Source organism: Liolophura sinensis, chromosome 9, assembly GCF_032854445.1.
Source record: "Liolophura sinensis isolate JHLJ2023 chromosome 9, CUHK_Ljap_v2, whole genome shotgun sequence".
Classification (NCBI taxonomy): domain Eukaryota; kingdom Metazoa; phylum Mollusca; class Polyplacophora; order Chitonida; family Chitonidae; genus Liolophura; species Liolophura sinensis.
In genome coordinates, this window is record NC_088303.1 from 26,169,317 (window position 1) to 26,442,294 (window position 272,978).

General features: G+C 39.0%; 12 protein-coding genes across 16 annotated transcripts; 7 read left to right on the forward strand and 5 right to left on the reverse strand.

Moving 5' to 3' along the window:
* Window positions 1-17,987: 17,987 nt before the first annotated feature.
* Window positions 17,988-46,270, reverse strand: LOC135474820 (uncharacterized). Its single transcript, XM_064754420.1, has 5 exons — window positions 46,189-46,270; window positions 44,789-44,861; window positions 27,485-27,558; window positions 22,300-23,022; window positions 17,988-21,299 (listed from the first exon to the last, which is right to left on the reverse strand). Exons 4-5 carry the CDS (start codon window positions 23,015-23,017, stop codon window positions 21,193-21,195), a joined length of 825 nt encoding a protein of 274 aa, XP_064610490.1. The 5' UTR covers window positions 23,018-23,022; window positions 27,485-27,558; window positions 44,789-44,861; window positions 46,189-46,270; the 3' UTR covers window positions 17,988-21,192.
* Window positions 46,271-48,315: 2,045 nt separating this feature from the next.
* LOC135475220 (glutathione S-transferase kappa 1-like) lies at window positions 48,316-60,448 on the reverse strand. Its single transcript, XM_064755034.1, has 8 exons — window positions 60,372-60,448; window positions 58,732-58,813; window positions 58,291-58,391; window positions 56,677-56,805; window positions 54,303-54,338; window positions 52,621-52,737; window positions 51,102-51,195; window positions 48,316-49,994 (listed from the first exon to the last, which is right to left on the reverse strand). Exons 1-8 carry the CDS (start codon window positions 60,438-60,440, stop codon window positions 49,945-49,947), a joined length of 678 nt encoding a protein of 225 aa, XP_064611104.1. The 5' UTR covers window positions 60,441-60,448; the 3' UTR covers window positions 48,316-49,944.
* Window positions 60,449-60,501: 53 nt separating this feature from the next.
* Window positions 60,502-67,463, forward strand: LOC135475869 (mitochondrial coenzyme A diphosphatase NUDT8-like). Of its 2 annotated transcripts, none has more exons than XM_064755815.1 (5): window positions 60,502-60,617; window positions 61,611-62,144; window positions 63,132-63,264; window positions 64,429-64,506; window positions 66,939-67,463. In XM_064755815.1, exons 2-5 carry the CDS (start codon window positions 61,834-61,836, stop codon window positions 67,155-67,157), a joined length of 741 nt encoding a protein of 246 aa, XP_064611885.1. In that variant the 5' UTR covers window positions 60,502-60,617; window positions 61,611-61,833; the 3' UTR covers window positions 67,158-67,463. The 2 variants fall into 2 exon arrangements, with proteins under 2 accessions (XP_064611885.1, XP_064611886.1); XM_064755816.1 differs by having other exon boundaries at window positions 60,511-60,557.
* A 1,250-nt stretch (window positions 67,464-68,713) lies between these two features.
* On the reverse strand, window positions 68,714-73,091 carry LOC135475531 (cilia- and flagella-associated protein 107-like). The gene is made up of 3 exons (XM_064755455.1): window positions 72,809-73,091; window positions 71,760-72,051; window positions 68,714-70,135 (listed from the first exon to the last, which is right to left on the reverse strand). The coding sequence occupies exons 1-3, from the start codon at window positions 72,911-72,913 to the stop codon at window positions 69,846-69,848; spliced, it is 687 nt and encodes a 228-aa protein (XP_064611525.1). The 5' UTR covers window positions 72,914-73,091; the 3' UTR covers window positions 68,714-69,845.
* A 3,743-nt stretch (window positions 73,092-76,834) lies between these two features.
* On the reverse strand, window positions 76,835-109,533 carry LOC135474715 (activated CDC42 kinase 1-like). 2 transcript variants are annotated; one of them, XM_064754278.1, is made up of 14 exons: window positions 100,558-101,141; window positions 98,984-99,109; window positions 97,361-97,493; window positions 96,200-96,403; window positions 94,155-94,307; window positions 93,017-93,202; window positions 92,596-92,687; window positions 92,121-92,247; window positions 90,318-90,464; window positions 89,570-89,664; window positions 85,818-85,912; window positions 84,913-85,009; window positions 84,321-84,409; window positions 76,835-83,233 (listed from the first exon to the last, which is right to left on the reverse strand). In XM_064754278.1, the coding sequence occupies exons 1-14, from the start codon at window positions 100,830-100,832 to the stop codon at window positions 80,946-80,948; spliced, it is 4,107 nt and encodes a 1,368-aa protein (XP_064610348.1). In that variant the 5' UTR covers window positions 100,833-101,141; the 3' UTR covers window positions 76,835-80,945. The 2 variants fall into 2 exon arrangements, with proteins under 2 accessions (XP_064610348.1, XP_064610349.1); XM_064754279.1 differs by lacking the exon at window positions 100,558-101,141 and adding an exon at window positions 109,381-109,533 and having other exon boundaries at window positions 76,836-83,233.
* Window positions 109,534-109,626: 93 nt separating this feature from the next.
* Window positions 109,627-139,857, forward strand: LOC135475746 (ER membrane protein complex subunit 1-like). Its single transcript, XM_064755681.1, has 26 exons — window positions 109,627-109,718; window positions 113,583-113,710; window positions 114,868-114,933; window positions 117,846-117,945; window positions 118,211-118,248; window positions 120,010-120,097; window positions 120,691-120,849; window positions 121,746-121,854; window positions 122,126-122,278; window positions 122,914-122,985; window positions 123,551-123,649; window positions 124,052-124,148; window positions 126,530-126,646; window positions 127,405-127,460; window positions 127,733-127,891; window positions 128,141-128,305; window positions 129,172-129,342; window positions 130,901-131,022; window positions 131,378-131,387; window positions 131,629-131,713; window positions 132,337-132,471; window positions 132,876-132,997; window positions 133,920-134,130; window positions 135,228-135,312; window positions 135,883-136,031; window positions 137,570-139,857. The coding sequence occupies exons 1-26, from the start codon at window positions 109,630-109,632 to the stop codon at window positions 137,728-137,730; spliced, it is 2,946 nt and encodes a 981-aa protein (XP_064611751.1). The 5' UTR covers window positions 109,627-109,629; the 3' UTR covers window positions 137,731-139,857.
* A 15,577-nt stretch (window positions 139,858-155,434) lies between these two features.
* LOC135475208 (sodium-dependent proline transporter-like) lies at window positions 155,435-185,878 on the forward strand. 3 transcript variants are annotated; one of them, XM_064755016.1, is made up of 16 exons: window positions 155,435-155,540; window positions 160,590-160,773; window positions 177,324-177,486; window positions 178,097-178,228; window positions 178,445-178,572; window positions 178,967-179,313; window positions 180,095-180,227; window positions 180,587-180,721; window positions 181,190-181,293; window positions 181,659-181,783; window positions 182,126-182,238; window positions 182,457-182,585; window positions 183,214-183,313; window positions 183,675-183,781; window positions 184,123-184,293; window positions 184,663-185,878. In XM_064755016.1, exons 2-16 carry the CDS (start codon window positions 160,744-160,746, stop codon window positions 184,795-184,797), a joined length of 2,052 nt encoding a protein of 683 aa, XP_064611086.1. In that variant the 5' UTR covers window positions 155,435-155,540; window positions 160,590-160,743; the 3' UTR covers window positions 184,798-185,878. The 3 variants fall into 3 exon arrangements, with proteins under 3 accessions (XP_064611086.1, XP_064611088.1, XP_064611085.1); XM_064755018.1 differs by lacking the exon at window positions 155,435-155,540 and adding an exon at window positions 156,564-156,680; XM_064755015.1 differs by lacking the exons at window positions 155,435-155,540; window positions 160,590-160,773 and adding an exon at window positions 170,317-171,062.
* A 21,606-nt stretch (window positions 185,879-207,484) lies between these two features.
* LOC135475747 (kynurenine formamidase-like) lies at window positions 207,485-208,858 on the forward strand. The gene is made up of 4 exons (XM_064755683.1): window positions 207,485-207,616; window positions 207,882-207,898; window positions 208,176-208,370; window positions 208,483-208,858. The coding sequence occupies exons 1-4, from the start codon at window positions 207,485-207,487 to the stop codon at window positions 208,856-208,858; spliced, it is 720 nt and encodes a 239-aa protein (XP_064611753.1).
* Window positions 208,859-213,288: 4,430 nt separating this feature from the next.
* Window positions 213,289-228,367, forward strand: LOC135475475 (sodium-dependent proline transporter-like). The gene is made up of 15 exons (XM_064755387.1): window positions 213,289-213,389; window positions 218,425-218,578; window positions 219,459-219,590; window positions 219,881-220,008; window positions 220,744-221,078; window positions 221,674-221,806; window positions 222,100-222,234; window positions 223,039-223,142; window positions 223,964-224,088; window positions 224,333-224,445; window positions 224,774-224,902; window positions 225,747-225,846; window positions 226,195-226,301; window positions 227,052-227,222; window positions 227,860-228,367. Exons 1-15 carry the CDS (start codon window positions 213,366-213,368, stop codon window positions 227,974-227,976), a joined length of 2,007 nt encoding a protein of 668 aa, XP_064611457.1. The 5' UTR covers window positions 213,289-213,365; the 3' UTR covers window positions 227,977-228,367.
* A 3,015-nt stretch (window positions 228,368-231,382) lies between these two features.
* LOC135475158 (exocyst complex component 8-like) lies at window positions 231,383-245,554 on the forward strand. Its single transcript, XM_064754936.1, has 16 exons — window positions 231,383-231,606; window positions 233,176-233,325; window positions 234,003-234,098; window positions 235,420-235,520; window positions 235,805-235,947; window positions 236,920-237,073; window positions 237,510-237,645; window positions 240,111-240,257; window positions 240,563-240,614; window positions 240,860-241,004; window positions 241,600-241,780; window positions 241,952-242,082; window positions 242,469-242,588; window positions 243,103-243,208; window positions 243,864-244,054; window positions 244,277-245,554. The coding sequence occupies exons 1-16, from the start codon at window positions 231,540-231,542 to the stop codon at window positions 244,430-244,432; spliced, it is 2,076 nt and encodes a 691-aa protein (XP_064611006.1). The 5' UTR covers window positions 231,383-231,539; the 3' UTR covers window positions 244,433-245,554.
* An 872-nt stretch (window positions 245,555-246,426) lies between these two features.
* Window positions 246,427-251,853, reverse strand: LOC135475748 (uncharacterized). Its single transcript, XM_064755684.1, has 4 exons — window positions 251,700-251,853; window positions 250,174-250,375; window positions 249,158-249,237; window positions 246,427-248,542 (listed from the first exon to the last, which is right to left on the reverse strand). The coding sequence occupies exons 1-4, from the start codon at window positions 251,851-251,853 to the stop codon at window positions 248,352-248,354; spliced, it is 627 nt and encodes a 208-aa protein (XP_064611754.1). The 3' UTR covers window positions 246,427-248,351.
* Window positions 251,854-251,883: 30 nt separating this feature from the next.
* On the forward strand, window positions 251,884-261,351 carry LOC135475505 (dol-P-Man:Man(5)GlcNAc(2)-PP-Dol alpha-1,3-mannosyltransferase-like). Its single transcript, XM_064755434.1, has 9 exons — window positions 251,884-252,034; window positions 253,119-253,218; window positions 254,759-254,906; window positions 255,315-255,475; window positions 257,100-257,220; window positions 257,638-257,843; window positions 258,159-258,223; window positions 258,639-258,774; window positions 261,115-261,351. Exons 1-9 carry the CDS (start codon window positions 251,884-251,886, stop codon window positions 261,317-261,319), a joined length of 1,293 nt encoding a protein of 430 aa, XP_064611504.1. The 3' UTR covers window positions 261,320-261,351.
* Window positions 261,352-272,978: the final 11,627 nt, after the last annotated feature.

Consider the following 272,978-nt stretch of genomic DNA (forward strand, 5'->3'; position numbering starts at 1 on the left):
ACAAAGGATTGTTGCTTTTATTGCAGTGGATTTGTACAAAACTTTAGCAAGGCTCATTACAGTTGTAGGTATTGGTGACAACTCAGCAGTTGGCGGAATCTGATTCGTGTTGCTTTGGCATATAAATGAGATCTCAACAGGTATAATTTTGCTGTACAGAAAGTGACTGACAATAGAGAAATTGATAATTACGAAGGTGTGAAATTTAATTCCATATTTAACGAGTTAAATTACTTTCATGTGTGTTCTCCGGGCCTACCACCATGCCTAGCACATGATCTTTTTGAGGGCGTCCTCCAGTATGACCTGGCACTGTATTTCAGGTATTTCATCAACAGTAGAAATTTACATGGTTTGCATGGGAGTGTTTGAGTAGGAAGTTTTCAACTTACAATTTTCTGAAGGATGATGCCCTGGACAAACCAAATGTGAATGATTTGAAAAATGGTGACAAAATTAGAGGACAAGCTGTTCAAACTTGGTGTCTGTTTAGATTTGTTCCTTTGGTAATTGGGGAAAGAATAATAGATACATGTGACACAGATTCGCAAACGCTTATTTTGCTTCAGAAGATCATGCAGCTGATTGTTTCTCCAAGAGTATCCTCATAACAATTGAGTGTATTGTATGCATACACACAGCAATACATTGAAACACAGGTTTCAAAGTTTCTAGAGAACAAGTTAGAGCCTAAGCATCACTTTTTATGTCACTATCCTCAACTCATTCTTCAATTTGGCTCATTAGTGAGAGTTTGGACATTGCGTTTGGAGTCTAAGCACGGTTATTTCAAAATAACATCGTCAGAATTTTAAGAACATCCCTGAGACATTAGCCTACCGACACCAACTGATGCAAGCGTATTACAGTGCTGGTAATCTTTTTGGCGAGGAAATTGACTGCAGTGAAGGTGTGCCGTTTCATGTGGATTTGTACAGCAACAATATTTAGGCAGTGGTGAAGAATACTGCTCTTCTCTGTGGAGGTGATATATGGCTGGTTAACCATGTAAACATCCATGGAACAGTATATCAACGGGATGCAGTCCTCGTGCTTGACAAATTGGACAATAATTTGATTTTGGGCAAAGTTATTCTCGTGCCTTTGTCACCTCTACAGGAAATATTCTTCATTGATAGTCAATACCTTGGAAGACATGTGCCTGACATGAACTTCTATGAAGTCTGTGAATTATCAGATGTTCAAGAGGAAGATGCCTTTCAACCCAGCCCAGCTGTTTACTGCACTGATAAAGCATGTGTTCAATATTCTGCATTACTAGAATACAGCTGTCACTATATCTACAGGCTTGGTGACAAACGTTAGGTTGTTCTGAAGCATTGTGTCTAATGCAATGATACCATTACCTCTGCTCACAGAGTCTTCATTCGGTTAGTTACCTGTCATTGTGATAGTCATTGTAATAGGTTTTGCCAACTCAAGCCCGTAAAATTGTCACTATGATCAGAAATATGTCTTCTGGTGAGTACATCGATGTTTTGAATAGGTAAGGTTCCAACTTGTAGGTTATATATGACAAACTCTTTCTTAGAATTTTGTTTGCATGGAATACCACACTAGATCTGAATATGCATATCATAAATTTAGTGAGCATCAAACTCTGTGGTTTTTCCATACATGTACTACATTTAAGACCATTGTGACCTTCCACCAATGATGTTACAAGCATGGGTTAGCCTTATTCAAACATTGCAGCATTGGTTTGGACTTAAGCTAGCTAGTAACAGGAGCTTTAAGTAAGGTCCGAGAAACACTGCCTATTCGGATGGCCTGGCTAAATCTCTGCTTAGTCAAGTTCAAATCTGGCCTGTTTAGGGTGGCCCTTCAGTAGCTTCATAATACTGGCTGCCGTTACTTGAGTTTAGTATCGTACTTTTAGTACAATGCTCAGTGTAAAACACCAGTCAATCAGCCAATCAATTCAATTATATATTGCCATAGGCCTAGCAAGTTTTTTCTTTTATGTGTCCACATAAACTGAAATATTATTTGACAGTCACTTTGTGGTATATTTCAGATGAAACCCGCAGACAGTCACCTACAGCTTCATGCTCTATGCTTTATTTCAGGTTGGTGTAATGATAACAAATACATCTATGATCTAGGAGTAGAATTGGTAGAAAGAAATTAGTGAACCTGGGGTTAAATTTTTTCAAGCAGGTGAGACAAAAAAATAATTGGCTTCAAGTGAGTAATAACTATTAAAGTTGGTATTTAAGCATTCTTGAAAAATGAAATTGCTTCATAATGGATTAAAGTGGTGCTTCTTGGTCATGTGTGAAATTTTAGAAGTTTAGTTGAGAAAATGATTTACTTGAAAAAATCGTGTACTCTTAACAGTCTTTTCAACAAGTACCCAACTCATGCTAGCTTCCTCTCTGACCGTACGTGAGAAGGTCTGCCAGCAATCTGCAGATGGCTGTGGGTTAAACCTGGGTTTCGTCCCACCATAGTGTTGGTTGCCACCGTCATATAAGGGAAATATTCTTGAGTACGGCGTAAAACCCCAATCAAATATATCAACAAGTTCCCAGTAAATATGATTGGGGACTAAAGGGAGATAACTATAATGTGTGTTGGAACCAGATTGCTACAAGGTAGTTTTTTCAAGATCCGTATGAATGAAGTACTGAATAATATAAGCAAACAAGATAAATTGAAAGAAACAGTTCAGATACATGTAGCATGGTTGTTTTGCTTACCGTCGTATAAGTGAAATTTTCTTGAGTATAGTGTAAAACGCCAGTCAAAGAAATAAATAATTGTACATGTCGTAGCACTAACTTGTCTGCTTTATTATTTGATTTAGGTTTAGGGCAGATGTAATGAAAAATGAGGACTGCAGTTACTCGAGTTACATTAATTTTATGCATGTTTTCTTTCAAAGAATACACTGATTTGGAAGCCTCACCCTCCGTTTCTACTGGGAAGTCTCCAAGCAACTCTGACTCCAGTAAAAGTGTTCTGCCTCCTTCGAAGAAATGGACTGCATCCTCAGGATACCGTGTCATAAGTTCCCCCCCCCCCCCCCACTGAGCTGATAAAGGGTTGTGGAAAAGGAGAGCAGCCTAAAGCACACCTCAGAAAGGAGATGATTTGAATACTGTGTTGTGAAATAAGTCTCTATAGCAACCTCCCTGGCAAGAGGAATGTTCAGATTATTGCGCACAAACTGGCATCAAAATATCGAAGTCTTTCGATGATGTTATTGAAAGTGAAATTGGAACGGGAGTGGCAAGTGACTGTATGGTAAATGCTTACGGTCGTGGCAAAGGTGTTAAGAGGTCTGTGGACAATACAGATACTAGGCGAAGGAACGAAGCATCAAGACCTACTGATTCTCATGGTTGCATAAATTACCTCCCTGCAGTTCCTGGCGACAGATCCAGTGATCTTCAAGTGATGAAAACATTCCTAATTTAAGAGTCGCTAAAAGAGTACGGGGACAGGGACAACATAAAAGCAAAACAATATATGAAATAAACGTATGCACTTCAGCACAGGGATATTAACCAAGAAGACCCTGTGCCTAGTGTTAGGAGCTTAAAAGCTGAATGGCCACTGCTATTTGAAGAAGAATTTCTTCTTGACCATTTCGTAGAACTCACTGGCATTGAACTGAAGTCCAAATTAGTCAGCAAGTTAACTGAGAAGTCAAACAGACTGTTGAGCTTTATAGATGCAAAAAGAAGACAGACTAAAGGAGTACAGAGATGGCTTGAACAGATATCCAAGGCTGGGGAAAACGTGTCACTGACTGGTGCCCTGACTATCCTGGTGGTGGCTGCTTGTTTTGGGGAGGATCCTGATCTTTTCGTTAAACTTTATGAGGTACTGTATTGCTCTTACTCTGATTTTTTTGTGCATCTTGGTGAGCTCTCTGGGAAGGAGTGGTGGGGGGCGGGGGTTGTTCACTGATTCTATGGCTGAGTGGTTGTACGAAGCCTACGCGGTAACTCAGTCATTGTAAGTTCAAGTGCATTTGTATGTGGGTTTTTTAAATACTTATGATTGTGGCATAAAACACAAATAGATATGGAAATTGGAAGTTTAGGATACAGGGTTTTTTACCCTTAATGCTTAATACTGCTTGGTTTAGTGAAAGCTTTTTTTCTGGATATTGAAAACCTATGTATTAAACCGTGATATGGTTTCCATGGTTCTTTCATAACATGGTTTTTGTACCTGTGATATAAATCGATTTTCACAATGAGGAATGGTTTGCTATCAACCTACTATTGGCTTTAGGTGTTACCAAGGACAAATTTTTAGATGAAACCTTCCTATTTAAGGACACCATTAACTGGAAAGATGTGGAACAGGCTACGAAGATCTCAACACCACAAATTGCTGTAATTGGTAAGTACTGCATGTCGCTTAAACCTTTTTAATACATATGTTACTTCCTCCTATCCCACTCAGTGAAGGCTTCATGGTGCATCATTTAGTTCTTTTCGGTATGAAATCTGGCAAGTGTCTTTTTGATTGGTTGGCTTCAATAACATAGTGTTCAGTAGGAGCTGCAATGTCTGGTTGGAGGACTTGACATGTTCTTTTAAGAAATAAATTGGCATTAATCTTCTTTCTTCTAATCTTCTTCTTTTCTTGCTTTCTCAGCGCCCTCAGTACTCACCTTACTGAAGTGTTACTTTACCCAATAGCTTGCCAGGACTCTGGAGCTAGAGAAAATAACCTTTAATGTGTGAAGTCAGACCTGTAATGCCCACTTAAAAGTCCTTTGTCGTCAACTGAAGGCGAAACAAATGTTAAGCGCATGGATTTCGTAAAAAAAAAAAAAAATCAAGCATTCTCACTAGTCATAAAGTTTAGTTCCGAAGCCAACCAATCAGCCAGCCAGGTTTTGTACCAATTCTGAGAATAGAGGTTTGGTTTATTCACAGACAACAGTTATATGTAGCTTTTTTGATAACCTGAAATGTTCCTCTGGCAACGAGGAGTGGGGGCAGGAATCTAGAAAACATGTCCCTGCATGGTCATATATTGGATTTGTCTTACTCCCTAAATTTTCATGTCTTTACTAGTAAAATGACAGAACAGCCAGGTGTCAAACAAAGCTCTTATGGTAGTTCGTTACTTTAGAGTGTGTGTGATATGTTGAGAAGTTATGAAATGACAAAATGTTGTCAGAAGAAATGTTCACAAGGTATGATGAATTTTGTGGATCAAGTATTGGATAAATGAGTAGTATTTGTTTACATTTAAGGCCAGCTGGGTGATGCCAGTTCCAAGTATTTTCTGGTTATTGAGAAGGAAGTGGTCAGTCGAAGTCTCAGCTCCCTATTAGAGGGAATTACTCTAGTGTTTGCTTCTTACAGGGTTCCCGTGCTCGTTAAAAATGCTGGAAAAGTCATGGAATTTTATATCTATCTTGAGGCCTGGAAAAGCCATGGAATTTTACATTTATCTCCAGGCTTGGAAAAGTCATGGAATTTTACATGTATCTCCAGTCCTGGAAAAGTCATGGAATTTTACATGTATCTCCAGGCCTGGAAAAGTCATGGGATGTTGTACAAGTCATGGATTTATTTCAGAGGTCATGGAGAAATTCAGTTCTGCTATTAAAACAAGAAAAATATGTTTGTTCTACCCTACAGAAAACTCTGTTCATCGTGCGACCGATGTTCATGTAAAAAATAGCTATGAACCCAAAGTTATAGAACTTTGATAGCGAAGATAACTTTTGAACTTTGTTTCTGGTTCTAAACTCTTTGGGAATTTCCAAGAGAGCACTATACACTCGGCCCGCTTTCATAGTTGTGTACGATGGCCCAGAGTCAGTTCCGAGTGCTTGTCCTCCTGCTTCGGTTTAATCCGTATTCACTCGGAATACCACATGTGAGGGTCATATTGTTTACTAGTCCTTCAACTGCGCAAGTGGTAACCAGGTCATGCTCTGGCAAACAAAACATGCGCAGGAAATGCTCTTTTCAATCTAGGTAGAAGCCAACTGAGGCGAACCCACTGAAATGCCCACTAAAAATGTCATGAACCAAAGGACTGTATCATGAAGGCGTCCACCGTAACTGAGAGAGGCAACAAGCGAAATTTTGTGAATTTATCCACTTTTCCGTGGTGGAATACGAGTGACATTGGCTATGGCACGAGTGATGTACAAGGGCATGTTTGGTGACTAAAGTACATTGTAGAACCTGTAGAACATGGCGTTTGCTGTTACAATGACAGATATGTAGCATTGGTATTTCTTCAATAAATGTGACTTTTCATTCATTAAGAACATGTTTTACCTGTGTCTTTGTGTATTGCTAAAAATTCATACAGGTACAGTTGAGGATGGCCACCAACAATAAAGGAAACGATTAAATGAGTTTTAAATTATTATGGTAAAGGCTTGTGATGAATTTAAATGAGATATTCTTTATGCATTGATCAGCCAAACCTTGGTATCTCTACCTGTCAGTGTGTCATTATTTAATGATGTCGTGGATTGAGATTCCTGTCACATGTCCATACTTATTCACTGTGTACTTCAACTAAGACTACACGTATTTGAGGCCACATTTTTTCCTCACAATAGAAAGACAGGTACATGCAATTTATGTCTGCATAGCTCCCCTTAGTTCATGACATGGAGCAATTTACTGCTCCCGAGAGACTCCCCTTAGCAAACTACAGAGTGATTCACCACATCTCTTTCATTTCCTTATTTCAAAGTCTGGTATAGTCTACAATTGATACTTCTGATGGGACATAACTGATGTATGTAGTGGCGTTCGTTCCTTTTCAGTGTCATAACATTGATGATAGTTCAGATGATACTGTTACAAAGAATATTTTTTTACTAAAGTTGCCATACTGGCTGAATTTGAAAGGTTCAGAAGACTTAATTACAATCAGTAACTTGCCTAAGGTCAGAGGTATACCCATGGCACTACAGTTTCCTCTAAAGTGGACTGCCATCATTTATTTGATTGGTATTGTGTGAAAAAGGTCTTGGAAAAGTCATGGAATTTGTCCTTAAATGGTCATGAAAAGTCATGGAATTTGACTTGGACAAAAGAACAAGAACCCTGTTCTTAGTATGTGCTGAATATGCAGTGCCGGGAAGGCCTCTTGGCAACATTGAACTTCATTCAGAGATGAGATGCTGAAGAAAAAATTCAATGTACTAGACTTTTCGTCATATATGAATGAAATATCGCTGATAAATAAACAACATGTAACTCAAACATTAGTTTTTACTGGTGTCATCCACATGTATTAGCATATTTCTAGTCTGGATCCCAATAATCCAGGTGAGTAAAGATTACTTTGTGCTAAATGCACCTTGCAAAATTTTATGCTGTTAACTGTCTAGTTCTTATTTTGATAAATAAAATTGCTTTCTTTAAAAAATTTATTTTTTCTCTTATTTTGTTCATTGTGTTAAATGTGTATATATTAGGGAAAAATTCTTGAGACTGATGTTAGATAACAATCAGATACATGTAAACAAAGGCATGAAATGTAACACATTTCTGTCTGTATGTAAATAGTTGACCTTTGTGATGCTTTCTGTTATTGCAGATGTTTGGTTAATCTCAACCCATCCAGAGGAAGCAAGACCAAAAAATTATCCTTTCTTAATGCCCTTAATGAGTTTGACTGGAATATGTAGAATGTTGCTGCATGTTTTTACTTTGCAGCAACAAATTTGCCTGCATGTTTTTTATTTGGCGGGTGTTATAATACGTCTGTATATTAACTAATGTGTCTCCACCCATGGTTTGCAGATTCTGAGGTTGCCGTTGCTACCAGTAGGTTTTAGTTTCCTTGTAGTAATTCCTGTTGTGGATATGTGTTAGTGCACAGGATACAGCATTGACTAAAAGTTTTTTTTTGTCTACAGTTTGTAATTTTTGATAGATTTGTATATGTTCAGATATTATGTCATTATGGCAACCAGGTTGCTGTTTACCTAAGACGATTTCAAATATGAAAATACTCAAGACTACCATTTGGATAACAACAACTGTTAATGTGACACCCCTGTTTACAGTTAAAATATTACATATTATATATGTTATTCTTTTTTCCCATATACTTAAATTCATTAAAATATTTTGCTGTAAGGTGACCTGTAAGGACAATATTGACAGTTCCAGAGCTATTAATATCCTTGGTATGTTTTATTATCTGAAACTGAGTTGTTTTTTTGGTGAGAAAAACTTTTCTCATTTGAAGTTCATGAGAATTTCATCCTGAGGTAAACATGAAATGAAAAGATCAGTATGACACCAGACCCTAACTCTGTACATATGGTCCGAAAACCATTAGAAGGAAAGGTTTTTCATTGGTTTACAATGCAAAGGAATGCTTACTTCAGGTTTTGGTTTATTTTTCTTTTAAACTAAAAGACCATTATAAAGTGTATGTGAAAGTATATTTTCACTGAATTTTTAGATTTTTTTTTTCCCAATCAATTAAATGTAATCAAATGTTTTGAATATATAGTGAGTTTTATGGACCATATTGATTATGTGGTTCACCAGTGACGTCACGCCTACATTTCTCTGTCCCTAAAGCAGAAATGTAATGCCATATTACCGTACAACACACAGGCAAATATTACAGGAGTACACTTCTCAAGAACTTTATTCATAGCTGAACATAAAAGGTGTAAAAAGTTCTGGGATGTCACTGGTGAAGCCCATCATCAGTGTGGTCTGTAAAATCCACCATACAATCAAAAACATCTGACTGCGTTTTCAGTGAAACTGTAAAGGATACAGTTTTTAATTGTCTTTTCAGTCATCATAACTTCATTTTTGAGTGTCTTTAGCTTTTGTTAAGGACTCACGGACATTCAGGGCTCACGACACTAGTGAAGTGGCTTACTTACACTGGTAAGTATTGTTGTCAATATCTTGGTTGGTGTTCAGCTGGAAGTAATTTTGACAATTGATTGAAAGGAATTTTCAGCAATTTGACGGATGTTTTGTAGAATGGTAATCTCTATACAAGTTTGAACCGTACTTTTATGTGCATATTCATGGTTGATTCTGTTCTAGCAACTTGTAATTGACAGGTACTGGTAGGAAGATACAGTGCACTTGCAACTAATTTTCATTTTTGCACAGGTTTTAAAATTGAAAAGTACAGTTGTCATTTATTGCTAAAGATAGTTTACCTTTCTATCTATTCATTTTACTGACAAATAAATAACATTTTGTCATAGTATGTCACCTTTTCTTTTTTTGAAACTTTCTGATTGTATGTTGGAGCCTTGGTGAGCACAAGCTTTAAATCACTAAGCCTCTTGCCAATTAGATGTCCTCAGGTCTGTGTCTGGCTTTGAAGAGCAAGAGATCAGGGAAAGTCTGTCCATTTATCAAAGTATGTAGGTTTCCTCCAGGCAGTGTGCAATTTCCTTCCAGATATACCAGTTCTCTTCTTGTGGATGAAACAGTCTTCATCTGGTGCGAAAACCAGTCATTCTGTCTAATTTTGTGGGACACTTTTCCAAGCAAAGTTGTGTGTAAATATACAAATTGCCGTGTTATTAATGAACAGTTAAAAGGGGCAGTAAAGTGGCTGTACATATATAGTGGAAAGTACTGGTCAGAAAATTGCCAGCAGTTTTATATACATTTACAGAAGTTTCAGGATTTCCAGTGTAGTTTTATTAATGGATTACTGTGAAATTACAGCAGTACTATAAATTTAAAGCTAATGAAACTGTAGTTTGACAGAAGGGATAGTAACCTCACACTTATGGTTGGTGTGAAAAAGCAGCACTTATCAGTGTGGGACTACTGCATACTAGCCTGTAATTTAACAGCTGTGAAGTGTTACTTTACATCCAGAGACATAATTCTTCACAGGCAATTAATGTAGCTTTTCATAATACATGGTGAACATTTACATCAGAGCACTGTATTAGCGCGGACAAATATACTGCAATTACCCATCTGGAACCAGTGTATTTTTGCTTTACAGTGTGCCTTGAATCTACGAACACTTTCTGTTAATTTTCACTAGATTTGGCTGAAAATATGCAGTAAATGACGTCATATTCCTACTGTGAATAGACCAACAAGGGGTGCTGTAAATATACAGTTAAAAGCACTGGTTACAAAATTTTTCCAGCACTTTATGCTGTAAAATAACTACTAATTTTTACAGTGAATGCTTATGTTGCCTAAGGGCGGTTTTGAACCCGCACTTCATGTGATTGAACCGTTAAGCACTAAATGGTAGAACGGTAGAAAACCACTCTTGCAGCATGGAGTGGGAAACCCATTCTTACAAATTCCACAAAGGGCTTAGTGCCAAAAGATGTTAACAGCTTAGACCAGGATTCAAGCACTCAACGTTGTTGGTCTCGCTACATGGCCACATGACATTGATATATGTTTTTATTTGATTTGTATATTACACTGCACTAAAGAATATTTCGCTTATACGTGAGTGGCCTCTGTTCTACAGGGCGGCACGAGCTTGATTTGTTTATTTTATTTTTTTGATTGATGTTTTATGCCGTACTCAAGAATATTTCACTTATACAACGGTGGCGAGCATTATGGTTTGAGGAAATCAGACAGAATCCGAGGGAAACCCACGCATTGCTGAGAGGCTCCTCGGTCATTGCACCATGCTGGCATGCTAATTACCTCAATGGCCCCCGAGATTAACGAGTAAGTTGTGTTCAACAAGGTAGCAAGGAGAGACCAGTAGCCACTGTCCTACAGGGCAGCATGGGATTGACCAGTGACGCCTATTATAAGGGACACTATGGGACTGATCAGTAGCCTCTGTTCTACAGGGCAGTATGGGATTGACCAGTGGCCTCTGTTGTGCACGGCAGCATGAGATTGACCAGTGGCCTCTGTCCTACAGGGCAGTTTGAGATTGACCAGTGGCCTCTGTTCTACAGGGCAGCTTGAGATTTACCAGTCGCCTCTGTTCTGCAGGACAGCTTGACCAGTAGCCTCTGTTTTGCATGGCAGCATGGGATTGACCAGTGGCCTCTCTTTTACACAGCAGTATGGTATTGACCAGTAGCCTCGGTTCTACAGGGCAGTATGGTATTGACCAGTAGCCTCTGTTCTACAGGGCAGTATGGTATTGACCAGTGGCTTCTGCTTTACACAGCAGCATGGTATTGACCAGTGGCCTCTGTTCTACAGGGCAGTATGGTATTGACCAGTAGCCTCTGTTCTACAGGGCAGTATGGTATTGACCAGTAGCCTCTGTTCTACAGAGCAGTATGGTATTGACCAGTAGCCTCTGTTCTACAGGGCAGTATGGTATTGACCAGTAGCGTCTGTTCTACAGGGCGGTATGGTATTGACCAGTAGCCTCTGTTCTACAGGGCAGTATAGTATTGACCAGTAGCCTCTGTTCTACAGGGCAGCATGGTATTGACCAGTGGCCTCTGTTCTACAGGGCAGCATGGGATTGACCAGTGGTCTCTCTTTTACAGGACAGCATGGGATTGACCAGTGGCCTCTGTTTTACAGGGCAGCATGGGATTGACCAGTGGCCTCTGTCCTACTGGGTAGCTTGAGATTGACCTGTGGCCTCTGTTATACACGGCAGCATGGTATTGACCAGTAGCCTCTGTTCTACAGGACAGCTTGAGATTGACCAGTGGCCTCTCTTTTACAGGACAGCATGGGATTGACCAGTGGCCTCTGTTTTACAGGGCAGCTTGAGATTGACCAGTGGCCTCTGTTCTACAGTGCAGCATGGTATTAACCAGTGGCCTCTGTTCTACAGGACATCTTGAGATTGACCAGTGGCCTCTTTTTTACACGGCAGCATGGTATTGACCAGTGGCCTCTGTTCTACAGGGCAGCATGGTATTGACCAGTGGCCTCTGTTTTACAGGGCAGCTTGAGATTGACTGGTGGTCTCTGTTCTACACGGCAGCATGGTATTGACCAGTGGCCTCTGTTCTACAGGGCAGCATGGTATTAACCAGTGGCCTCTGTTCTACACGGCAGCATGGTATTGACCAGTGGCCTCTGTTCTACAGGACATCTTGAGATTGACCAGTGGCCTCTTTTTTACACGGCAGCATGGTATTGACCAGTGGCCTCTGTTCTACAGGGCAGCATGGTATTAACCAGTGGCCTCTGTTCTACAGGACATCTTGAGATTGACCAGTGGCCTCTTTTTTACACGGCAGCATGGTATTGACCAGTGGCCTCTGTTCTACAGGGCAGCATGGTATTGACCAGTGGCCTCTGTTTTACAGGGCAGCTTGAGATTGACTGGTGGTCTCTGTTCTACACGGCAGCATGGTATTGACCAGTGGCCTCTGTTCTACAGGGCAGCATGGTATTAACCAGTGGCCTCTGTTCTACACGGCAGCATGGTATTGACCAGTGGCCTCTGTTCTACAGGACATCTTGAGATTGACCAGTGGCCTCTTTTTCACACGGCAGCATGGTATTGACCAGTAGCCTCTGTTCTACAGGGCAGCATGGTATTAACCAGTGGCCTCTGTTCTACAGGACATCTTGAGATTGACCAGTGGCCTCTTTTTTACACGGCAGCATGGTATTGACCAGTGGCCTCTGTTCTACAGGGCAGCATGGTATTGACCAGTGGCCTCTGTTTTACAGGGCAGCTTGAGATTGACTGGTGGTCTCTGTTCTACACGGCAGCATGGTATTGACCAGTGGCCTCTGTTTTACAGGGCAGCTTGAGATTGACCAGTGGCCTCTGTTCTACACGGCAGCATGGTATTGACCAGTGGCCTCTGTTCTACAGGACAGCTTGAGATTGACCAGTGGCCTCTGTCCTACAGGGCAGCTTGAGATTGACCAGTGGCCTCTGTTCTTCAGAGCAGTATGGTATTGACCAGTGGCCTCTGTTCTACAGGACAGCTTGAGATTGACCAGTGGCCTCTGTTCTACACGGCAGCATGGTATTGACCAGTGGCCTCTGTTCTACAGGGCAGTATGGTATTGACCAGTGGCCTCTGTTCTACACGGCAGCATGGTATTGGCCAGTGGCCTCTGTTCTACACGGCAGCATGGTATTGACCAGTGGCCTCTGTTCTACAGGACAGCTTGAGATTGACCAGTGGCCTCTGTTCTACACGGCAGCATGGTATTGACCAGTGGCCTCTGTTCTACAGGGCAGTATGGTATTGACCAGTGGCCTCTGTTCTACAGGGCAGTATGGTATTGACCAGTAGCCTCTGTTCTACAGGGCAGCATGGTATTGACCAGTGGCCTCTGTTCTACACGGCAGCATGGTATTGACCAGTGGCCTCTGTTCTACACGGCAGCATGAGATTGACTGGTGGTCTCTGTTTTACAAGGACTGCAGCTGGCCCATATGATGGCAACTTCCACATAATCTAAGTGATTGAAATGACCTTTGTTCATATACCTCTCTTTTTCATTACTTGATAAAGTTCAGTGGATACAATTTCTCTTGAATGAGGAAGACAAATTGGAAAATATCAGATTGGAAGATTACAACTCAGAACTGTTGATATTAATAAATTCAACACAACTCAAAAAACCAAAAACCAAACAAACGTAACACTTTTTGAGAGGCTCTATTCATGTTAAACAGTAATAGGTATGTTTTTTTTATACAGATCACAAGATGGCATAAAATAATTCTAGGTATCTGACTAGCCATATAAATACACTTTTTTTTTACACAGAAAATGCATAGATGTGTACTTTGCCGATGAACACACAATAGGTATCCATAATAATAAAAGGAATTTAATCTCATTTGGGTATAATAATAATACAGAAATGATGAGTTCAGATGACATTCCTGTCACCATGTACATATATCTATGTATATACACACATACTTAATATTTATACTTATGTATTTACATGTAATTGTATAAGAAAATGTCACCAATACAAAATCTGTATTACTGACAACTTAATTTGACCCCCAAACTGTAAAAAAAAAAACTGGGGACCCCAAAGATTAAGGTTAAGGCCAGAGACACACAGACGTTATCTTCCACACAGCAGGTGTAGAACTACACACATTTTAATTTTTAAAGTTCCTCCGTTCAGTTGAAAGGTACATGTATTTATTGCAAAGACAGAAAAGTGAAAAAAATAGATCTCAAATGAAAGCCTAATTGTGTGCTGAAAACATGTCTCACGAAGCCGCTCATTTGTATTCAAACTTATAGGGGTGAATTCCACAAAGTTTTGTAATGTTTTGTCTAATGAAAACGGTACACCAAAATCATCACACTAAAAGTTATGAAATATTGCCTTCTAAAGTTTTGTCTGTTCCACTTAAAACTCCACTCAAATAATCTGAAGCAAAGATGGCTGACGTTGGTACCAAACAACTCATTCAACAAAGTCTAGTTTTGATATGTCATCAGTTACAGAAAAAAGATGTCCCTTAGTATTAGTATTAAGTTGTTGCATATTTTCCTATAAAACCACATAAATTATGTATTCTCATTATTATGCTATCAACTAATGATCTTAGAAATGAATCACCAAATGCATACATGTAAACTTGTACAATGTACAGGTATATGTATGTAAGATGACCGACAAGCACTGAAAAATTATAAAAATGTTAATAACGTAAGTTTAAATTTCAAGTACTTTAATAGGTAGACACTAAGTCCAATATCCACAACAAATCAGGAAAAAGCAAGACTTTCTGTCGTAAATCACCACCAACTCACCATCAGCAGGTTGCTAGCATTCAGCTAGCTGCTTTTGTTGACCTTTAAAGGAGAAGAAAACTTAAATATCAAACAAATACCACAAAAGAGTATGCATCTTCTTGCAGGTACATGCCTAATATGTCCCTCAAGTTGATAAATTATAAATTAAGTCAGCGCCAAAATGCGCTGTGGGCGGCTCCATTTTGCCTAAGAACTAATCCTGAAGTCTTCTGCGTTAGGAGGAGAATTGCCGTCGGAAACCGCCGAAGTGCAGTTCGTACATTTCCGGTAAAACTTTTCTTCCCAGAAGGTAGCGAAGAGTACAGTTCGTTTCCACTTGACAACTGGGACACCGGAATGTTGGACGTAGGTTCCGAGTTTACACGAACAAGCCGGCAGTTTTAACCACTCTCATTGGCTGAGAAGCAACACACCCCCAGCATAAATTACAGGGTGTTAAAGATGGAGGAGTGATTTATGCCAGCTTCACTGTTTTCAGGCTTTACGTGTATGGCGAGGAAAAATCGCAAAATTATGAAGCAGGCACAAGATAGAAAAAAATGTGCTCTTTTTAGCCTACAGTGACATAATTTTATGTTTTCTTCTCTTTTAAATAAGTGGTAAACCTCCGGCTATGACCTACTACAACAAATTCTCAGCCATTCTCCAGATGCACTCCTGGGAAACCACTGGCAGGCTAGGAGTGCACTACTGGTATGTACAGCGTACGTGGACAGGTTTTATCTTGACAAGTTAAACAGGAAGTATCCTTTAAAACATGTGCAAGTTTAGGCAGCACTCAGTGTATGTAAACAAAAAAAAAAAAAAAGGCAATAGGCCATGTGCATTGTAGTGTAAAATTAAAGGGGCTAAATGGCTACTGGAGATTTTTGGCAAAACATTCATTTTTGCTAATCAAATCAGATTTTGTACCTGTAGCATTTATGGAGTTAATATGATTCTAAAGTTTGAAAACAAAAATATTATGTGACCTGCTTATACATTTTAAGAACTTTATTACTGATATTGTGAAATGTAATAATCTGGGCTACAGTATTCTAATAAAACAGCAAAAATTTTATTAGTTTTGCCAAAAATCTCTGGTACAGACTGATGCTACTTAGTTGATGACTTACTGTCATGATAATCTATTTTATTTCTACAGTACATCATTTGTTATATCTTGTTTTCTGTACCACTTACATACATAAATACAGCTGACCTCAAACTCTGAGAATTATGCTTTTAAGTTCTTTTCATTGCACATTATTTGCACCAGACTTTTCATCCGGCTATATATTTATCAACAAACAATAAAACTATTGGCAATGAAGTTTTTCCCAGCAGACTGACATCGGCAAATCCAACACATAAGCATACGGATCTGTCTATTTACAAACCAAGTATAATGAATGAAAATGTTAGGCTTTCATAAGTACATCTGTTTAAAACAGTACAATTATATGTAGCAAATGTAAAATGTTTTATAAAACAAAATTCAAAGCATGGTGGGATCTTCGTTTGTATTTAAGTACGCACACGGCCACAGAGGAAACCCTTTATGTACGACATATATGATAAGTCTTTAAACAAACTTCCTGAAACCAGTGCTCCGACGTTTTTCTCTGTTGTTCTTGCCTACCTCTGCCTTAAGCCATTTTCAAGCTTAAGCTGTGCAGTTTATCGTTTACTCTCAATTTTGGCCCTATGCTAACTGGGAATATTTTACTATTACATATATATCATATGAGCGGCCAAAATAACATTTAATCAAAAACTATCGATATTAATAAATCATTTATTTATATCAGTAAATATGTATTGACATCAATAATTTATTTATTTGATACTGTTAACTTTCGATTTAATGTTAATTTGCTCCCCCCCCCTTTCATATTATTAGTATGGTAATCATTCATTCATTTAAAGATAAATAATGTTCAATCGAGTCTGACCCAAGTCCACAGTGCAGGGGTAATGTTATCCCACTAGTTCTCAAGTAGGGTAATGTGACATACTGTATAACTTAATATAACTTCTCATTTACATCTAGGCTACAATGTAACCAACTGCCATGGTGTCTAATCTAGGCTGTGTTATTACATACACATGTACACACATGTAAACCTTATATTACTCAACGAACATGTCCAAACAGATGTAAACATTTGGTGCAAGCCACACATATGATGTTCTAGACTTTCTGTATAATGTTCAAATCTGTTTTTATACGCACAGAAAAAACTGGTTAGATGTTGTGGGTTTCAGAGTATAATCCTCATCAGTAGGCCTATTGGTGCAAAACACATCATGTCATCATGGATATCTTATGTCCACTAACTTGTTGTACATATGTAGGTTGGACCACCAGATTCCACTGGATACTTATTCAATGTAATGGTTGATCTCAGAACAATTCCCAACACTGAATTCAGTCTTACCTGTACGCCTTGAATGAATGGAACTCTCCCTTTGGGATTTTAATGTGCTCAGTACATGTAGACCTTTGATGTGTTTAGACACGTTGAATGTAAATTTTTGATTTTATTGTCTGTTATATGCATATATACTCCAACCCTGAATCCATCTCTAGACAAACATCTGTCCAAACCTGCAAATGGTAGAGCAATGTATTTTGTATATTAACAAGTGCTTGCAGCGATCAATGAATGCAAGCATAACCTTGTGAATTCAGGCATAACCTTGTGAATTCAGGCATAACCTTGTGAATGCACGCATAACCTTGTGAATTCAGGCATAACCTTGTGAATTCAGGCATAACCTTGTGAATTCAGGCATAACCTTGTGAATACATAATCTTGTGAATACAAGTATAAGCAATAAATGCAAGCATAACCACTGAATGAAAGTATGACCAATGAATGCAAGTTTGGCTTTTTGAATGCAAGTATGGCCTTGTGAATGCAAGTATGGCCTTGTGAATGCAAGCATGGCCTTGTGAATGCAAGTATAATAAACAAATATGTGGATAGACCTGTGAAGGCCTCTAGCAACCAATGAAAACGCAGCTACCAGCAAATGCATGTATAACCCAATGAATCATGTACTTAAGTTATGCACCTTAATTACAACTTACGTAATACATCTGCTTGCATCTATGTATGTATGTGTGTTATCACCAATCCAAAAAGCTACCTATACTACAAGTTAAAAATACTTGATATTTGCAGGGTTGTCCTGGAGGGCAAAGGTCATAAATATACAATTACAAACCAGTGACACAAATTTACTGAGTTTAATTTGTGCGAATGAAGGTGTCATACAGGAATACCATTAACACAAATCACAGGAAGTCATGAGCTAGGTTACAGTTAGAGCATATTTAATTTAGTCTTCATCAAAAATTTTAGGTGTAAACAAAGAAAAAAATTTAAAAACTTTTTGATTTAAATACTTAAAGTTCTTAGTATTTGGAAGACGGCTTGTCTGCCCAATACTATTTAATGTCAACACATCATGTGCAAGCCATGTATGTGTCAAAATACTTGTAAAGATCAATGAATGACCTGTAGCTTTGGCTTTCCAGGACATTTTCAAAAAATCTCATTACAGAAAATTATACAGCATATACTGGTGCTGTCAGAAACATCACAAACTTAAGTGATAATTAAACACATGTCACTGAAAACTGTTGGGAAATACATGTAGCATTACTGATATTTGCGTTTTAACAGATAAAATAAATAGGATTGTACTGAGTTACCTCCCTTGAGGTCACTCTCCCATTTAAATGACGAGGTTTAAAGAGCGAGCCGAGGTCAGATGTGACATCTGAAAATGGCTAAAGATCACTCTGAAAGTTAAAGTGTCACAAAGACATATTTTCAAGACAGAGTTTTAGTTTGTAAACTGATTCGGAAAGACAGTGGTCTGTCTAGTTTACCAAACATAAATTTTCAGCCATATATGTTTTAGCAGTCAAGGGCTGGTTTTGATTCTATGTGTAAATAACGCAATCTATTCTTCAAAATAATGTTGATATTACAAATATATTGCACTTTTAAAATACATATAAATACTTAATACAATCATAATGCATTATTAAAGCTTCCAAATCTGATTACAGGATATTTTTGTTGAAGAGTTTAGAAAACTCTGGTTAACACTCGTGAAGAGAAGCTTGTGTGCTGAGTTGACATCTCCCTAAATCCACATGCCACCCTGGCGCCCTCATAATCTACCCAGGGACCTATACAGTAAGGACAGAGGGAAACATGTCCATATTCCTGTACTCTGACATCAGTTTTTGTTCTGAAGAATCACAAGATACTCACTTCAAAAATTACATTACAACAGACGGCTACCATTTGTAACAACACTCTTCCATCCAGCTTGAAATAAACCCGCAAGAACATCAGGGTTTACACACTTCAAAAAATTCAAATTTCCACACTTTTTCAAGGCTTTTCCAGGCCCAACTTCGCATTTTTCAGACTACTTGGAGTCAATATTCTACATTTATACATGATTAGAGCAATGTAATACTGTCTTTTCACTTATACAAAACAGTGTACTAAGCAATTTGAAAAATGTTGCAAAACAGATTTCTTCAAGAGAATGACAGCATACAATTAATAATGCTTTGCCAGGCCAAACACCAACCTGAATTTTCCAGGCTTTTTGAGGCCTGGAAAAGTTACTTTCAAATTCCAGGCTTTTCAAGGTTTTCAAGTCACCATATGGACCCTGGAACACATCTCTCCCTTCACCTGTGAATCTGGAGTAAGGTGTGTAGTCTTTACAGCGTTCATCCTGATTTAATCTACAGGGCCTCAGTTGTGATAACAGGATGTTAGTCAGAAAAACAACTAAAGCATCACTGCATGAGAGTAAAATATGAAAGAGCTCAGCATCTATCCAGAAATATGATTCTAATATAGGAAAGACATTTTTGTAATTCAGGGTAATTAATATACACACACGTCATCAAAAATGGAACATTTCCCTTGCGTTGTTGTGCTGTACATGATTGCACCACATGGGGTAATTATTAACAACCCTTAACATTGCTTTAGGAGTTATTAGAGACCAACGCTTGGGCTATGACATTAGCTAAAAATGAAGTAGGCATCACAGCATTCAATTAAATAACAAAAAAAAACAACCTATTTTCACTTACAGTTATCAATGGTCTTTCTACTGAGGCTTATTTAATTTTTATGTTTTCTTTGCCTTAAAAAAGGGTACATTTCCATGTAAGAAAATTTTAAGGGATTCCATGACGCAGAAGGTTAAATGCACTCAGTCAGACGAAACACTGGTGGTCTCCTTTTTGATAAACTCCCCTTCAAATAAACTGGCTTTTGCACAAGTTTATGTGAGCTGTTGTCTTAACTGCTTATTTTGTTTTTAGTCACCATTCTGTTACGACAATGGCAGCATGTGAAGGCAAGGGGATATTAGTTGCCAGCGGTTTAAATCTTGAACAATGGTACTCTTATCTTCAGCAAATTAGGAGCAACATCCATGTATAAATGTCAAAATCCCCCTTGGACAAATGTGTCAGATGCTTGGCTCACAAAAAGATGAAAATTACAAATTCTACTGGCGAGTCTTGTCTTACTGTAATTCTTTTCAACCTTTCCGCTTGATTGCAAGATATTTATTCAAACATATTCTAAATGCATTTTCCTGTGCAGAATGATCAAATTATACTTTTTGTAAAAGCCTGCAAATGGACAATCCAACCAATGTAGGTTTGCCTCCGAAATCTAATTATATATGTGCATAAATTGCACTGAAAGTTGCTCTTTCATTTGTGAAAAGGTTGAGAAATTAGGGTAATCACGTTTTGTAAATTTAGGAAATTGGGACACGATTCCTGTAACAATACCCGATAACAAATTACTCCTCCTTCACACTAACAGTCCTGACTTTCAAGGACACCAGACTATCCTTATTCAGCAAAATTCCAGCTATGATGACCAAATAAAATTAAGGAAGGGTTAGGTTGATTATTTGTAATTTACACCTCACAGTTACTGTAGAAAAAAAAAAAAGAGAAATCAACCACCGCACTTAACGTAAGATAGCTCGGGAGGTATTGTAAAGTTTAACTGCTGTTATCTTCATCACTTCAAATAAATGTTCAAATAACTTCAGGTTTACATAAACCTTTCTCCAATACATTCTTTGTTGTACATGATGTCCAAAGTAAAACATATGATGTACTTCCACGCTTTCTCACGATCACTTACATATCCATGTATCATCTTTGCAAAGTGATGTAATGTGTACAGTTTCGAAACATAACTCATCTAACACAATTGGGCCTTTCAGTGTTGTGCATGTTGAACAGAGGAAAATGTGACTAACTACAACACCAAAAGGAACACATCAACATTCCATGTATTAGCTTTCATTAATTTCTCTACATCAAGTTCTCCTTCTAGTCGAAAAAAAATAATGCAAAACAGACAATCAGGATGATTGTCGATAATATGTGACAATGATGAGACTAGTACAGGTCTCCCTCTGAAGAGCAGCAGCAGTAGAGATTGTCCTCGTTAACGTTTCTTTTTATCCTGGTATGACATGCTAATAGACTTCATGATGACTGAGAGTAACAAAACAGGGAGGATTATGGGTAGTAAGGCAACCAGAAGAGGGCTCCCTGAAATAAAAAAAAAACAACAACACAAAATCATCAGTTGAAGACTGCAGGCAAATTGGATTCAATCTACAGTATTTGTTTTCTGCCAGTAACTGTACGTGAACACAATCACCAGCTTATTTCAACAAAATAACAGAACCTGAAAATCTTCTTTTGCCGAGCATTAACTACAAAATATTTTTTCCCATCATGTTATGATCTCTTTAGCCTTGGACAAACATATTAAATGCATGTGAAAGAACAGGTTAAAAGTACAGCAATTGTCCAGGGGCTCTTACCCAAACCATATCACATCCCTGCAAGGTAATATTTGTATTATTTATTTATTTGATTGATGTTACTCAAGAATTTTGACTGGTGTTCTCAAAGAATTTTGATTAGTGTACTCAAGTATTTTGATTAGTGTACTCAAGTATTTTGATTAGTGTACTCAAGAATATTTCACTTATACAATGGCAGCCAGAATTATTTATAGTGTGAGGAAACCGGGCCAATCCCTGGGAAAAACCTGACGACCATCCGCAGGTTGCTGACGGATCTTCCCACACACAACCAAAGAGGATGCCAGCACTAATAAAGGATTCATGAAACATACACAGTAACTGGTAAGAGATTTTTGAAACTTTCAGGATTTGAGCTAAACACTACAAAAGTGAACAGTTGTTTTTGATTTTTAGGCACACTCCCTAGAATCTTATGAATATGATGGTGTGAATTGGGGCTGACTACAACAACAACGTACTTGTAATTACAGACTTAACACTTCCTTTTCCCCTGAATAGTTGATTTCACAGCGTTCATTATCTACAATCTTTGTGTAATCAAGACATTCCTCATCGCCCACAGGATGGCTGGCAAACTACATGTATATTCTTACATGTTAGGGCATGGCATAAACTTAATATGAAGGACGAAAAACGTTGTATTATGACTTTTTTTTTTTTAAGCAAGTGGTTAGAAAATGGGAACTGTATTAAAAGCAAGCAAAAAATTAACTGACCCTTCCAAAGTAAATCCAGCGACAATGGATCAGAGGGAGATTTCTCTCGACTTGACTGCCGCTGTCTCATCTGTGCAAGCCTGCTTTCCTGAGAGGTGAGAACTCGCACCGGGATTATCTCCCCTGTGTACTCCTCTTCCATGTCAGCACCGGTTGTATTTGTAAGTCTCTCTGTCACAGGGTTTGCTGCCTTTGGACATGTCATGTCTGTTACCTGGCCTACTGCTGACCACCGTTCATGAATCGGCCGACTGCGAGCGCACCTCTTTTGCGCTGCAGCCACTTCCATGGCATGACGCCGGATTTCACACATTCTGTATTCCATATTTTCCAACCGAGCATTTTGTCTATTTTGTAAAGTGCTCAGCACTGGATGTTCATCAACATGTGCTGCCTGATAGGCAAGAGTTTGGTTAGAGCCATGGTCAAAATTGACGCGCCCACTAGGGGGAACTGCCAACAAGTTTACCTCCCCTGTTGAAGAGGACTTCCGCCACCAGGGGTCAGTGTTATGCAAGTCTTTACCACATGGGTGATTGAGATATCCTGGTGACAGAGAAGTTAGGTCCTGGTCTACATCTAGAAGCTGGGACTTGCGGTACGGATGAAGGGCTGATTTTGTGTAGACTTCTTTCAGATTAGCAACTGCAGCTAACACTTCTTCTGTCTCTTTTAACCTCTTTCGCTCTTTACGCTTCTTTGATGGTGTTGCTCCCATAGTCTCTAAAAACATACCAACAATTAATGGTGACTTGACTTTCAAAGATTCATAAAGATATTTGACAAAGTATAATTGCACTTAAATGTACACCAGACATCTACACATATGAATGTACACCAGACACCTACACATGAGTGTACACCAGACATCTACACATGAGTGTACACCAGACACCTACACACGTGATAGCACACCAAACACCTACACATGTGAGTGTACAACACCACCCACTTGCACTCCTGAGTGCACCAGACACCTGTACACTAAGTGTATACCACTAGACACCTGTATACCTGAGTGTACAACACCAAACACATGTATACTTGAGTGTACACCAGACACCTGTGTACGTGAGTGTACACCAACAGACACCTGTATACCTGAGTGTACACCAACAGACACCTGTATGCCTGAGTGTATACCAACAGACGCCTACATACCGGAAAGTACACCAACATACACCTGTATACCTGAGTGTAAACCTACAGACAACTGTATACCTGAGGGTACACCAACAGACATCTGTATACCTGAGTGTACACCACTAGACATATGTACACTTGAGGTTATACCAAACTCATGTACACCTGAGTTTACATTAGACTCCTAAATTTACACTAAACACCTGAATGTACACTATTAATACGAGAAAATCACTTTTCTAGCTCTTTCATTCAAGCCAGATTTCTAAAAAATCTGATTTCTTAGGATACACTGGCTGGATCTATTCTTGGAATAGTATCATAAAAGGGAAGAGGATATACACCACACCCTTGTCCACTCACAAGCACCTCACATGTACTGCCTAGATCACCATTTACACAGGTTAAATAGTGTACACATAGCATATTAAACTACCCTATTCCCTCAACCTATTCGCAGATGAAAGAGAAACTTTCAGTGCACTTTTTATGCATATTTTAAAGTTGATTTTTGAGAGAAAACTACACTGGTTTGATTGGCCAATTTCAAGGGCTCCACAAAAATTATAGTCAGTCTAAACACAATAATGATTTAGGATATGCCTGAATATAAACACCTTGTAAACAAGCAAAAAGGCTGAAGAGTATTGGCATCAACCTTGTACATCTGGTGTGGGAAATGTGAGGACACAATGCCTGATCAAGACAATCCACTATGATGAAATATGTGGACATGTAAGTTCTCATCAGTATTACAGGTAACACATCACACGATAAGATTACTCAAACGATCGATCTAAATCTGGTCTTAATTACAAAGATTGTAAGCTATTTAACAGTATATTATTGGAAGGGCTTCTGAGAAATGCATTCGTGACTTCAAATACCTTGAAAAGAATGCTTTTACTGCCTAGCTGATCTCCGGCCAGCTACTCAAGTGTCGGAGCATTGACTTCGCAGCTGACTCCCCGGCTTAGACGTTGGTTGATTCATAACCTGGGAATTCGCATCACAATGCTGTAAATTTTGAGACTGATTCTAGTTCTACGTCTCAAAATTAACAGCATTTTAGTACAAATTCCCAGGTTAAAAACCAAGCTAGCCTTGTGGGGAGTCACAGCTGAAGTATTGGGCAGCCGAATGGAGACCTGTCAGGGCAGTAAATCTACTGTTTTTAAGAGGATTTTTTTAGTCATTACAGATTATAATAATTGTAATTATGAAAATTAGCTATTTTAATTTTGACACAAATTTTAAACTGGGAGGACAAAACATGTTTTACCATCAGATGAACTAAACTTTCAATGTTATGAGAGGAGTTGTCATTTTTTTCCAGGGCATCATCAAATAACATCTGAGATGAAATTTATGTTACATTGTCTCCTTTTGGTTTAATCTGTAATACAGATGATAGATTGTAGACTATACCAATCAAGCACTGAAAGCTTTTATTTGGGCCATAGTGTAAGTCATGTATGGGCCGTCAATTAATCAATGGATCATGTTTTCGTCAGCGCACACATATTTTTCAAACACAATGAAGTAGCTCACAGGTGAGAATTATATTTCTTAGAACATATTTTCCTGAAAGACAAGCCTTCGATGCAAAGGAATTATGCTGTGCCAAATTTAATAGGACTCACATAGTATGGGTTCCATTCTGCCATGTGAAGAGCTGCACACTCAGCTAACTACCATGCTCTATATGTAACTTCAGCTACATTCAGCCCAAGGCAAAATGCATTAAAAAATGCCGTTAATACATACATACAGTATTTGTAGACTCCTGGTATGAATACCCTGATTCTTCAACCTATTTAACCGCCTCTGCAACCGATATTTTAAAACATTTGGAAACTATGGGGTGTGCAGAAATAATATGACCAGTTTTATTTAGATTACATCTTTAGTGACTCGTACAAATCATTTCAATAAACATCATTTTCATAATAACTGTATGCATAAACTCCACCGAAAAAGTACATTACAGCTGAAAAGGTTGAAGATTTACAGTACCCTATTTCTTCTAATTTTTACGACACCCGCTAAGTTCATTCTTTATCAACAGTTAATCAGTTTTGAAAGTGGAAAAGCATCATGTAAATCCAAATACAGAACTTCATTTGATATTTTTATCAATTCTGGGCCATTTTGTTGACTGAAAGAGGGCTTTTGAAAGACAGGAGTTCATGTATCCAACCCTGGCATACAAACATCAACAAGCATTTTAAAACAATAAAAAAAATGGCTGATTACTTTTCATGTTACATAAACACTGCAAGCATAATTGTCTAAAACTGCTCTGTGCAGATCAAATTACATGTCAAGAATTCTTCACACAAAACTGGTGGTAAAAAAAGAGGTGGTAAAGAAATAAATTGAACATAACAGAGACTGATTTTGTAAAATTATGGTGCTGACTATAGAAGCAGAGAGACCTTAAGGGACTGGAGTGGGTGGAGGGTCAGAATCGTAAACAATTCTTGTCATGGTGGAGCATTATGCCCTGACAAGTACAGAGGATGAGGGCAGAGAAAACCAAGGCTGTTTGAGACAAATATAGCGCATAAGCTGAGGCAAAGTGTCAGTCAAGTTAACACGTCCAGAGTCATTTTTGGCACCCACACAGAGCTATTATACAAGCTAGGATTATATCATTTAACCATTGGACAAACATTTTTTTTTAATGTTTTTTCCTCTATTTCTCTTCATTTACATGCAAGTAAAACAGAGACTGAAAATGCAGATGTTTTTTTCCTTGCCAGGGCAGGCAACCAAGATGCTGTTGTCCACAATTAATACCTACCACCCCTCAACAAATATAACATCTTCTATGCCTGTTTTCACCAAAAATCATACTCAACGCTTAACAAACACAGAGCCCTAGATGTCATCATTCTAAAGCATATACATACAGATCTACATGTACAAAGGTATTCCTCAAATGGACCCTGAAGCACACTATTTCAAATAACAATATACGTTTGGTTGTAACATCACTGCTGCCATCTGCGTCACTACAGATCCTAATAGAATCTGATGTTTTAAAAAAAAAAAAACATTTTATAGCATCAAAAAAAAAAAAGATAATAGATAGCAACAGATAATGAATCCAGGTCCACATCTAATCTAGGTCACACTCCTGCAGGGAAGTTTATATGGATCCACTATTTGATGCCCTTAACATTGGTCTTCTTGGTTAATCCAGTCTTGTTCAGAACATTTTTGAATGTGGAGCCTCTAAATGCTGCTGACGTAAAGACCTGTTTAAGTGTCAATGATGCTAATAATCTCTACACCAACAAAACACATTCTGTATCTTTGCAGATTATTTTTCCACTGATACTCAAATATGGATTCTTGGTGTATTTCAGCATGTAAACAACTATACTACTTTGTTGGGTGACTGTTTATTTCATTAGAATCCCACACTAAAAACAAAACCTGATTACAATACATCTGTATCAAGAGTTGAAATAACAAATATTTGTATAGTCATGTGTTTGATTTTTTCAGAAGAAATATTCAAATAGCATATGATAGCAAATTAGGTACACATTTTATTTAGAGAAAACAACCTAAATGAAGCCTGAAAATTTGTAAACATCACATTTTAGTTGATTCTTCTGAAGGACACAATGAAGCTCTGTATCCAACCTTGTTTCTGATTTTTTTTCTTCACATTCTACATATAATGCACATAATTTGTTCATTATTTTGTTTTTAAATTCAGGTTTCTGCTATAGAAAAAAAGACATAGTCCAGGTGAAATTCAGTTTTTCTCTGCTGTGCTAAATTCTTGGCTACAGTTAAGATGACAGTTATACTATTGTGCTTCTAATCTTGCACAGGCCCCACTTGCACAAAGCCTTTAACATTAAAAGCACATAACTACCATGGCAACCAGCACCGTAGGCATTACGTCGCCATTATAGTTATGCGCTCTTAACTTTAAGAGGGCTTCGTGTAAGTTGGCCCAGGTGGTTAATCATACTGTGTTTTAACAGCTATGGTGAAAATGCTCAGTTTGAGAACCACTTACTAGCCCAGTGATGTCCCCTGCTTCACAGAACAGTGTGTGGCAGACATGTGTGCAGTCAGGTGACGTCTAGAAGTCTGAAAGCAAAAGAAACAGAAAATGTGTGCCTGTTTCATCATAAACATTTCTAACTGTCCAGGTGCCTGGGTGGAAACCCACGACCATCCGCAGGTTGCTGACAGACCTTCCCACGTACAGCCGGAGAGAAGCCAGCATAAGTTGGACTTGAACTCATAGCGACCCCATTGGTGAGAGACTCCTAGGTCATTACGCTGCCCTAGCATTGTGTTTTACATGTCATGTATGACACTCAATATACTTACCACATTTTTTTGAGATACCACCCCTAACATATGCCTTAACATTGCTTCTAACACACATAACACTATCGAAAATTTTGTAATTCACGGTAATTAATATGCACCCAGTGCACCAACGATGGCGCAGCCCCCTCACGTTAATGTGTCTTACATGCATGCAAAAGCTCAGCTCAATACATGCAATACTTTTTAAGATAACACCATTAACACTTTCTTTAACACTCCTTCCCATGTTACTGGTCAATGATGCCTGGGATATGACAAAATGCACCCTAAAAATTGTAGAAGCTGCCATTGGTCAATGATGTCACCAGGCAATTCACTAGTGAATCTGACAATAAATCTGATATGCTATCAGGTATGGTTTGTTCTTTTGACTATGATTAATATTTCATATTTGGGGGCTGATTAGTTAGATTAAAGACTTGTACATGCAAAACTTAATAGCTGAAAATCACGATACTAAACTTTGACTCAAAATTTGCATGTATGTACGTTGTACTTAACAATTTAAGTAAAAGACACCAGACATGACACCCCATCCAACCACATTATACTGATACTGGGCCTACCAGTCAGGTTTCTTGCTCTAACCTCCCAGTGTTGAGCGCAAAGCGAGACAGCAGCAAGTATCATATTTGAAGTCTTTGGGATGACCCCACTCAGGTTTATTAGGGATCCCGTTCTCCCGAACGGGATCCCTATTGTAATCGTTCTGTTTTTTCTTATTATTATTATTATTATTATTTTTTTTTTTTTCACCGACTTTGTCAGCAAGGAAACTTTTACACCGTTCAACATAGAGGTCTCAGATTTTGCACACAAATTCTGGCGAAGATTTTCCAGGGATAAATTCTCCATTTTTTTTTCATGTCACGTGGTTCGGCCGCCATATTGGATTTTATGTAAAACTTTTAAAAATCTTCTTCTCAAGAACCACTGAACCGATCGTTTTCAAATTTGACATGCAGCTAGTAGGTCACGAGTTCTTTAAAGTTTCCGAAAATGGTTCACTTCCGGTCAAAACTCTGGAAGCTCGCCATTGGTCGAATTTGTGACGTCACAAAAAGTTCTCAAAGTTCAAATGTTCTGAACGTATTCTGATGTGTCTTGAGCTGTTCATTCCGAATCTGCTTGTATTTTTTGCATATCTGTGTAACTTTTTGAGATATCAGCAAAAAACTCAAAAAAGTGACGTAACTTCAATGACCTGTAACTCGAGAACTATGGCAGCTAGGAATGTGCAACCTGCACGAAATTGTAGCCCAAGACATGCTCTTTTGAGCAATTGTCAACGGATTTGAGCTCCGATCAATACTTTTTTCGCTACAAGCGTTTAAATCACAACACCGTTTTTTGTTTAGAAAAAGATGGGAATCCCATTGCTTTAACATGGAGTTAGATGGGGACTTGACTGGGTTTGTAGTATTTGACCTGATGCTTTCGGCTACACTGTCCGTGATCTCCCGAAACGGTTGTAGGATGACATTGATTCCAGTTCCCATCTAACTCCAGTACTCTATTAGATGGCGTAGAGTTCTAACTACAACAGCAAACGACGTGGACCTGTAAAAGTTAGCTTTGTTTTGCGCAAACCTCGTCCTCTTTACTATATGTTAAACAGGCCAGGGTGATTGACAGATATGGACATGTGCCCTGGTCCAAGTGCTGACTTTCTAACGATGGCCGAGCTATCAGTGGAGCAGTGAGTCTGTGCATGGCAGGTCGTGGATTGAGATGTGAATGTACAAACTTGCTGTTACACTGGTCGTGTTTTTGCGTTATTTCTTACAACTAGCGGGCTAAGTCTGCCAGGGAGCGACCGATTTTCACTGGGCATAGCGTAGCATCATTAAGGTTGCCGATCTATTCGAGGGAATGCAAATGGCCGGCTGACTGCTTCAGTGACAGACGGTGTTAGGTCGCATGGAAACTTTGAAACCTGTGTATGTGGAACACATGTCTTTCGAACAGAGAACATGAAGGGGAAAACGTCATCGATCAGATCCGGGATCCCGGCCTAGGATCTGCTATTCGCAGATCCATTCTAGTTAGCTCAGAATTTGTAAAAACTTGTGTAATGCATGAACTGCATAATGCATGTAACGCCACAAGTTTCTCATGCACTGATGTCACATGAACAACCCTGAGCTGCTGATACAAGCATGTAGCTATATGCTCAAACAATTTAATCCTGATATAAACACAAATCAGGCCTAAAGATTGGAAGCCTTGAAACCGCATGCAGTTTGATTGATATTTAATGTTGGTCTCAAGGATTGGTTACCTGATGACAGGCTTTATGGCCAAAGGAAAGGAAAGCAAATCACCTCATCAATGGCCACATCAAAGAATTTTAGATTACCCTATTTTTTCAACCTTTGTAATTGCCTAAGCAACAAACATTTTGAAACATTCTACGAGAACGTACAGAAATAACTTAGTTTTATGAAGCTAAAATAGTTTCATGAAGCTAGCATCTTTAATGACACAAACAAATAAAAAAGTGCTAAAGTGGTTAAAAAGCTTGAACATTTACAGTATATATACAGATACATATAACTACTACACCATAAATCCATTAGCTATTTAAGAGTTCTCTTTTGAAGGTGGTCCTAGGTTTCCACCGGGCTTTGCCCCCTTCATCCCACCGTCATAAACCTGAAATATTCTTGAATACGCCATAAAACACCCACCAACCAAATAAATACATAAAATAAATCAATCTAACAGACATTTGTAAACCTGTAACTGTAACAACAGTCCATGGTACTGACTTTATTAGTGGATACATGTACACCACCATGTCTCATCACAAAATGATATTTGTAAGAAAAGGAATTTTTTGGGCATCAAGAAAAAAACGGCACTCTTCCCAATGCCTAGATGTGGCTTAACTTTTATCTATCAATTACTTGTTGCGTCAAAACGGCTTTGGATGCAGAATTACAGATCTGTCTGAAAATAGAGACACAGCAGTGCTAAATGTTAGGATTCACATCTGAGTTTTAATTGATTTATTTATTTACTTTTATCCTTTAGTAATGCTATTATACGAGGGATAAAATGATACAATTCTACATCCAATTCCACAAACTCATTTTTTACTTTCAAGGTGGTGAAAATGTAAAATGAAGTAAACTTCAGAAAGAGTATGAAAAGTTATTTGTAAATATGATCAATATTTTTTTTTTTTAGGATTTCCTTATATGGTGGATATTTCAGACGACCTCTAGGTATATATCATCTTAGAATAAAGACCTAAATAAGGATGTGACGTGTCCATATTTATATATCCATATTTAATCTCTCTCTCTCTCTCTCTCTCTCTATATATATATATATATATATATATTCCTAAATATTATCATAATTCAGAATTAATACCTGTGTTTAGATATAATAATGAATTTACATCCCCATAAATTTATTAGACATGCATCATAATATAGAACATTATTATGCAGAAACTATGTAAAGCAAAATTTGGTCCCGAATACACACCATTCTAAAATCATTTACACATGTCCTTTGCTCCATAAAGTACACTTTAAAAAAATTACTTAAGACAATATTTATGAGTAACTTTTGACACATTTTCACATTGTTAGAAGGATTTGCTGTCTGTAAATATTATCAAATATCTATCTTCAAACAATAAACCGACTATACATACGAGTACTCTACATTACAAATTATTCAGATTTCTTCCCTTAATACACACGAGGAGCATGTTCAAACTAATTAAGGTGTTTGGAAGGAACCCTACAATAGCATTATAATCAAACCATAAACATGTAACAACTAGTGTAACAATAGCATGTATGAACCCTACAACAGCACTGTAAGCAAACCATAAACTGACATGTAACAACTTGTATAACAATAGCATGTATGAACCCTACAATAGCACTGTAAGCAAACCATAAACTAACATGTAGCAACTAGTATAACTATAGCATGTATGAACCCTACAACAGCACTGTAAGCAAACCATAAACTAACATGTAACAACTAATATAATAATAGCATGTATGAACCCTACAATAGCACTGTAAGCGAACCATAAACTAACATGTAACAACTAGTATAACTATAGCATGTATGAACCCTACAATAGCACTGTAAGCAAACCATAATATTCAGACAACTAACATTTAACAACTACATAAAGTATAACAACAGCATGTATGAATATGCCTGCATGTGCATTACACTTCAATACACAAGCCTCCAGTTGAAGGGACATAACTCAACAAGACCATTCAAATAGATTTCTGTATGTTCTCCCTTTTCCTAGTGCTCTTAAACTGTTTGTACAGTGACACTAAAATATTTAATGCAGTTTCTTTTTTTTTCTTCAAATTTTGGATAATTACTTGACTATAAATCTTACAACTACAAGGTGAAAGCTTGTGTGAATGTGTGAGTGAGAGGACCTCAAAAAAGTTTACAACTGATTAATACTGTATTTGAACAAATAAAATTGGTCAAACAGTGAATTTTTACAGGTGAATAAAGGTTATAAAATATTACTTTCGGAGCTGCAACATAAATTTTTCCAGGAGGTTATCCCATTCTCCATTTCAAACAATCCTAAAAACACCTTAATAAGATCACTGAAACTTCATCTATTTATTTATTTGATTGGTGTTTTACGCCGTAGTCAAGAATATTTCACTTATACGAAGGCAGCCAGCATTACTGTGGGAGGAAATCGGGCAGAGCCTGGTGGAAACCCACACCCATCCGCAGGTTGCTGTCAGACCTAGCAGGCCTACACTACAACTTGAAGCAAACTGATGCGATTTTAAGTCAAATATGAAAGTAAGTTTATCACTTTGTATCTTACACTACGCGTACCTGTGATACTGTCACATTTTGATGAAATGCTTTGGGAGCGGTAGATCCAGGGTCGATCCTGGGTCGATGTTGGGTCGAGTCACACGTAAGACCTTAAAAGAGGAAGTTAAAACTTCCTCTTCAGGCGTTCAGCATGAAAGGAATAGTACAACAACTGGTTGAGCCTTATCAGGATAATGGCTCAGGCAGGGTGGCTGACTTGCCTTCAGTAAGGCATCTCAGTGAAGCAGCACTAGATAGAAGAGCGGTGGAAATCCGTCCTGCAACAAGGAGGCACATTACATGCACTCTAATAATATCTTTGTCGTCATATGACTGAAAAATTGTTAAGTATGACGTTAAACCCCCAAGCACTCACTCACTCACATTTTGATGTGAGACTATTGTTTTCTAAATTAAAAATCCCATTCTCAGTCAATGTATTAATTTTCATATGATCACATGTTACCTCATACAAACTCTGTAGCCACGAAATCCTTACTTTATATGAACCTCATACCAGATTCTGTAACCATTAAATCCTCCTTTTACCTCATATAAAGTTCTATAAGAATACCTGACTTTCTTCACCTCACACAAGGTTTTGGAACCATGAGATCCTTCATTTACTACAGGCAATGTTCCTTTAATATCAGGGATGTCTTTCTGTCAGATCCTCATAACAAGAAATAACAAATCACTCATGTATCATCGATGACTTTGATGTCCGCGATTGCTTTGATGATTGGTTTAGCAAAATTTTGTTCCTACCAGTGATGACCTCAAAATCAACATCAGAGCACACTCCATTTAAAAATCTGCTGCGGTTGCCATGACAGTTGTCAAGGCATTTGAGACAAAAATTAACCCTTGAATTCGTCTCAATGACTTGAAATTTATACCTTTTCATCTATCGATTTATAGCATGCACAACATCAACTGGTTATTTCCTGTGTGAGCCTGAGATTCCTCAGTGATGCTCAAAGCAAACGGCTGTACTGACAGCCTTGACGCATTTGACAAGGGCAGGTAACTACACCAGGTTTCTCAGTAGAGCGCTTTCTGATGATGGTTTGGCGACATCCTTGGCTGAACATAGATTGTTCTGAAACAATGTACTATCTCTCACTATTTGTTCATACACTAGAATAAAACAATGTGCTATCTGTCACTATTGTTCATACACTAGAATAAAACAATGTGCTATCTCTCACTATTTGTTCATACACTAGAATAAAACAATGTGCTATCTCTCACTATTTGTTTATACACTAGAATAAAACAATGTGCTATCTCTCACTATTTGTTTGTACACTAGAATAAAACAATGTGCTATCTCTCACTATTTGTTTGTACACTAGAATAAAACAATGTGCTATCTCTCACTATTTGTTTGTACACTAGAATAAGCCATTTAATCTAAATCTATGGATAAGTCAATTAAGAACATACACCATCATGAAAATTATGATACCATATCACACAGCACAACTATCGCACTTTGAGGGAAAAAGTGAACCACTCTTGCATGGAGTGCAAGTTCGGAAATGTTAGATGGTATAATGCTGATCAAGCCGAGCCTCAGCCTAGCATGGCTACACCCTGTGTGCTTCTAGAAGTGACCTGGATTCAGAGCAGTTTGACAGATGAGTCAGCCTGACCTTTGAACTCTTCATGACCTAGTTCAGGCCTCAGCTGATTTCAATTGACCTAGATTGTATGATGCCAATGTTCCTTTGCCATTCTCCAGTTGATGAACTCAGCCAGATACGTGTAACTTCGGCTGTCCTTCACAGACAATATTTGAACTGGCAATACTTCTACTTAATACCGAAACATCGAAAAAAAAAAAAAGAAACAGGGTGTGCATGTTTGCTTAATTATTTTGTAAATCTATATAGACATTTTTTGGACATCATGTGAGCATAAACAGATACGAGACAAAGCCAGTGTCATTTAAAGCACCATACAAAACTCTCCACAAAACTGTTCTATGTTTTAGAATTTTTGCTGAGCCATAGACAGCATTTAAAATAAGACAAAAAATACCTTGTTTGGACAGTCTATATCTATAGGTCATGTGCAGATGTCACGTCACTTTCTTCAAAAGAATTTCCCTTACTTGATTTTGAAACACTTTGAAAATGATTAGCAAAAATGACTTAGAACTATGGTTTTACTAATGCCCCAGCAGTCTGTCCGGAAATTAAGAGACCCACAAAGGTTATAAAAAATATGCATAAAATAGAAGGGTTATTAAGAAACACATAAAGTATGTCTCAAAACTGAATTTTGTTTTGTTTCATTTCTTTGTGGGGTATAAATTTCTTCATTTCCCTTTAAACCATAATCATTGTTTTACAATTCCTTTTCATGTATCCTTTTAATGAGTCAAAATTTTGTCCCAGTGATTTGGTAGTGAAAGATCACGCATTTTTCCTAACATTACATGTATGTAGATTTGGCCCATACATTTTCCACTAATTATATGAAATAACATGATCTTACCTAAGACTGGCATGGTGCACCCAGTGCAGACAGGATCTCCTTCCAAAATGTTCACGTATATAAACAATATGAACAACACAGGCCAAAGCAGGTTAAGCAACATCGATGATCATATCTACACATCTACAGTATTGCATTCTGGGAGTTCGATTCCCGTATCATTACACCCATATTCTGCCATGGCAGTATGCAATAATGCGTTATAAATGCATAGGCATGTACAGGTTAATTTAGAGCAAACCATAACAAGCTCTCAACACACATGTATACGAAAACAAGGAACAAGTTACACGCATATGTATAACCCTATAATAACTCTTGGATCAAAGCATTTCAATGTAGGTCACTGATATACTACTGAGAACATAACTACAGAGCAAAATGAACATATGTATATAAATAAAAATGACTAGATATTATAAGAATGCCATTCATAAAAAACTATTATACAAAATAGAGTGCTTAATCTAAAAGTGTCAATCATTCGGTTATACCTGTGGATTAGGCCACTACATTTTACACTTTTCTTCTCCTTTTCTCGAATCGAGTGAAATTTCATTCATCTTACCATCAAACAGAAGCATTCTGGAAACAGCATCATGCAAATGCAGTGTGAGGCATGCTTATACACTGTACATGAGACCAAAGATTACAGCTAATACGTATAAGGCTGCTGCTAAAGTTAAAGATATTTTAATCAAGGCATGACCCTTGAAATACAACTTATTACTTGATATGGCCTAAAGTGAGAGAGGATTGTTTAGCATCAGGCAACTGCTTGCCATTTCCTCCTAGATTTGCGTCAGAGGCATACTTCTTCTGACGTGTGTTCCCCCAGTAGCCTGAGTCTCAAATATACACAGTTTGCATCATATGACTCAGCAACGAGATGCACAGAGACTTCCTGTGCACCAGACAGAGCACTATTTCCCTCATCTTCATCTAACATACAACACAAATAGGAAACGTGCTTTTCTCATAGTGGCTCTCATTATAACTATGCAGGGCAATATATCTGCAACCGTCACAATGTGGGATACATACGCAAACATTAAGTCTGGGAAATCAGTCGACATCACATCAGCATGACACAACATTAGAGGCTAATATACTACACTAAGTGTACATGTACCGTCTGGACCATTTGGTAACAGGAAATACACAAAATTGTGGGCTTTTTTTTTTCAATCATAAGCCAAAAAGTACAGTATAATACATGTATGTAGACATGTGAATAAATACTTTTTGGTTAAAACTATGAATAGAGGGCCATTGTGGCAGAGTGGTTTGTGTGTTAGTGCAGTAGAATGACTGAAAAGCCACTCAACAATGTGACTGGCTTCCTCTCTGGTAGCGTGTGAGAAAATCTGCCAGAAAACCTGAGGAAGGGTGTGGTTTTCCCCTGGGCTCTGCCCCTCCTACCATAATGCTAGCCGCCATAGTACAAGTGAAGTATTTTTGAGTATGGCGTAAAAGCACCAATCAAATAAATAAAGAAATAAAACAATGACAATGTATGTATGCTTGGGGTTTAATACTCAATGACAATGCAATCCACAAATACAGAAAATTACATGTACCCGTACTGATATTGTATTTCCTTGTTAAATGGATGTTCTTTCCAGACTTGATATATGATATAGCCCATACTAATTTTCCTTCCTTAGTCTTTTCATATACATGTATATGATCAAAAGTTTAATTTGAAAGGTCAAGGCACGATGACTTACAATACACATACATTTAATGTTATTAGATGAGCTGAAATTAAAATCTATCTACATGTAGATCCAAAAATAATTCAGTCACATTGTGCGGTTCCCATACTGAGAAAGTATAAAGGTTTTCTGATTCTGAATGCAATGTAGAAGTATCCAGCTACACTACTGGATGAGAAGATGCCATGTACTTGGAGACACCTTCTGAAGAAAGGTTTGCACAAGTGAAATCCAGATGTAATGGTTCCTGACTGTCAGACAAATACTACATTGATGTGTTTAAATCGACTTCTCCATGAAAAGACTGTGGTATATCATCAGGATCTATGTTTGGGTGTCGGGAAAGTTGCGCAGTTTTCTGACCTCCCCACTTCCCCACCCCGAGCCTGACTGTGGGCAGATAAGGTAAGTGTTCTACAAGTAAGAATTCAGATTTCTCAAGTGTTTGTGACTGTGAATATTGTTGTATAGGCCCTTCATTCACCTCACCAGGGTTTGATCCCATTGAATGATTTGGACACCCTTTTGGATCGCCAAGGTGTCAGTGTCACTATTTTCATAAATAACATGTGTAAATAACAGACAACCATAAAAAAACCTACTGGTACAATGCAGCAGTGTCATGAAAGAAGACAGGAAAGCTTGACAGTTTTGTAGCATTAGCATTTGACTTTATCTATACTACACGGATATCCCAGCTATAAGTGAAGCTGACCAATAAGCCAGATTCGCATTTCACATAGCGCGCTACAACACTCATCACAACAATGCAGTCGTGGTCCACAGAGCACTCACAGACAATGGCCTTTTAAGTTTAAGGCTTCAAATGCTTTCTATGGCCCAACAAAATGACAACATTTTAAAGTAGCATTTTCTACTTGGTATTTTGAATTTATCTGTTGTTTTTGTTACAAGTTACAGCAAATTGGAATACAATGTATAATTCAAATGAAACAGATATTTAATTTAGTAAGCTAAAACTGCAGCTAGGTATGCAGTGTCCAGTGAAAATTAGCACCCAACTTACATCTACTGCAAGATCTCGGGATATTTTGACAAAAAACTCCCAAACAAATGGCAGCCCTTGGAAAAGCCAATGTGGCTTATATGTACATGTATTAAGGTCTTCCAACCCAGGTTCTTATCTACAGGTACTATTTTAGTGTATATCCAAGCATCTCTAAGTGTAATCTGTCCTCAAATGTTCTACTGGGAGGTCTTCTCCACAGAACATAAGTGAGGTGTGATTGCCAAATAGATCAATACAAAACAATCCTTAGCACAGATATGCACATGACTGTATCAGCAGAAGAGTGAATCTTTTTACTGGTGAGCATTTCTATAGACAACCCATTTTCTTGCCAAATCTTTTAATTTCTATTTCACTAGACATGTAAAAGTTTTGCCATGAGCTAAGATGAATAGATAAATAAAAAAAGAAATTAATAACCAATGAAATATGTAAATCTTATATCAGTACAATCAACGTATCTTGATTCTGTCAACTTATTATAGTACATCCATCACTTCACTTAAGCCACATTTTAGTTCTCATGTAGTAATCTTCTCTGTAGTATTCTGCCTAAAACTGAGATTGTTCAATGATATTCAATAATGATTTTCCGATAAAGTCTCCATTCTTTCGGGAGAGCTCTAGCACTAGATACATATAAATGCACTCTCATCCCTTTCAATTTCTACCTTGATAATAAAAATATGACATCACTTCTGTCTGGTACATTTAGTCTCATTAGATGTCTGCATCAAAGTAAAAAAAAAAACAACAAGGAAGAGAAAAACTGAGGGGATTTGACCTTGTTTGACTAGTCAAATAGTCAACATATCTATGAGAACTATGTGGTGTAGAAAAATAATTTGCACAGTTTTATGAAGCCTTCATCTTCAGTGATATAAACAAATCATTTTAATAATAAATTCCACATTGAAAATTTACAGTATTTTATACTGGTCAGTATCTACATGTATTCACTTTCTCCTTGCTGCATACTGACTTAAAGGGAAACAGAATTATCATTATCTACATGTATTCACTTTCTCCTTGCTGCATACTGACAAAGGGAAACAGAATTATCAGTATCTACATGTATTCACTTTCTCCTTGCTGCATACTGACTTAGAGGGAAACAGAATTATATCCAATAGCCTCTTTTGACAGATAGGCAAAACAAGCTGAATTTTTTGTATGGTGCATTTATTCGACCGTGACCAAAGGCCACAAGATTTCACCCAGGAAACACTCTCTCCAACTTTTACTGTGCATTTGACAGACTTTTTCACTGATACATCAGAGAGTTGATTTTATAATGATAGGCGCTCTTAGACTTGATTGTTATCACTGCTAATACAAGACATAATTCAGGTCATGTATATCATTTCAGGACAGAAGGAAACAGTAAGACAGGAGACCCTCGAGCATGATTATAACAGTCAAGAATGATAATATCTATTAACATTTACAGGTATTGAGAATGAGTTAACTCAAGCATATAATGTACATAGTTCATTGGCTCAATGCATGACCAAACAACTCTCTGACAGCCAGCCAACATTGTGAAAATAATGAAAGAAAACCTACTGCCTGTACTAAAGTCCTTATGCAAATAGAGTAGGCACTGGAGGCATGCAGGAAATGGAAAATAGTAGGACTTCTACCTCGTCAGTGACAATGGTCTGCTTAATTTCCTGTTGCCAGTAACCTTTCTGAACTTTACAATTCATTGACGCTAAAGCACTTAGCAATAGAACTTCTTGTGATGCAACAATCTTTTTGTAATTTTTTTTTTCTTACTTTAGCGCCACTTTCATGGTCAGAAATGCATGTATTCTAGAGAGAATCAAATACAGAAACATACCTGACCAAAAGCGTATCTTTTTCTTGTTCAAATTGTCATAGATTAAATTGGAAAAAAGGAAGACAGCATTCCTATCCTCTTGTAAATGTTTCTCTTTCATCGCAGTTAAATCCATTTTGTCCTTAAAGAGAATTAGAATTTGGATGTCCAAAATACAACCTTTCCAACATTTCCAAAAATAAAACAAAGAAAACCATAAATCACAGGAAATCATGTTACTTAGTTTGGTTTCATATAGATTGTTTTAATGGCCAGTCATGGTGTGTATCAAAGGCAGTACTGGTACCTCCAGATTGAATGGAGAAATGTAGCAATCAGAAGTGCAATGATTGCACTACTGGTACATCCAGTTTGAATGGAGAAATGTAGCAATCAGAAGTGCACTGATTGCAATAATGGTACCTCCAGTTTGAATGGAGAAATGTAGCAATCAGAAGTGCACTGATTGCACTACTGGTACCTCCAGTTTGAATGGAGAAATGTAGCAATCAGAAGTGCAATGATTGCACTAATGGTACCTCCAGTTTGAATGGAGAAATGTAGCAATCAGAAGTGCACTGATTGCACTAATGGTAACTCCAGTTTGAATGGAGAAATGTAGCAATCAGAAGTGCACTGATTGCACTCCTGGTATCTCCAGTTTGAATGGAGAAATGTAGCAATCAGAAGTGTATGGATTGCACTAATGGTACCTCCAGTTTGAATGGAGAAATGTAGCAATCAGAAGTGCACTGACTGCAATAATGGTACCTCCAGTTTGAATGGAGAAATGTAGTAATCAGAAGTGAACTGATTGCACTACTGGTACATCCAGTTTGAATGGAGAAATGCAGCAATCAGAAGAGCATGGATTTCACTACTGGTACCTCCAGTTTGAATGGAGAAATGTTACAATCAGAAGTGCACTGATTGCACAACTGGTACATCCAGTTTGAATGGAGAAAGCAAACAGAAGTACATTGACTGCACAACTGGTACCACCAGTTTGAATGGAAAAATGTAGCAATCAGAAGAGAATACATTGTACATGACAATTCATCATAGCATGACATAGGAGTACCTGAATGGGAGTAATTATGACAATCATTATCCAATTGTGATTAAACTTCAGCATGCACAAGTTTACATTATAGGGAAGATGTATGCCAAGTTTCAAAGAAATAAGTTCATGGACAAAATCTGAATATATGGAAAGGTGTTACACAAAGTCCTAAATGGTCCTAATTATGAACATAATTTATTTTATTTATTTATTTGATTGGTGTTTTACGCCGTACTCAAGAATATTTCACTTATATGGCAGCGACCAGCATTACGTTAAAGAAAGTGAAGTTGATCTGGTTCTTCTGAAATTGTCTCTGGAAGGTACTTTATATGATGAAGAAAACTCTACCTTACTTTTATCAATTTATTTATTTATTCACTCTCCATACTTGACAATATTTCACTTAAAGTGAAAGACATGACTAATGTTTATGTCCACTGAAAGACAACTTTCTTAAACCAGCATTAAATATTTTTTTAAAATTTTTTTCAACCCAGTAAAAGTTTAGTGAAACTTTGTCTTGACAAAGCTTCAGCATGTCTCCATTAGCAAGGGCAAGGTGACGTAATGTTTACTTAGCTCTCTAATGTTGAAGGTATTTTGTGTATAGTAGTCTAAGCAGTAGCCTACGGCAAATAAAAGTTATGGATTCCATCGATGAAGGCACAAGTGATAAATGTAGTTTTCTCGGAAAATGGACAGACTAGAAGAATATGTCTTCCACTGTTTGAACTCTTGATACAGCAGGCCTATTATATCATTTATAAGGAACTCTAGCCATCCAGATGCACGGCCGGGGCATTCCTCGTTAAGGTGGTAGCCTTAGGAGGGATTATGCTGGTGATTTTGACCCCAGTCAAATGTTTACAAAAATTACAATAGGACTGTTGTAGAACTAGATTCAGACTGAATTCTGAAACAAATGGCAATAAATTTAAGTACCATTGATGCTGATCTAGGCATTTGACTGTTGCTGGATTTTATGCTTCAATTTTGTAGCACGGGTGCCAGAGAAAGCACCTTGGCTTGATCACTGCGGTTCAGTAATTTTACTGTATATTATAAAATAAAACAGGAAAAAACATCCCTTGTATATGAGAAAGATGAAGGAGCAAACTTTAAATTCTTCAGTTGTAATAAATTCAGAGAAAAAAAAAATCATATTATAAGATTTTTAATGAATTTCAAGTGTCTCATTGCCATAAACCTTTGGCTTCCCTAATGAATTCTGCTCTGACTCTAAAACTTGTTATTTAGAAAATGCTGATTAAATGCTTAAATGAACAACAAAAAATGTATTTGGGGAGAAGAATGTGCTTTGCGCCGAGGAGGTATGCTACTGTCTGATATACTTTGTGATATCATCGTTAAATATTACACAGCTTGTAAATCACCTGATTTTATGTCTGTGGTGGGCCGTACCTGATGCAGACCTGCCCCACAACACTTTGTCAAATGATCCTTCGGCTACATGTAACTAAATCATTGTAAACAATCTCAAAATGATGTCTTATGCAGTAGTTCTGTGTTATCAAACGTCACTTGATGGAGTGAATAGGTAAAGGCTACATCATAACTTAGGCCGCTCAACCTGACAGCAATGTGTTTGATTGGATAAAATTCTCCAAATGCTGCCTCGACTCACACCAGCCATTTGAGTGAGTGAGTGAGTGAGTGAGTGCTTGAGGTTTGTCGTCGTACTTAACAATTTTTCAGTCATATGCAGACGAATTAACCCCTAAGAGTGCATGTAATGTGCCTCTTTGTTGCAAGACGGACTTTCACCGCTCTATTATCTAGTGCTGCTTCACTGAGATGCCTTACCGAAGGCAAGTATGCCACCCGCCCGAGCCATTATACTGATACGGGTCAACAATTCATTGCACTATCCCCTTCATGCTGAACGCCAAGTGAGGAAGTTAGAATTTCCTCTTTTAAGGTCTTAGGTGTGACTCGATTCAGGATTGACCCTGGATCTACCGCTCACCGAAGTGGATGCAGCATTGTTATTTTGTTCTACATGTTATTCAGCGAAATCTTATTAAAATAATCACATGTGATAGTTTTTAGAAAGTCTGAGTATCCTGCTTTCGATTGAAAGTGACCATTACGCTGGGAGAAAACCGGGCAGAGCTGTGGGAAAATTATGACTACCCACAGGTTGCTGGCAGTTTGCAGTACATTTCTTATAAATGGAGGTTTGTGATGAACATGCGAAGTTTGCACTGAAATGCCTGGAAAGGTTCTTCATTTCACATGTACAGAAACAGAGGAGGATTTCAAGTTTTCAACCACTCAAAATCTTGATCTTGTGAGATAAAAAATATACACTGCTTACTGGCACATCTCAACGATCACAAAAGACATTCCTGCAATGGGTGGAACGAATTGCTAAAGTTCACACACACTAGATTGCTATACATATAATTGTATGTTACACGTAAGACACCTCCTTTATACTAGCTGATAGATAGCAAAACAATACTAACTGCAACAAGAAAACCACAACTGCAGCCAATGTTACATTTCCAAGGGATGACTACAATGAAGATGCAGGTCGTAGTGGTACAAGCATGAATCACACAACCAAACAAATAAACAGCCTACAACACATTTTCAATAAACTACACATAAAGTTTTGTTCCTATGACTGTCAAACCAGGAAGGTCACAGATTAGTCACATGTAAAAACATACTATGTATTACAACAAAACACTGTGCATTTAATTTAAATTTAATTTAATTTACACGGCAACTAGTGACATTCAAAACAGTTAAACTAAGCCTAATTTCAGAGCTTGTGGTTTATTATAAGGCAAGGTAATACAAGACGTGAATTATGTACACTGCTCATGCCATAAGAAAATCAGTTTTGTTTTTCTGAAAACTAGGTTTATTAAAAATTCATGTTTTGTATTTAAAATACGACATGAACATACAGATGTATATTTCAAATTTATAGACACTTTGGTCATTCTAAGACCATGAAATGACTTAAAATTTATATGGTGACTAAGATGTGCTTTTTCCAGGATTCTGAGAGTTCTATTGATCTTAAAAAGGTGTTCTGATGTTTGTGATGGAAAAACTTAAACTTTCACCACAAAAGTTATGCATATATTTCATGACATTCATTTGCATTTCCTAATCTTCTTTCTATTTCTCAGCACATGTTTAACATACTGGGTACCATTTTTCTTCGTAACAATATTTAAAAGGTTCTTATCAGTAAACCTTGACACTACAGTAAAAACTAGGAACAATGATGTGTTGATACAGGAAGGGCGAGGGAGTAAAGAATGAAATCTACATCTCAATCTATGCATATATATGCCGTATATATACTATCACCACTAAGTGATGCCCTCTAGGTTTATAACAAACCTGTTCTGGGCACTGGTACATACACTGTCAATTTTTATCAGAATATTTGATCCAGTATGTCTATGGCTATCATGAAAAGTCAGGTATGGGTACTAGTAAGTTATAATTAACATTTAAAAGAATCCGCCCAAAAGCTAGCCTTCATTTTGGTGCAGGTACACTAAAACCTTCATTTCAGTTTTCACTATCAATTCTGGGGTACTTCAAATATAGCATAAATCTATTTATAGTTAAATTCAGTAGATATGAGTTTGACTAAATTGCCAGTATACAGGAATATGTTATACATGTACAATATGCACACCAACAGCCTTTCTGCTTATTTTAAAGTGTCCACTTCATTCCTTGGTTAAGGTTAACGTACATATACATTGTATGACTTTGATTTAGGGTGCAGTCATAAGCAAGGGCAAAGTCTGGATGGAAGTGCATCCATTGTGAGCTGCATGTGTACAAATGGAAAATCAGGTCAATGTTCTACCAACTTTTACAGCATTGCATTCTCATCTAAATTGTTGTGAACCCCAACATCACAAAGTTGTCAACATACTGAAAACCCCACAAAAAACACCCCAGAAACCAGGGCAGTTAGGTGAAAAAGACTTGTGAGTACTTACTCAGAGAGGTGACGCGGAGTCGTATAAACTGCACCATCCGCTGAGTACTCTCAACCCCACACAAGCTTTTGCACTGTTAAAGAAGTAATATATGACTAAGTTGAGCATATTACTAGGCTATGAGGTGTTTTCCGCACAGGCATACCAGGCTGTGATTCAGTAAACAGAAACTAGCAGCATGACTAAACACAGCTACGGGATCTCAGAAGAGCTGCTATGAGTCAGGGATTAGGCGGCTTGGGCTAAATTTAATCTGCATGCCTGGCAATGCAGGCCAGTACTGTGTTTTGGGAAAGATGGTAACACCAGCCTACTGCCTGTACATGTGATTACACATATAGTATACATCAATTTCAGTCCATATAGGGCTGAGCACATATTTATACACAATACAAAACACATTCACACATTATATAATGGTCTAAAGGCTGAGAGCCACTGCAATATGGAATAGATGGTGAATCTCTACATGTAAGTGTACATGCAGGACTAAGAAATTTAACTGACAGCTGTTTCACGCATTGGCTAATACACCTGACCTCAATAAACTTATCTTATTTATGGCAATATTCATTAAAAACAAGTTAACAAATCTGACACAGTATCACACAAAAATATTCCACTTCAAAGCAATAAAAGACATGAATTGAGCTTATATATGCACACTGGCAGCCAGAAAGATAAAAGCATTATTATACACAGTAAACACCAAAGATTACGATCATGTGATGGTAAAAAAATTAACAAAAACTGCCAATAATCTATGGAACTGAAATTATTGATCTTCATGAATTGAAGTCCCTATCTACATAAAAGCATTTGAGGTATTTATTCTCATCTGACATTTTATTCACTTTCTAGACGCATTCATAATCTATTAACGCAGACCCCCCCCCCACCCCCCCCCCAAAAAAAAAACAGGATGTGTTGCTCATGTTACAAACAAGGATATGCTCCAAGCATAAAATCTTATGGGAAAGTATCCATGCACGTGTAACATACAGAACCACGACATGTACATCACTTTATAGTTAATCCTCGCATCCTTGATCCGTTAGGAAAATACGAAGCGTATTAAGATCTTGCGCTCCCTTGTGTTAGTTCACCGACTCACGACGAGTGTCGTCTTCCGTTTGTAGATTCGTAAGAAACCGCTGCTGCATTTCTTTGGCAAAATGACGCCAGTCTGTCTCCAAGCTGTCATTTTTCCATCCACTACTTGTTCAAGCTAACCACAATTAAGCATGCGAGTTGTTGTTGTAATGTCATGCATCTGCTTTTCACGTGCGCGATCTACAACACTATGTTTTTGCTAACGGTGAAATAAAACATAGCAGTCAAACTGACGATTGTGTACATCTTGCAGGTTTCAACAACTGAGAGAGATTATCAATGTTTACCTGTTGTCAACAGCACAAATCTGGAGCTCACACGATGTCCATCGCTCCTCTTCCGCAAATCTTTCTCCAGCTTGTTTCCATATGACCCACATCTGTCCCACCAGATGACGTCATGGAGGTCATAGGACGACGTTACGGTCAGAGGTTACGTCATACGTAACAGGTGCTTGATTAAAAGTGCACTTTTAATGTAAACCATGTTTTATTTATTTCTCGATACTTATTTAGTAATACGTTAATTTTCGATCCACGCCCTCTGCATCAATGACCAGTTACAGATAAAAGGAACAGAAAAGAAACCATATACTGACTTCACTAAATTTGCTTTTTGTTTTTCATAATGCACATATACGGCCAAAAAAATACACTTTTTTTTAGAAAAATTGATCTCTAGTTGCCTGGAGAACATTTGCCTTCCATCAATGCGATGTACATGTAGGTCACACATAGGAGAGTTTGACAGAAAAATGCCACAGGTCAGTGGTTTTCTCTGGACAATCCACTTTCTTCCACCAATAAATCTGGCTGTCATCGTCCGAGTGAAAAATTCATCAGCATGGTGTTATGACCAACCAAAGAACTGTTAAAAATTTGACCTCATAAATTTCCAAATTAGCTGAAAATTAAATCTATAATTACCATTAAATGTAATCTGCATTAAAAGGACCAAGTCACATGCCTGGTCGCAGTGTTTGAAACAATAAAAAAAACAACAACTTTATATAGTTTATCTTTATAACCATAGTGAAATTGGTGGACATAATGCAATAAAGAGAAATTAGCACATTATCTTGTGTAGTAGTGTATCAAGTTTACCTGGAAAGTGCACGATACATATGCAGTGGTGATGTTTTAGAGTTTTATCGCATTGACATCATCAGATGGCTTGTTACGATATACACCTGCATTAAAGAGACGAGTGAGAATGGGTTCATTCATTAAGTTGTATATGGTACAGTTTATTGTAGACAATTTCTTGACTCCCATTAAAGACTCAAATTTGTTAAATGGACTTGTGGAATGAAAACAGCACAAATGTTATTTCCTAAAAGTCTCAAAACTTTACAAACTGCTCAGTAGGAGTGCAGTTTAAATATTTAAATTAACATTTGTCCTTTTTTCATTTGACTAGTTGAATCTGACATGTCAATATGACAAATTGCACCATACAAAGTGCAAGTTCAATCCCACTGCTAGATAACAGAGACTCGGTCAAATGGCACTCACGGGACTGCTTGTACAATGTTTGCTAAAGACCATTTGTCCTTCCACCAGTTATAATGTACATCATAACTGGGACAGTTAGCCACCAAACCTGCCAACTGTGGTTTACCCCACACACTTTATTTTCCTCCACCCAGAAAACCGCATGCTATCACCTGAGACAACTTAAAGCTGCTAGCAAAGCTACCAAAGAGCTTGCCTGTATGGGACACATGAATGCAAAACTTCATGCAAAGAGCTCAATGCATAAAGAACTGCAATCCTGGTAATTTGCCGTATCTGATATGCTCATAGGCTGATAGAGCATCAGCGATGGAACGTCCTCCATGCACCAGTGAGCCATTGTGTCAATACACAAGATACTTTTTAAGATACCATCCCTAACATTTTGTGGTTCTAATACACAATACATTAAGTCAAGAATTAAGTAATTTATGGTAATTCGTCTAACATTGATTCTTATACACAATACACTAAGTCAGGAATTCATTAACTTATGGTACTTTATATGCATACATCCATTCAACGATGGAATATCCAACTCCTGATATTGTGCTCTACGTGTGTGCAAGCCATGAGCTCAATACCTAAAGTACTTTTTAAGATACCACCCCTAACATTTTGTTTAACATTGCTTTCTCCGTTATATGATGACAACACTCAGCGTAAGACAAAGGCCATGCCTGTACTTTATACAAGTGACCTAAAAATTCTTGAACATCAAATAAATACCAGATTAATATGAATGCTTGAGACGTGCAAAGTTTACAGAGATCCATGTACTCTTTTCTTTTAACTTGTTAGGACCTTTATGCTGAAACTAAGAAATTTTCATCGACTGATTTATTAGCTGAGAAAAAAATTAAGGAACAAATAACCATAGATAATATATCAGATCTGATATGTTGCTTCTTTCCTTTTTATTAAAAATTAAATTATGTACCAAATACTGATCAATTATTACAGCATAATATCAAACATGAAATATGATGGAAAATTTTACAGTAATTCAAACCTGAATGCTTTTATTGAATAACATATTGTCAATATTTCTGCATTATAAGCACAGAAAAAACTTTACGAAGCACAAGAAATCCTTATTAATACATCTTAACACTTTAAGAACTCATTCTATGCATACTACATGTATATTAAATGAGCTGAACACAGGAAACATAAAGAAAATTTTCATGTAGAAAAATCAGAAAAAAAAGCACACAACATTTGATATATGCGGTACATGTAGTTTATCTTTGGATTATACAATTTTTTTCTTTAATAAAAATGCGAGAAATCAAAAAATTTCGGTGGCAATACATTAAAAAAATTATGAGAATTATCATATGGGTAAATCAAGCTAATCTGAGGTACATACAAGTATATATGTATATATACATGGAAATAAAACAGCAAAACTTATATAGAATTTCAGCGGGATCTACATACGCAAATGTAATTAACACATAAAAGCTAATCACAGCTTTATTCAGTTATCAAATTAATCAATAGGAGTCATTTTCATATGCTATGAAAAAAACATTTTTAATTAACTACCAGCACCATTACTGTCATCATGCATAAGTACAAATAATAAATGGTAATGGTGGATGTATAGGTTTTCATATTGTTGCCTGCATGAAGGCGTAAGTTTTCCTCAAGTGTTATTCATCCCTCAACAATGTTAATACAGGTGCCTTTATCAGACATTACAGAACAAAGGTCAAAAGAGTAAATTTGACATGAGGTATACAGTACAGGTAAATGATGCATAGTGTGTGCAATAGTGGAAACTAAGACATTTTGTTCCTGGGAATTCATGTTGAATGACGTAACCTGATGATGACATAATTTATGTATTTATTTATTTATTTTATTTAGATCAGCAAAACTACATGATTTTAATGACACAAACCCTTTTGTGAGGTCGCCACTTCAAAACAACAAAAAAACCCCCCAAAAAAACCCCACTGTATTTAATAAACTGATCACTTGACAGGCTTAATATCTGTAAGCAGGGTCAAAGTCTCACATCTCGGAAAGCGATGATATAACTTCCTGTGGTCACCTCATCCCCGTTGCAGACTGAGCTATGAAACAGAAATACTCCACAACAAAGGAGGGTTAACAAATAACTCCAGCTCGCGACAATGGAACAAGTTTATCCATAATACACAATCATAAAAAGGCTACCCCAATTCTTCAACCTTTCCAACAGCCTCTGAAACCAATATTTTGAAACTTTCTGAGAAAACTATGGGGTGTAGAGAAATAATTTGCACAGTCTTGGTGATGTTTAATGACCCAAGCAAATCATTTTTAGCATCATTTTCGTACTAATTACAAGCACATAGAATCCACTCAAAAAAAGGCTTTTGTGGTTGAAAAGGTTGAAGATTTACAGTACGTCAATGTGCTACAAGGATCTGTTCTCTGTGAGACTCGAACATTGCTCTGCTGGTGTAAACTATCCTGATAACAAGAAAGTTAAAGCACATAGAGAAACTGTAGATATGTTGATCTTGGAAGACTGTCTTACAGTTTCGACTTTGCCAGCTCCGTTAATGGTCCAACATACTGCTCACCTGTGAAGAAAGAAAATATTCTGATCACATAGTGAAAACCGTAACACATCATTATGTCGATGATTTTGAGCACGAACATATTTAAAGGTTATGACTCTGTGCTGGACGGTTCAAGATTTATCTGGTGAGCCAGGCTGAATATCGTATCAAGATGAGCGAGTGCAGTGAAGGAGCTTTGATACAATTTTCAGTCTCTATCTGTTGTTCATTCCTGTCTTTGTGATGGTATTTAGCATGGTTATATTTGTCGTTTGTTTGATGAATTCATTGGCTTATCCAAAAAACACTGACCAATCAAAAGCCTAGAATTTTCTACGAACTGTGGTAAATATCTACAATCTATAAGCTCTTCTGGATGAGGAATTATTACCAGGGTAATAATAATTTGTTATCACAAAAACCCGTCCATGTTGTTCCATGAAAATAAGAATTGTTAAGAGTGTTAGAACTGACCTATCACAGATCACCAGCCTTATTTATTTATTGATTGATTTCCAGAGTAATACCAGAGTAATAATAATTTGTTATCACAAAAACCCGTCCATGTCGTTCCATGAAAATAAGAATTGTTAGAGTGTCAGAACTGACCTATCACAGATCAACAGTCTTATTTATTTATTGATTGATTTCATTGGTGTTTTAGGCCATACTCCAGAATGTTTTACTTATACGATAGCAGCCAGCATTATGGTGGGAGGAAAAGGGGCAGTGTCGGAGGGAAAACCAGGGTTTGGTTCTGGTGTTGCTCCCACATTTTGTGGGATGCCATTCCCTCCTCAAGTTGCTTGGGGTCTAAGTTATGTAGCCTGTTGTGCATTCCTGCCTTTGCAATGAATTTTGAGAGGCAAACTGGTAGTACTAATGAATGACACTGTACTGTTCCACTTGGGCCTGTCACCATAGCACAAGAACCATCCACAGTTCACTGTATGACTGGAGGGGAAGGCAGCATGAACTGGACTTGATCTCACAGCGACTGCATTGGTGAGGGGCTTCTGGGTTATTTTGCACTAGCCACATGTTACACTTTCAAGAATGGTGCCTACTTAGCCTGTGACCAGTACTGTACTTTAGTACGATAAATAAGACACAGACTTTCCCACCTACCTAGCAAGTCAGCAAGTATATGAAACCGGTCTGAACCAAACAACATCTGATCTGTGTTGTTCACCTCAGCAACGATTGTCGGGGCGCCAAATGCCTGTACAAGTACAAAATATGATTGGTCCTCATGAAGCTCTTAATTGGTTTTATTAAGGCTTAATAAGATCTCTTTTTCATAATAATGGTCATGTTCACTGATGTACTTAGCTGTAGAAAATCACATGACTTTGTCCGATGCTTTCAAACTTCAGTTCAATGGATGAAGAACTGAAATTGTGAATTTGGTAATTTACCATAATCAACAGAATCACAGAACATCAGCAATGGACCCCCCCCCCCCCCACCCACTCGCATTATTGTGCTTTATATGCATGTAAAACTTCTGGTCAATCCATACAATACTTTTTAAGATACCAACCCTAACATTTTCTTCAACAGTGACTCTAATACACCACTCTCTAAGTCAGGAATTCAGTAATTTACAGTAGTTAATATGTACACACCGAATCAAAGATCGAATATCCCCATCATGCTATTCTGCTCTACATGTGTGCAATTACTGAGCTAAATACATGCAGTCTTTTTGGAGATACCACCCCTGACACTTTGTTTAACATAAATTCTTATACACAATGCAGTAAGCCGGGAATTCACTAGTTTCTGTAGATCTGAAATACAGATCTATACTCTTCCATGTGTTAACCTGGAACTCGGTTCGTCTGTCCTCAACATGTCAAAGTTGTATGCTACAAAAACCTGGAATCCCTCAGGAATTCTTACTTCATATCACCTTGTTATTCATGAATAATAAAGATCACAATTAACACATATTTATCTGTTACATCAGCGGCAAGACGAACTTCGCTGGCCACCATTTTCAATTTGGGTCGGTCATGCTCTGCATTGTTGTGACAAAGATAAACACGAGGAATGATTTGACCAATGAGATGTACACCACATAAAGGGTGATTGACAAATTGTTTGGGAGTCTTAACTTTCATTTGTGTGTTAATAATGAACAGAAATGATCTATAATCAATAAAGTTGTCAAAAAAGTCTTAATTTTCGGAAGAGCAGCCGAGTCCACCCTAGCAACAGAATCATGTGATTTGAAAATGACGGCTTGCAAAGTTCTGATGCTGTACGAGTGGTTGCGTCGGTTACATTGGTGTTATTTGCGATGTTATGGCTTTTACTATTCCCACATAATGAGGTGATATGAATTCAGAAATACTTTAAGATCACGTGACTCTGCTTTTTGTGGCGCACTTTGTGACACTTTGGAGACAGCGCAGATGACAAGAGTTCCAGGTTTACGGTTCAGAGCTATTAATATGGAAGCTAAGCTGGAAACATGGCTAACCAATCTCAGAGCTATAATTTTCGGTACTTAATATGTACTTAATATGTACGCACGGAATCAACAATGGAATATCTTGATTAGTTAGAAATAAACCAAATCAGGCAAAGTATTTTATTAAGTTTGTTATTTTGAGACAAAATTGGCTGTCGATCTGCATACCCCATGTTCTAGAGCCTCTGTTGTTATTGCTTTGAGTTTGTCCTTTATTGAATTGTCTTTCATCTTCAGTAAAGCATCTGTGATCACAGCTTCGTTTAGTCCAGATGCTTTTGCAGCCTGAAATAGCAAAATATCATGATGAAATTATCATTTTCAGTGGTAAAAACACAAAGCGACTGTACTTTTTGATTTGACTGGTGTTTTGCGCCATACTCAAGAAGACATTCATAAGACAGTGGCCAAGATTATAGCTGGAGGAAACTGGGCAGAGCCCGGGAGAAACCCATGATCATCCACAGGTTGCTGACAGACCTTATTACGTACTGTATTGTAATTTGATACCAGGAACAAACCAGGGATTTTGTTTAATACACCTATTTTTGAAGGGGTAATTTCTTCCAAACAAAAAATTGTTCACAAAGTCAGCTTTGTGCCTCTTCACGACCAGGACACTTTTTTGCTCTGTCTTCATGTATTAGGAAATCGATACTTTGCGACAAGAACAATCATCATTTGCATGAAACTAAATGTTCAGTGTCAATAATTTGAGAACTTGATACTTATTCATTTATTTGACTGGAGTTTAACTCCATACTCAAGAGTATTCCTTGAATTTAGTGCTGATCAGCTTTTTGGGTTGATCATTCCATGCTGATCAGCTTTTTGGGTTGGTCATTCAATGATGATCATCTTTTAGGGTTCATCATTCAAATGTGTCAGCTTTTTCAATTAAATGGCATCGGCTTTTAGGGTGATGATTCAATGTTGATCACCTTTTTTTGAGTTTCAGCTTTTTGTGGTTAATCAATTGATGATGTCTGCTTTTGGGGTTGATCATTTAACACTGATCAGTTTTTTGGGTTGATCATTTATTGGTGTCAGCTTTTGGGTTGATCATTCAATGCTGATCAGCTTTTTGGATAACTGATAAATCAAAGCTGATCACCTTAATGGGTTGATGATAAAATGTTAATCACCTTTCTAGGTGGATGAATCCAGCCCAGACCTGAAGTCCAGTTGACATCCTTTGTTCACTGGGCATTTAACAATCCTCTGGTGGGTGGTGTCTTGTGAACCAGACACAACAATGATCATGACCATGGCCAAGATGAATGTACTTGACGAGGCTTTGCAACAAGAGGGGCACCTGTCTAATAGCTGACTAACAGGTGAGGATCATGTCGGAATGGTTTTGAATACTTCTACCATTACAAAATACTAGTGACATGATTACTCAGTCACCAGAGCAGGACACAAATGAAGTCAGTATGCCGTAAATGACACGAAATTTCACCCGTGACTAAGCTGCATATTGTACCCAATCCCGATTGCCCTGTTGTTCTACAAATAAAGTGTGGAGATGTGTTTGGAAGGCAGGATGATATCAAACTGGAAAGATGAAACTTTGGCACAAAATTGATTTTAGGTCATTTACCGTAACCCTCATATTGGGCATGGAGCCCTACTTTTTTATCCAGCGAAGACACATCAATTCAGCTGAGAAGGCTGATATATCACTGAATCAATTCATTATAAACACTATTGGCCTGACAGTCAAACAAAGGGAGGTAACCTAGTTAGCAGACACATATGACATCAGCTGCAGGATACAGGAACATGCACATCCCACATAGCCTCTATCATATGTATTTCGTGAAACAGTTCAACTTTTTGAGACTGACCTGCACAAGACTGTCAGGCTGGGTGATATCTTCATCCTACAACAAAGACAAATTAGTCCAATGATGTTGACAAATTCGTATTACACATGCCAGAAAGTACTTCAGATTTACTTCACTTTGGCAAATACCCATTTGATTTTCTTAGCTGTCAAATAGATATCCAGACCACCAACACTAAAGCCGCTGCATCACAGTTACATCTGTTGAGTTAGGATTCGAGACGTCTGGCACGCAAGGTCCATGTTTCATGTCCATTCCAGTCAGTCATCGTAAGTGGTTGTCTAGCTCACGGCTCAAATCCAATTGTCTTCTATCAGTTTAACATAGACGTATTAACGATACACAAGAGGTAGTTTGTCAGTAACTTGCCAAAGGTTTTTGGTTTTCGTATTGGTAAAATATTCTTGAAAATGCCAGCGAACGCTGAACTATAATAATAAATTCATGTCTAACATCAAAAAGATTTGGCTACAACTGAAACAGTAGCGATCTTTTAATAGTTGAACTTGTAGCTTGTAACTTCAAACTATAATTAGTTTACTTATTCTAGTTATAAGTTACAAGTCATAAGTTTAATTTGTAACTTATACCTGAAGGTCCCCAATGAGGGGTCCACACAGGTAATCCTCCAGAGCACCTACTGAAAACATTATTATTCCACTGATTTTGTGATCCAGCTACTAGACGGTTAGACCAACTGACTTGAAACTTTGCAGTAAAATTCCCCTATACTTGAACTTGCTTGATTGACTATTCCGTTTTTTCAGGGGAATGAAATCTTCTTCCCTAGTACCACTGAACGGATTGTTCTATAATTTAATAGGCAGGTAGACCACTGGTAGTTACAATAAGTTTGAGAAAATTGTTGAATTCCGATAAAAACTGTGGAAGCTCACTGGTTGAAGTTGTGACACAACTAGTTTTGAAATTTCAATTTTGTTTCATGTATACTAGTATATTTTGGGCTGCTAATTTTAAATTTGCTTTTATTTTTTTGTCTATCTTTGTAACTTTCTCAGAATTAGTTAAAGTGAACATAAAGTCTGCAACTATACAGACACAGAAAAAATAATATAGGGCACAGTTATCATAGAAAAACACGTAAAAATTCCATAAAGTTTTGACAGCTGAGAAGATGAAGTTCAGCATTGGGGATATGGCACCAACGGACAATTCACTCTGAGTAGTCATCTTGTAGAAGCTCTTATGAACTAGGTCAATCACTACAGATGAAAGCGGCACGTGATAATTGGCTGATATAGTGGACAGACAGATATTGATGCAGTAAACTGGATTTTGTGGTGAGTTTAAGTGTAAACTGGTGCATTTTGGACCACACATTTAGGAGCAGGGAACTGAGAACGGCTGCTCGTGTCACAATGTGTACATGTTGTGCAGGAGATTGCAGTAACTTGCCAGAGTGAGCTAGCAAGAAAACCGCCTCGGGAAAGTCATTGCTTGATGAAATATATTGTGACTTTGCATTATTTTTCCTTAGTGAAGTCAGATTTATTCTGAAAATATCTTCCCAAAATCTGAACAAAAGGGTCTGTTATAAATCAGACGGTTCTGCTATGTTCGGTAAATTCCCTGATGTCGGTGCAGCCGACGAGGACGAACAGGACTGCTCAAAACATGGCGCTTGTGTCCATGGATGAGCTGATACTCTTTGGCTGTGGTACCACATGTTCTTGTTTGTACTTCCTCATTGTCACATAGTTTAATACCAGTGGTATGGGAGAGCTCCTAGGTTTTGTGACCTCACTCTAGATAGCTATAACATGGCAAAAAGGTGTCACCAAATGAGTGGCTGGGTACTGACGATTGTTTGCTATTTATTTTGTTGATAAGCAGTGTAGCATTTTTAAAATATTTTTAGAAACTTTCTGAAACACTACTTTATTAATTAATTCAGATTTAGTGGCTGACTTTATGTTCACTTTAAAAAAAACTAATATTAAGTTACGTAATTTTAATAACCAGTAACTCGAAAACTATGAAAGCTAGAAATCTGAAACTTTCATCCAAACACCAGCCCATGACATGCTCTTTCTGTAAAGTGGATATCGATTTGAGCTACAATCAGCAGTTTTCTTCTAGTTTTCTAGAAGCGTTTAAAGAACACCACCATTTTTTTCGGAAATAAATGTTAATCCTATTGCTTTGACATTGAGTTAGACGGCATCTGGATAGACAGATAATCTGTTGAAGTGTCAACAACAACAAATGACGTGGACATTGGCCAAAACTGCTTTACAGTTCTAGTTAATAATTTATCTTTTTTTTATCAAAAACACATACATGTTTGTGATGAATTCTGTCCTTAAGAGCATTTTACATGTTTTACACATGCTATAGGAAATTTCCCACATACCCTGCTCCAAATTCTCAACCACAACTCCCTTGAGAGATTCTCTGTGCTTTCCGGGAAACTGACATCCACCGCTGTGACAAATCTCATTGCCTGTAGCGATCCCTTCTGAAACAACACTTCAGCTGGATTCTAAAAAAAATTAAAATTCCAAAACAAAAATTCCATCCATCTATCATGCTGTCTCTTAAAAGTTAAATTTCATCTGTGCTTAGTATAATGCTTGTGAAATAAGGGTTTATCAAACAGAGTAAATTATGGTAACTCAATCTGTAATTACGTTTTTCTGATGTCACTTCATACTTTTTCAAAGATGAATACGGGTTTAGATATTTTCATCAAAGCCTCATGAGATAAGACTGGAAATGACGTTGCACAGTTCGCTGTTCTAATGTAATAGTGTTCAGGAAACCAACAGTGCATAGGAGGCAAAAATCTTTGTATCATATGGTAAAGTTACTTGCCAAATTTTGATATGTAACAAACAATGAAAATGACTGTTCCCATGTGAAGTGAAACAGTCCTTAAACAACCATCAGTCAATCGATCGATCAATCAACCAACCAATCAGAACCGTGTTAACTGACACTGTATGTTAGTATGACTGAAGTGTCCTTAAAAGAAAAAACAACAAAGATTTTGAGACAGTCTGCATATAATTTTGACACTTCTTCTCTCTAATCATCTACTGTTCTTTCTCCTTATAAAAATAACAAGTGCCTTTACTTCTCCTTCCTTCTGGTTAATTATCTAACTTGTGGTTTCAAATTTGACTGCTTCTGTTTGTTTTTTAAGAAGATGAAAATTAAGAAAAACGTAAGATGAAATGGTTTCCACTATTCATAACAGTTTAAAATCTGAAGTATGGCACAATAAATCAAGCCTGAATTATAATCATATTATTTCTATATGTACTGTGAGTAAGGACTAGTTGTACAAAATATCCTCACAAAATCTCTGCAGAAATACTCAGACTATCTGGACAGCTGAGAGTTATTTATTTATTTATTTATTAGATTGGTGTTTTACGCCGTACTCAAGAATATTTCACTTATACGACGGCGGCCAGCATTATGGTGGGTGGAAACCGGGCACAGCCCGGGGGAAACCCATGACCATCCGCAGGCTGATGGCAGACCTTCCCACTTACGGCCGGAGAGGAAGCAAGCATGAGCTGGGCTTGAACTCACAGCGACCGCATTGGTGAGAGACTCCTGAGTCATTATGCTGCTCTAGCGCGCTAACCAACTGAGCCACTGAGGCCCTCTGAGAATTATACAAATCCAATGGATACAAGATTGCTAACAGTGATTCAAAAATAGGCATTTTCCTATGCAACAACGTTGGGAGGGAAGTTTTCTTCACCCACACCTTTTGTTATTCATGAGATCATGTGGTCTCTAGCTTACGATCCATCTTACAGAATTTTGTTAGCGGTGTAATCTATATGTACAATTCATTACAGTAAAGTAGCATTAATATCAATAATGTATAAATGTTTTAAAGACTTCAATTTGTTTTTCACTTCTGTGGGCAGCCTCTGGTAGAAGCAGAAATATCACATATGCGTAGCTACACATACCATGAATAATGTGAAACCTGTACAGCACATCTTACTTTTGGAATCTTTATAGGCACTTTGAAATGTTTTCCCAGTCGATGCAAGTCTTGGAACATGTAGGTACCTTTACTGGGAACAAATGCTGGTGGTGTATTATCTGCACAAAAAAATTAAATAAAGACAATAAGAAAATCATACAATCGAATCCAAGTCAATGGCTATCTCTTAACACAACCATTCATTATCACCTGCCAATAATCATTATCTTCAGGCCAAAAAAACTCTCACAACATCTTATATGGCTACAACACAAACATGATACATTAACCTTCAAAAAAGCTCCTCATGCAAAGTTTCAGAAAAAAAGTTACAAAAGCCATAAGGACATGTCTGACATACAACAAAAAAAGAGAACTGTGATGGTGGCTAGTATAAGGGGAGATAATCCAGAAAGTGATAAGACCTGACCAAAGTACATGTAGCTAATGAATAAATACCTGCTGCTTGCATGACACCTCCCAGGAACATCGGTTTGAGCACCAGCTTCATGTTCCATTTCTGTTTGTATCGAATCAGAACCTAAAGACAGAGAATCACAGAATGCCGGTCAGAAAAGACAATTCCTGAATTACAACAAACTTTTCTCATTTCAAGTGATTATTAAGTAAGAGTTCTACTGAAAGATACTTTGGGTTCTGTTTGAAAGGCAGGGTCAAATCCTACTGGAAAAATGTAAACTTAAACACTAAACATGTAAAAAATGTAAACTCAAATACTAAACATAAAACTGTATAACTTTTGTAGGTGAAATTATAGAATATACATGTACATGAGTATTATATACCATGTTGTTCATTTAAGCACAAGCACCTATGACTGGTAAAACCAATGCACCAGTAATCAACTAATCTAGTGTAAGTCAATGGATTGAAAGCAGCCTAAATTTTCAAAGCATCTTTCCAAAACCATTCAATCGAAAAGAACGGTAAAGCAGTATAGTTTAGAAGAAAATCAGTTTTCTTGAAATTTCTCTGTTTTCAGCGAATCAAATTGTTTGATTTCAAAGTAAATGATGGCTGAGTTTACATTAATGGTTATCACTGAAAACTTGAACCATATCCCAATAAGCTTCTTTTTATTTCTATTTATTTATTTATTGATTTGATTGGTGTTTTACGCCGTTATCAAGAATATTTCACTTATAAGATGGCGGCCAGCATTTTGGTGGGTGGAAACCGGACTCGGGGGCAACCCACAATGAAAAGTTTCTTTTTATTTCTAACTTTTTTCAAATATCGTGTGCATGTTCAGAATTATTCATGGTTTGTTATACTATTACTGTATGAGGGGCAATGTTGGACAGGCACATGACTCCATTTACCCATGACCAATGAAAGGGCTAGCTCCCTGAACATGTACTGTCAGTCTTTGTTTGATGAATCCCACTGGCCAAATGTCTGACAAACCCTCCTCATGATGACGGTACGTTTAATTTCATTCTCTGTAAATGTCGTTGTGACGATGTGACATCACAGAAAGTTTGACAGTTCAGAAATGTCTATGGATACAAGCTTTTGTCTGCTCTACAGGGGAAAAATAACTTTTCTCAGACACTATTTGAGTGTAAACAGTAGGAGGAGTGATAAATATTAAAGCAATAGCATAATCACCTGATCAATACAGTCTATTACAATAATCTGTAATAATAATGTGATCATGCTATAACTCTGAGATATTGAGAAGTGATGGCAAAGTGAGTGTAAAACTTGAAAGCTAAAGTGTTTATCATGCCTTTTAGTTTTTCTCGGCTTACGTAGTATATTGTTAGCTACGAATGACGTGTACCGTATGGAACTTGCTTAGATCAAAAATGTTTTAAAGCTCAAGACTGAGCCGTGAACTTTACGTTTCAGAACTGAAGCCATCAGTTAGTGATCAGTGGGCATTAGGCCTATGTCTACCCTGGTCAAGTGTACAAATACAACGGTACTGCACGGTGTATCGTACAGCAATTTAAGCAGTAGTCGAGTACCGCCTGAAAATCATGACGTTTTCGTGCATGACATGTACACGTTTATCCCCAAACTACACATGCAATCTTTCCCAATTCGTCAATGCACCCCATTCGAATTGATACCTCAAATGCAATCCATGAATACGGTGAAATAACGTCATAAAACAGCTTCACGGTTTTCTTCGAGGCCATGTTGTTTGGACTTTGGTTTACCTTTTCACCTTTGACCTCACAGGTCAAGGTCGCACGGAAAAGGTAGCGTTAATGGCGGAGAACGCCGACGGAAAGTAAGGCGCTTGTAAAGTTCAGGTGTGTTTACGGGATAAAAACACTTTTAGTACAGGACAGACTGGTCATGACGAAGTCGATGTAAGAGTGCTATAATGAATAACGTTTAGTTACGTTTGCCAAAGGCTTATGTTAATGCTGACTTATAATGGTCGTGAAATTTCCGAAAATGTAGCCGTTGTAGGATTTGTCGCCCTTAGTGCGCATTTTGTTTTGAGTTGCCCCCCTTTATGTGAACTGGGTGGGGTTTCTTTAAGTTTTTAAGTTACACCGGTAATGTTTTGATTTCAGTTTGAAAAAAATAAGAACAGATCTGTGCCTAAGAATGGAGTATTTTTTCATTTTAAAATGATAAAACTTATGCAAGTTTACATATGCTTTCTGGGGTGATCTGACGTCAGTTTTGGCCACATTTTGTTGGGGCAATGACTGCCCCAAACCAACATCACAGTGTGCTCCATTTAAAAACATGATGCAGTTACCTGCCCTTGTCAGAAATGTGGTTACTGTCAGTACAGCTGTTCTTTGAGCATCACAAAAGAATCTCGAGCTCATGTGACCTAGAAAATAACAAATCAACGATAAATCAACAGACGAAAAGATAAGGAACATATGTGTCTGCAAAGCTAAGGCTGTGGAGGTGTATTTGATAGATAATTTTGCTTTAAATGCAGTGAAACTTTGTCATGGCAACTGCATCTGGTTCTTGAATGGAGCGCTACATGACATTTTTACCAAATTTGCCAACCCTAATGTCGGTGATATAGTGGTGAATTTGGTGCGAACACCATTGCAAAAGTTAACTGCTAAGGAGAGAAACATGAAGTTCATAAATAGGTTGAAATCTTGATGATAAACATTCACAGCTGTTCACACAATAAGAAGGATATGAGCTTATTTATGATATGGCATAGAAGTATCAGAATTTGCGAATGAAAACCTCTTAACTTCATCTCCTTACTTCATTGAAATTATAAAATGGACATCTGGAGTCCGGCTAATAACATATTCGGTACTTGATGCCAGTAAGTGGTACAGTAAGTAGTAATAATATTTGTACCTTTGTTTCAGCAGAGCTTTACAGTGGCAGTCAGATGTAAACTACTTTATGGCACAACCTATCAGGACAGACCAAGCTGACTGGATGAACAAGGCAGCTTCTCAGGATTTCATCATAGATGTTACATATTGGTTTTATTTTAGTGAAAAGTGATCTAATATGCTTTGATGACAAACCAGTGACTAGTTTGCGAGAGAGAGTGTAAGTTCTTCCGTATTTCAGAGCTCATATACAACGATGCACTGTAGGCATTGTGTGCTCAGACTGACAGTATTAACCTCCTCAACAGCATGCAATCAAAGGCCACCACAAGTTTCTACCTCAACTGTGCGTCACATCTCTGTGACACTGGACACGATATTTTCACGGCAAAATGAACTGCGTATACGGACGAGTTTAATGACAGTGAAGCCAGTAAGAAAGCCATCCGGAAGTGGGCGTGGAGGCGAGGCTTCTGTTCTGGTCCCTCTGTGTACTGTCAATAAAAAGCCCTCAATTCTGTTCACGCTGCGGTCGAGCGCTTTAAACAGTCACAGTGGCCATGTCAGGTACTTTAAAGTTCATTTACTATTCTTTTTAATTTCATTCAATAGTTGAGTGCAGTGGATAAGTACAATGCTTACAGATCTAAAGTTCACATCCAAGGTTACACAGATATTGAATGGATTATGATGTGACATACATCATGTGATCAGTGTATAGACATCATTCATTTGTGATGTACAGTGGAAAATGGTGCTGTACAGCAGACCATTTCGTTCAAATCTAGCTCAGTATGACTCTGCTGTGCCTTCGTGTTGTGAAGTTGTACAGGTGCATGTAAATTCAACTTAGGCACCTTTGGTTTGTGACTTCTCAATTCCCCCACTTTCATGTGACTGTCATCATGTAGACATTAAATAATCATGCACATAAAGGAGCAGAGTAAATAACTGTTTCAACTGAGTGAAAGAAACTTTTGTGTATGTTTTTTAGTTGATGTAGTATGAGCAGATTTTTGGAATTGAAAGACGCTGATTTTGTTATGACTTCAAAACTATCATAAAATACATGTGAACACATGTCTCTCTTGCAGACACATTTTATAATGTTCAGTAAAGGGGTCCAGGTTTTAAGAAAAAAATAGGACCCATGAAGCGATAAAACTGTTCAGATGATTTCTGTGCCTTATTTGCTTACATGCACTCACTTTTGGCATGAAGCCTGAAGACTGGTCAGCTCTGTGTTTGTATTGTTGTTTCATATCATAAAATGATATTGCACTGTATGTATGACAGGTTTGAAAGTAGCAAATGGTCAGATATAACTGAATGAAATGTGGAAAACACTTCGTAACAAATACATACTATTAATACTACACTTTATATTAGACATAGCTTTATGATGGAATTTTTTGAGTGAGATAAATCTGAAATTGGGTATATATAAAGTCCATTACATTTTGAAGGAATGTTGCATGTAATGAACAAAGTTTCCCAGTGACTGGTAATCAGTATATATTACATGGAAGTACACATTTTTGAATGTTTCTCTAGTTTTCCAGGAGGGAAGAAGGATGACACTGACCCTAACCTGGTCTACACTGCACTGAGAGAGACGGAGGAAGAACTGGGTCTGTCAGAGAGTCAGGTGGATGTGTGGGGAGAGCTGTTACCCTCACCAAGTAGGGTCAGTTGATACCCTCCTCTACCAATGTTCATTTCCCTCAACCAAGGTTAACTACATGTACCTTTTAACAAGGTCCATTATCCACTACCAAGGTCAATTAGCCGCTAGCAAGCTCCAATACCCTATAGCAAGGTCTGTCAGCTCCTCCCAATTTCAGTTGCCATCTAGCAAGTTCCATTACCTTCTAGAAAGTTATATTACCCTCTAGCAAGTTTCATTACCCCTTGGCAGGTCCATTACAGTATAGCAAGTTGCATTACCCCCTAGCAGGTTGCATTTCAAGTGTCTTTTATGACATTCCATTACCCTAAGCAAGCTCTGTTACCCTCTAGCAAGCTCCATTACCCTCTAGCAAGCCTCATTACCATCTAAAATGTCCATTACTGTCTATCAAGGTACATTACCTTCTAGCAAGTTGCACATTGTAACAGGTCCATTGCTTTCTAGCAAGGGCCCATACCTTCCAGCAAGGCCCTTAACCATCTGTTGGAAAAAGGGTCAATTAATACTCCCTGCTATCAAGAGAAGAAAAATTGTCTGCATTCTAATGGTCTGGTTTCTTTCTGGAACCCTCAGTCAGTTACTCACTTCTAGTGAGTTCAGTGAGTTTTAACCCTGTGTAATTGTTGTTAGTAAGGACAGATGGTATGTATCACTGCTCACTGCTCCAGGAGAAAGCTGAGTAATAACCACTGTTCATGCAGTTGTAATTACAATCAAATTGGTGTCCAATTTTCTATATTTATTTATTCATTTGATTGATGTTTTACGCCATGCTCAAGAATATTTCACTTTTATACGATGACAGCCAGCATTGTTGTGGGAGGAAACCTGACAGAGCCCGGGGAAAAACCCACAACCATCCCCACTTACGGCCGGAGAGGAAGCCAGCATGAGCTTGTCTTGAACTCACAGCAACCGCATTGGTGAGAGGCTGCTGGGTCATTACTCTGCGCTAGTGCGCTAACCAACTGAGCCACAGGCCTCCCAAACTTCTATAGAAACTATCTTAACTCATATGGTAGCAAAGCTAGCATAAGCTCAGTAACTTTATCATATCAGTTAAAAACCAAACTAAACTTGTAAATACTTTGTTCCCACAATGAAAATTTGTCATTATTCTTGCAAACTGTTGATGGATGTTTTTCTCTCTCTTATGTCTAGAATGGCCTAACTGTTACTCCGGTGATAGGATTCTGTGGAGAGTTGGATGTGGATTTGCTGAAGCCCAATCAAAATGAGGTAAGGTATTCCATGCAGTTATATAAGGACTACTTGTGTTTTTCTTTTGTCCATTTTGATTTTATAAACGCACTTGTAATAATCAAACTGCAAGGTTTCCAAGTTGTCACATTTTTACATGCTGAATGTCTTGAAACAATTTGTGTTTACAAATTTATTTATTTTATTTGACTGATGTTAGAATTTTTTACTTTAGATGAACTGATTAGGTTTATTACTGACAAACATTCCCATGCATGGAATACAGATATATGAGTGCATGTATGTTGGGAGTTTTATGTTGTACTTAACAATGTTTCACTCATATGACGACGAGTCATTAGGTGTTTGTACTTGTATTGTGTCTTCTTGCGGCAGGGAGACTCCATGCCGCCAGAATACTGCCACCACTGAAGTATCATGTTGAAGACACCAGACATGACCAGATCACATTATACTGACATCGGGTCAACCAGTCCTGATTCCTTGGTTTAGTTTCTCTGTGTTGAGCACCAAGTGAGGCAGCAACATGTACCATTTTTAGCTTGCCATATGAAGTATGGAGAGGTATTATGACAGGGAGATAAGGGGCAGATTCCACAGAGCCTTTCCTGACTTAATCAAAATTGTAAAACCTCCACACGACGCTTTAAGCGATCTGAGTGTCGAAACAGACCTTGCCCAACAGAATAAAGCATATCCATTGCAATAAAATAGAAGATATGGATATGAAATGTGACTGTCTCTTAATGACGACACAACCGACGCAGTGCGGTACTCACATGTACTTATGTTCCCTTACAATAAACTACTGGTAGGTCTTCAGTCTGGGAACATTTTCTGTAATTTTAGTTAATTTAGCACATTTACAGTTGCAGCTGTACAATTTATTCCAGGAGCATTTCTTAATTTTCCTTGATGGTGCACAAACAGGCATATCATAACTGTTATTTGTCTGGGAGCTTCTTCGGGTCACACAGCTTTTGCTATGTCCTGGGATACTGTGTGATTTTTATTACATTTATTCTGATCATGGAGGTAGAATAGTCCATGTACAGATCAAAAAGTTACTGTGATGCAGTCATACTTTGGGATTATAGTTCCATACATGAATTTATGCCTACCCGTATCAGAGTTGTGCAGTTTTGAGAAAGGTTGTTGTATCATTCCGCAACCCTCATGTCTCATTTGAAACATAATTTCATCTAATCACGACCAATCACGAACTCACCGTCAAAATTACAATGGTTAAGTTTAATTGGAAACGGTATGAAAGTTGCTGTTGCAATCGAGAATCAATTGTTCATGATTTTGAACCTTCGCGATCGAAACGCTTGTGATTTTTGGTGATGCTCCCTTAGTGTTCGGTACTGGAAAGTGTAATTTTTACACATTTGTCCTCTGAGAACATTTTTCAAATGATCAAAAGTTTAATTTATACATCCCCAACTTAAGCTCTGATTTCACATTTCAAAATTTTGACTTAAGTCAGAAATAGATTTGTGGAATTGGCTCCAAATGCTGTCTGGTGGGCTTGGCATGCAGTTTGGTTAAAGGTTTTGGCCTATCGTAGGGTTGCAGTGGACACCAATAGTACACAGATAGCCAATTGTCAACAAAATTTTTTCATGTCAAAGAGCAAGGAAGTCTTTTACCTTGTAGCTCAACATTTTGCTCAGCCATTCGCAGGGTTACAGTTGCCATGGTGTGCCGGATGTGATTCACGATTTACATATCAAAGGCATCTGTGGTAAAGTTGTGCTCTAACTTCCTACACAGAGTTTTACTATCACAATGATTTACATCTACATAACATGCTCTCTCACTGCTCTGCAGTGATAAACATAGTCATAGTTTTGACAGTATAATAAATTTGGTCTTTCTCATTGATTGAATGGCAAGATCTTAGCACTATATAATTAGAGGATAATATCTGTGTATGACAGTGTCAATCATTGTACTCTTTTTGCCTTAGAGGTCAATATTTGAATGTATCACATAACTTGAACCGTGTGAAGTTTTACAAACTGCTCATTCAGACGAGCTACCGGTATTTTCTGAATGCCTTGTTAAAAATCTTTGATATGACCCTGTCCGGGTTTGACGCATGTCTCCAGGCTTTAAGGCACTAAGCGACCTAACTGGTCATACAGATGTACATGTTGGTTGAGGCAAGAGGTCTTCAATGAACATTAGACAGCACAAACAGAATGTATTGGGTGATATTCCTGACCAAGAAAGAAATCCGCTCCTGGATGAAAAAGTTAGACTTAATCACGTCACAGTAATTTTGGTGTATTTCCAGTAAATTGTATTTATAGTTGCTGTGGGTCTTGATTATACATTTGTATAAAGTGGGTAACAACTTCAGTTCAATACTGAGTAAATATTCCCTTCAGTTATTTTAGGGTAAGAAAGGGTTAATTCTTTTATTTGTGTTACTGCTGTTACAGGTGGAGGCTGTGTTCACGCGAACAATTTCATCTTTATGTAACCCGGCCAACACAAGGATGACACATTTCCGCACAGGGGCAGGGTATATATTACCTGTTTACCTTGGGGGACCCCACAGGATTTGGGGTCTATCTGCTGTCTTCCTGCACCAGGTCCTCACGATATTAGCACCTGGACTTTACAAGTTTAAGATTCCTATGGTTAGGCATGTTAGGTGACCCTGTTCCCAAACTTAGAAATTTGTTTGGTGTGTTTGGAATGTGATATATTATTGCCTTATAGTTATTGGTTGAAAACTGAAGAAAAAATGTGTGAAAGATACATTAAAACTTTTTGTACTAAACATATGTAAAGAACACTTTGATAACTACAAATATGGTGTGAAAGGATAAACACAAATACTATTGCACTTTATTGACTTGAGTATGGATAAATAGTTGTCATGTTGAATGCCTTCTATTCAGTATACCATGTCTGTATGGTATAATAATTAAATTTTTAATTTAATAAAAAATTCATTGGGTTTTAGGTGATAATATGATATGAATATATATATATATATATATATATATATATATATATTGACCTCTTATTACTTGTGTTTGTTGTAACTGGAACTAATTATGCAATGGGGGACTCGTGTGGATCAAAAATAGAAGTAGCAGGCTCTGACTGGTTTCCTCCCACTGTTATGCTGGCTGCTGCTATATAAGTGAAATATTACTGAATGGGTTATGAAACACTAGATTAAATAAATAAATAAAAATAGAAGTAAAATGTGTGTCAAGCACTGCATGTCTATTGTCCAGATAATTTACATGCACTCGTTCAAACAACTTGTGATGTATATGTATTCTATGAAAGGGACAAGAGTACATACAGGAAGCTGGTAGCTTGTCTAAAGGTGGATAGAGGTTCTCAGGTGTGTGTTACTGTTCTGTAGTCATCTTTGTCCAGGAGCTCCTACATCTGTTAACTTTAATCTGACTAAAGCACTACAGGCATTGGTTTTGTTTTAAAATTTGTGGATTGCAGCTTTAAATTTTTAATGGTTTTCTCCAATTTCTTTCTTGTTTTCTGCACCCAGAGAACTAAACAAGATCACACATCGGCCTTGAATATGGCATAATAGATCTAATTGGAACAAATTTCCTTCCACACGTAACACTGATTGCCATCATACAAGTCAAAAATTCATCAACATGGTGTTAAACAGTAATTAAAACTAAATACAATAATTCATGAACTATTCCCATTCAGGACACGAGTTTACAGCATTGCTGTCAGATCATAAATAAATCCACATTTGGCTATTTTATTTTAGTAGATGGGCTTTAGGTATGTGGGGCACTTGCCTTTGCCCTCATACCAGAGCCAGATGTAGCTCCTTTCACCATGCTGGCTGCAGGCTGAAACAGGAGTTTCATCAGCTGGTTACATTCCAAAGTTAACACAGTGAACTTGTATATGGCTATTAAGCCCATTCCCATTACTCCAAAGGCTATTTGATTGTTCCCATTCTGATATTCTAAGGCTGACAATTCAAAAGATATGTTCGACCTAATGTGTCATATGAAAGCCATGGGAAAGGGTCTCTATCTTTCCATTTTAGTCCAGAGAGATCCAGCAGAGCACAAAATCCTCTGAGGGCCATCGGTTGCCAGAGTTGTTCTGGCATGACAGTTAATTTGTATGCCACATGCATGTTTGCACTAGCAGTATAAATAACACAGAATATGTATTCCACCTAACATAAATACACCAGTACACATAATAAACAAATGAACTTTATTTCATTTCTCAAAAATAGCAATAGTACATGAGTAAAATACAAATGTATTCCCCTGACAATGAATATGTCAATGTACTTCCCCAAGTGCTTGTAAAGTGAATACTGATGGATAAATAACATGCTCAGTACAAACATGACTACACTACTATAGCAATATGGACTGAAACCTGTACATAATACTACATGTATAAAAATTAATTTACATGAGGCATGTTGTTAAAATATTAATACTGAATTAAACCATGGATTTCTTTTTCTTCAAATTATACTTGTTGCATATTTCCAATTGAGATGTTAAAAAGCACAACCTCATATTAATAAATGCCCATGTGTTAGTCCAATATGTTTTAAAATCAGCAAACACCTACCAATGTAGGAGAGTCGTTTTCCTCTATGAATACTGTGCGAAAAATTCCTGCTTATTGTTTTGAATATAAACATACCATGCAATGTAAAACAATTAAAACAGTAAATATCATGGTAAAAGCTGATTATAAAACTTGTGACATGTACACATATGTTATGGCCTTCCTTAATTTTCCTGTGTATTCAAAAACATTTATTTGTGGGAAACAAATAACATTTCAAATAAATGGATACATAAAATATGGATTTCTCAAAACCTAATAGTAAAAAGTAAATGGATAAATAAATATGGATGCTAAGATCTACCAGCAAAAATATTCCTACATTCAATAGTTGCCACAAAGCTTCACTTAAAAATAATTTCATCATTGGTATACAATATAACCATAAAATTACTAATGCTTTTGGCTATTAGGTCACAAGAAATTTATGAGATGCATACAGTTCCAAAGAGCCTGTAATTATCATGCAGTGAGCTGTCTCCTTATCAATAGCAGTTCTAGAATACAAAAATTTCCTGGGTGATGCTTTGATGAGAGCTATGGAAGCAATCAACCAAAACATTTACATAAAAACACATTCCTTATGTGGCGAAAACTCTTGTTACTTTTGTACTATCTTTTTTACATTTTCAAAAAGTCAAACAAAGCACATGTACAAGGAACAAAATCAAAGTTGGGAATCTGGTTCAGACTGATTCATCTCTACAGGTGACATTTTTATTACTAAAGACTGCTCATACTTTAACTTAACACGAGACGTCTGGGACTTTGAGAGAAGGGAGACAAACCGCTTCAGGTTGTCGTAAGGCCACAGGAGCCCCACGGAATCTTAAGTCCTTATTGATGTTGTTCACTCGCAGTAAAGATGTTGATAACTCTCTGGGATTTGCAAACCTCATCTTTGTCATGCACTTGGGGTCCACAGGTTCGTAAGATGTATTGTAAATAGAATTAAACTCCCCCTTGGTTTCGTCAGCTATTTGGGCCTTCCATTTTTGCTGCAGTCTCCCATGAAGACCATAGTTTGTTGGATCACCTAAAAATAAAGATCAAACAGTTTCACCATAAAAAAGCTCTGACACACACATCACAGGTGACCTTTAACTGATATCAACATGTAGCTGTCTGTTAGACATGTCAATCTGCCATAAGGCATTGGGCACTAAACTGTTATAGTAACAATGACCTAAAATTAAGATACTTGTACAGTGACTATTCTAGTTGTGATAAAATTACACCTGACTAGTCAGTACACATTTCAAAAGAGTTCATCTAGTTTGAAAAAGTGAGAATGTCCTGTAAAAACGGTGCCTTCAATGCAGTAGTATTGCACTGACTACCTGAAAGGTCAAAATCCATCAGGCAAGCTGAGTACAGGTAGCAGGAGAGATTGTAGAACTTTCACATAATGCATGGTTTATAGCTATGTATTAAGACATTTTACTAAGATTAATTTCATGCTCATTGACAATAATTCAGATCAGGCTCATGATGTAAATGACATGCCTCTGCGCTGCACTTTGTACAACATGTATTCTAGGGCTGAGATAAGTATGTGTTTACATGTACGGTTAAAAACAAAAGACAGATTTATAACACCTTTGCCTAGTTTGCAAAAACAATAAACAGTTTCTTAAATACTCAACACTGCACTACACCTCAGCTGTACATGTAGATTCAAGTAAACTTACAGCCATGCTTATTCATACCCTGAACACGTCGCACCCAACTTGAGTCATGTCCATCTTCAGTCAAGCCATACCCAATTCCAAAGAATTTGCGCCCATTTGTTATATATACAGGGCATATACTTTCCACTGCTTAAGAATATTTCACTTTTACTTATAGTCTGCATCAAGACTGTTAATTCATGGTATTTGATATATTTACCTATTTTAAAATCTGATGAACTGGTAATGATTTTAAGATTTTAAACAGAAGATTTTGCATCAAAACAAATATTCTGAGAATGAGTTAGTCACTTCACTGAGGAGTTTGAATGTTGTTTGATAATCTTTTATTTTTGAAAAAAACACCTATATTTAGCAAACAAAAGGATGTAGATTGGTACATGAAACACATAAATATTCGCTCAAAATATTTGAAAGCAGAGTTGCTTTAAAAGTACACCAGATTTCACCAGGAAGCATTAGGCCCTATATAAATGTACATGTGCACAAAACTGAAACACTGTGAACTATGATTTAACTGGAGTTGGGCAAGATTTGACTGAGTTGGGTAGGAATAAGAACAATCAGCATTTCAGAAGTCTCATGAATTACCACTTTCAGGGGAGATCAGGAGGGAACTCTTTAAATCTAGCACAGCTGAAAGATGTGACTTTATGGTAGATGCTAAAGGCGCCATTGCAACTACAGTAAAATTACCTTCTCTCATGCAAACCTGCGTGAACTGGCAAGACTCCTGAAAAGGCTGATTCAGCTTAGCGATTCTAGTTGGCTACGACTTAACTGGAGTTGGGTATGAGTTTGCATGGGCACCAGCTGCCCTGTCCTCTGTTGGTCAATATAGGTCCGTCAATCTGCATGAAACATTTTTTCTCCCTTGCATTACGCTCGGCAAGCAAGAAGTCAATCAGTTGTGGGGAAGATCGAAGGACAGACATAACTTTACACTTAGATCCAGTACATAAAACTAACCTTGAAGGGGGAAGTCTGATTTTTCCGGAGACCAGGAAAGGTTGTGGCTTTTCCATTCCCGCAGAGGACGAATAAATTTGTTCTCGTGCCATCGACCATTAAACTGCTCATCGTACCATGTGATCATGTTATTTGAGTATCGTCCCCCGTGGTGGGAGAATAGCTGCTCCTTCCGTAATCCCTCATTTTGCAGCATGCCATTCCTTCTGATGATGACATCTGGGTGATGGCCTGCGTATGGCTGGAAGTCAATCCGATGTGTACTGTTGTGCTTCTCAGTGCCCTTTTTAAACTGTAAATATATAACAAAGTAACAAGATATAACTAATTAGTCTAAAATGCATACTGAAGCTTAAAATATATATCGGGAGAATTGCCTTGCCTAGTGGTTAGCATGCCAGTGCGGTGCAGTGACCCGCGAGTCCAGTTAGCTACATGTAGCTCATGCTGGCTTGCTTTCCTATCGTACGTGGGATGGTCCTCCAGCCACCTGCAGATAGTCGTGGGTCTCCCCAAGACTCTGCCCAGTTTCCTACCATTATATAATGATGGCCATTGCTGTATAAATGAAATATTTTTGAGTACAAATCATCAAACAAATAAATAGGCCTACCACTAAATAAAATATTTCATATTTGTACATGTATTATTCTAAACCTTAATAATCAGCCTGTGTTTCGATCACAGTTACCTTTCGTTACCTACTACCTTATAAAATGACATACTTATAATTCACAAAAGTGACAATAAACCTAGCAGATGTGGCTGTAAGTTGTAAGCAAGGCAAATGATTAAGTGATGCAAAAATGGATGCAGGGTAATAATAGAAGAAATATAAAAAAAAAACAAAAAAGAAAAACAAATGTTGATTTAAGATACATGTACAGGTGGCAACAATTAGAGTGTAATTTTCTTTGGTATAATCTTACAAAAATTGTAATCGGTCAATAACATTGCCGTTGAGATCATTTAAATTAAGCTGTGTATGATCGTGGAGATTTTGAGAGATTGACACCTTGATAGAGCTTTGACAGTGTAAGTTTACTCACCGAGTATCTTTCCTCCGCCCAGTTGCCGATAAGAACACCAGGCGAGAATCTTTGTTCAATACGCCACCCAGGCAAATTCCACTTTCTAATGTCCGACACAGACATATTTGACAAGTGCAAATGAACTAGAGATATCTGGTAGTTTGTGTCAAGCTGTAAACGTCAAATGTTGTTGATCTGTCACTCAGCAAAGCTCATACCGCGTGTTCTTAACAGCCGCGTCACCAGCCGTCGTATTAATGCGCCTTTGGTATACACGCCTTTTTAAGGAGTTTCTTCCTTCTTTTTGTTATAACGAATGCCAGGTTTTTCAAACGTCTGTGTCTGTAGCTCCTTACATGTAACAATCCAACGGCAGACTCAACAGAAAAAGAGGTGAATAAAGTGTTGTTACTTTTATGCAATAATATCCTGTTCAATGCGCGAAGCGGCGTTGCTACAACGTCGCTAAGGCTCCACTTCGTTTAACATCGGTTATGTCCGTGACTGAGGTGTCAAACTGCGACATGACTGGTGCCAACCATTCGCACCGTTTAAAGGCTGCTTTTTTGGTGTGAACGCTGTCCACATTTCTGGATTTACACTGGATATTGGACAAATTTGACACATTCACTTAGGGATCTTGTTTGTGTGCAAACGCCTAGTCTAGTACAAGTAACATTATCATCTATGTTATTCACTATAATGCAAGCACCTTCACGCCTGTGTTATACTGATTATCATAGTGGAAGATATTTTATCGTGAAGGTTGAATACCATAAATAATTTTAAGTGAGAGCTGCAAATGAAAACCCAGCAGACGTGAAGTATCAATTGGGTTATCATAATTTTCATCTTTCACGAGAAAAATATTTATGGTATTCAATGTCACTGTGAAATTTATTATTTATATTTTGTCAATATCCTGATTTTGCGTATCAGAACAAGTTCAGCAGTTTTTCCATATTGCATGACGTCTACATGTACAGCATTTTTGCTGATAGCTTGCTCAGATTAGACTGTCATGAAACAAAATGTTTCTTTTTCGATGTCACTGTGTCTGGGTGTAAAATATCAAAATATAACAAAACTGATATTTGAGTGAAATATCACTTCTATCAGTGGAAGAAATCCTGTGATCCTGTAAATACCATATTTTATATTTTTGGACATTTTTATAGTCTTGGTCAAACTTAGATACCGTATCCTGCAGCTCTCCTGTGTTACATACTGATGGATGGTGCAGCATGTGGGTGTGAAATGGCCACTCGGAGAAAGTAGATGCTCATGTAGTTCAACAATTACCAAAATATAAACTATTTATTTATAGAATGTTTCATTTCAATACTGGCAGAACACAGTAAGATGTATTTCTTTCTTTGCTGGGGGGTTTAATGTCTTTTTCTACATTATTTTGGTCACACCATGGCAGTCACAAGCTACAGGACTGGTTGGCCTGGAGTCAGTCTGGTTTCTTCAGCATGATATTTCACAAGAAGACACAGTATATGACTCATCGTGATATGACTGAAAAACTGTTAAGTATGATGTGAAACCCCAAGCATTCATTCATTCATTCTAGTAGTAAGCCACAGTCCAGCCATCTGCCGTACATGGACACTACCCCATGCAGAACATGGCCTATATTCCGGGTATGTGCGCGTCAAATTAAGGAATGCACTTTAGAAAGAATACAGACATAAATATGTTTTTTACATTGACAATGATGATGATGATGTTTATTGGAAAAGTAATGTCATAAAGTACAAAACAAGTGCTGTTCTATATCACAACAAAGCATTCAAAGACGTAGAAGTTATAACATTAGCTGATTGCAAAGAAAGCTCTTGAGGAACTGAGGATATATATTTAAATGTCAAAGACTGCTGCCTAACTGAGAAAAAAAGAAAGAAAATATAGCAAACCAGATAAGTTTAGCAGCTAGTCATCAGATTCAAGCTACTAACACAAATATATATGGCCATTACAAAAAGTGTTTGAAATAGAACATTTTGATGGTGAAAATGTCACAATAATCATACCTATTTAAAATGTAATCTACTGTATTTTCTGATGATACCTGTTAGTTTAAAATGAACTATTTGGGAAATTTTGTTGAAACTGTCAACTGTATATCAAATGATATTTATCATTTGAAACTCACAAAGGCAACTTCAACCTGGGCACCCTTTTCGGATTTAATAATTGGCATACATGAATGTCCACTGTCTTAATGATTCAAGACTGATCATTAGTGATATGTTACATTAATAGCAAACATATAACAGTGATTTTTATAATTAAAAAAAAAACATTCATTCTGTAAACATGATATAAAATTTAACAAAGAAGCACTTTGTCATGCAAACTTTAAATAAATTACACATAAATATGGTTTTAGCAAATATTGCCATACAAGAACAATGCGTAACAATGCATACAGGTATGTCTTAATTGTACCAGATGCCTCAATATTACAACAAACATTGTTAAAGATGAAACAAAAAAAAAAAAAAATCCTTGTAGTTATGTGTCAAAGTTACGAGAAGGCCATTTACAAGCAGTGAAAACAAAATTAGTGTATTAACATTTAAGACCGATTTAAAGTAAATTTCTTTTCAGTTAGATGCAGGATCAACTTTTCACACATTGTCACAAACAAGCTTCCATGATTCATGCTGAACTTGTTTTTTAGTTCTCAGTTCTCATATATTATTCAAATTGTCAACTTTGTTCACAACTAATGATTTGTAAAATTAGGTGAGCCTGCACTGACAAAAATAATTATAAGCCCTTTTCTGTTAAAGAAAGTTTGTACAAGCCAGCCCCTAAAAAAAGCCCAATCACTTGTCAGCCATATTGGATCTGTGGTAATATATGCTCTATCAGTATACCTCCAACATGGCAGCCACACGTAAATTATACACAAACCCTGCATAAAACCAAAGCAGTGCAATTTTAGTGCTTCAACGTGCAAACAGAAAATATGAAGAAGTTAATCAATTTGATGGCACAACACTTCTTACATAGAGATAAAGAAATATGGGCTATACATGATTTACAACACAAACCAGCTGTGCAATAACAAGGTCAACACCAGTAAACAAAACATGGTGGTATGAGTATATACACTTGGCAAGAAACATGGTCTGTGATGATTGAATTAATTCAACTATATGTACTACACATGAATTTCAAAGTAATGGCTTCACTATCGTTGAGAGATTGATATTTATATAATTGTTTGCACACTTTTCAGGAACAGAGCAAGTTTTATACACAGTCTACTTGTAATTGTTTACTGACAGCTGTTCAACAGCTAGACATTCACAAAATTCAACGGACATGTTTTAAAGGAGCACTTTCCTTGTACGGAGGATTTTTGGGATCGATTTTATGAAAAAAACTTGCTTTATTTCTCTCTATAATTACATTAATTCTTCAACATTTTTAACCACCTCTACTACCAATATTTTGAAACATTCTGAGAGAACTTAAGGTGTGGAGAAATAATCTGCAGAGTTTTATGATGCCTGCATCTTTAGTGACACAAATCATTTTCATTAAAATTGTGTGCATAAATTTCACATAAAAAAACTGCTTCAGTGGCTGAAAAGGTTACAGATTTACAGTAACTGGGTTCCTTGGTGAAACATCTATCATTCATACTTGTCCTGGAAAATGTTGTGTCATCAGCTTAGGACAGTTCCGGGATGTGAGACGCTTAGCTTGTCTGGGTAAATGGGCTTCAAAACTTATAGTCAAAAGTGTCCAGTGCCTCAACCCACACCCACCAATGATGTCCACTGCTTGTGTAATTTAACTTTCATGATTAGATGTTTTCATGGTGCTGAAGAAAAGACACTATGGAAAATTAAGTAAAAATTAGTGGAAATACCAGAGAAAACTATGTCCAAAAACAATTATTTGTTTAGAATTTTTTTGACTGGATAAAATGCATGGTATTGTGTGGATAGGATAGTTAACTGCTCAAATTCTGTTGGAGGCTTCATTGACCATATTGACAAGTGCTGGATGCCAGTGATGTGAAAGTGAAGTAATGAGTTTTACTTTTCTATCAAATTCTTGTCAATACGGTCAATGAAGCCTGCAACAGAATTTGAGCAGTTATTTAATTCTATCCACACACTACCATGCATTTTAGTGTTGTGCCTATACATGACAGAAAAGGTAGATAACCAACAGTTATTGCAGTTGACCTATTTAGGATGAAAACAAAAAAGAAAACAAACAACTGTGACATGAATGACATCTAAACTGGTCCAAAAATCCTAGAAAGGAATTCAAAGATTATACTCCATTACATCAGATAATAATACAAATAAAATGAAATAAATAAATCTAAAACAATTAGGTATAGGATTGGACATAGTAGTTTTCAGTGGTCTTTCCACCAACACTTAATTTTTTCTTAATTTTTTTTTTAACGATATTCTTTGATCGAAAGTGAGACTATAAAGTATATGCCTTAGGATTTAAAGATAGTGTATATGAAAAATGTAAACACTGTTTTATTTTCTGATACACCTTATTAATTTCACCTAAACCCTTGCTTACATGTACATATACTTAATTACAATATTAGCTAAAGTGATTACATATAGATCATCTGTCTTAATATGATTTGATTTTTTTTTTTAGATGAGGTAACTAATCTCCTTAAGCTGACGTTTTAATTAACAGGATGAGCGTAAAACATTTAAGATGTGGTAACAACATGTAGATGGAACAAACAAGCATTGGTTTGAACTGTTTCAACTGAAATCACCAATAGTATGTGAGTGGCCAATGGTTTTTCATTTACTGCAACAATGCAACTGCTTTAAAAAACATTTTGTATTTTACACATAACAACAACAACTACCAACACTGCGGTCACCAGCTTGCGTGACATCACAAAATTGCCTTATACACAATCATTCAAAGGCTACAACAATCATTCTTATAATGCTCATGTTCTTATCTTCCCAACAGATTTCCTCATACTGTAAATTGGCACTAACAAAACCTACAAGTCCATTTCATTCACTAATCTTTGAACTTCAAGAAAGAATGACACCATATTTATAGCAACAACAACACTCACATACATCTGCAGACAATGATGAAAATGTATATCCGTTCAGGGATTCTTACAGACTACCTTTTCTCAATGTCATACACATATAAATATTTTAGTATCAAAAGTACATCAGGTTGTCAAACATCTTGTTCAATATGCATATTTACCATCAATCAAAATGATGGCAAGGGATCAAGCTTTTCAAATACATACCCAATCAGAACTGACAAAGACATAACATGTTAAACACGGGCCTATATGTTACAAACAAATTCTGGCCCCTCCTCTTTCTTGCTGATTTTTGTGTTTCAATCTAAAATACAATTTTATGACACATATTGTTTCTCAGGTCTTAGCAGGTTAAATTTGTCAGTGCATGCAATGGTTTATTTTAAAAGACTTGCACAAAGAAATGGTGCCAGTCATGTACATGATAAACCACCAGTATTGAAAAGAAACGCATACTGTAACTCCCTAATCTTGTGTGTGATTACGTTGGCTTAAAAGCTCAGCAGAACAATGGCTTGATTATTAAATTTAAGCATAAAAAAGTTATTCTCTATTCAACTAGCTCTTTCTAGATAATGCCTTTACCTACTTTTACTTCTCATTATTGGTTTCAATTGTGATTCTGACATTACCAATATTCATGTAATTTCACTACAGTGTTACACTGGCAACAGGTACAGAAAACTTAGTTTATTTGCTTGAGAACAGCACTTTTTGTAAGCATTGTGCAAACATCTTATTACATGTAATACCATTTAGTGTAAATGTATAGTTAGCTGTAAGAATCTAGTATCTGTCTCACTTGTTCACTAAATGCTTCTAAAGCAATTTATTTCTAAAGCAACTTCAACATAGCCAAATCACATGTTCTAATATCCAATCACAGGATGTGTTAATTGGGTTTGAATTAATCAAACTAATAATGAAAATTATTCCTCCCAAAATGCATTACATGCTTCTTGTGATCATTTGGTTTTGTAGTTTTAGTACCTTCACACATTAAATGGTTTATATGAATTATGATCTCGTACAAAAGATCTAAATTATGGAACTTACCTAACATGAATGTGTTTTTTATCATTCATACACGTATAAAACGATACTTTATTGCTACGTTTAAGACAACTGACCACTCTTCCTTAATAATAACCTGTTACCAAAAGCACACTCTACAAAATAATGATTCACTGTTTGTCATCTATGATACAAAAACTTTCCTTCTGTTATGTGAACACACTCTACGTGCAAGACTGATATGAATACAATATTATTGTATCAAGTGAGAGTCAGTACAGCCATAACAAACAGAGGTAACCTCCTAGCGCTACAGTCAAAAGTTTTCTTATATACTTTGGGAGAACAATTTACCATAACTGACCTCAAATTTCGCCCACAAAAGTGCATTTTTAGAGGCAAATAAATGTCACAAAATAGTATTTTTGGTGCTGAAACTTAAACTTTTCCAGTTGAATGTCACCCCATCTTCCGAGCAAACCTCAAAACACCTTTCTGTTAAACCTCAAGCACTCATTCACTCAAAACACCTTTCAGAAATCAATAAACCACTTAATGAGGAAAAATGGGCAAGTTAATCATGGATGAAATTTATGGTCATTCAGGTCCATGTGAGTCGGGACTGCTCACAACTCAGGCTTGTCATATATCATAAATACACTCACTGTAATATTTGTTCAACCTCAGCTGCACATATTTTGAACATAACACTGACATGGGCGTCTATCGTACATTTAGATACACGAATGCACTTAACTACTTGCACATTTTTCATGTAAAAGGTTCACATTTTTAACAAACTCACATTTTACATTAACTCCTGTGAATATGTGCCTGGTAATCATCATTAATAATTCTTCATTGTTATGTTTGACTCAGATACTTATGTGTATTTATCTGAAAACTTACTAGTCTTCAGCGTCTGTTTACAAGTAAAATGGCTTAGATGCAATGAACACTTTTGCACAGTGTATCTTGCAGTCAGAAAAACAGGAGTAAGAAGTCTGCATTACATCATTACATTGCATGTTATTCACAACCTACTATATACATGTACCAGCCCTCAAAGCTAGCAACAGCTAGGGCTATTGGGTTAATCCACTAAATGATACAATTATGTGACCTTGAGTACCATAATTAATAACAATGAGTAAAATTACATTTGACATACAATGTAGACAACCAGTACATGTAACTACTGTACATGTACACATGCATCTAAATGTCTTTTCCATTTCTGCATTATGTTGACAACCCAAATATTATACTAAATGTTTTAACTTGTGTCAAAATTTAAAATCTAATGTATAAAATGGGGCTGAAATTTGGAGCACATATGTGAAAAATGCAATCTGAAATTCTCTGGACACAAACAAAATGTATTGACTCAATTGGTTTGTGAAATTGGCCCAATAAACTTTTAGACACTGACCTTCTGCTTCTGTATTGCGTGTATGACAGAAAAGTTTGCAATTTGAATGTGCACTCTGGCTCTCTGCAAACACAGTCTTTTAATTATTTTGATTTGTACACAAACAGCTGCACACACAAAACCTGATGCAACTGACTTTCCACAGATTACAAACCTGAAAACTGAGATTACTCCTAAAAGCACTCGGGTTATTTGTCTAGCCTTTGTACTTGTACTGCTTTCATGCATACTTTGAAGGTGCATAACTGCCTTTGGTAGTTAAATTTGCACTTTTACATTTTATATACACAACCCCATATATGTTCCAGAAAAAGGGGCCAGTTGAGAGAAGAGTGTATGTGCACTGGTTCAATAAGCCTGGGGACTCGTGCACTACAGAGGTATGCAACAACTTGGTAACATCCCACAACGGTTGACCATACCATTGGCTAAAACAGCTGCTCAAACTGCACTTCAGTATTACAACACAAGGAAATGACCACTCATGTTTCTGATCCTCACTCAAAAATTCAAGGAACACTGTTAAGTGGACTACTGATTACCTCCCTTTCTGCGGCTTACCCAGCAGGAACCTCCATGTCAGTTTGTGCAGCCACAACCTGGAAGAATTGTACCTCCCACTACACAGTAGACACACACTGACTACATGTATTATCCTTGTAGCCATCTAACAACACACTGCTTGCAAGCTCCAGGTCCCATTGTAAAGCCTCTAACAGCTTTTCACAGTGATCTCTTGTGGCCACACCCAGACGAAACAGCTGTTCCACCTTCAGGTATCGTATCGCGGTTTCACAGTTCCACTGGGCATGGCACAGTGCTGTGTGACACTCATCGTCCGTAACACCCAACACGCTACTTAGGACGTACTGTACTTTGTCTCTGGGAGAGCTAGAAGGAGAAAATGTCTGCCTTTGACCTTGACCTTGATAGCCTTGGTCGGTGGCCTTGGCTCTATCGCGCCTCCCAACTTGTCGCCCAGGAGATGGGCGACCATGGTTGGGCTCTGGGCTTACAGCCTTAAACCCTGTCATCCCTGACCAAGACAAATTTTCACTGTGGACTGAAGCAGTTCGTGAGGTCTTTGGAGATGGTGGCCCCTCTGAGTCAAGATTCTCATACTCTGACCTCTGCTGTGACCTTGAGCGCTGTCGCAATTGGTTGATGACTGGATCCATGTCGCTGTTTACTCGGGACTCTGCGCCTGCACTGATGCTGCGCTGGTACTGTGTTCCGTCCACCGAGAATGGTTTTACAGCAGCCGTGTTGGCAGGAAGGCAGTCCTTCTTTTGCTTGTCTGGCAACAGAAAGTAGTGCGTGTGGCTGAGCTGCACACCCTCCTGTTTGACAGGGTGGATGCGAGGTTTTCTTGGTACAGAGTACAGGTCGTCCAAACTGCTGGACTTGGCCTCAGGCTGTCCATCCTGGAGGTAATCCCGTGGAGGTAAGGGGGGAGGGTGCTCCGCTATGCCACCGTTAGGCGCTTGATCATTCGAGTCATCAGACTCAAATGAGTCCCACTCATCATCAGCGAAGTCTGACATAGGTTTGTAGTTGTCCCTGGTACTGGTGAGGCAGACTGTGGGACGAGCACCTGGGACTGCTCCGGCCACCGTCCCCGGGGCAACACCATACTGAGACCTCGGCTGGATCAGGACATGGGATAACTTCTCCTGGAAAGCCTTTTGTTGAAGAGGTCTGGGGTTGGGTGGTGTTGTTGCCTCAACGGGTACTTCATCATATTGTGCTGATTTGTACACAACAGGCTCGTGTTTACGCTGCTGGTTAGGTGAACCAAAGCTCTCCCATGCAGGAGGGACGCTGTCATACAAAGGAGCGCCCACTGGTGGAGGCGGCGTGAATGTCTTATTGGGACTGGCGGCGGGTGAGGTTGGAGTCAGTGAAAAGTTACTTAACTGGTCATTCAGCCAATCAAAAGCTTTTGCATTTTTATTACCTGCCTCTGACTGGTTTGGTTGGAAACTGACCCACTGATTTGGTGGCTTGATTTGCCGGTTTGTCCCAGCACTGACCTTGGGGTACTCTGAGGCTGAGTTAGAGGTCGTGTTACTGGGGGTTGGAACTGACGCGTACGTCCCATCTTCTGACGGTGGTACAGAGTAATATCTGCTACCAGAGGATGAGTACTGACTAGTGGCTGCTGGTAGATTCTGTAAATTCTGTTCTGGTACTTCGCTGTACTGTGACCTTGGGGGAACTGGAGGCTGATAATTGTCGGCTGACGGCAATTTGTTTGATTGGTACGGCTTTTGGACGATTAGTGACGAGGACAAAGATGTGGAGGTGGAAGGCAATGCGGAGGATGAAGGCAATGCAGAGGATGATGGCAATGTGGAGGATTTTGTCATGTCAGAGCTTGCAGTTTGCTGTATTGGGGTGACACTACGGCTGTTATTACTACTGCCAGTGGAAGGACCCGAGTACCGCAGTCCGTCAAACACCAGGTCAAAGGGATCTTTCTCTGCATTGGGGTCTCCTATGAGAGGTCTGGGCAACTCAACATTCCTGTAAATACTTAATTCTGTGTCCGCAGTCATTAAAGTGTCAAAAAGTGACAGAGAGTTTTTTGCAGAGTTACGTGACAGATTTGCGGCATTGGTAGATTCAACCTCATCGCTCAGGTCAATGAGGGGCCTTTCTTCACTTCGACGTTTCCCATGAATCTCCTCTTTACCAGATCGTGGGTACGTTGCGTTGGGCTTTGCTCGATTTACTGGTATGCGACTGTCGGAGTGAGATGAAACATAAAACGACGATTTATGGGAGAATTTAGAGCGCTCCTGTCTGTTTGGCTTTGGACTGGATTTCCTTTCTTTATCTGCCTCATTCTGAAATTTGGCGTACTGGAACAGCTTCCCACCATTAAGAGTCTGGTACATTAACGGTCCTACAAAAGAGAAAATAATAATGACATCGAGAGTGTTACACACATACATGATCTCCATAAAACACCTCCACAACTATGGTATTTTACCCAAAATTTTTTAGATGACTGTTACTCATTTCACCTGATTCTGAGAGTTCTCTTAATCTTAAAAAGGTGTTTGAGGTTTCATAAAGTGAGATCATATCTTACCGGAAAATGCAAGTTTAAGCACCTAACATAAAATCTAATGATGTTTATCTGCCTACGAAAATGCACTTTCTGGGCGAAATTACAGGTCAAATACAGTACACCGATTTGTTTATTTATTTATTTGATTGGTGTTTTATGCAGTAATCAAGCATATTTCACTTAGAGAGTCAGGGGAAACCCAAAACCATCCACACATTTCTGGTAGACCTTCCCACATATGGCCGGAAAGGAATCCAGCATAAGCTGGACTTGAACTCTTAGCAACTCCAGCTCCAGCTCCAGCTCCAGGGTAATTGTGCTGCGCTGGCATGCTAACCACCTCGGCCACAGAGCTAACCAGGCCTGCTTCAGACACCAGACACAGCCCTACTAAAAGTTAATTGGAATACTAAACGCCACGAAAAAAGTACATGTGCCCATATTGCTCAACTGTGTCTCCAGCTTACACTAATGCAAACACTGAGCCATCATAGTGTATTGTCTTTGAAACACCCTATTCTAATAAAATTACCATGAAAAAGAAAAAAAGGAAATAAAGAGAAAAAATGATAGATTTTGAAGTCTAGCTTTTCTACTGTGATATACAGAATACATATAATGTGATGATATACCCCACTGAAATAAACTAACAAAGACACAGTAGTTACAAACACGTATGAAAAACACGAACACATATACATGTAATCCAAATTAACACAACATTTAAAAACAGTGGTGGATTATTCTATTACAGCTAAATTAAGCACTGGCATACATGTAGCTAAGGTAACTGGTTATCATTTTCAGCTCCAAGTTACATTTATTTGACTTGTGTTTGCGTTCACGAATATTTTACCTATATGACGGCATCCAAGTTACACTCATTTCGTAGCAGCTCATATGCAGGATTACAACTTACGTTTATTGCGGTCTGGAAGTTGTGTGGGTTTGACATCATCAGTCTCTCCAGATATATCTGGAGGCTCCATTGGATTTCTCAAATAGACCCTTGAAAGAAAACGGACATTAGTTCCAAAAAAGTTTTTTCATCATACATGACCTCATTTCATTATAATTTGGTTTCTGCAATTTATCATCAAAAAATGCACATAAATTGTGAGCACATACATGTATTAACGATTACATACATTTTATATATTGTTTAACTATAGATATTTATTCTTTTTTTTACTTTGCTTTAATGCCATGCTCAAGAATCCACAGACAAGTTATGTAAGTTTCAGTTCCTTTTGTAAACTGTTTGCAACCTTTGGTATTACTGATAAACATGCATTTGTGAACTTGGAAACCACAGACACTGCTGCCATATTGGCAGAAAACAATGAATGAGTTGGCATCTAAGAATTCCTCATCAAGGGTCAGGATACAACCAGCACCCTGATCACATGAATCATCCATTAATCTGCATATTTCATTTGTGCAATTTATCACCAAATAAGGCACCTAATGATTGAGACATTTTTATAGGGATGATTATATGGATTTCTTACTCATCAATGATGGATGGATCCCCCCATGTGGAGCCTCCAACATCACCATGCCCAGTGTGGATAAAGCTGTTTCTCAGAGGATGGCTGATGTCGTGGGCTATAAAGATAATCATAGGCTGTATAAAGTATAGTTACGGGATGTAAACATAACCATGAGCTGTAAACATAACCATGAGCTGTAAACATAACCATGAGCCCAAACACAACCACACCTATAATTTGTTCTTAGGGCAATGGAAAAATACTTTTAAACTCCACAAAACAGCATGAGAAAAGAATGTCTGATGTTACAGGGTTTCGACATTTTCTTGAATGTTATCTTACAATGCTGCTACAAAATGATGGCATTTGAGAGATCACTTGATTTCAGACTGGTTGTGTTTGTCAAGCTTTGAAGTAAACCATCAAAGTCTCTGTACAAGTAGATCAAAGACTAATGAAATTGGGCTAACTCATGAGTTGAGTGCAAAGAATGACAGTACAACTTTATTCGTTGTAAAGTGTTAGAATCATGTGATTCACAAAATGCATTTTAAAACACAACTGTTTTACTGTACAAGCTGTAACATAAATGAACATTTTAAATGATAAAATTGGGCCTCCGTGGCTCAGTTGGTTAGCGCGCTAGCCCAGCGTAATGACCCAGGAGTCTCTCACCAATGCGGTCGCTGTGAGTTCAAGTCCAGCTCATCCTGGCTTCCTCTCCGGCCGTAAGTGGAAAGGTCTTCCAGCAACCTGCAGATGGTTGTGGGTTTCCCCGGGCCCTGCCTGGTTTCCACCCACCATAATGCTGGCCGCCGTCATATAAGTGAAATATTCTTGAGTATGGCTTAAAACACCAATCAAATAATAAAAATATAAATAATAAATGAGAAATTAGATCATGCTAAGCATAGCGTGCTGACCTGCAAGTCTTCGTTGGGGGTCCATAATATTGCGGGGGAAAGGTCCGACCTCATGAGTTCGTTTGTTCTGACCTCTCCACCAGAAATGGTCCGGTCTGTGCAATAGGGGACAAGAGCAGCAAGTTAGTAGATTCTGTATGAAATTTCAATTAAATCCTTACATGTGTGAAGAATTTAAGCAAAGTTTGTGTAAACTTAAAATGTGTATTTACATGGAGTTACAGCTGGTGAGCAAGATAATACACACAAGGGATCAATACACACTCTCTTTTTAACACCAGATCCTTAGCCAGGGTTTATTAAAGGCATGGGGGTTGAATGTCCTAGCCATAATGGCCGGGTGTTCTGGGGCTACAGGTTCCCAGCCACCACGAACCTACCACTGCTGGAGATGGTGATGCTGTGATTCAAGACCAGTTGAGAAGTCTTGTTTAAATATATGTCAAAATTAATACCATGTCACCAGTGGAAGGTATCATTTAAAGCTCCTCCACTATTAATAAAAAAGAAATCACATATATGTAAGCCTGGCCTGTAGATATCTCATAAGTATCTCAATAAAAGCATTTCTTAAAGAGGAAGAACTTTTTTAAATGAAGTACTCCTTAGCAGACAGTCTATTAACTTAAGACCTAAACAATAAGAAATTGTTTTGTTTATGTTTCTTCATGTATTTTTTTAATTATTTTATTTATTTTACAGTATTGTTTTGCAGAAAAGGACAGCAAATAGAATAAAGTGTTTTTTAGAGGCAGGGCCCAGTGCACTGTGGCTCCACAGAGCCATGGCAGACCTCTCGATAGGCATGGTGCTGTGCCAGGTGATAAACCGCTAACTAGGGATCTGAATACTGTTCAATTCAACGTGACAATTTTTTTTTTTATATTTTTCAAAAAATTTTGATTAAAGTAACACATACCATTGATCACAATGCAGTACTAAGGAGTAAATGGAAATCCCATTTACCCTAATTCTTCTAAATCTTAGGACAGATATCAGCGGTGCTGAAACCAAAGAATTACATTTCTCCCCAAGTTTTCTTGAGAAGTAAAACATGAATATGTTGTTCATTATATGGACTAACCAGGTGCAAAAAAAAAAAGAAACTAAATATTCCTGATAAAGTTACATGTATACTGGCTAGAAAGAGCAGACCAGGTGTCTTTTTGTTATCTTTCTATCTATGTTCAAACTTCATGCTCAACTTTCAAATGTAAGTTTTTGTGAGAGCATCAACTCATTTACTGTTGAAGGCAAATTTTAATGACAACTTTGAGGCTATGATTCTCATTAGCAGCATTTACCTCATGACCAGTAGACACAGGGCTGCCTCATCCTACCTGCCATCAATGATGACAATGTGGGCATGTACTACATGACCAGCAGACACAGGACTGCCTCGTCCTACCTGCCATCAATGATGACAATGTGGGCATGTACTACATGACCAGCAGACGCAGGACTGCCCCGTCCTACATGCCATCAACGATGATGATGTGGGCATGTACTAAATGATACTGAGTTGCAGTCGCCTCGTGACCAGTAGACACAGGGCTGCCTCGTCCTACCGGCCATCAACGATGATGATGTGGGCATGTACTAAATGATACTGAGTTGTAGTCGCCTCGTGACTAGTAGACACAGGGCTGCCTCGTCCTACATGCCATCAATGAGGACGATGTGGGCATGTACTAAATGATACTGAGTTGTGGTCGCCTCGTGACCAGTAGACACAGGGCTGCCTCGTCCTACCTGCCATCAATGAGGACGATGTGGGCATGTACTAAATGATACTGAGTTGTAGTCGCCTCGTGACCAGTAGACACAGGGCTGCCTCGTCCTACATGCCATCAATGAGGACGATGTGGGCATGTACTAAATGATACTGAGTTGTGGTCGCCTCGTGACCAGTAGACACAGGACTGCCTCGTCCTACCGGCCATCAACGATGATGATGTGGGCATGTACTAAATGATACTGAGTTGTAGTCGCCTCGTGACCAGTAGACACAGGGCTGCCTCGTCCTACATGCCATCAATGAGGACGATGTGGGCATGTACTAAATGATACTGAGTTGTGGTCGCCTCGTGACCAGTAGACACAGGGCTGCCTCGTCCTACATGCCATCAATGAGGACGATGTGGGCATGTACTAAATGATACTGAGTTGTGGTCGCCTCGTGACCAGTAGACACAGGGCTGCCTCGTCCTACCTGCCATCAATGAGGATGATGTGGGCATGTACTAAATGATACTGAGTTGTAGTCGCCTCGTGACCAGTAGACACAGGGCTGCCTCGTCCTACCTTCCATCAATGATGATGATGTGGGCATGTACTAAATGATACTGAGTTGTGGTCGCCTCGTGACCAGTAGACACAGGACTGCCTCGTCCTACCTTCCATCAATGATGATGATGTGGGCATGTACTAAATGATACTGAGTTGTGGTCGCCTCTTGACCAGTAGACACAGGACTGCCTCGTCCTACCTGCCATCAATGAGGACGATGTGGGCATGTACTAAATGATACTGAGTTGTGGTCGCCTCGTGACCAGTAGACACAGGACTGCCTCGTCCTACATGCCATCAATGAGGACGATGTGGGCATGTACTAAATGATACTGAGTTGTGGTCGCCTCGTGACCAGCAGACACAGGACTGCCTCATCCTACCTGCCATCAACGATGATGATGTGGGCATGTACTAAATGATACTGAGTTGTGGTCACCTCGTGACCAGCAGACACAGGACTGCCTCGTCCTACATGCCATCAATGATGACGATGTGGGCATGTACTAAATGATACTGAGTTGTGGTCGCCTCGTGACCAGTAGACACAGGACTGCCTCGTCCTACCTGCCATCAACGATGATGATGTGGGCATGTACTAAATGATACTGAGTTGTAGTCGCCTCGTGACCAGTAGACACAGGGCTGCCCTGTCCTACATGCCATCAATGATGATGATGTGGGCATGTACTAAATGATACTGAGTTGTGGTCGCCTCGTGACCAGTAGACACAGAGCTGCCTTGTCCTACATGCCATCAATGAGGACAATGTGGGCATGTACTAAATGATACTGAGTTGTGGTCGCCTCATGACCAGCAGACATAGGACTACGTCGTCCTACCTGCCATCAACGATGATGATGTGGGCATGTACTAAATGATACTGAGTTGTGGTCGCCTCGTGACCAGCAGACACAGGACTGCCCCGTCCTACATGCCATCAATGATGACGATGTGGGCATGTACTAAATGATACTGAGTTGTGGTCGCCTCGTGACCAGCAGACACAGGACTGCCCCGTCCTACCTTCCATCAATGATGATGATGTGGGCATGTTCTAAATGATACTGAGTTGTGGTCGCCTCGTGACCAGCAGACACAGGACTGCCCTGTCCTACATGCCATCAATGATGACGATGTGGGCATGTACTAAATGATACTGAGTTGTGGTCGCCTCGTGACCAGCAGACACAGGACTGCCTCGTCCTACCTTCCATCAATGATGACGATGTGGGCATGTACTAAATGATACTGAGTTGTGGTCACCTCGTGACCAGCAGACACAGGACTGCCCTGTCCTACATGCCATCAATGATGATGATGTGGGCATGTACTAAATGATACTGAGTTGTGGTCACCTCGTGACCAGAAGACACAGGACTGCCTAGTCCCACCTGCCATCAATGATGACGATGTGGGCATGTACTACATAACCAGCAGACACAGCGCTGCCTTGTCCTACCTGCCATCAATGATGATGATGTGATCCCCTGCCTCCAGCTCCAGCTTGTCTCCCTCCTTAAATGCCTGGATAGCCCTCATCTCAGGTGGTCGCACCTGTAAACAGTACCATGACAACCGTAACCCAACACTTGTCCATGGTGAATACCACCCATGATTTCAAGCCCATGTTCTATCTAGTGCATGTTAATCCACTTTGTATAATCCAACACAGCATGCTGTTGGCCAGTTCCCACCCATTGTTCCTCTGACGTCAGAGAAGGGAGATAATCCTCTTTAATAGTGAACAGCTCCTCTAATTGATGAAGACATTCTCTAGAACTTGAGTTTGATCGGTAAACTTCTCATAGAATATAAAACAAATTCCTAATGATGAACAAGGCTTCAAATATGCTTTACATGAACATGCATGCACATATGTTTCAGTGTTGTTACATGTATACTCAGTATACTGTTTTGTTTTCACATTTAGTGCACTCCATATTGGTCAATTTAAGGGCTTCACAAAAAGTACAATTTTATCAGTCTACACGGAATAATGTCTTCAGAATATGCTTGAATAAACACCTCCCTAACATGCAAAAAAGGTTGAAGAATTACAGCAAGCTAAAATCAGTCTTAATGTTCCTGACCCCACTATTTTTACTGCATTTTTGTTGTTTGAAGACAGAAAAAGATTTTACTACTGATGCTACGGATACCACAATATTGGTGTTGCCATGGTTCCCAAGTTACTTTTCGAGCCCTACCTCACAGAGGAAGTCCTTGAGAGCGAGGAATGTAGGTCTGTCCTGAGGTTTGTGTGCCCAGCACTGTAACATCAGCTGGTAGATGTCCGCAGGGCAATGGGGTGGCTTCTGCAACCTCTCACTCTCAACGTCAATCTTCTGTAAAATCTGACCAAACCACCAGCACACAAACATGTCAATGGTCAAGTTTAATACACACTTTACTACACGTAAAGACACTACTATTTCATTAAATTTATTTATCTGATTGGTGTTTTACACCATGCTCAGGAATATTTCACTTAGGAATATTTGTGGTTAGAGGAAGCAAGGCACAGCCCAGGTGAAACCCACGACCATCTGCAGGTTGCTGGGAGACCTTAACACATGCGACCAGTGGGGAAGCCAGCATGAGCTGGACTTGAACTCTCGGCGACTGCATCGGTGAGAGGCTCCTGGGTCATGGTGCTGCACTTGCAGGCTCACAATTGGGGAACTTCATTAGGTGAGAGGGGGGGCCTCCGTTGCTGAGTTGGTTAGCGCGCTAGCCCAGCGTAATGACCCAGGAGCCTCTCACACCAATGCAGTCGCTGTGAGTTCAAGTCCATCTCATGTTGGCTTCCTCTCCGGCCGTAAGTGGGAAGGTCTGTCAACAACCTGCGGATGGTCGTGGGTTTCCCCCGAGCTCTGCCCGGTTTCCACCCACCATAATGCTGGCCGCCGTCGTATAAGTGAAATATTCTTGAGTACGGCATAAAACACCAATCAAAAAAAAAAAAAAAAAAAAATCATTAGGTGAGACTCAAACATAACTTAATGTCTACTACCTGACTAGAAACTGGAGTTCTAATTATAATTAATAATCTATCAGCTCATCATTATTAAAGACAAAATAAAAAGTATATACTGTAAATGCCTTTTTATTTGCGTGGTAGTAGCATTAGGGGATTTTGCAGCAAACACTTCTGCGAAAATAGATGCCATCAAATATAAATCCCATGTAAGTAATTTATTGATGAAGCATGCGTTACAGTTATAAATTTGTTAACAAGCACTACAGTTCTAATACTTTTTCAAACATGTTAATCAGAAATACCTAATTAGAAGGTATTCCATCTTTTACAAATCCTGCTTAATTGATCGTCAGTTAATATTGCTTTTTTTTAAGGAGGCTTAGTTCTGCCCCAATGTGATGTTGTTGTTGTTGTTGATTTATTGCCATGGTTAGAGACAAACAAATCAATAACAAATCAAATCAAAGCAGGAAAGGGCTTAGTCTTATAAAGATTAACAATCTTCAAAAGATTAAAACCTTAGGAGGATTAACTTCCTTTGTCTGATCAAGTTACTGTATTGTATAGAATTTCTGTCACATCTTACAGGGACAAACAAGTTTAAATGATAACATTGTTACTTGAATGCTTGAGTTGTTTCATTACTTGAAGTTTGTTTACTGAAGTTTGATTTTCGTTTATCAGTTGTCCAAAATTCTGTTAAGATCCCTGAAAGTTGATTCCCGCGAATGTGTCTTCTTACCAAATTCGCAAAAGCTTATGCCCACGAATAAAAGGCATTTACAGTATAGTAACTATCATGCAAAATTTTTGTTGAATTTCTTCTATTCTGAAGATCCTTGACTATTTCAGAAGTATTGTCCCTTTTATTGCAAAATATGGTTTTTCAGTCAACTGTTGTGGAATAGCTTGTGTTTGGAGTAGTCGCTCAGCTATATTTTTTTAATGAATAACATATCCACATTTTACACTGTGCGATATTCAGACATATCAGGTTATCTGTGTGGTGGTTACAGAATTACACCCTTACCTGCGATCCATTGTAGCCCATCCAGGGCTCTTGGCCATAGGTAAACATCTCCCAAAGGGTCACCCCAAACATCCAGGTGTCGCTCGCATGGGAGAACTGACGAGACTTCAGACTCTCTGGGGCACACCTGAGCAAAAAAGGGGTGAGATCTGAGGTTTACAAAATTTACAACCTGAATTATGACACAACACAATAAATATTACATGTTTTCGCATGTAGTTTACATGACTTCATTGTAATACACATTCCCATACATATGCCAAAAACCTGCCCTTTGCCTGAGCCGTCTACTGCTTTTCTCATCAAGTATCAGTCTGTCGCAAAATTTTTCTCTTCCAAAAGTTGCTGGACATTTAAATACATGACAGCACAAGGAGATGACATGTACATAAAGTTGCTGGAAAGGGTAAATGTACCAGAAAATTAGTTCAGAATATACCTGTAGGTTTCATGTGACTAATGCTTGTAAACTTACCATGCAAATGGCACTTTTTTGTGTTCTGTCATCACATAGTGATCTTCTTGACTGGGAAGGGCTCGCATTAGACCAAAATCACCTATTTTCACCTGGAAAATATTAACACGTGTATCACATTATTATGTTATAGAACACCAAGAAGCTATGAAACATTTTGGGGTTTAAAGCTGTACTCAAGGATATTACTTAAATATTTACATGATGGCAGTCCGGATAAAGTTACTGAGGAAACCCACATTATTTTATGTGAAACCCAAAGACTTACAGCCGAAAACAAACCATGCGAATCAAGACTTGATCACATGTCCTCATTAGTCAGGCACTGATTAGCTGCTCAGGCACTTTTGTCTAACTAACCAGCCAGAGCATTAACTGACCTGAAATTATACACTTAAGAGTGCTTTCTTCGCAAACTGACCTTTTCTGCTGAGGCCATCAACACGTTCCTGCAGGCCAGGTCTCTGTGGATGAAGCGTTTAGATTCCAGGTACCCCATCCCAGTCGCAATTTGGATGGCAAAGTCGCACAATGTCGTTAACAGGTACTTCTGCTGCTCTCGTCGTAACTGATCCAGCAGAGATCCCAAGGGAGCTAACTCTGTTACCTGGTTATCCATGAAAAAACAGATTTAATTGATGCTGTTATTTTACCCCTTTTCTATGTGCGTGTATTTTACTATACAATGAAGACGTACCAATATGAATTTCTGTCATACTTATGACTGATATTTTCATTTATTGTAACATATAAGTACATGTAGTGTAATTCTGACTTCAATATGACTAGGCTATATGTTATTACATTTCAGCTCTTATTTTACAACACTACTTGTGTAATATGTATAACTTGTTAGAGGAACTACTGGCTGTTTAAATCTGTTCATCTGAATTCACCAAGGCAATTGCAGCAAATCTGACAAAACTTCATAAATCCATGAATTGCAAGTAACTGAATAACGTGATGTGATTAAAGATTCACTTTTCTGTCAAAGTAGGTCCAAATGTAAATGTACATATGTGGATTGTTTTATTTATTTGGCTACATAAAGCACTTTCTGCTGCTTAGCCATCACTCATTCAGAAAGAGTGGTATTTGAACACTTACCGTACAAATAAATTTGACATTTTGTTTGCACATTTATTTTGCTTTATTTTATTTAATTGAAATTCTCAACTATGGCATTACATGTATTATTAAACAACAATGAAACAAATAATTTTATTTATTTATCTATTTATTTAATTGGTGTTTTAACCATCCACAGGTTGCTGGCACATACAGCTGGAGAGGAAGCCAGTATATGCTGGACTGGTGAGAGGCTACTGAGTGATTGTGTCATGCTGGCGTGCCAACCCCCGGCCACCGAAGCCCCTAAATAATTTTATTTTCCGAGGTGTTAGGTACAGATATGCACACCTTACTGGTGGCTTCACAGGCACAGCTACTGTTTATTTTCAGCAAGGCACCAACTTCGTGTGTATATCAAACAGGGTTCAAAACAACACCCGTGTGAGTACCTACATGATGTAGGTTGTATATACGTGACAGGGTCTTACCATCATGAGGGGTGTGGAGAGCACAACTCCGTACAAGCGGATCAGGTTGGGGTGGTCCAGAGAATGCATCACATTCACCTCCTTTACAAAATCTTCAAAGGCACCTGGCAGAGCCAGCGCATCATTTTTCAGGATTTTTATGGCAACAGGAATCTGTAACAAGATGAAATCACTGAAAGGTATAACTACAAGTGTGTGACTGCATAATCCCATGTGAAAATACAGTTTAATAGAAGATTCATGTAGAATGTTCATGGGTTTTTTTGAGTAAATAGGCAGAATTTTGTGTCACACACTTCTTTTCACAATCATAGCCTCCAGCTTTTTTCACAAACACCCAATGACAGGTACAATACTTAACTCCACAGAAAGTTAATCACTGGAAAAAAAAATGTGGGCATTGAAATACATTTTCAGTTTATCTTCATCATCAATGACAGGTGCAACACTTTTACCTCCAAAGGGAGTTAATTACTAACAAAAACTAAGATATTTTCAGATGATCTTTAGACTACCGAGGAACAGAGTAAGCTGGTCATAGCACCAAAGGTCTTCATCTATGAAAATTCTACAGCTTTATGTAAACATACATTATACGACAACACAAACTTTCCCACATCTGAATCAGCCTTGTGCAGAGTGTCTGTAAATTCTTCTTCTGATACTCATGCTGCATTTGATAACCCTCATAAACACTTTTCGTGTCGTGAATTTGGTTGAAGGTTAGAGGCAGAATCAATCTGACAGTTTCGTCAGTTGTGCCTATGAAACAAGATGGCGACTGCATAGGCAATTCGTGCTTCTGTCCTGCTGGAAGCGAGTAACTTGTAGCAGTTGTCGTTTTACCCCACTTACATCGAGGAAATGCATGCATGGTGGGTGAGAAGGTTCATAAATTGTTAACTGACATCTTGGTATACATGTACTTTTTATGGACCTGTTGCTTGTCCGCAATCTTTGCTAAACTTTGATCCTTCAGCTGACTTTCGAGCTCACGAGTGATATTTACAAGTCATGAAGTTTAAACGGGATTCACATGTCATGAACTCGAAAATACAACTTGTAGGCATGCTACTGAGCGCAGCATTAGGATTAATGCCTTTAGTGTATTCATTTATTGGATTAGTGTACCTGACACACCTAAAACTATACAGCTGCACCCTAACTGGTGAGACCTACATGTAGAATGCAGATTCCCACAGGAACTTCACTGGTTAGAGAAATTCTGGTAGAAGCCTTTAGTTCTCGGGGCCAGTAAAAGGCTTACATGTAGGAAGATGTCTACAACTGTGTGAATAAGGATGTCCACTGTAGATGTCTGACTTACATATAGGTAATGCATGGCATCAGATGGTAACCTTCTACATATCCTTCTGGCTACCCACGGCCATCCACCCCTGTTCCTTGGGAAATAAACTCAATTTAGGTAAGTTCTAGGTGAACATGTTCAACCACTCTCCATTCGTTTACATGCCTGACGAATATGTATTGCATGTTGCGATATTGTCACATCCAAAAGAAATGGACCGGCCCCGATAGCACAGTTGGTAGAGCGTTCGCTTCGGGAGCGGTAGATCCAGGGTCAATCCTGAATCAAGTCACACCTAAGACCTTAAAAGAGGAAGTTGTAACTTCCTCACTTGGCATTCAGAAAGAAGGGGATAGTGCAACGACTGGTTAACCCCTATCAGTATAATGGCTTGGGCAGGTCGGCTTACTTGCCTTCAGTAAGGGGTCTCAGTGAAGCAGCACCAGATAAAAGAGCAGTGGAAATCCGTCCTGCGACAAGGAGGCACAGTACATGCAATCTAAGGATTCCTTCGTTATCAAATGACTGAAAAATTGTTAAGTACGTCGTTAAACCCCAAGCACTCACTCACTTACCAAAGAAATGATTGACACCTGTTATATATCAAACTGTTCATATTTTGCTAAAAATTTAAAGCCAATGATGCACAGTGGATGTTTGCAATGACAATACTGTGCCACGGGGTAATTCGTTCTACGCCATGCTTCACTGTGGGATGAAGGGAGATAACTCTCACCTTATTTCCTGATGGTGTTGACCAGTCTCCTTTCCTCACCACACCAAATGAGCCATTCCCAAGGTTACTGTACATGACTAGAGCTTTCTCATTGATCAAGCAGGTAAGCAGCTGTTCTCGGTTCACAGGGCTCAAAGATTTCCCAGGTGTCGGACTACTTTTCTTGGTGGAAAATCTTTCATTGGGTTTGCTTCCGGGGAGAATCTGAAAAATCATGTACATGTAACATAGTGCCCTCTTCATGAGATTGTTATTCTTTTTGCAGTTAATCTTGAAAAATACCTTCTTCTCACAAAAAATGCATCAAAAATCAGCCAGCCAGTCACAGAAAGTCACACATTGCACTGCACATGTTTAGTAAACATTCACAGCCCCTTTTCTCCAAGCACCTATACATATATATATACATATATAAGTGGCACGTGAAGTCTGCCCAAAAACTGCTCTAAGAAATGGGACCTTGGTAAATACAAGGATAAGAGAGTTATGTGCGACATTAACAATATGCTCCATGAAATGCCTGCCAGAATGGGTGTAAAAAAGTAGTACATCTCGACTTTTTAATAATCTATAAGAACTTTGGTTTGATGTAGGTTGAGTAATTTGACATCACAGAACCTTGTTTCATACCTCTTCAAATCCCTTAAATGCTGCAAATTCTTGGGATCCCACTTGTCTCTCCCACCATACATATCTAAGAGGTCTTTCTGTCACATATCTCCCTGTGTACCTTATCTATTCCTCTCTGTGACATATCTCCCAGTGTACCTTATCTATTCCTCTCTGTGACATATCTCCCTGTGTACCTTATCTATTCCTCTATGTGACATATCTCCCAGTGTACCTTATTTATTCCTCTCTGTGACATATCACCCACTATACCTTATCTAGAATGTCCTTCTGTAACATATCTCCCAGTGTGCCTTATTTATGCCTCTCTGTGACATATCCCCCACTATACCCTTATCTAGGATGTCTTTCTGTGACATATCTCCCAGTGTACCTTATTTATGCCTCTCTGTGACATATCTCCCACTATACCTTATCTCGGATGTCTTTCTGTGACATATCTCCCACTATACCTTATCTCGGATGTCTTTCTGTGACATATCTCCCAGTGTACCTTATCTATGCCTGTCTGTGACATATCTCTCAGTGTACCTTATCTAAGATGCCTTTCTTCCTCAGAGTGGCCTTCTTCCTCTTCACAGCATCTAACAGTCGGCGACTTGCCGGCTTACCCATCCCAATCTTTTCCAGGTCCTCTGTCTTCACATAGTCAAAGTGACCAAGTCTGTAAATACATCAAAAACAAGTCTCCGTAATTTCAATACATTTCAATTTTGTAGCACAGACAATCAAAAGGAAATTTCAGGAATTGAGAACACTAATTCCTCAACCTTTGTGCATATAAAAGAGCAACATTTCAGTTCCATTTATGCACCTTATTGTTTTGATTTTGAAGTCAAAACTACTTTGCTTGGATTGGCCAATTTCAGGTCTTCACAAAAAATGTAATTTTATCAATCTCCATAGAACAATACTTTTGGAACATGCTTGCATAAACATCTTGAAAACATGAGAAAAAGGTTGGAGAATTACAGTACAGGAAATCCAGCAAGATTCTACTTAACATTTCCTTGAAAGGAACATTCAAAATTTTACATTCAAAAGATTTCAATGTTGCTGGATTTTTTTATGAGTTATAAATAAAGGAGAAATTTTTATTAATTTTATGTAACTATTTCTGCATAGCCAAACATGTGAACTGAAGTACCATTATCATCTATACCAAAGCAGATTTGCTATGTTAGATAAATTAAAACAAATATCACTTTAAAAATGAGCACTTAATACTAAGAGGTTTATTTATTTAATTATCTGATTGGTTTTTTATGCCATACTCAAGAATATTTCACTTACACAATGGTAGCCAGCATTATGGTGGAAAGAAACCGGGCAGAGCCCAGGGGAAACCCACGACCATCCGTACGTTGCTGACAGACCTTCCTATGTACAGCTAAAGGTTTAGGAAGTTCAATTATTTGACTGATGTTTTACACCATACTCAAGAATATTTCACTCATACAACAGTCAGCATCAAAATGGCAGGAAACTAGGCAGAACCTGGGGGAAACTCATTACCATCTTGAGGTCGCTGACAGGCCTTCCCACAAAGGCATAGAAAAGGTCATCTTGTTTTGTAAAAGGTTTAATTGTCACAAAGTATATATTAGACACACCAAACTTTCTGGCTAGCACAAAATGATATGTTATACATATATAAAATACAAGTAGTTATGTACTGTATAGTTACAGTTAAGTCCTAGTCATACCAGAGCTACAACCTGTGAGAATCGTCGCGATGATTATCCTGGTCAATTGTGGCCAATTTACCCTAACTGAAAACCTAAGCAGTTGTTTGCAGTTACACAAGCAGGATTCCTATATATCTGGAGTAGACCACTCTGACCTCTGCTTGATCACTACAGGTAACGATAATGTTAGATTCTTTAGGATTCACCTAGATCCATGACTTATCACACGATCAATCTAAGGTTTATGAAGATTACCTTGCAATTTATCGCTTGCAAGTTATTTTACTTAGTTAAAAGTCTAAGTGTGACTTCATCGCAACCAAATAAAGCCTGCAGTCAAAACTGTGCATTTTTGGAGTATCTATCCAAAGAGTTTGGTGTGCTATGGGCTTAGTTATCCCGTATTATTATGACCACATACCTCAGTCACTTTAACACATATATCTCCTTCACACCCTAATCTCACCTGGTGACCTGGAGGTCGTCGCGGAGCTTGGTGTAGAACTGGTCCAGCTGGACCTCAGTCAGCAGATCAATCAGCCATTCCTGGCCTTCCTCCTCAGTCATCTTGGCTCTTATCTCCTCAATATCACTACAATGTCAAATCATACTGCATTTATCTCTGATGTTTGATTCTGAATTTTCATGTTTTGCCAGGACATAAAAAGGATTAATAAAGAAAAGTCTAGGTGGAACCAGACAGGCCCCAGGGGAAACCAGACAGTCCCCATGGGAAACCAGACAGGCCCCAAGGAAAACCAAAGCCCAGGGGAAACCAGACAGAACCCAGGGGAAACCGGGGGTGGGGGGGGTGGGAGTCGGTGGGTGGCAGACAGAACCCTGGGGAACCAAGCCAGCCACAAGGGGAACCAGAGGGAACCTGGTGCATACCTGTAACTTTAGCCCGGCTTCAAAATTCACACTTGCACTTACATATTTTCTCCTAATTTTCCTCTCTCTCCCATGTTAATTTCTGCACGTGTCTCTGAGAATCCCCCCTTGTTAAACCCATCTGTCGATGTCAAGTACACCTGATACACTATCAAATTTTCCTTTACATGTACATATATGTTTGTCCAAAGAAGCAATCCTGTTCATGCAGCGTATCAAAGGTGTTCACGAGAAGATACAGCAAATTCATCATGGTTGGCTGCCTTCAGTTACAAACACGTTGTCCTACACGAAGATATAGACCATCAGAACAGGCAAACAATGAAGTAAATAAATGAACATGCCACACATGCCAGGTAGTTCTAACATAAAACCATCCCGACAGCACAGATGGAAGTTATAAATAAATTAGCTGCATCATGCCAAGCATTACAAATGCGAACTGAGCTAAAAAATTAAACACCTGCAGCATGGTAAAAATCCTTAATACTTTACATACTACTGACAATAATTCAAGTTAATGACATCCAACAATATTGCTACTTACACTTGATTCATTTAATATTTTAATTAGGGCTCTGTGGGTATATTATAGGTAAATATCCAATTTTTGGCAACTAAATGACAAACACTCACACAGGTGACACACAAATTTTCACCTGCACAGCAAGCTAGGTAGGTATGTCATAGAATGGAAGGTCATTAACCTCCAGCAAACTTCAGCTAAGTGTGACTTCGAGTAACACAGGAATGAGGCCATGCACGTTTGAAAGTAAGACGTCATTTGTGGCTATACATCAGCGATGGGAGACGCCAAGTGTTCTTCCTAAATTAACATTAACAAATTTAATACAATCCAATTTTTTTTTTACAATTTTGGAAATCCATTTAATTACATAATAAGGACTGAGACAGTCTGAGTGGATTTTTTCAGACATACAGGTCTTCACACTGGAGTAAATGTTTAAGATTACAGGCATTCATTCTTTAATTTGTACAGTGTAAGAACCATTTATGAATAAAATAATTCAACAATACACTTACGTACGCTGGTCATTTCTACACGCAGCCTTGCCAGACTTTGAAAAAATTTTTAACATAACTTTGAAGTTATGATGATATTTCCATGACATAAGGAACAAACCATACCAGTATAAGTTAGAGATGTCTGGTAACACCTCTTCAGCTCTCTTTTCTACAAAGCTTACTCTTCTGTTTTCCTTTGGGTAGGTCAGGCCATCATTCCTTCTCGTTCTGTTAAAGACCATCAACTTTCCAATTTTTCTTGAGTTTTGGAATTTAGGAAATTTATGCTTGGTTTTCTTCTTGGCTTTTATCTGTTCTCCATACTTGCTATAAGCATTTTTTGTGGCACTTTTTTCAATAAACAAAGCCGGAGAAGTGGAAATACTTTTGTTTTCCATGGTTAATACATTAAAATTCTTCAAAAGTTCACAGCGTATGACTGTCACAAATGTTGATAATTATGCATCACTTCCTGTTGTTCACACGCCATGTAAGGCATCATTGTAAAGTCAAATCGTGCGCAAATTTTCAAATACATGTATGTTCAAATGGCATCATTCTGTGTGGGCCTAGAAATTATGCACACCTTGTCTCGGTGACAAGAAAACAGTCTGAGAATAAGATGAAATAAAATCGATAAAATGTCCAGATTTACGCACATCACTAGCAGCACTAGCTCTGCTGAGGGTAATTAGCAATCCATGACGTCCTGGTGACACTGTAGGACTAGGTATATGCACGTTCACAGTTTTCTTGTCCACTTGCAACAGAGAATAAAATCCATTAAAGTCATGAAAGTTGTCAAAATCTCTTCTCACAGCATCTTCTGCATCAGCTGACATAGTGGAATATACATCCTCTGTCCTTAAACTGAACAGCTCGTTTTACCATTTCACTGTTAATTATTCACTCATTCTGAACGTACAGAGGTTTTAAAGTCCAGTGTGAAATTGGACTGGCCATATACACTTTTCCACATACACATACATGTGTGATAATCCTGATGATGTCCCTTTTATAGAGTCCACATCCGTTTTCAGCAGAGCTTAATACCACCATAGTGCCCTAAACGTCTGACACACAGGAGCAGATAAAAATGACAAACACTAAACTTCCTGGCCAACAGGGGAAGTCAACTTCCGCTGAACTTGAAACGTTGTTATCCACTGTTACTACATAATTTATACATTACTGACATATATGCATACAAAAGTAAATGAAGCCACACCAATACATGTATACATAAGTACAGATACACATGTACATCACACTACACATAAATGCATGTTTATGTTGGCTTTTCGATAAGTGGATCATGACTGCACACATGCAAGGATGTGCAAGCTTGCAAATATCTACAAGAGTCTGGAGTTAGATCAATACTGGAAAGGGTGTTAAGATCAGTTCATATGGACAATTTTGAGTTCAAAAGCAAAAAATCTTAAATCTGAACATGTAATGCTTATCTTTGCAGCCCAGAGAGTAAAAAAGTGTGTTGACCTTGAAATGTAACATTTTCAATGTTATGCCAAGACAACTCTATCTCAATCTGAGCCACCACAGTCATTACATTTATTACATGCACCACAGTCATTACATTTATTACATGCATATTTAAAAAAAATTCTTTGCTGAATTAAGGTCAGGCTTTGAAATCATAAATATTGGATTGGACAACTATGCATAAAAATGATGAATTGTTTACTTCTGGAAAACACACTTTGTGCCTAGGACTTGACATTACTAGTGGATAAAACATACCCCAAATATTCGACAACAAAAGAGCATTTTTGGAGGCACATAAATGTCAGAAGACAGGACTTCTGGTGCTAAAATATACATTTTCTCATTAGGACATCACCTTACCTCCCAAACACCTCTCAAAGCACCTTTCTAAAGTCAATAAAACTCCTAGAATCTGGAAAAATGAACAACTTAGTCATCGATGAAATTTTCTTTAGGTATAAAGTGTACAGTCTATGAATGAATGAAAACCTAATCAACTTCAGACCAGCTGATTGAAAGACTTCCCAAATAATAATCAAACTATGCATGTAAGACACCCATAAAAAGCCTTGGAATCATCCCTCTTCTACATCACACCTCAATTACTACTTGCTGAAGAATTTACATCTATAGATTATTTAATTCCATAATTTTCTGTACAGTATCAAATTAAACAAATTTCATTTCAGGCTATAGAATATTAATTCAATGTAATGAACATATGTTGTAGCCTAAAACACTCATGAATATGCAAAAATATTCATGAATCCTCAACAATACTATAAACTACATGCCCTATTTAGAAGTCTAACCCTAAAAATATACATGAAATACTGTATTCATATGGGTACAAAAGGCCTGTACTGATGACAATCTAATAATACACATCTTTACATGTTCATGTCTGCATACTGGATATACTGCATATGGTAAGGCTTAATGTGCGACGCGGTAAGAGTCTTACGTCAGGGTCGGTATCAGGCTTGCCTTACTTTGCCATACATGTAACTTTAGATTCAATATAATGTACATGTGCATGCAGGACGTTACACAGCTGTATACATATAAATATGTAACCTGTGGCTTCCTTATGAGCTACATACTGTTCCCGAAGCAGCCAAAGCCTGCTTACACCAAATGTGTGTCACAAAGCATATTTTCATGCAAATTTAACTAGCAAACCGCACAAGACACTGAATTATTAAGGACTGAAAGCCCACCACTGTTCAAAAAAGTCAGGTATAACTCCTTGTCATAAGATATTTTTTTTCCTTTTTCAGAGCTTAATTTTAATATATGAATCTACATCTTTATCCACATACAGGACATTAAATTTGAGGATTTAATTATTTTGTTTATGTTTTAATCAAACTTTTCTAATGCTCTGATCATGTACACGAGATTTGGTCACGTGTTCTGGTAATGTACTGGTACCAAGACTTTCCAGTTATTTCCAGTTACAGAAACTTGGGTATATGTTCTGGTAATGTACTAGTACCAAGACTTTCCAGTTATTTCCAGTTACAGAAACTTGGGTATATGTTCTGGTAATGTACCGGTACCAAGACTTTCCAGTTATTTCCAGTTACAGAAACTTGGGTATATGTTCTGGTAATGTACTGGTACCAAGGCTCTCCAGCTATTGCCAGCTACAGAGACTCAGTCATGTGCTCTGGTAATGAACTGGAACCAAGACTACACAAACAAACTAGCGACCAATCCAAAAATGTATCTGAATTATTATATATTATATAATGTACATAGTACTTTAGTAGTACTGTATGCATATTTATATGTATACATGAGTTTCATGTACAAACTGACACATAGTACACTGTGAGTAACAGAAAAAATATTGACGATAAAATTCATGTCTTTTCCTGAAGACTTTATATGGGTAAACCAACTATGCACAGTCCAAAAATTTCAGTTTTATCTTTCACAATTATTTGTATTAGATTAGTGATTTATGGTACACATCTATATTTCACCTAAACTTGCCCAACTACTGTACCAGACATGATTTATACACAATGACAGCCTTGCCATTGTTGTTTTATAAGCTGACCATCAGCCCAGTGTAACAACTCCCAAACCATATGAGCATGTCATAAAGTGTTCAAATCCTCACGTACATGTCATACGTCAACTAACTGTGGTCAAGCTAATGGCACAACTCTTCTTCATAAATCCAGCCATGCACACCTGTCAGTCTCCACAGATTTGTCACCAGGTCGGGGGAAATTAACAGCTTTATGATCAGCAGGAGAAATGGGAAGATTACAAAAGGCTAAATTTCCCAGACAAAGTATCATGAGTCATGTCACATCTTATCAAACTAACCTATTTCTTCTAATGTTTTGCAACACCTGGTCTGCTCCTTTCATGCTTTTTAGCTTATACACATGTAGCTGTGGCAGGAATATTTAGTTTCGTTTTTCTTGCATGGTTAAACCATCTAATGAACAACGTGCCCACATCTTTACTTTTCAAAAAAGCTGGGAAAGAAACGTAATATTCTGCTTTCAGTGCTGCTAATATCTGTTTCCAAAAATAAGAAGAATTAGGGTATAGCTTCTTGTTCTTTTATGACCCACTTTAAATGTGTTTACACCCTACCGCTGAGCCATAATAGCAGCTTCTCCCTCCCCCACAAAATATCATGTACAAACACAAAAGCTTAAAACTATTCGGAAACAAAATACTGCTTTTTTTTTTATAAAACTTTTTATAGGGCATGTATGTACCCTTTGTTGTTAGCTTACATAATACCAAAGGCATCCCACAAAGAATGAATGACTTTTAGTTTCACAATAGTTTTCATTATTTTTTATACATACCACCAGGAAATGCCCTACAGGTACCTATATATGTATACCTATGGTTCCTTCATTTGCGTGATGTATACTACTGTATTTCATGTAAAGTTTGGCATGTAAAAATGCACTTTCACAAACATATCAAAATGATATATGCCATATTCTATGTATAAGACACAAATAAATTGATCCTTTTTGATTGAAGTTTTTCTGAGAAGAAATTAACTTCACAAAAATCAAGACAACTATGACTTCAAACATATTAAAGTTTATGTGAAATACAATATGTTTTACATAACCTTCATACTACATTCTTTATATCAACCAATGCTACTGGTATTTTCCATATCTTTAAACTATTATATGCATGGTAACAAACTATTCTTACCCTGGCATTCCCGTTTGAACTTTGCACCAGTCATAATCGCATTACAAACCTTACCACTGTTGTACAGTCCAAGTACAGCATGTAACCATGCAAGAAAAAAGAAACTAAACATTTCTGCTATAGCTACATGAAAAGAGCAGAGCAGGTGTCCCAAAAAGTAGAAGAAATAGGGTAGTCCAGTAATATGTGACGTGACTCATGATACTTTGTCTAGGAAATTTAGCCTTTTATAATCTGTCCATGCCGCCATGCTGATAAGAAAGCTGGTAATTTCCCTTGACCTGGTGACAAATCCATGGAGACTGAAAAGTGTGCATGGCTGGAAATCATGAGTAAGAGTTGTGTGCACGTATGTGCTTGAATTGGAAATGAAATGCAGTGGGGAAGCAAACCCACCTCCTTCATGGTTCCAATACAACACACGTGTTTGTGTATTCATTAAAAACTCTGAGATCATATAAAGCATACTTATACCAGCAGGCTGCAATGCCAAAGGACCCTCACAGGCTCTTTCAGCAAAAGGGTTGCTCTCGTTGACAAATGAGGTCATGTGCTTCAGTCCAGCTTGCTGGCAGTGGCTTGTAGTCTTCAGGCTGATTGGAACTGGTAAGTTTCTCTGGGCTCTGCTACTTTTCTTCAACTCACAATTAATGTCTGACTACCCTGCATGGTGAAATCATCTGTAGTACATTGAGTAACCCCTAATCAAGTAAATAAACATGTGATGATGATCTGTCCCAGATGATAGGGCTGTGATCACTACTAGCTGTCAAGTATCTGTTGGTCAGCTATGGAATTAAGTTTGGATTTTGTTACATCATAAAGCTCATTGTTAGATCTACAATGGCAACAATCTTTATAAGAATAACATAGTTACAATGTATAATTTATATGTGTGCATATACATGTAGGTGACGTGTCCCATATGTGCACAAATTAAATAGCTCTTTCGCACAACAAGGACTGCTAATAAGGTCTGTAGTGGGTCACACTGTGTAAACACCAAATGGACGGGTGTCAGGAGCGTACAAGCAGGTTATTGCCAAACATATGCAAATTTCTGCTCCCTACATACTATAGTACTGTACATGTAAACAAACTGATAATGGCACCAAGCATGTCAACACATATGTATCTGAAGTGTTCATAGTACTCTGCTCATGCTGAAGCTCGTAACCTGCTGTCAGCTACCTCTGCTGTAAGAGCTACAAAATCTGATATAGATGGCTAATTAACACAATCAATAATGACCAATGGAAATGGTCGTAACATCATAAGGCTTTAACATCTTGCTGAACATTGTAAAGTTACTGAGAATGAATGAAGTGGGAGGGCAAATACAAGCCAAATATTAACACATTCACAGACAGAAATCAGCTTCTAAGTATGGAGACTATTTAAGGGCCATCAGTGATGCCAGGTATTGCTGAAGTACATGTAGTTTTTATTTCATTTGAAATGTACATGTAGTCGACAACCTGCCTCCATGTAAATCCACTATGACCAATGAAGATTTGTACTTGTTATAAAGGTACTGAACATTCATTGGCTATCACAGATTACGTCATTTTTCATTTGTATCAGACAACCAGGTGTCTTTCGATAGATAATCAGGTAGCTTCTTATATACAATGCACTATAGTGAAATTACAATTAGAATAGAATGCTATTAGAATAGAAAAATTAGAACATTTTAACATTCATTTGCCTTTCTTTTGAAACTTTCATCTGAATCCTTAATAAATGAAAGTTGAAATCAATTTTGAAACCTCTTGTTAGTACAGAACGCATGTGTCTGTGCATCTAGATACTATTTCACATGATTTGATGAGTAACTGTCAAATATTTTCTAAAATTTATTATCTGAGCACAACCTCATAATAAAATAGTTAACGTGGTCAGGAAGTACATGTAATAATGCAGTCAGACAGAAATGACAAGAACGAAAAGAGTACGATCTCTGTTTTCCCATTTTCTACAGCATTAACATCTTAGCCTAATTGCAAGCTTGGTGGTGGTGTTCACCTGCTTCTGGAATCCCTTCAAGGAGTGCCTTCCATACTCAGACAAGGATCTTATGTCAGCATGGTCAGAGGTTATTAGGTGCACTTCTGGTTTTTCCCACCAATGCCAAAAGCTATAAAGGTATATGTAAAGCACATGTACATTTAAGTTGTATCCTCATGTTGAAAAAAAATAATAATCCCACATAACTGTACACATGTTGTAATTCAAACAGGAAAATAGATAAGTATTCAATAAAAGTTTGGTCAAAATAATTAATAGCATGAGCTACAGGACATACATGTATACATGCGTAAGTAATCTGACATCCTTCTGTACTACTCCACACCTGTATGAATCAGATCCCCGTCATTATTACAGTTAACATGAAATTTCCCACTCTGCATTACAATACTATTTCATTACCATGGAACCTTCAATATATATTACGCTTTAAAACAGTTACATGCCAATGCATCTAAAGCCGTCATTTGTTACCCAGTTCTATAATGATCCAAGTACAGCTTGAAAAAACTTAGTGAGGAGAGGTGGGTAGATGCGGAGGGATAGAGTGGTGATATTGGGTTGGGGGGGTGGGGGGGGGGGGATTCATTTGAATTAACTACATGTAGTTACTTTGCTGTCTTGTATGTCTGACAACACTCACATTTCTATTTTCATATACAATAAGCATCAACATTAAGAAAATAAATGCTAAATTGACAACATACTTAAAGTAATACCAAATTGTTAAATTCAAACTTTCATATAGATTCACATGCTCAGATGCATATTAATTAACAAGAAAACATGCATACAGGTCATAAAAACATATATTATTGCTATGGCTGGCATCCCTGTACATTGTAATCGAGCCTACATCATTTGTCTGCCAATCACTACCTTTATTATCCAAATCCACATGCAAAAATGCTAAGGCAGACATGTTCATGTATTTCTTTTGCACAACATGTATACTTTTACTGTAAATGACACTACACTCACTGTGGCCCCCATCTCATTCTCATCGTCATACATACAAGTCACATGATCGATTTGAGCGCAGAACAAAAATATAGTCGTTCAAAGGAGATAATATCTATGGCAATCATTACAGTAACACTCAGCAAGTCTTGTCGCCCATTTGGCTGGTTCACTCTCCGACATCAGATGGTACTAATGTCTTCAGTTTTGTTCGTCCTCGCAAGTGATAAAATGGTGATAAACGGTCTACAGCCACAATGGGCAAAATATCTGAAAATGTATTTATTTTATGAATTTGTGCAGTTGTCATGGATCTTTTTTGGTTCTGCAAAACTCACAAGAGGTTAGTTGGTTATGGGGACCACTCGGTTAACATGGATTTAAGCTAGGGAACTTTTAATGAGCGCATGAAGATGCGGTAAATGTGGCTTACCGTCAATCTGACAGATTAGAAGCAGTTTCTCCCCTTAACTCTCCCAACAATTTGTGTTGGTCGATTTCAGAGTTACATTCCACAACTAATCAATGATGTGGTATATGGGAGCTATAATTACCAATAGTGTTAATTATTTAGTGTTGTAGAGTTCACTTGCAGCAATATGACTTATAATTGGAATCACATATTCAACTATCCCTATTTTCAAGTGTGCTGATAAGTAAAAAAAAAAAACATGTATCAATACTGTGTCACATGTGCACTGGTATTCATTATATAATGTCACACACATAACAGAAAACATACGCAAGATGTCAGCATCATGAGAAGTATATTCATCGTTCACTGAAGTTGTTGGGCATTTCTAAAACTGGAGTTAAGACTGGATCTTACATGATGATAAAATACTAGTTTTATTATATGTCTATCTGTAACAACCTCACAAGAAAAATACATATCAAACAACACATCTTTCTTAATTGACACTAAATCTGTTAGTGTAAATGAGATCAACTTAACCAGAAATCAGTCATGTAACTGAAACCAAGCCAAGTATAATTAAACATACCCCTATATCTAGAAAACAATTAACCTAAATATATTACATGTGTTGAAAACACAGTGCTGTTCAAAGCAAACAATGTAGTAATATTGGCCAGGCTGATATAATCGCAATAACCAGTGAGAAGGGGAGGGGGCATTTAAATGAACTTATTCAGCCGAAATTGTTTGCCGCGAGGGTTATAACTGTCAATGTCGGGGTCAGTAGGCTAGCTGACGTTTGATGTGAACTGAAAAGCCGAACTCACCTTTCAAATAATGGGCCACTCGCTATGATGGTAGATCCACATTTAGGACTTTTCTATAGAACTTAAGCAAACACAGTCTCTATTCTCAATTATCACATCTCGTACGGTAAACTAACCCATGGGTGATCTGGTAAACGACCAACTTAAATTTTCTTTCCCTCATCAAATTTTAGACGGATACCGGAAAACGCTCTTCAGCCGTGGAGGTTAGAAAGGTAGGTGGCACTGATCCGGCGTGATCTGTGCAAAATGTTGAGGCTGAGGAAGATAGCGTTATGGTTTTCTCTTTTTGCACAATGCTACTCGCTTTATGAAGACCAGGTTGGGAAATTCGATTGGTAAGAATTCGTCAGTCAAAGCATGAAGTGCTGCGAAAAATCTGTACAGAGCGTAACCCAGACAAACTGTCATACACGTACAAATCTACAACAACAATGCATATGCAACACGTAAGGAAGGATAGGTTCTGTTTCATAAGTTAGACGTCGATTGTGGAGATATTTGACGACCCGATAGTTGATTGCCACATCGACGTTTAATGAAGCTGGATTAATTTGTACTTCTAATGCAGGTGGAGTTTTCCAACGGGCGTGCCGTGAAAAGAATCTTGAAGAAGATCGGCTCAAATCACATCTCCACAAGTGGACCCGGCGACTTTTGTGATAAATCTGTATTTGTGCTCATAACGATTTTACCCCACATTGTCTAATCTACCTGGCTGGCTTTGGAAGTAAATGCGGTTTCAGATATGTAACTCAGATTCTAGTTGCATAGTCTCAGGAATTATCTTACGAAATTCTTTTTAATGGTCTTGGTCACTGAAGAAGCAGTTGATCCTTGTTTGTGTAATTTTTGGAAAATATAGCAATGTCTGCATCCACAAACTTCACTGACAGTTGTACATTGTCTTCAATGTATTCAAGCACATGATGTCAAAACTAGCATTTTGACATTGTCGCTATTTTTTTCAAAATTTTCATGTTCTTTTTATCTCAGATACTCTTCTTTGTTATAGGCAGGCACCAGACTAAAACAGAACTCTTGTGCTCATAGGAGGAGTGAAATATCCTGTGACACATTTGATCTTGTTTTGCATTGTAACTCTCATAACTATGGCATTCAAATCAATATTACATGTTTCCAACTAGTTTCAGAAGGAAAAGAAAGTGAGAGACTTTTGAATCACTTATTTTTGCTCTGTCGAAAGACCTTCTTTCAAGAGTTCATTTTGTCCTGTTGTATGTTTAGTCCTAACACACAGTGACATAAGTCCCCCTTCTGCCAATGTTTAGGTTAATAATGGAGAGTGAAAAATAAGCAACATTGACAGCTGTTGTTTTTCTAACCTGAACAATTTCATCCTTGTTCACATTTATGTCTGTGAATTTCACGTTATAGACAGCGTGAGAACATATTGTTTTAATCATGTTAATCCTTTTGAAAGATCATTGACAAACATGTTTTGAACCCATAATACACCCATGTACATGTAGTAGGTGTTGAGACAGAGTGAGTGAGCTCTCTTTATTAACAATGGTTGGTGAGAGTGTTTTCAATGATTCAATACCTTGATTATTAAGTGCATGTAAAAAGTTTGAACAAAATTGTTAAAAAAATTTATGATATATAACGACGTGCACAATTACCGTATTTCCGCAACATTTTTGCAAGCAGTGCGCAGTAAAACTTATGAAGAAGTCAGGGTTGAATCGATGACAGGCAGATGGGGAGATTGGGGGTAATCTTGTTCCTGTAAGGCACACATCGTGCGCTGCAGGAGGTCTAATGTGTGAAACCCATGTGCTGAGAGACTCGGTACAACAACACCTGTCAGTCAGCCAGCATAGTCGTGTGTTGGTGACTGTTCGGAAGTAGATGACAAATACTGATCACTCTTTATAACATTTGCCAGGAATTTCAAGCCCAAAAATATTACAGACAAGAGGTGGTTGCAGTGTTCATTTCTCGATACAACAGTAATCGTATATTCTCGTGGTTGCATCTGTATAAGGGAGTATAAGATGGCTGCCAAGCGCTTGCTAGTAAGACATTTTTGTGTCGATCGTTCCAAAATCGAGACCAGCATATGTCTCAAGTTCAAAGACATTTATTCCTTGTTTCACACAGCATGTATACACAATTACATGTACCTGTGGCATTTGACTTTTCAGTCAGCCAGTTGTATAAATACATGTAGAGTATGATTCACTTAATCAAAACAGTGACTCGGAAGTTGAGAGGTTTAGACAATAGACTAAAATAAAACTCAAGTCTTGCTTGTGGTGTAATTCATTTCCGTTTTTAAATGAATATAAATAAAAATTATTCAACATTAGAAATGTAATAGTAAAAGATGTTAGACCATGTTGTACCGTCTATAGCCAGAGTTAAATGTGATTGTTGTCACATTACATGTTATGGTGATTTGATAGTACCCAAATTAGTGTATTAACTCAAACTAATTTGAATGGAACTTGTCAGCACTGCAGGCCTAAACTCAAGGGTGTCATGCAGTCAATCCTTGTAGTCCTCAACAACAAAGTGGTGTGGTGATGGTTGACCTTTAGCAGAGTACGTGCATTAAGACAGGCTTGTTAATCAAAGGCGAGAGTAAAACTCTCATCTTTAATGCCTTAATTTCTATATGAGTAGTTCTGATGCATGCATTCACTTCTGAAAAGCACAGTCTTTATGCTTGGACTTCTTTTCTTCAGAAACTGGTTACAAGATGCAAGTAGAAAGGAAGTTTCTAACCTGATAATCGAAGTACATTTAACAATGTTTGTCGCTTTCTAAAATATTGATACACTGTATTTGAATATTAAATTTGTGATTTTTTTTATGCTTCTGTAGGCTGAACAAAATTTTGTTAAGCAAAAGCCCCCCACTTTCCGAAATTTGGCTCAGTTTTACATTTGTTCACGTAAGAAAATTCATCCACAACAGACCGAGTGTATTCAGATTTAAACGGCCGATTGGTATTGATATGCAAATTGCAACTTTGCTCACATCCAACATAGTTTGTAGAACACATCAATCACAGCAAGACCCGATACGACATCCTGTTGCTTTGCCTGTACTAAATAGAGTAAATGTTGTGAACATCATTATAATACACCAACCAGTGCAAGACTTTATGATGATTTTACGGAAAAGGTTTAGTATCAAGGCCGAACTCAAAGTCGTTATTGAAAGCCGTAATCATCACTAGGTATGTGGGGACATGTAAAATTTTGAACTCCCTTCATGTAGTCTAGATTTGGTGGGAGATTTCTCAATCAATCTTTTATCCAAGGGGTGGGTCAATGAAAATAAGTTCATCTGATTGGTCAGTGTTGAATTCTGTAAGCTGTCAGTTATCCGTAAGACAATTTGGCACTCGTGACTGAATTCCCAGGAAATTTGACGAGGAATGGCAATAGCCTTTCATTAATACAGTGTTTAAAATTGTTGCAATATGAAGCTGTTAATGGGCAGCCAGTTTCACACATGCGAACCTAATGTTCAGCGACTTCATGCTGAGTTTATGATGGTCATTTTATGAAATCTTCCCACCATAATGCTGGGCACTGTTGTATGGATGAAATATTCTTGGGTACTGCGTAAAATACCACCAGTACATTTGATATACCTGACCGATTTAATTACGCTTGCCAGAGATAGTTGTAAGCCGCTTTGCATGGTAAAAAAAATATACTCTTAAAGGAGGGAATAGCGAGTTTACTGCTTTTAGACAGGTGTTGGCATAGAAAGTTTGACCTCGATTTCACTATTTGGAATCCTGAGGCACTCAACATGATGCAGCGACTGTTATCATAATCGACTACCGATTAATTTATGGCGCTTCATTTGGGACATTTGGGAGAATTTCATAAAATTGTGTATTTAATTGGATAGCTGCGCAGTTTTAAAGTTCGTCATAACGCATGACGTCATTTATATTTATTGGGGCCTACGCTACAAATCTTATAACCCTACAAGCATTGTCTGCTGCAAAGTGATCAGTGGTATGAAAAGCTAATCCCCCTACTCACGGGCTTTTACATTTGTATAGGACGAGGCAGTGTTGTAGAGTTATGATGTCATGCAGCAAGCCAAACTTGTCTTGGCTCCTTTTGATAAGGTTGCGGAAGTACGATATAAACGACCAGGTTTGTGTTTTTCTTACAAAATGCTGATGTGTTTGACTATTCATGTTGCAGGAGACAGCGCTATGTTGGCAAGGTTATCTTCTCTGCATGGGAACAGTCTAAGCACTCAGGGAAGAGATTTCTTGTTGGAACAGATCAAAATGTCATCGCTTCATTGAATGCTCAGACAGGAGACATCGGTAAAGTAGTCCTATCCAGTGGTAATGTAGTCCTTTACAATGGTAATGTTATTTACAATGGTAATGTAGTCGTCTACACTGATGGGTAGAAATAAGACCTGAAAGTCAAAGACCCTTCCATTATTAACTCTGTAGAGCTGTGATCACCTATACAGTCACAGCCCTGTCTTGTTCCATAAGCTTACCTTGAACTCCTCTGTACTTCCCTTGCTGGATTAATATATTACTTTTGGGCACCAAGTTATTTGTTTGTCCGTATTCATGGTCGTCTCAGCTATCAATTCCAGGTAGGTGTTCCCATGTGTCATCACTAATAAATCCACACAAGCATGAAACTAGTGGGGAAGCTGGATAAATTGTATCCAGAAAACAGAAAAATGATTTGGTGCCCAGCTGTGATGGTACACATAATCACAGCCCTACAGAGCTATTCCATTATATTTATATTGTATCGTAGAGAACGCTTTCGGTGGCCTAATAACTAGAGCATCTGCCCCAAAGTCAGGAGATCTGGGATCATGTCCTGACCTGGCCAGACAAAAGACTTTAAAAATGGCACTTGTCACTGCATCATTTGGCAATCAGCACAAAGAGGTTAGAGCAAGGAAACAGGACTGCTTGGTCCAGTGTCAGTATAATGTGTATAACTGGGTGGTTTGTTAGGCATGGTACTTCATGGGAGGCAGCACTTTGGCAGCATGGACTCACCTTGCTATAGGAAGACACAGTATATGTACATGTACACACAACTAATGACTCCTTGTCATATGACCGAAAAATTGTTTAATAAGACATAAAATCCTGTGCATACACATATAGTGTGGTAATGTAATGTTGTGCAGTGGTAATGTAGTCCTATACTGTGGTGGTGTAGTCTTGCGCAGCGATAAATGTTGTCCTTTACTATGGTAATGAAGTCCTGTATTATGGTTTCTGTCACCATAATATTAGTTGATGTCCTATAAATGAAATATTCTGGAGTATATAGTAAAACACCAATCAAATGAATTGATTTATAAATTAAAGATATTCACTGTGTACCATATTATAAGTTATCTGTAAAACTAGTTTATACACGGCTATCTCAAACACATTCTTCATAATTCTTTCACATCAGAAATTTGTATAAATTTATCAGTGAATAAATTTTATTTCAGCCTGGAGACAGCTGTTAGAGAGCGATGTCAGGGGTAGGATTGATGCCTTTCTACATCATGGAAATGGTATGTACAATGTAAAGTAAAGCATATATACCTCCATGTGGTTGGTGTTTGAGTTTTGAGATTTGTTTGGAAGGTACTGTAGAATCATTGACAATTATCTCCCCTATATTTTTTGGGCAAACATACAAATACAGTTGTTGCAAAATATATGTCTACGTCAATATGTATTTTGTATCAAAACAGTTATCATGATGTGATGTTGAATACGGCATATTTAAAATTAATTGAGACAGTATTTGCTTTAGTTCTAGTAAATATGGTTACAAACCGTTTGCAAGTTTGGCATTACTTTGTGGCAAAATGTCAGGTATATAATGCAATAGTGGAAATAACAGAAAATATTGTTTTATATATAGAACATCTGTAATTACCTGTAAGTGTATCACTCATAGAAACTGACTATAACATTAAGAAACATAACACAGTAGTGTCATTAGCACACCCGAGTACAGAGGCTGGCAGCTGTGAAAGTGGAAAAATGTTTTTGCAATGTAAATATGCACATGCAGGACATGCAGAATACCATATATACACATTTAGGACTAGTAGGACATGCAGAATACCATATATTCACATGTAGGATTAGTAGGACATGCAGAATACCATATATGCACATTTAGGACTAGTAGGACATGTAGAATACCATATATGCACATGTAGGACTAGTAGGACATGTAGAATACCATATATGCACATGTAGGACTAGTAGGACATGTAGAATACCATATATGCACATGTAGGACTAGTAGGACATGTAGAATACCATATATGTACATGTAAGACTAGTAGGACATGCAGAATACCATATATACACACGTAGGACCAGTAGGACATGTAGAATACCATATATGCACATGTAAGACTAGTAGGACATGCAGAATACCATATATACACATGTAGGACTAGTAGGACATGTAGAATACCATATATGTACATGTAAGACTAGTAGGACATGCAGAATATCATATATACACATGTAGGACTAGTAGGACATGCAGAATACCATATATACACATGTAGGACTAGTAGGACATGTAGAATACCATATATGCACATGTAAGACTAGTAGGACATGCAGAATACCATATATACACATGTAGGACTAGTTGGACATGTAGAATACCATATATGCACATTTAGGACCAGTAGGACATGTAGAATACCATATATGTACATGTAAGACTAGTAGGACATGCAGAATACCATATATACACATGTAGGACCAGTAGGACATGTAGAATACCATATATGCACATGTAAGACTAGTAGGACATGCAGAATACCATATATACACATGTAGGACTAGTAGGACATGTAGAATACCATATATGCACATTTAGGACCAGTAGGACATGTAGAATACCATATATGTACATGTAAGACTAGTAGGACATGCAGAATACCATATATACACATGTAGGACTAGTAGGACATGCAGAATACCATATATGCACATTTAGGACTAGTAGGACATACAGAATACCATATATTCACATGTAGGACTAGTAGGACATGCAGAATACCATATATGCACATTTAGGACTAGTAGGACATGTAGAATACCATATATGCACATGTAGGACTAGTAGGACATGCAGAATACCATATATGCACACGTGGGACCAGTCGGACATACAGAATACCATATATGCACATGTAGGACTAGTAGGACATACAGAATACCATATATGCACATGTAGGACTAGTAGGACATGTAGAATACCATATATGCACACGTGGGACCAGTCGGACATGCAGAATACCATATATGCACATTTAGGACTAGTAGGACATGCAGAATACCATATATGCACATGTAGGACATACAGAATACCATATATGCACACGTGGGACCAGTCGGACATACAGAATACCATATATTCACATGTAGGACTAGTAGGACATACAGAATACCATATATGCACATGTAGGACTAGTAGGACATGTAGAATACCATATATGCACATGTAAGACTAGTAGGACATGTAGAATACCATATATGCACACGTGGGACCAGTCGGACATACAGAATACCATATATTCACATGTAGGACTAGTAGGACATGTAGAATACCATACATGCACATGTAGGACTAGTAGGACATACAGAATACCATATATTCACATGTAAGACTAGTAGGACATGTAGAATACCATATATACACATGTAGGACTAGTAGGATATGCAGAATACCATATATGCACATGTAGGACAAGTAGGACATACAGAATACCATATATGCACATGTCAGACTAGTAGGACATACAGAATACCATATATACACATGTCAGACTAGTAGGACATTCAGAATACCATATATGCACATGTAGGACTAGTAGGACATGCAGAATACCATATATGCACATGTAGGACAAGTAGGACATACAGAATACCATATATGCACATGTCAGACTAGTAGGATATACAGAATACCATATATGCACATGTAGGACTAGTAGGACATGCAGAATACCATATATGCACATGTAGGACTAGTAGGACATACAGAATACCATATATGCACATGTCAGACTAGTGGGACATGCAGAATACCATATATGCACATGTAGGACTAGTAGGACATGCAGAATACCATATATGCACATGTAGGACTAGTTGGACATACAGAGTACCATATATGCACATGTAAGACCAGTCGTACATACAGGATACCATATATACACATGTAGGACAAGTAGGACATACAGAATACCATATATACACATGTAGGACTAGTAGGACATGTAGAATACCATATAGGCACATGTTAATGAAGCATTTTTCATTTCCTGTCCATCCAGTCTGAGAAGGAGTTTAGATACTCTAGATTTGGGTTAATTTTTATGCATGTGTTGATGTATGCACTTATTGTTTTGACCCTTGCATGACTATGTTGCTGACCCTGTTTCAGTGTTGATTACGTTATCTGGCAATGGTCATTCCCTGCGAAGCTGGAATCCAAGCACAGGTCTGCTGTTGTGGGATGTTACAACCTCTGACGAGGAGACCAGGTAAGACTCACATTTTGTATATCCATTAAATTCATTTTATAATCTTGAATTATGTGCTATGAATTTTTAGATAAACATTCCTTCATTTCTTCCTGGAGTCCCATATGTAGCCTGTGGTAAATCTTGTATTGTAACCTGACCTCTTGTTTTTGATGCCTGTTAACAGTATGACAATTACGTGAGTAAAGTATTCATGAATGCATGTGATGACAAAGGTCAAATAAATAAATAAATCTGTGACCGTATTATTTGGTTTTTTGTTTAGTTCCAGAGGAGCAGCTGTGCTGAGTGGTCCAGACAAAGGTAATGAACACAGTTCTGTACACTGTATTAAATGGATGCATTCGCTACTGGTATCTTATGAACATACAAGTAATCATATCGTCCTCTTCTGGGTTTTGAGGTAGCAAATGTCATTTTTGCTTACCAATGTTGCCCCATAAGTAAATGGATTAACTTCACTGCAGAAAGTCATCATCAGAAATTTATGACTGGGCCTTATACACGACCCTTTCATGAGGATTTCAGAATTGCTGGGAAACACTCTTTCGGTTCCGTGTACTTTTGACCTGGGACACGGTGGGAAATATTTTTTCAGTTCCAAAACCAATTTATGGTATGGGAACTGATTTACCTATAATATTTTAAGTATTAATGGCATTTCATCAAAAAACTTTTGGTTTTTGGTGTTTCTTGCCGATCTAATTTTCATTTATGTTGTAATGTAAACATTACCATAATCCCTCAACCTTTTTGTTAAAATGTATGAACTGTCACTGAATGATCGACGTATCTGACTGCAAACTGTGGAAAAAGGAAGGGAGAGAACTGGGTATTCTAAACTTTGTCAGTTTGAGTTATCTCCCTACCAAAAACATATCAATGTGGTATGTGTTAAATACTACTTTCACAACAGTGCAATCAAATGAATCTCAGAATCCGAATTTCATATGAATCACAACTTCTTGGTCAAGAACCTTGATTGGCTCTCTGTCCTGCATGTAATTCATTGGGTGAGCTACTTCATGATAATCGTGACAGGTAGCATTGCTGGTTCGCTGGACACAGAGAGATTGGACAACGGTCCTTTTTTGTGAGACCACTCATGGCAACAAAGTATGAGTGGTCTAGTGACACCTTAGCCACAGTTTGAAGGCTCACAACTCAAGTCTTTGAACAATTAACTCTGTTCATGGTTCACGAAGCAGTGCTGAGTGAGTGACCAAGCCTTTTTTTTTTTTTTTGGAATTACACTTTGAGTCCCGTGAATTTTTAACCTGGGAACCGACAGGGAAACAACACGATCGTTTCCGTGACATCCTGATGAATATGGACCTCTGGTTATGAGAGTTAAATTCCACACTGACAAACTCAAAATATGTCTTAGATAATGATGTTCATCTGTATAGGTGTCGGAGAAGTTGCCAGTTCCCTTTAACTTTTCAGTCGTGAACAAGTAACTTGAATGCCGTAATACTTGTGAGGAATTCTTGAATACAGCATATAACACCAAGTAATTGACCTTAAGTTTTTCGTCTTTTATGGTATGAAATAGTTCGTTGTATGGAAGACTTATATGTACTCTGTTTCACATATACAGAAAATATTTTCAATTCTGTTTTTACTAAATAATGTCACTATCAAGAGAACGTGTCATGTATTAGCTTGTATATATATATATATGTATCATATATTAGATTGTATTTTGTGGCATATAAATTGTATGTAACACTTCCAGTATGGAGCTTAATGGAAAAGCAAAGGCCTCCACTACTAATATGTTGAATCATTCTGAGAGAACTGTGGAGTGTAGAGAAGTAATTCACATACATGTAGTTTTATGAAACTGTGATCTTAAGTTAACCCCCCCCCCCCCTCCCCTTCAAAAAAAAATATTTTAGCATCATTTTTATAATAATTGTTTGCATAAATTCCGCTGAATTAAGTACTTTGGAGGTTGGAAAGATTGGTGATTTACTGTAGCCAGCATGTGTCATTGTGGGTTTGAATACTCTTCATATATACTCTCTTCATATATTGCTGTATTGTGTATTGCTATATCAGGTAAAGTTGCTGTGGTGAGTGGGACCAGTTTGGCCTGTTACTCAGCCAGCAATGGCAGGCAGGAATGGCAGACAGGCCTCCCTCACACGTGAGTATTCGGACAAACTATACAGCCCCATTTATGTACAAGTCTTCACATAGAAAAGGACATATCAGAATTTAAGATTATGAACTTTGGAGTTTGATTTTCTGTAAAATGTGTGAGATGTTTTGAAATTATTTGAAATTCCTGTACACTGTATGTACATGTTACATACATGTATATGCTGTTTTCAGCATACAGCCCTCCTGAAGCCTCTGTCTGAACTTACCATATATCATGCCCAGTACTGTGTTGACCAATCTGTAACCAGTATGAACAGGCTGAACATAAAGCAAAAAGTATCAAAAATGCCAAGTTAGGAGTTTCTGTTATCACCCCACATTCCTGGGGTTAGCACTTATGAGTGAGCTCATCTAGTGTAGATCATTACACAGTAACATGGGTGATGTTTCTTATTTCTGACAGATTATTCAGTCAAACAGCTCTCAGTTCAGGTAAACTGTGTATGGTTGATCAGGGAAATCACACAACTGCATGGATATTCTATGTTTTCTACAGAAAACATATTCTGCACTTGCTTGAAATGTGTTGACGTATGCAGGGCTGATGTGGTAATAATTAGAATCTTTATTGAACAGTGACATCTCTGTGTATCAGCATGTACTGGAAGTCAAAGGACAGCTGACGGTGGTAGGAGTGGCTGAGGGGTCACATGTCACTGTCGTCAAGTACAACTCTGACGGGGTTCAAAGTTCACACAGATCTGTCCCAGCATCCTGGATCACCTTGACAACCAGGTGTGGTATACAGCTAGTGATTATAAGTTAGAGTCAGTTTAAGTGACCCAGTTTACAAATTGCAGTGGAAAAGATTGTAAGTGCAGATAATTATGTAACAACTATTATAGCAGCCCCATAAAATAATTGAAAAAAAAAAAAAAATCCATTTTCTCTTCCAAAATTCTCAAATGTCACATACCCAACTCGCCCCAGCGATGAAAAGAGAGTTAACATTTGACTAGGTTTGTCTATTATTCCATAACAATAGCATTTGAAGGCTACTCTTTTTTTCATAATACATAGGTTACTTCCCTTTTCAAGGATTTACCTCCCTTGATGGCAGGTATATGTCTTTTATGTCGGTATTAAAACTTATGGGACTATGGAAAATATTGCCGTTTACTTTCTCAGTTTCTAAAGCACCAAAGAAAATTGCAATGATTCAGTAGTAGTTACTGATGTAACAAGAAATTTCACAGACAGATTGGCCACAATGAATCCATGCGTGGTTGGTTAAATCCCATCACACCAGTACTTCCTAATGACAGCAGCAGCTGATATTTGAGCTGATACTTATTGTCAAGGAGAGTAAATCCTTGAAAAGGGAAGTAAACTATGCATTACAGAAATGGCGAATGCATGACTGTGCACCAAAAACATGAATTTGACCAATCTTAAGCAATACTGTTGATGGAGGTCATCTGGATGTCCTACACATTGGTTTCAAATGTTCAGTCTTTCTGTGACATGTCTAATGTCATGACATCACAATTTTTTTCACATGGAATGGAATGAAAAGTAATGCTGTCACAAAGAGACGTGCTGTAACCATCCATTATGAAATCATCTTAATTATGGTGTAAAATATGAATGAAAAAAATTGTGAGGATAATTTTCTCATTGGTTTTGTTCAGGTGTGTTGTGATTGGTCAGAAGTATTTGACTTGTTATCGATCTGGGTCACAGTCCTTACAATACCTTCAGCTGGACAATGGTCAAGCCTTCCTCTCCACTTCCCTGGAGGTAAGTGAAAACTTGTCTGATAATAAAAGCTGGTGACACCCACCCATGCTATTGTTGTGCTGCCCAACAAAATTAATTTGTTTCTTGATATTGGGAAATGATGAGTGACTTCACCTTGCTCCTAGCCAGCTGTTGATTCTCTGTCTGCTCCTGCACTGCTGCATGAAAAGAAAATTTATCCATTAAATAATTATTGTTTTTGATGTTCTAGTGCCACTTGAACACGTTAAAAAAAGGTGATGCACTAATTCTGTGATGATATCTGCTACAGAGCTTGGGTGTGTCGCCCCAGGGTGAGGCAGTCTACCCAGAGGTCATTTCAGCTGACCACAGCAGTCCTGAACTAAAACTACATCTCACAGACCATGTCATTGTGCTGAGAATCAAGGATGATAGTGTCAAGGTTGTCAAAGACCTACCAAAGGTAGGATAGATCGATCAACCAGCTGGGCATTCCAGCCATTTCTGACAGAAGTCATAATTAGAAATATGATTTTAGAGCATATATTCTTTGTACTCTAATTTAAACTTTTATGTTTGTATGTTGTTTCAACACATGTGTTTCCCCAAATTTCAACTTTCGTAACCAAAAAGTTTTAAAATTTGACCTTAGGAACTAAATATTAAAGAAGGGCAACTGTCATTTGATATCCACAATGTCTTCTTTGCTGTGGTATCTGTGTATGCCAGTGTTATTTAATAAGTAGAAAGATAATGGCATATGAACTGGCTTTTAGTCGGTTTATTCAATAAAAATGAATGTATCATGTGTGAGTCAAGACCGGCCAGCAGTGTTCAATCAGCCCTTCAGATTTCTAGAAATGAATTAGATATGCCTGTGGCACGAAAGATTTCTAAAAAAAATTCATGTTGAATTATTTCCATTTAGTGAAAATTTATTTACAAGCTAGAATGAAATTCTCAGTTGCCTTAAATCTGTATAAAGCTTGCTACCATTTCACATCAGGTGAAATGTTTAAAGCAGTTTGCTGCATATAACTTGTAGTGAGATAACATCATATGTTAACTTTTATACCTTTATGATTGTTCTGTTTTCAGTTTTCCACATGTCTGCTGGTCACCTATGATGACAAAACTGTGCTTCTGGCCACTCAGAGAGTCTCCATAGAGGTCAGTGGAAGTCACAATACCTTCTCTATTTCAGTAACATTTTATCAGTTGTTTGATCCTGATAGCCTCTGCTTCAGTTTTAATCTTCATCTTAATATCGTAGAACTCCATCATATCCATGTAAACAGTTGCTTGACCACAAAAGCCAGTGTTAAACCCTGGTTCAGTTTTAACGTGTCGCTCACCCCATCCTGCCAGCTTTAATTCAAATATATTGCCGAATTTTAATATAAAAAACCTTGTTTTGATTTAAAAACCCTGAAAATATATATGTTGAGCTGATCCTGTTTTTCTGAAAGTAAAACAATATGATATCATCCTGGGATGTCCTGCAAGTTATCCACTGAACCTGTTAATATGGCCAGAATATTGTCGGAACTTTTTCACAGCCTGAAATTTAGAGTCCTGCGGGTGGTTTCAATGAACTTTGTATATCAACTTTTTCATAAATTTTCTCGCAAATGAGATTGCCCCACAGCACTATAACCCAGACAACATCTTTTCAAAGTTTTTTAAAAGTGAATTTTGACCTGTGGACTTTTTTTTTTCTTTTTCCCTTGTTTAGAAAGTGAAGTTAATGGCATTTGATGTTGAGACTGGGGGAGAGCTTGTGGAGTTTTCTCATGATCTTCATGTAGCCAGTTTCCATGGCAATCCGTTGCAGGTAAGGTGAAAGGTGTAAGATGACATGTGGTATATTGGTGCAGTTGTAGTGCCTTACTTTCTGCCTATCCGAATCAGCAGACATTTTCAGTAGTATGATCATGGCTGAGGGATAAAAAATTAATAATAAGTAATATTATACTGCATTGATGTTGTTAAAATATTAATAATAAGTAATATTATACTGCATGATGTTGTTAAAATATTAATAATAAGTAATATTATACTGCATTGATGTTGATAAAATATTAATAATAAGTAATATTATACTGCATTGATGAGACACATATAAGTATGGGGTGTATCTTTTAAAAACGAAATGGTAGCTTTGCTTCAATAAAGTGGTGTATTTCAAAGAAGCTTCTTGGGAGTGAATGATATGTTTGTTTATATGTATTTGTAGATAGAAGCTATTTTCTTCAAAAAGAAAGATGGTCGCTGGGGTTACAGATCTGTGCTGATGTATGAGGATTACTCTGTACACCTGGTACAATCAACAGGTAAAGTTCTCACTGTCATCGCTCTGGGGTTGCAGATCTGTGCTGATGTATGAGGATTACTCTGTACACCTGGTACAATCAACAGGTAAAGCTCTCAGTGTCATCGCTCTGGGGTTACAGATCTGTGCTGATGTATGAGGATTACTCTGTACACCTGGTACAATCAACAGGTAAAGCTCCCAGTATCCTCACTCTGGGGTTACAGATCTGTGCTGATGTATGAGGATTACTCTGTACACCTGGTACAATCAAGAGGTAAAGCTCTCAGTGTCCTCACCCTGGGGTTACAGATCTGTGCTGATGTATGAGGATTACTCTGTAAACCTGGTACAATCAACAGGTAAAGCTCTCAATGTCCTCACTGTGGGGTTACAGATCTGTGCTGATGTATGAGGATTACTCTGTAGACCTGGTACAATCAAGAGGTAAAGCTCTCATTGTCATCGCTCTGGGGTTACAGATCTGTGCTGATGTATGAGGATTACTCTGTACACCTGGTACAATCAACAGGTAAAGCTTTCATTGTCATGGCTCTGGGGTTACAGATCTGTGCTGATGTATGAGGATTACTCTGTAAACCTGGTACAATCAAGAGGTAAAGCACTCGGTGTCATCGCTCTGGGGTTACAGATCTGTGCTGATGTATGAGGATTACTCTGTAGACCTGGTACAATCAACAGGTAAAGCTGTCAGTGTCCTTACTCTGGGGTTACAGATCTGTGCTGATGTATGAGGATTACTCTGTAGACCTGGTACAGTCAACAGGTAAAGCTCTCAGTGTCCTCACTCTGGGGTTTCAGATCTGTGCTGATGTGTGAGGGTTACTCTGTAGACCTGGTACAATCAACAGGTAAAGCTCTCATTGTCCTCACTCTGGGGTTACAGATCTGTGCTGATGTGTGAGGATTACTCTGTAGACCTGGTACAATCAACAGGTAAAGCTCTCAGTGTCATCGCTCTGGGGTTACAGATCTGTGCTGATGTATGAGGGTTACTCTGTAGACCTGGTACAATCAAGAGGTAAAGCTCTCAGTGTCATCGCTCTGGGGTTACAGATCTGTGCTGATGTGTGAGGGTTACTCTGTAGACCTGGTACAGTCAACAGGTAAAGCTCTCAGTGTCATCGCTCTGGGGTTACAGATCTGTGCTGATGTATGAGGATTACTCTGTACACCTGGTACAATCAACAGGTAAACCTCTCAATGTCATTGCTCTGGGGTTACAGATCTGTGCTGATGTATGAGGATTACTCTGTAGACCTGGTACAGTCAACAGGTAAAGCTCTCAGTGTCCTCACTCTGGGCTTACAGATCTGTGCTGATGTATGAGGATTACTCTGTAAACCTGGTACAATCAACAGGTAAAGCTCTCAGTGTCATCGCTCTGGGGTTACAGATCTGTGCTGATGTATGAGGATTACTCTGTAGACCTGGTACAGTCAACAGGTAAACCTCTCAGTGTCCTCACTCTGGGGTTACAGATCTGTGCTGATATATGAGGATTACTCTGTAGACCTGGTACAATCAAGAGGTAAAGGTCTCAGTGTCCTCACTCTGGGTTTACAGATCTGTGCTGATATATGAGGATTACTCTGTACACCTGGCACAATCAAGAGGTAAAGCTCTCAGTGTCCTCACTCTGGGGTTACAGATCTGTGCTGATGTATGAGGGTTACTCTGTAGACCTGGGACAGTCAACAGGTAAAGCTCTCAGTGTCATCGCTCTGGGGTTACAGATCTGTGCTGATGTATGATGATTACTCTGTAGACCTGGCACAATCAAGAGGTAAAGCTCTCAGTGTCCTCACTCTGGGGTTACAGATCTGTGCTGATGTATGAGGGTTACTCTGTAGACTGAAAATACCCTAGCAGAAGTATACGGGCCGCTATGACATTGGCTGTCGAAAGAGTAGGTTTGGGAAAACTGTGTACAACAAAGCAAGGGTGATTATGAAGCCTGTAGGGCAGTATCAACCTTGCAGGTAGGAAGATGATCAGACCAGACTTAGAGTACTTATTGCTGCCTCACTTGGGGCTCAGCATTATGTTTCTGGGTGAGGTGTCATGTCTTGTGTCTTCAGCATGATGCTTTAGCGGCTGTATCACTTTAGCGGTATCACTCTAGCAGCATGGGCGCACCCTGCCACAAAAAGGCACAGTATATGTACACATCTGACTCTTCGTCTTCATACGACTGAAAAGTTGTCAAGTACGATGTAAAATCCCATGCGTATACATACATGCAGGTGTCTTGGGCATGGTGATCCATTGGAGCAGCATTGTAAATATGAAATCATTTTGCCTGACTGTTTTATATATTATTGGAAACAACAAAACACATCAAGCGAACTTACAAACTGACTCGGAATATCTACCTTTCAGGTAAAATTGCATGGAGAAGAGAAGAGGCGCTGTCATACATCCTGTCTGTGGAGATGGTAGACTTACCTGTGTCAGAAAGTGAAGCAAAGTTTGAGGATGAGTTTGGCTCACAACATGGTAAGTGTACATTGAAAGGAGAAGGAATTGCTATGGTATAAGACTCGTTTTAGATAGACTCGTCTCCAGAGTGATGTCTCATGCTGACATGATGTTGTCTAATTTATAATACAGAAAGCTAGGATAACTTTAGCAACAGTCGTGATAATTTGTACTTTTATGTATTACATCCATTAAAATTATTAATCCGTAAGATAATCTTCATTTTTGTGAGATATAGAAATGATTTTTCAGCACACCATTCTTCATGTACATGTAAGGATCTTGAATTTGCCCACCATGCTAGGAAGTACCAAGAGGAGAGAACTCTTTGTTATCATTCATTGTGTTTTATCCTGAAAGTGTGTCCTAACAGCCATTACTTATTGTCCCTGAAGCTGCTTTAGTAAAAATGCTCTTGTTTTCCTTTTCATTAAAAATAGATACGTCTTTTGTTTCTGGGAGTATTGAATATCCTTATCATGAGTGCGTGACATCTTAGTTTCAGTAGCAACTGCATCAGCATTCTTTAACACTCATCATTTATCCTGCAGAAATTTAGCCAGAAATAAAGAACACCTGCTGATTTATCTTCCCTTTTTCCTGCAAAATCGAAATTAACCGTAACAGGTTATTTTATCATGGAAATATTTCCAGTCAGGACAGAAATCAGCCATTAATATCTTTAATGCTGATCCTTAATTCTGCTATTAGGTTTTTATTTTTTAGTTATTTTGTTTTCCCTTAAATATGATAATATAGTTTTGCATTCCTTACAGATGATATTATTGGCATGTTCCGGAAGAGGTTTACCACCCAGTTGGTACAGCTGAAGGTTGGTCTGGTTCTTAAGACAAATTTTCCTGTAAACGCAACAAAATGTAGACTGTTAGTCTGTAAAGTGTTATATGAAGTGTCAAGTGGATAATGAATAACACTCGAGAAGACAAAACCATGTGCTCTTCTACAATTTATAAAATTTAATATTGTCCCGACAAGATGAACATGGTTTGATGTAATTCTCAAAGTAAAACAAATGACAGAGAAGCTACAAGATTACCGTTGCTGTTCTCACACAAAGTTTACCCCTGTGTTTGTTGTTGCCAGAGTTTTGTGCTGGGCCTGATACAGAAGCTACAAGGTTACCGTGACCGCTCTCACAGTCTGATCATCGAGACAGAGGATGAGGAAGAGGCTGAGATTGAGCTGACACGAGACCAATTTAACCTCAACAAAATTGTTGTCGTGGTTACAGCCGCAGGAAAAGTAAGTGTGGCGTAAAGCATGAGATTTTTGGGCAAGTACATCCAGCACTCTGCTTCATCAGATAGTTTTGAACATGGCATAGACATCCATAGATCCAAGTAATGTTTTTTAACTGAATAGTTTAATACTTATATACATATGTGCTTTTTGTGTGTGAACAGGAAACACTTTCAGAAGATACATCTCGGTTTTTTTTTTCTCTGAACAAGATGACATTTGTATTGACATATTTTCCTTTTTTCTTTACAGATTTATGGCTTAAGGAGCACAAATGGACAAATAATTTGGCAGCATTACCTGCCAGATTTAACTCCCTTTGAGCGATATGGCAAGCAGGTGCTCCCGTTGAGCATTCAGAGGACAACTGCCCATTTCCCCCACCCCCCACAGTGTGCTATCGTGGGGAGACATAAGGTAGTGTTAATGGGATGATTTTTATTGTACAGGAAAAATGTCAGATAAATTATAGAAGAGTTGTAATTGTTACAGAATGCCAAATAAATCCCCTGATCTGTGTTGTGCAAATATGCTGAGACCTATTTGGAGGCTTAAATATTCTGATATCAAGGCTGTTAAAAAAATACAAGATTAATAGGCTGAAAAGGGTTTATTGTACATGAGAAATGGTCTTGCGCATTTATAGATATGAAACTTTATCATGGCCGGGGGCCTCCGTGGCTCAGTTGGTTAGCGCGCAAGCGCAGCGTAATGACCCAGGAGTCTCTCACCAATGCGGTCACTGTGAGTTCAAGTCCAGCTCATGCTGGCTTCCTCTCCGGTCGTACGTGGGAAGGTCTGCCAGCAACCTGCGGGTGGTCGTGTGTTTCCCCCGGGCTCTGCCCGGTTTCCACCCACTATAATGCTGGCTGCCATCGTTTAAGTGAAATATTGTTGTATAAGTGGAATATTCTTGAGTACGGCGTAAAACACCAATCAACTTAATAAATAAATTATTACGGCCTTGGTAGTGTATTAAAGTACAGACCATGTGTAAAACACCAATCAACTAAATAAATAAATTATTATGGCCTTGGTAGTGTATTAAAGTATGGACCATGTGTAAAACACCAATCAAATAAATAAATAAATTATTATGTCCTTGGTAGTGTATTAAAGTATGGACCATGTGGTCATCATATTGACCATGACATTGGTAATACCTGTACCATTACATTCAGTGTATGCTCCAATCAAACTGCTCTTTTGCAACTAAGTCATTTGAAGTTAACCTCTCTGTAATGTGTTGAAGACATGTGCAATACAATTGTCTTCTATTTCAGAAAACTGGTCGTGGACTGTTGTATGTGTTGAATCCAGTGACGGGTCAAAGGTTAAAGGACATGCCCCCTGGAGGTCAGAGTTTAGGGTTCACAGTGATTCAGATGGATATGCTGAATGAGGTGGATGAACATTTCCTGAAGGGTCTGATCTTCATGGATGAGGAGAAGAAGGTCAGTCTGAGTTTAATAATACCATTGTGGTAAAGGAATCCAGCAAGGAGTTGATCTCGTTTTACTGTCAGTATATAATACTGACTCATACAGAACCTGCAGATGGTCCTGGGTTTCCCATGAACTCCGCCAGGTTTCTCCCACCATTATGTTTGCTGCTGTCATATATATGACGACGTAAAACTCCATGCAAAAAGAATAAATAAATAAAGAAATATAATACTGTCAGAAATTGTGACCTTTATCCTGATACAGAGCATTTGTTATGTAACCAGATAAATTTGCTTCATTTAACTCACAAATTCAAGTTTTTTCTCACAAATTTTACTTGGTACTGACCAAGAAAACTGTTATCCAATTTATAAAGGAAGAATCTGAATCACAGCAAAATAAGAGTGTCAGACCGGTCATTTGGCAAGTCAGAGAAAATAATGTGAATCACTGCAAAATAAGAGTGTCAAACCAGTCATTTGGCAAGTCAGAGAAAAGAATCTGAATCACAGGAAAATAAGACTGTCAAACCAGTCATTTGGCAAATCAGAGAAAAGAATCTGAATCACAGCAAAATAAGAGTGTCAAACCAGTCATTTGGCAAATCAGAGAAAAGAATCTGAATCACAGCAAAATAAGAGTGTCAAACTAGTCATTTGGCAAGTCAGAGAAAAGAATCTGAATCACAGCAGCAAAATAAGAGTGTCAAACCAGTCATTTGGCAAATCAGAGAAAAGAATCTGAATCACAGCAAAATAAGAGTGTCAAACCAGTCATTTGGCAAGTCAGAGAAAAGAATCTGAATCACAGCAGCAAAATAAGAGTGTCAAACCAGTCATTTGGCAAGTCAGAGAAAAGAATCTGAATCACAGCAAAATAAGAGTGTCAAACCAGTCATTTGGCAAATCAGAGAAAAGAATCTGAATCACAGCAAAATAAGAGTGTCAAACCAGTCATTTGGCAAGTCAGAGAAAAGAATCTGAATCACAGCAAAATAAGAGTGTCAAACCAGTCATTTGGCAAATCAGAGAAAAGAATCTGAATCACAGCAAAATAAGAGTGTCAAACCAGTCATTTGGCAAGTCAGAGAAAAGAATCTGAATCACAGCAAAATAAGAGTGTCAAACCAGTCATTTGGCAAATCAGAGAAAAGAATCTGAATCACAGCAAAATAAGAGTGTTAAACCAGTCATTTGGCAAATCAGAGAAAAGAATCTGAATCACAGCAAAATAAGAGTGTTAAACCAGTCATTTGGCAAATCAAAGAAAAGAATCTGAATCACAGCAAAATGGGACTGTCAAACCAGCCATTTGGCAAATCAGAGAAAAGAATCTGAATCACAGCAAAATAAGAGTGTCAAACCAGTCATTTGGCAAATCAGAGAAGCGAATCTGAATCACTGCAAAGTAAGAGTGTCAAACCAGTCATTTGGCAAGTCAGAGAAACAAATATACAAAAGTGATGAAGTTTTCAGATGTGTACCCATGTATATAGCAACAAAAATGTGCAATCCATCGTCTTTGTTTCAAATAAATAATAACATTTCTGTTTATATTCTGTTCACAGATTCATACATACCCTAGTCATTTTCGTCAGATTGTAGCCAGACATTCAACATCTCTGTTTATGTACTTGGTTGAACCTGAGAAAGGATTGCTGTCAGGCTATCGTGTGGATGGATCTGAAACGTGAGTTGTAATGCAAGTCGTAAAATGTCCCCTACATTTTGACAGAGAGTGGTTTTGAACAGAAACCTTTTGTTCCACTGATTAGTTGAACGTGGTACTTGAGTAGTGTAATGAACTGCTGGATATTCTAGAACTTCATTTTGCCGTCATCATTGCTGATAGATCGTCAAAATGAACCGTTAGTTTTTCACGGTTATGGGACTTGTGTATTATATTATGATCAAATTATTGGGAGCTGATTGTACTCTTTTTTAATTATAAATGGTTTGTTTTTTCAAGAGGAAGCGTTTTAGTATAAAATCTGGAACATTCAATTAGATTCTTGCTAATATATTTCTGATTCTTACTTGCATAGCTGTCTCCCAGTCAGTGGCAGTCTATTACCCTGCGGCCTGTTGTTCAAAAGTATATTAAAAATTAAGTCTGGCTTAAATCTTGATACCAGTCTTGGCGTAATACAAAACTATTGGCATTTTAATTCCGACTAAAGTTAATACTGGGCTTAATTGCTAATACGCTTTGGAACAACTGGGGCCAGGTTATCCAGCTTGGGAGACTTAATATCCGCTACAGTAATAGACATTGTAAAACTCCTCACTTTTGCAGGATTTGTATGGGGATCCAGTTTGGGCTGTGAATCTGCAGCAGAAGTCACAAACCATCACAAATGTGGTGCCGAGGAGAGCTATAGGTAAATCAGTGCACAGGTAGCATACAATCAGGATTTGTCAGGCCAATTAGAGGCAAAATGGGAACATGTTATGTACCGACCAGCTCAGGGATCAGCTGATGGATGAACGTCTGGGCACATCAAATACTTGGACTTAATTGGAATTTTTTGTTGACAGGAGACGCTGAGTGATAGAGATATTAATGGTTCCCAATCTCATAATAAAATAGCTCGCAGTCACCAACATGCACAGTCTTGGGTTCAGTGATGATCACTTGACAGCCACCATTATGGCAGGCAAGTCTACACATCACAGGCAGGGAAATTTTAACTTGTCTGTGGTTTACCTTGTGACACTCAGGGTTTTTTTTTTAAACCCATAAAACAATCATATATACAAAAAGGTAGCTGCAGGTTCTTTCTGTTGGGTAGTGTGACTTCTGCAGAGCATTGTAGGCATATTCTATTCTGGTTTAGTGAGTGTATAATTCATACAGGAATGGAAGTTGGAGGATTAGATAATATAGTCAAAAGTCAAAATCCAATGCTGTGATTGGTGAAGGGTGGATTGATGACTGGTGTATGTTGTGAACAGTCAGGTTCTATGCACTCACAGTATGTATGTTATTTTCTCTGTTTCACAGAGCATGTCCATTCCCAGGGGCGAGTGTTAGGAGACAGAAGTGTGCTGTATAAATATCTCAACCCCAATGTTGTTGTGGTAACAGCAGAAGGGGAGGAGACAACATCAGTGACTCAAGCATCAAGTGCACAGAAAGGTTAGTGCAAGAAAAGAATTCATAACAACTTTTGTTTTTATTTACACATACATGAACCAGATTTTGGTCAAGAGGCTAAGATTTTCATCACTTTGAAAATACGTATACACTCTTTGGTATGTCATTTGTTTTGTTTAAGAAGAAGTTAAGACCAGCAATGAAGACAGATCATTGTAGGAAATGCAGAGAGATGTCATAGTTGTCATGTTATGAAATGGAAGAACAGCATATGATGGATATAACTTACCCCAAGGAAAATCAAGTCTTATACTCTTCAGAAATGCTACAAAATGTTTGTGGTCTGTTCTTTTATATTCATTCTACTTGTGACAGATGCATTGTATATAGTGTCTCCTTGAACTTGAATATTTTTGTATATTGACTTTTTTTGTTTTTTGTTGTAGGTCCGTCTTATTTCTTGAATGTGTATCTGATAGATGTGATAACCGGTCACATTGTGTCCCATGTCAACCACAAGCGGGTCAAGGGTCCAGTCCATGTTGTTCACTCTGAAAACTGGGTGGTCGTAAGTAAATTTCTGTGACACTTTATGTCTATGGCCTAAAGGAAAACTGGGTGGTCGTAAGTAACTGTCTGTGACACTTTATGGCCTAAAGGAAAACTTGGTGGTCTTAAGTACCTTTCTGTGACACTTTATGGCCTAAAGGAAAACTGGGTGGTCTTAAGTACCTTTCTGTGAAACTTTATGTCTATGGCCTAAAGGAAAATTGGGTGGTCGTAAGTAACTGTCTGTGACACTTTATGTCTATGGCCTAAAGGAAAACTGGGTGGTCGTAAGTAACTGTCTGTGACACTTTATGGCCTAAAGGAAAACTTGGTGGTCTTAAGCACCGTTCTGTGAAACTATGTCTTTGGCCTAAAGGAAAACTGGGTGGTCATAAGTAACTGTCTGTGACACTTTATGGCCTAAAGGTAAACGTGGTGATCTTAAGTACCTTTCTGTGACACTTTATGTCTATGGCCTAAAGGAAAAGTGGGTGGGCATAAGTTACTTTCTGTGACACTTTATGTCTATGGCCTAAAGGAAAACTTGGTGGTCTTAAGTACCTTTCTGTGAAACTTTATGTCTTTGGCCTAAAGGAAAACTGGGTGGTCATAAGTAACTGTCTGTGACACTTTATGTCTATGGCCTAAAGGAAAACTTGGTGGTTGTAAGTAGTTTTCTGTGGCACTTTATGTCTTTGGCCTAAAGGAAACTGGGTGGTCGTAAGTAACTTTCTGTGACACTTCATATCTATGGCCTAAAGGAAAACTGGTTGGTCGTAAGTACCTTTCTGTGACACTTTATGTCTATGACCTAAAGAAAAACGTGGTGGTTGTAAGTAGTTTCCTGTGGCCCATTCTATTTCTGTCCTTTCTAGTTTATTTCTGGTTACTATGTTGCCTCTCCACATTACTATGGCGTTACTTTGTTGCTGGTCTTGCAGTATAACTACTGGAATCAGAAGAACCGGCGTATAGAGATGAGTGTTCTGGAGTTGTTTGAGGGCAAGGAGCAGAGCAATTCCACGTCATTCTCCTCGTACAACCCCCCACCCCAGCCCCTCATTCTGCGTCAGTCCTACATCTTCTCCTCACCCATCTCCACCATGGCCGCAACCATCACCGAGAAGGGAATCACCAACAGAAACGTCCTCAGTAAGATTACAGTTGTACCAGTAATGTTTATCTTCACAATCGTGGTTAAATATATTTTTCCTTTACAATTCTCTCAGGAAATAGTAGTAATCTGGTCATACATTTACTTAATTTCATTCCGGGAGCGGGCCATGGGCTTGTTGCCTTTCATTTGCGAGCTCAAACCCTGCCTTGGACAGGGAGTTCGTACATTCTGCCACTGTTACTATTTGTGAGTTTTTGGTGACAAAAAGCAGTTATTTGCTAAAGATCATTGGTTTATGCTGGTAACTCTTGTTTCCTCCCCTCACACGGCCATAGTATGAGTTCAGAATTCTGGAGCATGGTATTACTGTTATTCTTCATCCTTTTCGCATGTTTGCAAGGTGTTTATTCAAGCATATTCTGAGTGCATTATTCTGTGTTCATGTAGAGTGATAAAATTATACTCTTTGTGAAGCCTTGCAATTGGCTAATCCAAACAGTGGATTTTGTCCCAAAATCAAATTTAAATGTGCATAAATTGCACGGAAAGCTGCTCTTTCATATGTGAAATCATTGAGGAATTAGTATAAGCAACAATCGGTCAAGTAAAAAAGAAAGAAATTTTATAAGTTTGAAGTCTGATAGTTTACTTCAGGCATACTGCTATCCTCAACCCTTATGAGTGACTGCCATGTTAAGTAAAGCATATTACAGCAGTGTGTCTTGTCAGATCTTATAGACTCCAGTTTCTATGATGGTCTTGTCGTCTAAAATGATGTACTGACCAGTCACCAATCACCAAGTCTACCAGTCACCAATCACCAAGTCTACTGATCAGTCACCAATGAAGTCACTTGTCCCAGTCACTTGACTGGTTATGTAAATGAAGAGTTTAGCCAGATACCTCACAAAGATGGTCTCAATGGCTGATGGGCATACAAGATAGACAGACATACACATAATTACTCTGGTACAACTGCAGTGCTGGTACAGCATGAGTGCTTAGAACCTGACACAACAGTAGGGTTGAGTCAGGTCTTAAGTTCTCCTGTATGCTGGGCTTAACTTGTTGCAGCAAGTCCTCTTAACCCATCTGTCTTTCTTTAACTTTATGCTGTATTGTGTGCTGTCAGTTGCCCTGAAGAGTGGAGGAATTCTGTCTCTACCCAAAGCCTTCCTGGACCCCCGCAGACCAGTTGTGCCCACCCCAGAGCACATGTAAGATTTCAAATTTTTTACATAGTCTGCTTTTAAAGATGAATGGAACCACCATCTTTATAGTTACATAAAAACATTCCCTCACAGCTATCAGTGGGCAGATGTGAACTGAATAACTTCTTTAGATCTGAAATTGAATGAATAGATGGTGGTGATCATGTTAGAATTTTTCTGTTCATGTAGATGTAGTTTCTTGATTATGCTTTGTCAGAAATGATGTGTACAAATGTGAGTCAGCCATTCACAAAGAGTACTCTCCCCTTTTAGTGTCAGCAACGTTTTTCTTCCTCCAGGGACAACAGAAACCTCATATTGATCTTGTTAAGTTTGAAGAAATTTGGTGTACTTGGTGAGGATGTGTAATTACTGACTTCACCATGGGAACTCCAGGACTAAACTACTCTGTTACCTGATTCTGAGAGCTCTGTTAACTTTAATAGAAACCTCTGTGAGCTTAGCTTGAAGGTTTAGCCCCAAAGGTCATATGTTATTACCTTTATTTGTGCCTAAAACCAGCTTTTTGGGTGGAAATTTTAGGTCCATTTCAGTATGTAATGTTGTTATCTTCAGGGAGGAAGGCACCTTCCCTTACATGCCTGAGATACCGTCCAGCTTTGAAGCTGTGGTCAACTACAACAGGAGTGTGCACAACATCCGACACATCCATACTGCTCCAGCTGGGTTAGAATCCACCTGTGTCTTCTTGGCTTATGGCATAGGTGAGTTCTGGAATAGATGCTTGTCTCACAATTCACACATAACAACCCAGGCAACTGCGTACCTACAATACAGTACAGTACATGGAAGATTTAGTGGATGGAGATGGCATAAAATATGCTCAAGATTGAGATGGAATGGAGATGGCATAAAATATGCTCATGATTGAGATGGAATGGAGATGGCATAAAATATGCTCATGATTGAGATGGAATGGAGAGGGCATAAAATACACTCATGATTGAGATTGAATGGAGAGGGCATAAAATATGCTCATGATTTAGATGTATTGAAATAAAAATGGGACCAAAAGTGTAGTGCATGGTGCAGCTTCTGATTGCTGAGTATAAGTACAATGGTATTTTCATGTCCACTACCTGTACTGTAATTCTTCAACACATTTGATGTTTGCAAGGTGTTTTTTGAAGTACATTGTGAAGGTATTATTCTGTGTTGAACTGTAAAATTACACTTTTTGTGAAACCCTGAAATTGACCAGTCCAACCAGCATAGTTTTAAAATTTGTGTAAGTTGCAATTAAAGCTGCTCTTTCGTATTGGAAAGGATTGAGGAAATAGGGTATATAATGGATATGTATGCAGTGGGATAAGGTAATGTCAGATCCGTATGGTTTATACAGATCTGTTCATTTCTCGTCTTTGTTCTTTAGTATGAATGATATAACCATGAGGACGCTTTAAGAACTTTATTTCAAAAAAAAGAAAGGAGGCTGATAAACCTGGTGTCCGTACACTGTGCCATGTGGTTGTCATTAGCATGTTTCTTCAGTGAGGCATCACTATAGATCTTGTTGCTTTGGGAAATGATTATGGTATAACAAAAATAATTTCAAAAGCCTCCTTAAATTAGACAGCAAGCAAACAAATTGAACAGATATTAAATGAAATTGTGTTGATTGAATTGTAACACAAATTCCAGAATAGCTTGTGTCAAACATATGAAGCTTTCATAATTTGTTGCATTCTGTAGTATACCTATGTTCAGAATGTTTGTGGAATAAGTCATATTCACACTTCATAAAGAAGATTAGAACATGTTGTGTTGGGAGACAGGGGTACATTTTAGTGACCTTCATCACAAGCTTTTATGCCCGTTCAACAACCCTTAGTTGTTGTCATTCACAGTCAAAATGGTGGCAAGTAAGCTCATGATGAAGGTCAGAAAGTGTATCTGTGTCTGGGTAATACTCTGTCTTGCCCTTCTGGTCCGCCCATGCATGCCTTATTGCAGTGGTGTACATATTCATCTCCCACTTCACTGGGCAATGCAATTGTTGTGAGTTCAAATCCGGCTCATGCTGGCTTCCTCTCCGGCTGTATGTGGAAAGATCTGCATCCACCTGCGGATGGTCATGGGTTTCCCTCATGCTCTTCCAGGTTTCCTCCCATCATAATACTGGCCACCTTCATTCAAGTGAAATATCCTTGAGCGTGGCATGAAACAGCAATCAAATAAATAAATAAATAAATAAATAAATCCTATTGATACCATATCTCCTGTACTGCCTTTCTGTCCACAGATCTGTTTTATACTCGTGTGATGCCCTCCAAAATGTTTGACGTCCTCAAGGAAGACTTTGATTATTTTTTCATCAGCAGTGTTCTCATTGGGATGATAGTCGTCTCCGTCATTACACAAAAGTTAGCCGCCAGAAAAGCCTTAAACAGAGCCTGGAAGTGATTGGAATGGACTGTAGCTGTAATAAATGGTGCATTTATACAGATTTTATGTAGAGAGCTGGGCACATCCAGGTGTGGGAATGTGACTATTAGGGAGAAAACGAAAGAAATGAATTGTGCACGAGAAAACCCAAAAGGCAGCTTTGGCCTTAGAAAACAGAAAGAGGAAACTTTAGCTTGAGAAAGTCACATATATGTAAGTGATTTTAATGTCAAAAAAACGAAATATGTGACTTTAACATCAGGAAAATGGGATATGAGACTTATGTCCTGGTGACAGCCTCCTATGTCTTCATTGGCCAGGCATGTTAATGACTTAAAACAGAAGATATCAAATTAGTGTTTGCTTTTGCACAAAGGAAAGTTGAAACTTTGGGAAGAATCAGTCTGTTCTAGTTAGAAAATGATGAGGATGTAGAGTAAATGTTGACAGATACAAAGGCCAGTTTGGAATGCTTATCGCATTTTTTTGTCTTTGTTCTATGAGAGTGTAAAAACGTGCTTTGGACATAATAATTTATGTGACATAGGTAACTGTTACATGTGACGTCTTTTATTTTTGACAAGATAACATGCGTAGTGGACATCCAGTTATAAGACGTTATAGAAACAGGCACAACTAAAGAACTGTGGTCAGTGCACAGAAATTTTTACTAGCAACGCTTGAAAAATCTCTTGGGATAACAGACTCCTTGATAATCAACTTTATACTTTGATATATTGGGCCATGAATGTCAAACTGTGTTTTCTGCAGTTATGAAGTAGCAAGTCAGAATTTCCCTACTGGCACTAAAAAAATTATGGAGTAGAAAGTTTGTTGAAGCCTTGAGTCAGCCATTCCTTGAACACCTTGGACATGTGAATTTGTTGATCAGCATGTATTTCTCTGACAGAAGGTGTGGAAGATGCAAGACAAGCACATCATGTGACATTCCATCGTGACATCATTAACTGGGAGGTAGTGGTGACCATCCGTTTGGGGTGGGAAGTATCATTTTGTCATTAAGTGTATGATTGTTACGTATGTATGTATATACACAAATACTAACTTATCTGCCACAGCGTGTGTACCTGTTCATAAGCATCTTTGAAATTGATTGTGTATTGTAAAGATATTGAGAAACTGTAAATTCTTACCTTTTATTTCTGTATTAATACAGATAATAGAATTAGGTCACTCCAATATGACTAGGTATACAGTGCATGTAAAAAATTAATGACATTGTACTTCTAATTTTTTGGACACCTAGTCTGCTCCTTTTAGCTAATATACATTTAACTGTAACAGGAAAACACAGTTTCCCTTTTTTCACACAATCAGATGAAAAACATACACACATCTTTACCTTTCTGAAAAAAAAAAAAACAAACTGAGAGAAACTAATTTTTTGCTTTCAGCGCTATCAATATCTGTCCGCAAAATTAGAAGAAAACCTAGAATGTGTGTATTAGAGGAAAGTACCTGGTTCTGAAAGGTTCTGTGTTAAGTGGTGTAGCGTGCCTGTTTGTGGATTGGTTACCATGGTGTATATATTCTAGGTTACCTATGTAAGGATTGGTTACCATGGTGTATATACTCTATTGTGCCTGTTTGTGGATTGGTTACCATGGTGTATATACTCAGTCTCTACCACAAAGATGATTGCGTTCGATGGAACTGTATATATATATACCGGTTCAGTTGTTAACACGGTATACCTATATGATAACTGTTTATATGTCATCCTCTGATTTGTATTTTATTGCTCAGTTTTGTATTTTATTAGAGTGAGTTTTCATCCATGTTCTTCTGTAAAGTTTTACAAACTGTGTGTATAAAATTAGTGACGTGTTGGCAAACCAAGGACATACAATTGATTTACAATCCATTTCTCGAATACTTCATACTTTTGCTGGTCTCAGAATCTTACTAATGAAACCAATCCTTCTGCATTGGCGCGGAGAAATTAGCATACCATTTGACTAAAAGTAACGCTTGGCAGGCACAACAGATCCAGTTACTACCAGCTTGGGTGGCATTGTGTAAAGTGACAAGAAGTTTTGATGTTGCTGTACTGTTCAAACTGAAACATTGATGTCTTGTGTTATTGCGTTTCACAGAATGGAAATTAAATGTATAATTATGGAGTATTTTGCCTCTTGTTTACGAGGGTATTTTCACAAACAATTTCCATCAAACTAAGTATCGTATGACACTGGGAACTCAAACTTCCTCCATCTATAACAACCCAGGCTGACGTCATATACGAGTTACTGATCCATTCGTGGGAACAGCGTTAGACATTAGTATTCTCCTCTATGCGTAGCTAAGTGATCTACGCGTAAAATGACACGGAACCAGGTTATTTAGCGGTTTTAATATGAGGACATAAAATAGTTTCCCCCCACTGGGTTTAAATACATTAAAGCTAGTAACGGGATGCATCCCCATTAAGCCGCGTTCATACGGTGAGATTGTAGAGTGAACACATGGAATGTAAGTGGCACGCGTTATTTTATACTGTAGTAGCTTGCGACACATCGCATCGGCTGAAAGCGGCTTATGAATTAGACTTGTCATACTGCACTCCACTTGTTTAATAAGACACGTCACTCGAAAAATCGAACCGGGTGAACGCGTCTTAATTGAGATTGTGTTTGTTTAAGCCTTGTTTACACTGCTCGACTTATCATATGAGCCACTGAGTGCTTCCTGGCTTGGCGTTCATCATTAAGGGGAAGTGCAACGACTGGTTGACCAGTATCAGTATGACTTTGGTGGCGCGGTTTACTTCGGTAAGTCGCCTCGGTGAAGCAGTATTAGATAAAACAGCAATGGGAATCCGTCCTGCAACAAGAGGCACATTACACGCACTCTAAGGACTCCTTCGTCATCATATGACTGAAAAATTAAGTACTACGTCGAACCCCAATCACTGACTCACTCACTTTAATGTACGCCCGAAAATTAGAGTGCTAATTTCTTACTTCATAGTTCTTTGGTGGTGTGTGTTAGAGAACGTTGTTTTGGAAACTTGTTTTGCTATTAATTGATCTGGAATGTCCATTATGGTCGACAATGGGTATATACATGTAGTCCTACGCATATTTGATAATTTCAAATAGGCCTCAATACTATGTTGGTCAACAGTTTAGAGCCTACGTTAAATGTGATAACAACACAGCATTTTGAGTAATTCTAGACCGGTGACCTGTAATAAACTGTAATTAACATCACCGCAATTTTTTTTACCTAATTCTGCTAAAGCCATGGGGCTAGAGATCGTGTATTTTGTTACCATTTACATGTGATCATTTGTCAGCTATCACGCTGTCGTAGCTATCTTGGTTTTTCTCTATTTGCTGTACGTCTTAATTACATTTATACAGTTGCATTTACCTTGAGTACATGCTACCTGGTCTATTTGTTTGTGTTTGACTTCCGACTTCATTCACCTGGTATAATACAATGGTATTGCTAACTATTACTTATATGGCTATGTTTCGAATCGCGTTCCGACAATAATAAAACATCCATGAAAAAGCTGCAAGGCAATCACCACAGCTCAATGAAAAACAAGGGATGCAACTCTGTTGTAAGGGCCTACCCATATCTTCCTAAAAGCTGATCAAGGTTTCAGTTTTTAATTAACCTAATTTGAAAAAAAAATGTCATCTGTTCTAACTTAAGCCTTTTTTTATTGTCTAACTTGAAATTTGTGTGGCTGAAATGCAGTCGACGCGGTTTTGCAGATGCGGCACAGCCTTGTGCGATATTCAGGTTAAAAACAATTATTACTGGCTTTTGGCAATATACAGTTAAGTAACATACGCCGCCATACACAAGATCCCACACGAGAACGTGTTTCGAATGTCAAAATTAAACTCCAGATCACTGTTCACAAACGAAGTTTTTACTCCTCATTTCTCCGAAACGAAGTGCACCAAGAGCTGTATTGAAAATAAAGCGCCTTTTGTATTCTTTTTTTGCGCAGGAAGATTCGTAACAATTGACATAAGAACACTGCTCTCGGGTTGCACATTAATATATATTCGAATACATCCAAGAGCTATAGACTCAGCCCAAGACACGAAATGGCCTTTCCCAAGGCCCGCTCCCTTTACATTGTGTTAATGGGATTGTACATTAAATGTGATGACAACACAGCATTTTGAACTATTCTAGACCAGTGACATCTAATGAATTGCAAGTAACATCACTGCATTTTTAAAAGCAATTCTGCTTATGCCATCTTGTTAGAGTACGTGTAATTTACTACCACTTAAGCATTCACATGAAGAGTTAGAAAAAAGAAATCTGAGACAAGAGGCCGTATTTCACCGGTTACATGGGGCAAACATTCACACCGTTTGTCGCTGCTCTGGTTTTCCTCTCTATGCTGTGATTTTTTTTTTTTTATATTAGTGGTAATACGTGATTGATGTGTGATTGATGGTTCCGGTCGGCGCTCATTAGTTCGTGTAGGTAATTTTACGTGAAGTTCATTAAATATCACTTGCCGTTCACCTTTAAGACACAAAATCGTGAAGCGTAGCAGTTCATATAAAATCAGATGAATATGTTCTTTCCTGATGTTGACGCGTAGGAGATGAATATGAACACAAATAAGCTGTGTTGAGGCGAAAATAATATACATATCTTATCATAATGGTGTCCAATCATATTTTTCAAACATTCATACGAACAAAGGATGATGACGTTTTCTTAAAATATTTATGAAAATTGTTTTCAAGACAACAATGGCGATGTGGAGATTATCAAGGTCTCGTCGTGAGCAATGGTACGATGTGAAGCTATTGTGCAGTGCAAGAAATTTAGCTACACTGCGCATTTACAAAGCGAAGGCACGGCCAATCGCAACATGGATATCGCCTGACCTGTCACCGTGGCTCAACGTACTGGACCACAGCTTCAATTATGATCTCGTCGTCATATGACTGAAAAATTGTTGAGTACGACGTTAAACCCCAAGCATTCACTCACTCAATTATCATCGTAATTTAGCCATCAACCAAGGTTGAAAAGCAATGGCAGAATTGTTAGCTAATCGCTGTTTTCAGAGTCCATACATTCATGACTCCCGGCGTATTCCATATTCAGGATCGCCATTCTTCAACCTATGAATTTTTCTACTTGTCTTTATTTTTTAAAAATCGCCTAAAGTTGCGGACTTGTACGAGGTTGTAAGACAGTGGGCGGGCATCGCTGAAGGCTTCCACACATAAAGATAATCCCTTTCTGAGCGATTATGTCAGAGGTTACTCCATGCAAAAAAAAAAAATAGGCAGTGGCGTCATCGCACTATCTGCGGATCAAGACGGGGAAGACAAGTCCGTCTTTAAACCACCACAGACCGCCCTAAACTACTCCCCCGACCTACTTTGTGTATAGATAGGCCAGTGGGCTATGCGTGACCCAAGAATAACTGCTCCGAGTAAAATTCCTGTGTCCCATCAGCCGTGGCTTATCTAACGTTACATCCCCCCGATGCTATCAGACTATTGACAACGTCGTATATAATTTACTGAACTACGCAATATTTTATACGTGTAGAGAAGCCTTGGTGTATTCAAGTTGACACTGCTTTTGTCAGCTCGTTGAAATTCGACCCTCTCAGTGTTATTTGAGGTATTTCGTCCTGGTCATGAAGCATATATCCTGAGGAGTGTGTGCAACCGATCTAGGACTTGAAAGACAGACTTTCAATACACAAGCATCACTCGACAAAGTTCTTTTGACTTTCATCTGGTTGTACATGTTCAAGTGTGCTACCATGTGTACAAGTACTTACATTGCTTATCACCGAAGGACAAAAACAGCATTTAGTTATTTTAATTATAATTTCCTTCATTTTGGGAGGTGAGGGCAGGAGGCGCATTAAAAAAAATTGCGCTTATATGATGATGGTCTCTTTTATTGATGGAAAAATAACCTGGTATATATATATATATAACGCATTCGATTCGATTTACCACCCACTTATAAATGTTACCTTAATGAAACAGTGCTTTATTCGTTCATGTATCACACGTCTTAAAAGAGTGCACAAATGATATAACCTTAGTTATTCGAAAGAGGAGCTGTTTTTAAACATGTTCATCTATTTTTGTTTTATTTTTGCTGTTCACATTCAATCGAAAACCATTCATTGGCTCCTGTCTTGAACTTGTTGTCGCCACGATATAGTTGGAAGATTGCCGATGTGGCGTTAAGCCACAATCATTCATTCATGCATTCGAAATAGGAGTGGAAACAAACCTCAAGGGCAATAGCAATTTTTCCTGGCGTGCTTAATAACTCTACAAATCAACTTCTTGTAAAGTCTTTTTTGCCGCCAGCCTGCCTTTTTTGGTGTACAGGTACATGCTTGTTATCAAAATGATGAAAATTGTCTAAGCTTTGGGCAGGTATGAGTTTTAATGATGAAAGTTAGAAATTCTGGGCGAGAGGACACGAGGGGACAGGTGGCGATGAGGCTGCGAGTGACGTCCCCTTGACATTGCTATGCACCCATCCCAGCTGCAGGCATAGAAAGGTCCAGATTTGACGGTCAACCTATGTCAAGATTTTAATGGCGTCTTCTCACAGACTGGGCGAGGTATGCACCAAATCTTATTGGCCACGGAATGCTAAACGTTAACATTGTCGCTTATGGAAAATTAATGGGGGTCTGTGGCCATATGGGTAAAAGCCAAAGCAACGTCCGGTGACGTCATCGGGAACAGCCGTTGTGTCTGTTATAGGAATATCTCTCGCCTAATTGGTTAAAATTGGCGTCTCCTGCGTTTATACAAGGCGTAGTTTGGGAAGGAGGGTGGGTGGTTGTTAAACTCATGAGTGACTCCAGATTCTCGGCTAATTCAAACATTAACGATACTGTTTATTAACGAAAATTATTAATTAATGACAAATCTACAAGTGGTTTCCAACGAACAAGTAGTGAAAGCCGGCGGAAGAAAGCTGTGTTTATAAAGTTGGAGTTTGAATTCCTGGAGCTGCAGTAACTGCCGTCGAGTAGCATAATTTGAGAAAGCGCATGGCTTGCATTTCCGAAAAGTGGGGTGGAACAATTTTGAGAAGTTTGTACAAGGTAGTCTACATGTATTTTATAATTCTGCTAAACCAAAAAGGAAATTACCCAATAATCACCTGAGTTGGGATCTAGTTTGGTTTATGTATGTATGCCTGTACAAAGTAGGTTTGTAGTGATGCAAAAATCTCAGACAGGTTACTGTATAGAGTGACCGCGGCTTGAAAAGATACGAATAGGAAAAAGGTTCTTTACAGTTAATTTTGCGTGATACAGCGTGATAAAATAACTACATTCTATATATCCGATAAAAAATTTAATGGAGAAAGGAAAATAATTTTCTTTCTTTACACACACACCACAATTGAATCTTACAATATAGAGGTGTATTATACCGCTGTAGCGAAATGATTAGTGCATATAATGCAGTGGGATACTGAGCTTTTGTATTATAATTCTGTAGACTGATGGTTTGCTTACTAATTCTTGGTTCGTATTCATCGACCATATCGTTACGTCGCAGAAGCCCTCGTTGTTATTTTTGCTAAAGTATATATTGTCTTAACACTGCTATACAGCTAGCCCCCGGCTCGACTCACAGTTTACTTGTTTCGGCAGAGAAAAAGAATGCTTGATCTGAGTTAACCAAACAAAAGAGACCTTAAGTTAGACGTTACAAGTTCAAGTTAGGTCTATAACTACAGGTCTCTAATGTCTCAAATGAGTGTGGCTAATAGTAGAAGTCAAACCACAGGGTCTACGAACATTTGAACACTATATATAGGTATCAACCATGACGAATCAGCATAGCATCCCCATGGGTGCGTTAATCTGCGCAGTAACCCAGTTACCAGGTGATTTTCGGTGGGTATTACCCCATCTAAAGTCATTACAAACGACACGCACGAAATTGGAGGCCGGAAATACGTGTACTTTGTTTTTCACGCAAAACTTAACTAGTTCTCTGTTATTCATAGTCGTTTGAAGCGTTTGCTTCTTTTTAGGCTTGTTTGAACTCTGGTGTCCTGATTTCAACACAAGGTTACGTTAATTAATTTGACACTGTTAATGTCGCGGACATGAGTCGCTGCATACAGCCACCTTTGGTTAGCCACATTTTCTTCCACCACTGACAAGATCTCTTCTGACTGTAACCATAAACCTGAGCATGCGCAGCACGTTCTCCTTTTTCAGCCAAACGTCAGCAAAAATAGGTCAAGGCGAGTGCGTATATAATCGTGTGAGGTATAAGTTACTATTAACAACCACTTCATTTGTAGATGTATCATGTATGAATCATAACCTGTGAAAAGAAGGGGGAAAAAAAGCAAAATGGGACGGATGAGATATTTTCCCATTTGGTGACTGTACCTATATTTGTCACGCTCAAACTAAAACTTATCCGGCATATAACGTTGGTTAACCGAACGGGTGAAGCTAGGATCCTGGATATGACGTATTTACCAGAGGGAGTGTGATTACCTGGAGATTCTTAATATGAATCTATACAGTTATAAATCAGTAATCACTGCTACATGCAGCTCTGTTGTTGTCAGACTGACTCACCCTCACCCTCCCACACACAGACAACATGCCACATACCCTTAGGCCTACGAACAAGAAGAAAACATACTTTCGAAATGAATTACCTACTGAATGAATGAATCAAAATACAATGTGTGAATGTGACACCAAACCATACGTATTAAAGTGACATCAAACCATACGTATTAAAGTGACAATAAGCGGGAACGACAAATTTCTCCACTGCGGAACGGCAAGTTTCTCCACCGGAGGACGGCAAGTTTCTCCACTGGAGAACGAATTCCCACTAGGGAACGGCCGGTTTATTGAACAAAGAAGGACCAGTTTCCCCACCAAGGAGCGACCGGCTTCTCCACTAAGAGCTTTCCAGTTTCTCCACTAGGGAACAAAATGTTTGTCCACAAGAGAACGACACATTTTCTCCCCATTGGGACTACCGCATTTTCGACTCCGGTGTGTCCGTAGTCGTGAAGACCATTTTTCAACAGGGAACGACCAAATTCTTCAGCAGGGAACATTTACATTCTCCACAAGGGAATGGAAGTTTTCCCACTCAGGAACGAAATGTCTGAACAACATCCCTCAAACCTTTCGTCTACACTCTGCATCCAGAAAGGAAACGTTTCAAGAAAATCCCTCAGTCCCTTCACCCATTTTCACTAAATTTCAGATATCGATTTCCAGTAAGGTTTCTCTCAAATAACTCTGCCTGATCCAATCACTGACATTTCCAAAGAAAGTAACCTTTTAAATCTTTAAGAAAATGATTTCGAAGGTTATAAACACAATTAAAAGACAGCAATGAAGATTTTGGATAGAAAATTAAGTTTCCCTCAGTCCATGAATGTATCAGATACTTGTAAGTTTACGTCTTTCGTAGAACACATTTTGAAATGTTCCATGTAGAAAAATTTTAGAAGGGTTCTAGGAAGAGTTTCTTGGGTCTATCCGGGTTTCCGTAGAACCCCTTATAAAGAGACGCCGTTGTGATATGATCGAAATATTAGTGAAAGGGACGCAGAACCCCAATGAAATAAACACAACAAACATCAATACCTAATGACGTTTTCAAATGTGTCAGATGCCGGACAGCTTCAGGACATGAAGTCACCTGAGAAAAAAGAAAGAAGACAAATACCGTGGACTTAAACTGACCGACGCACTCTTCAGGGTAAGTACTATTATGGAGTAAATGTGATTTGCAATTCAAAGTATACCCCTTTATATATTGGTGTTGAAGTGACGTAGTCTTTGTGTACATCAGTATGTGGAATTTGACACAAAGATGCGTGAAGTTTGTAGGTGGTGAATAAGTGTATGCAAAACCATGCACATACACTAAGATCCCTATCACCAAAGGCGGGCATATTGATGAAAAGAAACGCGTCATCCAATCAATGGCAGAATGTGTGATACTGTCATTTTACTCGGTCGAGTATAACGTGTGTTGTAAAGCAGGCCAAGGCGTGTAAACATTGCCATTTTCTCACAGGATACGTCTCTCCTCTCCCCCACCAACACCTTATATGTATCAGGAACACGTCCCACTTGTGTACAGTAAGTGTGGGGTATGTGCATTGAGTCCGCTAAATTGAAAAAAACATATGACAGCTCATTCTATGGCTTTTATGTGTCTTGTGTGTGTTTTTATGTCAGCCTTTATGGAAGGTGTAGGTACTCGAGATAGCTAATAATGTCTGTTTTACAGGTTTTTTTTTTTACGGAATATTTTGACCAGGGCTATAGAGGGAAGCAAATATAACTATGGCTTGTATAAACAGAAATGTATATGGGTTTAGATTAAACCCGGACTAAGTCCACTGAGACTACATACTGAGAGTTACATACAGTTGGTGATCGCGTACTGAAGTAGCATAGCACACTTCGTGCAACAGTCTCTGGGTGAAATGAATGTAGGAAGTTAAACCTTGTGTTTTGTTTTTTTTTCTTCAATTTTTTGGAATTAAAATGGCAGCATTTCATTGGAAGTTAGTAATATGCACTCACGCATGTATTAAAGGGTATGGTGCAATTTATTATATTTAAAAGTTGAAATAGAAATAAAAATAAAGATAAAATAAAAATAAAAAAGCAAAAGTATTTTCAGATGTTCGTAGAATTTCAGCTGTGCTTGAAGGGCACATGCCATGGGAAAAGATTGTTTTCATATATTTATATAGGTTATCATCCGAATTACCATTCGCTGAATGTTGAAAAAATAAACAAAGTAAGGAATCGTGGTAGCGTGATTGGGCTGTGAGGGTAATTTCATAGTGTTAGGCGCGTGCTGGGTATTGCTATATAAGAATACTGGATACAAGAATGTTGGTGGAAGAAACACATATGTAAACTGGTTGGATTTTTTTGACAGGTGCGACCAAAGTCTAAACAGATGTCTGCTATCTAGAAATCGGCTAATCTGAAGTTTGTTAATTAGAAGTCTGCTAAAGAGAGAGCTACCAGCCTGAAGTTCACAAAATGTTTGTTTATAATGCGAATGTCGGTTAAGCAGAGTTCTGGATTATAAGCATCTGATTAACTAGAAATATGTTTGTTAACCAAATGTCTGTAAACTAGAAGGGTATAAACCAGAGGTCTGGTGATCTTACGTATATTATCAAAATATCTCTAAACCAGAAGTCTAGTGATCCAATGTCTATTAACTAAATGTCTCTAAACTAGAAGTGTATAAACCTGAAGTCTGGAGAATCTACGTCTATTCACCAAATGTCTGTAAACTAAAAGTCCTTAGAGCAGATGTTTGGAGATCCTATGTCTATTCACCAAATGTCTATAAACTAAAAGTGTATAAAAGAGAAGTCTGGTGATCCTATGTCTGTTAACCAAATATCTGTAAACTGGAAGTGTATAAACCAGAAACCTGATTAATATTAACCAAATGCTTGTGAACTAGAAGTATATAAACCAGAAGTCTGGAGAATCTACGTCTATTCACCAAATGTCTTTAAACTAAAAGTTCATAAACCAGAAGTTTGGAGATCCTATGTCTATTCACCAAATGTCTGTAAACTAGAAGTGTATAAAAGAGAAGTCTGGTGATCCTACGTCTGTTAACCAAATGTTTGTAAACAAGAAGTCTATAAACCAGACGTCTGGTGTCCTATGCCTATTAACCAAGTATCTATAAACCAGAAATCTGTAAACAAGAAGACTGTTGTCATAAGTCATGAGTGCAGTTTCAGCAGACAGTTGTTAGCGTCAATAGCTGCGATTTATCTCGAATCTTGAACAACATCTCCACTTACTGATACAGGGCTGAGCATTGATAACCTTTCTTAATGATGAAATGAAAACTGACGTACCAAGAAAACACGGACAGCAAAACTGTATTTTATCATTTTTACTTTACATACCGTTTGTTACATTATCTTACAACCTGTCAGCTAATTACATGACGTGTGTCAACAGATTACTTAATTCCCCAATTATCCTGCAGGCATTTTACTACCAGATTACTGTCCCTTTTGACATAAGGTGGACGACGTGGAAGAGGTGAGAGGGAAGTGTGGTATAGACGTCACGGTGTGTTAATTGAAATGGAAATGTACACAGCCACTGTACTACTGTACTACGACTGGTCTCCGTAAATATCACACGTAAAACAATGTAGTTAACCTTCGAATTACGTGATATTATTATTAAATTTTCGAATAATTTATAATTGTAGCACTTTCAATATTTCTGTCACGTGCAAACTGCCCCCCTCCTGCAACTTCCTCAAACAAGCACTGCCTGTCACCATTCTTATGCAAACAGTTTTACTGAATCTTTAGTAAGCGCCTACTTGGATATTTTTTGTACTGAGAAACCGAGACAAATAGATAGGAATGTGATGGTAGCCTGTGCACATTGTGGAGGGGACACACGTAGAGAATCCTCTCTGGTTCATGGGTTCAGCCCAAAGAGAACAGGCCATACGTAAATACAATATTTACTTCAAGCAAATAAACGAAGGATGTGTAAATTGTCTAACGGAAACTACAGCTATGCTGAAAGGGCACACACCTGACTTAGAGCTCTGTTAGTTGCGAATTGTTCAGTTCCTGTTCATTTACCTGGCGCTCGGCATGGGGTATAGCGCTGAGTGGTGGACAGTTATCCTTCATGACGTCACGGCAGGCTGAGCTGTACAGTGTTGACACACACGCCAGCAGAACAGGTATGGTCATGCCAGTTTCTTTGCTTTTTCTAGATAAGCATAAAATTTGTTTGTTTATCTTTGTTGTGTCTAAAGTTCTGGGCACTATAGAATTTTAGGAAATGTTCTTTTTCTTTACTCAGAGTTACACACGCACGTTTAAGCTATCCTTTGCTCATGTTTGGAAAATTTTTGCTCAAGAACACATTAGCAAGGAAATGTATGTTCTCGTAAAACATACATATGGTCATCAATACAGCTATGTAGAGTCCATTTCGGTCTCTGTTTCAGTTATACTACTCGGTACGTTTGTAACCAAAAGTCTGCATTCTGTTTCCGTGTACCAAACAGCATGGTAGGCTACAGTCAACGTACAGTACACTGTCAAAACTGAATACCGCCCTGCGCTGCGCTTTACTGTGTGAACCTCAACATTATCATGACGCAGAACTGTGGCTCAGCATCTGGCATGTGGACAGTTCTGAAGAGTTGAATATAACGCGTCCAGTACTGTATAAGTATTACTCAGTGCGCACATGGTTTGAGGTCAGTTTTGAACAGTTGATGAAACACGCCCAGTACTGTTTAAGTATTACTCCGTGCGCACAGGGTTTGCGGCCAGTTTTGAGGAGTTGATGAAACGGGTCCAGCACTGTATCATTGTTACTCAGTGCGGACATGGTTTGCTGTCAGTTTTGAACAGTTGATGAAACGCGCCCAGTATTGTTTAAATATTACTCAGTGCGCACATGGTTTGCGGTCAGTTTTGAGCAGTTGATGAAACGGGTCCAGCACTGTATCATTGTTACTCAGTGCGGACATGGTTTGCTGTCAGTTTTGAACAGTTGATGAAACGCGCCCAGTATTGTTTAAGTATTACTCAGTGCGCACAGGGTTTGCGGCCAGTTTTGAGGAGTTGATGAAACGGGTCCAGCACTGTATCATTGTTACTCAGTGCGGATATGGTTTGCTGTCAGTTTTGAACAGTTGATGAAACGCGCCCAGTACTGTTTAAGTATTACTCAGTGCGCACAGGGTTTGCGGCAAGTTTTGAGCAGTTGATGAAACGGATCCAGCACTGTATCATTGTTACTCAGTGCGGATATGGTTTGCTGTCAGTTTTGAACAGTTGATGAAACGCGCCCAGTACTGTTTAAGTATTACTCAGTGCACACAGGGGTTTGCGGCCAGTTTTTAGCAGTTGATGAAACGGATCCACCACTGTATCATTGTTACTCAGTGCGGATATTGTTTGTGGCCCCGTTTGAGCAGTTGATGAAACGCGTCCAGCACTGTATCATGAACAGCTCTGAACAGTACAGCATGGGTTAAAACCGCACAGTGTAACTCAGTGTGGGCACGGTTTGTGGACAGTTCTGAGCAGTACATCATGGGATGAAACCCGCCCATTAATGTAACAGTGCAGCTCCGTCTGGACACGGCTTGTGGACAGTTCTGTGCAGTACATCATGGGATGAAACCCGTCCAGTACTGTACCAGTGTTGCTCAGCGTGGACATGGCTTGTGGGCAGTTCTAAACAATAGACCCTACTTCATAGGATGAAATCCATCCATTACTGGATGTGTGTAGCTCAGTGAGGACATGGCTTGTGGTCAGTTTTGAAGTGTATATCATGGGATGAAACCGGGTTATTGCTCTAGATCAGATCAGGCTTGTGGATGGCAGAAGTAATACCAGTGTGAGTGAGTGAGTGAGTAAGTGCTGTATGGATTAACGTCGTACTTAACAATTTTTCAGTCATAAGACGACGAAAGAATCCTCAGAGTGCATGTGATGTGCCTCCTTGTTGCAGGACGGATTTCCACCGCTCTTTTTTTTTAGTGCTGCTTCACTGAGACGACTTACCGAAGGCAAGTCAGCCGTCCCGCTGGAGGCATTATATCAACCAGTCGTTGCGCTATCCCCTTCATGCTGAACGCCAAGCGAGGAAGTTACTTCCTCTTTTAAGGTCTTAGGTGTGACTCGACCCAGGATTGATCCTGGATCTACCGCTTCCTAAGCGGACTAATACCAGTATAGGGTGCATTATTTTATGATCTGGTTCATAAGCCATACGTTTGATTGTATAGCATGTCTACATTTATCCTCTCATAAATTTGGTTTAAATTGATTATTAATGTAATATCATCAGGTGGTTTCATTGGCCCATGAACAGACGTGAAATAGGCTCCTTTAGTCTGGTTGTACTGGTCTCATGGTCCCATGAGCAACCGTGAAATAGGCTCCTTTAGTCTGGTTGTACAGGTTTGAAGGGTCCATGAACAGACGTTTTACGACATTGTGGTAGACCAGAGATATTAAAATCCTGTAAACTCGTTTCGTTTCACTGATCATGTCCTTTTAACGTTAGTTTTTGGATATGATCTTAATTTACTGTAGTATTTAATTCATTATTACCAACCGTGGTCAAAGGTCTTCATAGATGCTGGTGCACCGAAAGCTAGAATGCAGCTGTTTGTTCAGATATGTAAAGATCCCGTATGTGACGTATGTTCCCGCGTACATGCTCTAAAGCAATCATCTTATCTCCACAGTGCACTGGTATAAAAAAATTTACTCAGGCCAGAAGATAAAAACGTAAAAAAGATATGCTGATTGTCTGACGTCATCTTCTTTATCGTTGATAAAAAAACTGCGGGATAATCATCAGAACATAAATACCTTTTGGCTATACAATAACAATTCAACGGCTGTTGGTTTGGTTTGGCCCATCACGTGACGTCTGATTGGCTCAGCTGAATTTAGAGCAGCCATATTTAAATAAACCTAATCTCTATCAACCTCAACTATCTGACACCCGATGGTAATTTATGTATGCCTACACAGACTGTAAATCTCACAGGAACGGGGACATTAATTATCGAACTAGAAGGAATTCAGAGATCTTTGTTCCCGTATTTTGTAGAAAACTGCGAATGTACATTCTTCTGGAAAATGCAATGTGGCAGTTATGCGCCATACCGGAAGTTTACTATCTACGCGAATCGTGAAATAGGCTATTTCATATTATAGATCCTGTTATATAGGCCCATTATACAGCCCCATGTGCGTTGTCATCTTCAACTGACATCGGAGATATATGCTATAAACATATTAATGCTCTGCGCGGAAAAACTTGAAAAATGTAAAAGAAAAAGAAAACACTGCATGGCTAAGTTTTTATTGGTTAGAATTTTTGTTGATCCAAAAGAAGTCTACAGTACATAAGTTAGTTATAGATCCAGTTGTATTATGTGGCATTGCCTCAGTATCATCAACGGCTGACAAGGGCCTCCGTGGCTCAGTTGGCTAGCGCGCTAGCGTAGCATAATGACCCAGGAGCCTCTCACCAATGCGGTCGTTATGAGTTCAAGTCCAGCTCATGCTGGCTTCCTCTCCGGCCGTAATTGTGAAGGCCTTCCAGCAGCCTTCGGATGGTCTTGGGTTTCCCCCAGGCTCTGCCCGGTTTCCTTCCACCATAATGCTGGCCGCCATCGTATAAGTGAAATATTCTTGAGTACGGCGAAAAACACCAATCAAACAAATAAATAAATCATCGCCTGACGTCATATAACCTCAATGGCTTCATCAATGGTCATCGGGTGCGAAGCTGTGGTCATTCTCAGTTGTAGGATTTCTATAGTTTTATTATATATATTAATACTTAATTTGTCTGCTTGTCAATTGATAAACGAATACTCTGACCCAAAAATAAACAAACAGTAAGAATATGTGTATATTCATTTGTTTAAGTATATGTTCCATGAAAGCATTTCGTCACTCTCTTTATTAATCAACTAACTTCGCGCATATTGAATGGCGGTGATAACTGTAGTATCGGCTTATTAAGCTGAAACCAAGTTTAGTCTATGCACCAACTTAACATGATTACCTCAGTCGAGTTGTTTTTTAATTGCTCGTGGATGGTAGTGTATGACATAAAGCATTGATTGGTACCGTTCATAGTTATCTATGGGCCCTATCCATACGATAACGTCTAAGATGTAAAATTTGCCCCATGGATAACTATCAATAGGCCCTTTTTTCTATGATAATGTCTGACATAACATTGGTACATTGGATAACTAGCCATAGGCCCTTTTTCTTATGATAATGCCTGATATATAACATTGGTACATTGGATAACTATCCATAGGCCCTTTTTCTTATGATAATGCCTGATATATAACATTGGTACATTGGATAACTATCCATAAACCCTTTTTCTTATGATAATGTCTGGCATATAACATTGGTACCATGGATAGCTATCTATAGGCCCTTTTTCTAATGATAATGTCTAACATATAACATTGGTACTCTGGATGGCTATCTATAAGCCCTTTTTCTATGGCAATGCCTGACATATAACATTGGTACCATGGATAGCCAGCTATAGGTTGTTTCTATCATAATGTCTAACATATAACATTAGAACCTTGGATAGCAATCTATAGGCCTCATTCTATGTTAATGTCTAACATACAGCAATAGTACCATGGATAACTATCCAGGTTGTATGCCCTTTGTTGTATAGCCTTCGTCTTTGTTCCATTCACGGTTATCCCACTGAACAAAACTGCGGGAACAGTTCACATTGGTTTTAAAAGTATATTAAAAAGGTGTCCGTACTTAAGTGTTCACATATACTCAATGAATAGCCTCAAGGAACAATGGGTTTTTCAGTTTTACTTAGCTTAACTTGTGTAAGGGAAAATTTCTGTATAAAAAAACAGCCTACATATTGAGCTAGCCTATGAGGTTTCAGATTTTGAAACCTGGAGAGAATATTTACTCCGCCTGACTATTGGCTGACCGCAGAGAAAAGAATTGTTGAATTCTCAGTGGGATTTTTTTGCGTATTACCAGCTGTTTTAAGCTTGTCCGCAGTGGCGCATCACAATCCGGTTAGACATAGGGAGTGGATCACACACACAGGATCAGCAGCATCGGCAGATCACTGTACTTTACCTATACACACAGCGCGCACCTGTTATCAGTTGTTCCTGAACTCCTACTTGCATCTCGCACGGGGACCTACTTTCACATACGGAATCTGCGTCCTCTGCGTTCAGGTAGGGAGTTACTTTCCTATATACTTTCACGTACGGCATATATATCCTCACCATATTCAGGGAGGCCTTTTGGGCTCGCAATGGATTCGTTTTAGTTTTCTTCAGGTGGTTCAGGTGCTAATAATTGCCTGTGCAAACCTTGTCCTACAAACCGATCTTTCTGTATTTTAAGATCATCCTAACTACAATTACCACTTAAGTTGCAGAAAAACCTGTTAATCTTGACTATGTAAAGATGAAAATCGCGGTCTGGTGTAGACTTATAGAATTTAGCTCTTATGAACCGCTGTTTAGTTTATTTGAACTGAGAAATGATTCGGGAACTACACGTTTGTGGAGTCCTTCGAAGAGATCGCTTTGTGTTTTACCGATTAACCCTTATGTCTTTCGGGTACATCACTTTGTGTTTCACCGAGCGACCCTGCTGTCTTTACATCACTTAGTGTTGTACTGAGCGGCCCTCGTTTCTTACAGGTACATCACTTTGTGTTTTACCGAGCGACCCTCCTGTCTTTACGTCACTTTGTGTTTTACTCATCAACCTTCGTCTCTTTATGGAAACTTGACTTTGTCTTTTGCCTATCTTTATAGATACATCACTTGGTCTTTTAGCGATCAAACTTCGTGTCTTTACGGATACATCTCTTTGTATTTTACCGAGTCATTCTCGTGTCTTTAAGGATACATCACACTAAAAAATAAATCAGTTTATTTTAACAGAAAGTCTGAGTGATGCTAGAATGTATTTTGTTATTTTAACATCATTCTGTCATATTCAACATAACATCCTATCTTCATGTAAACTTAAGAGAAAATGTGTGTTATATAATCTGTTGCAATAGTAGCATACATTCTAGCATCACTCTTTCTGTTAAACTCAACAGATTAATTTTTTGAGTGCATTTTGCTTTCCATAAGAGGACACACCTTACCGTGGGATGTGGGGTAGACGTGTCACATCCTGGTCAAAGCTACTCTCTTAACTCCTCCCACACCTGCGGACGGAGTATTGAATAGACCTGCCGGACCGTGTCCACGGAGACATTTCTTGTGACATTTGAGAGTTTGCCATCAGATACGAAATATCTCAAAGGGTATAGGTTAGGCGACGTGAGCTGGGTACAAACAGTTTGACCGCGGGTGAGTGGCTATGATGCGTAGGTCAGGGCAACTGGTACAATTATCCTTATAGGGTTACAAAATTTATCGAAGCACTTCGTATGAACTTTAGTTTGTTACTTAATCTATGGACCCTGTAGAAATACGGAATTCTTCAGCATGCTGTTAGGAAAGGATACTTTGCGGGCAAAATGGGAAAAATTTTCGAGAATTGCCTCTGATTTCCTGAGCATGAAATACAGGAAACTATATTCTTTTGGGTTATTTTGCTGTTAAGTGTTACCCATTTGATTAGCCTTCATAAAACTTACATGCTTATAATGCCACTGGCATTGTAATTGGAAGTTTTTGTCAGAAAGGAATGGAAAGATTTGTTCAATCAGTTGCTATCCGTCGAATTCCCATGATGTTTTTACAATAATTTTCACACCTTTTTATATAGTATATTGTAATACTATCCGTGTATGTAGCCTTAAAATGTTGATGAAAACGGTGATTTAAAATAGTTTATCATATGTTTATCTTGGAAAAAAATTGTTTCTTTCTTGTATTTCATTGTTGTTTCTGCTAGTTTTCTCCCTTAAAGTTGATTATAACAAACCGTTTTCTGACACCTGACTTTGTAACCAATGGCAAGGCCGTTTCTATATATGGTCTCCGAAACGTTTTGCCGCAAAATTGTGAAAAGTTTCTCTGATGTAAAGCTGTAATTGTATTGGGGTTCATTTTTTTCATTATACACATGTACTTGTATATATATTTTAACGAGAAATAAATCAAACTGTCAGTTTGGAATGGAGTAAATAGATTACTGCGAATGAAATTGATGATTTAGTCGTTCAAATATAGGAATATTTTATATTACAATATTTTTATCTTTTTTGTTGAATGGAGAGCGAACCTGTGCTATTGTGGTTTATACATACTACAGGTAGCCGCGTTGTGCGTGTTCATACAGTATAGTTTGTCAGCTTTTACAAATATGCCCGCTAAACTGATACTTCTTTTCGATTGTTTTACTTATCTGCAACATCTGTATCTCCACGCTGCTCAAATGGTTTCCGCTGGGCTTTAAATTGCCTGCGGCTCGAGTTAGTGCCTACTATACGACTGGCTAATGATCTGCTAATATGCTTTTATTGCACTGTAGATGGGTACTGGAGAAGACAAACCGGTAAAACAGGCATGTGTATCATGGCTCAAAAGATCAATGTTTTTCGGATACTGATCATTTACCTTTTTAAAGTATTTGGTATGACCCGACCCGGGTTTGATCCGGGGTCTCCTGACTTCGAGCGTGCGTTTTGCCAAATTTTCTTCATGTTAATTTTACTTCATGGAGTTCATATGGTATTGTCTGACTCTGGAAGTGTGGAACTAATAGCTTTTTTGCGTGTTATCCGTCTTGTTAAAGACATGACATAGATCCATTGATTAAAATCAGACGATATGTCTAAGTGATGTACAAATACGAAAAACTTCTACTGTTTGGGTTCATATATATATGATGGTGCCCGTTTTTCAAACATCCTGGGTTTTGACGATAAAGCGTCTTGTTTGCCTGTGTCATATTAACAGCATGTATGCCTCAAGGGAATGGCGCCTGTAACTAGTACAGCCTTTGTTAGCACGATCTGCCAAGGTAGAGTTCAAAGGGGGTGTAAAATCTACCTGCTAGCTCTCTACCCTAGTGATATGAACTACGTAGTTTGTCTGCTTTAACATACCCAGAGGCGTCATTCTTAAGCACATGACACATCACGATGGAGTCCTATAGGGGTTTCAGCGTACCACCTGTTCCGGTAGGACGTACACGTATTTCATACAAGGTATCTTGATGATGGCCAAATGGCAGAACATCTGTGGCTGATTAAATGATTTGAAATGGAAGATACTTAGGGAATTTATCTATCCATTTACGTAGCGTATAATTCACGTATGTATCCATTTATGTAGCGTATAATACACGTATGATATAAATGTGTATATTCCTGGGTTACAGACTGTACATGTCCACATATCGATATTCGGTGAAACACATCCTACGTCACAGCTATTACAATCGGGAAGATTTTGTTCGTGATCAGAAACGGGCACAAGCTAGGAAAAGCCTACGCTAGTATTTTCGCTGAGAATATTGCCTTCCATACTGTGCAGTAAAGAAATAGCGCAGCTTGATACTTTGATCTTACTGTATATCAGCCCTATCCTAGAGGTTGAGAATACAGACTACATGTCATGTGCTGGGATTTTTTAAAACCACACAAAGCTAATTAGTCACTGATTTCCGGCGACGGCAGTTTTTTTCTTATTTGTTTTTGAGCACAAAATACAAATTTCGGGATCTATGTTGTAGGAACAGTTGTGGAAAATTATAAGTAAATGACAACATCAAACTGGAATTTAACAGAAAGGATGGAATGATTCAGTTTTTAAGGTTATTGCGAAATTGGTAGTTTTTGGTAGCGAACGTACTGCAATGGTTGTGATACTTAAAGTCTCTATAGGGATATGTTACTAAAGGTAGATGTACTCTTTGTCCTTTTCTTTCAGATATGTAAAACTCTGTTTAATTGTCTTTTAAACTTCATCTAATGAAACATTGTTATGGTGTGTTAAAAATGACAATGGCACTAACCCTTTGCCAGATGACGTTGAGCGGCCTTAAAGAACACGAGACCGGAGGAAAATCTTTTTATTTTTCGATAAACAAATATGCAGGGAAAACACATCTGTTCAAGGTGACGTCAGGAATTCAGAACAAAACATACAATTACACCGCCACTTATAGCAATAATGATATGGTCCGAAACATCCACCATCCTTTTACAGTGGTTGACAGAGACAATGCTGATCTGGAGTGTACAGTTTGTCTATTGGCTGAAATGCCTGCGGGGATTTCCCTAGCTGACGATTGCAGGGTTGTGACTCAGTGAATAAAAACGACCGAATCTGGTGACCTAAATTTCTTGCATTACCTCCTGTTCACAAATGAATATACGTGAAAAACTGCCCGTTTCTCTCTTGTTAAGATAAGTAATGAAAAATTGCAGAAATACATTCTGTACTACATACAGAAAAACATTTGCGACTCTAAATTCGAAATTTAATTAGCCTACAGGGGGTGAGGCATCACGAACAGGTCTTTATTAAAGAAGCGCCCATTCAATGGGTTAAGTAACTTTTTTGTCTCTCGGTAACACTGCCTATATGCAGACATTACACCCATGATAAAACCCCCAAAGGTGAGACAGTGTGGTCTCACGTGATAACTGTAAGCTTAAGCTTAGTTAGCCACCTTCCTAGACGTGTGCCCTCATGGGTCGAGAGGGGGCCTCCGTGGCTGAGTCGGTTAAAGCGCTAGCGTAGCGTAATGACCCAGGAGTCTCTCACCAATGCGGTCGCTGTGAGTTCAAGTCCAGCTCATGCTGGCTTCCTCTCCGGACGTACGTGAGAAGGTCTGGCAGCAACCTGCGGATGGTCGTGGGTTTCCTCCGGGCTGTGCCCGGTTTCCACCCACCATAATGCTGGCCGCCGTCGTATAAGTGAAATATTCTTGAGTACGGCGTAAAACACCAATCAAAAAAAAAAAAAAAGTCATGGGTCGAGAGCTATTGATCTTAACCGAACCTGGGTTCGAATCCACCTCATGCTGTAGTTATAGGTTATGTTTTAGCGTAACTTATCATCATGAAGGCGAAATGAAAACCTGCGACACGTCTTAGCCTCGCCATCCTCAAAGCAGCATGTCTTCGTTTTTTGCTGAATCCTTGATACGTGCCGTTGTCGAATAAAACTTCATGGGACTGAAAATAAATGTTTGTATTTATGTACGAGCTTGTAAGGCTTACGTAGGATCTCAGTTTTGTAGAAATGACGATAGATACCAACTAACTAAACTTAGCTTTTCTGTTCTTTTTTTTCATACAGTATACGGATCACTTCCCTGGCATCGTTTTACACAGCGAGTTCAATGATTACATCTGGATATTTACATTGGTGAACTTTGATATAATAGATTGGGTAAAGGTGTAAGTTGTAATTCTACACTGTACGAGCCCAAGGTATACAACAGGCTGCAACAATGACGAAAGGCAAGCAGGTCATCTCAGGGGTGAGTATAAATGATACAAAACCTCGCACATTCTTGTATATAAGCTTACGTGACAGAGTGTTAAGTTGTCTGCTACCTTCTTACACAAAGACATAACAGCCAAGACCCTGTGACCTGTCTGTAAGAGTGTGCTATACCTTTGAGCTTAAAGTAAAAGAAAGCTAAAATATGAAGTAAGGTGCCCCATACAGACAACTGGAAACTATGCATAAAAATACCTTCATTTGTTTATTTAGATGTTTTAAAGAGTGTTGCAAGGCATTCGAATATTTAAAAAACTATGGAGGGCTTTATGAGCCATACTGACGGTATCTAGGAACTCGCATCATCTTTTTGTGCCTGATGTTCACCAGAAGGGAGGAATTTTTGGGCACTATTTCAGCAGTCTTTTACTCATAGATAAAAAGAGTTATTCCAACATTCAGCGTCGTGATTAGAGTTGGAAAAACTTCCTGTGGCGTCAGAGTTCCTAAACGCTGATAGTATGGTTCATAAAGCCCTCTTTTAAATTCAAATGTTTGAATGCCTTTAACTCTATTCATAAAAATCTAAGAAAATAAATGAAAGTATATCTATGTATAGTTTTGAGTGGTCTATTTAGTGATGCCTACTTCGATTTTTAGAGGTTTTTTCTTTCAAAGTTCCCATAGTGTTAAAAGCTGCACTATGAGCAGCTATCAGAAATCTTGATCTGCTTGTCAAGACGCCAGCTGTGATGTTAATTTTCTGAGTTTCAACAATTAAGCTCGCGGTGTCTTGTTGGAACTAAATGAAAACAAAAACAACCAAGAACATAATAGAACCATAACGTAACCAGTCTACCAGTTTATGCTGGAATAATACATGGTCTACGTGGATGTGGACGGAAATCATGCATGTAGACGCATAAATCTTCAAGGAGACTTTCTTCGAGATTCCAACGGCCATGGCGGAGTATGCCAAAACACCTGCAGTGAATGTATATAGTCAAAGAGACAAATTCTAACACACATTTCAAGACTATTTGAAAACACGTCCTAAACAAAATATTCCCTGAAAATGTCCAAATATTCCTGAATTTTTGGTCCAAATTTGGTTCAGCTAGGTCTAGGGTGGCACTGAGAACCACAAATTATGAGCTTACGTTCGAAAACAGATCGGGGTGCCTCTAGGCTGATGCTGTTTTTTTATGGCAATATACCCACGGTCTGTGTTAGTTCATTTAAACACCTACATATATAAAGTTAAAGTTTCACAGAACTTAGTGACTTGCATGGTGTAGGAGGTTACATGGTCACAATGGCAATCAGACATGTAATGCTCTACTGTTTCGTTAAGGTGTTTTTTCGTTTGAATCTGCAGTTCAAATGCCTGATCTTGCAATTTTTTCAATATAGCAAGGGAACTATTCATTCGGAGAAACAAGATAACCATGGACAATGTTTCAATCAAGTCATCATGGCGTATAATATATTAGTCTAGAAGAACCTTTGTCAGGCGTAGGAGAGGCAAGGTAGATAGTTGTCGAAAATGTGCTTTAGCTGGAACAAATATATACCTTATACTAAAACCTAGGCTTAGCTGTAGGTCTATCTAGAGGCTGTCTTTACAGTTTTTCCCTTGGCAACAAAATTATAGTCACTATTTGCTTTTGTCCGGATGGTCTCACCGTGTTCTCGTCACCTGCCTATGATGGGTTAATGCTGTGAAGGAGAAACTTGGTTGTCCCCACTAGTATTTGCAAGCATTAGACTACTTCGTAGACACTGACGCGTATGCACGCTGGTTTATGTGTGGTGACATATAACTTGCTCTGTTCAACGAATACTTCGGTCAACCGATGTAGAGTTAAAACGACGCGGAGAAGGTTGATCTTGAATGCTAAAGTAGTACTTCTGCACCAAGACGGCGCTTCACTCAACTGAAACAGGAACCTTTTAACCGATATCACATATTTGAGGGCCATTACAAAAGTGTTCAATAGACCAGATACGCGTTTGACTAGAATCATAATACCTTAGGCGGTCAGTCAGGCGTGACGTTTTATTCTCTCTAGCTCTCTCTCCAAAGGCTTGCACTGAATTTGCCAAAAACAGCCGTTGACCTTGTTTACCTTTAAACTTGGCATATATCTAGCTCTGCGTCAGATCAACGCATACACATGTGTACACCTATACAAGGAGAACTTGTCACAAGACATTCGTGAGCACTTTTGTGAGCATCTTGGATCTGATAAATTTACCTGAAATTTGTTACGCTGGTAAACATGCCTTTTATCTTAATTTCGATGTCAGAGTCTACCATGTATTGCAACTTAACGGGCGACTTGGTAGGGAAAAAAACGTGAACAGAGTGTCATCCATTCCACCACTGCCACACTAAAGACCTATTTTCCGTGATCCCATGAAAATAAAAACTTGTTTATTTTAGAACTATACTTCAGGGGACAGACGTATAGTACACTTGACAGCGTCATTAGGCCAAGGGGTAAAATTAACGCGGTGAAAATGTCAGTAATTAAGGTACCTACAAAGACATAGGCAGAAAAAAACGAAAAAGTGACAGAGAAAAAAATGATCGTTAACTTTTCCGTGTTAATGTGTCCAGCACTTGTTGGCATATTTATTTTACATCTATATCAAGATTAAACTCTAACCTTTTTGACACAAAATGTAATGGGCTACTGGATATCGGAAATCAGATGAAGCCGTGCGTGAATATGACCCTTAGCGATATGTATGTAGGCCTATGTATGTATGTATGTATGTATGTATGTATGTATGTGTGTATGTGTGTATGTGTGTATGTGTGTAGGTGTGTATGTTTGTATGTATGTATGTATGTATGTATGTATGTATGTATGTATGTATGTATGTATGTATGTTTGTATGTTTGTATGTAGGGTAAGTCCAAGCCGCCAATGTGCTATCGCCACTGAAATATCATGCCGAAGACACTAGACATTACACCCCAGCCAGTCAGGTTATACTGACACCAGCCCTGTAGCCTTTCTCTAATTTCGCAATGCTGAACAACAAGCGAGGAAGCAACAAGCACATACAACGCCATCACCTCCAAGCAAAACAGGAAGATGTATGCGTGAATATACAACACCATCAACCTCAAACACCGTGTACATCCATGTACACCACCAACCTCAAACACAACAGCGTGTACGTCCATATACACCATCAACCTCAAACACAACAGCGTGTACGTCCATATACACCATCAACCTCAAACACAACAGCGTGTACGTCCATATACACCATTAACCTCAAACAGAACAGCATGTATATACAACACCATCGGCCTCTTACACAATAGCATGTACGTGTACATACAACACCATCAACCCCAAACACCGTGTACGTCCATGTACACCACCAACCTCAAACACAACAGCGTGTACGTCCATATGCAGCATCAACCTCAAACACAACAGCGTGTACGTCCATAAACACCATCAACCTCAAACACAACAGCGTGTACGTCCATATACACCATCAACCTCAAACAGAACAACATGTACATACAACACCATCGGCCTCAAACACAACAGCATGTACGTGTACATACAACACCATCAACCTCAAACACCGTATACGTCCATGTACACCACAAACCTCAAACACAACAGCGTGAACATACAACACCATCAGCCTCAAACACAACAGCGTGAACATACAACACCATCAGCCTCAAGCACAGCAGCGTGTACGTCCATACAACACCATCAGCCTCAAACACAACAGCGTGTATGTCCATATACACCGTCAACGTCAAACACAACAGCGTGTACGTTCATATACACCATCAACCTCAAACACAACAGCGTGTATGTCCATATACACCATCAGCCACAAACACAACAGCGTCCATAAACATCATGTACGTCCATGTACACCACCAACCTCAAACGCAATAGCGTGTACATACAACACCATCAGCCTCAAACACAACACCTTGTACTTTCATATACACCACCAGCCTAAAAAAACAATAGCATGTACGTTCATATACACCATCAGCCTCAAACACAACGGCGTGTATGTCCATACACACCATCAGCCTCAAACACAACAGAATGTACATACAACATCATCAGCCTCAAACACAACACCTTGTACTTTCATATACACCACCAGCCTAAAAAAAACAACAGCTTGTACGTTCATATACACCATTAGCTGTACATCCATATACACCATCAACTTCAAACAGAACAGCATGTACGTTCATATACATCATCAACCTCAAACACAACACTGTTTACATGCAACACCATCAACATCAAACAAAACAGGGTGTACGCCCATGTACACCATCAACCTCAAACACAATACCATGCACATACGACACCATCAGCCTCAAACACAACAGCTTGTACGTTCATATACACCATCAGTCTCAAACACAACAGCGTGTATGTGTACATACAACACCATCAGCCTCAAGCGCAACAGCGTGGACGCGTACATACAACCCCATCAGTGTCAAACACAACAGCCTGTACGTGTACATACAACAACATCAGCCTCAAACACAACAGCGCGTACGTGTACATACAACACCATCAACCTCAAACACAACAGCGCGTGCGTGCACATACAACACCATCAACCTCAAACACAACAGCGCGTACGTGCACATACAACACCATCAACCTCAAACACAACAGCATGTACGTGTACATACAACACCATCAACCTCAACTACAACAGTGTGTACGTCCATGTACACCATCGACCTCAACCACGTCAGTGTGTACGTGTACATACAACACCATCAACCGCAAGCACAAAAGCGTGTACGTCTAAACGAGCCAAAATCATCTCGTACATAATGGCGGTCTGTGTAAACGGACAATAACTTAAATAACTTTTCTTGCCTTAATTTTCAAAATAGTTCATAACATAACATCATAACATCGTAATCGTAACATCTTTTTGGGATTACATTGCACATTTTTGCAAATGGAGCCGAAAGGTACTAACAGTCCAAGTTGTCTTGGACTGTTAGTACCTTTCGGTTCCATTTGTACTTAACGTTAATTTTGGGGCGATTGTAAATATTTACAACTGGGTAGACCCTGTTATAATTTTTATCGTTCCTTACAATCCCTTCATGAAAGGGGTTGTTGATTGTTACCTGAGGCTACGATCGAGATCCTAGTGATTTACAATCAACTTAGTTTTATGATCACTTTGTGCAAGCGGCCCCAGTACACACAATGCCGCCTGCCTGAAACACAGTAGTAAGACGTGTACATAAAACACAACCAACCTCAAGTAACTACGACATTAAATCCCAAGCACTCACTCAACCTCAAGTACAGCGTAGTTTTCAACGTTGAGTATTAATAGCCTGAGTAGACCATACATCTAACGAACTTTAGTTAAAGTTTTAGTCGAAGCCACGAGATGTAAAAAACGTCAAAAAGTGGAACTAAGTATTTCATTCTGATTATTTCACCTGTTGATATGTGATACATTACAGTGTATGCACGCACTGTGTAGATAGAAACTTGTTCTTGAGGCCATGGTAGTTGTGTGCAAGCCAAACGGTGAGCGGAATAGCCGAGCTCAGGTTACCATTATAGTTACGTGTACGTCACACTACATGTAGTTACCTACATGTAACGCTGTCAGCTCTGAAGTTCCTGGTCGCTATGATTGTGTTTTACAACTATCACTGCTAGATCACAAACCCCATGATAGTTACGTACACGTATCGCTGTCAGCACTAAAGCTCCTGGCCGCCATGATAGATACGCTGACAGCTCTCTGGTCATGATAGTTATATATAAACTCATCCCTGGGTCCTGGGATGAAGCTTACTGGGCATGAATGAAGGATTATGGCCTCACGCCACCTTTTACAATATTGCAGTCATAGGAAATCAAGTGTGTTGCATCAGGAATGGGATTGTTAAGTCACGTGGAGCTATATAATGTCAACAAGCTGTTCTCTTTCAACGCATTTTTCTGTGTGAACGAACACTAAATCAAAATCATTTTGGAGACTGCATATGCTTTAGTAAAGTGTTTTTTATATGTTTAACGTAGGTTTAGCATTATCATGTATTCCCACCCTTGACAACATCAATTATCACCCCATTGCTAGTAACAAGATACCGTTAATACACCTGCTAGGTGAGCAAAACCGATTGACGGTGGCCATGGGAAAGCCGCCAGGCCTCAACTCACATGTAAGGTGTTGGCGGTTTGCTTTTGCAAACAGACCACATTCGTATAGGTGAAAAATATTTTGAGTATGCCTTTAAACAATAACATCCAATCAACCAATCAATCAATCAATAAAGCAGCCAGCTCAATTAAGCGGAAGAAGGGTTTATATTTAAATCCTGAACGCGTTTAAATGTAATTAGAAAGCGTTTAAGTATTATCATAATCAGATTTAAACATGTGTAACGTGTCCATGTGCTTGGTGATTCGCATGTGTGTAAGGCAACTTGAAGAATTAACCGTAATCCATGAACCATGACATTATATGTCCATTTTTACGCTGTTTGACTCATACCTTGTCTGAGGCAGTCGGATTTCAAATGTTTTTGTGTTTTACGAAAACTTGTACTACAGTTTAACTTAAAAGTCCAAACTATTATTTTTGCTTTGCCAACGTGTCCATAAAAGGAAAATCCTGTAGAGGCAGAGTGTGGACTAGTCTCCTGTCGTCTGGAACGGTCAGTTGTGGTCAAGCCGAGTTTGACCCGTGGTCAGTTGGTTATTTTAAGTCATTTCCTGCCGTGCTCGGGCACGATGTCAAAGCACTAGTTCGCTCTGACACCTCAGACAATGCAACCATTCCCTGCATTTTTCACGCATGGATTCTTAAGCCTTGGTATGAAGGTCGTTCTGTATGTCAGGTGTTTTGGGCAGGACCAAACCATTGGTATTTATATAATCACATTAATGCCCGACTGACATGTTCAACAGATAAAGTAAGGCGGTAAAATCAATAGAGCGTATGAGGGAATGAAAAGACGCGAAGGTAGAGGTATATTAACATTGTAATGCAATGAAATTACATAAATTAGCTAAGATTTTGCAATTTTTTTAGACAAATCTGGTTTTATTAGGTTGGCTTACTTACAAAACAACAGAACAAATCTTTTCAAAAGGTAAAATCAAAACAGCCTTAAAATACAATGTACTTCTCATTGAATATATAATGACTTTATCCCATTTTTAAGGCGGTCATGATGGTTTAAGTCATATCATTCAGAGGCAAAGTATACTTTGTACACGCTTTTGTAGTGAACAGTAGGAATATATGGATTCCTTCTTACGCTGCAGTTTAGATATAACCGCATTTATTCCCCAAGAATTAACACTATCTTTTCCATGACCATGACTTGTATATGAGCTTGTTCTCGCATCGCACGAGTCTCGCGAGACTCTGGGAGATTCTTCAGCTGGGCGACACCCAACTGGCTGTGTCAGCTAAACTATGGGATGTCAAAAGATTTTTTCCAGGTCACTGATTATGAGAAGAAGGTTCGAATGCATTTGAATTCCCAAAGTGAAAGTGCTAACCAAGTGTTCCGCTAACAAACGCTTCTCCTTGAGAATACATGGTGTGAAAGCTATGGCTTTGTTGAATCCCGAAATCCCTTGCCCTCGACACGCCGAATGAAGTCGTTTGGAACGAAAGCCTTTGTTACACAGAGGCTATTCGGTTAATTATACTGGAAAGTTACATACATAAGTCATGTCAGGTGGAATTCTGTGTTACATGGATAATGACCAAGGGCCAGATAGAAGACAAGTAAGACATTTGTACATGATAACAAAAGTTATGGTGACTTTTTTCTGTATAGCTGTCAATAAACACGAAACAACGAAATATATAGGCGTATTTCGAAATCACAATTTGTTAATAGCCTGTTAACAGAGAAAATTCGTGATTTTCTCTTTGAACCCTCATGTTTCACTCTGTTTAACCCCCACTCTATAGATTCTGTAGAGGAACAAGAGAGGGAACAATCTGCATGTTATGTCATACGGTGATGTTCTACCGTCAAAAACTATGTCATTTCAAGGTATGAAGTGAAGCAAACCGAACACTTGATTCCACACAGGAAGAAATAAAACAAGTGATTTTGTGATCTTTTATAAAATAGCTTCAGCAATAATATTTTTTGCAAGTCAGTATACATTATATACCTTGGCACTGACTAAATTCTCGTACGTGTGACGGAGGAGAGTGTGTGGTAACTCTGTCAGGTGGATCTGGTTTGGCCGTCCAAACCGCTAGACGACATTGGCCTATTGTGGTTGAAGACATACCTAGAGTCTCCTTTTAGCGTATTTGTCAATACAGTGCAATATTATGAAAGACTTTTAAACGTAATCACGTTTGATTGTGGATTGATTGTGTGAGTAATGCATGGCCTGAAAGCTTGTGTGGTGGGTTACGGCTATATATGTCAGTGTGACTGTGTTGTTCACGTTTGAATATACACACAATAATTCATACACGGTAGCACTTTGACCACAGACGCTTCTGTCAAAAAAATTCGGCTCTGCAGAACTACTGGATAACTAACCAATCAATCAATCAATCAGCCAATCAACCAATCAGTCAATGAATTCATCAGTCAGTGAATTCATCAGTCTGAACAGCATGGGATGTCAATAATCAAAAATAGAGCCTATGAATGTACAAAAAGGGATCGGTGCTCATTTACAGGGTGACTAGATTTAGGGGATGTCACGTTCGGTGCTACGACACTCATTTCAATGAGGTGGCATAACGTGTGTCACTACGTGGTCACAGGACAGGCCTTAATTCTGCAAGGTCACGCACTTCTCAAATGACCTAGAAAAGAATTATATATGACGTAAAACACAAATACAAATGTAAACAAATGTACACAGAATATGATCCTCCTGACCTGGGTGAAACGGTTTATTTATCAGGCAGTGTAGGGCTTTTTTAAAAAACTTTTGTCTTGTTTATTGAATATATTTGAGATGACTGGACGTATAAAATCGGACAGGTTAAAGTATGCCACCGTAAAGGGTTATTCAGTAAAGTCATTCACGCTAAGATACTGTTTTTATGTAGAACTTTTTACGGGTGTTTATATGGGTGAGGTGCACACGTCAGCGGCTAACGCTTTCTCACGTGACCACACCCAGTTTTTAATGCCGATACTGACACACACGGACATTTGTATGTTTCCTAACCACACAGAAAGATCAGTCATAAAATCCCTTTTTTGTATCCGTGTTGGGTCAAACCCGCGTTTATTTACACCTTTTATTCGGCCCTTGGACTTTCATGAGCCTTTCGTCCCGGACACTGTGTATAACAGGACTCGAATATACTGTATACGTTTTCACATACACGGCCAGGACATGACGGTCATTTACGGGGACTCCCCCTCCCCCCCCCCCACTCCTTCACCTGTCTCTTCCCACTCCCTCTCTCCGCCGTCCAACTCGTCCGTGGGAGGATACCGAGGTGTGTTTATTCTTGACTGTTCCGGTTAAAGGATATGATTAGTTACCTGAGTAAGATTGCAGTTCTTCCGCGCTGTGTTATATAGCTTTTCAAATGCCCCGCAGTCAAATGTGGATGTATAAAACGAGACGCTAACAAAGCTTGACTACGTTTTTTCTCATTCGCGGAGGACTTTACATAGCGTGCATTTGTATTGAGTCGATATACAGACAATAATATCGTATAGGTTTGGATTTCGGAGCTTCATGGTTCGCTGAGCCGCCTGAGTCAAGCCCCATTGATATGTAAATTCCGGCCTACACAACTGCACGACTTTTCCCGAACTCAGCCGAAGATTCGCAGCAGACCGACGACTCTCACTGTGAGATTTACACTTGGAGAAGGGAACAGCATTCTTCACGCGGTCGAGTAGAGCTACTACTGGACCTCATATTTTTGTCGCCATTTAAAATTTTTTAGACTGATTGTGAACATTAGTTTTAATCGCTGAAGCTGTCATACTTACCCTGCTTGCAAGAGCGGATTTAAGAGAGTTTTTCGTAAAGCTGTTTGATAACTGTGAGTCGTGAGATCGAAGGATAGCAATTCAAGTCCCAGACGTCTACCTTTACCTGTTCAGCGAGAGTCGAATTCTGCTACACACGGAGATACTTATATAACACTGTTTTCCTATATCAAAAGGAGTTTCCTTTAATAGCTCGCTGTTATCCTGTGTGATTGAGGATGACTAGTCGTAAGTCTTACGAGCTGTGGGACAATGGAAAACCCTCCGTGCCTCCGCCCTACTTGGAGGAAGAGCTAGGTGCTAACGGTTATCCGGTAAGTCTTTTGCCCCAGTCATTTCTCCCTATCCGAAGTCTTCCACGGCTCACAGGCCATGAACTCGTCTTTCGTGGTGTTTCTGTTTAACTCTGACGTTCAGAGCACACAATTTGGGAGCTGCAAATGTCAATATTTACCGTTTTCTCTTCATAGCTATTCACCGACGTCAGACCATCTATGTATAAATTCGTACGTGTAGCAGTCGTGGACGTGGAAAACACACCCTTAATGTGACATATCAACTTAATTCACTTAAAACCACTTAATCAGATTGAGAGGAATTCCCATTTACCTGATATTCCAGCGCAAAGAGATAAAACTTATAGTAGGAACTTTAGACAAACGTTCAACATTTCAAATAAGTGGATTAAGTGTATCTAGTTCAGGACACTTGCATACAAAACGCAAGTAAAAAACAATATCTTCAGGCCTGTACTTTATTCTAGTCTTCTAGAGCGTTAGTTGAAACTTTAACTGTGAGGAAAAAAATCAAACGTTATCACTATTTTGTCTCTCGTATGGACAAGTCCTGTTATCATTACTATTAAGCCGTAAAATATAAACTGTTCACATATCAAGTAGAATGTTGCCAATATTCCTTCCTATATATGCAGCCGTTAATGTATATAGCCTAATGCTAATACATGTTATTGCACCAGCTTAATGGCGTTGTTAACATAGCTGCTGTAGACCTGTAAGTGTCTCAGCCGTTAACCTTTGTGACATTACTCTCTATTCTGCTTTTATATATTAAGTTTAATACATAGTTAAAAGGCGTATGTAATGAAATGCACTTAAAGCATTACTTATGTTATTAATTATTACAGATAAATGAAGCATGTATATATGTCTCTGTCTAAACTGACATACGTATATTCTTCATACAGATCTATATAGACTTTCTATTGATAAACTGTAATGGGATAGGTATAATATAAATGCATTTAGCGGTGGCCTATATAGATAGGAATCTTTTAATGAAACAAAGCAGCCTGTCACAGAGCAATTTATATATTATAATGCGCCTGTGGTGAAAAGAAATTAACATTTGTGAGTAAATAAACCGAATTGTTTTCTGTTTCTTGACTGGTACACTGATAACTGTCCACAAAATGTGTCATGACAAGCCAGTAAGTGTACGAGTGTGTATCGGGAATTGATCTTCTGCATGTGTATGCTTAGACCAGGCCAATTGCTGACCGTTCGCTGAAAATGTCATAATTGATCAAAGCTGTCAAACACGTAATGAATATTGTGAGATGTACGATACATAAAACACCTCTAAGGTAAATGTAAGGTTTCGTTTCCGAAAGTAAAATGACTAACAGGTGGAATTTCTTAAAAAGTTTTTGAGAAATAGTCCATACAACATTATTGATATTTGCCACCCAACCTTTCATATGACAAGAAGATCTTTTCTATATATTAGAAGTACCAAATGGTGTAATTTAGACGATGCCCAGGGATTCGTCCAAAGATAGAAGATATTTCTTACAGCATGGGGAAGAAGCAAATATGTTAAACCAGACGCCAAACGTTACTTTGAGCACGTGTTTTATACTGACGGTGTCAACGCTGTTTTGACGTAACACGTTGTACCAGAGGCTCAATTTTGACGTTACACGCTGTACCATTGGCTCACACGTGACGTCAACTACATGGCGTTGTATACCACCGATAGTAGAGTTAGAAGTTACAAGTTCAACTCCTAACTGATCACACTAAAGGTCTTTATTATCGTTCAACTTGTAACTTCAACTTCAAACCAAAATTAGTTTCTCTAACGTTAAATTCAACTTGTAACTTCTTACTTGCAATTTTTATGTTACGCGTTGCATGAGAGGCTCAAAGATGACCTCGAGCACATGTCGTTTTATACCGACGTTATTGACGCTGTTTTGGCGCCGTTATACGTTGAATACTGACGATATCCATGCTGTTTTTACGTTACACGTTGTACCAGAGGCTGTGTGGTGTAAACGTGCAGTCGAGCATATGACGTCGTATACTGATGGCATCGATTTCGTTTTTACGTTACACGTTGTACCAAAGTCTTTGTGGTGTAACCACGTGAAATCGAACTCATGACGTCGTATACTGATGGTGTCAATTCTGTCTTTACCTTACGAATTGTACCAAAGCCTTTGTGGTATAAACCGCGTGAAGTCGAACTCATAACGTCGTATACTGAGAGTATCAATTCCGTTCTTACGTTACACGTTGAACCAAATGCTTTGTGGTTTAAGAGCATATGGTGTTATGTCTTATGTATTAACGGTATTTTACCACGGTGGTGGATATTATTATCCGGTGTATAGGCAAGAATGAGTCTAAAGAATTAGCCAGGCATATCAGACAAGGTGAATAGTAACAGCGTTGTGAACATAAATCGCACAGACAGGAACAAAAAGCAAAAAGAAGGTGGCAAAAAAAAAAAAAAAGAATCAATGGGTGAAATCTTCTCTGGGGACATAAAGCGGTGTATGGAACTCCAAGCTGTATCTATCATACAAGCGCCATTTGAAAGGGCTCTTTTAATCTGTGAACTGCAGGGCAAATTAGGAAAGACCACATTGAAAAAAAAGTGTAACACTTGTGAGTAAAAGCAAAATGTGTTGAGAAAAGGTGATGTTCTCAAATATAAAGCCGTGCAATACATAGGCCCTAGATTTAAGCAAACATCGACCTTAGATTGAAGCAAACATAGGCCCAAGATTGAAGCAAACTTAGGCCCTAAATTGAAGCACACGTTGGCCCTAGATTGAAGCAAACACTTTCATGCACAAGCACCCCACCAGCAGAAAAAAATCAGAAAAAAAAGTATTTTTTCTTATAAACATTCCAATTAGAGACAATACTGTTAAGAACGTCCCATTACTGCTTATTCATGTTCGTTTGTTGAGGTAGGGCCTATATTATACTCCTGCATAAAGAATGTTTAAGAGATAAAATTCATTTCAATGTATTTTCGAACTATTTAATAGCAACGCGTATATCGTTTAAAAATGATAATGAATTTTACACGTTTTTGTTTTAATCAGTCCTTTTCCTTTGGGCCACTTGGTGACAGGCGCTGAATGACAGAAGCACATTGCACGCATACGTCAACAACAATGCTGTACAGTGCTGCGAGCTTCCAGTTGGATTAATGATCGTGTATGCAATTTCTTTTCCGTCTTGTGCCTGGGCATAGATATCGCTTATTGAGAATTATTTAATTATGCCGCAAATGTTATTTGTCATTTAGCTATTATATTACACAAAGGAGAAAACCAGTCTGTTGACGTTTGGAGGTTTTACATGTAAAAATGAGCTAAATAAACACAAAAAGCCCTCTGCAATACAGAAATAGATACCACGGTAACACAGAAATAATACCCCTATTAAGCCTGTTCTTTCTCTACGGGCATACCATTTAGCCTTTGTCGGCCAAATGTATCATTACACTTAAATGTTGTGATCTGCGGCTGTCGTTCGCAAACACGACTAGCTAATGTTGGTATGTCATTCTCCACAAGTGGACGCTGTGTTCAGGCCGTTTAAACAATTAAAATCGTATCGTAGACAAGGACTCTGGGAGCGTCGTGGCGAGGTTACAAGCTTACAGACGTGCTCGCCATACCACAGATCGACTTTGTTCACATTACATCTCCTCGGAGAATAATTCATAAAGACGCTGGACAATCAACAGTCCCAGCTGGCGAAAACCGACGTCTTTTCTCACGGCATAGGAGAAAATAACGCTAACTGCTACATCGACAGTTTCTGCTTTCAGCTGTCTTAGCGTGCAGCTCGCTCCGTGGACGACCGTTTGAACACACCTCCCGCTTTGCTTTAATACAAGGTCTCTGGGTATGTTCAGGGCTGAAGAGCTTAGATCCAGAGCTGCCCAAGAGCCGTTACTGAGTCCACAAAGCGTCATAATCCAAAAGACTTGTAGCAGCCGCTGGTAATACAAAGTAACCGTTCACTTGTCAAGAGGAGATATTATATGCGGTTAATATGCAATAAAAACTCGCACACCGGAATTTTATGTCCACCGCATGTGAAAATATGCATTTGTTTGAGATGCGAATGAGGTATAATCAATATAAAAAAGCGATAAACACTTTTCGATGGAGTTAAAATCATCTTAGCTTAACAGCAGATTGTGAGACATGTTGGAACGGCGATAACAAGAGAACGTTCTCTATCACGTCTGTCAAGCTGGTTATCAGAACTGTCTGTGGAGAAGTTTCAGTCGATTCAAACCATGTTCAATGCAGTCATTTCAAAATTGTCAACTGGCTTTCATATACGCATGGTTACGTTCCAATTCTATACTACCATTTCTAGTTTGGTCAGTCCAGCTTTCACAACTATTTCAAAGTCTTATTTCAAGTGTTCGTCTCCACAGTATGGCTTGGAACACTGACGACGTGGCGTTAAGCTATAATCCTTCACCCAAATACTAAGTGTCTCAGCTCCTTCACCTGCACCGTTTCAGACCGTTTCAGTTTTGCTGGGGCATTCATAAACCCTCCTCTAAAGCCATTAAGTATACATTTCGGTGCATGCCCCAACGTGAACTACCAATTTCAAAAGACCATATAGTGTTTGCGCAAATCAGGACAGTTTGAAAGAGCTCACTTGGTTGCTCAACGCGCACTAAGTACCTGCAGTTCAGGCAAGTTTACATTTTTTTTATCTTTCAAAAACCAGTTTAAACGTTTTATAGATCCGACTTGTTAGATCGCGTTATTATCGCATGAATCAAACAGCAAAATACAAATCACATTACAAAGGTAACACAAATCGTCTTCCGAGAGAAGCACGAAGCGGAACTTTCTTATCGTACTTTTATTGTTTTCTTTCGTCAGCAGACAAAAAGCTGTATTTATTACAAAAAAACAAAGCTGACACGAATGTTTTTCAATAATATTTGCTGAACCAAATACTCCGGAATAATTACTATCTGTGTTGCTCAGTTCGTATCTGTGTTGTTGCTCAGTTCGTATCTGTGATGTTGTTCAGCTAGTGTCTGTGTTGTTCAGATCGTATCTGAGTTCAGATCGGGTCTATATTGTTGTTCAGATCGTGTCTGTGTTGTTGTTCAGATCGTATCTGTGTTGTTGTTCAGATCATATCTGTGTTGTTGTTCAGAGCGTATGTGTGTTGTTCAGATCACTTCTGTTTATATTTGTTCGGTTAATGCTGTAATCCATCGCACGGTTCGATATCTCACCAGCCACATTATCCATTACGCCTTCAGTCATTCATTCATGTGTTCGGAGACTGTTCGAATCTTCTCCAGTATAGTACTAGGCCTATATTAACTAATATCAGACGGGTACTTTTGCAAGTTCTGAAATCTGTGGGTTACAACTTAAATGCACATCAGTAGAAAGAAATCCTTGTCTAACCAGGTAAAAATAAGAGGAAAATGTTGATCTGAAATGTAAACAAAAGTATTTTTTTTTTGGCTAATTGGCCCAGATTCTTTGAGCCATGAGTTTTCAAATTTTGTATTTTTAGACACGCGGCATTATTTGGAAAGGACACCCTAAAGGAAGCTATTTTCTACCGTTTTTCCATGTGCTTTATCGCGCATGCGTTTTCTATCTGTATAATTTAAGGGCCCCTTGTCAGCTCTTGTCTATGCATTATATGAATGTAAATATGTAACACGTGGACATTGTTGTTTGGTTCGAAATAACCTAAAGCTCCAGAAGACAATTCAAAGATATTTCAAGTCGTAAATTTAGAAAAATGTAATTTCAAAAACTGGATTGGAGTTGAATTCTGAGCTGTCGCCGATGACTGTAATGTTGTAACATAGGCATAAATGATCATATACTTTTGTGTATTCCACCTATGACACGTTACGCACATGCTTACTGAGGCACCACTCAAAAGAGCTGTCCGGCTTATCTGTTCTAGATCTGGGTGTTCCGTTGTATTCTGTTTTATGTCCGAATGTTATGTTATACTTGGAAGGCCTGGCAGCAGCCTGGGTATTCCTTGGCCTCTGCCCGGTTTCCTCCCACCATAATGTTGATCACCGTCGTATAAGTGAAATATTCTTGAGTGCAGTGTAGAACACCAAACCAATAAAAGAATATTAGGGTCATTGGCTTATCCCATCATGAAAATGTAAATTATTAAACTTGCTCACCATTCGACGTTTGATAACGCGTTGATACATCATGGTTTTTGTGTAGTCTAACCTCTCCATTGTAAGAAGAAACATTAGACGGATGTAACGATGTGTACTTTCAGAGTAAAGAGAGCGTGGGGACGGTGGACACGGAAAGAGTTGATGATGAGGGGGATCGTGGACAGTGGGGCAGTAAGGCAGAGTTTATCCTCTCCTGTGTTGGTCTCTCCGTGGGGCTGGGGAATGTCTGGAGGTTTCCTGTGCTTGCCTATGAAAATGGCGGAGGTAAGAATAGTATAGAAAAAGGTATAGACTGACTGGTTCAACGCAGACCCTGGTTCGACACTTTCCCATGTCACCAAAGCGTCGATCATGCCATCAAAGCGTCAATCATGCCATCAAAGCGTCGATCATGCCATCAAAGCGTCGATCATGCCATCAAAGCGTCGACCATGTCACCAAAGCATCGATCATGCCGAAGCCGATCGGCTTTCGATCTTTGAGATTGCACGTTTGATGGTTTGACTGCTTGAAAGGTCTTCAGTTCAATAACCATGGTCGTTGGTCGAGGTTTCCTCCCACCATAATAGTGGCCACCGTTGTATGACTGAAATATTCTTGTTACGGCGTAAAACACCAATTAAATAAATGAATAAATAAATCAATACAATGCCAACAAATATTTAGTGCATAGGCGAAAGACCATCGAATACCACGATAATACCACAATAATATCCTTATTATGTCCTTAAATTCGACTTAATCCATGCGTTTACTGCTGAATCTGTGACAGCCTTGTGGGGGTCGTATTAAAAAGAAAATATCATGCACATGTTAGTGTATATGTGTACTATAATATGATGGTAATATGTTAAATGTTTTGTTCTCTATTCAGCCGCCTTCCTTATCCCTTACATCATCCTCCAGCTGCTCATTGGTAAACCTATGTACTTCATGGAACTGGCTATGGGCCAGTTCTCAAACCTTGGGCCTACAGGAGTATGGAAGATGAACCCGATGGCGAAAGGTAAAGGAAAATCCACGACTGTTTCCACAATCTCCCGAACTTTGCGCTCAAAATACCATGCCGACTTTAATTTGGTAAATTTACAAAAGAATTACTGGTTTTAAGATCAAACACTGACTCAAAAGAAATGCCGAGTTCAAGGAAAAGGAAATGAAGTTAATCCAGGCAGTAAACGTTTACATTTGAAAGTAACTAATACTTTTAATTTGATTCAAGGAATCGGAGTTTCCATGGCCCTAATTTCAATCATCGTGGCTATCTACTACAATGTTATCATGGCCTACACACTATATTACTTCTTCGCCACAATGCAGACGACGTTGCCATGGACAACTTGTCCTGATGTAAGTAGACATTTTGTTGCTTATCCCACCATTTTAATAGGTATAATGTATCTTTCCAATCTATACCAATTTCTTTGTCCTGTTTGAATAAAGGTGCAGTAAAGCTACTCATCGCCACTTTTAATATATTCACTTTTCATATGGTAAAATTACCTTTTATGATCTGGACAGTAGACCGCACTCGGTTCATTGAAGACCACTGGATCAGGCTTCCATCAAACAGTCAAAGTAATTTGATTGTCTACATAGTTATAAGAAAAAATCTTTTTACCCTCCGTCCACAACACCCGTGGACATGTCTAAAGTAGGTTTTGTTTTTGGAAGCACTTTCTAGCATCATGTTGAAGCTCTAAACCGAAAATATTCTGATTCTATGGCTCTCTCTTCATTGTAGAACACCTGGCTAGACCGTGGCTGTGTCACGCGAAAGTCTGATACCGTCATGGGCGACGTCAAACCCGGGCTTATGGGCTGTAGGGAAAACTTTACCGATGTGTATCACCTCTGCATCTGTGACAAAAACGATATCAGTCTAAACTACAATAGATCAGATGGCTGCTTTTTCGAAATTTACTATGTGTACAAGGAGATGGAATATGACGCAGACAAGCACAATGACTCCGTGCTGACGGTATACGAGAAGGATGGCAAACAGATGGTGAACGCGTCGGTACCGATGGCGAATACGACCTGTGATAAGTGGTGCGTCCAGAGAAGAACAGCTGCAGAGATATACTTCTAGTAAGTTTCTGACAGTGACCACAGTTAAAGCTTTGACACATTTTCTCTTGCGGGGGACTCCGTGGTTTAAATTTTTAGCGCGGCCTTATGACCGAAGAGCCTCTCATCATTGCGGTCGTTGTGAGTTCAAGTCCAGCACATACTGACCTCCTCTCCGGCCGTACGTGGGAAGGTCATACAGCAACCTGCAGATGGTCGTAGGTTTCCTCCGGGCTTTACCCAATTTCCTCCCACAATAATGCTGTCCGCCGTCGTATAAGTGAAATATTCTTGAGTACGGCGTAAAACACCAATCAGATAAATAAATAAATATTTCCTCTTGCCTCTGAATTCAATTTTTTGCAGCATCTTCACATCCTTTTGCTTTCTGACATTTCCGTTTTTCATTTCAACTTCGCCGTGGTCGCTTATTTACTACGTCTTCGGGATCTTCCGATGATTGCTACCAGATTCAATACTATCTGAGGGTTTCACTCAGGCCATTTGGCGTAATATTATTGTTCGTTTATTCTTGTCTGTATCATCATGAGATAATCTAATTCCACATTTGTTGGCTAAAACAGGTGAAATATTGCAACAGTGTGCCATTTGGTGGTCATTATATATGTCATGCTTTTGCACCTATGCAAACGAGAATTATGAATTGTACTGTAATGTATTGGTTATTCAGTGTATCGGTATATATCGTGCAATAAAATGAATATATTAGGTAGACAGTAACTTTAGAACAACAAAAACAAGTCAAAAACAAATTGTCATTGCTTTTCTTTTACAAAAACAGTGACGAGGTGATAAAGCGGTCGGATACAATTGAAAACACTGGTACGCCAATTTGGTATCTAGCCCTGTGTTTGATGTTGTCGTGGATTGTCGTCGTCCTCTGTTTGATCAAGGGAGTTAAATCGTCTGGAAAGGTAAGATAAAAACTAAGACGTTTGATGGATAGTCTCCCCTCTGTAATGTAATTCCGTACGCAAGTGGAAAGCAATGTGCTTACTATTGCTTCGGTCGGTTTACATGCAGATCTCGAATGAATTTGTTTTTATATACCTTAGATATAATCAGTCTGATTTCATAGAAGTGTAAAATAGATTACTTGCAGAAAAGTGTGATAAAATTATTTTTTCATGGCAACTTGACCGCGTAGGTCTACCTCATTTAAGCGCGCATATTGCTTGATGATTCATAATTCCGTTTTTATGTTAGGTTTGAGTTACAATACGGACAAAATGAACTACGCTAAAAACGCTGACTGTATTGTTGTTGTTGCCAGGTGGTATATTTCACAGCTACGTTTCCATACGTGATCTTGTTGGTGTTGTTGATCAGAGGTGCCTTACTGCCTGGAGCCGGGGAGGGTGTCCTCTACTTTCTCGTCCCGAAGTGGAGCAAACTGTTGGAGTTAGATGTAAGTATTAAACGCTTGTACCAATTCTTTAAGTTATACGCTGCTTAACCAAAGTTTCACTTTCAGTGAAATATTTCGACTTTGACGTCTAATCTCATCGCCAGTTGATCTGTCGTCAAACGAAAACCAGTCCTGCGAGCAAACTGAATAAGAGCTTCAATTTTCGGCCCCGTCATTCTAAAATACCCATTTCTCCAAACATAGAAATTGATTTCACAGAAAGGATACGCGACGAACAGGTTTTTTTAAAATTAAGCTTCGGTCTTCATGCAGCCGTGAGGCCAGTGACCAGTTACGTTGCTTGTTGGCTTCTGGACTTCTGTGATTCAGCGTTAGGTGAAAAAGCTTGAACTGGCCATATGATATAGCTACCCCACGCCTTGCTTGGTTTCCTCCGTCCATAAACCTGTAAAATGAAATATTCGTTCGTACTCCAATCCTAATGTTGGGTTAATCTTTTGTTAACAGGTATGGCGTAATGCTGCCTCCCAGATGTTCTTCTCTCTCAGCGTGTCTTTTGGGGGAATCATCATGTTTGGAAGTTACAATAAATTCAAAAACAACGTGTACACGTAAGTAATCCCCTCCTTCACTGACGATCTGATATAAAACAAATCAAGAGATTTAGTGAAATCAATGTGGTTGTCAACTTAAACGTTTATGTCATGGAAATTTACAGTCGACGAGACGCAATGACCCAGGAGCCTCTCACCAATTCGGTCGCTGTGAGTTCAAGTCGAGCTCATGCTGGCTTTCTCTCAGGCCGTATGTGGGAAGGTCTTTCAGCAACCCGGGCTCTGCCCTGTTTCCTCCCACCATAATGCTGGCTGCAGTCGTAAAAGTGAAATATTCTTGAGTACGGCGTACAACACCAATAAAATAAATAAACAAATCTACATAACTTAGTAAAAGCATTTCCATCGTTTTCTCGTTACAGGGACGCTTTGTTCATCAGCGTTATGGACATCGTCACTAGCATCATCGCCGGTTTTGTCATTTTTACAACTCTTGGTAACATGTCCCAGGAACTTGGCATCCCCATTGAAGAGGTGGCACAGAAAGGTGAGTTCATTGCCCGGAAAAGGAATCTCGACACAAAGTCATATTCAGGTCCTCAATGAAGGGGGCAGGGGAAGGTGGTGTAGTTGATGGAGTTACGATAGAGATACTTCAAACGTACGAATTTGTCATTGTTGTACATGTCGTACACTTATTTTTTATTTTTTGACACAGTCTAGTCATAATGCTTTAGTATCTCGCTTTAACTTCGTCGTTTTGAGTACATGCTTTTGTCAAAAACATACCATACAATTAACGATGGGAATATTACCAGAGGGTTTGTGAATTTTTCTCACATTTTTAGTGACAGTCGTTCATGTTGTATATGTATCTAATTCTCTGCAGGATATGGTCTAGCCTTCGTCGCTTACCCAGAAGCCCTGTCTCGACTTCCGGTCCCACATTTATGGTCCCTGTTGTTCTTCTTTATGTTGTTCACACTGGGATTGGACAGTGAGGTAAGTAACTGTCTAAACTTCTAAATTGCAAGTTAATGAAATATCTCATTAGGCTTGTTTTGCTTCCATCCATTTTAACTGAAATTGGTACATTACTTTACTCTTGCAATTACCGTTGCAAGTAAAATTGACGTAAATAAGCCATGAAGTACCAAGTAAATAGATAAATTATTACATGCAGATATATATGTATAACCTTGCTTGATGTTTGGTTGCAGTTTGCCTTGTTAGAGACAGCCTTGACCTGTCTCCAGGACGAGATCCCTAAGTTAAGGAAGTACAAATGGCTTCTGTGTGTCGCGTCTGGAGCCGTGTTCTACCTACTCGCCCTCCCCTGTACTACTCCGGTAAGCACTGTACCACTCTGTTAATCACTGTAATATTCTGATAACAAATGTAACACTCTGATAAGCACGGTTATCCAAACATCAAACTACGCCTACAGTCAACTGCTCTCTGTAGCGTACTGAGAAAGGACACGACACAAAACCATCACAATTTTTTTTTACTGGATTGGTTAAATCGGTGAATGATCATGACAGATGTGTAACATTTTTTTTATAGGATTTGATTGTAAACAATTTCAAACTAATTTTATTTGTTTTATTCTTATTGAAAACTTTTACAGCATGTGAGCTATAAAAAAAACTCGACATAACATGATTAAATACCTCCTGTACATGGGTTATCTATGCGGTCGTTGTGAGTTCAAGCCCAGTTTATACTGGCTCCCCACCCCAGCCGTACGTGGGAGGTCGTCAGCAGCCTGTGGGTGGTCATGGGTATTCTCCACCATAATGCTAGCCGCAGTCGTGTATCGTGTAAATACACGACTACGGCTTCATGGAACACCCATAAATTAAAAATTCATGGACAAGGAAAAATTGTGTTCACAAAAGAGCAGTATTCTCAGCTGTATGAACTCTATATACACTATATCTCATATATATCAACATATTCTCCATCATTTGACAGGCCGGAGATTACGTTGTTACATTAATGGACACCTACGGAGCCAGCTTCTCTGTGCTCTTCGTCGCTGCCTCTGAGATGATTGCCATTATGTGGGTTTACCGTAAGTATTTTCCTTACTATAAATCTCTAAGTAAATGATTGCCATTATGTGGGTTTACCGTAAGTATTTTCCTTGCTATAAATCTCGAAGTAAATGATTGCCATTATGTTGGTTTACCGTAAATATTTTCCTTACTGTAAATCACCCAAGCAAATGATTGCCATTTTGTGGGTTTACCATATGTATTTTCTTTACTGTAAATCCCCCAAGCAAATGATTGCTTGATGGTTCCAGTATGGCCTACCAACCAAATCGTATAGCCTAATTTAAAGATGTGGTGATAATACTAATGATTGAATGATGTAAAGATTAGTTAATCACAAATCACTAAAGGTAACTACTGTTTTGTTGCGTTTTCTAGGTGTGAATCGCTTTATGAACGATGTCAAGTATATGCTGGGTTACGCTCCTCATCCGGAACCATATTGGATTTTCTGCTGGGTCTTTGCGGCTCCAGTCCTTATCTTGGTAAGATCACTCGAATCTTAAATCTTATTTTACGTGAATGTGTTAATAGCCGAATCTTGAGTGTCGTATTTCTAGCAGCGATGTCGTCAATCATTGTTGGTGAAAGTTAGTCTAAATGGACTTCAGTGCTTAACGAAAACAGATTTACGGTTCCGATCTGATGGTTGGAAAGTTTGTTTTATCTCTCTGAAGAGTATTATACAGTTAGTCGGATATGAATTCACATGTTTGGAACGACGTGTTGTTGGCTTACCTCATCATTAAATAATGACTGCACCCGGCTAAGACTTAATACGCACTTACAGCTCTTTTTGTTAAACAAACCTTTGTTGTGATTTCAGCTTCTGCTCGGTTACACCTTCGCCCAGCATTCGCCTCCCACGTACCCAGATGAAAGTCAGTTCTCCACATCAGCTCAGGTGATTGGATGGTTGATCGCTGCTGTAGTCATGCTCCCAATCCCTGTCTGGGCCATCGTCAAAACCGTCATGGCGGGCGGAAATCCCTGCAAGGTAAGACTTCTGATTCAGAGTACGAATCACGCAAATTTCACTTTTCGCTCAACATATCCCAAAAATGTTCATGATAATTCTATACAAAGGAGGCCATGGGTTAGAGAAACTCTGGACACCGTATTTGGCAATTGAATTACTCGTAGAACTTTTTTTAGATTATTTAACGACAGTGTGATAAATAGTCAAACTCGAAAATTTGCAGTTTCATTAAAACAAAAATCAAAAAAACAAAAAAAGAAGATTTTTTGTGGACATGGCATGGGAGACCTCTAATGGTCAGACCGAACCAGAATCCATTTAAATGAGGAATGAATAAATATTTGGTTGTTCTTCCTGAAAATTAAGTTAACCTAATGTCTGTTTCAGGCTTCCCGTCCTACTTCAGACTGGGGTCCTGCGTGTGGTTCTGGAAGCACTGATGCCTTGGATGCTCACCCGATGTATGCCCAAAGTAACGGTGCCAGCAAAGGAAAGGAAAACTTGGCATTCGATAGATATTAACCCTTGCATAAAGTGTTTATCTGGACATTTTTTAAAAAGGTGTGAATTTCCGAACGGAGTCTCGTGGCAGTGATCAACCGAAATGTCAGATCTCCAGATTACATACGTGATAGGATTACCTCTTTCTGTGTATCTGTTCACCGACGCAACATTTTTGTGCTTTATCATGACGCTCGCAGTCTCACACAGACTACACACATTCTTCATACGTCATGGGTGATAAACGTGACTTCATATCGGGAAAGTGTGATGTCACACAACACAAGATATCAGTTCAGCTTATCTTATTGTGTAAATATGACTTCAGTGGAATCTACAGATCCCTTTTCATCAGCAACAGTTTTAAAAGTAACTTTAATGCTTTTAAATGTGTTGTTAGGCATGCTTTTGTGCACTATGCTGATCTTTTCTTCATTTGCTCATTTGTTAGTTCCTATTTTTAGTTTATATATATTTTTAGCCTATCTGTTTTGAGAAATGGGGCTGGTCCACACTGTGAATGACAGATGTAAAAAAGACTGATAATCATCTACCTTACTTTTATATAAACTGTATATATTCTGTTAATTATTAATTCTAATTCAAGTCAGCATGGTTTACAATATCCTCCCACTGTTTTATAACATTCCATGTTTGATTCTCCATACTAAAACGTTTATGTAAATCAGGGTTGTTCAATATGCCACAAAACCGGAGAATATATTTGACGATTTGAATTTTCTCCGAATTAGAGGCATCTTCATTGACAAAGCGTGTGAATAGCCTAAATATAATAGGCCATAGTTTCCACATCTAGGTACGCATTATCATCATATTTGTTGTCCATAAATTTTATACTCTTTAGTGTTCCATTTGTTATATTGAAGTACGTACATATATGTACATGTTTTATATAAGTTTATTTTAAAAACATTCCCTAATTCTCAAAAACTATCGGGTGTTTAAGATGAGGTTACAGATCGTGTTCTGCAGAATTAACACGAACTGAGTGGAAGAAAGTTTATTTTTAAAAAGGAAACTGTTTACATTCCATTTTTATAGATAAATTTTGTATTTGTAAATAAAATAATAATTCAGATTACATCATGGTTTTATCCGTTTGTCACATGTTAAATTCTGGTTGGTAAGGCCGTGTGTGAGCTCTGAAGTCGATATTTGCTCACAGTAATTCGGCTTTGTGTTTTAACATGATGGTACTATCCACAGTCTACCTCTCCAGTTGACCCCTTCACTGGCCTAATGGTGAGAGCATCCGCTTCAAAGTCTGGAGAAATGGGATCAAACCCGTTTCGGGTCATACCAAAGACTTCAAAAATGTCACTTTTTGCTGCCTCGCTTGGCGCACAGCACTGACAGGTTATAGCAAGGAAAGAGGACTGGTTGTGACTGGGCGGGACTGTCATGTTCAGTGTCTTCGGCATTGCATTTCAGTGGCAGCAGCAGTTTGGCGGTATGGGCTCGACGTGCCACAAGAAAACAGAGTATCTATGTACACACAACTGATGACTCCTCGTCATATGGCTATGACGAAAAGCCCAAACCATCTACAGGCTACCTATATGCTTGTCCTGGTGTACGATATGTCACTGATTGTTGCCACACTGGGGATTAAACCATAGTCATTTATTCATTTATGCTGAAATATTCTTGAGTACGGCGTAAAACACCAATGAAATAAATAAATAAATTTTTCATTTATGCAATTCTAATAACATGAAACCAGGAACCAGGTGGTAACAAGGAAGTGCACGTTGTCAACAACGCGGGGAACTGTGGGATATTTGATTTCTCATCGTAGGGTTAGTGAAGAGCTGTTTGGTGTGGCATCTCGAAAATGAAATCCAAAGTCTCAGATTAATCTAAGATTAAGAGTTAATACTGCACATAGAGCTAATTTTTACAAGGCCTTCGAGCAATCGTTCTCCGGCAGATGGATTTCTCTTCAGTCCTCCGCCAGGTTATAATTACCTTTGCCATGGAGCTTACAATTTTCTGTCTGTTCCTGAGTTTGTGCGGATTCGGATAATTTCGGTGGTGATACGAAAGGATTTATTACTATCGACAAATAGGACAGAAATGCTAATTAAATTGCGAAAAATTTTACATTTGGCTGTGGCGAAGGGTTTATTATATAACAGTAGTTATTATTATATTACAGTATTATTAAGGCTTGTCCTTTTCGTCGATTAAGAAATCAAATACATGTATAATCAGCGGTGGATCTGGACATGGGCTGAGAGCAGGGGGCAGGATACGGGAGAGGGACTTTCGATCCTCCTGTTCATGGCTTGGAAGCCCCCAAATTTTTCACCTACATAACGTCATATAAACTAAAACAAATGTAAATCTCTACATGGTAGCTTTTTTTAGAACGTTTCCTTGGGTTCACGTAAAAGTTAAAATAATGTTGTTCCACAGGTATCTCGTTAAATATTCAAGGAATCTGTTTTGATATATTGCCACCATAAGTTGAGAGCTGTGCAGAGAAGACTGTTTTGTTGCAGATTGACGCGCAGTGTCATTACAAAGCCATACCGTATTGCTAAGAGTATGTCTTCGTTACTGTAAGTTGTACATGTATCCCGTACACTGGCGTTTGTGTACTAGGCCATACACTCTTATGGGGTAGATATCATGGGCTGGGAAGTTTTTAAAATAATTTTTAACTCTGACTTCAGCTCTGTTCCCCACAGTGACTTCGTTAGTTCACTGTACTATGAAGAATGCATGAGAGTCTTGGGCGGAAATTCGGATTTTGAACTTGCCAAACATGACAAACTGATCACCTTATAAAGTTTATGTTTTACATATGAAGACAAACGTCAACCGAAACAAAACTTTGACAGCACGTAGAAATACACAAATGGAAGTTTCAGTAAAGATATTTTCTGGTTAACGCTGGTCTTCACACTGTAAATTAAAAACTCAGCGCCTCCTTTAAACAAAAATTTGGCGTTTTTGATCGGGAGAGCATCTTTAGCGGATGCCAAACATTTCTTTGCTGGCCATATAACTTGTATGGATGCTTCGACCAAGTTTTACACATCTGATCTGAAAATTTACATAACTGTGCTGGGATTTTGAAATTTGCAGAGTGAGTGCTTGGGGGTTAACGTCGTACTTAACATTTTTTCAGTCATATGACGACGAAGGAATCCTTGGAGTGCATATGATGTGCCTCCTTGTTGCAGGACAGATTTCTACAGGAAATTTGCAGATCATCCCGCTATCCGTGCTCGTAGGGCCTTGGTGAGAGAACAGTGTGGCCGTTAACGCAGCCTAAAATTAGCTCAAGATTGTTTCTCCTTCTAGTGGGATGTGCGTCACACGTGGCAAATTTCGTCAATAAATTGCTGAGGATCTCTGGTTTACGCCGGTCACTTCGGTTTCCCCACCTATGACTCTGACCAACGGCCGTTATGTTGTCCCAAACTGGACATAAATGTCAGAAATTCGAACGTACTCTGTAACTTGCTATAGTAAAGACACATACCTCGTATCAAATTCAATACTATGATCCGTTTCTGAAAGATGTCCGGAAGACCGTGTTGACAAAAACATGTTATGTTGATCATAACTTGTTCATTTAGGACATAGGTGTCTGAAACTCGAACTTAATCTATATCTTGTTATGGTGAAACCATGGACAAAATTTCAATTCAGTATGATGAACCGTTTTCAACTAACTTTTGGAAAGCTCCTGTGATGGGCTGAAGGAGTGATATATTGATACACTGGTGGAAACATAGAATCGCTAATAAATAAAGTGTAAAGCGTTACAAATACATCAATACGCCCAGAAATGTACCCACACATACATGTACCCCAACACATACATCAATACCTCCACACATACATGTACCCCCACAAATCCATCAATACACCCACACATACACCCACACATAAATGTACCCACACACATACATCAATACACCCACACATACATACACACATACATGTACCCCACAAATACATCAACACCCCCAGAAATATACCCACACATACATGTACCCCCACACATACATCAATACACCCACACATACACGCATACATACATGTACCACCCAAAATACATCAATACGCCCATAAATATACCCACACATATATGTGTCTTTGGCCTATATGGCCTAAAATGTGTCTTTGTGAAATAAAATCCATAATATTTCAATAAGACTTGCAACAGGGCTGTCGAATCAGCTCGCAGCACTAACTGATGAATGCTTTTAATTGTACAACCTTGTGCAGCGCATGTTTTTATGCCAGAAATGTTTACAGCTTTCATATTCTAATCAGGCCTGCTCACGTGAAAACATTTCATTGTTTGTACCCGCTTATTTTAAACTGTATGGCCAAATCCTGTGTCGTTGATTGTGTGTAAAAGCCTTACACAACAATCGCTTTCATATCCCTGACGATGGCTGTGTAGTATGAACCGAGATATAGAATATAATGGTGACTTCAGCGTCCAGAGTTTCTGTTCTGTAACATTGGTTTACACAAAACTGTGCGCATAGTTCTTTATCGCACGGTATAAATAATGAAGACAACCCTACAGCTGTCAGACGTGTACAGATTTACAATACACAAAGACTATCTCTATGTGTTAAATCTATGCATCTAAACAGACATTCGTATACCAGCCGTCAACCAAGAAGGACGATTTATGCCAATAATTCCCAAAACGAGGTTTAACACAAACTACCGAAGAACAAAGAAAGTATATTAAGTACAAAAATAGAACGGAATCAGGCAAAGAGAAGCATTCAACAAGCCAACCATAAGGTGACTACCAACTGTCTTAGCGAAGAATACCCCAGTGTGAAAAGTTAAAAAATGCTCAGGCGATAGAAACTCGTCGAATATGTCACCGTCTGCTCTACTTGCATCTGTGGTCAGACGAGAAAAATCGTCCACCCTCCACTGATTTAGCATTTCAGCGGCACTTCCGGTCCGTCTTACAGGAAGGTAACGATGAGCAGGGAACGGTTTGAACATTATAAGATCAGAAAAAGATCGTATTTGAACGTCACTTAATTAGACAAGCCAGATGGAAAAAGGGGAGACAATCAAGAGCCTCGTAATTCGTCCAAAAGCCACAGGGCCGAATTCACCCGTGACGCCACCAAGAAATGTTCTTCAAATTCATCTACACAGGTGATTTCGACGTCAGAAGTCATTTTAAGTCTCGTGGCCAAAGCAGAAAGCCTGAAAACAAACAAAATCAAAAAAGTTTACCCCAATAATCAGATTCCAAAATGAAATCGTCGATCTGGGACGTAAGTATAGGATAAGGTAAAACAAATTGTAACCATATTTCACCGGTTAATTTATGTGTAACCGTATTTCACCGGTTGCGTGTGACTACTTTTCAGATATCACGCCGTCGTCACTGCTCTGGTTTTACTCCCTGTGCTTTATCTGCGCAGCTGAGATAATAGCATTATCGACTATGTATATACACAACGTACTAGCAGGGTACACTGTTTCAATACTGATTTCATTCATTCTCTTTCATTTCATTCATAGATGTATCTGGCTTGACCTGGTGGCATCTCCACCAATTCGGTTTCCTTCACCAAAACACCTGACCAGTCGTCAGTTTAATGAAAAGAAATATATAAACTTGTAATTTGAAATGTATATATATCTTCCCTCGACTTCTTTGAGCGCTGATAGTTTTATTGCCATACAAATGAGGCCAAATGCACACAAAAAAAATAACATACATACTCGGTGATGATATATAATGCAGAATTTGGCACCTTCGTTCTGTCACAACGCATTCGTTCAGTCACGGAATCTCTGCTCTATCACAGTACATGGGTTCTGTCACTGTACCTTCGTTATGCCACGACACCTTCATTCTGTCATGGCACACTCGTTCTGTTACGGCACGTTCGTTCTGTAACTGCATTTTGTTCTGTCACGGCACCACCTGTCTGTCATGGCACTTTCGTTGTGTCACGTCATCTTCGGTCTGTAACGGCACCTTCGGTCTGTCACGGCACCTTCGGTCTGCCACGGCACCTTTGTTCTGTAACCACACTTTCATTCTGCAACGGCACCTTTATTTTGTAACGGCACCGTCTCTCATGGCTTCATAAGAATTTCAGATTAAAGTTTATATACAGAGAAAAAAAAGTTCATCAGAACAAGTTCCATGCTCCACGTTTTTCGGATGAGTTTCACGTTTACTGTACACACGTTTTTCCGATGAGTTTCACGTCTACTGTACACATGTTTTTCCGATGAGTTTCCGAGAGTCTACTATACACACGTTTTTCATTTCAGTAAAGTATATTTTGTTAAGTTCCATGTTTCCACGTTACGCGTCCAGGTCAGGATATTTTCTCTAAAACCGGCTTTTTCCCTTACTTGTCGCCAAAACCTGGTTATATAACATCTCCCAACATCGCTCTAATTATTTCCCTTGGGTTAAAACATGCAGGGAGACAGGAGTGCATTGTGACATACCCGCGATCAGTAAAACCCGCAGGAAAATAACCCGCAAATAACCCTGTTTACATAACCTGGGGATACCAGTTTCAGGGTACAAAGGGAGGGGAGGAAAACATCACACATATGTAACCATAGTTGTCGGTAATAGCTCCGCTGGAGTATACTGCAAGCTGATACGTGTTTGGGTACTACACATAATTATATTTGGTCCGCCTTACTTGAATCAGTAGTTTATGAGCGACACTTAACGGGTTACATCAAGTTATACAACAAGCAATTTTCGCCGCTCGAAAGGTAAGTAGAACCAGCGACATATTCAGAGCATGACCACATGCACGCAGCCTAGTTCAGCAAGGGAGACAATGCTGAAAATATCAATGTAATAATTAAGACGATGCATAGTTCTTGAAAGCACAAACTTAATACTACACTTTAACTACAAACCTTTAAACCTTTCTTTCATTTAACACACCACAATGGCAATTTGGACGTGTTGATTTGGATTACAGGGTTACAGATATTGAAAGGAAAGGAGTACTAAACCGTTTAGCTTGTGATTGCATATTAAATGTGATAACACAGCATTAGAGTGATTTTAGTCCAGCCACATTATCATCAGTGCCTTTTATTTACCTAATAGAATGAATGATTATGGCTTAACGCCACATCGGCAATATTTCAGCCATATCGTGGCGACATTTACCTAATAGTGATTAAAGCATGGTGCGCGGGGGCGTGTCCGTTGCTACGTTTTAAGCACATCCATGAGCAGCTGGAATAAAACTTTAACTGAGGTAAATTGTCTCGAGGCCGTACTTCACGTTACGTGTGACCATTTGCCTGCTATCACACTGTCGTCGCTGTGCTGGTTTTACTCTGAAAGTATTTGATATTATATGTATAATTCTTTTTCAACAACAGCTCATTGTATATGCGACAGCCGTATGTTGACAGTCATGTCTTAGTTGATGTCTTATTTTAAACCATACATTTTAACCGAATATTTCTATCACCCGGAAAGTAGCTCAGATCGACTGTTCCCTGTTTTGTTGTCTGTTTTCAAGAGCACTTGTGCCAGACTCATGTAATTGGATACTTCTGCAATTTTCCAATCCTTCGAATTTGAATATTTGTGATATTTTATTGTTTGTGACTGTAAAGATATTGTTTATTTTATGCACGAAAATTTCCTAAACAGACATAGCTGTACACATGTATTTATTGCTTCATTTTACTTCAGATTTATATGCAGACTTTATTTCTGCATTTTCCTTTACCTGTACACGTAATTCTGCTTTAGCAGTAGTGCTAGGTGCTAGGGGCGTCCAGGCTGCTGCTATTTAAGTATATAATTATCACAACTATCAAACTCTCCTCGTCGGTCGGGTTTTACTTTCAGTGTAGTCTTTCGTGTATATTACGACCATTAGTGATGGCTGAAGAACGTGGAACAGACGTGTACAACACTAATATCGTGCACTGAGTATAGTTTCTTCGAATGGGAAAGAAAAAATTGGTGGCTGGAACCCCAAATACCCGATATGAATTATGGAGATTCTAATACTGAGTCCCCACTTAAATCAGTAAAAATGAGGCCAGGCATGAAGACAGTACAACAACAACACGATAATTACACCGTCGCCATACCCAGTCTGGTGCTGGGGTGGAGATGTATATTCCCTTTTTGCCAAAATGCAACGTTTCTTATACCATCATGGTTGTTACAGTCCTAGTGCCTATAATCAAGCTTTCCCCCTCCCCAACAAACCCTCTACACAACGCACCCACAGGTTTGTATAGGCTAGGCCTACATGCAATAACTATCACTACGGGCCCACACGATAACAGTATTAATGGTGGACATAAGTGTTGAGAAAAGTGTTTGATATGAGCTCTGTATAGATAATTTGGTTAACAGTTACAACACCGCTCTTCGTTATCGTCATTGCGTTGTTACACTCCTTAGGTGCACCGCATGCATAACTTTCGTTTTAGAAGTTAGTTAGTTAATCGGTAATATTAAAACTGATTTAAGTGGACACGGTTCTCATGTTTATGAAGAAGCATGTATAACCAGGTGAAACCCGGTCAAAACGTTTTGGTCGTCCCTTAATTTACACATGTCCTCTAATTTTTCTGTATTATCTGTATAATACACCCAGTCAACGCATGTTTTAAACCAGAATTTCCTGTGTGTTGCCAATTAAGAAATTCCAGAAAGACTGGTTTTCACGTATGTTACATTCATTAACACTCATGTTAGGTTTAAATTCTTCCTCTTTAGTTATGTTAATTAATATTAATCTTTTTGTAATAAGTTATTTTGCAACTGAAGGGAAATATAGATTAGCGAGCTTATGCCTTTGACTTGGCTGACTGATGCTCTTGTCTGATCTTGATCTTATCTTTATGGCAACCAGGTAAATGAGAGACATTTTCACATACCTCACGACAGAGAGTACACATAGATATCATAATACTGGAGATCGTGCTAAACATCGTTTTATTCTGATGTGCAAAATACTACGTTTTCATCCGTATTTATTTTTCAGTCTGTCTGCCTTTCTGTCAGCAACTTTATAGGAAAAAATTTGAAGACATTTTGAAATAATTCTGTGCACAAGATTAAGCTATTAGATTTTTGTGATCAGGATGGGAGTCAGAAGACAGATAAGAAAGAAATGCTGGGTATTCTCCCTTTTTATTTGTATTATTTTTATTTGGGAATTTGTACATTTAGCCGTGTCGGAGGTTTGCGCTTTTAGTGTGCCTTATAGTTGATAAATAGTTGTTTGGTCAAGTATTTTACATGTGTTTAGACCACGAATGTCTCAGTACATAAAGCTATGCTCACCGGAAAAAAATAAACGCGTAGGTAGTACATTATTGTGACAAACGTCTATTTGTGACCTGTAATCATTGTTGATCATATATAATTACTGACGTCCTGACATTCTCTTAGTATAACTTGTGTTACGGTATTGAAAGCAGCAACAGAAAACAGACTCAGTGACTCAATATTACAATGTAAACAATGCTTTATATATAAAATGAGACGTACAGTTTTACAGACAGTTCAATAACAACAACAACATACACATCAGTATTACCGGTCTTTAAAAGTTTCCAGTACTCAAGTTTTTACTCAAGTTTTTGAGTAAAAGTTCACCTATATGTTTTTCTTTTTTTGACACGCTGTAGTGTATACCAATTTCTAACACTGATAAAGTTTGCCTGGAAAGTCAAAAAACTAACTAAATGAAACAAATACAACCCGTAGGTCGGCTTTCTTGCGTACCGGTAGTGAAAATTCTTGTATTAAAGTTATCAAATAGCTTGTGTTATGTATGACTATTTAACGTTTTCATGTACTGTTAGTCTGCGGACCTTTGTGAAAGCATAACAGGCCCTGTTATATATGTACAGCGCGGACCTGACGGAAAGCACCTTGTTCAGTGCTCTGTTTATTTAACTGGCTGTTCATTGGCTGTTAAACTCTGTGTTTAAAAATAGTTGAATCCACCTGGCACGTATATAAGCCGTGTTTTCTGTGCAGAGGGGAGGTATTTTGGCTGCATCCACTGGGAGCCAGGAGAGTGTGCGACGCTCTCGTATCGAGTCCATTATATTTATATGAGCTGGTGATGCCAGTTTCATTTGGGAGGACAGATTTTTATGCCGGCACCGTTTGTGTACCACAGTTGTACTGATGTCTGGTTTATGTGAATTTCTGCGGAAGTCACGTTTATTGGTGTTCAGATCTTTATTATGATTATACAGTGTTGACTGTGTAATTTGTTTAACACGCTGACCTCACCTGACCGACAAGGTCGTCAAGGACTCTAAACTGAAGTTTTCAGTTTTGCAAAGGACGTTCGTTCTGCCACAAGGTGACATTACTCTACGTCTCTGAACGGCTCGTTTGTGAGCTTCTGCGGGAGCTGTGACTGTTCTAAAGTGGATTATACCTCCATGCCTGTATTTACCCTGTGTTGTGCTCTGCGGGTGTGACGTCATTCAAAGGCTTGACTGTTCCAGTTCTGTGTAACATGTGTACTGTGTTCGCGTTCGCTAACCTGGCGAAGTACCTGTCTGGGACAATTTGTGAATTGTGTGTTTATCCCATGGTCTTTACGTTGGATCTCCTGGAACACGTTCCTTGGGATGCAAAGGTGAACTGGAAACTTTTAAAGACCGGTAATACTGATGTGTATGTATTTTTATGTTGTTGTTGTTGAACTGTCTGTAAAACTGTACGTCTCATTATATATATATAAAGGATTGTTTTCATTGTAATATTGAGTCACTGAGTCTGTTTTCTGTTGCTGTTTTCAATACCGTAACACTTGTTAATTGGATGGCTTCTGCTGGCAATGCTACAGGTAGTGGGTGTAGTGAACATATGCCAACTGAAACGAGATAGACCGCTTGTGGGAAAATAAATTCGCCATTAAGAGACCTCAGGGAGTATACAAGACTCACCAAGCTCATAAAATGTCACACATCCTGATTAAAATCTTGTTTCAGTCAATGTTATAAGTCAGTACATATGTTTGTATTGGTTTAAATTATTCGATATTCGATAGTACTGTATTGGAGAATTTTCTTACCTTAATATCTTCATATTCATTTATTTTTTTATTGTAGTATTGGCGGAAGGCACGTGCATAGTTTTCAAGGACCTTAAGACTGCACAAACAACCACTTAAACGCATATTGTCATTACGATCCTTCCATAAATTCCCTGTCCACGGCCGAGTTTGAGCCTGCATTTCGTATGCCGTTTTGATTGAATGACAGGCGTCTTAACGACTCGGCTATGGCTGTCATTGTGAAGTAAATGGCGAGGCGCTCTACACGCTCTGCCCGCGGTACCTTATTCAAGTGACATCATCAAGTACAGTTGAACATAACGCATGAAGGAGAATGGTTAAAAAATGTAATTCAAAACTGACCATTGGGGACAAGTCATACATACTCGGATCTTCCTTGCCTGGCTACCTCAACTTGTATCGCAAAGTTCCAGGTAGTGAGGTAATGAGAGGTTCTCTATCGGCTTCCATTTGTAGTCACTGTCTACAAATGAGAGGTTCCCTGTCTGGTTACTATGGTAATAGTATCACGACAATGCCTGCGGCAATTCACTGTGGGCTGCCCCGGAGACGGCCTCCAACTGAAAACTGTGATTTTCAGAATACGGTCTATATGCAGAACGTCGCATGCAGCTATATTTATGTCCCCAGCTACCCAAACGATTCACAGCAAGCACCACCTCTGTACTGTATTTGGCTCAACCTAGACAAACTTAAAAAAATTCATCAGAAGAGTATTTAAAATCCTGAAACATCTTCTTATTTGCCTTCAATCCACCTTTAAGTTATATATTTAAACACACGCGTAGTTTTTAATGCAAATCAAAAAGCTCACATCAGCATTAAATAAAAGACAAAACTGAGTTTAAAAGAGAGAACATTGTTACTTCTGACAACGTTGATCTTGTATAAATTAGGCACGGGTGTACAGGTCTTTGGAGTCGTCAAATATCCAGATGTCATCTATATACGCTAAGACGATACGCTTCTACATTTGACTGAATGTCTTTTAAATACGTTTCTTAGCGTTTCTCTCTAGTCTCCTTCAGTTCAAAGTTGTACAATTAGCTGAATACGCTGTAATTTCCCACCAAGTCACAAAATGCGGTGAGAGTCAAAATGTCAGTAATCATGAAATAAACAACAGATGCCCATACATCCATGAGACCAGATCACAAGTTGACGTTCATCTCGGCACATACTGGATGTCATCACAAAGTGCAGACTATATGCGTTTGATTTTTGGGAAAGTTCATAATGTACGTACGGATATAAGGCGGTTGAAAAAGACTACGTCGTTGCCAGTGACAGTGTTCGAACTGTACAAAGCCTCCGTGAAAAGCCTGAGAGCTGGGAACCAGGTTTCTACTACATTCCTGTTGGGAAAGATATTTCATATTCTGACGATATATCAGAAATGTTTTAATTTATTAAAATGGTAATTATTTGTTATTTTATTTCAAATACATTTGTTGCTTTTAAATTAATAATAAAAGCTTACAGAATCTTTCTGTAAAACGACTACAAGTGTGTGTACAAAACAGAAACAAGACTAGTTGTTCATTTTTAAGTTATATATAACTATATATATAAGTTCATTTTTATATACATATATATATATATATGTATATATACATATATATATATATATATATATATATATATATATATATATATATATCGACACAAAGCCCCGGCATGTCTTTGCCTTCAGGCCAGCTAGGATTGTAAGACCCATAAAACCCCCAATATAACTGTAAGACGGTGCGGTGCTAGGCCTAATTTTAAAGACTGGAATCTGTTGAGGCATGTTATAATCGGAATGGCTCCCGAAAAACGCAGCATAATGGATTAAATCCAGTAAAACAATATATTTGCTGCCCTGTCCCATCTCTGATCACCCGCTGCTGTGCAGTGCACAGCTGAGAGCCGTGACGTCACACGTGCCCTCTGCCAGGTTTGGTTTGCCTTATGACCTTGGAATTCCTTTGTTAAAGCTGTCAATGTCCTGATGGCTTCAACATGTAGCTATGCAAAAGCAAATGTGCAAATACTGAACGACTTTGAAGTTCCCCATTCATACCACTGATAGCTCTGCCCAGTGTCTAATCTTTTAGACCATGCATTTAATGTTCGGTTATTTAAGAATTGTCAGCCACACTAACAATACTGATTATGCTAATGACTTGTCGAGGGACAGATTTTAAAGTGCACTCATACACACCAAAGTCAAATATTCCTTCTTGCTTTGGATCGAACCTGAAGTTTAGGTAAATTCACTAAATTGACTAAAAAATAAAAGGGAGAAGAACACAGTGTGCTCTATGTATTTGTTGGTATGCCGAGCGTTCATTCCTAGCGAATGACATTCGTCGGAATGATTTGTAATTTAATATCTAACCATGTAAGTCGCCTTTTGATTTTTGCCGAAGGATTTTGTTTGCGGGTTTCTATTCCCTTTATTTTTCATCTTCATTATCTCATTGTAACATTACATACAGGCTTATCTAATTAGGAATAAATAATAAATCTAGAAAGTAATCCTTTAACACAGATCTTGGCGAGAAGGCAGTCGAATGTACACTAATGTGTGTACACACATTAAACAGTTGGCTCATTTGCAATACGACGTTGTCTCTTGTAATCTGTTTGAGTGTGGGGATAAAGAAATGACATCTGATCCTGTTTTCAGGATGCTGTACTTCCCATTTTGTTTCTGCCCGCACCTCTGACTCTAGGCCTTACAGTCCTGCTTTAGTATGGGATAACATAAGCATGGCGTGCTTCCCATTTTGTCAGTCCGCCATGTCTGACTCTATAGCCTTATAGTCTGTTTGAGTATGGGGATAACATAAGGATATATAATCCTGTTTTCAGGATGGCGTACTTCCCATTTTGTCTGCCCGCATCTCTGACTCTAAGCCTTACAGTCTGTTTGAGTGTAGTGATAACATAAGGATATCTCATCCTGTGTTCAGGATGGTGTACTTTCCATTTTGTCTGTGTCCGTCACCTCTGACTCGAAGCCTTACAGTCTGTTTGAGTGTAGTGATAACATAAGGATATCTCATCCTGTGTCAGGATGGTGCACTTTCCATTTTGTCTGTGTCCGTCACCTCTGACTCGAAGCCTTACAGTCTGTTTGAGTGTAGTGATAACATAAGGATTACCTTGCCCTGTGTTCAGGATGGTGTACTTCCCATTTTGTCTGTGTCCGTCACCTCTGACTCGAAGCCTTACAGTCTGTTTGAGTGTAGTGATAACATAAGGATATCTCATCCTGTGTTCAGGATGGTGTACTTCCCATTTTGTCTGTGTCCGTCACCTCTGACTCGAAGCCTTACAGTCTGTTTGAGTGTAGTGATAACATAAGGATATCTCATCCTGTGTTCAGGATGGTGTACGTCCCATTTTGTCAGTCCGCATGTCTGACTCTAAGCCTTATAGTCTGTTTGAGTGTAGTGATAACATAAGGATATATAATCCTGTGTTCAGGATGGTGCACTTTCCCATTTTGTCTGCCGCATCTCTGACTCTAAGCCTTACAGTCTGTTTGAGTGTAGTGATAACATAAGGATAATCTCATCCTGTGTTCAGGATGGTGTACGTCCCATTTTGTCAGTCCGCATGTCTGACTCTAAGCCTTATAGTCTGTTTGAGTTTGGGGATAACATAAGGATAAATAATCCTGTTTTCAGGATGGCGTACTTCCCACTTTGTCTGTCAGCATCTCTGACTCGAGCCTTACAGTCTGTTTGAGTGCAGTGATAACATAAGGATATCTCATCCTGTGTTCAGGATGGTGTACTTCCCATTTTGTCTGTCAGCATCTCTGACTCGAAGCCTTATGGTCTGCTTTAGTATGGGGATAACATGAGGATATCTGGCCTCTGTTCAGGTTGGTGTACTTCCCATTTTGCCTCTGTCCGCATGTCTGACTCTAAGCCTTACAGTCTGTTTGAGTGTAGTGATAACATAAGGATACCTTGCCCTGTGTTCAGGATGGTGTACTTCCCATTTTGTCTGTGTCCGTCACCTCTGACTCGAAGCCTTACAGTCTGTTTGAGTGTAGTGATAACATAAGGATACCTTGCCCTGTGTTCAGGATGGTGCACTTCCCATTTGTCTGCCCGCATGTCTGACTCTAAGCCTTACAGTCTGTTTGAGTGTAGTGATAACATAAGGATATATAATCCTGTGTTTCAGGATGGTGCACTTCCCATTTTGTCTGCCCGCATCTCTGACTCTAAGCCTTACACAGTCTGTTTGAATGTAGTGATAACATAAGGATACCTTGCCCTGTGTTCAGGATGGTGCACTTCCCATTTTGTCTGCCCGCATCTCTGACTCTAAGCCTTATAGTCTGTTAGAGTATGGGGATAACATAAGGATAGATAATCCTGTGTTCAGGATGGTGTACTTCCCATTTTGTCTGCGTCCGCATTTCTGACTCTAAGCCTTACAGTCTGTTTGAATGTAGTGATAACATAAGGATATATAATCCTGTGTTCAGGATGGTGCACTTCCCATTTTGTCTGCCCGCATGTCTGACTCTAAGCCTTACAGTCTGTTTGAGTGTAGTGATAACATAAGGATATATAATCCTGTGTTCAGGATAGTGCACTTCCCATTTTGTCTGCCCGCATGTCTGACTCTAAGCCTTACAGTCTGTTTGAGTGTAGTGATAACATAAGGATATATAATCCTGTGTTCAGGATAGTGCACTTCCCATTTTGTATCTGTCTACACCTCTAACCCTAAGTCTAGTGTTACATCCAGTGAACTAACAATAGTAACTGCAGGCCTCTAGAAAAGAAAGATTTCTCTCCAGTTTATCCCAACTTTTTACCATGCCCACAGGCCAGCTACATCCTTAATTAAGGATGTTCTGTTTAGGTTGAAAACTATAAGTTTTTAAAATTGCCACTAATTAATTGCCACAAAAATTATCTGCATAACAAACTGTTATCCCTGCCTGCTCTGAGTGACTTTAAAAAGACATAATACAGTCTATCTATGTACCAGAATGCCTTGGAAGACACCTGAGGTAAGCTCTCGGCTGATACTTACCACTGGTAGCAGACATTCCGAGCTCTGCTCACGCATACGTATAGGTTAATTGGTACTGTATGGGTAAGAGGCCAATGCGTGGACAGAGTGCAAAATAGGGTTTGGTTTGCGGTAAGAGCCCACTGTTTGGGCACAGTGCATGTTGATGTTTGGCTTGGGGTAAGAGGTCACTGTCTATAAAAGTGTATTGTTGGACCTAGTTTGAGGTAAGAGGCCACTTTTGGATTTGGTTTTGGGGGAAGAGGGCACTGTTGAGACACAGTACGTTAAGGGGTTTGGTTTGGGATAAGGAGCCACTGTCTGGACATAGTGCCTGGTGGGGTTTGGTTTCGGATAAGAGGCCACTGTCTGGACACAATGTTCTGTGGTGTTTGCTTTGGGATAAAGAGCCACTGTCTGGACATAGTGCATGCTGGGGTTTGGTTTCGGATAAGAGGCCACTGTCTGGACACAATGTTTTGTGGTGTTTGCTTTGGGATAAGGAGCCACTGTCTGGACATAGTGCATGCTTGGGTTTGCTTTCGGATAAGAGGCTATTGTCTGGACACAATGTTTTGTGGTGTTTGCTTTGGGATAAGAAGCCACTGTCTGGAGAGTGTGTATTGTGGGGTTTGGTTTGGAATAAGAGGCCACTGTCTGGACACAGTGCGCTAAACGATTTGGTTTACGGTAAGAGGCCACTGTCTGCACACACTGCATGGTGAGGTTTGGCTTGGGGTAAGAGGCCACCCTCCGAATACAGTGTATTGTCGGGTTTGGTTTCAGGTAAGAGGCCACTGTTCGGACATAGTGCATGGTGAGGTTAATTTGGAGTAAGATGCCATTTTCTGGATCCAGTGTATTGTGGGTCTTGGTTTGGGATTAGAGGCCACTGTCTGGACATAGTGTATTGTAGGGTTTTTATTACGGAAAAAGGGCCACTGTCTGGACACGTGTGCATCGTGGGGTTTGGTTTGGGGTAACAGACCATTGTCTGGAGACTGTGTTATGTGAGGGTTGGTTTGGAATAAAAGTCCTCTGTCTGGATACGGTGCATGGTAGGATATGGTTGTCGTTAAAAGGCAACTCTCCAAACACAGTGCATGGTGGGATTTGGTTTGGGATAAGAGGCCATTGACTGGACACAGTGCGCTATACGATTTTGATTTCTGATAAAAGACCACCGTCTGCGCAGAGTGCATGGTGAGGTTTGGCTTGGGGTAAGATGCCACGGTCTAGATTTAGTGTATTGTTGGATTTGGTTTGGGGTAAGAGGCGACTTTGTGGACAAAAAGATTTGATTTGGGATGAGATGCCACTGTCTAAACACAGTGTCTCGTGGGGATTGGTTTGTAATAACAGGTCACTCTTTGGATACGGTGCATAGTGGTGTATGGTTTGCGGTAATAGGCCGCTGTCTATTGGGTAAGGGACTACTGTCTGGATACAGGGTATGGTGGGCATTGGTTTTGGGTAAGAGGACACTTTTTGGACACAGTGCGTTGTACGATTTGATTTGGGATAAGAGGCCACTTTCTGAATACAGTGAATTGTTGGGTTTGGTTTGGTGTAAGACCACTGTGTGGACAGAATGCGTTGTGGAGTTTGGTTTTGAGTAAGTGGACACTGTCTTGGCACAGTGTATTGTGAGGTTTGGTTTGGGGTAAGATGCCACTATCTCTACACAGTGTATTGTAGTGTTTGTTTTGTTGCAAGAGGCCACTGTCTGGAACCACCATCAGATTTTAGATGAATGATCTGCCACACTGACTGTGTTTTGTCAAACAGCTGTCCTGTTGTCCCTTGTGGTTTTGTCTGGCCTGACCTTTGATGCCAACTAGCCCTGATAGTGGTTTGTTATTTTTGATGGCCGTCCTATTGTCCCTGGTGTGTATTGTGGGGTTTGGTTTGGTGGAAGAGGCCCCTGTCTAGACACCATACATTGTATGATTTAGTTTGGGGTAAGAGGCCACTGTCTGGACACCATGCTGTCATGCTGTCATGTACGATGGTGCTGCGCCAACATAAACAATGATAAAGGTTATCTGTGATAATGCTTCGTCTGCGAGAAACAAAAATGTAATCTCTAATGAAAAACTGTACAATCGAACTAAAGCGAGTCAGTGACTGTCAGAGTCAAATATAATGTAGTTGGATTTGTCAGATTTTTGCAGAGTGTGTTTCGTGAGAGCTAAAGTGGATGGTGTTATACCCCAGATCGTACTTTGTTAAAATTAATATGGGTGACGTTCTACCCAGATCGTGTTTTGTTAGATTTTTAGATGGATGGTATTTTACGCATTTTGTTAGATTTAAGATGGATGACGTACTACCCCTGATCAGGTTTGTAAGATTTTAGATGGATGGTGTGCTACCCCTGATGGTGGTTTGTTAGATTTCAGATGAATGGTGTACGGCCCCTGATGGTGGTTTGTTACATTTCAGATGGATGATGTACTACCCCTGATGGTGGTTTGTTAGATTTTAGATGGATGATGTACTACCCCTGATGGTGGTTTGTTAGATTTCAGATGGATGGTGAACTACTCCTGATGGTTGTGTGTTACATTTTAGATGGATGATGTACTACCCCTGATGGTGGTTTGTTAGATTTTAGATGGATGGTGTACTACTCCTAATGGTGGTTTGTTAGATTTCAGATGGATGGTGTACTACCCCTGATGGTGGTTTGTTAGATTTCAGATGGATGGTGTACTACCCCTGATGGTGGTTTGTTAGATTTTAGATGGATGGTGTACTACCCCTGATGGTGGTTTGTTAGATTTTAGATGGATGATGTACTACCCCTGATGGTGGTTTGTAAGATTTCAGATGGATGATGTACTACCCCTGATGGTGGTTTGTTAGATTTTAGATGGATGATGTACTACCCCTGATGGTGGTTTGTAAGATTTCAGATGGATGGTGTACTACTCCTAATGGTGGTTTGTTAGATTTTAGATGGATGATGTACTACCCCTGATGGTGGTTTGTTAGATTTTAGATGGATGATGTACTACCCCTGATGGTGGTTTGTTAGATTTTAGATGGATGATGTACTACCCCTGATGGTGGTTTGTTAGATTTTAGATGGATGATGTACTACCCCTGATGGTGGTTTGTAAGATTTCAGATGGATGGTGTACTACTCCTAATGGTGGTTTGTTAGATTTTAGATGGATGATGCACTATCTCTGATGGTGGTTTGTTAGATTTTAGATGGATGGTGTGCTACCCTTGATGGTGGTTTGTTAGATTTCATATGGATGGTGTACTACTCCTAATGGTGGTTTGTTAGATTTTAGATGGATGATGTACTACCCCTGATGGTGGTTTGTTAGATTTCAGATGGATGGTGTACGGCCCTTTATGGTGGTTTGTTAGATTTCAGATGGATGATGTGCTACCCCTGATGGTGGTTTGTTAGATTTCAGATGGATGGTGTACTACCCCTGATGGTGGTTTGTTAGATTTTAGATGGATGATGTACTACCCCTGATGGTGGTTTGTTAGATTTTAGATGGATGGTGTACGGCCCCTTATGGTGGTTTGTTAGATTTCAGATGGATGGTGTACTACCCCTGATGGTGGTTTGTTAGATTTTAGATGGATGGTGTACTACCCCTGATGGTGGTTTGTTAGATTTTAGATAGATGATGTACTATCCCTGATGGTGGTTTGTCAGATTTTAGATGGATGGTGTACTATCCCTGATGGTGGTTTGTTAGGTTTTAGATGGATGATGTACTACCCCTGATGGTGGTTTGTTAGATTTTAGATGGATGATGTATTATCCCTGATGGTGGTTTGTTAGATTTTAGATGGATGATGTACTACCCCTGATGGTGGTTTGTTAGATTTCAGATGGATGGTGTACTACTCCTAATGGTGGTTTGTTAGATTTCATATGGATGGTGTACTACTCCTAATGGTGGTTTGTTAGATTTTAGATGGATGATGTACTACCCCTGATGGTGGTTTGTAAGATTTTAGATGGATGGTGTGCTACCCTTGATGGTGGTTTGTTAGATTTTAGATGGATGGTGTACTACCCCTGATGGTGGTTTGTTAGATTTTAGATGGATGATGTACTACCCCTGATGGTGGTTTGTTAGATTTCAGATGGATGATGTACTATCCCTGATGGTGGTTTGTTAGATTTTTAGATGGATGATGTACTACCCCTGATGGTGGTTTGTTAGATTTCAGATGGATGGTGTACTACTCCTAATGGTGGTTTGTTAGATTTCATATGGATGGTGTACTACTCCTAATGGTGGTTTGTTAGATTTTAGATGGATGATGTACTACCCCTGATGGTGGTTTGTAAGATTTTAGATGGATGGTGTGCTACCCTTGATGGTGGTTTGTTAGAATTAGATGGATGGTGTACTACCCCTGGTGGTGGTTTGTTAGATTTCAGATGGATGGTGTACTACCCCTGATGGTGGTTTATTAGATTTTAGATGGATGGTGTACTACCCCTAATGGTGGTTTGTTAGATTTCATATGGATGGTGTACTACTCCTGATGGTGGTTTGTTAGATTTTAGATGGATGGTGTACTACCCCTGATGGTGGTCTGTTAGATTTTAGATGGATGATGTACTACCGCTGATGGTGGTTTGTCAGATTTTAGATGGAAGGTGTACTACCCCTGATGGTGGTTTGTTAGATTTCAGATGGATGGTGTATTACCCCTGATGGTGGTTTGTTAGATTTTAGATGGATGGTGTACTACCCCTGATGGTGGTTTGTTAGATTTTAGATGGATGATGTACTATCCCTGATGGTGGTTTGTTAGAATTCAGATGGATGATGTACTATCCCTGATGGTGGTTTGTTAGATTTTAGATGGATGATGTACTACCCCTGATGGTGGTTTGTTAGATTTCAGATGGATGGTGTACTACTCCTAATGGTGGTTTGTTAGATTTTAGATGGATGGTGTACTACTCCTAATGGTGGTTTGTTAGATTTTAGATGGATGATGTACTACCCCTGATGGTGGTTTGTCAGATTTTAGATGGATGATGTACTACCCCTGATGGTGGTTTGTTAGATTTTAGATGGATGGTGTACTACCTCTTATGGTGGTTTGTTAGATTTCAGATGGATGGTGTACTACCCCTGATGGTGGTTTGTTAGATTTCATATGGATGATGTACTACCCCTGATGGTGGTTTGTTAGATTTTAGATGGATGATGTACTACCCCTGATGGTGGTTTGTTAGATTTTAGATGGATGATGTACTACCCCTGATGGTGGTTTGTTAGATTTCAGATGGATGGTGTACTACCCCTGATGGTGGCTTGTTAGATTTTAGATGAATGGTGTACGGCCCCTGATGGTGGTTTGTTAGATTTTAGATGGATGGTGTACTACCCCTGATGGTGGTTTGTTAGATTTTAGATGGATGGTGTACTACCTCTTATGGTGGTTTGTTAGATTTCAGATGGATGGTGTACTACCCCTGATGGTGGTTTGTTAGATTTTCGATGGATGATGTACTACCCCTGATGGTGGTTTGTTAGATTTTAGATGGATGATGTACTACCCCTGATGATGGTTTGTTAGATTTTAGATGGATGGTGTACTACCCCTGATGGTGGTTTGTTAGATTTTAGATGGATGATGTACTATCCCTGATGGTGGTTTGTTAGATTTTAGATGGATGATGTACTACCCCTGACGGTGGTTTGTTAGATTTTAGATGGATGATGTACTACCCCTGATGGTGGTTTGTTAGATTTTAGATGGATGGTGTACTACTCCTAATGGTGGTTTGTTAGATTTCATATGGATTGTGTAATATCCCTGATGGTGGTTTGTTAGATTTCAGATGAATGGTGTAACCTCTGGTGGTGGTTTGTTAGATTTCAGATGGATGGTGTTCTACCCTAATAGTGGTTTGTTAGGTGTCAGATGGATGGTGTACTACCCCAGATCGCATTCTGTTAGATTTAAAATTGATGACGTACTACCCCTGGTGGTGGTTTGTTAGATTTTAGATAGATGGTGTACTACCGCTGATGGTGGTTTGTTAGATGTGAGATGGATGATGTTAGATTTAGATGGTTTATTGTTAGATTTCAGATGGACGGTGTACTCCCCCAGATCGTGTTTTGTCAGATTTTAGATGAATGATCTGCTACAACTGACTGTGTTTTGTCAGATGGCTGTCCTGTTGTCCCTTGTGGTTTTGTCTGGCCTGACATTTGATGCCTACTAGCCATTGATCGTGGTTTGTTATTTCTGATGGCTGTCCCATTGTCCCTGGTGGTTTTGTCTGGCCTGAACTTTGATGCCTACTAACTCTGACTGTAGTTTGTTATTTTTGATGGCTGTCCTATTGTCCTTGATGGTTTTGTCTGGCCTGACCTTTGATGCCTACTAACCCTGACTGTGGTTTGTTATTTCTGATGGCTGTCCTATTGTCCCTGGTGGTTTTGTCTGGCCTGACCTTTGATGCCTACTAGCCCTGACTGTGGTTTTATCATTTCAGATGGCTGTCCTATTGTCCCTGGTAGTTTTGTCTGGCCTGGCCTTTGATTCCTTCTAGCCCTGACTGTGGTTGATGATTTTCGATGGCTCCCTTGTTGTTGTTGGTGGTTTTGTCCGTGACCCTACAAGCCAGTGCTAAGAAGGAATTTGTGGACCTGTCCCAGGAGCATAAACCCGGGATCGTGGCCTACCCTATTCACAGTCGATCAAAGAGGGTACAGCCAAGAATTTGGAGTCTGGTCGGAAACTTTGTACACTGTCACTAAATATAAAAGCATTTATCATTAGCCTACCAGTGCTACAGAGTGCTGTTCAAACTAAACAGCCTTCATGATCGGACTATTTTATACAAAACTCTCTTTCAATGAAAGTCTTTTGTTTTATCTATTACGGACGGTTCTTGGAAAGTACATTACGCTATGATCGTTTAACCTATTATTAATAAAATTGCTTTTAACTGCGCATATGGTTTTCTTGAAGGAATCAGTTGATGTGAAGTATCCAATGAAATGTAATAGAATTAATTAAGATATATTCATATGTGCATGGTGTGAAATGAGCGATGAAAAGTATACAACTTCGGGAATAAACTGAATATCAGAAATACTCCAGTAATCATATTCCATGAGGCCGATTACCTAAATTTGTCAGGCAATTAATCGATTAGTTAGTAGATCAGATTAGTAATCAACCAATAACTAAATCGGCCAGCCAACCTCTTCTGCTCTACATCCGTTTGCCATCAATTATGATTTTATGGTTATTTTTCCACAGGATAGAATATAACACTTTCCAGACAGTGGAGCATTATGGGACACACGTGGATGTTCCCTGTCACATGATGGAGGGAAAATGGCGCCTTCACGAAGTTCCTGTCAGTCAGTTTACGGGTCCTGCGGTTGTGATTGACCTCACGGATCGAGCCGCGGATAACCCTGATGCCGGGGTCACGGTGGCCGATATTGAAGCGTGGGAAGCCAAGCACGGGCAAATTCCTGACGGGCAATTGTTCTCATGAAATCTGGTTGGGACAAAAAATATTCAAGCATAACTTCGTATTTCAACACAAATACACCGACAGATACCACCTCTTTCCGTATCCTGGTTTTCACGCAAATACAACGAAATGGCTGGTGGAAAATCGGTCCACTTTCCACGGGATTGGCGTGGACACTATTTCACTAGACCGTGGATTAAGCAAAACATTCAGAGCATATTTAAACCTCTTCGCTGGCAATAAAGTTGGGTTTGAAACTCTGGCTAACTTGGAAAAGATTCCTGAAGCGGGAGCCATGTTCCATGGCATTCCCATAAACCTCTACGACGGAAGTGGATGTCCCGTCCGCACCTACGCCATTGTCGACTCGGATTCCAGCGCGTCTTCTCGTCTCACACCGATGGCATTCGTGGGAATGCTAGCTGTCGGAATGCAGGCCGTTCGTCTGCGTTTCATGTAAGTGTGTTCAGCCGTACCAATTGCTCTTGAAATTCTCTTGTTAAAATAATGTATAAGAAACAGAAGACTGAAGAGCAACTGAAATGAAATAGATACATAAATAAATATTCCGATCAACGTTACTCTTAACGCAGGCTGTGCTCAGATATTCAGTGGACGTGCATAGAGACGTTCACTATTCGAGAGAAGGGAATCGGAATTCGCGACGATATTAATGTGTCGCAATGTGAAGAAAGGGGAAAAAGCTACTGCCTGTTGAGCTCTGCAACAAGACAAGCTATAACCATCCCAGCACAGTAAAATAAGCATCGCTATCACGGATAGGTTAGTTAGTAAGTGACCTGTTTTGAGTACAGATGTCAACACAACATTACTCCTGTATGGCTAGCCGTGGTAGCTGTAAACACTGTCTTCAGATACCAAGGTCTTTCTAAACCCTTCTCCAGTGACCTTGTCAGTTCCTTCTGACGTTGAGTAAAGCCGATGGTTGCTTTTTGTCCATGCGCAGTCGAAAGTCTTGAAAATAAGAGTACTATAGGTTTTGTTGCCCGGCACTTCAGAGAGAAACGTATACTCTCGTGTTGCGCAGACAGTAAGCAGCTCATCCTGGTAAATTAAATACGTTGCTAAAATGCTAAAATGATTTGATTGGTGTTTTACGCAGTACTCAAGAATATTTCACTTATACGACGGCGGTCAGCATTATGGTTGAAGGAAACACACGTCCATCCGCTGGTTGGTAGCAAGCCTTAACACCCACGCCCGGACCAGAAGCCACCATGAAGTGGACTTTATCCAGTCTGTGCTCCAACACTTTTCATCCTTATGAAAGCCTTTGACTGATTTATGTTAAACGTTGTGGTGAAGAATTTTTCATTTTATGACGGTTAGGTTTATGGGCAGAGGAAACCCGTATGCCCTGAGTAAACCACAGACCTTTGGCAGGTCCCTGACAAACCTTTTGATTTACAGCCGAAACAATCACTTGACAGTTGCAGAAAGCCAGAGCTTTAAAGGTGGAGAAAAAAAACCCTACATAATGTTCAGATAAAAGAGTGCGAAAAGTTAAATTTTAAACATGGTAATGTTTGAAAGAAAGAAATACTCTTGGAAGTAATTTATTTCCTTTTCTGATAATGATATAGTTTCACAGTAAGAACAATAAATTAATTCGAGTAAATTTCGACACTCTATGATGACATGAAAATTGAAATCTTATAAAATTTAAACCGTGTAGGGGCCTACGCGAAGGGCGTCAACGATAATTCAGTTTTGCTCGATTTGCATTTACCTTTCGTTTTCTGTTTGGAACGATGGAAACAATATAAGCTTATCATCTAATTTACCTATGCATGTAAAGAGAACACAGACACTAGTATATATCATCACATGCTGGCGTCACTTTGCAGCAGACCTATCAAATAGTGACATTCACAGTGCTGCCTCGCTAGAACATTTCGTCACAGACACTAGTATACGTCATTTCACCTCTGTCGCCTTGCAGCAGACCTATCCAACCGTGACATTTACACCGCTGCTTCAATGCAACATCACATCCTAGACACTAGTATGACCGTTTACTGACACTAAATCAACCCATATACATTCCTTAATCTTGTAATTAGATACTCAACAGTGTCGTTAATCCTAACGGTTAGGCCCGTTGTGAACATTTATCATATACCTATTGCCATTACCTAACTGATACAGGCGCATGCTATATTTTCCCGTATTTGCATCCTCTGAAAACAGGGACTGCTTTCAATGTTTACATTCAAAGCGTCCTCTATCGGGGAAAGCCTTGAACTCACATCGGAATTTGGTGTGACGTTACCACAGCAACAACATTAAATTATACAGAGAAGGCATTTAAAGAAACAAAGAAACATACAAAGAAACAACAAGCAAGTTCGTTACAGCCTAGGAGAAATTATGTGACCATCAAACTTTAATCGCGGCTACCAAATTAACTTGTTCTACTGATCAAGTATGATTAACACCGTGACGTCGGTTCATTTCTTTAAAGCTGAGTGAAAATATGACTGACCTTCTTGGTGAAAATCTTTAACTTTGTCCCGTGAGCAAACTAAATACAAGGTCGGGCAGATAAATATTCACATGTGGATCAATCCCATACAGTCGCTGATCTGATCTCGTTTCACTAAGGGTCGAATAAATTGTCACAATAATCCGAAATTTAGGCCTACAGTTTTCATTAACCCGTCGTCTTTCGTCTTCCCATCTTCTGAATGTAAACAGTAAAAATAGCAAATATATTCGGCGCTCACACACTCACGACAGTCGTCAGTAGTTTCATCATAATTTTCTATTGGTGCGCCAAGATCGAGGATCACTGCTCGTTTTGAAAATTTCCTGTAGAATCACCAGAGCTACAGCGACACACGATCTGTGGCTACACGGCCACACGAGGATGATATTTTCAATAAATGCAGTATTTACATCACTGTTGTAGAGACCAATTTTCAATACAGTCATTATCATGTACTGTAGCCGTTCCTTTCAAACAAGATGTGACTGTAAACCACACCGCATGTTGAAACTTTGCTAGCATAACCCACGTGTCTCTCACGTGACGACAGAGAGTGAGGGAATTCCCGTGACGTAGAGAATTGACCACGTTTCGTGAAGTGGCGACCTTGTAATAGTCTAAAATCGTGAATGTTCACTATTTTGATTTGTTTTAAATACTTTGCACTTGAAACTAATGAAATAGAAATTTAAAGAACATAATCATATACGAGCTGAAGAAATCGTTGAGATTATGATTGACGAAGCAGCATTATAAATGTCACTGTTGGATAGGTCTACTGCATATTTTTACCAGTGTGATAAGACGTAAACTAGAATGCTGTAAGACGATACCAGCGTTCTGCAACAAGGAGGCACGTTACATGCACTCTAAGGACTCCTTCGTCGTCATATGACTGAAAAAATGGAATGCTGTAGGCGGTACCAGCGTGATATGACGTGTACTAGTATCTGTGACGTGATGTTACAGTGAGGCAGCGCTATAAATGTTGGATTGGTCTCCTGCAAGGCGACACCGGCGTGACATGACTTACATGTCTGTGATGTGGTGCTCAGTGAGGCAGCACTATATGTCACCAATATGACAGGGACCTACCACAAGGAGAATTAGAAGATACCAGTGTGGCACGACTCAACTAAATCATGTTAGAAGAGACGTTGCTTTCCTCCAGAGAGAAACTGATGCTGTGCATAATGCTACATGCAGGTTCAAATAAAACAATGCCAGAAATAATGTCATGAGTTTTCATATACTGGGAAATGACATGTTGATTAGAGGTACATGTTAATGCAGAAGCTTTCTTGCCATACATTTAATGGACAATTGCAAAACGGTCATCAAGTTTTTACACACGGGACGATTAAACATTTTCTTGTAGATACAGCCCACAGCTCAAGAGCCCGAAGGATGGTTTTTGCCGTCTTGAGTTGTCTCCCTTACTCTTGAATGTTTTTAACCTCACAGGGGTTTATATGATGCCTGATACTCAAATCACACACACACACACACACTCACACCCATAACACACAAATGTATTATCAAATGTAAATAAACAGTATTATTTTTAGTTGGAATATTTTTATCTAAAAGCAGATTTAGTAATTCCCTTGAGTGTTCTGATTTGTAGCTTATAGTAGGTCGTAGAGGACTACATGTATTCACTCAAGTGTGTTTCTTCCGATCTATAGTTAGCGTCAGTAAGTCAGTATAGGGAGTGGCTAGGTGTAGATGCAACTTCATTGAGATTGAACCCAGGGAAGCGGTATTACCCCACCGCTTCGCATTCTCGGCGATATATGCTTGGGGCAGATGAAATCACATGCAGAAATAATGAAGAATATGCACAACAATCAGGTGACTAATGTTGGTTTGTTTCTGAAAATGCGATGGTGAAACGCAGAAATAATGAAGAATATGCACGAGATGATAAAAAAGGTTAAAAACAGTAAATGTGCTGTGAATGGTTAGGTGGAATTCTATTTCCTGTGGGTGAGAGGTTAAAAATAGTAAATGTGCTGTGAATGGTTAGGTGGGATTCTATTTCCTGGGGGTGAGGGATTGGAGACAGAAGGGCGTGTTCGACATGCTTAAAGCAGGAAATCTACACTATGCGAGTGGGTGAAAGCATACTGTTTCCCCTTACATATGGACAAAACAACCGGTCGCTCCCCGACCCCACGTCAAGTGTGGCTTGCAAAAAGCATGCCCTTACGGCTGACTGCAGCGTCACATTGCCCACGGAAGAGAATACGTATTCTCGGTGATCAGTGAAGCGTTCGATTTCTGTGCCACAAGTTCGGCGAATCTATTTTTCTAGAAAAGGGGAGGATCACACTCACTCTGAATTCACGCCATTCCACAGGTGTAAGTTCAGTTTGGCTAACGGAGGAGTTTACACTGATCTGTTTTCACATTACATGGTTAGAAAACATTATAAGGAAGATACTGGCAAATCAGAATGGTCGGTTCTGGTCGGAGAAAGGTCAGTAGTATGTCACTTCACTTGTGTATACATTTTGGCATTTGCTTATAACAGATGGGGCATGGAACAGTTGTGCTGTTTAAGCTAGAAGAAGTCAGGGTAGAAGAATTTTTCAAACACAATCAGCTTGACCTAGATGTATAACCCATACATGTATATATTCACACTTACATTATCTTCGTGTAGAACAGTGTTTTCACACATAGCCTTAATAGTGTAAAGGCAGTGTATTCACATTTATCTTCATGTAGGGCAGTGTTTCCACACTTGCTTTCGCGCAGGGCAGTGTTTTCACACTTGCTTTCGCGCAGGGCAGTGTTTTCACACTTACCTTCGTGTATGGCAGTGTTTCCACACTTACCTTCGTGTAGGGCAGTGTTTTCACACTTACCTTCGTGCATGGCAGTGTTTTCACACTTACCTTCGTGCATGGCAGTGCTTCCACACTCACCTTCGTGCATGGCAGTGTTTTCACACTTATCTTTGTGCATGGCAGTGTTTCCTCACTTACCTTCGTGCAGGGAAGTGTTTTCGTACTTACCTTCATGTAGGACAGTGTATCCATACTTACCTTCGTGCATGGCAGTGTTTTTACACTTACCTTCATGTATGGCAGTGTTTAAGACTTACCTTCGTGTATGGCAGTGTTTCCACACTTACCTTCGTGCATGGCAGTGTTTCCTCACTTACCTTCATGCATGGCAGTGTTTCCTCACTTACCTTCGTGCATGGCAGTGTTTTCACACTTACCTTCGTGCAGAACAGTGTTTCCACACTTACCTTCGTGTAGGGCAGTGTTTTCACACTAACCTTCGTGTAGGGCAGTGTTTTCACACTTACTTTCGTGTAGGGCAGCGTTTCCACACTTACCTTCGTGTATGGCAGTGTTCCCACACTTACATTCGTGCATGGCAGTGTTTTCACACTTACCTTCGTGTATGGCAGTGTTTTCACTCTTACCTTCGTGTAGGGCAGTGTTCCTGCACTTACCTTCGTGTAGTGCAGTGTTTTAACACTTACATTCGTGCATGGCAGTGTTTCTACACTTACATTCGTGCAGGGCAGTGTTTTTACACCTACCTTCGTGTATGACAGTGTTTTCACTGGTACCTTTGTGTAGTGCAGTGTTTTAACACTTACCTTCGTGCATGGTAGTGTTTCCTCACTTACCTTCGTGCATGGCAGTGTTTCCTCACTTACATTCGTGCATGGTAGTGTTTCCACACTTACCTTCGTGCATGGCAGTGTTTTCACACTTACCTTCGTGCATGGCAGTGTTTCCTCACTTACATTCGTGCATGGTAGTGTTTTCACACCTAGCTTCGTGCATGGTAGTGTTTTCACACTTACCTTCGTGTATGACAGTGTAACCACACTTACCTTCGTGCATGGCAGTGTTCCTGCACTTACCTTCGTGTATGGCAGTGTTTTCACACTTACCTTCGCGCATGGCAGTGTTTTAACACTTACTTTCGTGTAGGGCAGTGTTTCCACACTTACCTTCGTATAGAGCAGTGTTTTAACACTTACCTTCGTGCATGGCAGTGTTTCCACACCTACCTTCGTGTGCGGCAGTGTCCCTGCACTTACATGTGTTTTTACACTTACCTTCGTGTGGGGCGGTGTTTTCACATTTACCTTCGTGTAGTGCAGTGTTTCCACACTTACCTTCGGAAGCCGGTGTTCACTTTGGCAGGTGTACAGTCTAGGGTGACCATAGTGTTAGTCAATGAGCCCCATCGAAGATGTTAATTGTCAAAAGATGGTTCTTCAATTAATTGCCGTCACTGCAGCAACCTCTGTTTTAAAATTCTCATATATAAAACTGCAAACATGTCACAAGAAAAAGTGCCTTGACGGAAGTGTTGCCAGCCACAATAAGAGGCCTGGGCGAACAGTCGTACAATGTTTTCTTTAAATTATACGATGTCAAAATTAAACTGGTGTTAATTTACGTGCTTAAAATTTCGCTGTTTCGTAGCAGTGAAATGTTGGGAACATCACTACACAGCTTTCAAAAAGTTTTTCACCTGTGTTCCTATAACTTGGAAGTTTTGTGAATTGGTATAAGCATGGCTTTGTACTTCCGGTCAAATATTTAAAGAATGGAAATTTAAATCGCTGTAATATCCTCAAGGTGTTTTGTGTAAATTCACTGACATAGAATGCAAATAGAGCTTGTCACATGGTAAATAAAAAGCAATTAATGCATGGCATTCAGCTTACTTAGTCCCTGGAAACCAGGACCTTAGGCTTTTTCTGAAAAGACTCACGTGAATGTCTAGCTGTGCATATCACCAGCAATGCTGGTAATGTAAAATCTACTGGTTTTTGTTATCTAACTGTGCCTATCACCAGCAGTAGCATCAATCATTGTAAAAAGTAATGTAAACAGCTAGTGGTCTCGTATCTTGCTGCGCCCATCACCATCAGTTGTAGCAATGTAAGACCTGCTAGTCTCGTGTATCTAGCTGCGCCCATCACCAACATTAGTAAGAATGTAAAACCTGCTAGTCTCGTGTATCTTGCTCCGCCCATCACCACCAGTGGTAGCATTGTAAAACCTGCTAGTCTCGTGTATCTAGCTGCGCCCATCACCAACACTAGTAAGAATGTAAAATCTGCTAGTCTCATGTATACAGCTGTGCCCGTCACCACCATTGGTATCATTGTAAAACCTACTGGTTTCGCGATAGCCTTGTTTTTCTTTCACACACTTTCAGACGCCTGCTTTAATGTTATACACACATTCAGCGCTAGAGCTTATGTGTTGCAGAGGGCATTGTGTTCACAAAAGGTGCGGCGTCCTGTTAATGCAGTTTTTTCAGTTGGAGACGAGTGGGCAGTGAGGTTCTGGTACGGTGTGATTTTATGATTTACATGGGTACGCTTCCACCAGCCTGTGTTAATATCGCTTCTGCAAAGTACTGACAAACTAATGTTGTAATTGAAGGATAACAGCTCGTGTAAACCATGTGTGGTCACCCAAAATGCATTTGTTCTACAAGGATGATAACAAGACGTGTAAACAATCTGTAATCACCCAAAGTGTAGTTGTTCTACAAGGATGATAACAAGACGTTTAAACCATCTGTGGTCACCCAAAGTGTAGTTGTTCTACAAGGCTGATAACAAGACGTTTAAACAATCTGTGGTCGCCCAAAGTGTAGTTGTTCTACAAGGGTGATAACAAGACGTTTAAACCATCTGTGGTCACCAAAAGTTTGGTTGTTCTATAAAGGTGATAACAAGACGTGTAAACAATCTGTGATCACCCAAAGTGTAGTTGTTCTACAAGGGTGATAACAAGACGTGTAAACCATCTGTCGTCACCCAAAGTGTAGTTGTTCTACAAGGGTGACAATAAGAAGTTTACACCATCTGTGGTCGCCCAAAGTGTAGTTGTTCTACAAGGGTGATAGTAAGAAATTTAAACCATCTGTAGTCACCCAAAGTGTAGTTGTTCTATAAGGGTGATAACAAGACGTTTAAACAATCAGTGGTCACCCAAAGTGTAGTTGTTCTACAAGGGTGATAACAAGACGTTTAAACCATCTGTGGTCGCGCAAAGTGTAGTTGTTCTACAAGGATGATAACAAGACGTTTAAACCATCTGTGGTCACCCAAAGTGTAGTTGTTCTACAAGGATGATAACAACACGTGTAAACCATCTTCTGTTCCCGAAAACGCTGTTGTTCTACAAGGATGATTACAATTCCTGGCGTGCGTGCTTGAGGCGTTCGTGCTTGCGTGCGTGCTTAGGCTTTAACGTCGTGCTAACAATTAGTCCTTAAAGTCCTTTGTGTAATGTGCCTCCTTGTTACAGGACTGATTTCCACCGCTCTTTTATCTAGTGCTGCGTAACTGAGACGACTTACCGAAGACAAGTAAACAGCCCCACGCAGCCGTTATAATGATATGAGTCAACCAGCCCTTTTAATAATGACAACCCTTTAATGATGAAGACAAGGAGAAATGTTTTGCTCCACCGCTCATTGCAGAAAGATTAAGTTAAGAAAAGATCACAACACACTCCCTGGAAAGATAATAAATACGGTGTATGACAGCCTCAAAAGGAAAACGTTTTACAATAAATGAAATTAATGTTCCATATTCGGAATTCAACAAAAGACACACGGGGCGATTTTTTTTTGGAGTGTTACAGTGAGCCCAGTTTGAATGCAACCCTCACTGCCTGCTTACTGACGGTTTGAATTGTATAAAATCCGTGTGGGCAGCCAAGCATGGTTCCACCATCGTAGGTATTCACGTGTAGGATTCACTCGGGACAAACTGTCTCTTAGCTTGAATGTGGGGTCACCAGGTACAAGTGAAAAAGTTCAAATTGAGCAGCACAAATGTGAGTTCGTGGTTTCGGGATATTTGAGGTACTAGCGTGTAGCAGTGTGTTCATGAATGCTGTTTACCCAGGCGGATGAATGATTGTAGGAGTCCAAAAGTTCTGGAACCCATTCTACAAACCAAGCTGTGACTTAAACCAGTAATAATATGGGCACGGAAGTTCAAATGGAGACTGATTTGTCTTAACATTTGTTTTTTAACCTTTCCCTATATTTCCAGCGAGCACTAAAATCACGTTTGGAGTTTTAAATTCAATATGGAATGGCCCCTATTGCAATGAAGCTTTTTCTCTGATTGGGCATGTATTTGGGGCTATCACATTTTTAATAAAAGTTACAACATCTAGCTTTAAAAATGTTATGGTTATTTAACGAATATTAATTTGTTATAAAACGTTCCCAGGGCCCGTGTTTATCAAAAAAATTCAAAAATAGCCACACATAAAATGCTTTGGTGTTGAAAGTTTAAAATTTGTCCACTGACTTTTTTCTACTGCAGAACAATGGACTAAGCATAATTTGAGTTCTTTCCTGTTCTGAGGTTGACTTTTTAAACACTTGCAATTTATGATTAAAGTCTTAAGTTGCTTAATAAATATCAAGCCCCGGCTGAGACATTGCCTCTGTGGCATAAAACCGTAATCATTCACCTGTTCGTGTATTGAATCCTGCAGGAGGATGAGCTGGCGGCTATCGAGGAGAGTCAGCTGGAATCAGACAGGGGGCAGTGGTCTAACCGGGCGGAGTTTCTCCTTTCGTGTATTGGACTGTCCGTGGGACTGGGCAACGTGTGGAGGTTCCCAGTTCTGGCTTATGAAAATGGCGGAGGTAACAATGATTTATCAGGGAGTACAGTGGCTATGTGTGTATACTTTTCTGATCGAACGAAGCTAGAGTGACAGGCAAAAGAAACTAGAAATGTCCTCTTTTTGTACTATTTAAGTATTATCTTTTCATGCGCGTAAGCATGTGCATGAAATTTTAATTAGCTCATTATCTGGTTGCAAAGAAATAGTGATATCCTCAAAATAAGACATAATGTTCGGAAAAACATTATCGTGATCTCCGTCGTGAAGTATTTATTTTTTCGTTTGACTGGTGTTTTATCCCGTACAGCACTACAGAATATCTCACTTGGCAATATATCAGCAGTATGATGGGAGGAGCAGGGCCCAGGGAAAACCCACGACCATCCGCAAGTTGCAGTTGGACTTTTCCACGTACAGCCGACGAGGAGGCTAACATGACCTGTTCAACACAAGTATATGCTCAACGCTCACAACCATAATAAAATCTAATATGTACATAATTTGTTTTCTTTGCGAGCACATTTGTTTTGGTTGGTGTTTTTGAGAAATATGTTCTAAAATCTGAACACTTATATTATACTGAACTTAATATTAGTTCTAATGTTCTTTGCAACAGCCAGGAAGTGGAGGATGTTGGTTTTGTAGGCCAGTGAAAATATGCCGCATGTAAGCTATATCCGAGTTGACCTCAGGAGGTCAAGTTTTGCCATGCCTAAGTACTAATTTATTGTCTGGCAAAGCTTTGTATGCACTACAGTTGAGTAATAGAGAATCGTCGATATAGAGCTTTGGGTAATAAATTGTTATCCATGACACGATCCCCATATAATCTTCAGTGTAACAGTAAAATTGTACTCTGTTGGCATTTAATTTAGACTTCGCCTTTTTCAATTCCACAGCCGCCTTCCTGATCCCTTACATTGTTCTACAGTTATTGGTCGGCAAACCCATGTACTTCATGGAATTGTCCATGGGACAGTTCTCCAACCTCGGCCCCACGGGCGTCTGGCGGATGAACCCCATGGCGAAAGGTACATTATGGTAAAATTAGTTTGAAACAGTTACATAGTGTACCCGTTGGAATTGTCTATGGGGAAGTTCTTCAATCTTGGCCCCACGGGCGTCAGGCTGATGAACCCCATGGCGAAAGGTACGTTCTGGTAAATTTAGCCTGGAACAATTACGGTGGAAATGCGTAGCACTGTTTAGAATACACTGAAATCGTGTAATAACAGATACATTTCAAACACGTAGACAGAATTGGATTTTGGGACTTATATCGAAGATATATGAGTTAAAACGTTTTACCATTGTCTTGCAGGTGTTGGTGTTTCCATGGCATTGATTTCCTTGATAGTTGCCATCTACTATAATGTAATAATGGCCTACACACTGTATTACTTTTTCGCTAGCATGCAGACGAATCTTCCATGGACAACATGCTCTGATGTAAGTATATTTTTTCATTATATTAATATACATTTATCGCCGTTATTATTCAGCGCTTTGTTCACTTAGAAATCGTTTCCAAAAAATATTTGTATTTAACAAAGGCGATTGTTGAATTTTTTGATTCTGTGATTTGCAGAAGAGACTTAAAATGGTTTTAGATTTTGTCCTCGTTCTCAACCCGAATGTATGTTATCATATGATGCGTTGATCGCAGACCGTTCACACCCATCGTCCAGTGAGTGTCAAGTGTATATATATATATATATATATATATATATATATATATATATATATATATATATATATATATATATATATATATATATATATATATATATGTATGTCCTATCCATTTTGGACTGGCCGTTAGTATTATACTTATGCTCTCAGTGATTGTGATTATGAATCATTCGCCTAGAACATTCCTTTCGTCTTTCCATCGTCACTGAAAACTGTTGACTGCTTCTGTATGACTCCGTCCTAATTTCTAACTTTATATATATTGTATTGTCTTAGGTCTTTGATGATGGTTTCTGTTGAATGTTGTTTTGGAAATTGAAGTTGCGATTATTGCCTCGAACGTACATTATGGTTGACGGCTGAAATGCGAGTGTAATTTGTTACACCTAAATTAATGTGTACACAGAGGCGAGAGTAAGTAAATGTATAAACAGGGGCCTACGTCAGCGGGACGGTATAAAGCGCATATTAACATTTAATTATTTTTTTCAGAATTGGCTGTCTCGGAACTGCGTGGTCCGATCGGGTGAGATGACTTCCGGTCTGATGCCTTGCATGGATGACGACCCTTTTGTCAACTATCACATGTGTGTCTGCGACGAAAAGAACGCCACGCTGAATTACAATCTCACACAGCATTGTTTCTTTGGATATGAAACTGTAATTGATCTTGTACCGTTTAATAAGTCCAAACACAACCTAACAGATGTTGTTATGGTCAATAACAGTCAGTTCATCCAGCAGGATCGAGAGGTGGTGAACACAAACTGCTCACAGTGGTGTGTGAAGAGATCGTCTACAAGAACAGCAGCTGATATCTACTTCTAGTACGTTCTACAGGACAGCCGATTATGGAATTATTTTAAAAAAAGACCATAATATCAATTATTACTGAAGGTTTTGAAGCAGACGTCTGCGTTCCTTTGTACACGGAATCTCTCTTTCCAAATATATTTGCCATAAGGGTCTAACAATCATTATGGCTCAGGCGTTTCAGGCATCGATCATCAAGGCAGAAGCATGAGCAGTTGCAACTGAAACGTAGTCATAAAGAAATTCAGTTGCGATTTCAATTGATGAAAGTTATGCTTGGAATGTCAATCATATTTGGCTGACTTTGACTGAAAATAATGCTGTTTAAAGTGTACATGTTTTTTCATCGAAATGAAATATTCAATCAGTCGTCAATTTTTGGTATATCGGTTCGTAAAAGTAAAAGCAATTTTCTTGGACAGACGTGGGACTCGTCAAAGTGGCGTCGTGTAATGGCGCCTAGAATGTACCATTGCTAAAAATATAACCTTCTCAAAAGCGCTGAAAAACATGACTGCGACTTGTTTTAATGTTCCATTGATTCGAAATGAAAGGCTGTAACCATTAATTGGCCTAATTAGTCATGTTAGTTATCTGTTTTTTATTCAGTGATGAAGTGATCAAACTGTCAGACGGCATACACAACCTAGGAACCCCCATCTGGTATTTGACACTCTGTCTTATTCTCTCTTGGCTCGTCGTAGTTCTTTGTCTCATCAAAGGTATCAAATCATCAGGCAAGGTAAGCTTACTTTAATGTGGTGTAATCTGTTGTTTATAGTTCTTTCGCAAATACCTTACGACAGTTGTCTATTTTAAGGCCTGCCTTCGGTTAACTGATGGGTAATCTTCATTTACAGAGAGTTAATATACTCACTCAACAAACAGCTGATCTTCCCCGATGCCCTGTCATTCACACATCCATTCTCTCCGTCACACTGCAAACTTATCTATAAATTAAAGTTAACATTGAAAAAGAAAAAAAAAATCAGCGGTCGTAGAAATGTCAATACTGAGTTTTTGTATGTTCCTTAGGTGGTATATTTCACTGCGACCTTCCCTTATATCATTTTGCTGATCCTGCTGATACGCGGAGCCACCCTGGATGGATCGCGGGAAGGTGTTCTCTACTTCCTTGTGCCAGAGTGGAACAAGCTGTTGGATCTGGAGGTAGGAGAAATAAGGTGGTGAAAAATGCAGAGCGACTGTGAGCTCCTACCAAAAGGTAACGGTGTTACTGTGAAACAACTTCGCTATGTGGATCTGGGTGGAAAGGAATCCATAATATATAGTACAATCAATGTATAACAATTTATGTTACATATTTACAATGCAACGTAAATATGACGAAAATGACTCATTTTTGGTGAGCCTCAAACATTTTAGTACCACTTCCATTATCCCCTTCTGTACTGAGGATGTAGGGTATTCGAAATTGTCAGATTTGTCATAAATTATAAGTAGAAGCCTGACAACTATAGTTTCATTCTAGTACATTCACACGGGAACCTTTGACAAACCAACGACAGGATACTGACACGCGACATAATTGTTGTCTGAAAATTTCCGGCTGGCATTAATTTATTTTAGATTTCGAATCTATGTAATCTCTAACTTGCCTGAACCAAAACGCTGCAAGTAGTCCTCCTCGCTTGGCCCTTAGAGGCTAGAGCAAATAATCAAGACTTGTTGGCCTGTTGTCAGTGTAGTGTTATTTAGTGGAGTGTCATGTCTAGTGTCTTCGCCATGATACTTGGGTTTCGGCAGCACTTTGGCGGCATGGACTTGACTTGTTACGAAAAGACACTGTATATGTACAAACACATAATGACCCCCCCCCCCCCCTCCCATCGTCGTATGACTGACAAAATGTCAGGTACGATGTAAAACCCCAAGCATACATACACACATGTCTTGTGAGCTTAATCTGATCATTGGATGGCATGTAAATGATGTACATTCCTTTGCTTTCAGGTCTGGAGAAATGCAGCCTCTCAGATGTTTTTCTCGCTCGGTGTCTCTTTTGGTGGCATCATCATGTTCGGAAGTTACAACAAGTTCAGAAACAATGTTTATATGTAAGTTGATGACATAACGATATGAACTGTAATACAACGCGCCTGACAAATTTTAAAATGTTGCCTACATCTTATGGTGGCTTGTCTTACAGAACCGTTGGACAAGCAAAGAATATTTTTATTCGGATCAGATTATGTTTCTGGTTTATAGAGTCAGAATCATTCGTGAAGTTGTAAAAGCGAAAGATGGTAGGATTACCTTAAATAGCGTTGAGCTTATCTTTGTTGATCCCCGTGAAATAGGAGAAAATTCCGTATAGTCAGAAATCATTCTTAGTAGGCACTTACACACCCATATAACACCTGCTGATTAGGCTAGCCCTAGATCGATTTTATACAGACAGATGTTTGTCTCCATTCGAAGTCTTGACTATACTGGAGATTTTTGACTGAAACGCGATCAGTTCAAATCCAACCGAATTTTCATTATTATTTTAAAAGAGCATACACAACAATTTTTTCACAAAATATCAGCTTTGTCTATGTACGTGATGCCATTCAAAATCGGTAATAAAGTTCGTAAAATTCAATATAAGGGTCACTTCATAACTGCTTTTCAAATTTTAGAATCATTTCAACCCTGTAAATAGCGCAAGTACGTCTGTGATACTTTTTGAAACGCATTAATTGGAGCTATTCTTGGTAGAGAGAGATATTTAGCGATTATGGATTTTTTGGCCAAAAAATCTCTGGTGTAGCCTCTTTAATACATCGCTGAAATTATCATAGAAAATTGTATAATCGAATTCCATAGTTGAATTCTTTTAGTCTTCGCAAAACCTTCTTTGTCCGTTAACTTTGGCTTGTTTCATTCTTTCCAGCGACTCTCTGATCATCAGCGTCATGGATATTCTCACTAGTTTCATCGCTGGCTTCGTCATATTTACAACTCTCGGTGCCATGTCCAAAGAACTGGACATCCCCATCACAGAGGTCGCCAAGAAAGGTATGCAGGTTTAGGCTTCAGGTTCTTACTGCACTCTAGCCGTCGGTACCAGGTATCAGAGAAGGGCTGAGAAGATGCTTGTGTTGGGCAGTAGGCTTATATTAAACAATGGTGCACTGCAAAGTATAACTGTTTGTTGGTACTTCAACGACATGTCTTCAAGAGCAGTTAATAACCAAGTGTTGGCAAAGAGATTCAATTTTTCCTTGCTGAGAACATGTGACAGTCAACTGTTTGTTTCTAGGTTACGGGCTTGCTTTCGTCGCCTACCCAGAAGCCCTTTCTCGACTTCCAGTCCCACATTTATGGTCGCTGCTCTTCTTCTTCATGTTGTTTACTCTTGGACTTGACAGTGAGGTAATGCAGCTTACAGTTTCTTAACAGAACTGTACAAAACCCTTTGCAATAACATTCCTTCTATGGACTGGCAATATAAAAACACACGATGTTTTAGGCAGTTTCTCACAATTCTGAACTCCTCTCCACTCTGGGTATAGGCCTAAGTGAATATTCCCAAGAGGATTGCCCAAAGGCAGAAATTCAATCTGCAACTTATTTCATCATTGACCCAGAACATCAAATCTCATCTACATTCATGTACTAGTATTCATTTTTCCCCATACTGACACTACACATGTTAACTCCATGCAGCCTTTCTTAAACGTGACAGATTTCTCTTTGGCAGTTTGGCCTCCTAGAGACAGTGCTGACTTGCCTACAGGACGAGTTTCCCAAACTAAGGCGCTTTAAATGGATACTGTGTATCGGTGTGGGTGCTGGGTGCTTCCTGTTGGCCTTACCATGTGTCACCAATGTAAGTAGGTCATGCCGGATGGGAACCGGCCCTTTAACTCCACATCATAAAGAAGGGCAAGAAAGGAAATGTTAGGGACCGTGTAACAGTGTGTAAGTCTGTAGATAATATAGGCTAACAGGGACGTTTAACCAAAGAAATTCCAGGATAACTAAATTTAAAATGGATTCTTATCACTATTTAACACCTATCCTATCACACCTGTTTTTTTTTATTTATTTATCCCAAAAAGCTTAGGACTTGCAAGAACCGTGTGATCATGTCATTCTATGCCTGTTGGCATCTTGCCAAGACTTGCACCTGCGCCTAGGGATGAATCGTTTTGCAAAAGAAATTGATAAAGTCGTAACAAATTAATAACAACTTGGTGAAAGTCATGTACATCAAACCTCTGTTTCTTAAATTTCAAACCACGGCGTTATGGTCATTTTTTATGGTTTAGTTACAAAAATTTTCTGATATGTAGGACTTGATATACAGGGTGTCCCAGAAGTCGCGCACCATCCAGGTTGAGGTTGAATGCTTGAGCTACAGAGAGGTGTGTTGCCCCATCTCTTCCAAACATAAAAACCAGTTCAACTCTTTCTTGTACTGTTAGTGTATTAGCCATAATTAACTCTGAAAGAGAGAAAAAAATTTAAAATCAGTTTTAAATCTGAAACACAGAAAAAAATGAAAATCAGGATGGTGCACGACTTTTGGGACACACAGTATGTCTTCTATTATCTTTTCTATCTGGTAAAACAATAAAAAGCAAGGTAAAATTTCTCACCTTCTGTCTCTAAAACCTTTACTGTTGGTCTCATGTTTGTGTCAGATTTGATTGACGTTTCTGATCCGATAGGGCGGAGACTACGTTGTGACGTTGATGGATTCGTACGGGGCTAGTTTCGCGCTCCTCTTTGTCTCCAGCGCAGAGATCATAGCCGTCATGTGGGTGTACGGTAGGTCAGATTCCCCATTAGAGATAGAGAACACACAGGTGAATGATTAGAGGCGTGAAATAGAGAAGTACAGAGGGAATTTTTTTAGTGTATACTAAAAGAATGGTCATATGTGAAGCGATCTGACCCTTTTATAGCGTCCTTGAGTTGATTCATATAACCAAAAGAACACAAAGTTTTTGATGGATATGGTCATTCAATACAGGTATATAACATGGTAACCTATACCATGCATAATAAATTGGTTAGGAAGTTATTGCTGGTTGATATTAAGAGACAACAAGACGAAAAGCCCCACGAAACTTATCTAACTCGAATGAGCAGTGATGCATTACATTTTCTTTCCAGGAGTGGCACGATTCTTTGAGGATATAAAGCTAACGATAGGTTATTCGCCTCACTGCTGGCCATACTGGATCTTCTGTTGGTTTTTGGCAGCTCCGATTCTTATTGTCGTAAGTATAACTGCGTGTATAAACCATCCCATATTTAAGAAATATATGTAGATTACATTTTGCGGAATCTTGGTACAATTTACCCATATATCTCCCATGTTGCCAGTTTTTGGTGCTGGTCTTGCCTGTATTTATATATCTCTTTCATGTTGCCAGTAGATGGTTGTGCTCTTGCTGTTATTTACTCGTATATCTGCCACGTGTTGCCAGCTGCGAATATAGGTATTTCCTTAGTATTTTTGTCTCATGTTGCCATGCAGTTGCTGGTGTTGCTCTTCTTTATTCACTCGTATATCTCTCTCTCATATTGTCAGTTTCTGGTTACCCATTATGTGTTTCATGTTGCCATGCCATTGCTAGTGTTGCTTTTGTCTGTATTTATGTTGCCATTTAATGGTGTTGCTCCTGTTGGTATTTACAATATGTCTGTCTCATGTAGGCATTTGCTGGTGGTGTTCTTGCTGGTACTACCTTGTATATAAGTTGTCAGCCGCTAATGTACTGGTAGATATTTCCCAGTATTTCTGTGTCATTTTGTCATGCAGTTGCTGGTGTTGTTTTTGTCTATATTTACCTGTATATCTCTCTTTTGTTGCCAGCTGCTAATGTGCTGGTAGGTATTTCTCAGTATTTCTGTCTGATGTTGCTTGTGTTGCTCATGCCTGATTTTACCCGTATTTCTGTCTCATATTGCCAGATGGGAGTGTTTCTGTTGTTATCTAGTCACCCACACCTCTTTCGTGTTTCCAGCTCCTGTTGCTGTACACTGTGATAAAATACACTCCACCGACCTACGGGAGTGGAGAGGCGTTCTCCGTGCTGTCTCAGGTGCTGGGCTGGATCCTGGCCGCCTTAGTTATGCTGCCCGTCCCTGCCTGGGCTCTGATTGTGCTAGCCAGGAACAGATGGAACGTTTGTGAGGTGGGTGTACAGGTTTAAATTTAACATTGAGTATAATTCTCATGTAAGTAAAAATATGGACATAGCGTCCAGAATCCCACACATTCTGCTTTATGCATTCCGCTTAGCCAGGGGTTTGGGGCCTTATATTCATCGTGGTGCATTAGATCGCCACATTGAATCTATGAACAGTCGAAATCAAAGCGCAACTGAGATGCATGTTTTTTATCGACACTTTATACTGGTATGGTACACGATTTGAACTCACTCATTTGGTTTCACTCATTCGCCTTCAACATACCTTGCGTATTTCTACCATCCACAAAAGAACTGACAGCTTCTCTTTGAAAGATTACATCCTAATTTCGTAATTAATGTATTTTCTTAGTTCTTCGGTGGTTTGTGTGAAACGTCATTTTGAGATTTGGCCGTGCAATTATTGACCGGGAACAGCCATTTTGGTTACGGCTGGTATACTAATGTGTTCACTAGACCACCACAGATTTTCAAGTGGACGTTCTGTACAAACAGGCACAGAAATATTAAGATCATTGTTGAATCTTTTTTAAGTCTTTGCTTTTTATCAGCCTAAAATCTTTCAGAACTTACAGTGAAATAGAGATGCTAGAACTTTATTTTGCTTTCTCTGTACTTGCAGGCTGTCCAACCAGACGTCACATGGGGCCCCGCGTGCGGCTCTGGGAACGTAGATGGAACACGACTAAGGGAGATAAATGAGTCTGGCAGAGAAAACCCAGGCTTTGATAAATTCTGAGTGGCATCAAGCAGCATTTATCAACTCTTTTGCGAACAAATAATGACAAATGTTATGTATTTTACTAATAAATTAACAAAGATATGCTCTAAATATTTTAACATTTATATTAATTTACATAGAATATTTTTGACAGCCTGAGGAATGATGGCCTGGGGTTTTGGAACTGAATGTTCTTAATGAAAACAAAATATCGAAATATATTTACAATTGTTCTTAATGTTAACATGATATATTTAGCCAGCATAATATATGTACACGTGTATATCTGAGATTGCTTTTTTATTTTATGAAAATGACGATGTACAGTATTCAGCTGAAAAAAGTCCTATTTTTAGACGATATGTAACGACGTAAATCACACTTTTGTAGAATTGCAACTGTTCTCCACAAGGACTGGGATTGGTAAAAGATAATTTTATTGTAAAAGAAAATATCGTTGCTCTTAAAACCTCTGTGTGTAAACAGAAGAAAAATAAAAATTTAGAAAAATGATGTTTTTGAGGTAATGTTTATGATCTGGATACGGATTGTTTAAAAACCACCTTGATGCCGATCTAGCTCCGGTTTGCCACTAAATTTAAAAAGATTGATCCTAGTGTCAAGCTGTATGTATTTATATAAGGGTATATGCTTTAAGTTTGACGTCGTACATTACAGCCTGACAAATGCCGTGTGACAACGAGGAGTCATTGCTCAGTCATATTATACTGACACCAGGCCAACCAGTCCTGTTTCCTCGCTTTAGGTGCTGCTGAAAAGTACCGGTTTTAAAGTCTTTGACATAACCCCATGCGGATTTGATCGCAGGCCTTCCGACTTCGAGGCGGATCCTCTAACCATTAGGCCACCGTATAGTTGTACGCAAAGTGTCTTTACCGACATAGCCTATGGCAATGGTGAAAAGTTATTTAAACTGTGCCCTGGGTGCGAATCTAGCTCCGGTTCACAATAAAATTGAAATGGATTGGTGCTGTGCCAAGGCTTAGCAGTGGACAAAGTTTCTATACCAACATGAGACAACGGTGAAGAATCGCTTAAAATTAGAACTGCCTACAGTTTCACGGCTTCCAAGCAGTATGCACGAATGGATTTTAGCCTCTGCTTCTGCTTCAATACAGAACAGTTTGCGACATCACAATGTTTGTATCTGTCGTTCAGTAACACAGCGATTCTGGTATTATGACATGTAACCTATTGGTTTTGTAGCAATTTCAAGCTTTGAACCAAATTTCTTCAAAGACATAAGGCAATGTCGAAGAATTATTTTAAATATCCGGTTCGCTATCAAAATGCACTGTAGTTTTGCTAGCGACAGTGCCAGGCTGTGCACAAAGTTTCTTGACAGACACAAGGTAACGGCTAAAATTCTTTAAAAATATCCGCGTCACCATCAAATATGTAATGAAATAATGCTAATACCAATGCTAAGCTTTGCACAAAGTTTCTTTACAGACACAAGGCAATGATAAAATATCAGAAATGTGATGGACTGGTGCTAGCGGCAAGTCTTGCTGGAAGCTTAGCCAAATCCGCGCGCAACGTTTTGCGTAAAATTGAGTACAGATAGTTGACAATGGTGCGTGAAGAATTGGTTATAATTGTCCTGGATCCGGATCCAGCTCAGGGTACCTACCCCAAGGTCAACCTGTGCGCCAAATGCCATCCAAATGCGTTAGTAACTTTATCTGTAAGGTTACTCGCGGACGTATTGGCGTCAAAAGAATAATACTCCCTGCATGGTAAAAGCATAATCTGCTTTGGCGGACCTAACCCTTTAACATTTTTCCCTAAAAACGGCGTTTGTGTTGTTTGTCAAAATGAAAAATGTTTATACGAAGTACAGAAGCCGATTTAAACATATAGGAATATACACATCTATGCACAAAAAAATATGTGGATGTCTCGTAATACTGTGTAGCGTTACCCCTCGTACAAAACAATAAAAGACTTACAGCATAGACAGTAAATCCATCGTAGCAGAGTGATAACAGACAAATGGTCTCACAAATAGTACATGTAGATTTTTAGAGAATAAAAATCATGCTGGAAGCCTGCATAAAGCTAGACGTTGATAATTTAAACGCTATATTATATTATAGCCCATTATATTGACAACAGTTATCTTCAGAGTCCAGAATAAAGAAGCCATGTAGGGCTTGGCCGGCCAGGACACGAGAAGAGGGGGTTTCATGCACAGGGCTTATACTCGTATATATGGCATACACTGTACATTTTGTGCATTTTATGTAATTATAATTCCTCATCAAATTAAGCAACAACAGGACGTGAAGCTGATAGACAGGTGCTGCAGACACTTAAATACTGAGTGCATAGTGGGACGACCTCCAGTTGCTCCGAAGGCTGTTTTTGTCCTAATTTACAAATTTTAAACCTTGCCACTGTTTTCACCTCATGTTATTGACGTGGGATGCACTTCTGTGTAATCAAATCATCCTACATATTTATTTCCCAAACATGGCAATTAACCAAAAAAAATTAATGGACCTCGATCCGTGGCTGATCGAGATGGTTAGCGCGCCATCGTGGGGCAATGACCCATGATAGAGCCTCTCACCAATGCGGTCGTTGTGAGTTAAGTCCAGCTCATGCTCGCTGCCTCTTAAGCCGTATTTGGGAAGGTCTGTAGCAGCCTGCGGATGGTTGTGGGTTTCCACCAGGCTCTGTTCGGTTTCCTTCCATCACAATAAATGCTTCCTTAAGTCGTATACCGGTAAGTGAAGTATTAATTCTTAAGTAGGTCTGCGGCGTAAAACACCAATCAAATAAACAGATAAATAAATTCTTAACCATTGAGTGATGTGGATTCACACGAAAACTTCTCTAACCATTAATGCTATTTATTTATTTATTTGATTCGTGTTTTACGCCATACTCAAGAATATTTCACTTATACTACGGCGGCCAGCATTATGGTGGGTGGAAACCCACGACCATCCGCAGGTTTCTCGGAGACCTACCCACTTACGACCGGAGACGAAGCCAGCACGAGCTGGACTTGAACTCACAGCGACCGCATTGGTAGGAGACTCTTGGGTCATTACGCGCTAACCAACTGAGCGAGGCCTCCCATCAATGGTAAGGAAGATCTATTAAAAGGTGCCAGGAATGAGAGCATTCCAATTGAAGTTGTCCACATACCAGAACATGCTTCGCCGGCTAAACTATAGTGTTTTTGACTTTCTCGACTTTAAGCAGTAGGCCTGGGTACAATGATAGAAAGTTTCGTGGGCCTTAATGTACATCTAGCCTATCGGAACATGCGGAAATGCTCATGTTTACAACTGCGTGGAATGTGCGGATTAGCCACTTTAGCGTTAGCCACATTGACCTTAGTTTAGCCATCGTACGTTAGTTAACTTTAGCCACCGTTACTTACATTAACCACCATTACACAGGTTAGTCAGCGTTAGCTTTAACACAGATTGGCTCTCAAATAATATTGTGAAAAGTCAATATCAAGACCTTGAAAAATCGCACTTAGTAGCGTAGGGAAATTTTATTCTTCACTGGGATAATATTTAACTAGGGGATCTGTCAAAATGGCGATGAAGGGGAGGGACGTTCTTGCCAGGGATTTGTCAAAACCTAGCTTTAACGCCGATGCATGTAAGTAATTCGACATTTGTGCGATTGAGGTATGTTGACTGTAACATGCATACTGAGAAAACTATGTATCTGGATTTGCAAATTTAAGGAAACAAGCATCAGCCGACGATTCGGGAAATGAAAATGTGTGATGACATTATCCAAACACCAGTTTTCGTTACTTTCACGGTTGTGATTGTCAGATATCTGTGTCGTTTTAATTGTCTGTTCAATGGCTCCTCACTTCCGTGAATCTGAGACAAATTAGCTTGAGCGTGAATGGCAAAGAAAGGAATTTGTACCTTGAGACAAAAGAGGGTTTTGGTTTGTTGGAGTAGCATACCCAAATGAGTTTTGAATTCATGAAAACCACAACAAACTATACACTTTTGGAAAGCTCAGTATAAGTGTATTTCAAAAATACATTGTTCATAATTCAGCAAGGAGAAGTGTAGATATATCAAAACCAGCATCGCTAAACCATATGTGAACAGTAATCCAACTGTTTAAACATTTGAATTGAACAAGTCGAATCAATGTCTGGCAACATCGAAATTGACTTCAGACGAGAAAGTTTTGCAGAATAGTATAATTCCAACTCCTACTTGATTGCACCTTCACTCCAATATTTTTGGGGCCTCCGTGGCTCAGTCGGTTAGCGCGCTAGCGCAGCGTAGTGACCCAGAAGCCTCCGGCTCATGCTGGCTTCCTCTCCGGCTTTACGTGGGAAGGTCTGCCAGCAACCTGCGGATGGTCGTGGGTTTTCCCCGGCTGTGCCCGTTTTCCACCCACCATAATGCTGGCCGCCGTCGTATAAGTGAAATATTCTTGAGTATGGCGTAAAACACCAATCAAAAAAAAAAAAAAAATCCAATATTTTTATGTCACTGCGTGGGTTGATGATCTTCGAGACCTACAGGCTGCTAAGGAATAAAGGCAAGGTGGCCTAATTTGTGCCTGAGGTGTGAGGTGGCAGAACTCTGACACTATACACTATACTCTGGCACTATGCACTATACTCTGACACAAAAGTAAATATCTGTATATATGGCTGCACTGTAGTGACATCAAAATATCGAAGCAAAGGTGCTCTCAAGTAGGACTATATAACTTCCAACCCTGTGTTCGTCCTTGGTGATTTTCTCAGTATTACTTCAGAGGGTGCCTAATATGGTTCTGAGACCCTGTGGTGCTGGTTTCCTCTCTGGCCATATGTGGGAAGGTTTTCCAGCAATCTGCGGATGGTTGCAGGTTCCCCTGGGCTCTGCCCGGTTTCCTCCCAGCATAATGCTGGCCACCATCGTACAAGTGAAATATTCTTGAGTAAGGCGTAAAACATCAATCAAATAAATAATAAATAAATAACTGAGACCCTGTGGTCATGCAACAAGTGGTTGTTATCCACACACCAAGAAAGTTAGACCAGTCTAAACCAGTGCATACACATGTAGCTGTTCATTAAATTGAAGACAATCTGCTTAGGTCCTATATGTGGTAGATTGACTGAATGTGTATGTATATCTATATATTTGGTATGTAGGGCACTGGAAATGAAACTGTAAAGATCAAATAACAGCTTTTGTTTTTCAGATGTGAGTGGTCTATCCCAGGGAGGCGAAGATGATCTCCTGGAGACTAAGCAAACCATGCAGCTTCTGGCTGAGGACACTGCCCAGTCACTCAAGAAGAATGTCTACAAAAATTATACGCAGTTTATTGAGACGGCAAAAGAAATCTCAAGTATCCTTGTTACTGACAGACGTTACATTTGAATGTATATGAATATGAGAGAAATATAAATGATAGAGTGATTGATTTATAGGTTTTAGCAGTATTTCAGACGAATTTCATCGTGGTGAAAACATCTTAGAACCAAGGACAGTTGCTGATAGAAATTTACTTGGCTAAGTTGTGAGAATTATTTTAATGGGGGATATACTCAATCTTCAGTTGATAAGTTTCACCAAACAATGAGGGAAAATATCTAAACACAGAAGATTTTAAGAAATTTAAATAAAGCTTCATTTTATTTATCCAGTGGTCAATTTTAAGTAAGTGTGACATGGAGCTGCACAAAATTATTGTGAATTAAGTGGGGTACTCTTATATTTATGGAACATAGATTTTATTGGATTGCTTATATGATAGAAGTGTTTTATTTAAAGTTATTAAGCAGTTTATCCATTTTAATTGTATGAAAACAAAATGAGAAAGTGGAACATCTTTTAATTTGTGTCTATTTGCATGGAATGAATTGGTGTTTTTAAATATTGTTAAAGTCTCCAGTTTGTTAAAGCATTAAGTTTGTCACATTTCTGTTTCAAATGCATTCACCATGTGGTGCAGTCGGATATCTTATAATACATGTACTGACACAAAAGATTCTTTCCATGTTAATTCTTTAATTGTGTGAAAAGTTTTGGAAGGAGAAATGTACCAGTTGAGTCATATGCTGACAGACCAAAAGAGTAGAATGACTGCCATGATGGAAATGTCTCTCACCAGTGATAAAGGTACCAGTCGTTTCTTAACATTGTTGTTTCTGTAGTAAAATCTTAGAGCGTTTAGCATGACTGACTGTCATTTTATTAAAGCCCTAAAGTTGGGTTTATCACTGTACTGAAGAATACCTGTATGTGGAATTTGAAAGAGCGCACCCCAGACCCTGGGATCATGAGGCGATCTTAGACTTAAGTCAAAATTTAAAATTGTTATTTAATTGACTTTAAAATTGTTATTTCCTATGTAAAAAGATCAAAATTTTGCTTGACAACATAAATTCTAAAAAAACTGGAAGGAACATAACAATTTTAACGATTGAAATTTTGAATTAAGTCTAGGATTGCTTCATGATCAAGCGGCCTGTGCATTTCACTCGCAAGAGGCTGAGGCTAGCAGAGGACAAGGTGAAAGTTCACAAGAGATGGCATAGGGAAATGAACAACATTAAATGGTAATCTGAAAAACTACGGCTGATTGTAACCAGAAGAACAGTCTGTACAACATGTTTATATTGTGAACTTACATGTACAGTGTAGCAGAGTTTTGTATTATTAGCAGAGTTTTGTATTATTAACTCCTATGTTATTTGGAGAATGTTTTCACCACTTTGTTGGGTCTCTGTGGCCGAGGGGGTTAGCACACCAGTGCAGTGCAATGACCCAGGAGTTCAAGTCCAGCTCACGCTGGCTTCCACTCTTGCCATGAGAAGGTCTTCCAGCAACTTGCAGATGGTTGTGGGTTTCCCCCGTGCTCTGCCAGGTTTCATTCCATCATAATGTTGGCAGCTGTCTACACAAGAAAAGTGTGTTGGCATGAATAAAACGGTAAATGCCCGGATATCTGTGGTCTTGAATGGTAGTCCTGTATATAGGTTAAAGAAATGAAGCATATCTCAGAGAAAACAACCACACTTCCCTATGAGGTGAATTCAAGCTAGTAACTTCATAGGTCAGAGGATAATCAGGACAAGGGATTTTAAACAAATGAGCCAGCTAGGGCCTGTTACCTCCCTATAATGTAATACATGCACTGTGAGACAATGTTTTGTGGATGCAAAGAGTAACTGGATAACATTTTAAATGAGATAAATTTTATTGGGCTGAGCCTGATTTCTTTAACATATGTGTAATAGGGTGCAAAATTAAAAGGGAAAAGATATGTAACTTTTATACCACAAGTGCTGTATCTTGATCAGCAAATATAGTTGACGTGGTTTAGAGATGGTCATTTCAATGGTCCCCAGAAACCATAACCATTTTGTTGTGTACTTGATCAGTTTAATACATAGCCATGAATGTTTTCTCCTGTTGAATGTCTTTGCCTTCTCTGCAGCTGTTGTGGAAACCCCAAAGGAAGAAAAAGAATCAATTAATTTAGAAGAGGAAACCCGCCGAAACTTGGCATTTTTGTTAGAGAAAGTAGAGGGTTGCTCTGTAAGTTGCATATTTAAAATACTTCTAGATTTGAGTCGAATAGTGCTTTGTTTGTTACAAAAATAATGTTATATACAGTAAATATAAAAGGCAGTGTAAACTACTATTGTATCATTCACATTCGGAATGTTATATTCCAAGAAAATTTGGTTGTCCTATGATGTACAGATAGAAAGATGTCTAAGCAGTAGTAAAGCAGATCTTTTATAGTTTAAAATGTTGCTTCACATTTCATCCATTTCTTTCACGTTATTCTCGCTCTGGCTATGTCCTGTATATTTCAGACGATAGCAGATGTGCCTGGTCGACAGCTGATTCATAATGGAGACTTGATAGAAGTGGACCCAGAACACTACACACAGGGTCGTCGAGTCCATGCCTTCCTGCTGAATGACAGTTTGATGATCGCAAACTGGCTGGACATCAAGTGAGGCTCACAGGAGCGCCGTGTGCAAACTGTTTCACTACATTCCTACATTACTCTTCACTTTTATTACACCTCATCATCTTAAATACTGACAGGTTAAACCACCATCGGATAAACAAATAAAAGATAACTGGAAGTAGCCAACAGGTTCATGGTTCTTAACCCTATCCCACTAGCTTACCATTGGTAAACTAGTGCCAGGCTTGTAGAATACCAGCACCATTGTTGATGTGGTCTGTGGCTCTGAACATACATTGTGCATGCAGTGTGCCTGAGTGCGGATGCACCAGTGGGTACACCACACAAGACTTGCTAGGCAAGCTGGTGTCTTTCTCAAGGCTTGTCTGTCGTTTCACGTGCACAAGATTTAAGGCCATTCTTTAATATGGGGGCCTCCGTGGCTCAGTTGGTTAGCGCTTTAGCGCAGCGTTATGACCCAGGAGTCTCTCACCAATGCAGTCGCTGTGAGTTCAAGCCCAGCTTATGCTGGCTTCCTCTCCGGCCGTACATGGGAAGGTCTGCCAGCAACCTGCGGATGGTCGTGGGTTTCCCCTGAGCTCTGCCCAGTTTCCTCCCACCATAATGCTGTCTGCTGTCGTATAAGTGAAATATGCTTGAGTATGGCGTAAACACCAATCAAATAAATAAATAAATTCAGCGAAATATATATTAGATCAAATTATGAAGCTGCACACATTGGTATGTGAAAACGAAGATGTTGTCTGGAATAATGGTTTTAATTTGTTATAAGACAATGTCATTTTTGTTTGAAAAAAGAAAAGAAATGACAAAAAATTAGCAAAAAAAAGAGTCATGGATTAATTTTGTGAAAATTTGCCTCTAACTGTTAATATGGCAGTGGTGCAAGAATCTCCCCAAAAAACTGAAAGAAGGTTCTGCACTAGCATGATAAATGATAAGATACACGTCCCCTGACAGTTAAGTATTATGGGTGTTTTGTTTACTTTGCAGACATGGCCCCGTGCGGTACAGGTTTGAAGGTCTGTATGAGCTGGATAGCCTTGCTGTGGTGAATGTACGGGATGTGGGACCTCTGAAGAATGCTTTCAAAATCCTCATGTTTCCTCACCACAGGATGTTTCAGGCTGACAGCTCCAAGTCTAGGGTAAGAAACCACATACATGTGTGAAGGAATTATGCTGGTTAATTAGGATGACTAGACTTACAATTGCAGGCTTGTGTTCTGGATCGATAAAACCAGTGTTTAAAATATGTAAGATTTAAATTAGTGTACTTTCAAAACACACTTTTAAGGTATGCCACCCTATTTTCTCTAAGAAAAATGCCAAGTTAACTGTTTCTTTTTCTCCCTTACTCATGTGTTTTGCGTAATCTTTACATTAATTACTTGGCACAAGTAACATGTACTCTTACTTGGATAATCGTGGGTTTTTGCACCATAATACTGGCCTCCATTATAGGAGTGAATCTGCCTAAAACACCAATCAAATAAATAAATATGTTATTTAAAGTCAAACAAAAAAACATCGTACATGTACTGTTTAAGTGAAAGCTTGCAAATTTTCTCTTGTTCTTTGCAGAGACAGTGGCTGGACATCTTGGAGGATACAAAGAAGAGGAAAGTGGCCAGGGATAAGCAGAGAAGGGATACGTTGTCACGGTTACCAGAACACCAGGAATTACCTAAGACACCGGCGTCACCAGAAAGGGCAAATCGTAAGATTTTGGGTACAACAAATTAAAAGACTAGCACTGTCAGGGCCATTCTGAAAGGAAACAGTGGTACAGTTGTGATTGTGTATGGGCTCAGCTGTAGCTCTACGCGAGGCGTTTCATAATGTTTGGTTGAAACAGATTTGGTGACGTACAGATGTATCATGTCAGATGCTTCTCAGTTGTGTATTTGCTTTCCTGCAAATGTACGGCAACATACCTAACTCCTGTTATATTTGTGACATATTCTTATTGTGGGAAACGCCAACCAAATGGGAGAATTGAGTGAAAATTATTGATAGGAATAAAGATAATTGTTGTAATGACGACAGTGGTCAGAAAAGACAGCACTTCCATCCATTCTCTGGTATTATTTAAGTCCTAAGAATTAATTCATTGCTTTCACTTAATTAAACTCAGCAAGTGGTATGTATACTGTATATTAAAATGCTTTAAATGCTTCTCTTCCGTTATATGATAAATAGTTACCTGTAAACAATATAGTTTAAACATACATCACTAATAAGTTGTGTGGTTTCCAGTTAAAGCACACATCACTAATAAGTATTATATGTTGTGTGGTTTCCAGTTAAAGCACACATCATTAATAAGTATTATATGTTGTGTGGTTTCCAGTTAAAGCACACGTCACTAATAAGTATTATATGTTGTGTGGTTTCAAGTTAAAGCACACATCATTAATAAGTATTATATGTTGTGTGGTTCCCAGTTCAAGCGCACATCACTAATAAGTATTATATGTTGTGTGGTTTCCAGTTAAAGCACACATCAGTAATAAGTATTATATGTTGTGTGGTTTCCAGTTAAAGCGCACATCATTAATAAGTATTATATGTTGTGTGGTTCCCAGTTCAAGCGCACATCATTAATAAGTATTATATGTTGTGTGGTTTCCAGTTAAAGCACACATCATTAATAAGTATTATATGTTGTGTGGTTCCCAGTTCAAGCGCACATCACTAATAAGTATTATATGTTGTGTGGTTTCCAGTTAAAGCACACATCAGTAATAAGTATTATATGTTGTGTGGTTTCCAGTTAAAGCGCACATCATTAATAAGTATTATATGTTGTGTGGTTCCCAGTTCAAGCGCACATCACTAATAAGTATTATATGTTGTGTGGTTTCCAGTTAAAGCACACATCATTAATAAGTATTATATGTTGTGTGGTTCCCAGTTCAAGCGCACATCACTAATAAGTATTATATGTTGTGTGGTTTCCAGTTAAAGCACACATCAGTAATAAGTATTATATGTTGTGTGGTTTCCAGTTAAAGCGCACATCATTAATAAGTATTATATGTTGTGTGGTTCCCAGTTCAAGCGCACATCACTAATAAGTATTATATGTTGTGTGGTTTCCAGTTAAAGCACACATCAGTAATAAGTATTATATGTTGTGTGGTTTCCAGTTAAAGCGCACATCATTGATAAGTATTATATGTTGTGTGGTTCCCAGTTCAAGCGCACATCACTAATAAGTATTATATGCTGTGTGGTTCCCAGTTCAAGCGCACATCACTAATAAGTATTATATGCTGTGTGGTTCCCAGTTCAAGCACACATCACTAATAAGTATTGTGTGTTGTGTGGTTCCCAGTTCAAGCACACATCACTAATAAGTATTATATGCTGTGTGGTTTCCAGTTAAAGCGCACATCATTAATAAGTATTATATGTTGTGTGGTTTCCATTTAAAGCGCACATCATTAATAAGTATTACATGTTGTGTGGTTTCCAGTTAAAGCACACGTCACTAATAAGTATTATATGTTGTGTGGTTTCCAGTTAAAGCACACATCACTAATAAGTATTGTGTGTTGTGTGGTTTCCAGTTAAAGCACGCATTTCTAATAAGTATTATATGTTGTGTGGTTTCCAGTTAAAGCACACATCACTAATAAGTATTATATGTTGTGTGGTTTCCAGTTAAAGCACACATCACTAATAAGTATTATATGTTGTGTGGTTCCCAGTTCAAGCACACATCACTAATAAGTATTGTGTGTTGTGTGGTTCCCAGTTCAAGCACACATCACTAATAAGTATTATATGCTGTGTGGTTTCCAGTTAAAGCGCACATCACTAATAAGTATTATATGCTGTGTGGTTCCCAGTTCAAGCGCACATCACTAATAAGTATTATATGCTGTGTGGTTCCCAGTTCAAGCACACATCACTAATAAGTATTGTGTGTTGTGTGGTTCCCAGTTCAAGCACACATCACTAATAAGTATTATATGCTGTGTGGTTTCCAGTTAAAGCGTACATCATTAATAAGTATTATATGTTGTGTGGTTTCCATTTAAAGCGCACATCATTAATAAGTATTATATGTTGTGTGGTTTCCAGTTAAAGCACACATCACTAATAAGTATTACATGTTGTGTGATTTCCAGTTAAAGCACACATTTCTAATAAGTATTATATGTTGTGTGGTTTCAGCGTTTGATCCTGCAGACGAAACTGATGCCATGATTGCCATGGAAACAGATATGCTGAATGTTGATTGGCTGCAGGAACTGCCAGAAGACCTGGACATGTGTATAGCTCAGCGGGACTTTGAAGGATCTGTTGACTTGGTGGAGAGAGGTTTGTCTGATAAAAATGCGAAGTGAAAATGGAGGAAAAAATAGTCAGGCTGGACAGTTGATTGATCATGAGTATTTTGAGTGTATGGGTAATAAAAGAAATAAATGAATTTCTTCTTTTGATCATGTCATTTTATGAGGGGAAAAAGTGCAAAACTGCAAAAATATGATTGATAGAGGAAAACCTTACAAACTTAAGTAGAAAGTGATTCAGTACACCAAAACTCAATGTATTGAAGCCTTGAATGCTCTGCACTGACATGACTGACACAAAACAACTATAACCATGTATCATTTTGATTTCAGTAAGTAATTACCTGAAGGATTGTCCCCGAACTCCAGCAGTGAAGGAATTTCAGTAAGATATAAAGCTTTGCACATTTATGTGCAGTGTTAAAATGATTTCAAACTGCATGAGTTGCAGTGTTGTAAGTCCACTTCTGATGAATGTCAGTACTTTCCCAATAGAGACTTGGAAGCTATCGCTTTAAAATTTACTGTACAACAGTTATGCAACTTAATTATGTAATACATAATGTGAGATAGTTATGGAGGATAAATCTTGACCTCGTATTTATCGTGTACACCTTTGTTGTCTGTTAGAGCTAGGATAGACCACAGGGTGAAGCAGCTTACAGAGGGGCTGAGGAGTGAGTTACAGGTGTCACCTGAGAGGTCACTAAGGGGCGGTCCCCGGGCTGCCCGCAGAGCCGTTCTGCAGCTCATACGACTGGGCAAATCTGCACAGGTACACGTTCAACACAGAATCAAAAAACTTATGTTTACAAATATTTAAAGAACTTTGTCCTATATCATAAAATGTATTTCTTCTGCATTTCTACATACACTTGTCCAGATTTTGCATGCTTTGAGTTAACCTGAGGTTAGGGTTTCTGAAAAACATGTCCATCTATTTTCAAATTAGTTGTTTTTGGATTTACAGTCTTTTGGTTTGAACATATCCTCTAGGCGTCCATGGTAGAGGTGGTTAACGTGATAGTGTACCGCAGTGACGCAACAACCTTGCACCAATGCAGTAGCTATGAGTTCAAGTCAAACTCATGCTGGCTTCCTCTATGCTGGCCGTATGTGGGAAGCGCTGTCAGCAATCTACAGATTGTTATGGGGTTCCCCCGTGCTCTGCCTGGTTTCTTCCCACCATAATGCTGATCGCTGTTGTATAAGTGAAATATTCTTGAGTAAAACCAATCAAATAAATAAAGATAGTAGGTAGCATTTGTCTATTGAATGATCATTTTTGGCTTAATCCTTTAATGGAAGGTTTCTGAAACATGAGAATTAAGGTCCGGAAACATGAGACTTTGCACTTATTTTTTTGTCAGGCCTGCGAGTTGTTTCTTAAAAACAGAAGTGCAATCATAAAGTACAACATTAGACAGTTGAAGTTTGAAGGGGCCACAACTCTGTACATCAAGAGGCTATGTGCTGGATTTTTCATGAGCCTTGAGGAAACGGGCAGAGAGTTCAGAAAAGCATTTCCAGAACACTACGGTTGTTACTCAGGTAAGGTGAGATTTTGCTGTTTTACAGGCCTTAAAATTCACCATTTTCCTAGGAAATGTATTATCAGAGAAACTAGTACATACCATATGTGTAAATTTGTTTATCTACCAGCCAGATGATCAATTTACGATTTAGCCTCTACAGCATTCCTATTTTCGCGGATCATTTCAGCTTTTGTACTCTGGTCAAGTGAAGAGCTGAAGACTTTTGTCGGCATATTTTCACGCCAAGTGTTTGGAGGGAAATCTAATGTGTCCACCATTGCAGAGTGCGTCCAGTTGGCAAGAAAACAGTGTGACAAGGTTAGATCATCTGTAGAATTCTTTGATCTAAAGTAATGATGTATTCATGCAAAAAACTGAAGAATATTCTTAAGGTGTCTGTGCTGACAGCAACAAATCTGATTATAGAATAAAATTGAAAATCCGTTATTTTATATCTTGATATTTTTATTATTTTCCGTTTTAGCTTTTTGATGCAAATATAGCTTCAAAAAGGAATAATTCTGAGACAGTTCACATTTTATTTTTATATCCTCCGACAACATTGGGAAAGGATATCTTTCACCAGAAAACCAGAAATTTAAATTAACAGAAATATTTAAATCATTAACATTTGGCACAATTATTAATCTAAATTGTTCCTGCTTTTTCATCCCATTCGATATCATAAAACCTTTGTTTTACAGCTGTCAAATGCTGGACTGGAGCTGTGCTTTATGCTGAACTATCTCATAGCCCCTGATGTGGTTAGAGTTATAGAAGAAAGCAGAGACCAATTGTTAGAGGCTCTGAAGTACAGGGCTAATGTGAGTATTACCTGGCTCAAACCAGTATGTGGCTACGTCTTTTAGACTGTACATCGACAGTCTACAGTCTGGTTTTTTGTTGATTTGTAATAAGGTCACATTTTGTATTCTCATCTGTAAAGCACCTTTTGGGATCACTTTCATTAATATCACCCCCTGTGGTTGCAAAGTTAATGGGAAAAGATTACTATTAATGATAAAAAATACGCCATGTTTAACTGTCTGATACAAGTCATGCTACTCAGTTTGATCATTGAAGTGAGGTAATGTTGTCTGCAGTTGCAATTGAAGCTAAGTCCATCCACTCACCCATACATGTACAAACATCAAATATGTCTTGATGACTTGTCTACAAGGTCAAATTTCTCCCGAGTTTCCCCCCCCCCCCCCCCCCCCCCCGCCAGCTCACATGGCCCCATTAAGTTATTACTGTAACACTGTTAACATGCTTTCATGAAAACCCAGACTCCATTAAAAACTGTTAAATTTCCTTCCTTGCTGTGATATTATCCAGGATGACTTGTGGCGACCAATGAATCATGTGAACAAAGTAATGCTGAAGAAGTTTGTGGAGGAGATGAAGGCAGCAGGCGTGACCACAATTGATGAACTGGTCTACGGTGAGAGATTCTACAGTAGTAAAGAGAGATTCTCAGGAGATTTTCTATTCAGTAGCATTTACATGTATCTCTTGTTGCAGTTTTTTGGTCCATTTTCTATATTTAGCCTTGAAAGTCTTGGGAAATATTACATTTTTACGACAATACAACGTTGGCCGACCCTGCCAAAGTAGTTTGATGACATTTGTAATCAGCTGTAACTGCAATGGTTTAAGCTTGATTGGTCTAAAATTCATGACCTCTGCGAAGTGATGATCATTTTATGGGGTAGAATTGAATTTAACACCTTTGTATTTGTTTCATAAGCCTATCTCCCTCAACCTTGTTTCATACCTTGTCTAATTCCTGAAATGCAGCCAAACATTGTGTCAAACCCATAAGTTTACATGCAGGTCCATAAAAAGTGCAAATTTGCATTAATTGCAACATCCTGCCAAAAAAGTAGACAGCGTGTATGGTTATGTGTCATCTTGCTCTCAGGCCCTTTGCAAAGTGAATGGATTCCAAAATTTGACCAATAGGCTAACCAATCCCATCAACTATCCAACAGACACTTTGACAGTTTGCCAAGCAGACATATACAGCTGCTTGTCCACAACTACAAGAAGAAAGCTCTGACATTACATGTCACTGATCTCCTTCCACTTCTTTACAGATGAATGCTGGGTAGGCATAACCATGAATGTGGCTCTGTTCGCCAAATCCTCGCTGTCCTTCGTCGAGGATATGATGAAATTCATGACACCAGAGCTGAAGGAACTCATCATAGAAGCCATTGTGAAACTGTATAAGGCTCAGCTGACACATTTCAACAATTCATTGAAATCAGACAAATTTCTGAAAGACGTGAGTAATGTTTACCAGTTCATAGGTAAATGTTTTATACCTAAAATGTGTAATTATCAAAGTGTTATTTCATGTTGTCTAGTACTTACAAAATAAGTAAATAAATATAAATAGGTAAATAAAACATCAATTGTGCAAATAAATATATAAATAAATGGGTGATAAATATATAATTGTTTCAGGTAAATGCTGGCTATGCAGTGTTAAACATTTCTTTTTCAGCATGCATTCATTGTGAAGAATGCAGAGTTTGTACAGCAAGCCATTCTCAGCAAGGCTGTGAACACTCTAAAACAAGATGAGGCTACGATCCCAAAGCAGTTGCTTCTTCTCCAAGAAGATTACGCCAGATTGAAAAGGATTGCAAAGGTTTCATGACCCTAGCTTCAAGAAAACTGTGCAGACTTTGTCAATTTTGCAATGCACCTGAAGAAATGACAAGTGCAATATCATTCATGTATATCATGTTAGCGTTCGAGACTGCGGACATCCAGGCATTTGTCATTTTTTTGGCGCCAACGTAGATACATGTACTCGCTCTCACATGGCCTTAACCTTGTCTAAATAACATGGAAGTTAATACAAAACTGCTTCACGGTCCCATAAGTCCAAAGCCAAGTTGTGTTGCAGGCTATAATTTCTGGTTAGTAGTTCATGATTCTCAGAATTTTGTCCAATGTGGTTCATTTCCCTATACTTTCCCAGGGGCCTCCGTGGCTCTCACCAATGCGGTCACTGTGAGTTCACTGTGAGCTCATGCTGGCCTCCTCTCCGGTCGTACGTGGGAAGGTCTTCCAGCAACCTGCGGATGGTCATGGGTTTCCCCAGGGCTCTGCCTGGTTTCCACCCACTGTAAGGGTGGCCACCGTGGTATAAGTGAAGTATTCTTGTGTACGGTGTAAAACACCAATCAAATGAATGAATAAATAAATATACCTTCTGATTTCCCTACACCTTCCCATTTCCCTATTCCTTCCCAAGTTATCTTTCACCTCGACGTCTGCTTGCAGCTGACTTGTATGAGCGAAGTGCCCGAATATCTGAGGTCTCAAATTAGCTGGGAAATGTGTTAGAAGATTGAACAAAGGATAGGAAATATTGAAGGATCTTCATAAATGATTCAGTTTAATCCAACCGATTTCTAACTAAGCTTTCTTCAAATAGTGCTTACATATTTCTGTGAAAGGGGCCATCAGATGTGATTATGGTAATTAACATTTCTCATACAGATGTCACTTAAACTTGTAGTATGTCTCTGCCCCGTCTCTGAAGATGCTGTCTATAAATGAATGATTATTTATTCATACCATACCATGAATGTTCGCATGTTCTGAATGTTTTTACACCAATTACATAAGGTACTTTACACTGTATACCATTCTTAGTGACGAATTTATTACACTGTTGTTGTCAGTACAGTACTGTACATCACAGAGCTAACATTTATGTGTGTATGCAAATAAAATACCTGTTTTTATTCAAACCATAAGGTTTTTTGGAAATATACAACTGTATGTATGTATTATATTTAGCCTTGACTCGTTTAGAAATCTTAGTTCTTTTAGTGCTCTGAATGACAATAATACCCGTGTGGCTTTGTTGATAGACATGTAGCACACGGTCAGCGCTACATGTATCTTGATGTGACAGACTTTTCGCGGACTTAAAAGTGGATCAGTCGTGTGTGAATTTTGTAGACTGATTGAGTTGGTCAAATGGTTCAGTCCTAATCATGGTGGGTTCTCCATGTACTTGGCAGCCTGTTTTCAGCGTTGATGCAAGGTTCATTCTAATGACACCAAATGAAACACCTCTCATGGTTAGATTATTTGTCACACCCCACCCAGTCAGAGCTACATGTACATATAGTGTAGACACCAGATATGACACCTCTGCCAGCCATTGTGTACAGTCAGAACTACACATTTGTGACATGGTTATTCACGCCTTCACCCCCTACCCCAACACATTAAAAATATTTTAGTGTGACTGGAGTCAGCTACCATTTTTGGATTTAATGATGTACACATCTTGAACACATATATAAGTTTTAGTCACATAACATGGAAAGAGAAGTAAAACAGAACTGACAAAAGAAGTGTGTTTACAAAAGTGTCAGCAGTTGACTGTCACAACTGTAGTTTGTGTCGCATGATGAGGTGTCAGCAGTTGACTGTCACAACTGTAGTTTGTGTCGCATGATGAGGTGCAGTTTCTTGAACTGGGGCCGATACCCCGTCTCACCATACCAGGCCCTTAGGGCCTCATCACGCTGCTGAGCGTTTGGTAATGAAGATGTTGTTGCTGTGAGTTTCAGCTCATGCTGGTGTCCTCCTCTCAGGTGTACATGGCAAGGCCTGTCAGCAACCTGTGAATGGTAGTTTCCTCCGGGCTCTGCCTGGTTTCCTCCCACCATAATGCTTGCTGCCATCATATAAGGGAAATACCCTTGAGTATGGCATAAAACAACATTCAAAGAAATAAATTTAGTCAAAACACCCAAGATCAAGTTACAAAAGAAAAGATAACAAATCTTTATTGAATAATTGCTCTTTAAAACTGAAATGAATGCTAAAACATTTCAAATACTGTCACTTAGGATGATATAAGAAATACTAAATAATAAATACTGGTAACTCTTGTTTTTAAGTCAGAGATTCAAAAAATATTGCACAAATAAGTTGACATAACACAGGGTAGGCCTGTACAGGCCACACCAAGTCAAAAATGTATAGAAAAAAGTGAAAAAACAATAATCATATTTATATACATAAAAAATATGACAGACATAAACAAATGTAAAAATTAAACAAATTTTCATGACCCACATGGTTACGATTAAAAACATTTTCATACATGGACTAGGTGTGTCAGGCCACTGACCCTCTTATATTTCAAACCAGGAGATGAAGCAGACTTTTATCCTCTGGAAGTCAGCCCTAAATATCTGTAAACTACCACTTTCAAACCCTTGCAGGAGTATTTTTCCATGGCAAGTCTTGACAATATTACTCCTGGTTATCTTTAACAAGTAAAATCAGTTCTTCAGTTCTGTTCCATAGTCACTGCCAGACGTATCTCACATTCTATAAAAGCCAAATCACCAATTGCACACATGCTTCTTAAAGACTAATGATGCACAATTTATTTCTTGCACAAGTGTCTGGATTCACTTCCGACACCGAAGAAGCCTCTGGAAGGCTATATGGATTGGTCTAGTTTAATAACATAACACACTGTGCCTAATGGGCTTATTTCTAAGTCGTATTACAGACTATCTGAATTACAGTGTGGGTTACATGTACCTAGTGTGTCAACACTATCCTAGTTTAAATACATGTAAAAGATTGATTTATTTACAGAAACTACTTTGTACTCGTTAACATCATATTTACGGTATATACATGCACAATGTTGTCAAATAAGCCACTACTGGAACTTTCATGAATGATGATGATCCGACTTTAAATATCTTCTAAATCACACACTCTTATAAAAACAAGCAATTTCTCACCATATGAGGTTAAATAAAGAAATAAAACTTACATGTAACATTGTTTGGAACATAATCTAAGAACAGGGAACAACATACAACATAACACTGTATTCCTTGCATGTTGTACTGTGATGTCCATTACAGACTGCTTCACACATATTTTGGAATGTTGGATAAGACAAAATCTATGTGTCTTATTGATATATATACAAAATAGTGAAAAAATCGAAAACAAAAACAATAAAATAATCGGGCTTAATATTTTTTTCGTTGTTTCTGAGCATTTTCATCTTTGTTTTATAGCAAAATGAATGGATAATGAAAAGGCCTGATATATTTTGATAAAATGGTAATCTAATGAAAACCCTTATCAGAATTCTTACTGAAAATCAAAATCACTATCAGATGAAATAGCGAAATGAAAAGCAGCATAAGTCATCAAGGCAGCTATAAAATCAGGACTAAATTCATGGATTAAATATCCAAACATATCCATACTATAAAACTGCAATAAGATTACATGCATTTGTTAGGAAAACATTTAGTGGCTCTAAAAATACTTGCAAATGTCTCAAGATAACGGTCATTCTCATAGATTTTTAAGAGATGGACAACATATTTCTGACAAAGGCCTTTTTTTATTAGCAGGCTAATAGGTCCTGAATAACCCGGGTCTGTTGATAGCCTATATCTATTATACATGTGTCATTAAATTAATGGTGAAGGTGTCCATCAATGCCATCGCCACTACTTGGCACTACATGACCAGCGCATTTATCAAACAGGGGAGACAACTCCATTTCATGTTGCCCTAAGAAGAGTTGAGATGTGTAAACTAACTGCAGTCAAAACGATGACAGCAAAACAAGCTGGAAGCAAACTTTCCCCACTCGCAAACACAGTTGGGTCAAACTTAAAACAGTTAATTTTGCTGTCAACAACTTCAAAGTTCTGTGATTCACAGAATGTCTGTCCATCCTCATAATTAGAACCTGGTGGAGACAGAAAGCAAAGGAGTTAAATATGAGAAAAAAATTTCTACCCACAGCAATCCCCCTCCTAGTCTTAATAATTCAGAGCTTTGAAATAATGATATAATGATAATGCATGATTCAAAGATGCTTGTATATACCATGTTCCATCTAATATTATACCAGGCAAACAGTAGTTCTGAAACACTGAATCACCAGGTGCTGCTTCCAATACTTGATGGAACTGTTCAATGTGACACATCTTTTAGACTTTGTTGTGATTTTAAACAAGAAGAAAACATAAAAATGATGTCAAAATAACATGAACGAGAGTCAAAACTTACTTGCAAATCTGATTTTTAATATTTTTTTTTCAGGAGAAAATTGCATTTGAAAATATTTTTGTATTATGGGTATTTGGAACCACCTTTTGGTATTTGTTGTCATTGCATAATAATGTTCTAAATAAGGATGTGATGCATATCTAATAAACTTACCTGAATGTAAATTTGTTGTTTATATCCAAACATGCATTTAAGCTGAATTATAATAATATTTATGAATACATTATAAATATACATAAAACCAAAATCCAAGCATGCATGAGCAGACGTTTGCAGAGAAACGACCTCTTACCTATCATACTGCCATTGAAATAGGCCTCCTTACAATGAAAATAAAGTGAAGCACAGAAGTCAGCACACACTTTCACCTTACTGAAAGAGGATTAAAATATACAACCAAATGTTAATAATGATCACAAATTAAAAAAAAAAACAATAACTCTTACCGTGCCAGTATTAGTTACATGTGTAGTGTGAAATTGATAAAGGAAAGATTATTACAGAATTTTCATCAGAAAATTTGTTGATAACAGTCTTGTCCTGGCTCATGGCAAGGTAGGTCAAGCTGAGCCTGCCAATCAAAATAATAAGATACTTTGAGGAAGTATTTATTTATTTATTTATTTGATTGGTGTTTTCAAGAACTCGTACTCATACTCAAGAATATTTCACTTATATGACAGCGGCCAGCATTATGGTGCGTGGAAACCAGGCACAGCCCGGTCGAAACCCACGACCATCCGCAGGTTGCTGTCAGACCTTCCCACATACGGCCAGAGAGGAAGCCAGCATGAGCCGGACTTGAACTCACAGCGACCGCATTGGTGAGAGACTCCTGTGTCATTACGCTGCGCTAGCGCGCTAACCAACTGAGCCATGGAGGCCCCACTTTGAGGAAAAACAGGGTTTGAAAGCATTACCCTCATTATTCCACCAGAGTCCAGGAAATGTATCAACTGAATACAAAAACATTTTTTATGTTTTTTACATTTACAAAAACCATTTTTATGAATGAATGAATTCTTCAACCTTTTCTCATGTTTGCAAGGTGTTTGTCAAACATATTCTGAAGGCATCATTCTGTGTAGGCTGGTCAATTTATACTTTTTGTGGAGCCCTGAAATCGGCCAATCCAACCAATGTAGTTTTGTCACCAAAAATAAATCATAAACATGCATAAATTGCACTGAATGTTGCTCTTTGATATACCAAAAGGTTGAGGAATTAGGGTAATTATGGTTGAATGTCACATTTGCAATATTTCAGCCATATCATGGTTTTTATAATGATTAATACATAGTAACATACTCTTTGATCCAGACATGTTGCTCTGGACTGCAGAAGTAGCACATGAGGTAATTCATCTGGTGTTTGCAGGAAGTTGAGGCCTTGTACAGAGGATCCGCATTTGAGAACACAGATGTGACCTCAGTCCTCTTACAGCAAGCATCTTGGCCGTACCATGAGCAGTTCACTAAACCTTCAGCCACAGTGCTGTAACGTGTCACACCTGCGAAAATTAAAATTGAAGGATTTTAATTAAGAATTTTGATCAGAAAATCTGTTCATAATAGTATTGCCATTCAGCCTGACTCATGGTATATTGCGTCAAGCTATCCAATCAACGCCCTGGTTAATTTCTGTTTGTTAGCCACCATGGCCCCATCCCCTCAGAGTCTATGAGATGTTTCAGTATGCGTTTTTTGATTCTTAAGGCAAATCACTCCCAATATAGAGAGGCTTAATGGTAGGTACTTGGTGTTGTTTGGTACATTATTATTTCCTCTCCAAGCATATACCAAGGAAGAAGGAGCCAAAATGATATTTCGGGTGCATGTAGAGGGTGAAGACTGCTCATCATTGACATATAGCTGCCATCCCAAAATTTGACGTCTAGTAAACAGCTTGAAATATGACTTACAGATAAAAAAAATATAATAACATACTCTCAGAAAAGTCTGAGATTGCTCTGATGTTAGGTTTGGCAAATATTTTGTTCAGCCAGGGACAGTCTCAAAGCAACGTCAGAGAGCACATCATCTACAAACCTGCTGTAGTTATCTGCCCTTGTCAAATGTGCTGAGGCTGGAAGCACAGTGAGTCGCTTTGAGCATTACCATAGAATCTTAGGACAATGAAAACAACTGATCGATGCTGTACTTGAAATAAATCAGATGGAAAATCATGAAACATGTGGGACGTCAACCTTAAAGTCTTGTAGATGTATTTGATGGATAATTTTTGCCTCAAACACTGTGTCAAATTGCCACTGCAAGTGTATCAGGCTTTTAAAAGGAGCACCCTCCGATGTTGGTTTGGGTAATCCTTGACTGAACAAACTTTTGCCAAAGCTAACACCAGAGCATTCTCTATACCGATATTCCAAGAATGACAGGATGGTGATTGTATTGCCCCCATGATGCATTTAAAGCTCACATGAGCAAAGAACATCTTTAATGGTATTACTGACATGTAGTATTAACATCCAGACACCACTTAAATTTACTGCTTTATACCCACAGAAGCCTTGCATTACACTGTACCGCCATCTGAGATTAGACATCTTATCTTAATCAGCAATCATGGGCATATCAAAGTCATTTCTTCCAAATATTGAACATTAATATGATCGTCACGCCATATACACATAAGATGATTTCTTTTGGTCACACAGTATATATGTAGCTGTGCAAATAAAATGAAACTGAAATACTGTCAATGTCAATGCAAATCAGCAAATCGGCGCTAAAACTGCGTGAAAGTGAAAGGTAAACAAATTAACACACACATTTCCCTATGAAATAATCAAAAGTGTGCGTCCAGTTAAAGCTTACCAAAATATGGGCAAGTTCTTCCATTTACCTGCACCATGTACTCTTCACACAGAACCAAAGAAAATACGGCGAAAACTAGAAAAATACAAATGAAATGACGACACTCGATTGGAACAGCCATGGATGCCATTCCGATTTGACAGTCTCGTGCCATCGCGCTTCACGTTACATTACGAGATCCAAAATGGCAGCCTCCTGGAAGAAGATGCGTGGACAGCTCTCTCCATCTTTTGTATGGAGGCTGATGGTTGACCCGAATTTGTCTTTACCTGTAATGGTATTGATTCTGATGGCGGAGCTGGTTGTGAATGTTTTTGTCATCGAAAGAATTAAGTGTAAGTAAATAGTGCTTGTTTTATCTAGCGTGCAGTGATTGATTGATCGTAGTCGTTTCTGTTATTTTTGCTTTTTGAATACTCTAATAGTGACAGTCATTTTTACGTGGAGTACTTCTCAAACAAATTGGCATGAGTTTCAAACTCTGAAGTCCGTTGCATTCGTGGCAAAAAAACTCGCCTGAGCTCAGTATAAAATGATGAGGTTGATTACATGGCCGCGGAGTGATCTCCCTTTAAAAAGTCATTCTGTCGGATATTTCACGCAGGCCCTATGGATCGTTGCCGACAAATTTCACTTTCTCTCAGAAATGTATTCATTTCTACCTGAAAGCCACACCAACTTTCGTTGAAGCTTTTCCCAGGGATAACAGAAATGTCCTTGATTCAAAATAATAGCATTTTGGAGTAAATGTTCAGCTTAGACTGATATTCAGTGGTTTAGAGAATATATTCAGTTTCCTAAAGAGGCATTACTCTGGAATGAGGAAATTTCTGAAGCTCGGCCAAGAACATGACGGCTGCAGAATGTCCCAAATTAAATGACAAGTAGATTGTCAATAATTCCATCTAAAATGGTATTATCGAGAATGAGAGGCCTTTTTGTGACTCAGTAATACTGATATGTAATGGCTACACTCAGAGTAAAGGTGTAGTTTATAAGTAGAAACAGATGTATTTCTGATTGTCTGCGAAATTTTTGGTGATCTGTGTTTCAAGCCTTGTCTATATATATATATATATATATATATATATATATATATATATATATAGATTGTGTGTGTCTAATAGAACTTGGTGTTATAGATGCTTCTTCTTCTTAAGAGAATCATGATGATTACTGTGAGCCCACCGACCAAGTCTGTCCACATCGTCCCTGAACGTTTACTTGTGATGAATTCAATGTGCAGACATTACTCAATGTACCTCCTCAGTCCAGCTAGGAATACAGGCTGTATCTTACAACTCAAGTAGTTGAGTAATCCGAAAATCTTGCCATGTAGCTTAGTTGGCAGAGATTTAGACCTGGTTGCCTTTCCGTTATTCCTTTATTCCTTTATTTGTATTTCGTCATATATTTCAGATACAGAGATAGACTGGGTTGCATACATGCAAGAAGTGGAAGGCGTTGTCAATGGTACATATGACTATATGAAACTGAAGGGGGATACTGGACCATTAGTGTAAGTTTGTTTCATTTTAAAACATTTACATAATACATATTATATTTACAGTTAGAAGGCAAATGGTAAGGGCATATGCTTTCTGATTCAAAACAGCCAGTATGAAATTTAGGAGTAAGAAGTTTGAGAGAGATGCATTTAGAGTCACTGTGTGAGCTTGGTCCCTACGATTTCCTTCACCCATAACATTGGACAATGTTTTTGGTTTGGATGTATTAAAATCCTGAACAGTAGCATTGTTTCATAGTATCTGAAAAAAGTGCAGTTTAGCTTCACTTAAATTTCATCAACTTTCAAGGAAAGAATAATAAATGAGTGTTTGAACCATTACAATGAAAAATCCAGGTACCTTTATTTCCATTGTTTAAAAAATTCATATCACAACGTTCCAAAAGGGATGAAGCAAATGTCGTGCAAGAATTTCAGACAGAGAAGAACTGTGTTATATACCTGAAGTTTTGTGTTTTTCCATTGATGCATTTTACTTGATTCTGATTGATTCATCCACCTCATATGGCCACTTCAGAGGGTTTTTTTTAATATGTGATTAATTTCTAATCAGAATAAAGGAAATATTGGCGTGAAAAGTATCATTTTATTCAGGGCCTAATTGTATTTGTTACGATCATTTTATTACAGGCTGTTATGTACTACTAAAAGGGCTTCTTGCATAGGCTAGTTTGTTGGATGACAACTGTTTGAAATCTTGGAGAGCGTAAAAGGCTTTCCTACATGAATGATTGAAAACCCTCTTCCCGTAATTTTTCCCATTTTTGGGACACTTGGTCTGCTTATTTTAGCCATATTACATATAATTGTTACAGAAATATTTAGTTTTCTTTTTTTTTGCACATGTTTAGTCAATCTGCTCAATGACAAATTCAAACTTTTTTCAAAAAAACTGGAGGGACATGTAATTCTTTCCCATTAGAGCTACTAATATCTGACAGTCCCAAAAATGAGAAGAATGAAGGTATACAAACTGTGATAGTTGGGGAATGTATACATTCACTTGAAAACTTCATATATGTACTCTTCTTGCAGCCTATCAGCCTTTGATGAATGAGATTTGGGGGCCTCCGTGGTTAACACACCAGCATGGTGCAGTGACCCTGGTGCCTCTCATTGATGTGGTCACTGTGAGTTCAAGTCCAGCTCGTGTTGATTTCATCTCAGGCCGTACATGGGAAGGTCTTCCAGCAACCTGAGAATAATCGTCGGTTTCTCCTGAGCTTTGTCCGGTTTCCTCTCACCCTAATGCTGGTCTGTCGTATAAGTGAAATATTCTAGAGTACAGCATAAAACACCAATCAAATAAAGAAAAAAGTGAATGAGGTTTGGGTTTGAGGCTCTCCAGTTGATTCAGCTGTTGCTTTGAGTCAGGTAGCTGGAGATACGCTCTTGTGGCAGTACCCTAAACCTGATCATTGAAATATCTGTTCACAAATCTTCAGTACAGCCTTAAACACCAACCTGTGAAATGAAATAAAATGCTTTTCCTTCTTTAAAAACATGGTAAATTCTATTAATTGTTGTGCAGATATCCGGCTGGTTTTGTGTACATCTACATGCTCCTGTACTATGTCACCGACCATGGCATAAAGATCAAAATGGCTCAGTACATTTTTGCAGCTCTCTATCTGCTGACTGTTACAGTAGTGTTTGACATTTACAGACAAGCAAATAAGGTATGAATGACATTCTAGACCTATACATTTATGTGTACCATGTAGAATTGTATATTTTTCCTTACCTTAAACTCTGATTGACAGCTGTGGTATAAGTGTAATGTTCCAGTGTTAAGTGTATATAACTGGGAGTCATGGGTTCAAATCTAAGTGCAGTCATACTTAGAATAAGCGAATTCAAAGTAAGTGTGAATTGAAGCACCTGGCAAAACTGACCTCAGTTCAGCCTGTAGGAGAGGCTTCAGTGGTGATTCTGAAACTTAGACAATTATTTATCTACCAGGGGGCATCAGAGGTGCTTCACAAACTTTTACTGCAGAGCAGCCTGAGCTTACCGCTTTCACCCTGTTTCCCACTTTGTGTCACCTATGACTTGTTTTGAGAAATTGTTTTTTTTTTTTTGAGCAGGTTCCTCCATATGTGTATTTCTTCATGTGCTGTGCCTCATATAGAATCCACTCCATCTACATTCTCAGGCTGTTCAATGACCCTGTTGCCATGGTGTTTCTTTATGTGGCAGTTGATCTTTTCCTCCGAGGTCACTGGTCCTGGGGATGTTTGGCTTACAGGTAGGGTCCATTTCACAGCATGTCGCAACATGTCATTCTGATACTGTTATCAAACATATCTGTGAATAATTTCATGAATAAAGCATTTTTTATGGAGCTGGGGCCCCTGTGGTCGAGAGGTTAGCATGCCAGCGCAGCATGATAGCCCCGGGGCCTCTGTGGTCGAGAGGTTTGCATTCCAGCGCAGCGTAGTAACCCCGGGGCCTGTGGTCGAGTGGTTAGCGTGCCAGCGCAGTGTAACAACCCCGGTGCCTCTGTGGCCGAGTGGTTAGCATGCCAGCGCAGCACAATAACCCCGAGGTCTGTGGTCGAGTGGTTAGCATGCCAGCGCAGCATGATAACCCCGGGGCCTCTGTGGTCGAGTTGTTAGCATGCCAGCGCAGTGTAATAACCCCGGGGCCTCTGTGGTCGAGTGGTTAGCATGCCAGCGCAGCGTAACAACCCCGGGGCCTCTGTGGCCGAGTGGTTAGCATGCCAACCCAGCGAAATAACCCCGAGGTCTGTGGTCGAGTGGTTAGCATGCCAGCGCAGCATGATAACCCCGGGGCCTCTGTAGTCGAGTTGTTAGCATGCCAGCGCAGTGCGATAACCTTGGGTCCTCTGTGGTCGAGTTGTTAGCATGCCAGTGCAGCGTAATAACCCCGGGGCCTCTGTGGTCGAGTTGTTAGCATGCCAGTGCAGTGCGATAACCTTGGGTCCTCTGTGGTCGAGTTGTTAGCATGCCAGCGCAGCGTAATAACCCCGGGGCCTCTGTGGTCGAGTTGTTAGCATGCCAGCGCAGTGCGATAACCTTGGGTCCTCTGTGATCGAGTTGTTAGCATGCCAGCGCAGCGTAATAACCCTGGGGCCTGTGGTGGAGTGGTTAGCATGCCAGTGCAGCGTAATAACCCTGGGGCCTGTGGTGGAGTGGTTAGCATGCCAGCGCAGTGCGATAACCTTGGGTCCTCTGTGGTCGAGTTGTTAGCATGCCAGCGCAGCGTAATAACCCTGGGGCCTGTGGTGGAGTGGTTAGCATGCCAGTGCAGCGTAATAACCCTGGGGCCTCTGTGGTGGAGTGGTTAGCATGCTAGCGCAGCGTAATAACCCCGAGGCCTGTGGTCGAGTGGTTATCATCCCAGCGCAGCGTGATAACCCGGGGCGTCTGTGGTCGAGTGGTTAGCATCCCAGCGCAGCATGATAACCCGGGGCGTCTGTGGTCGAGTGGTTATCATCCCAGCGCAGCATGATAACCCGGGGCGTCTGTGGTCGAGTGGTTAGCATCCCAGCGCAGCGTAATAACCCCGGGGCCTCTGTGGTCGAGTGGTTAGCATGCCAGCGCAGCGTGATAACCCCGGGGCCTCCGTGGTGGAGTGGTTAGCATGCCAGCGCAGCGTAATAACCCTGGGGCCTCTGTGGTCGAGTGGTTATCATCCCAGCGCAGCGTGATAACCCGGGGCCTCTGTGGTCAGGTAAATAAATCAAATAAATAGTACGTTATTATAAGCTCTGAGCTGTAACCTTATGCTATCAGACTCAGGTGTAAATTAAGGAAAAATTCACTGGGTGATATTCGTAGTGTAAAACTGAAAAGTTTATGAGAAAGAAAACGGACATTTAAGCTGTTTTTATATCTTTTGTTTTACAGTTTAGGGGTCTCTGTGAAGATGAATGTGTTGTTATTTGCTCCTGGACTGCTCCTGTTGCTATTGGTTACACAAGGCATGCTGGGAACAATTAAACACCTGATAATATGTGCTGTACCACAGGTACTGGTGCTAATCATGTGCTCATGTAACTTGTGTAGACTGTCAGTATCAGAACTCATCTCTTCGGTGTTATTAAATTAATTCTAATTTCATGTTTGGTGATAAACAACTGTTAGTGTCACTTGTATGACAAATTATTGTGGTTATAAATGAGTGAAATATTCTTGAGTAAAGTGTAAAACACCAGTCAAATAAATAAATAAATAAATAATTTATATGCTTTGGTATATTCAGAGGTGAGATAACATTAGTCCAGATAAAACTTAACATTCAGAGATTTTTTATGATGCAACAGCCTTGAACTCGAAGCAAATTCACAATTCAGTTGATGAAGATATTTTCAATGATTTCATATTCATATGGTGTCTTTTAAGCTAGGGACTGAACCTTATTTTGCCATATTTTACTTGTCCACAGCTGATTTTAGGCCTGCCATTTCTCCTTACCAACCCTCTGGGATATGTCCGGAAATCATTTGAGTTCAGCCGTCAGTTTTTCTTCCAGTGGACTGTTAACTGGCGTTTTTTACCCGAAGAAATCTTCCTTAATCGTTATTTTCACCTGGTGCTTCTTAGTTGCCACATCATTGCCCTCATTCTATTCCTGATGTACAAATGGAAAAGGTAGGCCTCTCACCACTTTAACTTTTCTTTAGAACTTTGGTCTTTCTAATGTTGCCAACCTCCTCTCCATATTGCTACACATATTAATCTTTTACGAGTTCAGAATTATTGACATTGACAGTGATAACGAGATGTATCAAGAAAAGGCCACAATTGATTTTAGCATTTACGCTCTTCTCATATCAAATCAGCTAAAGGAAACTTGGTATGTGTTATTTGTGTTCAGTTTTATCTATTACAGGTTTAAAGTTTACTTCTACCTTGTTATTGATGAGCTGCATGAAACACAAAGGGCTGCATTTGTTACTGTTTTAGGCTATTTCCTGGCTTCCACTTGGTAGTGAGGATGTCACCTGTGAAGAGCACACTGAGTGTGGACCGTATCCTTCACTTTGGCTTGCAGAGTAATCCCCCCTTGAACATATGTTGGCGTGTGTGCTTATCTCCCTTCGCGTGATTTACACTTGTTGCTGCTTTAAAGAGATACAGAATCCGCATAAACTTGCCTCTCTCTGACAACAGCCAATTAGACTTGATTCTGTATCCCTGTAAGGCCTTATTCTTCCACATGCTTTGATTGCATCTCAGAATTGTTAGAAGTTGTGGTTAAAACCTCACAAGAAAGTGTCAACCAACTGACATTTTAAAATCCATCACCCTCTAAATCAGACAATGGAGACCTGTGATGTACATGTGACAAGCACACAGTGCCCCAGTGGCTTGTTTGTTTGGCAGAATACTCATAATTGTATGCAACTAGACAAACTATGTATTGTTTCCTTGAAATGGACTCAGAAATCCTTTTGCCCTTATTTACAGCAAACTTTTTAGGTCTGTGTTTTAGTCGGACATTGCATTACCAGTTCTATGTCTGGTATTTCCACACCCTTCACTATCTCCTATGGTCCACAGACATGTCTGTGCTTATGAGGTAAGTAGATGGTGAGTGAACCCGTGTCCTAGTAGCCTTAGATGGCTTAGATGTTTCCTACAGATATTGGCGCTTCACCAGTAAGGTTGTGTCTTCAAATCCATGTTGGTCTGCATCAGAAGTAGTGGCTTTACATGTACATCGTGAATCTTGTTGGATAGCTGGGCAGGAGTTACGTTTTTTTTTTTATAGAAACCCAATAAAAACTTATTGTAGAAATGTGGGAGTTTGCACTGGGGGAAGAAGGTTTACAAAATCCAGACCTCAGGTTTACCAGCACATCTGGATGAAAACAATAACCCAGATGCCGGTGATACAGATTGTGTTACTATGCTTACTGGTGTCAGAGTGCTAGTTGTATGGCCAACCTCAAGTTAGTTCCAGCTGAGACTCAGTTTTAAGGATTAATCTACAGTGTAAGTACAAAGAAAACACTAAAGTGAAGTATATATGGGATGAAAACCCTTCAAATATTGTCCACAAAAACAGTTTGATTTATTTTCGTAGAATATTTTTAATGGTCAGGAGTGAAATGTTATATAGTGATCATCTTGTTTTTGCCACCTAACACAGTGCTAGTAGACTTTTGCTTTCAGAATTCGTATACAAATAGGGATAGGAATGCATTTGCTGAAAAGACCTTGAAATAGACTGTTTCAACCAAAGTAAACAGATATGACATACTGGCTATCCAGTAGATACACACAGACAGCTGTAGAGTCTGATTTTAGATCATTTGAAAAATTGATTCATGTCTCCTATAATTAAGTGATATAGAATGTCACACTCGGCAAAGCTACCTCCTCCACAAGTGAATTTTGATTAGAAGATGTGTGAACTAATATTATCATGTGTGCTGCCTGGTTTCCATCGTTTGTTAACCTGACCAATGTCATGTCTCTCTGTCTCAGATGGTCAAAACACTGACTCACTGCAGGTATCAGTCATATGACCAATGTCATGTCTGTCTGGCTCAGATGGTCAAAACACTGACTCACTGTAGCTATCAGATACATGACCAATGTCATGTCTGTCTGGCTCAGATGGTCAAAACACTGACGCGCTGTAGCTATCAGATACATGACCAATGTCATGTCTGTCTGGCTCAGATGGTCAAAACACTGACTTACTGCAGCTATCAGATATATGACCAATGTCATGTCTGTCTGGCACAGATGGTCAAAACACTGACTCACTGCAGTTATCAGATATATGACCAATGTCATGTCTGTCTGGCTCAGATGGTCGAAACACTGACTCACTGCAGCTATCAGATATATGACAAATGTCATGTCTGTCTGGCACAGATGGTCAAAACTCTGACTCACTGCAGCTATCAGATATATGACCAGTGTCATGTCTGTCTGGCTCAGATGGTCAAAACACTGACTCACTGCAGCTATCAGATATATGACCAATGTCATGTCTGTCTGGCTCAGATGGTCAAAACACTGACTCACTGCAGCTATCAGATATATGACCAATGTCATGTCTGTCTGGCACAGATGGTCAAAACACTGACGCACTGCAGCTATCAGATATATGACCAGTGTCATGTCTCTCTGGCTCAGATGGTTGAACACTGACTCACTGCAGCTATCAGATATATGACCAATGTCATGTCTGTCTGGCACAGATGGTCAAAACACTGACTCACTGCAGCTATCAGATATATGACAAGTGTCATGTCTGTCTGGCACAGGTGGTCAAAACACTGACTCACTGCAGCTATCAGATATATGACCAGTGTCATGTCTGTCTGGCTCAGATGGTCAAAACACTGACTCACTGCAGCTATCAGATATATGACCAATGTCATGTCTGTCTGGCACAGATGGTCAAAACACTGACTCACTGCAGCTATCAGATATATGACCAGTGTCATGTCTGTCTGGCTCAGAGGGTCAAAACACTGACTCACTGCAGCTATCAGATATATGACCAGTGTCATGTCTGTCTGGCTCAGATGGTCAAAATACTGACGCACTGCAGCTATCAGATATATGACCAATGTCATGTCTTTCTGGCTCAGATGGTCAAAACACTGACTCACTGCAGGTATCAGACATAGGACCAATGTGATCGTGTGTTCAAATCCAGCTCTTGCTGTTTCGGCATTGTTTTTTTTCTTTAAGTCAAGAGGTGTTTGAGGTGGCTTGCGAGGTGGTTACAGTGGGTGGTATACACCGGCGCTCCTCCACCTGTAAACTTGACCACTGTCATATAAGGGAAAACTTCTAGACACATGACTTTAATCACCAACCAAACCAATCATTCAATCAGTCATAATAAAAGCAATGTCGAACATACAAGGTTTTCTTTTCTCTTATTTTCTTGTAGAGTATTAGTTTTGGGTGTGGTAGAGCTGTCTTGGAACACATTCCCGTCTACAGTGTACAGCAGTGCGGCTCTTCATATCTGTCATTTCTTACTACTGACATCTTTGTGGCGGAACTCTGTGTATACCCAGAGTATGGTGAGAGGTCCGTCTGATACAACAACAACCAGCAAACAGAAGGTGAAAGTAAAACCAAAGCGGATATGAATGTTAGGCTCAGAGTATTATTATAATGACAATTATAATGGCAATTATAACATAATTATTATAAGTGTCGTGCTGGGAATGTAGGGAATAACTACGAACTGGTGAAGCAAATATTTAAATAAGTGTACTTGTGCGAGTATGATGGAGGGTAGACTGAAGATGACTACTCAAAGTGTGCAAACTGAGCGAGTGATTTAGTGAATAAAGCCCATCTTATCTCGATTTATGTTTTCGTATTTCTGTTGATAAATCCCGCCCTCTTTGTGTTCTATTCTGCGTCCATCATGACGTTAGTTGAACCGTGATCTTTCCAGATTTGCCTGATTTATTTTGGTTTTACAGCTGCACAGAGAATTTTCTTTCCTATTGTTTTGGTGTTCTCGGCTAACTGCATGCATGATGTTAAGCCTGATTATACTGAAGACGAAAAGGACAATGACACAAGATTAGTTGACTGTATTTTGGAGGAAGTCGTTTATGCGATCGCATACGAAGCCAAATATTTGTTAGCGCCGAAAACTGCGGGGATTGCCTTAGAACCGAATGTTGAGGACAGTTGATGCCATTCCATAAACCAATCAGAAAGGGTTCTACGTGTAGGTGCGAGGTGACATGTTGAGATGGGGGCCTACATGGCCTGGTGGTTAGCGTGCTAGAGCAGCACAATGACCCATAAGCCTGTCACCAATGCTATCCAGCCCATACTGGCCTCCTCTCCGGTCTTATGTGGGAAGGTCTTGCAGCAACCTGCAGATAGTCGTGGGTTTTCCACGCGCTATGCCTGGTGTCCTTCCACCACAATGCTGGCAGCGGTCTTTTTAGAGAAATATTCCTGAATACCGCGTAAAACGCAAGTCAAATAAATACACATGTAGAGACGGATTCGTCATTACAAAACATTTTCGAACTGAAACAGAAGAATATCGCATACCGAAGGATAAATGTCGTTTTGGATTTTGAAAACATTGTGGTCGTCGCTGTGCGATGGCGCGTAACCTGTGAACAGGGCATCAATTCGCCTGTTTCGTGATTGACACGCTTTGTAACACTGTATAACATTTGATCACTAAAGGGTGTAATATCGCATTTAAGAGAATTTGAATCCCGAGGAAAGTGGCATTTGGCGCTTTTGATCAGCGTTTCATTACTTAATCGCCTTTCTGTATGTAGTTGGTGTGTGTGGGTGGGGGTGGGGGATAGGAGGGGCGAAAGAGGCGCAGTGAGTCTAGCGTTCCATATACACCGACAATATAAGTAAGTGTGGCGTATGAACGAAAGGTGGTATGATTAAAAGAGACGTAACACATATATTGGTAACTTGAGTTATTTAGGAGGGGCGCAATGATAAAAAAAGACGGTCACATATTTTTTCTGACGTGCTTGATAACTCGACTTCACATAAGGAATTCCGAAAAGGCCATGTGGTGCGCCATATAACAAGACCCGGAAACACGTTCTGTGAGATACTTTATCAGTGCATATACACATTTGGTCTAGTGTTATATTTTCTTTTAAGGAAGACACGACGCCTAGTTTTCTGTCATGTCCTGCCCGTTTTTTTTCGAAGGCACCCTGTTTAAACAATGCCATTCCAATGTACTCTTCCCGACTTCAAAATGATCAGAATGTAAGATAACTATGTAACGGCTTTATGGACGGGCTTTTATAGACAACACTATAGTCCACATGTATATATGCATTCATTAAGTATCCCATAAAAAGTTTAAAAGGCGTGACATTTTATTTTCGTGATACTACATCACGGGGATATCACAGTTTAAAGCATTGACCTGAACGCGCATATTTAGGAAATCGAAACATTCATCATGTTTTACCAATCGGGCGCGAGTTATTTTCCATAACCGGAGAACGCAGCTCTACACGAACGTCGCTTAAACCCTATTTAGCCTTTTATCCATATGTACGCAGGGTACGAGTGACGGGACCTAGTATTTCTCGTTTCTCTACCATGGCGCATCCCATGGGTTGTTGACAATTCCAAATTAAAATTGATTTATCGTGTCGCGAAGCACATCAAGGGTCCTCCGTGGCTCAGTTGGTTAGCGCGCTAGCGCAGCGTAATGACCAAGGATCCTCTCACCAATGCGGTCGCTGTGAGTTCAAGTCCATCTCATACTGGCTTTCTCTCCGGCCGTACGTGGGAAGGTCTGGCAGCAACCTGCGGATGGTCGTGGGTGTTCCCCGAGCTCTGCCCGGTTTCCTCCCACCACAATGTTGACCGCCGTCGTATAAGTGAAATATTCTTGAGTACGGCGTAAAACACCAATCAAATAATAATAATACCGAAGCACATCACAAAAAATGGCGGTGACTGTTCCCGCCCCTCTACCGCAATAACTAATTTGTTCATATGAAGACGGATCGGTTGAATTCAGTTCATGTCTTTATCTGCGCCTGACAAAACCTCTGCCTGCGCAACGGCTTAAATTTGTCTGAGCGGTGTGGTCTGTAGGAACCCCGAGAGGTTGATATAAAAAAGACGGTCATCATTCATTGTCTGACTCGTACCTTAGCATTGCTCGCCTCTCCAAACTTTAGATAAGAGCCTGAGGTAATCATGTGTTGCATCCGTAATTAGTATGCCTTATTTAGCGACGTCAGGGTTATCATTGTTCATTCAGGTATAGTTTTATTCATTTTAAAATAAAAGGCTAATAAATGAAAGCCGTGTAAGTGAAACATTCTTGATTACGACGTAAAACACAAATCAGATAGATAAATAAGTAAACATTTACAACGCGTTATGAAATATTTATTTTAAGAAGGGCAATCCATGCAGACTTTCTTTCCGATCGTGCGTCGCGAGGTCTATAAGCAACTTGCGGGTGGTCATCGGTTTCCCGCCTGCAATTGCCGGAATTCCTCTCACCATAAAGCTGTCGTAAGCCAAATATTCTTAAGTACGGCCTAAAAGATCAATCAAATAAATAAAATATATAAAACTTTTACAAATTATTAACGTTTTTTCTATATAATACCGCCTAAAAACTTGATTTCTGTGGTACATGTAAAAGTGATGTACCGGTATAGGGTTTTTGGATCTCATTAGATGACTGCGTGACATCACAGAAGTTTTTTTTGTCTCAAAAAAAAAAAAAAAAAACCAAAAGAAAAACCGTCTTTAATGTTGAAATGGCTCTATTTTTGTTCATGAGTAGGCCTATGTACTACACGAGTAAATGTCACCAGAATGTCATCCAAGGTACAAAAGGTTGTTTGCCATCTATAACATTATTACAGTCAATAAAGACCTGCACAATGGAAATGAAGCATTTAGCTGCATTCAGTTCAGGAATTTTGGAAATAGTTTTCAATGTTTCCAGCCTGGTTTCTTTCCACCCTAATGCTGGCTGCCGTTGTGTAAGTGAAGTATTCTTGAGCACGACGTAAAATACCAATCAAATAAATAAACAGATAAATCAATGTTTCTATGTTCTTTCCACTGATGCTTACATTTTTGATCTTGTTGCACTTTAAGCAGTATTGTGACTTTTTATTCCCCAAATACAAATCCTACGTCTTTCCTTAAACGGATGCAGAACTTTAACACATTGGGGCTCTTTTCAGAATTTGAGGATTCTGATTCTGATTTTGAAGAAGAAAAGGTATTGACATTTGATATGCTGGCTGTCCGTGGTGTGTAGCCTACTGGTGAGTTTCCATAGGATTGGTCATATTGCGCGGAGCCACTCACAGAGGGACACCGTATATATTTACAGTTTGTGCTGAAATATTATTCGGATTAACGTAAACGCCAAATCAGTACATTTATTGATGACATCATACTGCGTACCTAGGTAGGTTAAATCCTGCTCACTTCAACAGTTTTTATTCCAGGATTTCAGTTGTCAGTGAACCATTGTTCGGCGCGGAAGGGTCTATTCGTAGACGTAGGCAGACAATACATTTCCGAACGTGAAGCCCTGCTTCTTTGATCATATTGTTAACAGTATTACGTGTGTCGTTCTCGCTGTCTCGTGGCTTTATGACAGAGATTGTCTTCTGGCTCATATCGCCTCTGGGATTCCGATCGCTGACCTCGTTGTCACCTCCTGTTCATTGACATTGCCCTGGGTCTTTCCGTTACTTCCCGTCATTATCCGCAATTCCCAAAGCTTTCTTCCGGCCGGGGGTAGAGAAGCTCTCCTCCAAAGGTTCCGATGGGTTCGTTTGGCATGGTCTTCTTTCACTTTGTCTGCTTTTGAAATCCTTGAAGTCTGGAGGTTTTATGTGGAATTCGCTTTGTCATATTTTTCGCACATTTCATAAGTTTTCCATGACAGAAATTGTCTTTAATGGTGTATCGCTTGAAGAAAAACAGAAAAGTTCCCGAAGTGTACCCAATGCTGATGATAACCCAATGCATGTAGGCGATGTAGCTGTATGTAGGCGATGTAGCTGATATTAACCCAGTTCAAGTCAGTTGATGTTGACGGTGTGCCTGATGTTAACTCAATACAGATCAGTTGATCTTGGCGGTGTGGCGGATGTTAACCCAATATAAATCAGTTGATGTTGACGGTGTAGCTGATGTTAACCAAATGCAAATGAGTAAACGTTAAGGGTGTAATTGATGTGTACCTAATGCTAATCGGTTGATGTTGACGATATAGCTTATGGCAACCTAATAAAAATCATTTGATTGTTGGACGAGCGGAAATCTGTTGAAAATGTTTGTTGACAGTTAGACCAGTTAAGACCATTGAAATCAGCTGGTGTCGGCAATTACTTGATAAGAGCATAAGAAAAGGGAAATGTAATTCACACTAGTTGATGGTAAATGGCTGAAAATAGTTGGTGTTGGTGGCTTATTAGGTGAATAGTTAGTTGATGTTGGTGGTTTGATTGCTTAAGAGCGGGGGGGGGGGGGGGGGTAGATATTACAGTTGCATGATGCTTAGTTGATGAATATTAGTTGATGTTGATGGTTGAACTGATGATTAACGGGGGATATTTTTGTTACATGATGCTAGGGGCTTAGTTGATGAATATTAGCTAATGTTCGTGGTTTAGTTGATGAACGACAGGGGGGTATTATAGTTATATGCTGCTAGGGGCTTAGTTGATGAATATTAGCTAATGTTCGTGGTTTAGTTGATGAACAGCGGGGGATATTTAAGTTATATGCATCCAGGGGCTTAGTTGGTGAATATTAGCTGATGTTCGTGGTTTAGTTGATGAACAACGGGGGATATTAGTTACATGATGCTAGAGGCTTAGTCGATGAAAATTAGTTGATGTTCGTAGTTTAGCTGATGAACAACGGGGGATATTAGTTACATGATGCTAGAGACTTAGTCGATGAAAATTAGTTGATGTTCGTAGTTTACCTAATGAACAACGGGGGATATTAGTTACATGATGCTAGAGGCTTAGTCGATGAAAATTAGTTGAAGTTCGTAGTTTAGCTGATGAACAAAGGGGGATATTAGTTACATGATTGCTAGAGGCTTAGTTAATGAAAATTAGTTGAAGTTCGTAGTTTAGCTGATGAACAACGGGGGATATTAGTTACATGATGCTAGAGGCTTAGTCAATGAAAATTAGTTGATGTTTGTAGTTTAGCTGATGAACAACGGGGGATATTAGTTACATGATGCTAGAGGCTTAGTCGATGAAAATTAGTTGATGTTCGTAGTTTAGCTGATGAACAACGGGGGATATTAGTTACATGATGCTAGAGGCTTAGTTGATGAATAGATGGTTTAGCCGATTAACGGGGAAAGGGGGATATTATGGCTACATGATGCTAGAGGCTTAGTTGATGAATTTTAGTGGATGTTGGTGGTTTAGTTGATGACAAAAGTAATAAAAGTTGCTGATTTTATTAATGGAAAGACCAGGAAAAATAACCTGCAGCTAGATTTTTTCACGTGTGTTGACCTCTTCATCAAGCCTCTGCTTCAAAGCTGTACGATGCAAGAGCAGGGTTTTCACCGTGCAGTAATTCTGACTTCATACTACTTTGTTGTTCGTGAATATTCATGACCATCACGCAACAACTGGCGCATCGACTGCATCCGAACACCGACATCCACCATTTGTTACACCCTTGACTCCATTGCTAGGCGCAAGTCGGCTATACACTCGGCATTTTCCGGAAAAAATGATAAATTAACGGAACCTGCGTGAATACGGTTATAGTTAATTAATGAGATGGGGAGCTTTGGGGTGAAATATTGTTTAAATAATGAACACAAACAACTAAACTAAAACCAAAAACGATTTTCGGGGAAGATCAGCCTCGCCCGACTTAGTAACCCAGTAACATGATTGAAAATCATGCACGCTGTCCAAGCCAATGCGGCTGTTACTCAGATCTGTGGTGATTATGGCCTTGCGCTTTTTGTAGTTTAAGGAGAACAGTGTAATATGAAATCACTATTGCTTTTGAGCCTAAAGAAGGATGTATTGGCATGTCACGCACAGCACAGGTAACTTCCAAGCTAGTAAATGCATTAACTCAGAGCGATTAAATGTGGAAGCAATGCTGGGAACATGGTCAACCGACCTCAAAGCTAAACAAAAGAACACTACAGAATGATAGGCTCATCGACAGCCCCAGTTTAACAATACATGACTTTTTCTGAAAGGAGTTATCTCTACATAACTTCGTCGGCCAAAGACGTTTTTATGAATACCTGTTTCAGTGTGTGCGAATGTAAACTGTAGTAAACGGCGGTTAATCGCCTGATATGCTGTGTTCACAAACCGCTTAGTGTGTGTTCCGATTACTCTTTGCGTGTTCCAGGCGATTTCTGGCGGTTTGAGTGGGCCATTGAGAAACAATAGCTAAAATTATGAGCGCCTCACGTCACCTTTGGTTTGTGGCCGTCATAATGTTAGCGTCTCTGAAAATAAAGCACTGATTTTATGGCGTGCAATTGCTCCATAGTGAGCGATGAAAAGACAGATATAAAAATATGTCACCATAGTCATTCGTTTGATCAGTCAGATTCAGAATGAAGGTCAAGTAATTTATTATTATTTATGAATCATACCGTAGTCTTTTGAAATACTTCAGCGTGCGAAAAACGAAGAATATTTTATGGGGTAAAGAAGCACCCCAAGGTGCGAAATGCTTGATTTCACTTTAAACGAAGACGCTGGCTACACTATGACACTATATATTAAGAAAACAGTTCCGTTTTATTATCGCTCTGCACAATCTCCTCGTCAATCCTTTGATTTGTCTCAAGAATCAAACACTTCAAACTGGCTCCACAACTGATATCTGAATTATATATTACCTTCTCAAGCCAATTTTTGCGAAGTCATCGTGAGCCGATTTACGCGAAAGGGTTCGTGACTCGGACAAATCCTCAGTGACAATATCTCTTTGGGATATGCGTGTGTTAAAAAATTCAGCTGAATCTAATGAAAAACTGAGCCCAAAACTGTGTCTCCTAAAAAGATATTACAATTCTCTGATTAACAGCAACTATTGCAACCATATGTATCTAATTGTCTGGAATCAGATGAAAGACATTAATAGACTCAATATAGACATGTACAATTAATTGGATGGTATTCGTGAACCTAATGGGTGAATGGCCCGGTATGTCTATCGAATAACTGACAAAATAAAAATGACAAAGCAGCGACGTAAGAATTGCATGTCCAATAAAAGTGTTTATTTCAGAGGCGAAAGGTCGTTTAGGCTGAAAGTAGCAGTTGAACTGGAATCAAAGTGTAAATAAGACGGGTGGATTCAAAGTTGTTGAATCCACCAGTGTGTACTATTTTCATTTAACTTAAATCACAGAGGGGTAAAGAGAAATGCTGCTCGTTGTACACCATGAGTGCGGCCATGTTGAATAAGACGGGCTAAACTGAGGATGTGAAACGGCCCGCTGCGTTGTATTGCAGCTCTTATTGAAATGAATTACTCCCATTTAAAAAATTGCTTCAATAATCATTACAAGTGCAATACTTATTGAAATAAAATATTTCAACAAGCTTTGCATTGTAACTTCTAGTGAAATAATGATTTCAATAAACGTGGCAATGGCAACCCTTATTGAAATGTTACGGGTTTTATTGACGATTATTAAAATATTTTTAGAATGATTGTGTGGAGCAAAAACTTTATTAAATTATTCCAAGCTGGCATCGGAAATGGCTTAACAACAACATTAAATGGATTATGAAGTTTTTTTGCTTGTATAATTTTCACTTGATTTCACGTTCCCTGGGGTTTTCGGAATGATTTGATCTGGATGTACATCTATGTATGGGGATATTTCTGGGTGTATTGAGGTACTTGTATTTCTTGGTTCTCTGTTTATTAGTCTCAAACCGGTAACCGCGGGATTATATGTTTTCACCCCGTCTATCAGTATATAAGTCCGTCAGTCCATCACAACATCTTTCCAAAAGTTATTTGAAAACGATTCTTCGCACCGAATTGAAATTTTGTACATGCCATCACCGTGACAAGTTAATGATGAAGTTCAAGTTTTGGACACCTATGTCTTAAATGAACACATTATGACCGCTATTGTCCATTGAGTTTTCCGGACTTTTTTCTAATCGGATCATAGTATTGAATATTGCCTGAGCAATTTACAGATTAAGTTCGAATTTCGGCCCCTTATGCCTAATTTGGGCAACATTATGGCCGTTTTTATGCACTTTTCTTGACTTTTTGCACAACGGTCCGTCATATTGGAATGGAACTTGGTACATGGCTTTACCATAATAAGGTACACATCGACTTCGAGTTTCCGACCCTTAGCCTACGTCCAATGTGGACAAGATTATAGTTGGTTTTGTCCAAATATTTGAACTTTTTTTTTAAGAAAACGGATCGATCGTAATGAATTAAAAGTTTGTACAAGGCTTCAGCATATTTAGTTAGAAGTGATTTTCGAGTTTCGGTCTACTGCGTCCAACTTGAACACATGTACGACCGTTTTTGAGCAAAACACTTAAAACGGTTGATCGTATTGCTCTCTTTGGTCGTGTAAGCGGCTATTGATTGCCAGTTGGGCAGGTTCGAGTAACAACAGAATTAAATATTATGTTAAACTTCAATAGAAAAAGGTCAGCCTGAAGTAGGAAGTTGGAACAAAGTCATAAGAATGCACGACAGGGCTACAATCTCCATCGCATCCCAACCTCAACCCAGCACCAACCTCAACCTAGCACCAACCTCAACCCAGCACTAACCTCAACCCAGCACCAACCTTACCCCAGCACCAACCTCAACCCAGCACCGACCTCAACCCAGCACTAACCTCAACCCACCACCAGCCTCAACCCAGCACCAACCTTTCCCCAGCACCAACCTTGTCCCAGCACCAACCTTACCCCAGCACTAACCTCAACCCAGCACCAACCTCAACCCAGCACCAACCTCAACCCAGCACTAACCTCAACCCAGCATCAACCTCAACCCAGCACCAACCTCAACACAACACTAACCTCAACACAACACTAACCTCAACCCACCACCAGCTTCAACCCAGCATCAACCTCAACCCAGCACCAACCTTACCCCAGCACCAACCTCAACCCAGCACTAACCTCAACCCAGCACCAACCTTTCCCAGCACCAACCTTACCCCAGCACTAACCTCAACCCAGCACCAACCTTTCCCCAGCACCAACCTCAACCCAGCACTAACCTCAACCCAGCACCAAACAACCCACCACCAGCCTCAACCCAGCACTAACCTCAACCCAGCATCTACCTTACCCCAGCACCAACCTCAACCCAGCACTAACCTCAACCCAGCAATAACCTCAGCCCAGCACCAATCCCAACCCACCACCAACCTCAACCCACCACCAGCCTCAACCCAACACTAACCTCAACCCAGCACTAACCTCACCCCAGCACCAACCTTATCCCAGCACTAACCTCAACCCAGCACCAACCTCAACCCAGCACCAACCTCAACCCAGCACTAACCTCAACCCAGCACCAACCTCAACCCAGCACCAACCTCAAGCCAGCATCAACCTTATCCCAGCACCAACCTCAACCCAACACTAACCTCAACCCAGCACTAACCTCAACCCAGCACCAACCTTATCCCAGCACTAACCTCAACCCAGCACCAACCTCAACCCAGCACCAGTCTCAACCCAGCACTAACCTCAAACCAGCACTAACCTCAACCCAGCACCAGCCTCAACCCAGCACTAACCTCAACCCAGCATCAATCTCAACCCAGCACCAGCCTCAACCCAGCACCAACCTCAACCCAGCACCAACCTCAACTCAGCACCAGCCTCAACCCAGCACTAACCTCAAACCAGCACCAACCTCAACCCAGCACCAGCCTCAACCCAGCACTAACCTCAACCCAGCTCCAGTCTCACCCAAACTAACCACCTGCCTACCAAAATCCACACACCAACAAAAACACAAAACTCCCCTTTCCCCTTTGCTCTGTTAATTAATACAGATTAATAATTAATAAGATGAGAAATGAAATCCGCAGGAAAAACGCCTGAATTTATCATGATAATTTCAGTCAGACACTTTATGTGCCATGCCAGAATTAATTGGTTGGCCTTATTGAAATAAATAGTTCAGTACGCGTTGCAAATGTAATTGAAATACTTATTTAATTAAGGGTTTCATTGGAATTAATGAAATTGTTTCAATGAACGTTACAATTGTAACGTTTATTGAAACAGTTATTTTAATAACGGTGCTTTATTGCAATAAGGGCTGGTACAACGCCGAGCAACGAAGCAAGTATTTTATGCATGCTCACCCTCTCGGTTGATACTCTTAAAGTCAACTGCTGCACGCCTTGTGCGATACCTGCCTTTGTCAATTTGTATGAGAACTCCAATGGAACTACAGCTTCTGGATTTTTGAAATGTTTTACAAGATTTCATAAATGACAGAACATATCATGTCACATCGAGAGTAAACTGCTAGCAGAGACAAAGTATTTAGATTAGTATCGTTTTCGAAATGTGTTTACGTGCACCAATGCAACTGCCTATTTGTAGTTGTTTAAAAACAATTTTTAAAATCACTGACAAAACTACTAAATTTCAAATTCCCGAAATCCTGTTCTGTCGGCGAGGCCATGTTATCAGCTTCCCTTCCTTTAACATGTTAGACAGGTAGAAATTATTGTGATAAAGTAGGAGTTACTAGGTGTCATTCAAGCACTCTCTTATGGGATGAAATCACTTGGCACATTGAAATCTTTCCAAGGGCCTGGGGGCCTCCTTGGCTCATTTGGTTAGCGCGCTAGCACAGCGTAATGACCGAGGAGTCTCTCACCAATGTGGGCGCTGTGAGTTCAAGTCACAGATGCTGGCTTCCTCTCCGGCCGTACGTGGGAAGGTCTGGCTGCAACCTGCGGATGGTCCTGGTTCCCCCCCCCCCCCCCCCCCGGGCTCTGTCCGGCTTCCTCCCACTGTAATGCTGGCCGCCGTCGTATAAGTGAAATATTCTTGACATCAATCAAAAAAATAAATAAATCCAAGGGCCTGAAAGTTTAATCATGGTGCTTTAATACACTTGCACTGTAGACTATATTTGTCATGTTGTAATTGATTTGGCACCCGTCTAGTCGTGATTCGATCTTCAGTCTTCGCGGAAACTCACCAAGCTTCAGCGAAAGTATGAAAAAGTAGGACCGTCTGTGTCATATCATCGGCCATT

Bases quoted from the DNA above. Each gene is read 5' to 3' on its own strand.
- LOC135475505 (XM_064755434.1), top strand. From the start codon at position 251,884: ATGGCAGCCTCCTGGAAGAAGATGCGTGGACAGCTCTCTCCATCTTTT. The intron at 252,035-253,118 runs GTAAGTAAATAG...CATATATTTCAG, and splicing joins TGTCATCGAAAGAATTAAGT to ATACAGAGATAGACTGGGTT. The intron at 257,221-257,637 runs GTACTGGTGCTA...ACTTGTCCACAG, and splicing joins TAATATGTGCTGTACCACAG to CTGATTTTAGGCCTGCCATT.
- LOC135475869 (XM_064755815.1), top strand. From the start codon at position 61,834: ATGCACTGTAGGCATTGTGTGCTCAGACTGACAGTATTAACCTCCTCA. The intron at 62,145-63,131 runs GTACTTTAAAGT...ATGTTTCTCTAG, and splicing joins AGTCACAGTGGCCATGTCAG to TTTTCCAGGAGGGAAGAAGG. The intron at 63,265-64,428 runs GTCAGTTGATAC...TCTTATGTCTAG, and splicing joins TGTTACCCTCACCAAGTAGG to AATGGCCTAACTGTTACTCC.
- LOC135475475 (XM_064755387.1), top strand. From the start codon at position 213,366: ATGGTCGGTTCTGGTCGGAGAAAG. The intron at 213,390-218,424 runs GTCAGTAGTATG...TGAATCCTGCAG, and splicing joins TCGGTTCTGGTCGGAGAAAG to GAGGATGAGCTGGCGGCTAT. The intron at 224,903-225,746 runs GTAAGTAGGTCA...CTGATCCGATAG, and splicing joins CCTTACCATGTGTCACCAAT to GGCGGAGACTACGTTGTGAC.
- LOC135475747 (XM_064755683.1), top strand. From the start codon at position 207,485: ATGGCTCCCTTGTTGTTGTTGGTGGTTTTGTCCGTGACCCTACAAGCC. The intron at 208,371-208,482 runs GTGGGAAGCCAA...ATACACCGACAG, and splicing joins ACGGTGGCCGATATTGAAGC to ATACCACCTCTTTCCGTATC.
- LOC135475158 (XM_064754936.1), top strand. From the start codon at position 231,540: ATGGCGATGAAGGGGAGGGACGTTCTTGCCAGGGATTTGTCAAAACCT. The intron at 233,326-234,002 runs GTATCCTTGTTA...TTGTGTGAAAAG, and splicing joins GACGGCAAAAGAAATCTCAA to TTTTGGAAGGAGAAATGTAC. The intron at 235,948-236,919 runs GTGAGGCTCACA...TTTACTTTGCAG, and splicing joins GCAAACTGGCTGGACATCAA to ACATGGCCCCGTGCGGTACA.
- LOC135475746 (XM_064755681.1), top strand. From the start codon at position 109,630: ATGTTGAGGCTGAGGAAGATAGCGTTATGGTTTTCTCTTTTTGCACAA. The intron at 120,098-120,690 runs GTGAGTATTCGG...TTTATTGAACAG, and splicing joins CAGACAGGCCTCCCTCACAC to TGACATCTCTGTGTATCAGC. The intron at 132,472-132,875 runs GTTAGTGCAAGA...TTTTTGTTGTAG, and splicing joins AGCATCAAGTGCACAGAAAG to GTCCGTCTTATTTCTTGAAT.
- LOC135475220 (XM_064755034.1), bottom strand. From the start codon at position 60,440: ATGGCCTCGAAGAAAACCGTGAAGCTGTTTTATGACGTTATTTCACCG. The intron at 58,814-60,371 runs GTATCAATTCGA...CTCTGTCTTTAG, and splicing joins ATTCATGGATTGCATTTGAG to GTTCTGATTCGATACAAACA. The intron at 49,995-51,101 runs GTAGGTGGGAAA...CTTTCTTCACAG, and splicing joins TATACTTGCTGACTTGCTAG to GTGAGCAGTATGTTGGACCA.
- LOC135474715 (XM_064754278.1), bottom strand. From the start codon at position 100,832: ATGGAAAACAAAAGTATTTCCACTTCTCCGGCTTTGTTTATTGAAAAA. The intron at 96,404-97,360 runs GTACACTGAGAG...ATGATTTTTCAG, and splicing joins AGAAAGGCATCTTAGATAAG to ATTCTCCCCGGAAGCAAACC. The intron at 93,203-94,154 runs GTAAGACCCTGT...ATGGATAACCAG, and splicing joins TCTCCACACCCCTCATGATG to GTAACAGAGTTAGCTCCCTT.
- LOC135475748 (XM_064755684.1), bottom strand. From the start codon at position 251,853: ATGGCACGAGACTGTCAAATCGGAATGGCATCCATGGCTGTTCCAATC. The intron at 250,376-251,699 runs GTAAGCTTTAAC...TAATTTTCGCAG, and splicing joins AAGAACTTGCCCATATTTTG to GTGTGACACGTTACAGCACT. The intron at 249,238-250,173 runs GTATGTTACTAT...ATCCTCTTTCAG, and splicing joins CAACATGTCTGGATCAAAGA to TAAGGTGAAAGTGTGTGCTG.
- LOC135475208 (XM_064755015.1), top strand. From the start codon at position 170,967: ATGACTAGTCGTAAGTCTTACGAGCTGTGGGACAATGGAAAACCCTCC. The intron at 178,573-178,966 runs GTAAGTAGACAT...TCTTCATTGTAG, and splicing joins CATGGACAACTTGTCCTGAT to AACACCTGGCTAGACCGTGG. The intron at 182,586-183,213 runs GTAAGCACTGTA...ATCATTTGACAG, and splicing joins CCCTCCCCTGTACTACTCCG to GCCGGAGATTACGTTGTTAC.
- LOC135474820 (XM_064754420.1), bottom strand. From the start codon at position 23,017: ATGGGAGCAACACCATCAAAGAAGCGTAAAGAGCGAAAGAGGTTAAAA. The intron at 21,300-22,299 runs GTCAGTTAATTT...TTTTTATTTCAG, and splicing joins GCTGGATTTACTTTGGAAGG to GGAGCCCTCTTCTGGTTGCC.
- LOC135475531 (XM_064755455.1), bottom strand. From the start codon at position 72,913: ATGTCTGTGTCGGACATTAGAAAGTGGAATTTGCCTGGGTGGCGTATT. The intron at 72,052-72,808 runs GTGAGTAAACTT...ATATATTTACAG, and splicing joins GGGCGGAGGAAAGATACTCG to TTTAAAAAGGGCACTGAGAA. The intron at 70,136-71,759 runs GTTAGTTTTATG...CTTTATTTTTAG, and splicing joins ATCAGACTTCCCCCTTCAAG to GTGATCCAACAAACTATGGT.